Source organism: Pleurodeles waltl, chromosome 9 (genome assembly GCF_031143425.1).
Source record: "Pleurodeles waltl isolate 20211129_DDA chromosome 9, aPleWal1.hap1.20221129, whole genome shotgun sequence".
In the NCBI taxonomy this organism is placed as follows: Eukaryota; Metazoa; Chordata; class Amphibia; order Caudata; family Salamandridae; genus Pleurodeles; species Pleurodeles waltl.
In genome coordinates, this window is record NC_090448.1 from 155,845,173 (window position 1) to 156,133,530 (window position 288,358).

At 44.8% G+C, this 288,358-nt stretch overlaps 1 protein-coding gene across 3 annotated transcripts; it reads right to left on the minus strand.

Annotated features, from left to right (window-relative positions):
* Positions 1-342: 342 nt before the first annotated feature.
* Positions 343-199,918, minus strand: IL17RD (interleukin 17 receptor D). Of its 3 annotated transcripts, XM_069206467.1 has the most exons (14): positions 199,623-199,726; positions 113,359-113,501; positions 94,738-94,795; positions 93,292-93,417; positions 74,663-74,781; positions 73,902-74,022; positions 72,142-72,186; positions 71,904-72,055; positions 66,560-66,625; positions 65,771-65,825; positions 61,951-62,061; positions 58,624-58,808; positions 32,755-33,694; positions 343-4,363 (listed from the first exon to the last, which is right to left on the minus strand). In XM_069206467.1, exons 5-14 carry the CDS (start codon positions 74,708-74,710, stop codon positions 4,248-4,250), a joined length of 1,839 nt encoding a protein of 612 aa, XP_069062568.1. In that variant the 5' UTR covers positions 74,711-74,781; positions 93,292-93,417; positions 94,738-94,795; positions 113,359-113,501; positions 199,623-199,726; the 3' UTR covers positions 343-4,247. The 3 variants fall into 3 exon arrangements, with proteins under 3 accessions (XP_069062568.1, XP_069062566.1, XP_069062567.1); XM_069206465.1 differs by lacking the exon at positions 113,359-113,501 and having other exon boundaries at positions 199,623-199,918; XM_069206466.1 differs by lacking the exons at positions 93,292-93,417; positions 113,359-113,501 and having other exon boundaries at positions 199,623-199,918.
* Between the last annotated feature and the right edge of the window lie 88,440 nt (positions 199,919-288,358).

Sequence of the window (288,358 nt, forward strand, 5' to 3'; positions counted from 1 at the left end):
AACGGGTCAACAATGCCTTGTACAGCATAATCTTATCTTTGACCTCTGGTCAGGTTGAAGCATCATCGTTCTTGCCAATATATTTTTCGGTCTGGAAATACCTTCAAAATAATTCTGCGTATTAACCATGAAAATATCGATTACTCCAGTTACGCAGAAATATTCTGTTGTGTAAGGGGAACACGTGGATATTTCATACAGAAAATAACCGCTGGGAACATTGAGAAAACATAATGATGGCACATTATGGTTTAATGTTAAGTGTTGCTGAGGATCTGCTACAATACAAAGTATTCTATTAAAACAGACTGTGCGGACCACGGAAGAAATTATTTATAACAATTTTAAAAACAGGCCATTTTATTCCAAGTGTTATTGGCAGTACCATAAAACAGTACATAGTGTCCAAATAACAAAAACTACCTACTTTCATCCTACGGCATATACACACGTAGACAACTATTTGGTCATAAATGTACAGTATACAGCCTCTCATTTTTCAGGCTTAATTTTACAACAGTCTTTATGTACAGAAAATAAGCCCCATCAACATTTAAGATAAAAAAAAATACATAGAGTGGTCTTACAGGCAACCATGGGGGAAAGCTATTTCCAATTTAGTTTGAAATGTATTCCCAGAACTCGCGAACACTGAAGCAAATCTAACCACCAAATGAAAAAAATGTCCATAGGTGGCATCAATACATTATTAAGGGTGTTTTTGAGGTTAGGGGCCTCTTAAAATTACAAGACACACATGCACTTTGACAAAGCTTTCCTCCTTCGGATTGAAATACATAGCAAAATATGTGTTTGTCAACACCGAAGAAAACAAAATTCAACCAGAGTGCAAACGACGAGCTATGTGTGTTTTACTGTGGGTAGCACATGCTTTGTGGATATTACACAAGATAAAGACGAGCTTTTCAAAACACTAGCTCCATAACACTTTATCCAGGACCGAAATGGTAACCAGTCTGGAGTCAAAACATTGTCCATGTATACTTTGAGAAGTACTATTATGTGTTATTTGTTCACATGTTTTTATTTACTCATACAGTATGAGGTACAATGACAGGCTCCGTTTAAGTTTCAAAATTCAAACTCAATGGGACTATATTAAGATACGGACAATATTCTCTAAATACCTCGCTATACATACAGTTTAAGAAGCAGATCCATTTCATCATGCGAAGGCACAAGAAAAAACCCTGGGGTGGCTAAATGTAGATCACTGACGAGCAAGGCCTTCAGGCTTGTCCAACTCTGGAAAGATCATTTTGGAAACAGGACATGTCTAAATTGCACATGCGCAAACACATCTTTTCAATCAAAATAACAGCAATTATTTAGCTGTGCAGCCTCAAGAGCTATTATCTGGAAGTAACAGCAATTATTTAGCCATGCAGCCTCAATGGCTATTATCTGGATGAAGAAACCCCTGTATACTTAATACATGTTTTTTTCCTCACAATTTGAAATATGAGCACTTGAATTTGCTGGGCGGCTTAAATAGCACAATTTAAAATATTCTGACAAATTACATTTAAACACCAGGTACCAGGGTACAATCTTATGTAGAACATGGATACTTTGTAATCTTTCACTTTGTTTTAACTTAAAAGGTCACTTTCATTACACCAAGGAACACAGTTCTATACTAAATTTTGCTACTCCAAAGTCAGGTCATTTGCGTTTCTTATTTGTTTTCCCCCAAAACATTATACTGGGCAATTTGGGAATACAGAGTTCCTTTAAAAAAATAAAAGGCTACATCTGAATCCAGTAATTTCCATGTATAGTTGTGTGCAGGCTTTGCAGAAAGCTTTGTACGGTATTTAAGCACACAGTTATAATGACTTATGGTCGACAAGATATTCTCTGCAAATTACATTAATCTGAGCCTTTTGTCTATTTTTATTTTAACAAACTTTCTCCTTAGTTTCGTTTGAAAATTCAATAACAAATCATGCCAACCACCAACACTGTGGTGCACCCATCTTCAAATATATCATTTTGGGTGGTCTAATGAAAACGTTGCAGGCATACTGAAAAACGTTTCTACAGATAGCTAACCAGATATCCCCAGCATGGGTGAGAAGAACAGAAGAGAGAGGGGTCTTGTGTTTAATGATTCACTATCCCAGTGCCGAGTTTTTTTAAGGTTTAGGTCTGAAATGTTTCAGACTTTCTTTATGCGAAATAAAAATCGCCCTCATTTTTTTTTTCATTTAAAAAAGTAAAACCTTTCCTGTTTTAGAAAGGTTACAAAAGGTTAATATTATTTAATTCCTAATAGTCCTCTTTTTAGAAGAAAACGGAGTGTATTTTTCATGAAGTGGTAATACAGCCTTGGCACAGTTGTTCATCGTTAAGATGTAGCAACAAAAACATTAAAATAAATTCTCCAGAAGAATTAAGTCATGTAGACAACCAGGTATGCTAAATCTGTAAAATGTTGCTAAAGTTCCAAAACATCTAAAAAAAAGTCCAGAAGTAAGCTTCAGCATCACGAATGTAACATTAGCAAAAGATGGCTCACTGATTCCAGCTGAGTTTAAGAAAGACCCAGTTTTCATGATAGGGGTCCAATTAACTAATCCCAAATTTTAGACATCTACACGGTAGATTTAAATCTTCATTTCTAAAAAGAAAAGGTAACGTTCCCTACCTACAAAAGTTATATACGTGTTCAAAGCAATGCATTTATTTACAATTACGATTTTCCAATGTGCAGTGGTATTAAATGGCTATCCTTGCAACAAAAACTCATAAAAAAGGTGAAACTTCCAGCTTCCAATTGCAAAGTTTTACAGTACAGTAACAAAACAAAGAGACAATGAGCAAATACAAAACAAAACATTTTTAAAAGTAGTAAAACCAACTGGAAAAAATTAAACTGTTAGGTCAATCCTGGTAATAGTGATGTCAACGAAGTCCCATACAATCACACTTTGAAGATAGGTTGCAAAATATACGGAGAGCAAAGTAACTCCATAATCAAAGAAGTCCTCGCAATAAGATCTTCACTGCTTCGGCAGCGGGCAATGTCATTCACCTCGGCCGATCTTGCTCAAGTCATGTTCCTCATTATTATACACATCAACACTCTGCTCCGACATGGGCAGCGTGGAATAGGTTACACCACATGTTCCAATGAGGCGAACATTCTGTTTTTTTGTAATATACAACCTCTATGTACAAAATGCAGCGAATACCTATTTTTCTAATATACTCTTTCACTACAAAACAAAATGCTGTGCTTTCCCTCATTTTGGCATATTCTTATAATTAGAAAGAGTGAACATATTTTTATCACATCCATAGATTAATGCGTGTATGTGGCCAATAATTGTTGACATCTGGGGAAAGTGTTGGACTCTCTGGGTATTTGACTGATAATTCTGCACTACAGAGGATTACGCTTGTCAATGTTTATGACTGCTATGATTGGTAATGTGCATATGCCAAGCCATCTTATTTTAGCCATAAAAAATGTTGTGTTAGTGTACAATAGCGCCTGAAAGATCAATTTATGCATTATATATAAAAGCAGTCACAAGAACCTTTTTTTTTTTTTTTTTTTTTAAACAAAGGTTTGCTCCATGTTTAAATAACTTGTACAAAAATATGATTCTGCAACTTCTACTTCTGATACATATGTATAACTCCTTGCCACTGGATTCTTTGTTTCATATAAAATTACCCCCGTAAGGCACACTGGCTATTGTTTCCATTGTTAACAGATGAAACCGGTCCTTCTGAGTTGTATGGCATGAAATTTGGCACAGAAGCAAAACTAAAGGTTTCAGAAACTTCAAAAAAAATAAAAAATACATCGGAACAAAGAAATGTCCAAATGAAAAAAGTGAGGACCTCACAGACATTAAAACAGAGAGAACCATGCACATTAAACACCAAGATCGTCTGCCCACTAAACATTTGATGACCCATCATCATGAACTTATGAAACAAAATATAGTGGGTATTTTTGCACATTGTATTTTTAAACTTGTACTAGAACTAACAATGGTTGTAATTCAGCATAGTGGTGTGTTTCTTGGCAAATGATTGCGCGAATTTATTTGCGCCACTCGTCTGAGACAAGGCAAAAGTCTGCCAACAATATTGCCCATGAACACCCTTGAAGAGCAGTTCCTTCAAGTACCCTGGGGAGATGTTGGCGTATGGATACAAACAGAACCTGTCTGCTAAAGTGGCTATGCATATCAAATTTGAAAGATGTGCTATAAAGGTGCTATGGCTTGCAGTGCTTCAGGGTGGATGTGATGCGGTAGTTCTGCTTTACACACATCAGGAACCAAAGACTTGCTGCCAGGAATTACAGACAATTCTTCTTCTCCTAGAAATCAAAGGAATACACATTTTAAATAAAAGGTAATTGCTTTGAACTCAGTTTCAAAAATCAAACATTTTGAACGCCAATAAGATATATGAAGGATGCACACACATGTAACTCTGAAAAGAATTCCTGTATTTATTCTTGATGATGGTTTTTAAGAGATTAATTTTGCTTTGTGTTTGTATCAATTACTCATCAAGTTGCAAAATTCTATTACAACGCTTTGACACCCCAGGTAGAGAATAAATATAGCCACTCCACCAAAGACCCAGTGTACATCAATGGTAACGTGATGGCTCATTCCTATTGCTGCCATTACCGCACACAACTGAGCCAATACGTCCACTACCATGGGTCACCCCCAGACAGGTGAAGCATCAAGATGAAGATGGAGATGGAGATAGCAGGGTGTAAAATGGAACACCCAGTAATGCAAGGATGCTCTGATGCAAGAAAGGGAAATTGTCTCTTTAACAACTGTTTGTAAAATACACAATTGTCAGAGTTCAATTGGCCCATCGGGGATCTGGGCCCTAGTGCCACTGCACCTGCTACACCAATGGGTTTACACACACCCTGGGCACATCTCCAACTCTAAAGCCATTCTTAGCAGTTATAGCCACCAGCAGTGAGGCAAAGTCAAAAGACACCATAGGTGGTAAACCCTTGGAACTGGTATAGACTCCAAAAGGGTGTTAGGAGGGACAAGGAGACTCAAGAACCATCAGCACTTTACCCCTGTTAACCAGCAGTAAAGTGCCTGTGCTCCCTCTTTATACATGGTTGAATAGGCGTACTCCTATTTAGAAAATTTAACTTGACTAAAAGTCCTTAATATATGGTGCAAAGTGTACCCAAGGTCTGGTTATTAAATGTCACTAGTGGACTTAAACACTCACTATGCCATCCATTAAAGTAGGAAAGCAAACATATCTTCAGGCCCATCATTGTACAGTGATTGTAGCAGTGTAAAAACTGCAATTTGACCTGTGAACTTAAACCATCTATTAATAAAGTTTGCTTTAAGTAAGCCTTGTAGCCCACAAGAGAGGATGCAAAGTATTAACAAGCATTTACAATGCATCGGGTCTCGTGATTGCGTTGTAAACTCCTAACCCGACTTTTCACCTATCGGGCAAAAGTGCATTTATGTACATAACCCGAAAAAGTGAAATCAAGTAAGTAAAGCGCTCGACTTCTGCCAAGCGAGATCGGGCTCGTAAATTAGAGAAAAAAAAGTCCACGAGCCCGATGGAAAAGAAGCGAGCCTCGCATGTTTTCTGTACTTGGTCGCTGCGCTGGAGGAGGGCTAGCCACCGGAAAAGGCATGACTTATGCTTGCCTTCGACTAATGAAAGCAAGCAGATTTGATTAGGGAAGCCCACCAACCAATAAAAAACACTGACGTGAAGTTGACAGGGCTCCGAGCCCTTTTATAAATACAAAAGAGTCTCGGTGCGAAACGCATGCGCGAGCGCATGCAACGCAGGCTCGACCCTAAAAAGTAGGCAATGTTCTATTAACATGTCCTTACAGTGGCTCACACCCAGAAGCTATGTTCCCTGTTAGAAAGATGGATGGCCCATAAAGAAGCACTGGGAAGGGATACCAAAAACGTATATTGTATCTCAGGAACTGTGCCAGCTAGAAAAGGAATTAAACAACTATTTTAATAGGTATTAAAAATCCAATTCAATGGTGATTTCAAATGTTTAATAAATATTAAGGAAAACTAACTTCTAGAAAGTTACTGTAACACTGTCTGAAGTTCCTGGAGGCTAATTTGCATTGGCTCTCCAATTTCTCCCAGCCAGTGATTAGCCTTGAATACATGGGATAAAGGTGTGAAAGGCTTCTCAGGAGCAAATGATAGGCTGACCTAAATGGGAAGAGATGACTTGTCTGAATGCCACACAATATGCAAGGTGGCGGCTGAGGGCATTCATTTTAACTTTACAGTGTCAATCCTGCTTGACAGCACTTTGGCCCACATGTAACAGTTGGAGCATACTTGAATGAGAGAGAACAGGATGCTCAATTTTTGTAGAGCCACTCTCTGGCTGCAGGAGAATGCTGTGTTTGTCCGAACAGAATAATGTCTCTGATTTTGTTGTCAGTACAGTGGTTCAAATTGGATTTTAGTGTTAGATGTCGAAGAACACTGGGCTTGCCACAGTACATTCCCTGCACACATACACCCAACCCTCAGAGTCAAGTTGAGTGTGGCCGAAGTCTTTACCATCTTTATTTGCCATGAAACTTTGTATTTTGGGACTGTTTGCATGAAGGCAAACAGGAACTATGGCAAAAGTAGATAGGTCAGGGACTGGGAACTTTTACCCCACTAGTTAGGGAGGGGATAGGAGTCCAGAACACTATGGAACAGCAGAAGATCAGAAGAGGACAGTACCTGCGGTCTAGGACCTGAGAGGAGCCTAAAATGACTGAACCTGCTCAGATTTTTACCCAGGACAAAGAAGTGGACTCCAAGGATCATAAGGCTGCATTGTTTAGCTACACAGAGATAACAAGCTGCAAGAGACCCTTTCCAGGTGTACACAGCTTACTAGTGGTAACTGGACCTGGAATGGATCCTGCTGTTCACCTCTGCCTGCATCGACTATAATACTAGACCCCAAAGTTTAGTCTAGTTCGTAAGGTGTTCACGGGTTTCAAAAAAGGCAGGATACATGACTGTGTACGCACAGCCCAGAGCATGCAGATAAGCATGATGCAGACCTCTGCAGTCCACTATGGACGACACCAGAGCATCTCGCCACTGGTTTCTTTCCTTACTGTTGTGGGAGCATTTTTCTCTTTTTAGCTTTTAAATGTATTAGAGACTGAACTTGCACTAACATGAACCAAGCTTATGTTTTCTTTTATCTTGAATTGATGTTGCAAAGTAACACGTGATCATTGTTGTTTCTCTGCCAAATGAAGAATTGTAAGCCTTTCACTAAGCGAAGGTGAGCGTCCCCAGAGTCTTCTCACCAAGCTGTACCTAACCAAGAACATCCCAATTGTCTGAGACTATCATTTATACAAGGTGTCGATTCTAGTGCTTGAATAATTGATTATGCTGTTCGAATTAACTGTGAGAGCAACTAAATTCAATGCAATAGCATCATGAGTGGATCCGTAGTAATGTATGACATCGTTTGTCTAAAATTCTATTAAAGTACACACTTTACCTCTGTATGGAGGAACCCCATTTGTATAAGGCACATAATCTATGCTGGATTTTTAATACTTATGATCTGTATTGTTTATTGACCACCATACTGATGATATATTTCATGTATTTTGCATGATAATTCTTTATATAAACTCCTTAAATTTTGACCCGTGTCTGTCCTTCTTACTAAAAATGTCACATTCTCTACTACTGATTTGAGAACAAAAGGACTAGAGACTGGTGCACTCGGGTAGCACAAAAGTCCGAATAGGAACTACACTGCTCCTGTTCTGAGCCGTTGTTGCCTTCTTGGTAAGGTTATGAGAAACTAGCTTTGTCGTCACATCTCGAGTCTCTGGCAGCAGGGAGGCCTCGCCGCCATGTCTCAAGGCGCTGACTATACGCCGGTGGCCCTAAACTCCTAAAAAGGTCACATTTCCTCGGCCATGGCCGTTTAGTATCAACACTCAGTACCGTGACTTGCGTCACGTTTTTATAAGGTTAAAATGTAGGCTTCAGGACCCGTAATCCATGTACTTTTGACTAAAACGCTGTGACTGGATAAATGTGCCCCTCATGACATGGGGTTAACTTGCAAATACAGGCATAGCTTACCAGACAGTAAAAAATGAAAGCCAGGGAAACAGAACAATGATAATCAGAGTGGACCAAAGCGGCTGCAGCCCTGCCACTTGAGTGTGGGATTGTCAGCACACACCGTCGGCCTGCTATGGAAATGTTGTTTGCTATTACTCTATCACCCCGGTGACAAAACGCCATTAAAATGGTAAGTCAGCATTCCAGCTATTCAGAATTTCCCAGTGCCCATGGTTAAGGCGTCCAGGCTCTCTGCGCAGTCTGCGGTGCACCATTTGACCACTATCTCCTGCCGCATTTCTGTCAATTCGAGTGAAAACTAAAACTGCCATGTTTTTCTTCTCAACCTACAGTTTTTGTACTTCAGTTTGTGCCACTTCTGATGTAACGGTACACAAAAGGATGTTCCATCAGTTCACATTTATCTGGACTGTCCCACTAGAGTATAATGTCATTAAACTTTTTGTTTCACTATTCGTGCAGCGTTTGGTTTACTTCAATAAAAGTGTAGCAAATTTCCAAATATTTTCCGTAAAAAAAAATATTTTTACGAATTTTGAAACACAGAAGGAGAATAAATTGATGACATACACCACCGCATCACGAGACCCCGGCCAGCACCTCAAAATTGATCTGCATACTTTTTTCCCCCAATCAAAATATAAGCCATCCTGTAACATAACCTACAAGAACAGCAACAACACAAATATACAATCCATAAAATGTATACTGTGCTGTTCCCATCACCAAAAACCCTGCTTCGTCGTGGACTATAGGTCCGTGAAGTGTGATCTATAAAGTGCAGCACGTCTACCCATCCAAAAGGTGTTGACATACACTAACAAACTTTTTAACAATTCGTAATCTTAGCAAACCAATACTGTAACAGACAAAAAATTGGTGCTGAATTACCCTCCACTAGCTGATCTAAATCAGCCATGATAGTAACCCCCAAATACTCTGCTTTCTCAGCAACGTGCAAAAACTGCATGACTATTAATCACTACCCAAGTCTTACCCCGATTCAGCAAGTAGCCAGAGAATTCCCCAAATTCTACAGCCTCCCGTTCTAGCTCCTCTTTTGCCACCCCTGGGTCATAGACATAAGCAAGAACTTTAGAATCCCAACCCTGAAAATACATGGGTGGGATTAATTCATTAACCTCCAGTTTCCTAAAGGGTGAAAAGAAGAGGAGAGCAAGGACACCCATCCCTTGAACCCCTTGGAATCTGGCCAGACTGGCCTCCCATCATCTGTATCCTGGCAGCAGCTCTATAATAAACCGCTTGCACCACGTTAATAAAATCCAGCCCAACTAAGGATATAATTTGTAGATATATGTTGAATTCTAAATTTACGAAACTGTATGGACTAGTGGCCTTCCATATTGCTATTGGATCTATCTGCTTGATGCTGTAACAGTTAAAACTGTGCCTTTAAAAATGTTCAATAAATACAAGGTGCCAAAAAGAAAATCCAGACCAGGAGACCCTAATCAAACACTTCTTCTGGATCTAACAGGATCAAAGCCATAGGGTCTCCTGAAGCGGATGCTGCATCAAAATGAAAATGTCACTTACCCAGTGTACATCTGTTCGTGGCATCAGTCGCAGTAGATTCGCATGTTTTGCAATAGCTCGCCATCTGGTGTTGGGCCGGAGTGTTACAAGTTGTTTTTCTTCGAAGAAGTCTTTCGAGTCACGGGACCGAGTGACTCCTCCTTTTGTCTCCATTGCGCATGGGCGTCGACTCCATCTTCGATTGTTTTTCCCCCGCAGAGGGTGAGGTAGGAGTTGAATTGTAGTAATAGTGCCCATGCAATGGAGTGACCAAGTATGCACGTATTTAAGGTTGAGATGATACATATATAAATAGTTGAAGGTAACTTCTAAACTGCTACAGGCTCCCGGGGAGGCGGGTGGGCACATGCGAATCTACTGCGACTGATGCCACGAACAGATGTACACTGGGTAAGTGACATTTTCAGTTCGATGGCATCTGTCGCTGTAGATACGCATGTTTTGCATAGACTAGTAAGCAGTTATCTCCCCAAAAGCGGTGGATCAGCCTGTAGGAGTGGAAGTAGTCTGAAATAATGTTCTTAATACAGCTTGACCTACTGTGGCTTGTTGTGCGGATAACACGTCTACACAGTAGTGCTTGGTGAATGTGTGAGGCGTAGACCATGTGGCTGCCTTACATATTTCTTGCATTGGGATGTTTCCTAGAAAGGCCATGGTAGCACCTTTCTTTCTGGTTGAGTGTGCCCTTGGTGTAATGGGCAGCTGTCGTTTAGCTTTAAGGTAGCAGATTTGGATGCATTTAACTATCCATCTGGCTATACCTTGTTTTGATATTGGGTTTCCTGCATGAGGTTTTTGAAATGCAATAAATAGTTGTTTAGTCTTTCTGATGTTTTTTGTTCTGTCAATGTAATACATCAATGCTCTTTTGACATCTAATGTATGTAGTGCCCTTTCAGCTACGGTATCTGGCTGTGGAAAGAACACTGGAAGTTCCACTGTTTGATTTAGATGGAACGGTGAAATAACCTTTGGCAAAAATTTAGGATTGGTCCTTAGGACGACCTTATTCTTGTGTAGTTGTATAAAAGGTTCCTGTATTGTAAACGCCTGAATCTCGCTTACTCTTCTTAGGGAAGTAATGGCGATGAGAAATGCCACCTTCCAGGTTAGGAACTGTATTTCGCAGGAGTGCATGGGTTCAAAAGGTGGACCCATAAGTCTAGTTAGGACAACATTTAGGTTCCATGAAGGAACAGGTGGTGTTCTTGGTGGTATAATTCTCCTAAGGCCCTCCATGAATGCTTTAATGACTGGTATTTTATATAGGGAAGTTGAATAGGTAGTCTGCAGGTATGCAGATATTGCTGCAAGGTGTATTTTAATGGAAGAGAAAGCCAGGTTAGATTTTTGTAAGTGAAGCAAGTAACCCACTACATGTTCTGGAGTTGTGTGCAATGGTTGTATTTGATTAATATGGCAGTAGCAAACAAACCTCTTCCATTTACTTGCATAGCAGTGCCTGGTGGATGGCCTTCTGGCTTGTTTTATGACTTCCATACATTCTTGGGTAAGTTGTAAGTGCCCGAATTCTAGGATTTCAGGAGCCAGATTGCTAGATTCAGCGATGCTGGGTCTGGGTGTCTGATCTTTTGGTTGTGCTGTGTCAACAGATCTGGCCTGTTGGGCAATTTGATGCAGGGTACTACTGATAGGTCTAGCAGTGTTGTGTACCAGGGTTGCCTTGCCCAAGTTGGTGCTATTAATATGAGTTTGAGTTTGTTTTGACTGAGTTTGTTTACCAGGTAAGGAAGGAGAGGGAGAGGAGGAAAAGCGTAAGCAAATATCCCTGACCAGTTCATAGATGGGGCATTGCCTTGGGACTGTTTGTGTGGGTATCTGGATGCGAAGTTTTGGCATTTTGCGTTCTCCTTTGTCGCAAACAAGTCTATCTGAGGTGTTCCCCAGAGTTTGAAATAAGTGTTCAGAATTTGGGGGTGAATTTCCCATTCGTGGACCTGTTGGTGATCTCGAGAGAGATTGTCTGCAAGTTGATTTTGGATCCCTGGTATAAATTGTGCTATTAGGCGAATTTGGTTGTGAATTGCCCAACGCCAAATCTTTTGTGCTAGCAGGCTTAACTGCGTGGAGTGCGTCCCCCCTTGCTTGTTTAGATAATACATTGTTGTCATGTTGTCTGTTTTGACGAGAATGTATTTGTGAACTATTATTGGTTGGAAAGCTTTTAGTGCTTGAAAAACTGCTAGAAGTTCTAGGTGATTTATATGCAGTTTTGTTTGATGTACGTTCCATTGTCCTTGTATGCTGTCTTGATCGAGGTGTGCTCCCCACCCTGTCATGGAAGCATCTGTTGTTATTACGTATTGTGGCTCTGGGTCTTGGAAAGGCCGCCCTTTGTTTAAATTTATGTTGTTCCACCACAGAAGCGAGAGGTAAGTTTGGCGGTCTATTAACACCAGATCTAGAAGGTGACCCTGTGCTTGTGACCATTGTGATGCTAGGCACTGTTGTAAGGGCCTCATGTGCAGTCTTGCGTTTGGGACAATGGCTATGCATGAAGACATCATGCCTAGGAGTTGTAGTATCATCCTTGCTTGTATCCTTTGTGTTGGATACATGCGTTGTATGATGGTGTTGAAATTTTGAATTCTTTGTGGACTTGGAGTGGCTACTCCTTTTGATGTGTCTATTATGGATCCCAGGTATTGTTGTACCTTGCGCGGCAGAATTTTGGATTTTGTGAAATTGACGGTGAACCCTAGTTTGAAGAGGGTTTGTATGATATGATTTGTGTGATTTGAGCACTCTATTAACGAATGGGCCATTATTAGCCAGTCGTCTAGATATGGGAACACATGTATTTGCTGCCTTCTTATGTGTGCAGCGACCACCGCTAGACATTTGGTAAAGACTCTTGGTGCGGTTGTTAATCTGAAAGGCAGTACCTTGAATTGGTAATGTATTCCTTTGAATACAAACCTTAGGTATTTCCTGTGCGATGGGTGTATTGGTATATGGAAATAAGCATCCTTGAGGTCTAAAGTTGCCATGTAGTCGTGTAGTTTTAGCAATGGCAATACTTCTTGTAGTGTGACCATGTGAAAGTGGTCTGATTTGATGAAAGTGTTCACTACTCTGAGGTCTAGGATTGGTCTCAGCGTTTTGTCCTTCTTTGGTATCAGAAAGTACAGTGAGTAAACTCCTGTGTTTATTTGTGTGTTTGGCACTAATTCGATTGCATTCTTTTGCAATAGTGCCTGCACTTCTATCTCCAGGAGATTGGAATGGTGTGTTGTCAAATTTTGTGCTTTTGGTGGTATGTTTGGAGGGAATTGTAGAAATTCTATGCAATAACCATGTTGGATAATTGCTAGAACCCAAGTGTCTGTAGTGATTTCCTCCCATGCTTTGTAATAATGACTTATTCTTCCCCCCACTGGTGTTGTGTGGAGGGGGTGAGTGACATGTGAGTCACTGTTTAGTAGTAGGGGTTTTGGGGCTCTGAAATCTTCCTCTATTCCTAGGGAATTGCCCTCCTCTATATTGTCCCCGAAAACCTCCTCTATACTGTCCCTGGTAACTGGACGGTGTTGCTTGTGAGGTGCTGGCTTGTGTGCTCTGACCCCGAAACCCCCCTCGAAAGGGTGTTTTACGGAATGTGCTGTAATTGCCTCTGCTCTGCGGGGAGTAGAGTGCGCCCATGGCTTTGGCAGTGTCCGTATCTTTTTTGAGTTTCTCAATCGCTGTGTCCACTTCTGGACCAAACAGTTCTTTTTCGTTAAAAGGCATATTGAGAACTGCTTGTTGAATCTCTGGTTTAAATCCAGACGTTCGGAGCCATGCATGCCTTCTGATAGTTACAGATGTATTAATTGTCCGTGCAGCTGTATCTGCAGCGTCCATGGAGGAGCGGATCTGGTTGTTGGAAATGGTCTGTCCCTCCTCAACCACTTGTTTTGCCCTATTTTGTAAGTCCTTGGGCAGATGTTCAATGAGATGTTGCATCTCGTCCCAGTGGGCTCTGTCATAGCGCGCAAGTAGTGCCTGGGAGTTCGCGATGCGCCACTGGTTTGCAGCTTGTGCTGCGACTCTCTTACCAGCTGCATCGAACTTGCGGCTTTCTTTATCTGGGGGTGGTGCATCTCCAGATGTGTGGGAGTTGGCCCTTTTCCTAGCTGCTCCTACAACGACAGAGTCTGGTGGCAGCTGTGAAGTGATGAAAACCGGGTCTGTAGGAGGCGCCTTATACTTTTTTTCCACCCTTGGTGTGATAGCCCTACTTTTGACCGGCTCCTTAAAGATTTCTTTTGCGTGCCGGAGCATACCAGGGAGCATAGGCAGGCTTTGGTATGAGCTGTGGGTGGAGGAGAGTGTGTTGAATAAAAAATCATCCTCGACCTGTTCCGAGTGGAGGCTTACGTTGTGAAATTGTGCTGCTCTAGCCACTACTTGAGAATACGCGGTGCTGTCCTCTGGTGGAGATGGCTTCGTAGGGTATGCCTCCGGACTGTTATCTGACACTGGGGCGTCGTATAGGTCCCATGCGTCTTGATCTTGGTCACCCTGGCTTATGGTGGTGTGAGCTGGGGAGTGTGATGGAGTTTGTGCTGGTGAGATGTTAATCACGGGCGGAGGAGAGGGTGGTGGGGTAGCTCTTTTCACCACTTTTGGTTGTGGTGTCTGTTCAGTTTGGAACTCCAACCTTCTCTTTCTTCTAATGGGGGGGAAGGGTGCTTATTTTTCCTGTCCCTTGCTGTATGAAAATACGCTTTTGCGTATGGTCCACATCAGTTGATTGTAGCTCTTCCTCAAACCTATGCTTTTGCATTTGGGAGGTTAGCGAGTGCTCTTCTGTATAAGAGCCTGAAGCTGGGTCGCTTGCAGTTTGTTTCGGCACCGAAACCCTGTCTGCGTGTTTTTTCGGCTCCGAGGTGACTTTTTTCTTTTTCGGGGCCGAAACCTCTCGGCGTCGATCTTCTTCGGTGCCGCTGTCTCGGCTTCGAGCCGTGTCCACACCGGCATCTCGGTGTCGAGGCTTGTCTCCAGCACTTTCTCGGTCCCGAGAAGGCTGCGTGCCGGTGTCTCGACCGGAGTCGGACGATCTCGGCACTGTTTGGGCCTTTTTCGGTGCCGACGGTCGGTCACCGAATTTATGGGTGGAGCCATGGCCTGATGGCAGTGGCGTCCCCTGGGCCTTGTAAATCTTCCTCTGTGTGGTTTTCGACGTCTTACTCACGGTTTGTGTCTCGTCGAATCCTTCGGAGTCCGATTCTTGGATCGAGAAGGTACCTTCCTCTTCTTGTTCCTCGAACTCTCGGTGGGCTGTCGGCGCGGACGCCATCTGAAGTCTTCTGGCTCGACGGTCTCGGAGTGTTTTTCGGGACCGGAACGCACGACAGGCCTCGCAGGTGTCTTCACTGTGCTCAGGTGACAGGCACAGGTTACAGACCAAGTGTTGGTCTGTATAGGGGTATTTATTGTGGCATTTGGGGCAGAAACGGAACGGGGTCCGTTCCATCGGCGTTCTTCAGCACGCGGTCGGGCCGACCAGGCCCCGACGGGGGATCGAAAAACTACCCCGAAGGGCACCGGAGCTCTTCGATGCGGTGTTGTATCTAACTACGCCGATCCCGAACGCAACAATACCGACGAAAATCTTCCGAAATTAGCTATCTTTCCGTTCCAAAACTCGGAGCGACAGGAACACGTCCGAACCCGATGGCGGAAAAAAAACAATCGAAGATGGAGTCGACGCCCATGCGCAATGGAGACAAAAGGAGGAGTCACTCGGTCCCGTGACTCGAAAGACTTCTTCGAAGAAAAACAACTTGTAACACTCCGGCCCAACACCAGATGGCGAGCTATTGCAAAACATGCGTATCTACAGCGACAGATGCCATCGAACAGTGTTATTACTCGGCATATATGGTTCGTGGTCCCCCTTCCAGGTATAAAGTCATGTTGCTCGGAGAGACTATCCTACCTATAATTAGACTAAGCCTTGATGCCAACACTTTAGAGCATAATTTCGTATTGCTATTAAAGTAGTTGGTCTGTAAGACCCTGGCTCCTGAGGGGGTTTACAGTTTTTATTTAAAAAAAAAAAATTGAAAATGTCACTTACCCAGTGTACATCTGTTCGTGGCATCAGTCGCAGTAGATTCGCATGTTCTGCAATAGCTCGCCATCTGGTGTTGGGCCGGAGTGTTACAAGTTGTTTTTCTTCGAAGAAGTCTTTCGAGTCACGGGACCGAGTGACTCCTCCTTTTGTGTCCATTGCGCATGGGCGTCGACTCCATCCTCGATTGTTTTTCCCCGCAGAGGGTGAGGTAGGAGTTGAATTGTAGTAATAGTGCCCATGCAATGGAGTGACTAAGTATGCACTTATTTAAGGTTGAGATGATACATATATAAATAATTGAAGGTAACTTCCAAACTGCTACAGGCTCCCGGGGAGGCGGGTGGGCACATGCGAATCTACTGCGACTGATGCCACGAACAGATGTACACTGGGTAAGTGACATTTTCAGTTCGATGGCATCTGTCGCTGTAGATACGCATGTTCTGCAATAGACTAGTAAGCAGTTATTTCCCCAAAAGCGGTGGATCAGCCTGTAGGAGTGGAAGTAGTCTGAAATAATGTCCTTAATACAGCTTGACCTACTGTGGCTTGTTGTGCGGATAACACGTCTACACAGTAGTGCTTGGTGAATGTGTGAGGCGTAGACCATGTGGCTGCCTTACATATTTCTTGCATTGGGATGTTTCCTAGAAAGGCCATGGTAGCACCTTTTTTTCTGGTTGAGTGTGCCCTTGGTGTAATGGGCAGCTGTCGTTTAGCTTTAAGGTAGCAGATTTGGATGCATTTAACTATCCATCTGGCTATACCTTGTTTTGAAATTGGGTTTCCTGCATGAGGTTTTTGAAATGCAATAAAGAGTTGTTTAGTCTTTCTGATGTTCTTTGTTCTGTCAATGTAATACATTAATGCTCTTTTGACATCTAATGTATGTAGTGCCCTTTCAGCTACGGTATCTGGCTGTGGAAAGAACACCGGAAGTTCCACTGTTTGATTTAGATGGAACGGTGAAATAACCTTTGGCAAAAATTTAGGATTGGTCCTTAGGACGACTTTATTTTTGTGTAGTTGTATAAAAGGTTCCTGTATAGTAAACGCCTGAATCTCGCTTACTCTTCTCAGGGAAGTAATGGCGATGAGAAATGCCACCTTCCAGGTTAGGAACTGTATGTCGCAGGAGTGCATGGGTTCAAAAGGTGGACCCATAAGTCTAGTTAGGACAACATTTAGGTTCCATGAAGGAACAGGTAGTGTTCTTGGTGGTATAATTCTCCTAAGGCCCTCCATGAATGCTTTAATGACTGGTATTTTATATAGGGAAGTTGAATAGGTAGTCTGCAGGTATGCAGATATTGCTGCAAGGTGAATCTTAATGGAAGAGAAAGCTAGGTTAGATTTTTGTAAGTGAAGCAAGTAACCCACTACATGTTCTGGAGTTGTGTGTAATGGTTGTATTTGATTAATATGGCAGTAGCAAACAAACCTCTTCCATTTACTTGCATAGCAGTGCCTGGTGGATGGCCTTCTTGCTTGTTTTATGACTTCCATACATTCTTGGGTAAGTTGTAAGTGCCCGAATTCTAGGATTTCAGGAGCCAGATTGCTAGATTCAGCGATGCTGGATCTGGGTGTCTGATCTTTTGGTTGTGCTGTGTCAACAGATTTGGCCTGTTGGGCAATTTGATGCAGGGTACCACTGATAGGTCTAGCAGCGTTGTGTACCAGGGTTGCCTTGCCCAAGTTGGTGCTATCAATATGAGTTTGAGTTTGCTTTGACTGAGTTTGTTTACCAGGTAAGGAAGGAGAGGGAGAGGAGGAAAAGCGTAAGCAAATATCCCTGACCAGTTCATCCATAGGGCATTGCCTTGGGATTGTTTGTGTGGGTATCTGGATGCGAAGTTTTGGCATTTTGCGTTCTCCCTTGTCGCAAACAAGTCTATCTGAGGTGTTCCCCAGAGTTTGAAATAAGTGTTCAGTATTTGGGGGTGAATTTCCCATTCGTGGACCTGTTGGTGATCTCGAGAGAGATTGTCTGCGAGTTGATTTTGTATCCCTGGTATAAACTGTGCAATTAGGCGAATTTGGTTGTGAATTGCCCAATGCCAAATTTTTTGTGCTAACATGCTTAACTGCGTGGAGTGCGTCCCTCCCTGCTTGTTTAGATAATACATTGTTGTCATGTTGTCTGTTTTGACGAGAATGTATTTGTGAACTATTATTGGTTGGAAAGCTTTTAGTGCTTGAAAAACTGCAAGAAGTTCTAGGTGATTGATATGCAGTTTTGTTTGATGTACGTTCCATTGTCCTTGTATGCTGTGTTGATCGAGGTGTGCTCCCCACCCTGTCATGGAAGCATCTGTTGTTATTACGTATTGTGGCACTGGGTCTTGAAAAGGCCGCCCCTTGTTTAAATTTATGTTGTTCCACCACAGAAGCGAGAGGTAAGTTTGGCGGTCTATTAACACCAGATCTAGAAGGTGACCCTGTGCTTGAGACCACTGTGATGCTAGGCATTGTTGTAAGGGCCTCATGTGCAGTCTTGCGTTTGGGACAATGGCTATGCATGATGACATCATGCCTAGGAGTTGTAATACCATCTTTGCTTGTATCTTTTGTGTTGGATACATGCGTTGTATGATGGTGTTGAAATTTTGAATTCTTTGTGGACTTGGAGTGGCTACTCCCTTTGATGTGTCTATTATGGCTCCCAGGTATTGTTGTACCTTGCGTGGCCGAATCTTGGATTTTGTGAAATTGACGGTGAACCCTAGTTTGAAGAGGGTTTGTATGATATGATTTGTGTGATTTGAGCACTCTATTAACGAATGGGCCTTGATTAGCCAGTCGTCTAGATATGGGAACACATGTATTTGCTGCCTTCTGATGTGTGCAGCGACTACCGCTAGACATTTGGTAAAGACTCTTGGTGCGGTTGTTAATCCGAAAGGCAGTACCTTGAATTGGTAATGTATTCCTTTGAATACAAACCTTAGGTATTTCCTGTGCGATGGGTGAATTGGTATATGGAAATAAGCATCCTTGAGGTCTAAAGTTGCCATGTAGTCGTGCAGCTTTAGCAATGGCAATACTTCTTGTAGTGTGACCATGTGGAAGTGGTCTGATTTGATGAAAGTGTTGACTACTCTGAGGTCTAGGATTGGTCTCAGTGTTTTGTCCTTCTTTGGTATCAGAAAGTACAGTGAGTAAACTCCTGTGTTTATTTGTGTGTTTGGCACTAATTCGATTGCATTCTTTTGCAATAGTGCCTGCACTTCTATCTCTAGGAGATTGGAATGGTGTGTTGTTAAATTTTGTGCTTTTGGTGGTATGTTTGGAGGGAACTGTAGAAATTCTATGCAGTAACCATGTTGGATAATTGCTAGAACCCAAGTGTCTGTAGTGATTTTCTCCCATGCTCTGTAATAATGACCTATTCGTCCCCCCACTGGTGTTGTGTGGAGGGGGTGAGTGACATGTGAGTCACTGTTTAGTAGTAGGGGTTTTGGGGCTTTGGAATCTTCCTCTATTTCTAGGGAATTGCCCTCCTCTATATTGTCCCCGAAAACCTCCTCTATACTGTCCTTGGTAACTGGACGGTGTGGCTTGTGAGGTGCTGGCTTGTGTGCTTTGACCCCGAAACCCCCCTCGAAAGGGCGGTTTACGGAATGAGCTGTAATTCCCTCTGCTCTGCGGGGAGTAGAGTGCGCCCATGGCTTTGGCAGTGTCCGTATCTTTTTTGAGTTTCTCAATCGCTGTGTCCACTTCTGGACCGAACAGTTCTTTTTCATTAAAAGGCATATTGAGAACTGCTTGTTGAATCTCTGGTTTAAATCCAGACGTTCGGAGCCATGCATGCCTTCTGATAGTTACAGATGTATTAATTGTCCGTGCAGCTGTATCTGCAGCGTCCATGGAGGAGCGGATCTGGTTGTTGGAGATGGCCTGTCCCTCCTCAACCACTTGTTTTGCCCTATTTTGGAAGTCTTTGGGCAGATGTTCAATGAGATGTTGCATCTCGTCCCAGTGGGCTCTGTCATAGCGCGCAAGTAGTGCCTGGGAGTTCGCGATGCGCCACTGGTTTGCAGCTTGTGCTGCGACTCTTTTACCAGCTGCATCAAACTTGCGGCTTTCTTTATCTGGGGGTGGTGCATCTCCAGATGTGTGAGAGTTGGCCCTTTTCCTAGCTGCTCCTACAACAACAGAGTCTGGTGGCAGCTGTGTTGTGATGAAAGCCGGGTCTGTAGGAGGCGGCTTATACTTTTTTTCCACCCTTGGTGTGATTGCCCTACTTTTGACCGGGTCCTTAAATATGTCTTTTGCGTGCCGGAGCATACCAGGGAGCATAGGCAGGCTTTGGTAGGAGCTGTGGGTGGAGGAGAGTGTGTTGAACAGGAAATCATCCTCGACCTGTTCTGAGTGGAGGCTTACGTTGTGAAATTGTGCTGCTCTAGCCACCACCTGAGAGTACGCGGTGCTGTCTTCTGGTGGAGATGGTTTTGTAGGGTATGCCTCTGGGCTGTTATCTGACACTGGGGCGTCGTATAGGTCCCATGCGTCCTGGTCTTGGTCACCCTGGCTCATGGTGGTGTGAGCTGGGGAGTGTGATGGCGTTTGTGCTGGTGAAACGTTAATCACGGGCGGAGGAGAGGGTGGTGGTGTAACTCTTTTCACCACTTTTGGTTGTGGTGCTTGTTCCGTCTGGAACTCCAACCTTCTCTTTCTCCTAATGGGGGGAAGGGTGCTTATTTTTCCTGTCCCCTGCTGAATGAAGATACGCTTTTGCGTATGGTCCGCATCCGTTGCTTGTAGCTCTTCCTCAAACCTATGCTTCTGCATTTGGGAGGTTAGCGAGTGCTCTTCTGTATAAGAGCCTGAAGCTGGGTCGCTTGCAGTTTGTTTCGGCGTCGAAACTGTGTCTGCGTGTTTTTTCGGCTCCGAGGTGACTTTTTTCCTTTTCGGGGCCGAAACCTCTCGGCGTCGATCTGTTTCGGTGCCGCTGTCTCGGCGTCGAGCCGTGTCCACACCGGCATCTCGGTGTCGAGGCTTGTCTCCAGCACTTTCTCGGTCCCGAGAAGGCTGCGTGCCGGTGTCTCGACCGGAGTCGGACGATCTCGGCACTGTTTGGGCCTTTTTCGGTGCTGACGGTCGGTCACCGATTTTATGGGTTGAGCCATGGCCTGATGGCAGTGGCGTCCCCTGGGCCTTGTAAATGTTTCTTTGTGTGGTTTTCGACGTCTTACTCACGGTTTGTGTATCGTCGAATCCTTCGGAGTCTGAGTCTTGGATCGAGAAGGTACCTTCCTCTTCCTGTTCCTCGAACTCCCGTCGGGCTGTCGGTGCGGACGCCATTTGAAGTCTTCTGGCTCGACGGTCTCGGAGTGTTTTTCTGGACCGGAACGCACGACAGGCCTCGCAGGTGTCTTCGCTGTGCTCAGGTGACAGGCACAGGTTGCAGACCAAGTGTTGGTCTGTGTAGGGGTATTTATTGTGGCATTTGGGGCAGAAACGGAACGGGGTCCGTTCCATCGGCGTTCTTCAGCACGCGGTCGGGCCGACCAGGCCCCGACGGAGGATCGAAAAATTACCCCGAAGGGCACCGGAGCTCTTCGATCTTCGATGCGGTGTTGAATGTAGGTATGCCGATCCCGAACGCAACAATACCGACGAAAATCTTCCGAAATTAACTATTTTTTCTGTTCCGAAACTCGGAGCGACAGGAACACGTCCGAACCCGATGGCGGAAAAAAAACAATCGAGGATGGAGTCGACGCCCATGCGCAATGGACACAAAAGGAGGAGTCACTCGGTCCCGTGACTCGAAAGACTTCTTCGAAGAAAAACAACTTGTAACACTCCGGCCCAACACCAGATGGCGAGCTATTGCAGAACATGCGTATCTACAGCGACAGATGCCATCGAACATATATATATATATATATATATATATATATATATATATATATATATATATATATATGGAAAATGTCACTTACCCAGTGTACATCTGTTTGTGGCATGATACGCTGCAGATTCACATGCTTTGCACATCCCGCCATCTAGTGTTGGGCTCGGAGTGTTACAAGTTGTTTTTCTTCAAAGAAGTCTTTTCGAGTCACGAGATCGAGGGACTCCTCCCCTTTCGGCTCCATTGCGCATGGGAGTCAACTCCATCTTAGATTGTTTTCCCCGCAGAGGGTGAGGTAGGAGTTGTGTATTATAGTAATAGTGCCCATGCAATGGAGTAAAAATTGATGTACATAATGTGGTTTAAAGCGATATATTTACAAATTTACAAATGTTCAAGATCAACTTCAAATGGCTACAGGCTCCCGGGGAGGCGGGTGGGCGCATGTGAATCTGCAGTGTATCATGCCACGAACAGATGTACACTGGGTAAGTGACATTTTCCATTCAATGGCATGTGTAGCTGCAGATACACATGCTTTGCATAGACTAGTAAGCAGTTATCTCCCCAAAAGCGGTGGCTCAGCCTGTAGGAGTTGGAGTTGTTTGAAATAAAGTTTGTAGCACTGCTTGTCCTACTGTGGCTTGTTGTGTTGTTAACACATCCACACAGTAATGCTTGGTGAACGTATGAGGCGTAGACCATGTGGCAGCCTTACATATTTCATTCATTGGAATAATTCCTAGAAAGGCCATGGTAGCACCTTTCTTCCTAGTTGAGTGTGCCTTTGGTGTGATAGGCAGTTCTCTTTTTGCTTTGAGATAACAGGTTTGAATGCATTTAACTATACATCTGGCAATGCCTTGTTTGGATATTGGATTCCCTGTATGAGGTTTTTGGAAAGCAACGAATAGTTGTTTTGTTTTTCGAATATGTTTTGTTCTGTCAATGTAGTACATTAATGCTCTTTTGATGTCTAATGTATGTAGTGCTCTTTCAGCTACAGAATCTGGTTCAGGAAAGAACACTGGTAGTTCTACTGTTTGATTTAAGTGGAACGGTGATATGACTTTTGGTAAGAACTTTGGATTTGTTTGTAAGACTACTTTATTCTTGTGTATCTGAATAAAGGGTTCTTGTATGGTAAATGCCTGTATTTCACTTACTCTTCTTAGAGATGTGATGGCAATTAGAAATGCTACTTTCCATGTTAAATATTGTATCTCACACGAGTGCATGGGTTCAAACGGTGGACCCATGAGCCGTGTTAAGACAATGTTGAGGTTCCACGAAGGAACTAGTGGTGTTCTTGGTGGGATAATTCTTTTCAGTCCCTCCATAAAAGCCTTTATGATTGGTATCCTAAATAGTGAAATTGAATGCGTAATTTGCAGATAAGCTGAAATTGCTGTGAGATGTATTTTAATGGATGAGAAAGCTAGCTTTGACTTTTGTAAGTGCAGTAGGTAGCTGACGATTTCTTTAGCAGATGCGTGTAAGGGTTGACTTTGTGTATTATGGCAGTAATAAACAAATCTTTTCCACTTATTTGCATAGCAATGTCTTGTGGTTGGTTTTCTAGCTTGTTTTATGACCTCCATACATCCCTGTGTACGGTCTAGATGTCCGAATTCTAAGACTTCAAGAGCCAAATTGCTAGATTCAGCGATGCTGGATTTGGGTGTCTGATCTGTTGTTTGTGTTGAGTTAACAGATCTGGTCTGTTCGGTAGTTTGACATGAGGCACTACTGAAAGGTCTAGTAGTGTTGTGTACCAAGGTTGTCTTGCCCAAGTTGGTGCTATTAGTAGGAGTATGAGTTTGTTTTGACTCAATTTGTTTACTAGGTATGGAAGGAGTGGGAGAGGGGGAAAAGCGTATGCAAATATCCCTGACCAACTCATCCATAACGCATTGCCCTGAGACTGATCCTGTGGGTACCTGGATGCGAAGTTTTGGCATTTTGCGTTTTCTTTTGTTGCAAATAGATCTATTTGTGGTGTTCCCCATCTTTGGAAGTAAGTGTTTAGTATTTGGGGTTGAATCTCCCATTCGTGGATCTGTTGGTGATCCCGAGAGAGATTGTCTGCTAACTGGTTCTGAATTCCTGGAATGAACTGCGCTATTAGGCGAATGTGGTTGTGAATCGCCCAATGCCAAATTTTCTGTGCCAGGAGACACAACTGTGTTGAGTGTGTTCCTCCCTGTTTGTTCAGATAATACATCGTTGTCATGTTGTCTGTTTTGACAAGAATGTGTTTGTGGATTATTATAGGTTGAAAAGCTTTCAACGCTGGAAATACTGCCAGTAATTCTAAGTTATTTATGTGAAACTGTCTCTGCTGAGTGTCCCATTGTCCTTGGATGCTGTGTTGGTTGAGGTGTGCTCCCCACCCTATCATGGAGGCATCCGTTGTTATTACGTATTGAGGCACTAGGTCTTGGAAAGGCCGCCCTTTGTTTAAATTTATAGTGTTCCACCATTGAAGCGAGGTGTATGTTTGTCGGTCTATCAACACTAGATCTTGAAGTTGACCCTGTGCCTGTGACCATTGTGATGCTAGGCACTGTTGTAAGGGCCGCATGTGAAATCTTGCGTTTGGGACAATGGCTATGCATGAGGACATCATGCCTAGTAGTTTCATCACTATTTTGACTTGTATCTTTTGTTTTGGGTGCATGGCCTGTATTACGTTGTGAAATGCCTGTACCCTTTGTGGACTTGGAGTGGCAATCCCTTTTGTTGTGTTGATTGTCGCTCCTAAGTATTGTTGTATTTGACACAGCTGAAGGTGTGACTTGTTGTAGTTGAGTGAGAAACCTAGTTTGTGAAGGGTTTCTATGACATACTTTGGGTGTTGTGAGCACCGTTCCTGCGTGTTGGTTTTTATTGACCAATCGTCTAGGTACGGGAACACATGTATTTGCTGTCTTCTGATATGAGCAGCCACTACTGCCAGGCATTTTGTAAAAACTCTTGGCGCAGTTGTTATCCCAAATGGCAACACTTTGAATTGGTAATGTACCCCTTGGAATACAAACCTTAAGTACTTTCTGTGTGAAGGATGTATCGGTATATGAAAGTACGCATCCTTTAGGTCTAGTGTTGTCATGTAGTCTTGTTGTTTGAGCAATGGGATTACGTCCTGCAGTGTCACCATGTGAAAGTGATCTGATTTGATGTAGATATTTAATATTCTGAGATCTAATATAGGTCTTAGAGTTTTGTCTTTTTTGGGTATGAGAAAGTACAGTGAGTAAACTCCTCTTCCTCTTTGATGAATTGGTTCCAACTCTATTGCATCTTTTTGCAACAATGCTTGAACTTCTAGTTGTAGAAGATCTATGTGTTGTTTTGACATGTTGTGTGTTTTCGGTGGGACATTTGGAGGGAATTCTAGAAATTCTATTGCAATAACCATGCTGGATAATGGCTAGGACCCACGTGTCTGTTGTTATTTCCTCCCAGTTTTTGTAGAACTTGGTTAGTCTCCCCCCACTGGTGTCATGTGTTGGGGATTTGTGACATGGAAGTCACTGTTTATTTTGTGCAGTTTTGGGACTTTGGAACTTCCCTCTACTCTTTGGGAACTGTCCCCCTCTATATTGTCCCCGAAAGGTTCCCCGCTGGTATTGGCTCTGATAAGTGGGCCTTGTTTGTGAGGTTGTGGGTTCAGTGCTTTGTCCTCGAAACCCCCCTCGAAACTGTGACTTTCGAAATGTGCCTCTGCTCTGTGGGGAGTAGAGTGTGCCCATGGCTTTGGCCGTATCAGTGTCTTTTTTAAGTTTTTCGATAGCAGTGTCCACCTCCGGCCCAAACAACTGCTGTCCGTTAAATGGCATATTCAGCACGGCTTGTTGTATTTCCGGCTTGAATCCAGATGTACGCAGCCATGCATGTCTCCGTATTGTTACTGCTGTATTGACAATCCTAGCAGCTGTGTCTGCTGCATCCATTGCTGACCGTATCTGATTGTTCGAGATACTCTGTCCTTCCTACACCACTTGTTACGCTCGTTTTTGGAACTCCTTGGGCAAATGTTCTATAAAATGTTGCATTTCGTCCCAATGAGCCCTCTCATATCTTGCCAACAATGCCTGTGAGTTGGCAATGCGCCATTGGTTGGCTGCTTGTGCCGCCACTCTTTTACCAGCCGCGTCAAACTTACGACTCTCTTTGTCTGGAGGTGGTGCATCTCCAGAAGTGTGTGAGTTCGCCCTCTTGCGTGCTGCACCTACTACCACGGAGTCTGGTGTTAACTGTTGTGTGATGTACACAGGGTCTGTTGGTGGCGGTTTATATTTTTTCTCCACCCTTGGAGTTATGGCCCTTCCTTTGACAGGCTCTTCAAACACTTGTTTGGAGTGTTTTAGCATTCCAGGTAGCATGGGGAGGCTCTGGTACCGGCTATGTGTGGACGACAGTGTGTTAAATAGAAAGTCGTCTTCAATTGGCTCTGCATGCAGGCTGACATTATGAAACGCCGCTGCTCTTGACACCACCTGTGTGTAGGCGGTAGAGTCCTCAGGTGGTGACGGTCTAGCTGGATAACAGTTGGGACTGTTATCTGGCACTGGTGCATCATAAAGATCCCACGTGTCTGGATCATCCTGACTCATCCCTGTATGAGTTGGGGACTGCATCATTGGTGGAGTGGCTACCGGTGATGGTTGTGGTGAGCGTTGTGGAGATGGGGGTGGGGCTACTTGTCTTGCCACTTTTGCCTGTGGCTGCTTGTCTTTTTCTTGGAAGGCAAGTTTCTGTTTCATTCTTATTGGAGGGAGAGTACTGATCTTCCCTGTCTCCTTTTGAATGTGGAGCCTTCTTTGTGTGTAATCTGGCTCCATTGTCTCTAGCTCCTGTCCAAATCTATGTGTTTGCATTTGTGAGGACAGGCCTTGTTCCTCTGTGTAGGAACTTGTTTTCGGTTCTGAGGCCGGATGTTTCGGTACCAAAACCTTTTCGGCTGCCTTTTTCGGTTCCGACGACACTTTTTTGCTCTTCGGCGTAGTGATCTCTCGTGCCGACTTGCTTCGGTGCCGCTCTCTCGGTGCCGAGATTGCTCTGACCAGGTGTCTCGGGGTCGAGTCTGCTCTGTGCCGGTATCTCGACCGGAGTCGGATGACTTCGACACATGCATGCCCTTTTTCGGTGCCGATGCTCGGTCACCTATTATTCGGGTTAAGCCATGGCCTGCCGGCGGTGGCGTCCCCTGGGCCTTTGTGGTCTTTGCGTGAGTTTTGTGTATCGACGTCTTACTCACGGCTTTCGGCGTCTGTTCAGGATCGACCTCTTCCGAGTCAGAATCCTCGATGGAGAAGGTTTCCTCTTCTTCCTCCATGTGTTTTTGTCCTGTCGGCACTGACGCCATCTGTAGTCTTCTTGCTCTTCGGTCCCTTAAGGTCTTTCTGGACCGAAATGCTCGACAGGCCTCACAAGTATCCTCCTTGTGTTCTGGAGACAAACACAAATTACAGACCAGATGCTGATCTGTATAAGGATACTTGTTGTGACATTCGGGGCAGAAGCGGAATGGGGTCGTTCCATTAGCCTTGAAGACGCACGTGCTCGGGCCGACCAGGCCCCGCCGGGGAAATCGAAAACCCCGTAGGGCCGCCGGAGCTCTTCAAAATTCGGTCTCGATCTGTTGTAACTAACCCGATACCGAACGTAAACAATACCGTCGAAATTTCCGAGATTTTCACAAACTTTCCGAACCGAAATGCGGAGCGAAAAGGAACACGTCCGAACCCGATGGCGGAAAGAAAACAATCTAAGATGGAGTCGAAGCCCATGCGCAATGGAGCCAAAAGGGGAGGAGTCCCTCGATCTCATGACTCGAAAAGACTTCTTCAAAGAAAAACAACTTGTAACACTCCGAGCCCAACACTAGCTGGCGGGATGTGCAAAGCATGTGTATCTGCAGCTACACATGCCATCGAACATATATATATATATCTGCGGAGGACTATGATTCAGGTACAAGTGATCCTTTTGGATCCGCAAAAACAGTTCCACCTGGTCTGGACCAATTAAAGAAAAAAAAACACTTTGGTATCTGGGGAAGCAGTAGGTCCTGATGAAATCGTGCTACAATTTGACAAACTTCAGGGAGTGGTCGAAATTTCCTCCCTGGTCATAGCAGCATCCCAAAAATCTCGGTCTTTCCATCCTACCTTATTCAATGGAGAGGCCTCCAAGTACTGCCAACTGTTTCCGGTGTCCTGTTGCACTTTCTTCCGATACAGCCCCTCATAGTATACCTGGAACACCTCTCAAATGTTTTCCCTGTCTGTGACCAGAACCCCTTGGTCATCTCAGATTTAATCTATGTCGCCTTAATTTGCCCTCAGTCGAGTCTGTACTGCTAAGAGGTGACCCACCTGTTCACTAAATTTATAGCATTCACGCCTCCAGGCAACAAACTTATCAACCGTTTTTTTTTTTATGAGATGTTACTGATCATAGCCTTAGCTAACATCACTTTATGTTGAGCTCTCTCTAGATTGAACACTTCAACCACTGCCGAGATTAACTAAGCCTCAGCTTCCCCTAATGCTCTATACAGTCCATAAGCTGCTAATTCTGCCTTTTTTGCTAATTCGGGCTAAAACTGAGCATCTTGCCCACCGACACCTCCGTTGAAAGTGTCCTAAACAATCCCATGTGGGGCACTCCCTCTATTAAATTAAAAGAATTTGGGTATCTAAACATTCATATGCCGGATATAGTCCTTATCCCTGAGAAATGTTCTCCCAATTGAGCAGTTATACTGCATCTTATATTGACCATCCACACAAATCTCAAACATGAGTGGATTGTGATCATACATTACTGGGGGGTATTTTTTGTAATCACAGTTTTGGAGTAAACTACGGAAAATCAAAAAGTAGTCTAGCCAAACATGTTTCTTATGGGGGGAGAAAAAATAAGAATAGCCTGGATCTGGGGTCTTCACTTTATGCCAAACGTTAGTCAACCCATGATCCTTTCCTAGATGAAACAGCAATTTAAAAACATTAGGCTTCCGGCCTCAGTAAGCATGACCCCCCTATACCAAAAAAGGCCACCGACTACATTAATGTTAAAATCCCCACAGATTATAATTTGGATTGGCCATAAAACCAATTTCACAGACAACCAGTTAAAAATGGCTGGGTCCTCTAACGGTGACCCATACACCCAGAAAAGTGTAAAGGAGCTTTTAACATCTTGTTATTCAACAACAACCCATCACCCATATTTGTCAGCAGGGCTACGTTAAAAGTAGCATAAATTATTTTATGCCAAGGTTGCCACTCCCCAAGTCCTAGTACATTGTGTTGTACCCAGAATTAGTGTAAAGCCTACAGCTTCAAGTAATTTTCGGCTTGCCCCCTCAACATGTGTTTCCTATGAGCAAAGAATTTCTGCTTGCAAAACTTTTAAATCGGGGATAATGCAACCTCAGACGAAAAACAGTCCTCACATTACAGAACGACCCCCCCTTAAGAGCAGTCCACAGACAAACCCAAATTAATCAAATCATACTGTGTCCTGGCTAGACCATCCCTAACGCCGGATGTCAGCGCATTCAAATACTCTTTAGCTGTGGTTTCAGAGGTAAATTAGCATGTTTTGCCCTGAAAGTTTACCTTCGGCCGGGCAGGACTGATCAAAAAATGTCTTGAAAGGGTTTTATCAGCTGTTGCAGTCGCCACCTCCTCTCTACTGTCACATGGCAGAATCAGGTCTCATAAAGAAGGTCTGGCCATTGAAGGTATGTTTGTCATCAGGTCGGGCTTTTTCAAAAATTGCTTACCTCAGCAGATAGTTTCTGAAATAGACGAGCACCGCTCTGGGTAGAACAACAGCCTCTTCTTGTGCCGCCCCCTGCTTTTTGATCATCAGAGGAAAACTGTGTACTCTCTGGACCTCCATACCCTAATTCCAAGTGGTCAACTCTGGGAAGGCTCCCCGAGCAGAGATGGCAAGAAGGCCCTTATTCCCCCACGTTCCATCCCTTCTGCAAATCCTAGAAATCTGTTTTGCCTTTGTCGATTCTCAAAATCCTTGATTTTCTATAATATATTAGCAGTTGGGACTCATGCGCCTCTGTTTGACCTTTAAGTGTCCCCATGTCCGATTCCAGCATTATAGTGTGGTCTTCTACTGAGGCGATCCTTTTACCGTCGCAAGACCTGTGGGACTCCCTCGCCACCTTCTTCCACCACAAGATCACAGACATCCATGACAGCTTTAACAACCAGACCACCCTGACAACCACCGACTCCTCAGACTCTCCACCCACCATCGACTACGACCCCCTGCTTGCCTGGGCCAACGTGAACGTAGAAGACATCATCAAAACCATGAGCACTATCCATTCTGGCTCTCTGTCAGACCCATGCCTGCACCACATCTTCAACAAAGCCAGCGCCACCATCGCACCCCACCTCTGCAAAGTCATCAACATCTCCTTCGAGACCGCGACCTTCCCTGTGAGCTGGAAGCACGCAGAGATCAACGCCCTACTCAAGAAACCCAAGGCGGACCAGAGAGACCTCAAGAATTTCCGTGCCATCTCCCTACTCCCATTCCCGGCTAAGGTCATCGAGGAGATCGTCAACAGACGACTGACCCACTACCTCAAAGAGAACAACATCCTGGACCCATCCCAGTCAGGGTTCTGCAGCAACCACAGGCTCGAAACTGCCCTCGTCGCCGCCACCGATGACATCATGGCCCTGCTTGACAACGGTGAAACCGCGGCCCTCATCCTCCTGGACCTCTCTGCCGCCTTCAACACCATCTGCCACCGCACCCTACAAGCACGCCTCCACAATGCAGGGATCCGGGACAAAGATCTGGAATGGACCACCTCCTTCCTATCCGGCAGAACCCAGAGCATACGCATCTCCCCATTCCGATCCAAAGCCTCCAATATCATCTGCAGCGTACCCCAAGGATCGTCCCTCAGCCCAACACTATTCAACGTCTACATGGCCCCGCTCGTCCACGTCGCCCGGTTGCACGATCTCAACATCATCTCCTATGCCGACGACACCCAACTGATCCTCTCCCTTACCAAGGACCCTCTCATCACCAAATCCAACCTCCACGAAGGAATGAAGCCCGTCACCAGATGGATGAAGAACAGCAGACTGAAGCTGAACTCAGATAAGATGGAGGTCCTCATTCTCTGTGCCAACCCCTCAGCCTGGGACGACTCCTGGTGGCCGACCGCACTGGGAGCAGCCCCGACACCCGACCACGCATGCAACCTGGGCGTCATCCTCGACTCAACACTCTCCATGACCAAGCAAGTCAATGCCGTCTCCTCCTGCTTCAACACCATCCGCATGCTCCGCAAGATCTACAGGTGGATCCCCACAGAAACAAAAAGAACAGTCACCCAGGCCCTCATCAGCAGCAGACTTGACTACGGAAACGCCCTCTACGTAGGAGCCCCAGCCAAACTCCTCAAACAAATGCAACGTATACAAAACACCTCTGCACGCCTGATCCTCGACGTACGCCGCCACAGCCACATCACTCCCTACCTGAGAGACCTATGCTGGCTCCCTGTCAACAAAAGGATAACCTTCAAGCTCCTCACCCACGCACACAAGGCACTCCACAACACCGGTCCAGCCTACGTTACAGACGACTCACCTTCTACACCCCTAACCGCCAGCTCCGCTCAGCCGACCTCGCCACCGTCCCTCGCATCCAAAGAACGACCACCGAAGCAGATCCTTCTCCCACCTCGCCGCCAAGACCTGGAACACCCTCCCATGACAGACCAAAGACCTGCTGACATTCAGGAGGCTTCTCAAAACCTGGCTGTTCGAGCAGTAGCAGCACCCCCCCATCCCCTCAGCACCTTGAGACCCTCACAGGTGTGTAGCGCGCTCTACAAGTGTACTCTGATTGATTATGATAGCTACCATGGGGACACCCAAAAGGTGCAAACAACAACTGACTTGCCTTTTAGTTAACTATTGGCATTATTGTCAGGGTGGAAGGGAAGCACGAAGGTTTCTAAATTCAAGTTTGAAAAATATCACGGGAAAAAAAAAAAAAGAAAAAAAAAAAAAAAAAAAAAAAAAAAAAAAACTTTTAATGCACTTACAATCTGATTTCCTAAGGTGAAACACTTCTGCATGGAATATATTTTTTGAATTTTGAAGACACTCATATTTTTACATGTTTGCTGCAAGATATATTTATCAATAGGGGTGTTCCTAAAGTTAAGCTGCAGTGCAGGACACCCTCATTTCTCCACTTCTTTAACTGCGATTAACCTTTAAATAAACGCTTGCCCGTTTATTAAACATATTTTAAATGTTAGTGCTGAGTCAAGTAAATGGGAGCTAAGTGCTGCTGTTGGGCCACATGTAAAGGTCAGGATGGCTGGATGCGGCCCGCGGACCATACTTTGACTATCACTGATCTAAAGCAAGGCAGAGGTTACACACCGGGTGCGTGTCTTTTTGTGCATACTTCTGGTGGTAATTTTTGCAAATTTAGAACAGCATGGTCTCCATTACTCTGACTTGGGCATTCTCATCGCTCCATCGTGTGTAATCAGCACCTGCTTGTCAGCCATCTGTTCCCATTAGACAAATTTCTGTACAAAAAAACATCCGGGAGAAGTAGGATGACGTCACTAGAGGACACCAAATGGTATTTCCGTCGATGCCCACCAGCAAACCAAAATCCAAACAGAAGGACTACAAAACAGAGGAGAATTCCGGACCCAACCACTAGATGGCTGAATAATTCACAGCATGTGAATCCTGAAAAGATTCATGCTGCAAAACCACTGGTTACGGGTGAACTGCCCTCGCCTCACCATGCCACACAAAGGGTGCAGCCCTCTGGCGCTGGGCACAGTGGCTGCCTCCTTCAGAGTATCACAGGCATAGAATAATAAAGCAAAAATGCAGGCCAGAAAGGCTGCTGCCGTAACACATGCATAAAAGCAGCAACACCATGAGTTATTTATTTTTCCTATTAGTGGTCAACCGCAATATGCCCACACTACATTGACTGCCACAGAAATTGACAGTGGCATCATAAAGGAATGAACAATCATACTTTACCTAATCCGGAGGATGAGGAGACACTCTCTGTGATCGAGGAAGTCTCTATATGGTCAATCAAAAGCCCTTCCATTAGCGGAAGGGATATTTCTGATGAGGGAACAGAAGAATCATATATTCCTGAATCTCGAGGCATATCTGGAGGGTTGGTCACTTTCACCACATGCAACAAAGGTTGTAGCACCACACCTTCCGCTCCCATGTCCTGCGAATCAGAATCACTCATGTTCAAGTGCTGAATTAAAGAGCGGGAGTTAGAATTAATAGCATTGACAACAATGCCATCTGTTTTGATGTAGAAATCTCCTTCGGACAACTGTTGGCTTGCTACATCATTTAAAACCAGGCCAGAGTCAAATTTTTCCAACACAGGCTCATGTGAAGGAAGAGGTGGCAAAGGAGGTGCTGGACTCAATTGCTTTTCAAACCAGTCAGGCTCTTGGTCGATATACTGGTGCATGTTGCAGATTGCAACATAAAGCGCCCGACCAGACTTGCTCCGAAAGTAGTTTCGCTTGCTTATGTTGGTCGGATACTGCTCAGGGTCTTGCAATCTCTGGTCCTTGGAGTGCAGACGAGAGTAGAGCTGAGGCAGATGATCCATGAGCTTGAACTTGGTAGTAATATCCAGGGCACTCGGAATGTCGCTCTCACAAGAGTAATCAAAGTACACTGAAATAAACCTGCCAAGCTCTTCTGAATTCTGCTTCATCTGGCGCAGCTTCTCCACCATCATTGACACAGCAAGTACAAAAAGATCTTCCTTCTGAGGCTCTCTTTTTGTGCCTTTCTCCAGCTTCTTGGTCCTCTTTTCCACAAAGTACTTCATGCCTTTGGAACACACGATGATGAAGTAGTGGCATTCTTTCATTTTACGCTTCAGCCAGTCCTTCTGGCCACTTTTGCGGATTTTGATGTGCTCCCACATATCCAGGGCGACCTGAAAAAAATACAAGAAAAGGGTTTATACATTACTTCCTGGCATATGCTCCATACCGGATGTGGTTGTGTTATCAGAGAACGTGATACATTTATGTATATCTTTCTCTGGCTATTTTATTAATCCTCTACTTCTATCTCTCTCTTATACACACAGATAGAGTGGCAGAGATAGATGGTGGGATGTAGATGGAGAGAAAGATCAAGCGATAGCCTGAGAGAGGTACAGCGAAGAGAGATAGACAGACGTGTGCTACGGTAGTGAAACTAAATGGGACCCTATTACAGGTTATTTGTGGCAACTGTATTCATAAATGCACATTCACACACTTATTATTACTGTGTAAGGTGAAATTTGAGTTTCGCACTGTACAGCAGTCTGAGGCAGTAAATCAGTTAATTCACACAGGGAAACAACTCTCCCAATAACCACTGGGTCGCTCCACGGGGTGTGATACTGCATATCCTGCTCGTCGATCTTTGGTTAAAAAAAGTATGCATGAAAATGTATCATGCCATTAACCATATGAGCAGATGTGCAGATTATGGTTAATATGCAACTCGGCTCTCGCTCCAAAGTGTGTAATATGTGTAGTGTTTCATCAGGACAAAGACCACCAGGTATCTCTGCAGTCAATTCAAATGATGAACACCTACAGATTAGGCTCTGCCGAGGATTTATGACGCTTGCGCAATATTGTCCAAGAACTGAGGAAATACGATTAAATTGTCAATCAAAAACTGAGCTGCTCTGTGGTAGCAAAGTCAGGTCAACATTCTATGTTCTTAAGATTAACGATGGATTTGGTCTATGCTTACAGCTAACCTAAAAAATAAATAAATTAAAAAAATAACTTGGGATTTTTAAATGGCAAAGAATTGTTATTTGCAGATTAACCACATTGACAGGAATGAGGCGCCCAAACCCCCGGCACAACGTTGTCTTAGCTGCTAATAATGGTGTACTTATCAGCCGGACTCTGTGAGGTAAAGCCAACCACTCAATAAGGGATCTTCTGTTAAAATGCATTTATCTCGTTCATGTATGATTTCAAACGGGAGTACTATGGGCGTTGATTAACCAAAATGCCAGCAGTTGCCGAAGTGCATCACATCTTTTAATACCACCAATGACCTCACAGAATTGCCCACCTTCCCCCTCCCCTAACCCCTCAGACTACTGGAAGTTGCCTGACTAGCTGGGTGGATCTAGGGGGAGGGATTCTGTGGAAACTACCGAAAGTAAACAAATCTCGTGCCCATTCCTTTCCTAGCCTTTCACATTTGCCACCAGCCCTCTGAAACGGCTATGGGAGAGTTGAGTGCTATTTTAAACAAGCGTTGGCAAAGCCAATAGGTCTCGCCTATACAAGAGCTATTGGTGTTGCCAATATGCTTTAGCCATGATGTACACCAGCATGGCTGCTGTTCAGCGTAGCTAAACGTTAATGGGGTACAGGAGGATAGAGTGTCGTAAAGTGGAGTGTTATGGAGTGGCGCAGAGAGTCATGAAGTGCCATGGAGAGGCTTTGAGTTGAGTGGAGTGTCATGGAGTGACGTAACGTGTTGTGGAATGAGTAGAATGTGGTAAAGCAGAAAGGCGTAGAGTTGAGTGGTGTAGAATGGCATAGTGTTGCGGAGAGTTGTAGAACAAAGTGGAGTGACATAGAAGGTGTTGTGTAGAATAGAGTGGTGTATTGTTGTGTATAGTGGCGTAGAACGGAGTAGATTGTCAGAGTGGAGTGGCGTGGAGTGACAGGGTGGACTAGGAGAGTTAAATGGCAGAGTGGAGTAGTGTTGCACAGTCGAGTGGCATAGAGTGCAGCGCAGTGTAGTGGTGAGTGCAGTGTTGCAGAGTAAAGTTGCGTGGAGTGGTCAGAGAGGAGTGGCAGAGAATAGAGTAGCACAGAGTGGAGTAGTGGAGCAGAGGAGAGTAGTCTGTCATAGAACAGAGAGTAGTAAAGTGCCATGGAGTGACATAGAGCGAGTTGAGTAGAGCATCAGAGTGGAGTAGTGTGGTAGAGAGGCAAAGAGTAGAGTATTGTAGAGTGGAGTAGAGATTAATGGAGTAGAATATCGTAGAGTGGAATATCGTGGTGTGTAGTGTCAGACTAGAGTGGCCTAGAGTGAAGTGGCATAAAGTACAGTGGTGCAGAATAGAATGGCAGAGTGCAGTGCTGCAGAGAGCACTGGTTCTGAGTAAAGTGGTGTGAAGTGCATTGGCATACGGTTCAGTGGCATAGTGTAGATTGTTTCAGAGTAGAGTGAAGTGGCATACAGTGAAATGGCATACAGTGGAGTAGTGCAGAGTAAAGTGCAGAGGTGTAGAGTGGCACAGAGTGGTGTAGGTTGCAGTGGTGCATAGTAGGGAGGAGTGGCATAGAATGGAGAGTGGGCTAGTGTATTGTGCATTGGCTTAGAGTTGACTGGTGCAGGTTAGAGGACAGTGGCATAGAGTGTAGTGGTGCAGAGTAGAGTGGTGTTGAGTTTAGTGGCTGAGAGTGCAGTCTTGTAGAGTAGAGTGTCAGAGTGCAGCATCAAAGTGCAGTGGCAGAGTGAACTAGCATAGCATAGAATAGTGTAGAGAGAAACGTTGTAGACTACAGTGGTGCAGAGAAGAATAGAGTGGCATAGCGTGCAGTGACAGAGCGCAACAGTGTGGAGTGATGTAGAGTGCAGTGGTGTAGAATGCAGTGGCACAGTGTGTTACAGAGTGCAGTGAAGTGTTGTAGATTGCAGTGGTGCAGAGTAGTTGGCATAGAGTGCACTGATGTTGAGCGCAGTGTCAGTAGAGTGGTGCAGTGTAAATGATTAAAGTGTTGTGGCATAGAGTGGACTATAGCGACATGCAGTGCAGTGGCATAAAGTAGACTGTTTCAGAGTAGTGTGGAGTGGTGCAGCGTTGGTTGCACTGGTGCAGGGTAGAGTGCAGGGTAAAGTAGTGGCAGAGTAGTGGTGTAGAGTGGAGTGGCACAGAGAGCAGTTTTGTAGAGTGGCATAGAGTGTAGTAGCATAGAGTGCATTGGCTTAGAGTAGAATGGGGTAGAGTAGAGTGGAGTAGCGTTCAGTGGCAGCGACTGCAGTGGCATGGAGTGGTGCACAATAAATGTGACAGAGTGCAATGGTGTACAGTAGTGGAGTAGAGTGCAGTGCCATAGAGTGCATTTGTTTTGAGTAAAGGGGTGTAGAGTGCATTGTCGTAGAGTGCAGCAGAACAGAATAGAGTGGAGTAGAGTGTAGTGATGCAGGGTAAACTGCAGTGCCATAGAGGTGAGTGGTGCAGAGTGGAATAGTGTTAGAGTGCAGTTGTGTAGAGTAGAGTAGAATGGCTTCGAGTGAATTGGCATAGAGTGCAGTGGTGTGGAGTGTTGTAGAGTGTAGCAGAGCACAGCGCACTGGCACAGTGCAAAAGTCCAGGGGCATAGAGTGGTACAAAGTACAGTGCAGTGGCAAAGGGTGCAGAGTAGTGTGGTGGATAGTGTAGTGTTGCAGAGTGGAGTGGTTTGGTGCAGTGTTGCAGAGTGGAGTGGAGCAGAGTGGAGTGGTTTGGTGCAGGGTAGAGTGCAATGGCAAGAGTGGAGTGATTTGGAGTACAGTATTGTAAAATGTAGTGGCACTGTCCTCTGGCGTAGAGTGGGGTAGAGTAGAGTGCATTGCCCTAGAATGCAGTGGTGCAGAGAGCAGTACTGAATAGCAGACTGTCGGCGTGCATTGTAGTGGTGTAAAGTAGAGGGATGCAGAGTAGAAAAGAGTGGCATAGCGTGCAGTGACGTAGAATAAAATGGCGTAGAGTGCAGATGGCTTTGAATGCAGTGACAGAGGACAATGGTGTAGAGTGTCGCAGAGTAGAGTGTAGTGGCACCGAATAGACTGTAAGTGCAGTGGTGCAAGGTAGAGTAGTGGTGTAGAGTGCAGTGGTGCAGAGTAGAGTGATGTGTCACAGAGTGGCGTGTAATAGGGTAGAGTAGAGTGGGGTAGAGTGCATTGGTATAGAATAGAGTGGTGTAGAGTAGAGAGCCGTAGATTGAAACAGTGGAGTGATGCAGATAAGAGTGGAGTATGCATGGTGTGGTAGCATACTGCCATTACAGACAACAATTCTTTAATCTGACCATTACATTTGCACAGACATACAGTATTACTGATAAAAGTATACAACGCACAAACAATCATGTGTGGAAATGTCATCAGCTAGTGTATTTATTTGTTTTGATTGGATGATAATATTTGTTTCCACCACACTTCAGAATTACCTAAAACATGAGCTTCATTTGTGCTGTCCTAATTCTGCTATATTCTCAAATATCTGCACAGTTCATTTACATAACTTTTGTTGTGTGCTAGAAAACAAAATAACATTGTCCAGCCCTCCTCAAGCAAACCCAGTGACCAGCATGATTGTCACATAAATCCTCTCACTTTCAAGACAGAGAAATAAAGGTTAATACTAAGCTCCTTGGAAGACAGAGCCTGGACATCTGACCTGTCTTTGAATGCACAGCAAATGTGACAAGGTGAAAACAAGATTTAAAGGCCTGTGTACAGAACTCCAGTGCTGGTGGAAGAATACAGTAAATAGGTCTAGCCAAGGGAAGGGGTAAACTTAAGCTGAAAAGCCTAAAACAAATAAAGCCAGCTAATTAAAAGCAAGCAAATGTGAGTTACAAACCACAAAGGTAAGCAATGGGTTGAATGTGTTCCTAGGGAAGCTTTCCGAATGTCCCCAAGATGCCACGTCTGGTAGGCTTCAACCCAACAAAAATTACTATTACAGTTTGGAGCCTGTTGTGTTTAGACCTGTATCTGGCCTGTTGATAAGCTGGCTTGGTGATCGGCATGGAACCTTATTGATGTGACTGTATGTGTTACCACATTCCATACATCCACCGGACCAGGGTTTGAACTATGAGTAACAGTTGGGAGTTGGTCACCATCCTGGCAGGTTGGTGATTTGGCTTGTACTCAATAAAGCCTTTTCATATCATTTGAAATTATCAATGGCGAAAAGGATCTGGAAGGATCAACCACTAACTTCCATCAACAAGAACCTGTGTGCAATTTGAAGTGAAGTGTATTGGAAATTTATCACCCACACTCACACTGGCAGGTGAGATGTGGTGAACTAAATGGAGAGCTGACGACAAGTATACCCAGCCACTGAAATTTGGTCCTACACCTGACCAGTAGAGGGAGACTGAGTGAGGAGGAATCTTAGTGGATTTATGGTAAGGCCGAGGAAACTAGGAGACTTCAGCCCATTTTACCCAGGACAGAAAACGGAGAAGTGGCAAATTCAGTGGATTGCAGCAAGGCCACAGAGGCTGGGAAACTGAGTGTGGTGTACGTTGTTGAACAGCGAGTTGGATGGCAGTGCAGTTGGCCATCGCTGGACAAGGAGCGACAAGCAAACCGCACTTGTCCATAGCTGAAGAGTGAATGGTGACGTCATCAATGCGAGAGTCAGCGGGGGCATGAACATACATCATGTTTGTCCAAAAATAATGCAGCAGCCAGAACGTCAACTGTGCAGTAAGATGGCAACAACGTGAATATTTTGCATAGCTATTGAAGTAATGAGTGGCCATTTTTGTGATCAACACTACTGGAGTGTTACCCGCTACAAAGAAACTCTCATGTAGCGCATCTGAAATCTTGATGATGGGCACACCTCAGTAATCCTACTACTAGTTACCCACACTTTCTTGTAGAAGTTTGCAAGTACTATTGCACACATATTTTATGATGATGCGCACATGTTCTTATAGCTAACATTTTGTGTGTATTCTTCTGAAGGCACTTTTACAATTTCGGTGATGCGCACACTATCATTCATATTGACTGTTTTGCACACACTTTTGTTGTGTTGGGGCATAATAAGGAGTACAAATGGAGAAGGGTGGATATGTTTGTGCACAAATTGGATATATGTCAGTTGGTGGGCATTATTGTTTTTTGTGATACTGACGATGCACACATCATTTTACTTGAAAACAAAAGATTCAGAATCTGAACACTCATTAAAAACATGGAACATCCAATTACTGTCTCAAATTCTAGAAAGAAGCAGATTAGAATACTAGAAAGGAGCAGATTATAATCTAGACATTTTGACAAAGTATTCAGTTCATTTTTCCATTAACCTATCAGGAAGTTCCAGATTTCACACTATGTCAAGTGCCAATATGTCAGAATCTCCTTATTTCCTGACTGACGAGGATGATCCTGCATTCCCATGGAAGTGATGGAAGCAAATATTTGACCCTTATCTACTTGCCAGTGGGGGGATGAAAATGTTCTGCTGTTCACAAACAAGCAATATTATTACATAATCTAGGGATCAAAGGCAGAAATGTGTACAAAAGTCTTGATGAAACAGACATTGGGAATGGAGAAGGGGAACCTAGCAATGTATATAAGGTGTCAGTTATGAAGTTAGAGAAGCATTTTGGGATAAAGATTATTATGGTGTTGGAGAGGCACAGATTCTTTGTGAGGATGCAAGGGAAACAAGAGAAAATAGGAATGTATGCTGTGCCGCTAAAAACATTGGCCCGCACATGTGAATTTGAGCACCTTACACATTCTTTAGTTAGAGGTCAAATAGTGAGATCACTATGACGTCAAGGTGCAAGAGAAACTGTTAGCGAAAATCCCAATATGAGTGATGCAATAGCGATTTTGGAAGGCATGGAAAACACCAGTATGTGGGTACGTGAATGGGCAATGATAGAGCAAAGGACAAGGTCTGGATGGAACAGTGAATGAAGTTAAAACGGCAAGCAAAAATACAGGTAAAAATGGTAACAGAAATATAGGTGTCAAGAATAAAGAGGGGGGAGAAGAATTTGGATATGAGAAAATCATTATCACAATTCGAGAATTCTGTGTTTGCGAAGAATGGAAGCATAAAGTGTTTTAGTTGTGGAAGTGAAGGACATCTTCCTAATAGCCCAGGATGTTTTGCGATATTTGCATTTTACAAAAAATTTGGAAAGAAGGGACATTACGCCTGTGTATGCAGAGGAGTTGAGGAAAGGAGTAAATCAAGTGGAGGGAGAAGAGAAGTTTGTATTGTGTGAGGAATGATGTTTTAGTGGATGTGGATCATACTGAAATGCCAAAAGGTGAGATTGTGGTGGGAGGTAAAAGAGTACCAGTACTAGCAGATTCTGGTTCACCATATACTAGGACTGGTGATAAGAACTGGAAAGCTACAATTGGGGGAAGATGAAATCCCTTTACTGCCTCCAGACATAAATGCAGTAGGGTATGGTGGTGTGAAGATAGCCTAGAGATCCTATTAAGGCTATCCTGTTATGAGGATCCAGTTTGCTGATTTCAAGACAGTAGGTAAAGTTTATGTTGCTATCAGAGGAGACCATCTTTTAGGTTGTAGGCATCAGAGAAACATGAGGATAACGCTGGATCCCAATCCCAACTCTAAACAGAAGACGTTACTGATGACCAATAGTGAACAGACAGAAGAAATTAGTTTAGCATTTCCTGATTTTTTTTTTAGCAATAATTGAGGATTATTGAAAGAAATTGAACACAAATCCATCCTAAAAAGGTGCTGTATTTTATGTGTCTTAAATAAGGAAGGCTCCTCAAATGATTATTGTATTGTATTGTAAAAGTATTTATATAGCGCTTACTACCCCTGATGAGGCGTCGAAGCGCTTTTCAGCGAGTAGCACGCTACTCCAGAACCCAACAAGAATTAGTGGTGTATTAGTATAGGGAAATATAAGTACAGTTTTAGTATTATTATGAGTGCATTAGAGCCGTGAATATGAGAGTTTATTAGTTAGATTGACTGGAGTAATGGAGGGGTGGAGAAGGAAAGAATCCAGAAGTGTTAATTGGGAGTTTATGGTAATAGGATTTAGGTTTGGGATGAGTAAAGAGAGGATGAAGGAGGGAAGAGTCTGTGGAAGGGGTTAGGGTGATCATAGTCGAAGGGTGAGAATAATGAGGGAGAATTTAGTAGGGTTGTTTGGGAGATCATGGTAGTAAAGTGAGGTTTGGTGGGTTAGATGTGGAAGCAGGGGGGATAGCTTAGGCAGAGTTATTTAGGAGATTAAAGTAGTAGAATGGATTTGGCATGAGTCAGAGTGGGAATGGAGGATAGATTGATAGAGACATGACATATGGTGATGGATAGAAAAGTGTGATATAAGATGAGAGCAGGTGATTGAAATTTTTAAGCTTTTCAGTGATCAAGGATTGTGGAAGCCCACAGATCTCAGTACTGTTTTTTTTTTTTAGAAATTAGGTCATTTTCACCCCTTGCTGAATGCTCCTTTAGTAACTATCACTATGTGGGTTCTTATAAGATTTTTTTTTTTTTGTTTAGAACTAAGTTAGAGAACTTGGGGACCAGATGCACAAAACCATTTTGAGGTTGCAAATGATGCAATTTAGAAAAACACAGGGGTTAATGCCACAGAATGGCGTATGACCATGTACAAAAGTCCTTTTACGACTTGGAAAACACTTTCTGTATCATAAAAGGGCTTTTGAAAGTGTACGTAGCACTGCCTGACCTACATTAGCGTGTTGGTGTGCTAGAACACCCACACAGTAATGTTTTGTGAAAGTAAGTTGTGTAGACCATGTAGCTACTTTGTATATGTCAGCTATTGGAATGTTTCCTAGGGAAGCCAAGGACGCTCATTTCTTTCTAGTACAGTGTGCTCTAGGAGCTGCAGGTAAGAGTTAATTTGGCTTCAGCAAAACATGTTTGAATGCACTTAGCTATCCATCTGGCAACACCTGATTTGGATATAGGCTTTCCTTTGAGGTGGTGAAAAAGCAACAAATAGTTGTAGGAAGTTGGCTCTGTATGTGCTAGTTCAAAGTAAGGAATAGCATGCACAGAGTCCAAGGGTTCCCCTTAAAGGTAAAATAGTGGTAAAAATAGATAATACTAATGCTCTATTTTGTGGTAGTGTGGTCGAGCAGTAGGCTTATCCAAGGAGTAGTGTTAAGCATTTGTTGTACATACACATAGACAATAAATGAGGTACACACACTCAGAGACAAATCCAACCAATAGGTTTTGTTATAGAAAAATATCTTTTCTTAGTTTATTTTAAGAACCACAGGTTCAAATTTAACATGTAATATCTTGTTTGAAAGGTATTGCAGGTAAGTACATTAGGAACTTTGAATCATTTCAATTGCATGTATACTTTGCAAGTTATTGACAAATAGCTATTTCAAAAGTGGACACTGTACAATTTTCACAGTTCCTGGGGGAGGTAAGTTTTTGTTAGTTTTACCAGGTAAGTAAGACACTTACAGGGTTCAGTTCTTGGTCCAAGGTAGCCCACTGTTGGGGGTTCAGAGCAACCCCAAAGTCACCACACCAGCAGCTCAGGGCCGGTCAGGTGCAGAGTTCAAAGTGGTGCCCAAAACGCATAGGCTAGAATGGAGAGAAGGGGGTGCCCCGGTTCCGGTCTGCTGGCAGGTAAGTACCCGCGTCTTCGGAGGGCAGACCAGGGGGGTTTTGTAGGGCACCGGGGGGGACACAAGCCCACACAGAAATTTCACCCTCAGCAGCGCGGGGGCGGCCGGGTGCAGTGTAGAAACCAGCGTCGGGTTCGCAATGTTAGTCTATGAGAGATCAACGGATCTCTTCAGCGCTGCAGGCAGGCAAGGGGGGGCTTCCTCGGGGAAACCTCCACTTGGGCAAGGGAGAGGGACTCCTGGGGGTCACTTCTGCAGTGAAAGTCCGGTCCTTCAGGTCCTGGGGGCTGCGGGTGCAGGGTCTTTTCCAGGCGTCGGGACTTAGGTTTCAGAAAGTCGCGGTCAGGGGAAGCCTCGGGATTCCCTCTGCAGGCGGCGCTGTGGGGGCTCAGGGGGGACAGGTTTTGGTACTCACAGTCGTAGAGTAGTCCGGGGGTCCTCCCTGAGGTGTTGGTTCTCCACCAGCCGAGTCGGGGTCGCCGGGTGCAGTGTTGCAAGTCTCACGCTTCTTGCGGGGAGATTGCAGGGTCTTTAAAGCTGCTCCTTGAAACAAAGTTGCAGTCTTTTTGGAGCAGGTCCGCTGTCCTCGGGAGTTTCTTGTCTTTTTCGAAGCAGGGCAGTCCTCGGAGGATTCAGAGGTCGCTGGTCCCTTGGAAGGCGTCGCTGGAGCAGAGTTCTTTGGAAGGCAGGAGACAGGCCGGTGAGTTTCTGGAGCCAAGGCAGTTGTCGTCTTCTGGTCTTCCTCTGCAGGGGTTTTTCAGCTAGGCAGTCCTTCTTCTTGTAGTTTGCAGGAATCTAATTTTCTAGGGTTCAGGGTAGCCCTTAAATACTAAATTTAAGGGCGTGTTTAGGTCTGGGGGGTTAGTAGCCAATGGCTACTAGCCCTGAGGGTGGGTACACCCTCTTTGTGCCTCCTCCCAAGGGGAGGGGGTCACAATCCTAACCCTATTGGGGGAATCCTCCATCTGCAAGATGGAGGATTTCTAAAAGTTAGAGTCACCTCAGCTCAGGACACCTTAGGGGCTGTCCTGACTGGCCAGTGACTCCTCCTTGTTATTCTCATTATTTTCTCCGGCCTTGCCGCCAAAAGTGGGGGCTGGGCCGGAGGGGGCGGGCAACTCCACTAGCTGGAGTGTCCTGCGGTGCTGTGACAAAGGGGTGAGCCTTTGAGGCTCACCGCCAGGTGTTACAGCTCCTGCCTGGGGGAGGTGTTAGCATCTCCACCCAGTGCAGGCTTTGTTACTGGCCTCAGAGTGACAAAGGCACTCTCCCCATGGGGCCAGCAACATGTCTCTAGTGTGGCAGGCTGCTGGAACTAGTCAGCCTACACAGATAGTCGGTTAAGTTTCAGGGGGCACCTCTAAGGTGCCCTCTGGGGTGTATTTTGCAATAAAATGTACACTGGCATCAGTGTGCATTTATTGTGCTGAGAAGTTTGATACCAAACTTCCCAGTTTTCAGTGTAGCCATTATGGTGCTGTGGAGTTCGTGTTTGACAAACTCCCAGACCATATACTCTTATGGCTACCCTGCACTTACAATGTCTAAGGTTTTGTTTAGACACTGTAGGGGTACCATGCTCATGCACTGGTACCCTCACCTATGGTATAGTGCACCCTGTCTTAGGGCTGTAAGGCCTGCTAGAGGGGTGACTGACCTATACTTGCATAGGCAGTGAGAGGCTGGCATGGCACCCTGAGGGGAGTGCCATGTCGACTTACTCGTTTTGTTCTCACTAGCACACACAAGCTGGCAAGCAGTGTGTCTGTGCTGAGTGAGAGGTCTCCAGGGTGGCATAAGACATGCTGCAGCCCTTAGAGACCTTCCTTGGCATCAGGGCCCTTGGTACTAGAAGTACCAGTTACAAGGGACTTATCTGGATGCCAGGGTCTGCCAATTGTGGATACAAAAGTACAGGTTAGGGAAAGAACACTGGTGCTGGGGCCTGGTTAGCAGGCCTCAGCACACTTTCAATTGTAAACATAGCATCAGCAAAGGCAAAAAGTCAGGGGGCAACCATGCCAAGGAGGCATTTCCTTACACAACCCCCCCCCCAAACGAAAGAGGATGAGACTAACCTTTCCCAAGAGAGTCTTCATTTTCTAAGTGGAAGAACCTGGAAAGGCCATCTGCATTGGCATGGGCAGTCCCAGGTCTGTGTTCCACTATAAAGTCCATTCCCTGTAGGGAGATGGACCACCTCAACAGTTTAGGATTTTCACCTTTCATTTGCATCAGCCATTTGAGAGGTCTGTGGTCAGTTTGAACTAGGAAGTGAGTCCCAAAGAGGTATGGTCTCAGCTTCTTCAGGGACCAAACCACAGCAAAGGCCTCCCTCTCAATGGCACTCCAACGCTGCTCCCTGGGGAGTAACCTCCTGCTAATGAAAGCAACAGGCTGGTCAAGGCCATCATCATTTGTTTGGGACAAAACTGCCCCTATCCCATGTTCAGAGGCATCTGTCTGCACAATGAACTGCTTAGAATAATCTGGAGCTTTTAGAACTGGTGCTGAGCACATTGCTTGTTTCAGGGTGTCAAAGGCCTGTTGGCATTCCACAGTCCAGTTCACTTTCTTGGGCATTTTCTTGGAGGTGAGTTCAGTGAGGGCTGTCACAATGGATCCATATCCCTTCACAAACCTCCTGTAATACCCAGTCAAGCCAAGGAATGCCCTGACTTGAGTCTGGGTTTTTGGAGCTACCCAGTCCAGAATAGTCTGGATCTTGGGTTGGAGTGGCTGAACTTGGCCTCCACCTACAAGGTGGCCCAAGTAAACCACAGTTCCCTGCCCTATCTGGCATTTGGATGCCTTGATAGAGAGGCCTGCAGATTGCAGAGCCTTCAAAACCTTCTTCAGGTGGACCAGGTGATCCTGCCAGGGGGAGCTAAAGACAGCAATATCATCAAGATAAGCTGTGCTAAAGGACTCCAAGCCAGCAAGGACTTGATTCACCAACCTTTGGAAGGTGGCAGGGGCATTCTTTAAACCAAAGGGCATAACAGTAAACTGATAATGCCCATCAGGTGTGGAGAATGCTGTTTTCTCTTTTGCTCCAGGTGCCATTTTTATTTGCCAGTACCCTGCTGTCAAGTCAAAGGTACTTAGGAATTTGGCAGCACCTAATTTATCTATGAGCTCATCAGCTCTAGGAATTGGATGAGCATCTGTCTTGGTGACAGAATTGAGCCCTCTGTAGTCCACACAAAACCTCATCTCTTTCTTTCCATCTTTGGTGAGAGGTTTGGGGACTAAGACCACTGGGCTAGCCCAGGGGCTGTCAGAGCGCTCAATTACTCCCAATTCCAGCATCTTGTGGACTTCCACCTTGATGCTTTCCTTAACATGGTCAGACTGTCTAAAGATTTTGTTTTTGACAGGCATGCTGTCTCCTGTGTCCACATCATGGGTACACAGGTGTGTCTGACCAGGGGTTAAGGAGAAGAGTTCAGGAAACTGCTGTAGGACTCTCCTACAATCAGCTTGCTGTTGGCCAGAGAGGGTGTCTGAGTAGATCACTCCATCTACTGTGCCATCTTTTGTGTCTGATGACAGGAGATCAGGGAGAGGTTCACTCTCTGCCTCCTGATCCTCATCTGTTACCATCAACAGATTCACATCAGCCCTGTCATGGAAGAGCTTAAGGCGGTTCACATGGATCACCCTCTTGGGGCTCCTGCTTGTGCCCAGGTCCACCAGGTAGGTGACCTGACTCTTCCTTTCTAGCACTGGGTAAGGGCCACTCCATTTGTCCTGGAGTGCCCTGGGAGCCACAGGCTCCAGAACCCAGACTTTCTGCCCTGGTTGGAACTCAACCAGTGCAGCCTTTTGGTCATACCAAAACTTCTGGAGCTGTTGGCTGGCCTCAAGGTTTTTGGTTGCCTTTTCCATGTACTCTGCCATTCTAGAGCGAAGGCCAAGTACATAGTCCACTATGTCTTGTTTAGGCTCATGAAGAGGTCTCTCCCAGCCTTCTTTAACAAGAGAAAGTGGTCCCCTTACAGGGTGACCAAACAGAAGTTCAAAGGGTGAGAATCCTACTCCCTTCTGTGGCACCTCTCTGTAAGCGAAAAGCAGACATGGCAAGAGGACATCCCATCTCCTTTTGAGTTTTTCTGGGAGCCCCATGATCATGCCTTTTAATGTCTTGTTGAATCTCTCAACTAAGCCATTAGTTTGTGGATGGTATGGTGTAGTGAATTTGTAAGTCACTCCACACTCATTCCACATGTGTTTTAGGTATGCTGACATGAAGTTGGTACCTCTGTCAGACACCACCTCCTTAGGGAAACCCACTCTGGTAAAGATACCAATGAGGGCCTTGGCTACTGCAGGGGCAGTAGTCGACCTAAGGGGAATAGCTTCAGGATACCTAGTAGCATGATCCACTACTACTAGGATGTACATATTTCCTGAGGCTGTGGGAGGTTCCAGTGGACCAACTATGTCCACACCCACTCTTTCAAAGGGGACCCCCACCACTGGAAGTGGAATGAGGGGGGCCTTTGGGTGCCCACCTGTCTTACCACTGGATTGACAGGTGGGGCAGGAGAGGCAAAACTCCTTAACCTTCTGGGACATATTGGGCCAGTAGAAGTGGTTGACTAACCTCTCCCACGTCTTGGTTTGTCCCAAATGCCCAGCCAGGGGAATATCATGGGCTAAGGTCAGAATAAACTCTCTGAACGACTGAGGCACTACCACTCTCCTAGTGGCACCAGGTTTGGGGTCTCTGGCCTCAGTGTACAGGAGTCCATCTTCCCAATAGACCCTATGTGTTCCATTTTTCTTGCCCTTGGACTCTTCAGCAGCTTGCTGCCTAAGGCCTTCAAGAGAGGGACAGGTTTCTTGTCCCTTACACAGCTCCTCCCTTGAGGGTCCCCCTGGGCCCAAGAGCTCAACCTGATAAGGTTCAAGCTCCAAAGGCTCAGTTCCCTCAGAGGGCAGAACTTCTTCCTGAGAAGAGAGGTTCCCTTTTTCTGACTGTGTTGCAGTTGGTTGCCCAACTGACTTTCCTTTTCTCTTGGTAGGCTGGGCCATTTTTCCAGACTCCAGCTCTACTTTTTCACCCTGTGCCTTGCATTGTGCTCTTGTTTTTACACACACCAGTTCAGGGATACCCAGCATGGCTGCATGGGTTTTTAGTTCTACCTCAGCCCATGCTGAGGACTCCAGGTCATTTCCAAGCAGACAGTCTACTGGGATGTTTGAGGAGACCACCACCTGTTTCAGGCCATTGACCCCTCCCCATTCTAAAGTTACCATTGCCATGGGATGTGCTTTAGTTTGATTGTCAGCATTGGTGACTGTATAAGTTTTTCCAGTCAGGTATTGGCCAGGGGAAACCAGTTTCTCTGTCACCATGGTGACACTGGCACCTGTATCCCTCAGGCCCTCTACACTTGTCCCATTAATAAAGAGCTGCTGCCTGTATTTTTGCATGTTAGGGGGCCAGGCAGCTAGTGTGGCTAAATCCACCCCACCCTCAGAGACTAGAGTAGCTTCAGTGTGGACCCTGATTTGCTCTGGGCACACTGTTGATCCCACTTGGAGACTAGCCATTCCAGTGTTACCTGGATTGGAGTTTGGAGTGGAACTTTTCTTGGGACAGGCCTTGTCTCCAGTTTGGTGTCCAGACTGACTACAGTTTCGACACCAGGCCTTTTTGGGATCAAAGTTTTTACCCTTGTACCCAGGATTGTTTTGTGAAGAGGCTCTGGGCCCACCCTCCTGTGCAGGTTTTTGGGGGCCTTTAGAAGACTCTTGACTATTTTTATTTTTGGCTGTCTCACCACCTTTCCCCTGGGGAGGTTTTGTGACCCCTTTCTTTTGGTCACCCCCTGTGGAAGTTTTGGACACCCTAGTCTTGACCCAATGGTCCGCCTTCTTTCCCAATTCTTGGGGAGAAATTGGTCCTAGGTCTACCAGATGCTGATGCAGTTTATCATTGAAACAATTACTTAACAGGTGTTCTTTCACAAATAAATTGTACAGCCCATCATAATTACTTACACCACTGCCTTGAATCCAACCATCTAGTGTTTTTACTGAGTAGTCTACAAAGTCAACCCAGGTCTGGCTCGAGGATTTTTGAGCCCCCCTGAATCTAATCCTATACTCCTCAGTGGAGAATCCAAAGCCCTCAATCAGGGTACCCTTCATGAGGTCATAAGATTCTGCATCTTGTCCAGAGAGTGTGAGGAGTCTATCCCTACACTTTCCTGTGAACATTTCCCACAGGAGAGCACCCCAGTGAGATCTGTTCACTTTTCTGGTTACACAAGCCCTCTCAAAAGCTGTGAACCATTTGGTGATGTCATCACCATCTTCATATTTAGTTACAATCCCTTTAGGGATTTTCAACATGTCAGGAGAATCTCTGACCCTATTTATGTTGCTGCCACCATTGATGGGTCCTAGGCCCATCTCTTGTCTTTCCCTCTCTATGGCTAGGATCTGTCTTTCCAAAGCCAATCTTTTGGCCAACCTGGCTAACTGGATGTCCTCTTCACTGGAGTTATCCTCAGTGATTTCAGAGGTGTTGGTCTCTCCTGTGAGGGAACCAGCATCTCTGACTATTATTTTTGGAGTCAGGGTTTGAGAGACCCTGTTCTCCCTAGATAGGACTGGTAGGGGGGAATTGTCCTCCAAGTCACTATCCTCTTCCTCTGAGTTGCCACCCTCAGAGGGGTTGGCCTTTTCAAACTCTGCCAAAAGCTCCTGGAGCTGTATTTTGGTAGGTTTGGGGCCCATTGTTATTTTCTTTATTTTACAGAGTGACCTTAGCTCCCTCATCTTAAGATGGAGGTAAGGTGTGGTGTCGAGTTCCACCACAGTCACATCTGTGCTAGACATTTTGCTTCTAAAAGTTGGAATACTTTTTAAGAATCTACAACTGGTTCTAGAATCTAATTCAAACTTTTACAAACTTTTAAACTCTAAAAGAAATGCTAAACAGGATCTAACACAAGGCCCTAGCAGGTCTTTTAAGAATTTAGAAAACTTTTCAAATTGCAAAAATCAATTTCTAATGACAATTTTGGAATTTGTCGTGTGATCAGGTATTGGCTGAGTAGTCCAGCAAATGCAAAGTCTTGTATCCCACCGCTGCCACCAATGTAGGAAGTTGGCTCTGTATGTGCTAGTTCAAAGTAAGGAATAGCATGCACAGAGTCCAAGGGTTCCCCTTAGAGGTAAAATAGTGGTAAAAATAGATAATACTAATGCTCTATTTTGTGGTAGTGTGGTCGAGCAGTAGGCTTATCCAAGGAGTAGTGTTAAGCATTTGTTGTACATACACATAGACAATAAATGAGGTACACACACTCAGAGACAAATCCAACCAATAGGTTTTGTTATAGAAAAATATCTTTTCTTAGTTTATTTTAAGAACCACAGGTTCAAATTTAACATGTAATATCTTGTTTGAAAGGTATTGCAGGTAAGTACATTAGGAACTTTGAATCATTTCAATTGCATGTATACTTTTCAAGTTATTGACAAATAGCTATTTCAAAAGTGGACACAGTGCAATTTTCACAGTTCCTGGGGGAGGTAAGTTTTTGTTAGTTTTACCAGGTAAGTAAGACACTTACAGGGTTCAGTTCTTGGTCCAAGGTAGCCCACTGTTGGGGGTTCAGAGCAACCCCAAAGTCACCACACCAGCAGCTCAGGGCCGGTCAGGTGCAGAGTTCAAAGTGGTGCCCAAAACGCATAGGCTAGAATGGAGAGAAGGGGGTGCCCCGGTTCCGGTCTGCTGGCAGGTAAGTACCCGCGTCTTCGGAGGGCAGACCAGGGGGGTTTTGTAGGGCACCGGGGGGGACACAAGCCCACACAGAAATTTCACCCTCAGCAGCGCGGGGGCGGCCGGGTGCAGTGTAGAAACCAGCGTCGGGTTCGCAATGTTAGTCTATGAGAGATCAACGGATCTCTTCAGCGCTGCAGGCAGGCAAGGGGGGGCTTCCTCGGGGAAACCTCCACTTGGGCAAGGGAGAGGGACTCCTGGGGGTCACTTCTGCAGTGAAAGTCCGGTCCTTCAGGTCCTGGGGGCTGCGGGTGCAGGGTCTTTTCCAGGCGTCGGGACTTAGGTTTCAGAGAGTCGCGGTCAGGGGAAGCCTCGGGATTCCCTCTGCAGGCGGCGCTGTGGGGGCTCAGGGGGGACAGGTTTTGGTACTCACAGTCGTAGAGTAGTCCGGGGGTCCTCCCTGAGGTGTTGGTTCTCCACCAGCCGAGTCGGGGTCGCCGGGTGCAGTGTTGCAAGTCTCACGCTTCTTGCTGGGAGATTGCAGGGTCTTTAAAGCTGCTCCTTGAAACAAAGTTGCAGTCTTTTTGGAGCAGGTCCGCTGTCCTCGGGAGTTTCTGGTCTTTTTCGAAGCAGGGCAGTCCTCGGAGGATTCAGAGGTCGCTGGTCCCTTGGAAGGCGTCGCTGGAGCAGAGTTCTTTGGAAGGCAGGAGACAGGCCGGTGAGTTTCTGGAGCCAAGGCAGTTGTCGTCTTCTGGTCTTCCTCTGCAGGGGTTTTTCAGCTAGGCAGTCCTTCTTCTTGTAGTTTGCAGGAATCTAATTTTCTAGGGTTCAGGGTAGCCCTTAAATACTAAATTTAAGGGCGTGTTTAGGTCTGGGGGGTTAGTAGCCAATGGCTACTAGCCCTGAGGGTGGGTACACCCTCTTTGTGCCTCCTCCCAAGGGGAGGGGGTCACAATCCTAACCCTATTGGGGGAATCCTCCATCTGCAAGATGGAGGATTTCTAAAAGTTAGAGTCACCTCAGCTCAGGACACCTTAGGGGCTGTCCTGACTGGCCAGTGACTCCTCCTTGTTATTCTCATTATTTTCTCCGGCCTTGCCGCCAAAAGTGGGGGCCGGGCCGGAGGGGGCGGGCAACTCCACTAGCTGGAGTGTCCTGCGGTGCTGTGACAAAGGGGTGAGCCTTTGAGGCTCACCGCCAGGTGTTACAGCTCCTGCCTGGGGGAGGTGTTAGCATCTCCACCCAGTGCAGGCTTTGTTACTGGCCTCAGAGTGACAAAGGCACTCTCCCCATGGGGCCAGCAACATGTCTCTAGTGTGGCAGGCTGCTGGAACTAGTCAGCCTACACAGATAGTCGGTTAAGTTTCAGGGGGCACCTCTAAGGTGCCCTCTGGGGTGTATTTTGCAATAAAATGTACACTGGCATCAGTGTGCATTTATTGTGCTGAGAAGTTTGATACCAAACTTCCCAGTTTTCAGTGTAGCCATTATGGTGCTGTGGAGTTCGTGTTTGACAAACTCCCAGACCATATACTCTTATGGCTACCCTGCACTTACAATGTCTAAGGTTTTGTTTAGACACTGTAGGGGTACCATGCTCATGCACTGGTACCCTCACCTATGGTATAGTGCACCCTGTCTTAGGGCTGTAAGGCCTGCTAGAGGGGTGACTGACCTATACTTGCATAGGCAGTGAGAGGCTGGCATGGCACCCTGAGGGGAGTGCCATGTCGACTTACTCGTTTTGTTCTCACTAGCACACACAAGCTGGCAAGCAGTGTGTCTGTGCTGAGTGAGAGGTCTCCAGGGTGGCATAAGACATGCTGCAGCCCTTAGAGACCTTCCTTGGCATCAGGGCCCTTGGTACTAGAAGTACCAGTTACAAGGGACTTATCTGGATGCCAGGGTCTGCCAATTGTGGATACAAAAGTACATGTTAGGGAAAGAACACTGGTGCTGGGGCCTGGTTAGCAGGCCTCAGCACACTTTCAATTGTAAACATAGCATCAGCAAAGGCAAAAAGTCAGGGGGCAACCATGCCAAGGAGGCATTTCCTTACAATAGTTGTTTAGTGTCTCTAAATATTTTTGTTTTGTAGAACATAAGGGCTCTTTTGACATCTAATGTGTGGAGAGCACTCTCCACAATCAATTCTGGTTGAGAGAAAAAACTGTAACTCGACTGATTGAGGTGAAAGTCAGAAACAACTTCTGGTAGAAATTTAGGTTTGGTGCATTGGACCACCCGGTCTCCTTGGAGATGGAAGAACGTTTGTTCCAAGGTATATGCCTAAAGCCTGCTAACACGTTTAAGTGAGGTAATAACATTTAAAAATGACACTTTCCAATAAAGAGATTGAAGGAGACAGGTATGCAGGGGCTCGAATGGAGAGCCCATGAGTCATGTAAGAACAATGTTAAGATTCCATGAAGGTGCAGCTGGAACCCGATGTGGAATTACTCTCAGGCCCCTCCATAAAGGCTTTAATGACTGGTATTTTGAATAGAGACATGTGTTGCTTATTTTGTAGATAGACAGTTAATGCAGTGAGATGTACCCATATGGAGGTGAATGCTAGCCCAGAGAGTTGTAAATGAAGCAGGTAAAATACAGTGTTTTGTACAGTGGCATTAAAAGGATCAATTTCTTTTGAATGACAATAACAAACAAACCTCTTCCATTTAGCTGTGTGGCATGACTACAAGCTTCCCTGAGAATAGCCATAAATTCAGGTGGTAGATTCAGGTAACCAAATTCTATGACCTCAGGAGTCAAATCGCCTGGTTGAGAGCCTTGGAATCAGGGTGCCTCATTTCTCCATGGTTCTGAGTGCCAAGGTCTGGCCTGTTGGGAATCTCCTTGTGGGGGACTACAGAAAGGTCCAGTAATATTGGGCCAGTCAGCCCTGGTTCACATGTCGGAGCCACTAGTTCTAGAGTGAGCAATGTCTGCCTGAGCCTTCGGGCTAGACATGCAGTAGCGTTGGAAAAGCATAGGCAAATACCCTTGACAAACTAATCTACATTGTGTTGTCCTTAGACAGTGGGTGTGGGAACCTGGATGTGAAATTTGGGCATTTGGCGTTTTCTACGGTTGCGAAGAGATCCACCCCCCCCCTCCATATCTAAGAAATTATAGGAAGAGGACTTGGGGTGGAGTTCTCACTTGTGGACATGTTGCTGCATCCTGCTGAGGACGTCTGCAAAGTCGTCTGTGACTGGAAGGTACTGCCCTAACAGGTGAATGATGTGACGCAAAGAACTTCTCCAAATTATCTGAGATGGGTGAGATAATAGTAGAGAATGTGTCCACCCTATTTTTGTAGATAATGCATGGTTGTCATTGTTTGTCCAGACTAAGACAACCTTGCCAATTAGGTGAGGTAGGAATGCTTTCAATGCTAGGTGAATAGCTTGAAGCTCTAGATAGCTGATGTGGGGGCCCTTGTGTTTGGTGTCCTTGAGACCCTGTAATATGAGATCCTGCAAGTGTGCACCCCATCCCATGAGTGATATTCCTTTGTGACAGTGAGGTGGGGAACAGGGCTGAGGAAAAGCTGCCCTCGTAATAAGTTGTTGGTATTCCACCACTGAAGGGAGTTATGTGTGGCGGTCTATCATCACTAGATCTTCTAACTGACCCCGTAACTGAGACCACTGTCCTAATAGGCTTTAGAGTAACAGATGCAAGGGGTACAATGGCAACACAGGAGGCCATCATCCCTGGGAGATGCACGAGTCTCCTCACTGCGAGTTGTTGATTTTTCTGAAACAACGTTTGGAAACTCTTGATTCTTGCACAACTGGGATAGGCTAATACTATTTGTCTGTTTAGAATAGGCCCTAGGTATGGCTGAAACCGCAGAGGTTGAAGGTGAGATTTTGTGATATTGATGAAGAACCCTAAGCATTGGAGCAGATCTATTGTAACCTGAGTGTGTTGTTGACACTGTTCATGAGTGCTGGCTTTGATAAGCCTGAACATGCACTTTTTGTCTGCGTAGATAGGCTGCTACCACCACTAGGCATTTGGTGAATACCAGAGGTGCAGTAGTGATGACTCCATTGGAGTTAGAAATTAGGAAACTCAAAGAGAAAGGTGTGACTGAGAAAATTGAGAGCTTCGAGTGGTTGGCCCCGATAGTTTTGCCCTTTAAGGATGGTGGCAGAGAGATTTGAGTGCATGTTGACCTAAGAGAGTTAAATTAACACATATGGGTGGACAGACACCCATTACCAAACATTTCTGAAACTCTGGCAACAATAAAGGAGGCAAAGGTGTTCAGTGTGATGGATTTGTCCTCCGCTTACTACCAGGTAAAGCTACATCCTGGTTCTAGACCTCTAACAATATTTGTGACCCCTTTGCGAGCTTTCAAATTTATTAGAATGCTGATGCTCTAGCTTCAGCTGCTGCATGCTTTCAAAGAGTTATGAAGAAGGTTTAGATGGGTTGAACAAGATGTTATTTTTCCAGGAAGATCTATTGGATATGGCAAGGATCAACAGGAGCATGATGATATATTGTGAAGAGTACTGAAAAGGTTACAAGAGGCTGGTTTAGTTATAAAAAAGAAAAGTATAAATTTAGGGTATCAGCTAGAATTTATTTAGGACACACCATTTCAGGTGAAGAAATAAGTCAGAAACTAGACTTAGCGAACTGTATTGTGGAAGCTCCAGAGCCTGAAAATAAAGACCAAGTATGCTTATTTCTGGGGCTAGCAGAATTCTGTTCCACGTTCATCCACATTTTTGCCAGCATCTCTCAGCCATTAAGGCTGTTACTAGAAAGGGTTCCCAATTCAACCGGTCAGAAGAATGTAACCAAGCTTTCAAAAACAATTTTAAGAATAGGAATGTTACCAACTTTGGGCCACTTTGATGTCAGCAAGAAAAAGATTATTTCAACCGATGCCAGCCTTAAAGGGTTAGGTGCAGTTCTAGCTCAGGTCGTCAAGGGTAACTTGGAGGTAGTGGCTTTTGCATCTTGCTCATTGAAGGGAGCTGTAGAAAGGTATTTGGTTATTGAGCGAGAGGCATTAGCAATGTATTTGGCAATACACCACTTTAAATTCTTTTTGTGGGGTATATCTTTCACGGTTGTATCATAAGCTACCGACTCATGTTTTTTTGTGTAGAGAGATGGAGAATTTATCTCCCACGATCAAATGTTGGACTGGAGGCTTGTCCAATTACAGTTTCAATGTAGAATATGTGCCAGGATCCACAAACTACATGGCACATTGCCTGTCAAGGTTACTGATTGATCAGGAGGTGAATAATTCAGAAGATACAAAAAACATTTGTGCAGAGACAACGGTGGGTTGGGTTTGCGAAACAACTTTAGAAGACCATGAATGAGAAGTTGCCAACTCAAATGATTTAGAATTTTTAGTTCTAAAATAATTTATTGTAAAGGGTTGGCCAAGTAAGAAAGAAGTACTTACTGCAGTAGACAGTTTTTTTCAATGTGAAGGATGAACTTAGCATAGTTGAAGGAAAGATATTTAGAGGGAAATGAATAGTGCCCCTAATGACTGAGAGGTAAACTGATCAATTTGGCTCGCAAGGGACATTTGGGTAGGAATTTGACCAAGGCAAGATTGCGAAAATGGTATTGGTGGCCAAGGATGGATCATGAATTTGAAGATGTAGTAAAGGATTGTTGGCATTGTGCAAATAACGACAAGTCCAAGAAAGCCAATTTAGCACCCTTTTCTCCCATTGTAATCCGTAAAGAACCATGGACTAAATTAGGATTGGACATTGCTGGCCATTTTGACCTTATGGCTCATGATGAACGTTATGTTATTCTATTGGTTGATTACACTTCAAAATATGTCGCCACAAAAGGCGTGGCTTCTGTAAATACAAGGACGTTACTGAATTCTTGAAAGAAGAATTTCCAGGGGAGTACCCAAAACCATAGTAACTGACAATGGGGTACAATCGGTGTCCCAATAGATAGAAGATTTCCTCAGGGACTTATCTACTACACATTTCAAAACAGCTCTTTATTCTCCACAGGTAAATGGTCTAGCAGAAAGCATAAACAAGATTGTGAAAAGTTGTGCACAGCATGCACTCTAATAAAAGGTATTTTAAAGACATAGTGAGGGAAACTTGGTGGGAACATACTGTAACACCTAATAGTGTGACATAAATTTCTCCTTTCGTTGTACTCAGAGGAAAGAAACCACACTGCAAATTAAACCCCGTTTGGTTGAATTTAAACAATATCTGGATGATCAGTTTTCTGAAGAAGATTTGAGTGTGCATAGGGTGAATCACCAAAAGAAATATAAAACGAGATTTGATATCTAAAATTGTGTACATGAAGCAAATTGAAAGAATGATGACAGAGTGATGTTGAAGAAACCAGGCATTATGAAGAAAAGACGTTCAGATTTATGGGACCTTTTGTAATCGTCCCCATAAAGGGAAATGTAGCAGTCTTAGACTGTGATGTTGGAAACATGTCTAGGTTGACAAAAGTGAATGATTCGTTCATCCCAGATGTGAGAATAGATAAACCTGATGCTGAGGAGTCATGGTGTACTGATAACTTTTCAAGTAAGAGAAAGAGATTCCAACCTTACTGGCATAAGGAGTATGTAATGGATGGAAGACCAAATATAAAGAAGAATACAAATGTGTTGAAAGTTGTATCCGTTGTTAATGATTTAACTATGTACACTATTGTTATTTGATGTTTTCTGTAAGTTTACAAACTTATTCATCACATTTCAATTAATTATGTATTATTTTACAGAGTACACATTTTGTTTCCAAAAGGAATTTTAGAGGGTCGGACATTTCTAGTTGTTTTGTTATAAACCTAGATGAAAATATTTCAATTTTTATTATAAGTTGTAAAGGGGGAAGATATGTTGTGTTTACACCTGTATCTGGTCCGTCAATAAGCTGGCCTGATGACAGGCCTGGAATATTACCGATGTGACTGTGTGTCACCACATTTCATGCATTCACTGGACCAGGATTTGAACTATGAGTGACAGTTGGGAGCTGGTCACCATCCTGGCAGGTTGGTGGTTTGGCTTGTACTATGTACTATTTGGAAGAAAGTATAATTTGAACTTATCGAAGCCATGTTGCTAGCAGTGATTTTCTAAAATATGAAAAAATGGCTACAATTACATTCAATGGTAGATCAGCAGAGTTTTCGCGCTATTACTTCACCGAAGAAGGAACGGCTGAAGTGTTCGCTGAACACTAGGTGTCGCCCTTGACGTATTAATAAAACGCTGTGGAAGTTATTTGCTTCGTCTAGCGAAACACTGTAGCAAAAAATAACGCTTTCCTACGTCATGGACTAAAAACAGTCATTAAAAGCAGTTTTACGTAGAATTCTAGCGCATACACACACGTTTACAAATCAAGCAGCACCTCTCAGGACTGCTGCCTTTTTATTATATATTTTGTTGTCCGTGAAAGGACACGTGCTAGTCACATGCAAATTTGCAGTTTTTCGTTGTTCACCAACCTCCATCATGGTCCAAAAGGAGTCGGAATAATTCATGGGACGTAACAGTAACTACGTCACTGGCAGAACGCTCGACACATGGCAAGGAAAAATAAGGTTTATGTGAACTGTCCTTTGATTGCGAACCACGTGTTTGGCTGATACCGGTTGCATACTGTTTTGCATTTGAGCATATTTTGGACAAAGTGCACACTGAATGATGTAGCTACCTCACAGCCGCAGAAGTCCTGCAGAAAGGACGCGAAGCACTGGATGACGTTGATGTGCTTGGGGCAGTCTCTGCTGGAGTAGCAAATGAACACTTTGGGCCGGTGTCGGGGTCTCTCCACGGGTAGCGCTGCAGAGTACGCCGAGGATTCGGAGCTTTCTTCGTCCAAGTGAGAATAAATGTTTTCTAGAATGGAAAGCGAGGACATATTAACAATTCAGGTTCTTGTGGAGAAACAATACACAATTGGCTGGCAAGTGAGTGGCGGGAATCTGCCACTCATTAGCCTTACATGGTCGCCCCTGATTCGTCCTTAAGTGGGACCCTGGCCTACAAAGGGTGACCTGTGCGGGAGCCGCCCAGGCTGTCTATGGTCACTTTCTGCCACAGGAATTTCTCTATCCAGGCTGTTCCACTTCCTTTACAGCAGCCGCGCGGTCATTACAGCATAGCATAGCATAGCATAGCATAGCATTGCATTGCATTGCATTGCATTGCATTGCATTGCATTACACTACACTACACTACACTACACTACAACACACACACACGCACGCACGCACGCACGCGCACGCGCACACACGAGAGGCACTGGCAAATTTGGACATCTTTATGGAAAGGTATGAAACTTTTTTTCAACAGTTTTCTCTACCAGAGCAAATGTTCTAAGCTTTTGATCTTTTCAGGAAGTTCATTTCACCGTTTTGCTACTTTATAGACAAATGCCTTGGCATGGGCCTAAGCCTGTCTATCTTTTAGACGACAGTATTGTTCTTTACAGAGCATCTCAGTCAGTGTGTGGGAATACGTTGAATGATTAAGTACACAATGTAAAATGGAGATTGTAAATAGAGTCTCCTATGGGTTAAAGTCAACATATCGAATCGATTGCATGCCTTCACAGGGAACCAATATACACCTGTCAACACAAACATAAGATGGGTGTTTCCTCATGTTGTGTTATAAATAATTAAATATGATGATGTGTGTGCTAATTTAGGTTTTGTTAACGATGAAAACTGTAGAATGAAGTAAAATAATTTAACGTTTTGGGATTATTGATGGCAAAATATATTGTGCTCAAAAGTTTCTTCAAAATGACATCTTGGCAGGAGAATTTTCACACACAATGGGCGTTTTTAAAGCTGCTGCATGTAAAGAAAAAAAAAACATTAAATACACTAGCACAATCATGAATTCTACCCAAGACAGTAGAGGAACTGCAATTTAAAGCAGCTCTAATCATTTTCTAGTTTGTAAGGACTTGCAAGTAGTAGCACATCCAGTGTGTCAAGGGCCCTAGTGCCAGGAAGGCAAAGCCCCCTGGCTGCTGTTTGAATCATAAAATGCAGTGATAATCAGGGTTTAGTGGACCCCCACGTCTCGGGGACCCAGTTCACCTGCTGCAGCAATGGAAGCTACGCATCTGCTTGCAAGTGCTGGATACAATCATAAGCTATGCCGTAGCTCAAGAAGTTCCGATAGTGGATTTTAGAACTGATACAATTCCGCTTGATCACTGAACCGAGGTTTTTCAGAACAGTTGCCCAGTGAACACCTAAAGTTTACATACTAGTTTGATTTCACTGCTGGGGTTATCCTCCCTTTATACAGAGATGTGCATCATGATGCACCCTCTTTGCTTTTATTATTTTCATGATTCACACCCTAGCTTTTCATTTTCATGAGGCAACCGTTTGGTTTTCACTTCAATGAGGGATCCTTTTAGTTTTTATTTTCACAATGCACCGCCTATTTTATTTTTTTATTTTTTACAAGGCACCCCTTGTTTTTTTTATTTTTACAATGTACCTCTGTTTTTTAATTTTACAAGGCACCCCTTGTTTTTTATTTGGCGTGGGTATGCTACGTACATATGTGCTTCACAGCGCTGCCAGTGTTATGGTTCATCCAGTTATTACTTCGAATTTGCCACAGAACACCCATACTTTTTCAGGGCGCCTAGACAGCTCGAAATCTACTTTCATAGAATCAACATGCCCGTGAAGTGAAGTAGAAGATTTATGAAACAAGATGTGCCGAGCCTGCGCAAAGGCAGTAAAAAGTGAAGCCGAGCAACGTGGCCCATACATGAGACTGCAAATTATTTATGAGGATTGGGATCCCTGCCCCCACGCCGCTTGTGTGGATGCCAACATCAAAAGCGGACAGGCCTGTTATTCCACCGGGTATTCCGCTGGTGGGTTTGAGGCCCCAAGAGGACGGGTTTGGAAGCCCAGTGCGCGCCTGGTGCCCCTGCCCCGCAGGCTTTGAGAGAATCTCCCTAAATGAGATAGAGAGTAGATGAAGTGGGAACAGGGTAGTGCCCACATAAAAGGGGAACAAGAGATCCAAGTGATACTGGAATAAAAATAGATTTTTTTTTTTTTAAAGCAAAAATAGCTTTCACGAAGATGAACTCTGCATCTTGGGAATACTATTCAATTTGAAAAATCCTAGGACGGAGGAGGAACATTCTCCAGAACAGGGTGAGCTTCTCCGGAGTAAGAAACTTTACATGCCCCTGTTTGCACTACGGACGGTAGATGGTCCACCAAAGGTACAGATGGAAACATTTGTCAACCCCTGGATGGTTAGCTTCCTCGAAAAGTGAATAAGCAGCTTAAAAAAATGTTTTGCAGGGAAACACGTGTTACTCAGGACTACACACAAAAACCAAGGGCAAGTAACAGTGAAGATCACTCAAAAGTGACAAAACCCATTTCTAAGAATTTCTAAACCTGTGGTAAATCAGGCTATGTCTGAACGATCACTCATGGGAAAAATCTAAATTTGGTCACATAAAAACCACAGGGATTAAACATTTTGATAGAATAGAAATTTTAAAGTCACTGAAGAAAATGTGTTGACAAAACTTTCAGCAAAGGTTACCAACTGCACATCTGTCGGCCTTTGGGGCAGGCGCAAAAACACTGACGATTGAGTTGCCTGGGATTGTCCAACATTGGTCTTAAATGGCAAAATCAGTGCCAGATTTTCTGAACCACACAATGTATTTACATGAATGAGTAATAAAGAGACGGTGGATAACAGCCGGGAAAGGATCCAACACTCGTGGACTAACACTGGACACTAATGGAGTAATTACCATTAAATTCACAACAGAGGATAATTAAAACCTCTTTGTGAACAGCGACCTCTGCAGCTTGCTATGTACCTTCACCTTTTCAAAAAGACACTTGTGTTACAGTAGGTGGCCAATAGGTTACTACACAATAGAGCAACTACTGTGCTGTAACCTTTTTTTGAAGTGCACCTTCAAGTACAGGAGCCATAGTACAAGCACAAGATGAAAAATATGTCATACCTTGTTGCTTTTTCCGGCACATCACAGTGAAGAGTGTAGCAAATGCAGATATTAGCACCAGCGGGACTGTGATAGCAATCGCCCGTATAGGACCAGCCCATGGGGAATGCACTGTAAATAAGGAACATAGTTAGCATACATACAGGTTATCACAGATTATTAAAGAGATAAACACAAAAAAAAAAAAAAGTGTGCTACACAAATCAATCCACATGCTAATAAAACGTGCATATCTGAGAGTCTAAAATCCCATAATTAGAAACATAACGCTCAGAAATTCTTAAGCTGTGAGGCTGAGCCCGCCTTCCAAGTGTTTTTCCAGGCTCCTTGCAAGAAAACTCTGAATGGATGAGACAGTTAAAGCTGGAAAAATACAACGTGACAGGGCTGGGCCACAACACCGTTTTTGTAGATCTGGCCCTTTCAGCCATGATGAGCTGTGCGCGGTAGTGCATGAGCCAAAATGGAACCTGAGCAGCTCCAACACTTCCACATCACAAATGATCAACCATTTTCCATGCTGTGCAAATCTCACACACGGAAGGAGTCCTAAAAACGTGACTGGGCTCTGGCCCAAGACCTGGTAAACGATATCCTTTCCGAAAGTCTCCTCGCTCTCGCAAAGCAGAATCCTACGTGACACTTCGTTGTTGTGGAGAAGCAGAACAGTCAAGCATTCAACAACTAATACTCTGAACTAGTGTGCCATGAAGTTTGTGAGCAGAATATGAAATACTTTATGAAACTTTCTACAAATCCACAAGAAATTCGCACAGGGACAAAATTCCAAAAGGAGACCAAAGAACACAAACAAAAAAAGTAACACAATAGTCTCATAAAAATAAAAAAAATATGTTGTTTATAGCCAGTCAAAGGGTATATAGTCTACATCATAATCAGATGAAAGAAAAAAGGGGTGCAAGTTAGAGTACCCAACACCAAAAGACCACCGCACTACCCGGAAAGGCCAGCTACCAAATGTAGAGTCCCGATGCAGCAGGGCTTTTTGCTTCAGGAGTGGACTAGGAAGAAAAAACTGCCATGGCTCTAACCTTCATCACCAGCCCCTCCTGGCATGGCCCCCACCTCCCGTGCCCCCATCTTCACCCATTGCAGCATGGATCGCTACGCCATCTGCACCTCTGTGATTCTGCCCCTTTAGCACAGGACCCCTGGATCCCAAAAGTCTTGGAAATTTACTCATAACTCGGGGATAAACTTCCATAACTCACATTAAACAAGCATTTACAATGCAATGGGTCTCGTGTTTGCTCGAGTTAGAGCCATTAGCACTGTAAACTCCTAACCAGAATTTTCTTGCCACATAAACTGAAAATTAAAAGTAAAACAGTTTCACAAAAGCGAGCCGATTCACAGCACCATGGCCGCCATGAGCATCAGTTTGAAGAGAGATACAAAAGGAAAAAGAAGTTCACTCGCAGTCAAACTTATTGGCAAAAGTGCAATTAGTCTTGTAACAAGGGTGATGGCCAAGTCGGTAACAAAACCTCCCCAAGGAGGGACAAACATAAACCATTTACCAATGTCATCAATGGATTTTTAAAGGGCAAGCCCTGGAACGAGTGGTAGTGATGGGCGTGAGGTGGGCATGGTTAAAAGCCCAGATACATACCAACATGTTAAAAAAGCAGCGCTTGCACGCTACTATGCTCGACCTAAAAATTTTGTTCCGGGACATATTCTCAGATTTCTGTGCAAGACCACCATGGTTTTGTACAGAACAAATGCTGGTGGAAATGGCATCCAATGGCCGAGTAAATTCGATAGTACACCGGCTCTTATGGTGGTTGTAAAATGGGATTTCCCAAAGGAGCCAACTGCTACCCCTGCATTGGGAACACGGCTCAACCCGTTCTTAACAAAGGACAGAAAGATGCTCCTATGTCCTGTTACCGTTGTCCTGTAATGAAGACCAAAGGCAGTTACACAGTAAGTGGCACAGGCTCTCAACTGAAGTGCTGCCCAATAAAACATCCTCAGTATGAACGGATTCTACCGCTCTTATAAAAAAAATACCAAACTTCTCATCTATCTGCTTACAGAGACTATAGCTTCTTGATAGAAACTCTTTTTCCTATAAAGCTACTTCAGCGGATTCACAATCCGATTGCAAATACAAACTCTAAAAGGCAAAGGTATATTTTCATTAAAGTTGTTTTTTCCTTTAGTAGCAGCTTTTGAACATACACTGCACAGCACGCTTAAGCAGAGCACACGTCACAACAGTACAGGCATGACATGAATGCTGGTAGATGAGCCACAAGAAATCATACAACATGCAGGTGTTTAAAAAACTATTGTGGATGTTTTTAGAGACGGTGTGAAAACATGGAGATTCATGAGGGTGGTCTTCGAAGGTGAGGAGCTTTGAGGTGCAGGCTGGGAGGATGAGGCATATATCATAGGGGAGGGCGTTTGAGTGGTGGGCACCTGATCAGGTCAAAATATTGAAGATGAGAACTCAGGGTTCTGAACCAAAGGCTGATGTGGGATGATCCAACTGTGCTTAAACCCTGAAGTTGGTGAATTGATAAAAATGCAAAGATGGTAGAGTGAAAACCGGAAAAACAGCGCTGGCAGATGTATTCAAAAGTTACAAACCCCCCTGATACCTTCAAGTAAGGGGCCGGTGCAAGGCCATTATTTTCAGTAGTACAATAAACCAGTCAAGTGGTTAGAGTAGTATGCATCAAGACTGCCCAGCTCTTGACCATTGTCAATCTTAAATATCTAGAATATGATACAGATGACCTTTTAGACAAATAAAACATAAAAGCTTCCCTGTGGTTATTTATTGCAGTGTGTCTTTAGGCATCTGTATTGGCCAAAGCATCCCACCTCAACTGCGATTCAAAGTCTATTGGATAAACTCATTGGCTTCTTTAGTGTTCTGGGAGGAATGTGATTTTGTTTGTATCTTTTGCAATAATAAAGGGTGGTGAACGTTTTTGGGGGTTTGGGGTACTAATCACAGTATTTCTTCTGCTGGATGTGCTGAAGTCAGAGGGAATGTATCAAGTGTTACTGCATACCAGAAGTTCCATCACTGTGCAAGGACCTCTGGATGCTTTTGTGTCCATGCTCTTTGTGGAGTATTGTCTCCTAGATTTGATTGTGGCACTGTTGCATTTGTAGAGGAAGTGTGTGTATTTTGTCTAAGAAGCCCATATTCTACACAAAATACAAAACTGCAGAAGTCTCTTCCATCTTGCACTTTTCAATACTTTGACTTTCTCCCATTTCACCAACTCCCCCATAGATAAAGATATGATTCACAAAGGCCTTATTCAGCAGCTGTGATTTTACCTCCAGTCAGACCCTGACACCGGTGATGAATGGGACCTGCTCACCGGTCCTGTTGCCACCAGACTGCAGTACCTTCTTTATGAGGGGTTTGAGGTCCCCTCTTTAACTGTACCGTCTGCTCACCGCTGATGAACTTACAGTTGATGGCTAACAAGAACCTCTACTCGCACTACTGTCCACTGTAATGAGCTGAAATCTTGTGAAGTAATTTGCCAAACAATATCTTCACTACTCACAAATTTCCTAACTGAATCACCCATTCTCTTACCTTTGATCGGCAGAGATGGGGATTAGATAGGCCTAATTTATAAGCAACCTTAACTACAACTAAATTAAGTACAAGAAAAACTGAAGTTGCAAATAGAAATCAGTTTATCCATTTGAAAGTATCGCCCTTGTCCAGGTTGACAATGAAACCAGCAGACCCGGGTGCTATGATGAAGTATCTTTCTACACATAACGCATAACGGAGTACTTAAAAGCTGCTTCTTACCTGGTTTCAGGGTGTAAATCAACATTTTCCTCGTGGTATTTGTGTCATCAACAAGCTTGAAAATAAAAAGATATATATTTGTTGAAACAAAACATAACTGACTGAAAAAATACTTGATTATGCCAATTTTTTTTATAGAAGTGCTTGTTTCTTCTGCCGCAACATTTGTCAGTGAAGTTTACCAAAAAAAAAAAATGCAATATTCTTTCTGCCATGAATGTCAGTAACCAAAGGCCCTTTGAGCTTTGGTGGCAGGAAGTCACTATTTAGCCTGCATGGCCACAACATCCGTCTCCTTGTTTGGATAGAATTTTATATCAATCCACTACTGAAGAGGACTTGGCCCCTAGTCCTCCATCAAGCCCCCTTTTCTGGATAGAGCTACCTATCTCTAAATCTTCAAAACACGCACCATGTAGCTATAAAAACACAGAAATAATTAGGGTCATTTGGCTAAAAAAGAAGAACATTAAGCACAGCAAAGGAAATAATCTGGGTGAAATCAAAGAAAACGGAAACAAAATACATTTGCAAGAGCAGCATTGTCAATTTTTGCTGTTTAATAATGCACTAAAACTAATCTAATTATCTGACGCATATCCTGTTTAGCTGGAACCAGAATTTATTCACTGCTAAGTGTCCTTATGTCATTAAAAAACATGATTGCATAAGGTAAAAGCGATGGAGAAAACAGACATTTCGATGCAGACTTAATGATAAAAAATTGCAAATATATTGTTGGAAAAAAAGGCAATCCTTAGCAAGGCAAGTGAATTCAATAAGTTTTACCTCTATCACATAGTCACCAGGTGAAACATTCTGAAGAACACAGTTTGTCACTTCTGCATTATGGTCCTGTGTAAGAATGAGAATAATTTATTAGTACTTAGATACATACATCACGGCAAGGACAATGAAATTAGAAAAGCCTTTAAGGGAGGGGACTGTTCTTTTCTGACTTTTGCTATCCTGACAGATATCAATATTCTGATTAATCAGATTTTCAATAGGGAAATGGCTTCATTAGAATTCTAGTAACAGTGAGCATGTTAGATTTGGGCAGGCACTGTACAAAATGCACTAGAGCCACAGCTGTTTGTTGTGCATCCTCTTCAGCAACACCCATTGCGTAGACAACGCAAGAACCCATGCACATGAAACTGAGTGTTTCCTCACTTGCACAGGGACAACTCCATGACATGACATTGCCCATGTACCATCACCATAGGCCATGATCAAAAAGTTCTCCCTCTACACCAAGAAGGACGCGCTGACTGCTCACCACTCACAAGGTAGAGGAGAGGACTTGTACACATTCAAGATGCACTTTGAGTACCAAGGGTCGAGAGTCCCTCCAGACCTCCTCTAGCACCCCGAAGCAGGATGTGGTTACAAGTTTGCCAGTCAGGTTGCACCTTTGCCAAAACTAAGCCTAGTAGGAGGCTTTTCATCAGTATTTGTGCACCCTCGCAAGGGGCTGTGAAGGCCTCATAAAAGGCAGCATGCACCCTTGAGGGCCTTCAGGGGAAATGTTAGGTCCTTACAAATGACAAAGCTCTAACATCCTCAGATCCCTACTCGACCTCACAACAGCACTTTTGCAAAGGTCAATTTCCAATTGAAATCCATATCCACATCAGGAACAAGTGAGTGAGAAAGAGTGAGGAAAGCACAGAGAGATGAACATTTAGAGAAGAAATTATTTTTTCGGTGGGTGTATTATGAAGGAGCAATGAGACTCTGGGGCACGGGGACTGTTCCTAACACTTGGTACTGGCACAGTAAGTAGAGCCTGGCAAATCTGTGTACTGATGGAAGGAGGTACCCATTTACACCCTTAACACCACTTGTATCTTCAGTGATCCTACAGAATGGCTAATACCCTCATTGAGGTTACTGTATTTTGTCAAATGCCACCATCGCTAGTGCTGAGTCTGTAGCATCATTAGACCATCTTTATTAGGTCGAGCCTAGGCAGAGCCCATGTGCTGTCTTCAACAGGTTGTAATCTACTTCTGTGGGCTTTCACCACACCCATCTCATGCAAAATACCCTTGATTTTGTAAGTAAATGCTGTACGTTTGTCCAGCCTTGAGGTTGCTTTGTTACTGCCTTGGACACTGACCCTGTTACATGGATTATTCCACGTTCAGCCAAATACCTTAATGTGGCGCACTACTTTTTTTCTTTTGCCTCTCTGCTTCGCGCTCTGTGTCCGTATGTTATTTCTTCCTCTTCCTTGTTTTTGGGCATGCAGCTGTTTCTTTGTAGTGTCTGTGCCCAAAGGCTGCAAGAGGGTGGGGTCTTTTTTTCATTTATTTATATTTTTTTTGGTGAAGTTTCATATAGCCTGAACTCGATCGAAGGAGAGCGCTTTACTCGAGTACCAGTTACTTACAAGTTTAGCAGTTGAAAAATATACAAACTGGCACATTTTAAAGAGAAAAAAACACAGAAATCCTCAACTCAGCTCTACTCGCACAGCAGGAGAGCAGATACTACAATATTCACTGCACTCGGGAAACTCATCCCATAATGCTTTGCAGAGCATTTCTGCTACAAAACATTGTGGCCCATAACTCAGCCTTTGGTGGTCGTAGGACAATGGGACCACCACGGAACCATTCAGCATGACAATCTCTTTCTGTCTATGTCACCTCTGGGTCCCCACACTAAGTTGAGGGGGGACCCCAAAACAGTAACCTCTCCCACCATTCAGTGTCTTTCTAAGCTCTCATGGCTGGAACCTTTGCTTTATGGCTGAGAGTACTTTGTGTTTTTTTATGGCCTCGTTTGAAATATTATTGCAATAGGCCTGCCACACCTGAAAATGTGTAAGGCACTATAACCTCTAGGGGCTAAATATATGGTAACACTGCATCACTTTCTGCCATTCTCTTTTCATGTGGCATTTATGCTCTCTACCATCTAGGGGCTTACTTTAAGGTTACTTGACCATGTTTCTTCCAAATGTTATTTTTATTGTGGTGTCCTCTAGGGGCTGTTATAAGCATTACAGTCAAGATACTACAATATTCGCTGCACTCGGAAACTCGCCCCATAATGCTTTGCAGGGCATTCCTTTTACAAAACATTTTTGCCCATAACTCACTGTGTGGTTGGCCTAGGACAATGGGACAACCATCAAACCATTCAGCACGACATGCTCTTTCTGTCGAGGTCATCTCTGGGTCCCCACACTGGGTTGGGGAGGGGTGGGGGCGGACCCAAAATAATAATATGAATAAATATAATAAATAATAGTAACATTTTCATTTTGTGCTGCAGATAGAGGAAGAAGGTAAATGGAAGTGATTTAGTTATATGCAGGGCCACTGGAATTATGTGGCAGAGAGGATCAAATTATGTGGCAGGGATGACCAATTTATGTGGCAAGATAAGTCCTATTGTGCATAATTTACAATGCCACTAGCTCTAACTCAAGCAAATGTGAGATGTATTGCATTGCAAATAATTCTTAAGATATGAAATGGCACTAGCCAGATTCCACTATCAATAAACACTGCATTGGTGAAGGTGCACATACTTTACTTCAGTGGCTGGATAGTGGTGATGCTCTGCATTTTAAATGTGCGCTTGTTTTTCCTTTAAAAACACGAGTTTTCTTTTTCAACCGGGAGGAACAAGTTGCAAAATATTTTTTCTAGCCTTTAAGCATTGCTGTTCGGCCAGTTCTATGGTGACAGAGATGGCAGAAAAGACAACATGGAAAACATGGAAGACTTGAAAGGGACGTAGAGCTCAGACAACCCAGCTGAAGTTGTTCAATTAAGCCTCCATCATTCCAGAAACCTAGAGGTTCCAACTACATGAATGAGTCCCTAGATGTGATAAACATGCTACATCAATTTAAAGAGGAAAGCTTTCTAGAGAAAATAAACAGGGCTAATGAACCACAAGTCTCCCATCCACTTCTTCATAAAGATGCAATGCACAATGTGCATGATCTATGTAAGCAAATAACAAAAAACCTAACTGGAATGACTGATCTACAGTGTCCTATAAAACTTAAAGGGGCCATCCAATGTAGAGAAAGAAGCAGTTCTCCATCAGTTATGCGTAGCGAAACAAAATCGCAAAGGTTTTTAGAATATTGCTGTGTTTCATGAGATCTGGTTGGGTTTCAAGATGTAGTGGGACGTTACTCATTGTATGGCCTCTCCAGGTAAGGGGAATGGAGGTGGATGTGCCTTTGAATTATTTAAGTCCATGGTGCAGGCAGTAAAAGCAATTTAAATAAAGCCACAATGAAAGAAGGATAGTTGGGGCGGTGAATTAGTATGCCCATGGGCCATATATTTACCAGAGACATGCTCTTGGCTGGGGTCTCTGAATTAATTCCTGTGCGGCAATGGAAAGACAGTTGTTAACTGCAACGATCTTAGATAGGTTATGTGGAACTCTAATGTGGGCATGCAAAGGATATGATCAGATATCATACCAGTCACTTAAAACGAGACTGAAGAGTTTAAGCGTGCTCTGAAACAAAAGCTTGAAGAAAAGTCTTTGTTTAGATACAAAAACCTAAATAAAACTGGCTGAGATTACTGTTCTATTGTGTGAGCATTATTCATTTTAAGTTGATCCCAGTAACCAACAGAGCAGGTTGGACATACATGTTTGCTTACGATACAGTTCTCAAAGGAAGAGTTTTAGGGAGAGCATTTGCAGGAACAGCCCAGAAAGAAGGATAGGACATCCATCTCTTGTGTGTGAGGTTTTGGTAACACATTCATAAGTGAATCAACGAAAATCCAACAAGAAGGAAGTGAAAGATAACTAAGAGGGGCCCATTAGAATTTGCTGCACCGGCCCAACGAGGAACTGCCCGAATAAGACCGACTGCCACCTGATTTTCCATTCCTCTCTTTTCCTTTTTTCACCCGCCCAAGGAACTGCATACCTATTGGACTATATAGACTCCTAATTGAGCCATGCATCTACTTATAAATAAATACCTCGACTTTATTGCTCCAGTGGTACCCATCTTGCGACCACAGAATTGCTGGTGAAGATTCCATATCATGTTTGGAAGCGCAGTCCCACAGCTAACAGTTTTGAATGCCTCTGTACACTTGTACCCCAATGTATCCATACTGCCACCAACTTGATTCCAATATTGGCACAAGACCCCATTTATCCATATACCATCTGTGAAGCTTTTACCTTTCACCCATTTCAGAAATTTCCAGAATCTGCTCTGTACGCATCCACAAACAAAGCTTTCACGGAACAGCGTAAATTTTGTATACAACAAATTTGGTCACAACAATGAGTTTGCCATTATTATGCCATGCTTGCCAATGGTTATTTTACACGACCATCTGACATTTTACCCACAAGAGAGACTTAACCACATCTCTTTGCCATCTTTACCAAGTGTAAACCTAAATTGTTAGAAGCAGTCATTGTCATCCTCACTTTGTAATGTTGCGACTGAACGGCTTATCCCCACAATGATCGCAACCCGAAACTATTCCATAGTTTTGGCTTATTTCATCTACCCGTATTAGTGAAACGGCCTCAACAGCGCATCATGAATTGTCAGAACGTAGTTAGAAGAACTACATTTCAGCACCACTGATGTACCGCTTGTGGATCTACTGCTGATGAAGGGTTAGTGTAAAACCTGCACTTTAATACATAAGATCCATGAAGCCAGCACAACCAACAGAATAAAATGGCACTATTCATTCAAACACTGTATTTAAAAACAGCGCATGGACTGAAAACTTTAGCATATTTTTAGGGCTTAAAGTTTGACACTGTAAGGATTAACACAAATTGTTGTAAGCTACACCAAAGCTTTTGAGCTTTTGTGATAATAAACACAATGTGAACTTTTGAGAACTTAGGGCCAGATGTAGCAAAGGGTTTTTCCCATTCTGTGTCAATGGGAAAATGTGTTCGTACATATGGCCCTTTGGTCGCCTCAAGACTCGGATAAGAGACAATATTTCACCTCAGAAGGAGGAGTTGGCGGACTAGGAATTAAACCCCGTGACCTTCGGGGCAAACACAAACTGCACACATTGAAAGCATGAATCCACTGAGCATTATTACCACCAATGCACATAACGTGCAACACACCTGTGATGTCTACTTATCTTACCGGTCTGCAAGTCTTTTGTTTAAAGGGACCCTCATGCTTCATCTTGTAATGCAGATAATACGACTTGAATCCATAGCTGTAAGGGGCGTGGTCAAACGACACGTGCATATTGAAACCTTGCTGGCTGACACTGAGGTTCTTGGGTTTCCAGTCTGGAAGACAAGGGGATTCTTTAGTAAGATACAACCTGAACTGCGCAAGACCTTCATCACGTTTGTAAGACCATGATTATACTCACAAGGTCTGCAGATCAGACTGTCAGGCTGTAGCAGCATTTCACAAGCTGGAAAGACACGAACATAGATAATAACTTGTGCAACAGTCATTTATTGTAACTCATAATTTAGAACTATTGTACTAATAAACGCTACACTACTACTACAGGGCAAGTGTCACAATTAAACTTGTCACCACAGAACATCAAAAGGGACATGGGAAAAAACACACATTATTGCCTCAAAAATTGCATGTATCAATTACTTTTCCCATGGAAATAACTCTCCTAATAATCACAATATATCTACAGTGTGATTTTATTTTACTGCAAAAAGGTAACCCCTAGTGTCCTGGACGTAGTTAAATATCTTGTTAAAACAAGTTCTCATAAAAAAATACAGTGGCATAAACCATATACGCAAATGTGCGTGCATAATGGAGTCTTGGCCCCACCACAAACTCAAAAATGAGCATAAGTAGTATAGGTCGAGTGTCACTGATGATCTTGTTCGCATGCACAGATGAACTTGAACTTATGCAAGGAGATCAAGAAAATCTTCAAAAACAATAAGTTAAGGATCAACCTGACATATGAATAATTTTAAGTGGAAAATGGCAACGAAGATACAGAATGCCAAAAAAACACCAGATTAAACTGTCTGAGGTCTCCTGTTAATTCCATATAAAAATAAATCAAAATATAAATTAAACAAAATAATTAAAAAAATATATAACATAAAATTCCTTTAACGTAGAGCACAATAAAATAATACTTACAAACCCATGTAGATGGGCAGTGCTAAAACCCATGTAGAGGAAAAAGCGCAAAAAGTGCATGCAAAGAGAAGATGCAAAAAAAGCCAAGCAGAAAGAAGGCGCTAAAGACCATGCAGTTGTTACGTGTGTAAGAGACCAAGCAGACCTTAGGTGGGGAAAAAGACCATAAAGTTTGAAGGCACACAAAAACGTCACCCAGAGCAAAAGCACTAAAATAGCAAAGGGAAACATAAACAGAAGATATCCAGGACAGAAAATCAGACGTATTAAAATGCAACGCTGTTTTAGAAAGCAATAGAAGGACGGTGTACGGGAAAGATATTCAGAAGAGAACACGAGAAAGAAAAAACAAAATAAGGAGGAGAAAGATGAGGAATGAAAAACAAATCGCGATACTGAAGTTGAATCCAAGAGAGGAAATTAAGACAATAGTGAAGGGGGCTTGGGAACAAATAGCACGACTGCTGAAATGGGACTGGATAAATGAGAAGCATCAAGATTATGTTGATGAAATAAAGGCAGGAAGAGGACTGAAGGAATAGTCAAACAATAGAGAAGGTTCATGAAGGGTGGGGAGAAAGGAGAATAGGGGCACAAGGAGAACCGGAGAAATAACAGAAAAGGAGAGAGAGGGGACAGACACGAAGAGATAAAGAGTGTCTGTCCCCTCTCGCTCTCCTTTTCTGTTGACATGGATAAAATGGAGCCAACGACGAATTAATAGGTGTATACAAAGGATGGAGAAAACTGATAAACGGGAGCAGAATTGGATTAACGGAAATTAGGAATGTTGACAAATCTGGAAGGACATGAAATTGTTAGGGGAAACCGAAATAATGGTAAGGCAGATAACTTTAAATCTGCAGATCCAAATACTTGATGATGGCACGTCCGAATATCTGTTGCCTTCTCGACTGTACCTAACCCATCACTGTTGAGAGGAAATAATGCAGAACCACATCACAAAGATTTGCAGAAAACGTTAGGATAAGAGTTAACACTTACTTCGACTTCGGAAGAAGAACGGGTGATAGTTGCTTTCGTTTTTAACAGAAGGAAAAGGAATCACCTTTACGAAATAATCCGTCTCAAATTTCAGGTTTAAAAATGGTTGAGATTCCATCACCTAAAAAAAAAAGTTTTGAAACTTCAAGCCCATTTAACATTAGCTCCACACAATTAATACCCAACATATTGGAACAATGCCGCCAGATTCGTTCATATCCACTCTTCCACTTTTAGCCAATGTGCAGCAACACAAAACAGGGAGTTGAACAAACCTGATATGCATTATCTGATGCACAGATGTGAGGACACAAACTACACATTGTGTATTTCAATATATCACTACTTTTTTACACGCAACTAAATTGGACTTCAATATTAGTTCTCCCATCATGTCTCGTGACATTTAAAGAATACACTCAAAAGAAAAAAAGAAGAGAAAAAAATCCCAAAATATATATATATATATATATAACTTTCACTTGGCCATTTCTTAAATTCTTATCAGATAGACTCTCCCCATATGAAGAACAACTCCCTTTTCTTCAAAGAAGGTGCAGTATGAAGATGTTACACACAAAAGTATTAAAATAAAAAGCGGGTTCCCTTGTGCATACAGAAACCTTGCTCCAAGCTATAGATGGTATCCCCTCTCTCCATTCAGCGAATTGTACACACTTTACATTTGTGCTTCACTTTTGCTAGTGGGGGTTAATAAATGCTTTCAGTTGATTAAAAGACCGAAGCCACATTCTACTTACTGATTTAATAAAGCTAGCATTGAGTTGCTTTGGATCTTTTAAAGTCATTTGCTGGCATAATCTCCCTTCTGACTTCAGCTCCTCCAGGATCACTCGAAACCCCTTCAGAAATTCTAAACCTAAGGAGTAGAAAAGCCATTACAGGAGTGAGAAAACACGCAGGCGCTTGTGAACATTTCAGTAAGAAGGCATTAAGGGTTAGGCAGCCTAGTAATACCATACTCTGTATTTCCTCACAAAGTTCGTAATATAGAGTCTCCGCATAAGGCTGTTTATCAGAATATAAATCATAAAAATAGCGATATGCCAAAATAGCGACTACCAGATCAGCGGTGAAGTTAGTATGCACAGGTAAGTATAGCTTCACTATTGTCAAACATTATAAATAAGTGTTCAAGGTAAAGAAATGCATGGTTAGGAACAGGTATAGCTATACTCACCTATGTATACTAACTTCAACAATGGTCTGTCAGTCAATATTTCCGCATTTCGCTATTCTGGTCATTGATATTCTGATATAGAGCCTTACCCGGAGTCCCTATATAATGAACATACATACAGATATACAAAGATATTTCATAATCACTACCTGGTTTTGGCATCTTAGTGGTATGTTCAAATACAACTTGAAATTGTAAAGGGCAATATTTTAAATAAATCGTTTTAGGAAGGGAAACATGATAGATTGCTAGGATGTGGTTTTGTACTTGGAAGATTAAAGTAACAAATAAATAACAGTGTGTATGATATTTGGTTGACCTTGTTTCTCCTTTTTGTTCATTAGACTCTGTGTAGGGTCTTTTGGGGTACTTGACCCAGAAATATGGTCTGAGGTTCCATCTCATATCTTTAACGTTGTTAGTGGCATATGTCGTAATGATGTGTCCACAACTTAAAAGCCAGTTATTAAACTGCATATCCTATGGAAACTGATTGAAGTCAACACGACTTCCAGGTCCCTATCCAAGAAGCTACATTAAACCATAAGCATACATAAGTAATTACAACAAAAAATTCCTCCGAATTACTAAACTTTAGGAAATCTACACCCATGGATCCTATTTCCGAAGTTATCAGGCCTGATGGTGCAAAGATATCCCAGAGAACATGGGGCCAGATTCACAAGCTTTTGCTTTGCAACTTGCAATCTGTTTGTGAATCGCAAAACAAAAATGTACAACAGTGTTAACAACAATGTTTGCGATTTCCAAATGGGTCAAAAGGGACCTGCCTCAATAATATTCATGAGACAGGTCACAATTTGTGACCCATTTGGGAATGGCCGCACTCCCAAAACCACCATCTCTGTGACTGCTTTTTCAATAAAGCATTATTTTTTATTTTTTTTTATAAATGCAGCCTGTTTTCCTTGAATAAACTTCATGAAAAGTTGGATTTCTTTTAATTTTTTCTGGGTAGGCAGAGGTCAGTGGGATCACCGCCTGCTCCGAATCTTTTTTTTCACTACCATTCACAAAGAGGAAAGGGTCCCGTGGAGATCCCTTCCAGTTTGCGAATGGGTTAACATCAATTTGAAATTGGTGTTAACTGCAATTGTCTTGCAACCGCATTCACAGTCACAAAACAATCATGCATGGGCCTGCAAGTAGCAATTCAGAAGAGAGGGCCTTGGAATGCCCCTTCCTAATTGGCAGTCGCAATCCCTATTTGGCGAGTCAGTAGGAGGATACTGACTCGCAAAATAGGGATGGTACATTGTACAAGGCCATTTTGTGACCACAAATGGCGATTTTTGCACTTTGTGACTGCAAAATTGCAGCGTAAATCTGGGCCATTGTCCTCACTGAAGTATTTATTTGTATCTTTAGCCATTACACAGTGTCTCCGCTACATCCTTTCAGTTGTAGGCATTGATCTACATCCCTTCTATGCTCCTTTGTATAAGGCTAAGAGAACTCCAAGTCTACTCGCTAATCCAATGACAGAGGTTTTATCTGCCCACAACTGCCTTTGCACTCACCTGGCAGACAAGACCTCACACCGGGTAAATGTCTTACTCTGGTTCACAAAGGTTTTATTATCTTAAGAGCATGAGTAAGTCATTGAAAGGGAGTGCTTAGTAGCGAGGATGGTAGCATAACTTTAATAAGCAATATATATATATATATATATATATATATATATATATATATATATATATATATATATATATATATATATATATATATGTGTGTGGAAAATGTCACTTACCCAGTGTACATCTGTCCGTGGCATGAGACGCTGCAGATTCACATGCTGTGCATTATCCTGCCATCTAGTGTTGGGCTCGGAGTGTTACAAGTTGTTTTTCTTCGAAGAAGTCTTTTTGAGTCACGAGCCGAGGGACTCCTCCCTTTCGGCTCCATTGCGCATGGGCGTCGACTCCATCTTAGATTGTTTTCCCCGCTGAGGGTGAGGTAGGAGTTGAGAGTATACTAGATGTGCCCATGCAATGGAGTAGGTATGTATGTACATAATGGGGCTCATTCTGAGCCCGGCGGGAGCCGCCTGCCTGGAGGGAGCTGCCAAATGACCGCACCGCGGTCAAAAGACCGCGGCGGCCATTCAGACATTTCCTCTGGGCCGGCGGGCGCTCTCCAAAAGAGCACCCGCCGGCCCAGAGGAAATGCCCCTGCAACGAGGACGCCGGCTCAGAATTGAGCCGGCGTAGTTGCAGGGGTGCGACGGGTGCAGTTTGCACCCGTCGCGTATTTCAGTGTCTGCATTGCAGACACTGAAATACACAGTGGGGCCCTCTTACGGGGGCCCCTGCAGTGCCCATGCCATTGGCATGGGCACTGCAGAGGCCCCCAGGGGCCCCGCGCCACCCCCTACCGCCATCCTGTTCCTGGCGGGAGACCCGCCAGGAACAGGATGGCGGTAGGGGGTGTCAGAATCCCCATGGCTGCGGAGCGCGCTCCGCAGCCATGGAGGATTCCCCCGAGCAGCGGGAAGTCGGCGGGAGACCACCGACTTTCCGCTTCTGACCGCGGCTGAACCGCCGCGGTCAGAATGCTCGAGGGAGCACCGCCAGCCTGTTGGCGGTGCTCCCGTGGTCGGTGGCCCTGGCGGCCACCGGCCGCCAGGGTCAGAATGACCCCCAATGTGTCTTAAAATAATATTTATTTACAAATGATATTCAACTAACAACGGCTACAGGCTCCCGGGGAGGTGGGAGGGCGCATGTGAATCTGCAGCTTCTCATGCCACGAACAGATGTACACTGGGTAAGTGACATTTTCCGTTCGGTGGCATGTGTGAAGACTTGATGAAGAGATTCAGTGTTCTGAATTATAGTGAGTAGACACCTGTTCCTTTTTGATGGTTGGGTACTAACTCTATTGCTTGTTTTTGTAATAATGCTTGGACCTCTAGTTGTAATAGGTCTAAGTGTTGTTTGGACATATTGTGTGCCCTTGGGGGCACATCTGGCGGGAAATTTATGAATTCTATGCAATAACCATGTTGGATAATGGCTAGGACCCATGCGTCCGTAGTTATGTGTGTCCAGTTTTGGTAGTATGCGGTAAGTCTCCCCCCCACTGGTGTTAAGTGTTGGGGTTTTGTGACATTGAAGTCACTGTTTGGTTTGACTTGTCTTAGGTGTTTGGAATTTTCCCCTTCCTCTTGGGAACTGTCCACCTCTATATGAGCCACGAAACCCTCCTCTCTGGTATTGTCCCTGATAGGTGGGTCTGGTTTGTGAGGTGGAAGGCTCTGGTGTATGCATTCGAAACCCCCCCCCCCTAAACTGTGGCTTTCTAAATGTGCCTCTGCTCTGTGGGGAGTAGAGCGCGCCCATGGCTTTGGCCGTGTCCGTCTCCTTCTTTAATTTTTCAATTGCTGTGTCCACTTCCAGCCCAAACAATTGTTCCTGGTTAAAAGGCATGTTTAACACAGCTTGTTGGATTTCTGGCTTGAATCCCGAGCTTCGTAACCATGCATTCCTGCGAATGGTTACTGCAGTGTTGACTGTTCGTGCTGCTGTGTCTGCCGAGTCTAATGCGGACCTTATTTGGTTGTTGGATATAGCTTGTCCTTCTTCCACAACCTGTTGGGCACGTTTCTGGTGTTCTTTGGGCAAGTGCTGTATAATGTGTTGCATCTCGTCCCAGTGTGCCCTGTCGTAGCGAGCCAGTAGGGCTTGTGAGTTTTCGATCCGCCACTGATTGGCTGCCTGTGCTGCCACTCGTTTGCCCTCTGCATCAAACTTCCTACTTTCTTTGTCAGGCGGTGGAGCGTTTGACGATTGAGAGTTTGCCCTCTTTCTTGCTGCTCCTACAACCACCGGGTCTGGTGTAAGTTGCTGTGTTATAAACACAGGGTCCGTTGGGGGAGGCTTGTATTTTTTTCTCCACCCTAGGCGTGAAAGCCCTTCCTTTAACTGGCTCTTGGAATACCTGTTTTGCATGCTCGAGCATGCCCAGGAGCATTGGCAGACTCTGGTAGGAAGTGTGGGTGGATGCCAAGGTGTTGAACGGGAAATCATCCTCTATTGGCTCTGAATGCATTGCTACATTGTGGAACATAGCTGCCCTTGATAGTACCTGCGTATATGCAGTACTATCCTCTGGAGGTGACGGCCTTGTTGGGTAACAATCTGGGCTGTTGTCTGATACTGGAGCATCATATAAATCCCATGCATCTGGATCATCCTGTGTCATCCCTGTATGCGTAGGTGACTGCATTGGAGGTGTTGTTACCGGGAACAGCTGTGGTGAGTGTAGTGGGGAAGGTTGTGGCGGAAACCTTGGTGGTGGGGTTTTATCTCTGGCCACCTTCGCCTGCATTTCTGACTCATGAAATGCCAGCTTTCGTTTGGTTTTGATTTGAGGAAGAGTTTTTATTTTTCCAGTCTCTTTCTGGATATGCAACCTCCTTTGCGTATGGTCTGGTTCCCCCATACTTATTTCCTGCAAAAATCTGTGTTTTTCATGCATTTGGCTGGAAAGTCCTTGCTCTTCTGTGTAAGAGCTTCTTTTCGGCTCCGAAGATGCTTTTTTCGTTACCGATGCTTCCTATAAAGTCTTTTTTGGTTCCGACGTTACTTTTCTCACCTTAGGTGAGTCGAACTCTCGTTCTCGACATTGTTCGGTGCCTGAATCTCGCCGGAGTCGGATGTCTTCGGCGATTCTTTGGCCTTTTTCGGTGCCGATGTTTGGTCACCTTCTTTTCGATGGTTTAAGCCATGGCCTGCTGGCGGTGGCATCCCCTTGGCCTTAACGATTTTTGTGTGAGTCTTGGACAGGGCACTTTTACTCACTGTTTTCTGCATCGTCGTGGGTCGCTCACTTTCGGATTCGTCAGAGTCCGTCCCTTGGATGGAAATTCTTTCCCCCCTTCGACGTCGAGTTGTTCTCTCGGTGTCGACGCCATTTGTAGTCTTCTCGCTCTTCTATCACGTAGGGTCTTTTTTTATTGAAACACCCGACAGGCCTCACAAGTATCCTCCCCCTGTGTTCTGGTGATAAACACAGATTACAGACCAAGTGTTAGTCTGTATAAGGATACTTCAAGTGGCACTTCGGACAGAAGCGGAAGGGGGTCCGGTCCATTAGTTTCGTCGATGGATGCGCTCGGGCCGACCAGGCCCCGCTGAAGAGCGGAAGCCCCGAAGGGCTGCCGGAGCGCTTCTACTATCGGTGTAGATACGCTAACACTAAACCGGTACCGAGCGCAAACAATACCGTTGAATTTTCAATATTTAGCTAACTTTCCCGATTCAAAATACGGAGCGAAGAGGAACACGTCCGAATCCGATGGCAGAAAGAAAACAATCTAAGATGGAGTCGACGCCCATGCGCAATGGAGCCGAAAGGGAGGAGTCCCTCGGTCTCGTGACTCGAAAAGACTTCTTCGAAGAAAAACAACTTGTAACACTCCGAGCCCAACACTAGATGGCAGGATAATGCACAGCATGTGTATCTGCAGCTACACATGCCACCGAACATATACACATATATATATATACATATATATATATATATATATAAACACACACACATATATATATATATATATATATATATATATATATATATATATATATATATATATATATATATATAAAAAATGTCACTTACCCAGTGTACATCTGTTCGTGGCATGAGACGCTGCAGATTCACATGCACCCTCCCACCTCCCCGGCGCAATGGAGCCGAAAGGGGAGGAGTCCCTCGATCTCGTGACTCGAAAAAGACTTCTTCGAAGAAAAACAACTTGTAACACTCCGAGCCCAACACTAGATGGCAGGATAATGCACAGCATGTGAATCTGCAGCGTCTCATGCCACAAACAGATGTACACTGGGTAAGTGACATTTTCCGTTTGATGGCATGTTTAGCTGCAGATACACATGCTGTGCATAGACTAGTAAGCAGTTATCTCCCCAAAAGCGGTAGTTCAGCCTGTAGGAGTTGAAGTTGTTTGAAATAAAGTCCGTAATACTGCTTGTCCTACTGTGGCTTGCTGTGTTCACACATCCATTCAGTAATGCTTGGTAAATGTATGAGGCTTAGACCATGTGGCTGCCTTACAGATTTCAGTCATTGGTATGTTTCCATGGAAGCACCTTTCTTTCTAGTTGAGTGTGCCTTTGGTGTAATAGGCAGTTCTCTTTTTTGCTTTTATATAACAGGTTTGAATACATTTAACTATCCATCTGGCAATGCCTTGTTTGGATATTGGATTCCCTGTATGAGGTTTTTGGAATGCAAGAAACAATTGTTTTGTTTTGCGAAATTGTTTTGTTCTGCAAAATTGTTTTGTTCTATCTATGTAGTACATTAGTGCCCTTTTAATGTCTAATGTATGTAATGCTCTCTCAGTTACAGAATCTGGTTCTGGAAAGAATACTGGGAGTTCCACTGTTTGATTTAAGTGGAACGGTGATATGACCTTAGGTAAGAATTTAGGATTTGTTCGTAGAACTACTTTATGTTTGTGTATCTGAATAAAGGGTTCTTGTATAGTAAATGCTTGTATTTCACTTACTCTTCTGAGAGATATGATAGCTATCAGAAATGCTACTTTCCATGTTAAGTACTGTATCTCACATGAGTACATGGGTTTAAAAGGTGGACCCATAAGTCGTGTTAAGACAATGTTGAGGTTCCACGTCGGAACTGGTGGTGTTCTTGGATAATTATTTTCAGACCCTCCATAAATGCTTTTATGACTGGGATCCTGAATAATGAAGTTGACTGCGTAATTTGCAGATAAGCTGAAATTGCGGTGAGATGTATTTTAATGGATGAAAAAGCTAATTTTGACTTTTGTAAGTGTAGTAGGTAGCTTACGATGTCTTTAGCAGATGCGTGTAATGGTTGAATTTGATTATTAGGGCAGTAATAAACAAATCTTTTCCACTTATTTGCATAGCAATGTCTTGTGGTTGGTTTTCTAGCTTGTTTTATGACCTCCATACATTCCTATGTAAGGTCTAGATGTCGGAATTCTAAGACTTCAGGAGCCAAATTGCTAGATTCAGCGATGCTGCATTTGGGTGTCTGATCTGTTGTTTGTGTTGAGTTAACATATCTGGTCTGTTTGGTAGTTTGATATGGGGCACTACTGAGAGGTCTAGTAGTGTTGTGTACCAAGGTTGTCGTGCCCAAGTTGGTGCTATTAGTATGAGTTTGAGTTTGTTTTGACTCAATTTGTTTACTAGATATGGAAGGAGTGGGAGAGGGGGGAAAGCGTATGCAAATATCCCTGACCAACTCATCCATAACGCATTGCCCTGAGAGTGAGCCTGTGGGTACCTGGATGCGAAGTTTTGGCATTTTGCGTTTTCTTTTATTGCAAATAGGTCTATTTGCGGTGTTGCCTACCTTTGGAAGTAAGTCTTTAGTATTTGGGGATGAATTTCCCATTTGCGGATCTGTTGGTGATCCCGAGAGAGATTGTCTGCTAACTTGTTTTGAATTCCAGGTATGAACTGCGCTATTAGGCGAATGTGGTTGTGAATCGCCCAATACCATATTTTCTGTGCCAAGATGCAACTGTGTCGAGTGTGTTCCTCCCTGTTTGTTGTCATGTTGTCTGTTTTGACAAGAATGTGTTTGTGGGTTATTATAGGTTGAAATGCTTTCAGCGCTAGAAATACTGCTAGTAGTTCTAAGTGATTTATGTGAAGCTGTCTCTGCTGAGTGTCCCATTGTCCTTGGATGCTGTGTTGGTTGAGGTGTGCTCCCCACCCTATCATGGAGGCATCCGTTGTGATTACGTATTGAGGCACTGGGTCTTGAATAGGCCGCCCTCTGTTTAAATTTGTAGTGTTCCACCATTGAAGCGAGGTCTATGTTTGGCGGTCTATCAACACTAGATCTTGAAGTTGACCCTGTGCTTGTGACCACTGTGATGCTAGGCACTGTTGTAAGGGCCGCATGTGCAATCTTGCGTTTGGGACAATGGCTATGCATGAGGACATCATGCCTAGTAGTTTAATCACTAATTTTACCTGTAACTTTTGTTTTGGGTGCATGGCTTGTATTACGTTTTGAAATGCCTGTACCCTTTGTGGACTTGGAGTGGCAATCCCTTTTGTTGTGTTGATTGTTGCTCCTGAGTATTGTTGTATTTGACAAGGCTGTAGGTGTGATTTGTTGTAGTTGAGTGAGAAACCTAGCTTGTGAAGGGTTTCTACGACATACTTTGTGTGTTGTGAACACCGTTCTTGCGTATTGGTTTTGATTAACCAATCGTCTAGGTACAGGAACACATGTATTTGCTGCCTTCTGATATGAGCTGCCACTACTGCCAGGCATTTTGTAAAAACTCTTGGCGCTGTTGTTATCCCGAATGGCAACACTTTGAACTGGTAATGTACCCCTTGGATTACAAACCTTAAGTACTCTCTGTGGGAAGGATGTATAGGTATATGGAAATACGCATCCTTGAGGTCTAGTGTTGTCATGTAGTCTTGTTGTTTGAGCAATTGGATCACGTCTTGCAGTGTCACCATGTGAAAGTGATCTGATTTGATGTATATGTTTAATGTTCTGAGATCTAGTATAGGTCTTAGAGTTTTGTCTTTTTGGGTATGAGAAAGTACAGGGAGTAAACTTCTGTTCCTTTCTGATGAATTGGTACTAGCTCTATTGCATCTTTTTGCAACAACGCTTGGACCTCCAGTTGTAAGAGATCCATGTGTTGTTTGGACATGTTGTGTGTTTTCGGTGGGACAATTGGAGGGAATTGTAGAAATTCTATGCAATAACCATGCTGGATAATGGCTAGGGACCCACGTGTCTGTTGTTATTTCTTCCCAGTTGTTGTAGAAATTGGTTAGTCTCCCCCCCCACTTGTGTTATGTGTTGGGGATTTGTGACGAAGTCACTGTTTATTTTGTGGAGTTTTGGGACTCTGGAACTTCCCTCTACTCTTTGTGAACTGTCCTCCTCTGTATTGTTCCCGAAAACTTCCCCGCTGATATTGACTTTGATAAGTGGGTCTTGTTTGTGAGGGTGAGGGTTCTGTGCTCTGTCCCCGAAACCCCCCTCGAAAATGTGATTTCCGAAATGTGCCTCTGCTCTGTGGGGAGTAGAGTGCGCCCATGGCTTTGGCCATATCTGTGTCCTTTTTAAGTTTTTTGATAGCAGTGTTCACCTCCGGCCCAAACAACTGCTGTCCGTTAAAGGGCATATTCAGGACCGCTTGTTGTATTTCCGGCTTGAATCCTGAGGTTCATAGCCATGCGTGCCTCCGTATGGTTACTGCTGTATTTACAGTCCTAGCAGCTGTGTCGGCTGCATCCATTGCTGAACGTATCTGACTGTTCGAGATACTCTGGCCATCCTCCACCACTTGTTGTGCTCTTCTTTGGAACTCTTTGGGCAGGTGTTCTATGAAATGTTGCATTTCGTCCCAATGAGCCCTATCATATCTCGTAAGCAATGCCTGTGAGTTGGCAATGCGCCATTGGTTGGCTGCCTGTGCCGCAACCCTTTTCCCTGCTGCGTCGAACTTGCGACTTTCTTTGTCTGGAGGTGGGGCATCTCCTGAGGTGAGTGAGTTCGCCCTTTTGCGAGCTGCCCCTACTACCACGGAGTCCGGTGTTAATTGCTGTGTGATGCACACAGGGTCTGTTGGTGGCGGTTTGTACTTTTTTTCCACCCTTGGTGTAATGGCCCTGTCCTTCACAGGCTCCTGAAACACTTGTTTGGAGTGTTTGAGCATTCCTGGTAACATAGGGAGACTCTGGTACTGGCTGTGTGTGGACGACAGTGTATTAAAGAGAAAATCATCCTCTACAGGTTCTGCGTGCAGGGTGACATTATGAAACGCAGATGCTCTTGACACCACCTGTGTGTAGGCAGTGCTGTCCTCAGGTGGTGACGGTCTCGCTGGATAACAGTCGGGGCTGTTATCTGATACAGGCGCATCATAAAGATCCCATGCGTCGGGATCATCCTGACTCATCCCTGTATGAGTTGGGGACTGCATCATTGGTTGAGTGGCTACCGGTGATGGTTGTGGTGAGAGTTGTGGAGATGGTGGCGGAGTCACTTGTCTTGCCACCTTTGCCTGTGGCTGCTGGTCTTTCTCTTGGAAGGCAAGTTTTCTTTTCATTCGGATTGGAGGGAGAGTACTGATCTTCCCTGTGTCTTTTTGAATGTGGAGCCTTCTTGGAGTGTAATCTGGCTCCCCTGCCTCTAGTTCCTGTCCGAATCTGTGTCCTTGCATCTGTGAGGACAGGCCCTGTTCCTTGGTGTAGGAACTCGATTTTGGTTCCGAAGCCGGATGTTTCGGTATGAAAACTTTTTCGGCAGTCTTTTTCGGCTCCGAAGACACTTTTTTGATTTTCGGCGTACTGATATCTCGATGCCGACTCATTTCGGTGCCGCCCTCTCGGTGTCGAGATAGCTCTGACCCGGTGTCTCGGGGTCGAGTCTGCTCTGTGCTGGTATCTCGACCAGAGTCGGATGACTTCGACACATGCATGCCCTTTTTCGGTGCCGATGGTCGGTCACCTATTTATCGGGTTAAGCCATGGCCTGCTGGCGGTGGCATCCCCTGGGCTTTAGCGGTTTTTCCGTGAGTTTTGTGTTGTGACGTTTTACACACGGTTTTCGGCGTCTGTTCGGGATCGACCTCGTCCGAGTCCGAATCCGCGATGGAGAAGGTTTCTTCCTCTTCCTCCAAGTGTTGTTGTCCTGTCGGCGCCGACGCCATTTGTAGTCTTCTTGCTCTTCGGTCTCTTAACGTCTTCCTCGACCGAAACGCTCGACAGGCCTCACAGGTATCCTCTTTGTGTTCTGGAGACAAACACAAATTACAGACCAGATGCTGATCTGTATAAGGATACTTGTTGTGACATTCGGGGCAGAAGCGGAATGGGGACCGTTCCATTAGCCTTGAAGACGCACCTGGTCGAGCCGACCAGGCCCTGCCGGGGAATCGAAAACCCCGAATGGCCACCGGAGCTCTTCAAAATTCGGTGTCGATCTGTTGTAACTAACCCGATACCGAACGCAAACAATACCGTCGAATTTTCCGAGATTTTAACTAACTTTCCGAACCGAAACGCGGAGCGAAAAGGAACATGTCCGAACCCGATGGCGGAAAGAAAACAATCTAAGATGGAGTCGACGCCCATGCGCAATGGAGCCGAAAGGGGAGGAGTCCCTCAATCTCGTGACTCGAAAAAGACTTCTTCGAAGAAAAACAACTTGTAACACTCCGAGCCCAACACTAGATGGTGGGATGTGCACAGCATGTGTATCTGCAGCTACACATGCCATCGAACATATATATATATATATAGAGAGAGAGAGAGAGAGAGAGATAGATAGATAGATATCACTCAACCCACTTAACACTTACCTGTACTTCGCTTTAAAACCTTTACCATGCATGCACCTTTACAATTCATGCTTTTCCAACTTAATTTGTTGTAAAGGCATGCATGATCAAAGTAGATTTGTGGTAAAGCCACGCGTGGTAAACGCGTATGCATGGTAAAGGCATCGTGGTAAATACATTCCATTGCATTTGCCGCGTTGTAAGTGATGTTTCCTGAGGCCATCCTGCCACTTTATTTCACTCTTGCAGGTTTGTTTTCATCACTGCTTGCTACCTTTTCACTAATGTTCTGTCTTTCTCTTCTCTTCCTTTCTTCTGTGTTTTTCCTGCTCTTGGTTAAGTGGAAAAGTACAGCTCCAAGAGAGAAGTGCTATGTACCCCACCTGCAACAACCACCTTAAAATAAGCACCGGAATTACCACAACAGTCACACAGAAGGAGAAGCATTTGACAGAGGAACTTGCTTCTGTTTTTTAGAAGAATGTTTTAAAAAGTTGTGAAGTTAATGTTATCCTGGGCCACAATGTCATCTTAAGGATTCTGAGGGTCTCAGGCGAAACATATTTTGAGGGCTGCTGCACAGAACAAATGTGAAATTCATTACCCATTTCAAGCCCACATGATGACAAACAATACTAAATTATGTTAAATGGTAACCGATTCACAAGAACAGTTGAAATAGGTATTTGCAGGCTTTACAAAGATCCATAAACTAACAGTAGTTAGGAGAGACAGACTTGGAGTTAGCAATAGGCAGAGTGCGAGAGGGGATAGATACAGCAACGGAACAGACAGCAGTAAAATAGAGAGAAAGTTCAGTTTCCTTTGGGGCCTTTGGAAGGTAGGGCCCTGTGAAAGTGCAATCCTTTGCTCGTGCTCTAAAATGTCTCTGCCGGGCCAACCGTTCCCTCCTCTAATCCTAAACACACAACTCTGGACAATTTTCCAAACCTGCAACCCTAGACGTACTTGGGCACACACAAAATTATAATAATCAGGTCCTTATTGTTCATGAGCATAAATATATCTAAGCAAATTACAGAAGTCTCATAGGTGATTGCACTAAATGGGAATATCACAAGGCAGTGATCCCATGTCAGTACCATGTTCTAGGGCAGTGGTTCCCAACCTGTGGTCCGGGGACCCCTCAGGGGCTTCGAAGGCATAGAAAATTAAATAATATTAACAGATTAGGTCCCCTGCTTTCAGCATTGACTCAGTGGGGGTTCCACTGCTCCAGCAATGATAAAGTGGGGGTCCACAGAAATCAAAAGGTTGGGAACCACTGCTCTAGGCTAAAGTTCACTCAAGTGGGAACTTCCCAACAATGCACCAGTGGAGGGTAGAAGCATTTTAGTAACTTTTGAGTAGTCTGAATTCGTTTTTTTTTTCTTTTTTCCCCCAAGAACAGCACATCACAACCGGCCAGCGTGTGCTTTCAAACCACGCCATGTGCCTCGATTCAGATGTGAAAAGTGTTGAATGCGTTAAGTGGGGCGCGTGTGTGGTAAGCGAACCATCATGACACATATTTTATTTACTGAGTATAACAATGTGCACCTCTCACTCGCGCCAATACCCATTCTTACCCGCACCAACAGTGCACTTTGCCAGCACCACGTAATCAAAGTGAAACAGTTTAACATGTCCCATGTAAACTGAATTACTCCAAGGGACTTGAACCAAATCGGAGCGCTTCACAACCTCGCCAGGGGTATAAAGCGCTATATGTAAATAAAGCAACCAGACCTCAAAAAAGCGCTTCAGATGTATGTAAAGCACTACAGAAATAGCAACAGAACATAAAACAATTTGTGAGCTACATGATGTCTTCAAGCTCTCACGAGGCTAGTCGGGGCCCCAGGAAGCAGTTATTCTCTTCCATTTAACAAACTGTTTTTTTTAAGCAAATTACATTTACTTCCCAGGTTGTTTCCTCCTGATTTAAGTAGCTTTGAATGGGCTCTGGCGTTGCCTTTGTAAGGTCTATCAGGTTGCACAGAGAGCCCTGGTGAACAATTGGTTATTAACATTCTGCGGAACAAAGGTCCTGCTTGTGAGAAGCTGTGGACCGTGAAAGGGCGGAGTCGGATCTCGGTGACACCTGATAGGCCTCAGCTGCAGCCCTGCTCCGTCCCTTCTGAAGGATTAACCTCTGATCAGTACAAGAATGAACACCGAGCTTTGTATCCCATGGAGATCTCATTCAGGCCAAGCTGCAACCTTAGAGCGCCAAAGTCGGAACTCCAGTGCCACAGAAAGCCTCCCTTATCGATTTCACATTCCTTCATAATACCAGCGAGCACGCCAATTACATTATTTTTTCCATCTTATTTTTCAACCCGAAGAGGGTAATTACAGATGGAGTCGTTTTTACCTGGGTGCTGCAGAACAAAGGATTCCAGTATAAAACTATACATTGGTTTCTCAGCTCTAGAATGGTGCGTTATGGAAAATTGAGGCCAACGCTTGCAAAACCCTGAGCTACAAATGCTTTGCTTTTTCTGTGTCTGCCATCTTTATAGGCTGCAGAGGATGTTTAAATGGGCAAACTATAAACTGACTGAACCTACCTATCTATCGTTTACAGTGGAGGCCGCTACTGTTTAGTTATAGTTAAGTCAGAATTTCCACAGAAAGGTTGTTTTTTTAGGTTTAGCCTGCACGTACGCTTGCGAAATCTATTATTAAGAAAACAAGCATTTGCAGTGCATGGGTCTTGCGCTTGCTCGAGTAAGAGCTATTAGCATTGTAAATTCCTAACTGGACTTTTCTAGCCACATAAATTGAAAATAAAAAGTAAAACAGTTGACATAAGTGAGCAGATTCAAAGCGCCACGACCGCCAGGAGTGTGAGCGCGAAGGAGAGATACAAAAGGAAAAAGGTTTGCTCGCAGTCAAACGTATCAGCAAAAGTGCAATCATCCATGTAACAGGGTCGATGGCCAAGGCGGTAATAAAACCGCCCCAGGGACATACAGCATTTTACCAATGATGACAAAGGACTTTCGAAAGGCAAGACCATGAACGAGTGATAGTGCTGGGCGTGCAGTGGGAGTGGTTAAAAGCCCACAGGTAGATTACAACAGGCCAGAGTGCTTGCGCGTTCGACTTAGACCAGCCCCTTACTTACCTGAACTTACCATTGATTTAGTAGCTCTCATTTATATTGTTCTTATTGGCCAGCATGCCGTATGCACACCATTCTCTTCACATCCTGCTGTCTTCTTCGCCGTTGGTTTGCCTATGGACCAAGTACTTCTTCCAATCACTTCTAATTGGACACTACTCGGTGTCCTTCCTCTGCGGCACCACGCTGAAGGTACTTTTTTTCTTTTGGTTAATGCTCCATGGTGGTATGTTGTTTGGGCCTGTCGCTGTGCGCTTTACATGATCACGGGTTACATTCGAGGAGACATTCGCTGTTGTTAGGTGCGGGGAATTACTGTGATTACACAATGTATTGAGCGGGCTGCTTTGTCTCTGACTTGTGATCTGTTTCTGCAGCCTGTGTGGCCACTTCGAGCGTGGTCATGGCACTTCAAGCGGCATTCGTGCTTTCACTTTGAGCGTGGTCATGGCGCTTCAGGCCGTATTCGCTCTCACTTCAAGCGTGGTCATGGAGCTTCAGGAGGAATTATCTCTTTCTCTCAGTCGGTCTCTCTCATGCTTCAGATTTACGTAGTGTAGGAAGCTGGCCTGGTGTGAGGTGAGCATCTATGGTATTAACACCTTATACCAGGTCCAGATAGCCCCTATTAGTGAAGTGTAGGCAGTGTTTAGGAAGCCAGGGCTCTCTAGAGGTAACTACAGTCACACAGCACCTACACACATGAAAGAGCCACACAGTGATACAAAAATAAAGGTACTTTATTATAGTAACACAAATACTAAAATACTGAATAGGCAATACTCCAATAGGAAGTAAGTAAACACACTATTATGTTCACATTAGAAGTCAGTGATTAGAATAGAAAGCAATAGCAAATAGTAAAAACAATAGTAAATAGTTGAGGCTCTAGGGAGAGACCAAACCATATACTAATTAAGTGAAATGTGAAAGGCAGTCCCCCCACCCAAGGAAGTAGAATCAGTAGAAGGGAGCTGGAGGAATTAGGAACCCCAAAAGTACCAGGGTGCCCCCCAGCGACCAGGAGAGAAGAGGTAAGTGGCTGTTTTTTCCTCAAAAACACAGGAGAACTTTGGAAAAAGGACTGTGCAAGACCCAGACAAGACCGTACGAAACCAACGGTGGATCCTGACAGAAAAGGACCTGCAAAAGAAGGGGACCAAGTCCAGTTCGAGTTGGAGTGTTCGGCTGTGGCAGGGGCCACTACCCACTCTTCTGTGGATGCAGGACCAGGTCGACGGTGGACGAACAAAATCAGCAATGCTGTACAGGAGCAGAAGAGGAGTTCCAGAAGTGATGCAAATGATGTCCCACATTGGCAGTCGTGATGCAGTCGGTCAGTGGTGCTGGAAAACCACCAACAAGCCTTCGCAAATGCAAGAGTCGGAGAAGAGGGTTTTGCAAGGCTGAAGAGGGCCAGCAAGGCCCAGGAGACTCAACCTATGGAGGGGAGTCCTAGATGACTCAGCAGCTGTGAGAGTCACAAGAGGAGGAGGCATTCCCCACAGGGGACCCACGGGCAGCAGGCACAGCAATCGCAGTGAGGCCCACTCAGCACACCTGAAGAGGAGCCCCACATCGCAGAAGAAGCAGGCAGGAGACTGTGCTTTGCAGGAAGGAATGCTGGGGGCCGGGCTGCACAGAACCTTAAGATCCCTTGGAGGAGGAACAAATCCATTGGAGGTGGTAGCTGCAGGAGTCGTGGTGCACATGGGTACTATCCTTCAAGGAGAGGCAAGGGCATCCTGTCTCCCAAGTTGGACAGCTGGTAGAGAGGACCAAGGGGACCACTCGCGACCACCACCTGTGTTGCAGAATCCACGCAGTTCCGGAGGAGAGAGGATCCACGCTGCCGGTTGTCGCTGCACTTGGTGGCTGCGGACTCAGGGGAGTGACTCCTTTACTCCTAGGGAGATTCCTCCTTAGTTCTTGTGCAGGCTGAAGACTAGCCACCCTCAGAGGATACACAGCCAGAGAAATGTTGCAGTTGCGGAAAGGAGCTAGAGAAACAAAGTTTGCCGAGTGGAGTCATCACTGGAGTTGCAGATTGTCGGTTCCTGGAGGGTCCTTTTGCAGTCCCGATGGCCAGAAGATGAAGTTAATGATGCAGAGGAGTCCTGCAGGAATCCTGCACGTCGTTTCTGAGGACCCACCCAAGGTTGAGACCCAAAATAGCTTAGGAAGGGGGATTGGCCACCTAGCAGGATGACCACCTATCCGGAGGGGTCTGTGATGTCACCTGCCTGACCTGGCCACTCAGATGCTCCTAGTGGTGCCTCTCCACCTTGGATTCAAGGTGGCAGAATCAAGTGGTCACCTGGAGGAGCTCTGAGCACCACCCCTGGGGAGGTGATGGACAGGGGAGTGATCACTCACCTTTCCATTGTCCAGTTTTGCACCAGAGCAGGGACCAGAGGTCTCTGGACTGGTGCAAACCAGTTTATGTAAGGAGGGCACCAAATGTGCCCTTCAAAGCATACCAGTGGTTGGGGAGGCTACCCCTCCCATGCCACGTAACACCCATTTCCAAGGGAGAGGGTGTTACCTCCCTCTCCCACAGGAAATCCTTTGTTCTGCCTTCCTCTGCAGGAGCTGGTCAAGCAGCAGGAGGGCCAAAACCTGTCTGAGGGGTGGCAGCAACTCGGGCTGCCCAGAAAACCCCATTAGACTAGTAGGAGCAATGCTGGGGGTCCCTATACAGAAGAAAATGGCTATAAGGATTTACAGCTACTTTGGCAGAAGAAAGGAAGAAACTATTTTTACCTCGAAAGCATGCTTTTCGTGATTTGGTGTAAAACCATTCAACTGTTTGATAAATATGTGTTCAAAGAGGTGCCCGTGATGGGCTTAAAATGAAAATAGGTATATCTGAATAGGTAGTCCTGCGGGAATTCTGCGGGACTCCCATGGTACAATAAATTAAAAAGCTAGAGCTATCCGATTGGCAGAGTGAGCACCCCTCACCTTGCGGGTGAAAAAAGATTTTAAAAACAACAACAAAAAAAGTTGCTGCAGGAAATATGTACTCCAGCCGGACCTAGTGCAGCCTTCCTACACAGAACTTCAGCCAATTGTGGTGGGCAGGAGGCAATTCAATACCTCAAACTACCAGCCACCTTAGTTCTTTCTACACCCTAGCACACAAGTGCAAAAGTGTCCCAAACAATGGAAAGCAAGAGGAAAAAGTTGAAAAAGAACAGGCATTTATGTGAGCTTTACAGGGATTACCTCCCTACCAAATTATAAGGTCGCACCAAGGCAAACTATTCTACGCTCAGAGAAGTCAAGCAGATGTGTAGTGGTCAACGTCACCAGTGAGCTTTGTGGGGGAACTGTGGGTCCCTGCAATTCTTCCTGAGTAACTTAAAAAAAAAAAAAAAAAAAAACACTAAAATAAGGTAACAGTAACACTGTGCATACCACGTATAAATCAAAGAAAAAAAGCACAATCCTTCCATAAGCAATAAATACTCATGCAATTGCTGTCCCTCAACACTGGCTAACCAAGGTTTCAACAACTGCATGCCACAAGAGCTTGTATACTGAAGGACTGAAGCCCTACAACATATTTGCCATCTTTCCCTTTAAATCAGTGAATGCTAAACGCTCAAACGCTCAATCCCAAGAGCAAAAGCAGCCACACAATTATGAACCAAGAGGAACTTATCTTAAAGGTACACATTATGTTACTTACCAATAGTATTGGCTGTCCACAGTACGGTCACTGCCACCTGGTCATTGCAGGCATATTGAGCGATTGTTATATTGAGGACATCAGCAATCAAATTCTTTCCAGCAGAATTAAGGTACGGTGTGCAGTCTAAAATATTAAAATAAACACATGACAAACAAATCCCAAATGCCATCAATTCCCAGAAGAATGAGAGCAGCAGCTCAACCTGCTTTCATGACTGCCACAGTCTGCACAAGGTACTGTTTTTTTGTGTTCCTGCACAAACCCCTCTGCCCAGGCGTTGTAACTACTAGGTGTGTGAAGTGTAGCGTACTTGGAAAGTGTCAAGTGTGATTACATCCAAACCCCCAGCTGAAACCTACCGAAATTGAAAGGGCCCGGTAAATGGCAGGGCATGGGTAATCTGGCAGAGAAGGGTTAAATCCATTGATGGTTCCCAAGCAATCGAACCATCAATGTAGAGAGAGAAGCCGGGTATTACCCAGTGGGAGGAGAAAATGTGCCATTTATCGCACCCCTTAAATTTCACTCACTGTGGTAATAGATGTTACCACCGTGATACGAAGCACAACAACCCACCCATAACCAAGGCTTGTGTTCCCTGCATACCTAGATAGGGGCCTGTGTCTATTTGGGGGTGTTAGTAAGGCATGTGAGGGCTCATGGCAATGAGAAGCAGGACTGTCAGGGTTGTGGTGAAGTTGGGGACTGAGGTTCCCCATATCGGGTCTGTAAATAAATGTACATGATAGGCCCTGTGGTCTTTTTCTGACCTCCCTTGGCAACTAGTTCAGTATTTATTGAGCATGTGTTATGCTTCCATTTGCATTTCGTGAATATATAGTATTGTAAAAGAGCACATACATATTTAACAACTGGCAATAGATTGGATAGGCAAAATAAACCTGCGCACTTGTACTTTTGTGGCATTTTTTGTTTTCGTTTACTTGGCCTTTACACGGGGAACATTTTTTTGACCCCATAATGCAGGGAGAGATGAAACATTCCTGTGAAAGCACCAACTTTGGAGTCAACATTTTTTTACACGCCTCCTAAAACTGCTCAGAATTTTTTTAAAAAGCATGAAAATCCTAACAAAAAGATGAACAGGGTGAGTAAACTGAACGCTGCAGAACAAAGCATTGGCAAAAAATTAAAATAAATGCGAACTTCGAAAAAAAAAAAAAAAGAAAACGGCAAACTCAATATTCAGCCCTGCGTGAGCCGTTTTAAACTCATCAGAAATGCATACATTGAGAAAGAAGAAACTCGGCCCAACAGAATCGCAAAGGTAGCTTGAGAATGGTGTTTGCTAACCAATTCAGCGGGGGGTCAAACACCGAGGAGGGCCCCCCTTTTGTTGGGCACTTATTGCATCAGGGCAACATTTTAATAATACATAAATAAAGCATTTAAACAAAAAAAAAAAAAAAAAAAAAAACTTACTGTCATATTTAAATGTGATGTTTGGCAGATCATTATTCTTGCTGAAAAACGGCACCCCCTGTTGGATTAAAACAATTATTATTGAAAACACTCCATTTATGTGCCTAGCAAAGTAATAGCAAATATCATTTAACAATATGCGCTAACCTAGGGATTTCAGTGTTCTGGGTCCCTCCGGGTCTCAGACCAGTTAGTAGTTGAAAACTGACATTGAACCGCATCTCTATCAAGTCTTATATTCATCTCCTTAACTTTACTGGAATTAAAACTGCCAAATTTCTTAACAGTTAATGTAATAAATGTTAAGGTAATACCGATTAACAACATAGGTCCTGGTTATGTGGCACACTAACAGGATCACAGATATTTAGTTCACTTGTTTGAGCCACACCCTTAATTACAAAAGCCACGCCCCTTTTAGAGACCACCCCCTCCACTGTTTGCATCCCACTTGAAGCCCTGCGCTAACCACACAACGAGCCCACAGTTTAACCCTGTTGCAGATAACATTATACAAAATCTCGATATTTCTACATTTTACTTGTGAGCGTGTTGAAAACGTTACCCTTCAACTGAAACCGAGCTCAGTGGCACACAAAAAAAAATACGCAAACATAAGGAATTTATTTTTTTCTATTGCACCAAAAATAAACATTTTCAATTACTGAAAATAACAGGAGTGCATTAATGATCAAACGTGTCTATTCTAATACCAGCTGTTGTTATTCAGGTTGTACGTACTTCGAGACTCAGTGCCAAGAGTGAAGGGAAACATCGAGTGCACTTAGAAGGAACTAGCTGATCTGCTGGAGTGATGGACACATTCTGGTGTGGGGAAAAATGTCTCTACTTTCCATAAGTAAGATATAATTTCCCCACACTGAATTTTACAGAGTCAAAAATTACAGGTGAACAGACAAAACTACAGATATGTGATTACAACAACATGTCAGATCTGCGGCAGAGTGTTAATCACAAGTCATTACTTTACAACGGTGGAGGTATTACCATTTTTAAAAACATGAATTAAAGAGCCTGCTAATATTTTTAAGAGAAATAAGCCTTAATTACACAAAACAGTGCGCACCCATTTCAGTTCACTGGAAGCTTCAATGTTTAATTCACCAAAATTCTATACAAAAAGTGGACATTAATTTCTAAGGGTGCCAGAGCAGTGGCGGCTGGTAATTAGAGTGGGGAAGTAGGAGGGAGCAGGCAACACATACTCATTCACACCCATGCATTCATACTGACATTCACAACAAGCAAAAACAAATACACATGCTTTCATACATACACACACACACACCAGGTGTTCCAGAGGAGACCATGGGTCAGCCAATGCGAGGAGGTGGCATCCCTGTCTCATCAGAGTGGTCAGTGAGACTGCTGACCCACCCCACTCTATGATGAAATGTCACTGATAGACACTCTGCCTCGGGCACTTCAGGGTTTAAAACTGATGTGCCTATGTTCAAGGCTATTGGTGATGCTCCCCTTCATCGAGAAGGTGAGTTTCTCAAGGCACTTTGTCAGGCTGAGGAGGTCACACCCACCGGGCTATGACATCTTCAGTCCAGCAAAGTTTAGTTCAGGTGCCTACACATTTAGCACAGGTATAGTGCTTGGCTGACTGACCTGAACAGGAAGGGTGTCTGCCAGGCTCACCTTTAGAAAAAGGTGGGGGAGTGGTGCCCCTCCGCTCTTAAGGATGGGCCACTGCTATTTATGAGAGCAATGATTGTGCTGCATGTTTTAGTGTAAAGTCACTTCAGGACTTATGCCAGGGAAGTGTGTATCCACTTACAGGACCCAACCTTCTTCCTGAACAATCCACCAGTCTTGATGGGGCCGGCTCAAACCTATGCAGTGAACCTGGCTATGTGGAAAGGAACTCTTGGGCAAGTCACCCAAGTAAAGGTACTGGGCTTGTTCCTAAGCAATCAAACTATAAATGAAGAGAGAAAATTGTTATTTCTTAGCAATGAAACTGTATAAAACAGACCATTCCTAAGCAGGGCGTTTGCCTGTAGGGTTAGATTCTATTCCTCGGTAATAAGGCTAATCATGGGTCAGCAAAGGAACTAGAATAGGTGTTGGGTCCCTTTGTTTGCAATTCATTTTCAGACATTCTTATTCTTAAGCAACACACTAACATGTATTGGGCCAAAGTTGCAACCAATTAACCGGCCTGGAAGGGGTCTGGGCAAATAGTCTGTGTAATTGGGTGAACCTTCTGTTGTCGAGTCCATTTGTGTTCACTCCGTTTTCTCACATAGCCCCAACAAATACTTCACCTTAAAAACTTATGTACAGAACTAAGAATTAATCCAACATAACAAGAGTGGGCAGATCACTAAACACAGAGGTGAGGTCTATGGAATTTTCTTAGCTCTTCAGCAAAGAAGATACTGCTTTTAAATTATTATTTAACAGATTTTTTTAAAAATACAGCGCAAGTGAATGACCAAATTTAAAAAATAGTTCAATATAGAATACAAATATAGGACAATGCAATCACTGGAAAAACAGGCTCATAAGAAATAACTGAAAACAGGCTTTGGGAAACACAATAGGCCAGACGTTCATGTAAGCAAAGTAGCACACGCATGCAGAGGTGGTAATGGTGATACCCAGGGTGCTTACTGATTTGGTAATGCTGCTGATGTTGATAATGCCAAGGACAAACAAGAAGTAAATAAATCCTACGGCAGTAAAAACAAATCCAAAAGAGAACTGTTTGTGTATACTTTCCAAACACGAGAAAGCATTAAATGTGTGATGGTTGATACCGTTTCACAGTTGCAAATCAGTCCCTTCTGCACTGCAAAGCAGCCACTCCACAGAAGGCAGAATGAAGCACCAAACAACCAATAGCATGAAGGAAGTGACCAATATTACTGGGTTTTTTTTAATAAAAAACTGGCAACAACAAATCTGCAGACACCTGCTCTGCCAACTCAGACCAAAACCTCGTAGTTAACAGTGGAGGATGTTGAAATCTACACTGGTGGTACATCTGTGAGAGGAAGCAGATTCCGGGGGAGAAGCTCTGAAATCTTTCTCATAACATGGAACACTTTGCAGATACAGAGATTGCTTTCCCTCTGGGCAGCACAGGGAGAAATGCAAAGGAAATCAAATATTTATCAGAACCAGTCTGTGACAACACCACAGCATGCGCCACAATGCAAAAGTCTTCTTCAATAACTTGTTTAACTTGTTTACTCTGCTGAAGGAAAACAAGGTGAAGACTTGCTATGTCTATACATATATTATGTATGATTGTCTGTGCCAAGCGGAGAACCAAGAAAAACGTTGAATAAATTTCCCCCTTAATGGAGCCAATAGCTTTTCATACAAAGTGAACATGATTACCCCTTGAGGTACATTGAAGCGAAGGATTACAGTAGTGTCCATCTGAATCGACCCCCTCCTAGAATAATGAGGACAATACAGGCATGAGGAAACATCTCCTTACTAGTGGTCAGCACTAAACTAAGTCTTTAAAGTAGAAATAGAATCTCTGACATAAATCCAGCTGCCGTACGGGGTTAAAGAGTTTTCCTGTGTGGCCAGGGAAAGGGAAATGTTATAAACTTAAGTCCCTAGTAGATAAGAGGGTTGTGTTTAAATATCTAGTCGAATTTGGACAACTAGATCAGTGAAAAACGTAAACGGGTTACATTTATGTTGGGTGTGTCCAGTACTTCATTAGGATTGGGAGCTTTCTCTAATACCTCAAGCAAACCCGTAGTCTTGTTTCTACATCCAAATGATTGGGTTTTGTAGTTCTGGAGGTAGAAGGGCCCACTGAAGGCAAAATGCTTTAAAATAACCTGGAAAAAAGAAAGAAAAGGGTTGCATTGTTGGAGGGTTGGACTGTTGGAATAGAAGGTCTATAGCACCCATTTTTGGCTCTGAGCCACTTCATCGTCTTCAGTGGAGCTCCCAGCATTCCAATGTTGTCTCAAGTATTTAGGAGGGAAAGATTTTTTTTTACATCTGGTGATTAAATCGAGAAGACTGAGGAGTCCCCGAAACAAAGCTAAACAAAAGAAATAAAAACAACAAGAAAGCAACACTTTTTGGCTGACGACTAAAAGGTACTATGTGGTCGTAGAATCTGCGTCTGTATTTTTTTTTAACAGAAGTTGTGTTACTTTATCACAGGTGCAGAGTTGCATTTATTTTTTCAGAGTCACATGAAACAGTGCGAATGTTCATCTGGCCTCAAGGCTGGGTGAAGGGGCATTAATCACATTTGGAAACGTACTTCCTGTTGGCAGCATCCAAGCAAAATGTCGTGATACTTAATGATGATTTTTTTTTTAAATCATTTAAACAAACGATAGATTTCTAGATATTTTTCTAATATGATAAACAAAACAGGAACTATATATATATATATATATATATATATATATATATATATATATATATATATATATATATAGAGAGAGAGAGAGAGAGAGAGAGAGAGAGATACACCCACACACACACATATGCATACACACATACAAACACACACAGAACTGCATCAGCACCATTAACCAATGTGTGCACAAATAGAGTCTTAGCCTTAAGGTTATATCATTTCATTTACAGTGGAAGCAGCTACTTACTACATTTGCATGGTACGCATGTGGTAAAGGTTTTCAAATTGACATGGAGCAGAATCCGACGTGTTTTGCGTTAATTCACCTATTAGCGCAAATGTATTTGGCTCAGCCCAGAGAGTATACCCCAAAATCGCCAGTCGCAAAGGAAATTCCTGCCAAAGAAACGCAATGAAAGCTCCACCTTTTAACACATAGTTAGGCACCAGCCAGCACGCTTTACAACTCTGCTTGCTCTGGCAGTGCCTGCTGACGCCCGCGGCCTTTGAAATGGTCTCATCGTCACAGCTGGGGTGTGAGCTCTAGTGTCAGTGTTGTTTGTTAGTTAAAAGGTCAGGGTTCTTCCGATCAATTCAGCCAGGCCTCGGTCTGACTGGAGCACATGGTCTGCGACACTGGTGACTCGGGTGAACATAAACAAAAGACTGGCCATTCTCAGGACGGCACTGCCTGCAGCCCTGACATAGATCCAGTGGGGTCTTGGGTTGTCTCCTTTTCCAGCACTGCACCGTGGTGAGCATGCATCAGGTGACTGGCCCAAACTGAAGCGGCAGATTTATTGTTTAACTTGCTGCAACGAGAGGCGCTGTCCACACACGACCATCGCGTTCTGTGGAGGCTACTGTGCTGGCAGGAGGTTGTTTCCACCTGCATTTCGGGTCCTGCCAGCTCTCGTGAAAGTCCCCCTAGGCCTATACAAAAATTCAGCCACTCTGGTGGGGGCAGGCAGGGCTTTAAGAGGGGTGATAAACTGGGTGACCTCCCAGAGGGGGGTGGCCGATGCAATTAAGGGCGTGGATTAAACACGTAAACTAAAAATCTGTGCTTAGCATCGTGTGCTGCCCGACTGGTATTTTGCTGCTTCAATCATTGCATCCAGATATACAATTTACCTATATGCTTCTTTCTGGAATCAACATGACAACGATGTATGTTGTCTTACCTAAATGGACATTATCATTTTCTTTTGCTTTCAATGCTATTCTTCCTTATTGACGGTGACAAATAGTCTCATATATTTCTCAGTCTATTATTAGTGAATATTTTTTAAATTGTACCCATCATGCGTGCGCGGAGCCTTGCGCCCTTCCGCTCTCTAACCACGTACGTTAATTTCAGCATTTCTACAGGCAAAAAACGATTTCGTACTGCTTTTTCTTTCTAGCTGAAGTAACCATGTTGCGTCTTTGTAAAAACGTCATTTTTTATGTCATTGAAATGTGTATAAATATGCAAACGTGGTCTACATTTCTATTTATTCCCCAGTCATTTCATCATGTACTGCAGATAAATTCCCGATCGCTGCAACTGAAAGAAACCTCTCGTCACTATATGAACAGTGTGTCGGAGCGCTGCCTGTTCTCGATTGTCATGTTGATTCCGGGAGGCAGAGGGCAGGCCGTCAGACGAGAACCCTGAGGATGAGGGTAAAACAAGTAGAGCCCGATGGTGACCCGCCTAGGCACCTGCATTTTAGAACTGCCGGTACTGAGCACCGGCAGAGCCCGGCCCACTTAAAGGCCAGGTTAAATAGAAACTAAAGTGAACAGCCTCTTCCGTAAAGCCATGTGGTTTTATGGAGAAAGGGCACAGTGTCCGGTCCCAGCGGCGGCAGCGGAGCAGCTCACATTTAAAAAAAAGCCCCGACAGGCGAAGGGCTCGAGTCAGCTGTCAGAAGGACACCTATCTCCCTGACGTAAGAAGCACTCCTGAAAGAGACAGGCACAGACTGCAGTAATAAACAGACAGCCAGGCACGGCCCAGAGCTGCTCTTTTATCTGTGAGGACTGGCTGGGTGGAGCAGTCAGTGTAGCGCTGCAAGGCCATTCCTAGTTGAAGTTCGAGTGCAGCGCCGCACACCCGATTTGAAGCTGACTGAAGGAACCCGGCGCTCTGTGGTTACTAAAGGGGAGACCAGCAGTGGGGCGCGAGGGGTGGGGGGGCCACATCACAAGTGAGGGGATCACATATTTTGTGGCTCGCCACTTCTCATGTCACAAGCAGTGATGAAAGGCAGTGCCTGGGCTGCTTCACTGGGGAGGTCATTACCTGCAGATTATGGGGGGGAGCCTACATCTGGACGCTAGAGCAGTGACGTCAACAGTGCCTGTGACAGAGACACGCAATTAGCGCGCAGACGTTGCTGTGAAACTGATGCTTGGAGTACAAACCCCAAAGCAGGCACGTCATCACGCCCTGCTCTGAAGTAAAAAGCACTTAAAACGACGCAGCAAGCGGTTGCGATAAGCACACAGCACTGCTGCAGAATTTTACAGGCTAACTCAGTTTGCAAGTGGCTAGACCAACACCAGACCCGTTACTACTGCAGTCGGAACTTGCTGTGATACTCATCTTACAAAGGGGCAGTAGATTAATGACTTTCCAGTTTAAGGGTTTGCCACAGATGTTTCTCCATCTTTTAGAAGATTCTCGGTGCTCAAAAGGGTGTCATTTCTGATAATTATGTTTTAAAGTTCACCTACTGCCTGATTATATTCTTAAGAAAGTGTCCCACATCTGGTCCTTGAATGTCACACATAAGTATACCAACACCATGGAAATGTCACACATAAGCAATCCAACCTCGGCAGCTATGCGTAATTGCGTCACAGCCGATCTCGTTGATACAGGGTGTGAGAAACGTCCCCGGAAAGGCAGATCCTTAACAAGGCTCGTAAAACTTTTAAGTGCACTTTTAAAGGGAAGGCCGGTAATTTGGATTTTTAAAAGTCATCGATTTTGTTTGAAGTACACAAAAGAGCGGGCTCGAGTGAGCTACGACGACTGGCTGTGTGGGATGGGGGAAGGGCGTCCTCCTTTTGTGGTGGATAACCATAAAATGTGCCCTCGGGGTACCTCTACCAGCTGGCCATCTGGTTCCTTAACAGAAGGAAGTACTCTGCAGGCAGATTATACTCTAATTATTGGGCAAACAGCCCTTTGTAAAATCCTCACATTCAGCGTGTTTACCAAGTCTATCCTGCAGCTGCCTCAGAGGTGGCCAAGTGTTACTAACACGGCGTTACCACCGATTCCTCAAACACATCCCCGATTCCCCTCATCTTTAGAAGCAGTTTAAGAAACAGTAAATTTGGCCACATAATGTTGTCTCAGAAAATTTGTTGCTAGTTGTCCACAAAGTTCTGGACGAGCTTAGTCGACCCAAAAGACAGGGGGGTGTAAATAGTGCCAAATATCAGGCATCAGTTGGACAGAAACATCCGCATTTTATACTCCTTCCTGTGTCAGCTTGTTGGGGGTCAAATCTTGCTTCGAGAACCTCCGACATCCCCCCCAACTAAAGGGAGATTCTTTGGCAGAACCTACATTAGTTTGTATTTTGCAGACTCTCATTGGTCAAACCACTGTGAGTAAGTTGGCTGAGAGGTAAACAGACCCCAGTAAGTCGCCTAAAAGTCAATTTACTTCAGCCCTGCTGGGGACAAGGGTCTTAAAAGAGGACCTGGGCTCTGAAATGGGAGCAACACCAAGGGAAGCTTTACTAAACTAAGCTGTGCTAAGCTTTGGAATTATTTCCACTGTGTGATCCTACAGTGAGTGGATGTCTTCAAGTGACGGCCCAGAAACAGGTAGTTGGGTTAGGAACACCAGACTGCCTGTTCATCCATCTTGTGAAGGGTACAGAATTTATACGCCACCCACGGCCAGGCCCAGCCATATCAGCTCCACAAAAGGCACTACCTACTGTGTCCTGAGAAGACAAAGACCAACCGGCATGGTTTGCAGTTACCTACAGATAGGCTTTTGTTTCCCCAAACTTGCACTTCTTCGTTTTGCTTGCTTTAAACAAGTACTGAAAAACTACAGACTAGAACTACATTTTATCCAATAACAGGCATAGGCTGCACGTGCACAACTAGTACAGTTAAAATACAGAAAATGGAGCTCGCCCACACTAACGTGGAATATAATGTAACATCCATCTTCACGCAAAGTAACTACAGCTGCTGAGACGAAGGCTCTGTGCATAGCTTGCAAAAGCTGTGCCGCCATTCTTTAAGATTTGTGAAGGACCTGCCCCATGTTTTTTCTCCAGCTAACTCTACAATCTGAGTGCGCGCTGGCGACGTCCATACTTTTGCACAGTCCTTCCTGTACCTGGGTTTACTGCAGAACTCACTCTGGCACACGGCACACCGTCTTACTGCCAAGACCCTGCTAGAATCTGGGCTGACTGTCTGCATGAAGGCGTGTGTGGTTTGCATTTTCACAGTACCTTGTTTCTTTTCTTGTTCTCTGATGCTGTGGCTCATCTGTTCTGATGCCGTACCTACCTTTGTCCTGGATCCCCAAATTCCTTATTCAGTCTGCACAATGACACTCCTGTTCCTGCCTGTATGAGGACTCTTTCTCCTTTATTCCTATCTGGGAAGTTCCAGCCCTGTTATTGATGGCATTGCAGATTACTTGCTGTGTACTCCTCAGTTCCTCGTTCTAGCTGCATACTACCAGTTCTGGCTCCAGCTGCTTGCCTGCATCTCTTATCTTTCACCGTCCCTTTCGCCTGGCTAGTTAGGCTAGTTAGCTCTGCCTGCACATCTGTATCTAGTCATACTTTCCACATAACATGGTTAGTAGAATCCAGTTGTGCCTTTCATGGGTCGGATTTCCGAATTGTGTTCCTCTTGCTCCAATCTGTTTGCCATTCATTGTCTTAAAATCTTATTTATTATTACCAAAGAGTAACAATAAGTTTGGAGGCTTGAGGCTCTACGCAGATCGACTCACTTTGTACTTTTCTTCAATATGAGCCGCTCCATGTCTCCCACAACTCCATGACTTATGGAGGTGTCTTGTTCTGCTACATTCTAGTCTCCTAATGCCTTTCCATTGTTTGTTGTTCTGTATAAGTATTGTCTTTATAACTCTGTCTTTCACAGGCATTAACCAGTTAGCCCCAGTTGCTCTGTTCTCCAGCTTCTGTCTTGTCCAGAGCTCAGGTACTCCATTCAATATTGAAACACCCCCCTTCCCAAATTCTCTTGTCCCTGCAGAAAACATCTCCCCTTGCGATTCAGTTCCCGTTCTCAGCAGGGTCCTACCACTAGTGTTGCCTAGTCCCAGGCTACTAGAACCCTGGCCATGATGGCAGCGTAATTCTAGTACAGGGGCACAGGGATTTTTGGTGGTACCCCTTTGGGAGACTTCATACTGGCTCTGGCCTGTCTGTCCAGTACCCCCATATCTAAGGTGCCTGGCCTATCCTCATGTTTGTTGCATTGGTAGGAATGTATTGCCAATATAAGTGATTGGTGGTGTTGGCGTGGGCACTGATGCATCAGACATGTGTTCGTTGGTTGGATAGAAGAGGCTTCTCATACCTTTCCATTTAAGGGTGTGCTGCTGTACTGTGAGGCAAACCTGTACCACAGACTGATAAGGCAACAATGGTCTCACTCTGTTCTCACTGCTCAAGAGGTTACACAAAACAAGACATGCTTACTTTGGTTTGGCTAAAGTGCCCGAAATTTGAAAAAGACAGCACCTAGGATGCACTGCCAAGAACAGAACCTTTCCTGAACTGCTGTTAATCTAACCAGGTTAGGATGAATCTGGACTCCAGAAAAAACCTTGCTGCTGTGACCAGATAAGAAAATAGGTGCTTACATGACCTGTAAAGTGATGAGGTTAATAGCACTTGAGTGGGGAGGCGCTGTCCTGATCCCAGGAAGAACTACAAAAAGCAAAGATGTCTGAAAGACGAAAATTCTGCATGAAGGATAACTCAAGGAACAAAGACACTAAGGGGCATAGGATTCTAGCTGCCCAAAAGCCCAGGAGAACAAAAGACAACTGCATAATATTATTTGGTCATGAAGTTGTCAAGAAGTCTCTTCTTCAATAGGAAAGTCTGCACTATCCAAGACTTTCTGTATTTTTAAAGCTGTCCTTATTACCACTTACCTAGCGGCAGAAGGACCAGGTCGTCTTTACTTCGCACAGCACAAGTGGGCGTCTAGTTGTGGTGAATGGGAAGGGTCATCTTGATTCCAGAATCATCTTTAGTTGTTTGGGAACTGGGGATACTTTCAATTAGTCTCAGTTACTCTGCAACTCAAAGCCCAATTCCCACTCCGAGCAGCTGATGCCTTAAGGTTCCGTGTGTGTGTGTGTTTGTATAGCCCATAAACCAAGGCATCCATAATGTCAAAAATATTAACAAGAAAATCATACCTACAATTTAAGAACATGGGTGGGGGGGGGGGACAGACAAGATGTTACTTCCACATGTTTGTGAAGTGCAAGTGCTTAACGGGGGTGTTTTCTGACTTCATAAATCAAATTTTAAATGCTTCTTTTGCTTAAATAAATTGTACTCGTTTTTTAACTCGTTATAGCACCAGCTGGAAATTAGCGTGTTTATTTAAAGTGCAATGTTGTATTTAAGTTCCTACCGCATTTTATTCTGGACATTAAACCTTGAATGCTCCAATTGCCCTCTCCCTACTCTGGAGAGTGCGGTGCTTAAAAGACCGGAGTATCATTACTCAGCTTAGTACAATAGTATTGAAAGTCCTGGTGCATCACTGGTAGAACATATTACCCACACATGATAACTGCCCCAGCACCTCAAAGTTCAACACATAATTCCGTAGGTGATCCGTTTCACTGAGTTTTTTTGAGCCAAGGCCTTAATGTTCCACTAAGTAATGTTAACTAAAGCTCCAGTACTTTACCCGAACACCCAGTGACTGCGGAGCTGTACTCACACTAGGCAATACAGATGCCCTTAAATTTTACCAGCTCTGGCTTATCCCATCACCTCTTCATGAACACGAAGCGACTATGCAGAGTTGTGTAGGGATTTCCTACATGCAAAATCCTACACAAATGAAAAGCCTGTAATTTTGTATTTTTAACACATTGTTGCTCTCTCAATTAGGAACACATTTTGGAAGCACTCGCCAGTTTCTGGCAAAACGAAATAATTAAATGAATTGGCATGGATTTTATTCTACAAAACAAGTAATCCAATTTTGTTCCAGAACGCAGTATGGATATTAAGAGTTTGAAAACAATAGGTCATCTCAACAAAAAGATTATTAGGCACAAAAAAGAAAGCTAAACGAGATAAACAAGGTGTAATAAAAGTTATGTATTATCTGCTCTCACTTTCCAGTGAAATAAAAGACTTCCCTTTCAGGAAGGATATAATCTTCTAAAAGGATGGATAATTCCGATTTCTTAAAAGAGAACCCTACATACGTACACAAATTAAGACATCGCAACCAAACCAACCCTGCATAGTTTTCTTTTATTTTCTACAGTAGCTTTTCAATTGTGTTTTTTTTCAAAAACACATTTATGGAATAAAGAAAAGGCAGTTACATTGGTTGCATATCTCCTCATTAAAATGTACCACCTTCTACCCCCACTCGAGGCAATTTATAGGCTTTGGAAACTGGGTGTGCATCATACTTGTACAATGAACCGTAGCTTGTAATAGATAATACCAGTCAAGGCGAAGCGGACGGAGGTTTATGTGTTATTGGTTCACCAGTACTGCTTTTCCTGCAGTTTTGAGATTTAAAAAAAAAAAAACATTTCCTGATAAATTTAAAATCAATCGGCCTTACTTCACTTGCTAGATTATCAATTCTGAGAGATTCATGCGATAGAAATTCAACGTTTTACAAGAGCTACTTGAGTAATAGATAGAGACAGGATCTTTTTTTTGTTCTCATGTAGCAGACAGCTGAAGTTGCCTGGTTGCAAAAGACCTATTGTGGGCTTACCAAGAACGAACAGTGGACTCGCAGCCCTCCAATGCTTACTACTGTATTGGATGCCTTTGTCATTGTTATTTACTTGCTTCTCATTCGGTGGCTTTTCATGTCCCATCTTGTGTTGGTCACTCCCTTGGAGCACAGCCTCTTTACAGGTAAACAACCACCCCCCCCCCAACATTTATGGCTTGGCCAATAGGTCAAAAAGGCACAACCTATTGGCTTTGTCAATGTTTATTACAGAATGGTGTGGTAATTTGCTGAAATGTGGTATTTCATATGCATATTCCTCACTTTCTGTACAAGTAATAGATAACTATTGAAAATTACCAAGTGCATATGAGTTGGGTATATTTGAGACATTAATGGCTATTAATCCACCCACAACTTAAGATGCCGCTCACCAGATCATCAAACTAGTGTATTTTACTCCATGTAACCAGGCAAATGCACAGAAGTGCAAAAACCTAGTAATTGATAAACAGATGTTTACCAAACCTCCACCTGCTCTGCCTTAGCAGTGTATCAAGATCAGTGAAATCATCGGCAATGTGCCAAATAAGAAGCTTTTCTCCGTTTGATATGAAAAAAAAAGACCCTCTAAAATGAAAAATACATTTTTTAATGAACTTATGGGTACCAATAATGCGTGGTTTACTTGAAATATACACCTATGGCTTGCAATTAAAAATACACATTTGCACGTGATTGACAACACTTCTATCAGGAATAGGAAGAACTTCTGTACCAACCCTCCAAGAAACCATTACAGCACAAACTTGCAAGAGTAGAGAGCAAAACATTCTCGCTTCCAAACTTTATCTGTAGTCCAACCTAGACATGTTAATATCATTCTGGGTCTTGTTCTGTAAGTAGTTTACCAAGCGTGAACAGACACAGGTAGAATCACACCGCTGTACGGAGTGCAGAAGAGATTAACAATAGGAGTTGTGAGGAGAAAGCAAAGGGTCAGATAGATTGCAGATAAAAGCATCAAGTACTAGGTTGATCTGGGTTTGGGGTGTGGAAAGAGGAATCAACTGTGGTTGGGACTAGAAAAGAGGCCCTTAAGTGGGAAAGAGGAGCATGGCTAAAGAACACCTGATTATTGTAGGGTAGCCCCGACACAGGGCTCAAGACCGTGGACAGGAGGTATCCGATACTGAAGAAGATGGTTGTTGTTCAGATAACTGAATCCAACACATGTAGGTCCTTAACTGAAGCTCAACTCAACTAATACAGATTTTTTGTTATTCACAAAGAACAAACAAGCAATGACCTGAACCGTGAAGGCTTCGAGACCAAGCTTTCACTGGATGGCAAGTCACTTTAATTCGCCTTTGACACAAACCTCACCAGAAAGAATTCAGAACTGCTGTTTAGGCCCCTCATATTCTTGCATCTGTATGGTGGCAATTCCCTGCTATATGGCCTCCCTTAAGGGCCTGTTACACACCGTAGTCATGTCTCACACTAGGGCCAGAAGAAATATGATCACAATATCCCCATCCTGACGGAACTCTGTTGGCTCCCCTTGCAGGCTCGCACCACCTTCACAACCAGCTGCATCATTTACAAATCCATCACGACCAGCACCACTGTGTATATCACAAACAAGCTCACCATCTTTGGTGGTTCTCATCATATCCGTGGCCATGACACCATCAGGCTGCAAACTAAGAAGTATAACATTTTTTTCTCCAAAAAAACTGCAGTCCTTTTACCTCTATGCACCTGGAACAGCTTCCCCATATTTATCAATGCTACCACTACACTGCTCCAATTTAGGAAAGAGCTGAATACTCACCTAAAGAACATAACATCATAGTGCATTAAGAGTGCACAACCCAGCTATCTCTCCTATCACTTATTGTCTGTCGGCTTGTCTCTGACCCTGTACAGAGCTCTGCTGCCTTTCAGCTAGGTTCACACTAGAAATACCAAGTACGTACACATGCACGTACAACAGACAAGTGATTTTTTGAATGCCTAGCAGGTTCAAGTCATGCGTATTTCAGTGGGAAGGACATTTTAAAATTCTTGGGGCTAACTCTTGTGCCGGACTATACGGCTGAAGAAACACAATCATCTCTCACCCCAACTGTATAAATTACCCTAGCAGTCAGTAAGGGAGCAGAATTGTTTTCAAAGTAATGATTCTTATTTGTAAGACTTCAGCAGCATATACCCCAAGTTTTTGGATATTTAGCATGCCCAGTGGTTCAGATTAACCAAAATCAGGCAACCCTTACCCGGGTTCGATTAGTAAAAACGGGCAGAAGGACAATTTAGTGGATAAACCAAAGTTTTGAATGCTATACCTTCTATGCTGTGTACCTACAAAATCTCTTTCAGTTTCGAGAAATCCTGAAAATCTGACTACATAAAATGTGTTGTGTTACAGTATTTTGTTGAGAAGCTTCTAGATGCAGGAGCCTTAAAAATAAATATGACATTGTATGGTATTGTAATAGTATTTATATAGTGCTTACTACCCCTTATGAGGTGTTGAAGCGCTTTTCGTCGAGTAGCACGCTACTCTGGAACCCAACAAGAATTAGTGATGGATTAGTGATGGTATCGGGAAATAGGAGTACAGTCTTAGTATTATTATGAGTTAATCTGAGCCGCGGATATGAGAGTTTGTTAGTTAGATTGACTGGAGTAATGGAGGGGTGGAGGAGGAAAGAATCCAGAAGTGTTAATTGGGAGTATATGGTATTAGGATTTAGCCTTGGGATGAGTAAAGGGGGATGGAGGAGGGAAGAGTCTGTGGAAGGGGTTAGGGAGGTCATAGTAGCAGGGTGAGATGATATAATGTATATCATGTAAGGCAGAGGTGCCAGGAATTTAGTACACCAATGTAAAATGTTGTAAGCTAAGTGACTATGTGTTAATACAGATACTTTACTCCGAATATTCATTTACCATCATGTTGTCAGGCACATATATTGCTATTGTTGCATGTATCAAGTTACAAAGTATACACTCTGCTGACTGTTTGCCTTCCCTCTCCATTAATCACTGATAATAAAACAAAATTAAATGACGGATGCAAACCATAATTAGTTACCTGAAACCAAATTTGTCAACTGCATTTGCCATGTGCGAGGATTGCTACCACACCGGTGAACATTCCTGTCATCCATTGGAATGATGTCAATGTCTGAGAAGACAAAACAGTTGTAATCATATTCCCTCTGGGCTTCATTGAAGCCCACGTTCATCAACTTGGCTCGGTTAAATGTTGTGTCGCCAAACTGCTCTATCACATAACATTGCAAGCAGTGTCTAGAACTTTGGGGAATCTTGGCGGAGTACACCAATGGAAGACTCTCCGAGTTCGCCCCTTAAAAATCAATGCCTAAGTCAAGTGGTGCAGAGTCGACATATAAGAATGTATCTACCCACAAGCAGATGTTTTGATGCAGTAAGTGTCTTTGGGGAGTCACTGGAAAGCAATTAGGACTGTAATGTGGTAAAATCAGGTGGAATCAGAGACTATGCTCAAAGCTGCATTTGGTTAAAGAAAATAATTAGAAGTTAATCACAATTGTGCACCAATTTCCCTATACTAGAGTTCAGAGCGACATGTCTTAGGACATCAGTTAGGCCAGCCAAAGGACATAAAAAACCTCTGGACAGTAGAGGCCACACCGCCTCTAGCTCAACCAACACCCATCCACCATATGTAAAGATCCAGTCATACAGTAAAGATTTTTAGGCTGAAAGTGCAGTCAACGGAGCAGTGGAACCAAGTTGTTATCGCGGCCTGGGTGGGCATTTTTTGCCCCCCCTCCAGAAATAAACACCTAATGTGGAGCCCATTTTATAAACAAATGTCGTTACAGACTCAATTTGTTCTCCCACAGAGAGCGGGACACTGTTGCTTTTTTCTGCCTGCAAAAATATGCTCTGAATTATGGTTATAAGCACGAAAACACAGCACTGGTAGCCCTGTACCCAAATAGGGTGGCTGTTTCAATGCCATGGAGATAGCGGTCCTGCAGTTGCTGGCTCGCGCGCAATATGTTTAACAGCAGAACCAGTAGAAGCTCTGTTGACATAAACTAAGCAGTTCCTCTATATCTAGATGAGAAACTTAGCTGCTTACTTCTGCACAAATGTTGGTGTAGCGAGGAAAGGTTTGCATCACTTTTATTACACACCAGAAACCAATATCAAAATGGAAAAACACTGCTTTAGGTTTGTTACTGTCAACTCAGAAAAACAGGATCGTACTAAAACCAAAGCCAGAAATGACCTAGAGGAAAATCTAATTACACCTAAAATAACGTGCAGGTGCTCCCTAAATTGCCTTCAAGGAACCCATTGGGGAGGGAGAGGGAGGGGGGGGGAATACTCCTTGGCAGTCAAAAACATTACTGCTGTGACCCACAATTAACTACAGGCTGAAAGGTTTGCTGTTCGAGGGTCAGCAGTGAAGGCTAAATACACCTGGAATACTCCACCTGGTCTACACTAAGAAAATATTCAATTCAAATGTCTTCAAATTGCAAAGTCCATGAGAAAAATGTTTTACCCAAAGCATCCCACTTGCTGCATACACCATCCCTCGACAGTGCAGGCATATAGTTTTCCGAGCAACATTTTAACCCAGTGTCCATTTCCACCACCTGGGGAAGACTTATGTGAGAATGCCCTAGCTCTGCCAAGTCAAGATGTGCCCAGATAGAAATTTAAGTCACACAAAGCAGTCACAAGTGAGCCAGTGTCCTAAGGAGTGAATTGTTTCGTTAGGAGGGAGGGCACCACCATTAAAAGTACCAATGGTGCTGCTGAACAGTTTGGGTGCATGTTTTTATACTTCCATCAACCACGAAAACAATTTGTATACACTACAGGTTTTGAGGTTCACATTCATTAATGAGGGTCTTCGTTCAATAGCGTTGACAAGGTTCAGGAACCCTAATTAAGCCCAGTCTCACACAGAGATCCCATAGAACCTATCACAAAACAGCTGTCATTTTATTTTGACAAGTTTGCTACGGCTGCTCACATTGGCTATTGCATTTTTTTTTTAATGCCGTGTGACGTTCAAGACTCACCAGAACATGAGGCAATGTGACTGTTAGCACAAACAGCACCTTGCCTCCCTAGTACTCGAGGAAAGAAAATAGATGGGATTAAGGAGGGACTTGTGGAGGGGTCACGATTGGGTTTGTGAGGCACACTGAATATGTTCCAGGACATCTCATTGGCTCGCGCACACCCCACAAATACTTTGAGATCATTTTAATGCTAACTTTGTGTTACAAAATATTAAAGTGGATTCAATGCAGGGGCTATGTGAAAAAAATCCGTTCGAGTTCCCCCATTAACTAGCTCCAAATGCGACTGAATTAAAGGTTACTCTTTCAAAGTTACACCTCCTTTTGTGAGCAGGAAAACAATAGCTAGTTAGATCTGATAATCGAGCAAAAGTCCCGACTATTTTAAAACAGAGCACAGCACCACCAATTCAAAAAACCAGTCAGTCCACAAATCCATCTTCAGCACAGTATTAGATTCTTATTTTGGGGTCTGATCCAGTTCAAAAGCAGGTTTAGAGGTTTCAGGTCGACCCAGTGAAGGTGCCAGCGTGTGTGCATCCAGGTGTATGTCCTCCAGACACCAGTAATGGCCTGTGCACTACTCTCCATAAATTGCCCACTGAAGGGCATTCCAAGAGTGTAGTGCTGAGGTGCACACCTTCACCAATGCTGGTGGTCTTGCAGTACTGCTTGGTGTGCACAGTTTCGACATGTCATCAGCCGGCTGGTCCCCTCCCCCATATAGAAAGCAGGTGCACGTGATAATGGCCCCCTATTTTCATAAAACCCTTTTGAAAAGCCAAATACCATGAATTCCAAAGCTGCTGAAGATGATGGATGGCTGACAAGATAGGGAAGCCCTCCCCGCCGGTGCGTGCAAGGAACTTGTTGCTCTACCTCTCAGATGCTATCGAGGCGTGCCGCCATACACCGCCGCACAGGTGTGACGAATAGGGGCGGCTACGGATGCAGAGCCCGACAAAGAACTTCAAAGGTATCTGGAACAACCCACTTTGCAAAGACGTAAAAAGAGAAATGGAAAAAAAAAAACAGATACAATCTGTGACGTAATGTTCGTCACTACAATCAATAAAAAATTCATGCTTTGTGAAAACGAGTAAATCAAAACCAGTACTAGACAGGAAAAAGAGTTTGAGTATTCAAGGTCTAATGCAAAAGAAGCGGCTGGAGTCATCTTACCCAAGCCACAGCATGGATCGGGTACACTGGTCCATAGAAACAAGGCGACACTGCCGCAACGGTTCAGGAGTCCCAGGAGTTTGCCAAAGTAAAGCGACAAGTGGAGAACCACATACAGGCAACATTATCTTCTAGCTCGAAGACTGAAACAAATTGAATATGGACACATAGGGACACATATGGAACTTAGCGTGTATACAAAGGCCTCAATATTGTCAAATATATCACACAGAGAAAAGCAGGAATACCATTTGTTAGATGTATGCAAAGCCAGCTAAATTAGGAACCCTTGCCAGGTTAACCCCACACTGCGTGATCCACTGAACTTCACAATTTTTAGGTCACACTTGTCAGCATTGCTGACTGCAAACAAATTGTCAATTTTTAAAAATATCCATTAAACTTTGCACCCACAGCAGTAACATGCACATCAAATGCTTTTGGCTGTTTGATACATCATTCCGCCTCCTAACTCTATTGCCATGCATAATGGTCTATTTCCTACCTCGAAAGTACACCAAAACATCCCTATTACCACAGATATAACTTGCCTATCTTTCTTTTGTTCCACTGATGTAGGCTTTTTTGAATGTTTTAGTCAGGACTCCATATGCAAACCTTTTGCCTTTAGCTGTGCTTGTTGGCCATTTGAGATTACATTTTTTTTTCCAAATCATTTCATTACTGAACAGGCATTCAAATACATCACTAGAAAGGACAAAAGGGTAATTGTGGTAGGTTTTGAGATGTATTACAACTATCTGACAGTATCTTAAATCAATCTTCTATACAGAATGCGGGGAGGCAGTACTGCGGAGGACGCAAACTGAATCCACTCATTCTTAGCTTGGCTAAGCACTCCCTGGTGCCAGATTACATTTGTTTTGGCAGTCTCACAGCGCCAGTAGTGGCATGCCCAAAACTCAATGAGAATGGCCCAGCACAAAAAAGGAACCTTGTGTTGAAAGCCCTATTTCAAGGGGCATTGAGAACCCTCCCACTGTGATGTTTTGAGCGGAAACTCCAAAATATTCAGTTCTTACTTGCTGCAGAACGTTAATCTCAAAGGTAGAATGCAGACATGTGCTTTGATGCCAATCCAATGCAAATACCCAGAGTCAACCAAGTTTGGAGATGTCTGGTCAAAGTGGACAACTCTCAACCCAAAGTGGCCAACTGTTAGGTATCATTGTAATCAGCTGTGGAGCTTCAACTAGTCCAGTGGAAAGTTAACTAAAAAACACAATTCCCAGAATTCATTACATGGTCACATAAAACATGAGGGTTAGGCACAATGGGGCTAACAAAAACTTTTAGGAGTATGGTAACCAGTACTGCAAGGGTACTATAATGTATTCTATTTTATGCCTTTGTCAATCTGCTGAAAGACTTCCAATTCCAATTCCATATTACTAAAGTGGAAAGACAACAAATCTCCTTTCTGTTTGTACCATCTGTATAGGAATATTCCCTGAATATACCAAATGGATTCCAATTGTGTGTGTTCTGCAGCCAATTCCCCCAGGCACGTAAGGGGACCTAAAAGAGCACTACAGGAATACTAGTTTAGATACTTCAAAATGCCTTTGGGAATAGGGCTCCCTGTGCAGCCCAGTCATGAAGCGAGCTGGAAACCCAAGATGGAATCTTATGTGAAGAGCTCTAGAACCATGACCAAGGCATACACACAAAGACTTGGACTGGTCTTCGCATACCGATAAGCTTCGAAGTTCACCAACTCAGATTGTTTGCACTTCATAACATTAAATGGCTAAACCATGCATCTCTGTACAAACTTCACATACAGCAACACTGCATCACAAAGTCTACTGCCAGGAAGGACTTGTGGCCAAACCGCTAATGTTGGCAACAAAGCAGCTAAAATAGCCTGGCACAGCCAGAAACCAAGAGTGTGCATAATGCATACTTCTTATGCACAGATTTGGGGGCTGTTCAACAAGTGATTCACACGAAAGACTGAGCTACAGATAAAGGTCTTGGCCAGGCAGGCCTTCCTGTAATCTCTTCTACTGCCACCGAGGATAATAATATGGTTTTATGTATTGCTTTCTAAACATTTGGTTAATCGGCCTTGGAAAAGAGCTTGTAGAACAGGGCCTCAAGCCTGCCTAAGTTAAAGGCGTTCTCGGTGTCCCCTGGAATGACGTAGGCCCTAGAAGTACAGTTTTGGGTGTTTAGTAGTTTTGCTGATTCTGCAAGTACCATGACAGTCGCAGCTCCCCACGGAAAGCGCAGCTGCACGCGAGAGCAAGTGCCAACTCGCTGCACGTGTCACCAAAATACAGACTTCAGGTGCACGACAGACAAAACAATTATCGCACGGGAAGTTCAAACAAGGCACTCTGCCAGATCCTACAAGGGTGCAATTTGTTAATCCAATAAGATTTCCTGAGGTAGGAAAACGTCGGTATCCAGAAGGGAAGCTACTCACAGAAGATAAGTCTTCGCCGACATATAGTCGTGTTAGTTTTTCTCAGAAATTTCAGAGCTATGTTGTGCAAACACAACCACGTGTCTCTTTAGAGTGCCACGGGCTCATCCGGACTAACCCTATTAAATTCTCTCTCTCCTCCCAAGAGATACAGATGCTGGGGACATGGATAATTCCGGGGACAGTAGGAAGGGTGGGTTGGTAGGTGCAGTTTAACTGGAGCTAATGCATTCGAGGATCCACTATCAAATGAGAACTTGGCAAAGGAATCAGGAATACCATATTTGGAAATTCCTGAATTCAGCCGTTTGCTTGCCAAAGATGTATCCTGTGTATGCGGCAGAGGTGGGCGGCCACTGAAGGTTCAAGCCAGGCTCCACCCACAAGCCGGTCTCTGGCTCTGCTCTAGGACCATCGAGCCCAAAAACGAGCACAGCTTTCATGTGCCTTCTCGATCCCAACACACTCGAACCTCGTGCTGTGATAGTTCGAAAATAAAGCATAAACGTTCCATCTCGAAAGAAAGAGAAAAATATAGCCATCTAGTAGTGAAACAGCATATTATGCAACCAGAAGGACAGGAATCAATCCTGGCTTTCTCCCTTGATTAAATTGTGTAATGCCAGGCTATTCTCTTATTTCACCGAGCCTTCTTTTTCTTCGAGATCACATATGTGAGTGTCTTTAAATACACGAGTTGAGGATATGCAATGAACAATGAAGTGTTTGATTTAATAAAATATAATGTTGCTCCGTGTATAGCAAGAATCTAGGCCACATACAGGGTAGAGATGAAAACAGACTTGAATCTTAGTTCGCTAATGGCATTCCTGTCAGGGTGGGTGGCAGGAACATGTTTAAATTCGCGTTTAATAATGGGCTTTTGGGGGGGGGGGGCGGGGAGGGGAACATCAGAAAGGGGGGGGGGGGGGGAAACACTTTACTTAATTAAAAAAAAATCATTTACCTCCTCTGCTGCTACTCTGTACCATGACGCTCCTCGCTGCAGGCACAGGCTCCCAGCCTGCCCTGCGCCAATCCTGACGCTGCTCAGAGCAGCGTCAGGATTGGCTGTGAGCCCCCAGCCAGGGCACTCCCAGGCAGACTGGTAGCCTGTGCAGGCTCTCTCCAGCCCAGTAACTGTGTTGCTGGGCTGGACAGAGCCTGCAGCACATGTGTGTATGGCCAGCCCAAGACCGCTGGCCAAACACACATGCACAGTGAAGGGGGAGTGCTAAGCACACCCCCTTAGTGCACGTCACACCCGTGGCCCCGCCCCTTTAAAAGAAAACGATAATAAACAGTTTATTATTGTTTTATTTAAAAGGTTTTGCAGCTGCCGCAGCTGGCAGACAGGGTGGATTGGGGGGGGGGGGGGGGGAAGGGAGAGGGGTGCACTCCTCCGCCCAAACGGATGAGCAGTCACTGGTCATTACATCTCAATACAGTGATATAATGTGATGAACAAAGGTGAAGCACTTCTGCATGTGAAACAAATAAACTTTTTGAAATTTCAAGAGATGTTTTCATTATTTTGTATGATGTTTGTTACATGATTTACATGCCAACTTTTTTCAGGTCTCGGCTCGTGCATGGGCTTTTAAGAGTCGAGCCAGACCCTTGGCTTGGCTCTACTTATAAATCTGTCGGCTCACCCACCTCTGATCTGCAGCACATCCACGGACCTTCTAATCAGGAGCACAGCTTCGTCTGCAAGTCTGAGGGGGGGTACAGAGTTAGAGGGGTTGGCAAGATGGGCAAGGGGCTTCATATTTCCCAACAATCGCGCTGGCATAAAATGTCAAAATAAATTAGATGACAAGCAGGGGGGTGAAAAGTGAGACGAATGCGGATTGGTAGGGGTGGCAAGTGAGAGAAAACAATACTCTGCAAAATAACCAACATTTTTTAAACATTTTCAAAGCAGAGAGGAAGAGGGTGTGTGTGCGTTTTTGTGATGTTTATGTAAAAATTCCTTGTGAAATCTAACAGACACCTCACCATACCTGACTGAAAGCTTCTGCACCCAGCTATTTTCCAGGAAATACATTTATTAGGGGGGGTGTAACACCTCAAAGACCCCCTAAAGCTACGCCCCTCCTTGTAATTGCATGTTTCTGTTACAAACCCCACTGGGAATTCCAAATGTCCCATAATGAAGCCATGCATGTGTTGAAAAAAAAAAAAATGAAATACAACATACGTGTTAACAGAGTGGAAAGGAGAACTTCTAAAATTGTTTTTTTTTAAAAAAACATTTAAAAAAAAAAAAAACAATGAGCTCTTTATCTAAAGCTCAGAGATATACATCTTTTTTGGTTCCTTCACTTAATGGGCATGTTTGACAAAGGCATATTCTAATAGTCTAAAAATAATAAGCATTGGCAATGCCAATAGGTCTCATCTATGTGAGAGCTATTGGACTTGACAATCTCCTTTGGATATATTGTAGCACAGCATAACTGTGCAGCATGCCAAAGGTTCAAGTGAAAACAAAATGTTACGACTTCATAGTGATTTTTTTTCTAGCTTTAATTTTAGCCATGCTGCACAACCATCCTGCAGAACAACAAGGCTACGAGACACTGGCATAGGCAATAGCCCTCGAATAGGCAAGACCCAATGGCTTTGAAGATCCTTGTTGACTGATGTTTTTAACCATGCTGTTCATTTCTGCAGCCAATGCCCTCAAAATAACTGGGCGAACCTTGCAATGAAATTTGCATAATGTGTGTTTGCATCACACAGTACTTTTATTAAGACTGCATATCTGCCCAGTGAGGGATTTAAGGGTTTAGTGCTGTGTAAAAAACATCAATGTGCTATCAAAACTAATCCTAAGCCACAAGCCTTGCTTTTTTGTTTTAAAAGTGAATACCTTGGCTGGCAGAATCCCCTACACCACAAAATTACAATCAGTTCTCATTTTGCGATGTAAAAAATAAGGAAAACTTAAGTATATGTTCACACACCTTTTATTATTGGCACAGTCAGGACATGTTCATAAAATGCTGAAGTTTTATGAAACAAACACTCTTAACACAACAGTAACCACCACTTTTGTTTCGCAATTGTGTATTTCGGTTCAAATCTGCACGCGTCTGTTAAGAAGTCCACACACACTATTGAAGGGGCCGTGTGAAAAATATACAACCATGTCCACTTAAAGACCCTATATGGCTGCTCTTACTGTAGTCGGCGTTCTCTGTTACTAAAAACAAGATTGAAAGTGGAGCCTTTCTTTTGTGGAGTTCAAGCAGTTCTGATGATCCTGAAGAAACCTTATAAGCAGGAAAAAAAAAAAAGCAAAACAAATGCCATTCTTTTCAGCGGCGGATCCCTTCGCCCTTTATCAGAAGTACAAGCCAAACGTAAACGAGGGTTGGTGGGATGGAGATGAAAGGGGGGCTGTGGGGGGGGGGGAGCAGGAGAAACGGGGGTGGAGGAGAAAAGGAGGTGGGTGGGGTGGAGCAGAAACAGATGGGGTAGGCGGTGGGAAGCAAGAGAATCATCATGGACGAGGGGCGGGTGGGAGGCAAAAAAAAAAGCATCATAGGTGGAGGGTATGGGAGACGGACGACATGAAACACAAGCTCGCATATTTGTCCTTGTGTAATGTAACTGAAGCTCAGGTAAAGGTCTCCAATATCTTTTGGTTGAGTTTGCACTATACTTAAATGCAAAACAAAATGCCTTATGGTGAGACGCTAATTAGTGTGGTTTCCAGCTAAAGCTGTCCTGTCCCAGCATGCACTTTTCTACCAAACAGATCACCTTGTAGGAGACGAAGAATACGTGGACATGACACAACTGGCATGACCAGGCTAGCGCAACTGTGCCTTCCCATGCGCATGAAGAGATCTTGCCACCCTGTATTAACCATGCCATTTTAACAAAAAAAACAACGATTTCCACTTTGAGATTGCTTTGAATTGAACGAGGTCAGTTCAGTGATTGTTAGAAATTCCTCAAAAGCGTGAGAGTCAACATGAATTCAACTTTCATAAAAGCACTGAAACGATATAGCAATATCTACTTTTCCTCTCACTCCTTTCTGAACGTCACCTCACTCTGCTTGTCTTGATGTTTCAGTGAACACAGCCCCTAGCTGGCAGCACCAGTGGAGCAGTGAGGGGGTGGCTGTTCAGAAGCAGTTTACTGTACACTTGTTACTTCATCCTCTGAACTCGTCCTCGCCGCCCGAGGCGGGGGTCCTCAATAGAGGAGAATGAAAATATTTGCCAAAGGATGAAGATTAACAGAGATCTATAGCACCTCACTACCATGACTAAAGGAACCTAGGGCAAACATTTGTAGGAAAAAACACAAAACAAATACCATTCTTTCCAGCAGCAGAGTCCCTCGTCCCTTAACAGAAGTAGAAGCTGAACACAAACAAAGATGAAATAGGGACAGGGTGGAGAATAAACAGACTGGGACACAAGGTGGGAGGAAAAAGAAGCAACATGGATTAAGGGTGGGTGGAAGTTTATAAGAAGTAACATGGACGGGGCAGAAGACTGCCTGAAGCACAAGCGCTCAGATGGAGTTGCCAAGACATGACGTCCACGTGCCGTAACAAACAGGAACAAAGAAAATTAGAATAACGCTGGAGCTAACCAATGGTAAAGTATGGGTGGGCTGTGAGCCCACCGAATGTAAACAAGATGTCTCGAAGAAACAGCACACGAGCTGTCTAGCCACGACTTAACAAGCATTGGCAAAGCCAACAGGTCTCGGCAATCTGGCAATCAGAAAGCTATAGGCGCTGGGAATGTAAGCGTATTTGTGTACAGCTATGGGGCTGTTTTTATGAATTAACACAAATGCATTAACATTGCCAATGCGTATAGCTCTCAGATTGCAGAGACCTATTGGCTTTCTGCGAAAGAAAGACACTGAGAGTGTGGTTAAGGAGGATTTCAGCAAATTTGCATTTTAAATGGAGAAGGCTGTCCATTAGGTATGTTAATGTATGCTCATTTCCTTATTTTTAGCTTCTGGGCCGGATGCATGGCTGCTGCTTCAGCAGGTGAAAAAGCAGAAAGCTCTCCATTTGTTCAGCAAACTCTGAGGCGCCAGGGAAACTCAGTTTGGCATAAGTCACTCGGTCCGGGCCGGCCTGGAGTATATAAAGAGTCATACTGTAAGAAACAATATGTTTCTAATACAATGTTGTGGAATGTTTTATATTATTACCAAAAGCATGTGTTCAATCCGATTTTGGGTGCAAGTGGATCAAAGACATCTATGGGTATGCTATTAAATTTGTGCATACAACTCCCCAACAAGCGCTCAATGTTGGCACAGAGCATATAAAAATAAATTTTGTTTCCATTAGGCATTTGGAAGAATTGAGGGGCAAATGCAACAGATTACTCATGCGTACTATTGGGTTTAACCAAAAGCACATGTCTGTATTAATGGGGGAAAAAAAAAAAATATATATATATATATATATATATATATATATATACACCGAAAATTCATAAATCATTGACATCGCCACCGGGAAGACCAATAGTATCGGCATGTGATTCATTGTTTGAAAGAGTTTCTAATTATGTAGATGTTTATTTAGCCCCAATTGTTAAGACACTCAGTTCATATATTAAGGATTCTGGAGATCTTTTAAAGATATTATTAGATTTGGATTGGCATGAAAATTATTTACTAGTGACAATAGATGTGATATCACTTTATACTTCCATTAATCATGTAATTGGTTTAAATGCCTGTGAATATTTTTTGAAGCAGCGTAATATCTCAGAATTAGAACATTCAAAAATGCTACTTGATATGATTGATATGTGTTTGCAAAATAATATCTTTATATTTAATCATGAGATATATCATCAATTATGTGGTACAGCCATGGGCATCTCCTTTTCTCCAAATTATGCCAACCTAGTAATGGGTTGGTGGGAAAGAGAGATAGCATGGAATAAAAGAAATGAGGGATTTGCTGAAAAAGCATTATTGTGGGTTCGTTTCATAGATGACCTTTTTATAATCTGGAATGGATCAAAAGTCACCTTGTGTTAGAAAAGGATAGCAATTGGCTAGAAGTGGAGAATAAGGGTTTCGTCAAATGCAATTCCTGCAAAGCATGTAAAATAGGGCAATCAATGAAAAAAAATTAATTTACCAAACGGACAGGAATGGCTCATCAAACATAAAATTACATGTGATACAAAATACGTAATCTATATTATAGAATGTCATTGTGGCCTAAAGTACATTGGGAGTACAATTTGTGCGCTTAAGAAAAGAATCCTTGAACATATCAGAGCTATCACTCATAGAGATTATACATATGCGACAGCCAGACATCTACAGACACACACATGAAATGATTGGAAGACACTTAGATATTATGGTACAGATCATATCCCAGATCATGAAAGAGGAGGGGTTGAGATTTTTAATAACTGTCTTAATTATTTTTGTGAGCATTGGAGAGAAATTTTATTTTTATTTCTTTTTTTAAGCAAGTCCTGATTCACACGAAATTAAAATTTGTAAAAATATAAAATTCAAGTTATATTCATTATATTACCACTAGGAAAAAGTAAGTAAAAAATGGCGGTATAAAGTTAACTAAACTAATGGTGAGAATAACAGAATTTGAGTTGTAAATAACAAATGAAGTGAATTTGCTATTTGGTTACTTCTTTACAGAATGTTGGAATTTCAATACGATTGTATTCTCCCTGAGAAAGATTGATCGTGAAATTTTGCACTTAAATTACTTATTTATGTTTAAACTACAATTCCCAGCATGCATCATGTGGGTATAATACTTTCCATTATAAAAGGAACTTGCAGTGTGAACTGGATGTTTGAACTCGAAAAAGACCATTCGGTCGAAACGCGTTGTTCTGCTTTCCTGTTTCAAATAAAATCAAGAATTATTGTACCTTGGTGGAGTGCGCTGCTAAATTTTTTATGAAATAATGCTTTTTGGGTTGGTTCACCCAGAGCGGTTGCACCGGTATTTGAGCGCGGCGCCTTTCTTTGAACCGTCTTGCTCTTCGATATATATATATATATATATATATATATATATATATATATATATATATATATATATAACACAATTTTTTTAAAACAAAATCACAATTATTTGGGCTTGTAAGGTCAGCAACATAATAGGAAACTGAAATACAATAAAGTGCACTACATGTGTAATTAGCAAGTTTCGATTTCCAAGCTACTTGGCAATGTACAAAATATGTATTTACAAGCATCTACAGTGACACCCAGGGGTGGAGGAAACAAATGCATGAGACAGCTCACATGGAGCTTAGACATGTCCCAAATTTGGAGGGAAATTACCAACACTGAAAAAAAATATATGTGACATGTGCATAGCTACCAAGGTTTCAGATTGCTAAGTGTGACATTTTCATAATTTCAGTGTAATTATGAGTGACATTTCAATAACTATAAGTGACACACTTGCTAGCAAAAACAAGCTGTGAAAATGAGGGAAGCATAGAAATAATCAGAAATTATACCCATTTGAGCAACCCAAAATCCTACAACTGCTGCAAAGCACCAGAAATGGAAGCACCTGGTGCCCTTGTAAGCTGATCTTACTGAGAGGAGCATCACCGAGCTCGAAGCTGCTCTGTCCCACGTGGGACCCCGCTCTGTCCCACGTGGCACCACATGTCACCCAGGTCGAGTAACAGGATGCGGGAGGACCCTGAACACAGATCTCAGCCCACCTATATTCATAAATGATAGAGTCAGCTAACTTGGACCCCGGCCGCTGTAGTGAGCATCACCCAGGCATGATGATGATTCAAGAGGTCTTAGGCAATAAGAGGCCTGTAGGTGAGGCACAAATAGCGCCGCGGTCACAGCCAGAGCTGAGGAGCTAAATTCAAAAAGTCACAGCTCACACCTTCATTTAGAAACAAATAAGTATTTACTTAGCTCAGTCAAGTCACACTAATCATTATTAATAAAGCATTTGAGTATGAGCGCTGAGCCGGCCACCCAGGCTCAGGGCGTGCTGAAGCACCAGCTATATAAACACAGTGAGTCTTCACTTCAAGTTGCATAATAATTTTGGAAACAAGGAAATTCAAATGTAATTAATTGGCATAAAAATGATGATATCAAGATTCAGAACTGGGCCCATAAGGAGGATGTTTACAGGTGTGGGGTGAGGGGGTCTTGCCATGCAAGGCAAGCTTCAGTACCCTACACCTCTCTGGAAGCAGCTGTCTCCTGCAGACAGGCATAGATGAGAAAAGAAGAAATGAAGGCAAAAGGTGCTAGGCAGCAGCATGAACACAGGGTAAATGGAAACAAGCATTTGCAATGCAACAGGTCTTGCGTTTGCTCATGTTAGAGTTGATAGCGTTGTAAACTCCTAACCCGACTTTTCACCTATCGGCAAAAGTGAATTTATGTACGTAACCCAAAAAAGTGCAATTAACTATGTAAAGCGCTCGACTTCTGCAAAGCAAAATCGTGCTAGTAAATTAGAGAAAAGGTAGTCCACGAGCCGGACAGAAAACAGCGAGCCTCTCATGTTTTCTGTACTTGGTCGATGCGCTCGAGGAGGGCTAGCCACCGGAAAAGGCATGACGTATGCATGCCTTCGACTAATGAAAGCAAGTAGATTTTAATAGGCAAGCCCACGAACCAATGAAAAACACTGGCGTGACGTCAACAGGGCTCCGAGCCCTTTTCTTAACACTAAAGGGTCTCGCTGCGATATGCATGCGCGAGCGCATGCAACGCAGGCTCGACCCTAAAAATAGAGCTCAGAGCAAATTAAAACACCAGCACTCTTGAGGAGGGCTTGGAAAAAAAGGAAAAAAGTTCCTAAATTGGGCACAACATGAGGTATAGTGGAGAGATAATGTACTTAGTCCCTGCTCTCGGGGAGAGGTAAATACAGAAAAAGGCACGACCAAAGCATGACATGGACAAATGGTGAGAAAACAATGGGAGAGCGACAATGTAGCCAGCCAATGGTAAGCTTATGTGCAGACTGAAGCCCACAATGTAGATATAGCGTGTCTCGGTTCAATGCGGTCTAGAGCTGAGACCTAAAAATGACTTGAACAGGAGGGTATTGGGTGCAGTTCCTCTGTCTTCCCCGAGTGGTCCTGTTCAAATAGCAACTAACAGACTGAAGAATGGGCATGCAACAGGTAAGGAAATGGGAGAGGGGTCTTAAATTGAGCACAGCACCCCCTTCCGACAATCTCAAGCAACAGTTAGCAAGGGAATGATATTGTTTTCTGTAGATCAGAATAATGGAAATTAACAGCTACTTAAGAAGCTATCAGATTATTCAAAGGCTGGTTGGCAGCCGGAAAGGGCCCTTCTTCACAAAATAAGTCTGAATGCTGGTGTCCTATACTTATGGCTGTGTTTCCATAAATGCAAGTCATTTTTTTTTTTTTTTTTTTAGAATTAATCAAAATCTCCAAGGAATTACTAGTAGACCTATGCAAGTCCTGTATATGTATGCTCCACAAGGTTAAATCCTATGGATTGCCTGCCATACAGACAATTGCTGAAGCAAACTTGCAAAACGTGCAATTGCACATTTTATTTCATCCCTTACCACGGGGAAATTATTTTGCATGTGGATAAACCCTTTCAACCAACCGTAACTGAAAGTGTGGTGTGTTTGAGGCATGTTCACATGCAATTTGCACACATAAGCCATTCTTTTTAGCCCTTGAGTTTAAAACCGAAATTGGATGCGAAAAGACAGTGGTGATATGTTTTGGAATACCCACAGTGTTACTATTTAAGTGTTCTACCCACATGCCCTCCACCAGAAAACATTCCATCCCTAGCGTTAAACTTAATACATTTGGAAAGCTATCATCCTTTGTAATGTTACATGCTCTTAAATAGGATGTACACTCAGAAAATTCCTCAAATCCTAATTCCAAATCCAAAACTCCATTATTTTGGGATCAAAGCACCAAAAGGGTTCTGAATTAGTCCAAGATATGTGTCCGAAGTATTCAGAACACATTAGCTTAACAATATCACATTCACGCAACACTGAACAAGTTTTACAACTTGCAAGCAATAAAGAACTAAAGACAAATCAACGGAAATTGGCCAGCATACAACCTTTCACCAATTTCAAGCTTTTGTCAGCATAATACACGAAAAAAAGATCTCATTCTTCCCACTGAGCAATATGACTCAATCGTTAAAAAATAAATAAAAAAATAAAAAAATACATTGGACAGACTTAACCTTCAGTAACCAAATGAAAAAACAGCAGAGCACAATGACTCCAGTCAATGACAGTTACTAGAAGTGAATGGAGAGGATGTCCAGACACCGAAAGTGCTATGAGGACAGGACATACAAAATGGCAGGAAGACCGTAACAAATGTTAGGGTATTGATACCTTGCCCAGGTGCGCTGTGGTCGGCTAGGAGAAGTGACAGAACCCTTTCCTGTCAACAGGGGCGTCAGGCAGGGCTGTGTTCTTGCTCCAACGCTTTTTACTTTGTTTGTTAATTATTTGGTCACCTGCCTGGATACCTGCGACAATGACGCCAATAGACTAGCCACCATGAGGGTTCCGGCATTAATGTTTTTTATCTAAATCGCCCATGGGAATACAGAGAACAAATCCATTCAAAGTGAAACCTAACTTGGCCAGAAAACTGTATGTCCAGTTTAGGCACGGGTCATTAATAATTCAGACAAATATGTCAAAATGGATGAGTTCAGACAGACAGGCTGAGTTGACTTGCCTGTCATGTGGCCATGACAAAGAAACGGTGGCTCACCCCCTGTTTTTTTGTCCAGAGTACAGTGGGCCCAGGGCTAAATGGATAATTCCAATCTGCAGGAACCTTGGAACCAGACAATATGTGGAGGCCTGTGGGATTTTACAATTAGACACCAGCAAACACATTGTATTTACAGTCTCTGGGTATTTATCGGTTATGTGGCGACTGAGTAGTTTTAAAAGTACAAAAGACATGCAAGGCCGTTAAGGGTACCGTACACTCGGAAATGGTGTTCTAGTTTGTTGAGAGCCTTGGTGCCTTGTAATTACGCCGATGTCCTTACTAGTTGGGCTTTGAAAATCATGCCTCTTTTTACTGGTAACACCATTACTTGTGTTTATATGATAATGGGTAATGTTTTATGCACTGTTATTAACTAATTTTAATTTATTTATATTTTGCTTGTAGTTTTTTTTTTTTAGTGTTTTTGTATACAGTATATAGTTACACTGACATTGTGTTTATATTGTTTTTATTTTTATGCTTTTATGGCCGATATAAAGAATATTGGCTTGAAATAAAAATACTGATTTCAAAGTAATCATCATTATCGTTCCATAATATAGTTATTTATTTTATAATTGCCAAAGGATACGCTGACATCTTGCTTATTCATGCCTTATTGTGTTTGTGAAAGCAGTCTTGTGCATGGAAGATCAAGGACACAAAATGTGCCAAGGACATGAGCCTGTACCACTAGGCATAAACATTAGGACCAAACTTTTTAAAGGGAATCGCTTATGTAAATATAGGAAGTGAATCTGGAGGTCACAGAGAGAGTCTAGGTGGGTGTCATATGGCTGTCAGGGTTTTCAATTAGCACACCCCATCGAATCACATAAGGCATCCCCAACAATTTAGCAGATCCAATTAAATGCACTGGCTTATTTATGAACCTAAAGACTACAGAACACTTGAGTTGGGTGGGTGATTTTCCTATGTATATCAAAGAAGGGGGTCTTTCTATTCCTTGGTCTATAAAAAACAAAGGGCAAAAAGATGGAGCAGGAGTCAGTAATCCCTGGTCATCGACAATGTGGAACTCATGTGTATAATGAAGTTTTGGGAAGGTTTAATAGTTTCCAGTCCTCACCATCGGCCCCTCTTCAAGAAAATAATGGAAGTAAAACGAGCAAGCAAAGGAACACACAAGAAAAGGCTGCGAGCTATAACGGCACGGAGGGCTGTATCTGGGCTCAGATCATAGCAGCTGCAGACAAGTTTGTAAATGTTGTGGGCTAATTAGGAATGTCTGCCTGAGGCTCTGGACATTGTAGGTTTTATTTTTGCCTATAAAAATTTACTATGAAACCACTGGTTTACCCATGAGCAACTCGTGTAATTTGCGTGTCTCGTTTTTTTTTTTTTTTTTTAAACAATAGTTTGAACATAGGGTTGGGTTTTCACCAACATTATAAAATAAAGACCCACTTGTAACACAAGACACTCTTCTCCATATATCAGACAAGAACGTTGGAAAGAAGGGTGACAACTCTGAGAAGCAATGTACTGGAAGAGATAGGATGTCTATATGCGCCTTTAGCTATCATTTGGTGTCTTTCTCTTAAACACAACCATTTTTGTGAATGGTTTTACTCTAAAACAAGTCCAAATATTTGTCAACACTTTCAACTAACATATCAGGGGAGCAATCAGTTGCAATTTGAAATTCACCCAAAATTTACCACAAAAGTAACTAGTGCCACAGAGGTATAGCTAATTGAGAGCTATACTGCACGTACTCCAAATATATTGGGAACTCCTACATTGGTTAGAGAAACTATTTCGTTTTACAAAAACTGCATGAAACTGACAAGGGCGGCAACAAGTCTCACTAATTACTAGCACAGCCGGACACCACCTGTAGAGACACCATAATAAGCACAAGGGTCCAGCGCTTTGTACCTTCTAAAATCATCAGTATGTACACCCATTTCTGTGTGAATTCTATTGCTCATTCGGTTCGCAAACTCGTAGGGATGCAAATTAAAAAAAAAAAAAAAAAAAAACACTGGGAAAAGAATAACTTATTGAAAATGACATTCTATCTTTCCCCCTGACGGTGGCCTGAGGCACAGGGACGGATGTCAGGCAAGCTCAGAATAACAAAATCACCCTTAGACAAACTGATGTACAAAGCATATTATTAAACCCTCAAAACATGGGATATGGTTGGAAGTTTGAAGCATCAAACTAGACTGGTTGAGTAAAGCCCCCAGAACATAATACCGGTACTAAGAAGCAGGCATCAGAGTTCTGTTGGTTAATTGTGCTATAGGATGCAGAACAGAACAGGCTTTAGCCACTTTGTTTTTTGAGTGTTGAGGAAAATCTTCAAAATCTTTTGGGCACAGAAAACTCTGTGATAGAAGATGTTTGGACTCTGAGTCTCATCCACGAACATTCCAGGTTCTCAACATATATCTTACTCAAAATGCCTACGAGTCGTAGTAGCCGTGAAAAAACTAGCTAGCCCACAACCGAAGAGAAGGAGGAAAGGGTCGCCTTCACTATTGGCGCTCTGTGCTATTAGAAACCTGTTATGCCATTATCCTAGGTTGTTGAAATATTAAAAAAGGTTTGGTCCATGGTCACTCATGCCTCAGAAATTCATAATTTAATAGTCATGTTCATTGCTTGACCCTTCAAAACTGGCTGTAAAAACTAAACTAAAACCCCACCATCAATCAATTCAACCATCTTCAGAGACATGCTGAGTGGCCTAAAACGTTAGGAGATCCCCGTAACACATTCTATTTGTTCTTGAATGCATAATAATTTCCATATGCACGTGCCAACTAGAACCCAGTTCAATTATTTCCTGGGTCTCTGTTTCCCCGATTCTGACTAAATTAGTATTAAATTAGTGCAATGTCTTGCATGTAGACAAAACAGACTTTTCGGCAGGGAGCTATGCAGAGGGTGTAGATAGGTTCACGGTTAAACAGATCTAGAACGGTCCACCTGGGGCTAGAAATGTAAACATCGAGGGCTTGGAATGGCACACGCAGTATCTTCAGTTAGAAAGGTGGCGGCATTGAGGTGGATGGATGCCTGTTCCTGGCAGTCGGTGTTCGCTGCTTTGCCAGAACACACTAAACCACTGTGTCCTCAGTCACCCAGGCTAGGTACAAGAGCCGCTCCCGCTTCTGCACAAGCATCAGTCAATGTTGTAGTTTGTATATCGTTTGGGTTCATATGGCACAGCTGGAACGCACTTTAAAATTATGCAAAGGGACTGAAAACGCCAAACTTATCTCAGCACTTACAGGAAGTGTGCGGCGCAAAAGCGGCTTAGTATTTTGTAGCAGCCACAGGCGGAGCAGTTTGAATGAAGAATTACTTGTCTTACACACTGGCTGGCATGCTGTACAGATATATTGGCAAATCTTGGGGGTAGTAAATGCCCTCATCCTGCGCCCACAGAGGCTAAAGACATCCCACGGTGGAGCTGGAGTCCAGGGCAGGCAGGGTGGGAGGGCTCAGTGAAGCCTGGCAAGAAGAGAAATGGGGAAGAGCTGGTAGCAGAGAAAGGGCAAGTAACTCCACACCTGGTACAGGAAAACAATACACGCAACTTCACGGCGCTACAGGAAGCTCTGGAATAATCGGGAAAGATAGCACAGAACAGTCCTCACATACAAAGTGTTAGTGCAAACGGCCTCTTTACTAGAACAGGTCTGCATTGTCAATGTATGTCCTCAGCCGCACTGAAAAAGTAGAAATAAATCCCCCCTCCCTTAAGCCTCACAGAAAAGTACCTCAACAAGTCACCCTCAAACACCCACTCTCAATGTCCCACTTCATACCCTATTTTTCATCCTGCTACACTATTCATACAGATTCCAATCTTCTCCCCTTAATATAATAGCATGCTCAAACTCCCCCAAAACTCTGAACCAGACCATCACGTTTCCTTCCATGTCCCCAGGGGCAAAAGTGGAGCCGCCCCCCAGTACACAACTTAACGACTCCCCAAAAATATTGTTGACCACAATCTTATCTACCAGCAGTCTCCGCTACTGTGGTAAAATGAATTTCCATAGCGATCCAACAAAAAGACCACAACCTATAAACTCAACACCGTCAAAACCACGCCACCAGTAACCAATTAACTATGCAACTGACAACCCATACCCTAAAAAATTACCATAAATAGGGTGGAAAAAATGGCCTTTTCTAGACTCATCTTTCATGGGGTTAAGGACTCGGCAACAGAAGCTAAACTCCTGGTACTACCATCTAACATACCATCTGCCCAGGCCCACCCCCTCCACTGCCCTTAAGTTATACATTAGGCCCAGCTGCCCCTAGGGCTAGAGTTGCAAGTTAACAGGTAGCCCACTTTTTTCCAGAAGCAATAGAGACAAAAAAAACAAATAACAGTTCCGACGCAGAAAAGGAATTCCATCAGTGACAGTAAACGCACGGAAACACTTTAGAAAAACTAAGTTTACATAAATCTTGATGGCAGAATCCGCGGGGGATGAATTACCTTACAAAATAATGCTCTAATCACATTTTGTCTTTAAGAACTGCGGTTCTGTATTCAAACCTGTTGCACAAACAGGGCTGTTTTTTATTCCTTCACTGTGTGATTTTTTTTAACATATTATGACACCTCCGCACTGTGGCACATCCTATGTCTCAACAATTACTCCTCGTTATTTGCATTGAACATGTAGTTTCTATCCTGAAGTCCATGCAACATTGCTCCAATGGCTGACATGTCTTTGGGATCATAAGGTTTTTGTTAGAAAATTAAAGAGCCCCAACGCAGGACGTAATATATCACAACGCCCAGAGCAAAGTCTTGCTCAGCAGACCAAAACAGCAATCCACTACAATCTTTCACATGCTAATTAGTGCACACATGGTCCTGATTCCGCGCCGCCCGGGGGAAACCTTGGGCAGACCGTTTCAGAACCTAGCATTAAGCTAAAGCCGATGTTATCGCACAAATCATAGTCCTACTAACGCGCCTGTCCATCTGAGGCTTTCTTTAACCAACATACATAAGCAATTAAACTGAACAGAGATCAAGAAGAGACTCTGCGAAGGCTCGCGGAAACGAAAAGCCAGATGTGACCACAGATACAAGTATCAAGCAATGGGCCTGTCCTTGCAAACGGCATTGGCTGCGCGCGTGCTTTCGGTTAACCCCTGTAGGGCTGCAGCATGTTGGGCTGCGCTGAGCCTCTGCAGAGCCCAGGGCCTGTTTACATGCGCCTGTAGTGCGTAAAGTGAATTCATTTAACCCCGTATTTCTCCACAGCTCAGAAACAGCAGGCAAACGCAGCTCCCTGTTTCCGAGCGGTACTGGCTGAAATCAAGCCATAGCTCACAGAAGTATCAGGTTAAATTAATTCACTTTAGGCACTGCAGGCACACAATAACAAGAGCTCGGCTCTGTGCTGAGCCAGTCTGGCCTGTCATGATACGCCCCCTGTGCCCAGGCTAATTTGGTTAGCGTGGATTTATTTTCTGTGCAACATGAAACTTTATTCATATGCATTTTGTAGCCATTTCCTTTGCAAATGTTTCAAGTTTAACTTATTTTCCCAATGAAAAAAAATGTTAGATTGCTCTTTTGATTATTTTTCTCTGCCATACTTTAGAGTAGTGGTTCTTAACCCTTTGACATCCCAGGACTAGAATCCTAAAACCCCTACCCCATTGGGTCATTACTGGAATCCTGGGACCCCCCACCCTCCAATGAGTCATTATTGGACTCAAACGTCCCCGCCACCTCACCCCCCCACCCCCCAAAGTAATTATTGGAATCTGGCGACACCCTACTGAGTCATTACTAGAAGCCGGGGACCCCAAGCTAAGCAATTTTCGAGGATTTGAACTGCAAAACAATGCACAAAAATACTGAAACAAGCATTGATCATGCAAATACACAAATGAGTAATTTTTTTCTTTAACGCTCAAATAATTAAAAAAATGGGAATGATGGAGCTTTTTAAAATTCAAATGAAGCCACCTATTGTCTATTCTATATTCTTTTTAATGCACTTGCAAAGCTCCATATATATCAATATCTCAGGATACCAACTTCATTTTTAGACTGCAATTTCAAATTCCCTCACATTTCAGAACGTTTTACAATCTTCAGTTTTACATTTAACATCTTTGTTTATATACACTGTATTAATGTGTTCATATTATTTCATTTTCTAAGCAGTTGAAGGTTCGCAGGGATACCTGAACCACCGGTTAAGAACTACTGATTTAATGTAATAAAACACTTTCAGTCAAAATAAGCAACTACTACTTTAAAGCATTTTGTTAAAGGCATCCCTACCGCCCACTTTTACCATATGTGTATCAACAGTATAAAAACTTAACAACAAATATGGAATATCAGGACAATACCACAGAGGCTACAATAATATGGAATCTTAAGTATCCTGGAAAGGCATCTAACACATGGGGTGGTCCAGATATCCGAAGGGTGGCAGTTTCAGATTTAGGCCTAAAAGTTCACACCTCCCACTAATGAGCCGCCACAGAATCGTGAGCGGGACCATTCGCCATTATAGAGGTTCTCAGCAGAAGCAACGTGAAAAGGGCAAAGTGGGCCTGAATTTTTTGGGGTCTTCATTACAACGGCTATCAACTGGTGAACATCCCAATGTTTACATGAGCGTTGTGGGAACCCCAGACTACTAGAAGACTGAGCTTACGATATGCCCTGCTCTACGTGACACAATGGTTAGGTCAGCTAATGACAACCCTATAATGTCTTCAAAACTCCGACCAGCAACTGGAGAAGGACGTCTGGTCTATGTGCTCTCACACTGCTGGGAACTCTGGCCCAAAATAGTGAGGTCAGTTAATTCCAATATTATCAGGTCTTCAGTCTCATGGTTTTCGTTACACTGACCAGTGACAGAGGAAAGTCCCAAGGTCTACGTACTCTCAAACTTGTGGGAACCCCAGTCCATTAGGTGATTGGGGTAAAGTATACAAGCTGTACTGGGTGCAATAGCAAGCTCACAGACAAGATGATCAGAGATGTTCAGTATTGTGCTCTTCCTTGCACTGACCAGCGATTGTGGAGGTCCCAAGATCCACCTCGTCAGTAAAAGAGGACAGTATTCCTCCTCCTGCCACCCCCACTGCCCCCCTCCCATTGGTAAAATGGCTTCCTATGATTCAGACTTTGAAAAGGTGCTTACAATTAGAGTTAATCAATTATAAAGTCTTCACCCCTGCAACAAATGAACACCACAAACCAAACATTGCATCCATATTTTACACTATCCCAAAGCAGTTATTTTCAAAGCGGCAACTAATGTTTGTTACGGCCCTGCATAAGCTGAAGTTCTGCAGTACATTACATGTGTGAAAAATCATCAATAGGTGAATGTGGTTGGGACTCATAGGTTAGTATTTGCATTAACTTTGGCTAGAATGTGTTGATTTGAACAGTTACGAAATGAAAATACCAACAGCACATAAGTACCAAAACACAGACCACCCATCCTGTCAATGTAAATAACCACTGACAATATCGCCCTGAGATACTACAGTCACAAACACAAGCACATAAATACTGCTACCTGCGAGGGGACAGGCATTGCATAACAAGGAGATAGCAGATCCTAAAGTAAGTCAAATGGGAACCAAAGCACACAGGAAAAAAGAATCCTGGGACCGGTTTCAGGGTATCACCCTTCATCAGCCAGGCTAGCTTGATCCAGTGGCGCAGCAAGCACGGGACCCACGTCTGGGCATACCCTTCCCCCTTAGGGCAACTTTAGCAACACAAAACCGGAAACAAGCATCCTGGGACTGGTTTCAGGGTATCACCCTTCATCATGCCCAGGCTTGGGTCCCTTGCTTGCCTGGCCGATGAAGGGTGATATCCTGAAACCGGTCCCAGGATGCTTGTTTCCTATCCAGGGAGGACCTTGCCTAGCAGTTCGGGCTGGACTGTTCCCATGGGGAACAGGGTCAAGACTGATTTGTATATGGCTGGGTCCAAACTGAGGTGGCGTGATGAGCAAAATAACAATGGATTAAACCCAGAGCTGTGATTGGGGGTGAGTGATTGAAAAGTTTCAACACTCCGGCCATCATTTTATTTTGTTTTGTGATGTCACCTTTTTTTAAAGGCATCTTGCAGCAAAAATGTAAAAATAAGATAAAGTCTATTCAGAATTCAAAAAGTGTAGTCCTTTAACATGCAGAACCGTTTCATCTTAGTTAATCAGATTATGTCAGTGCTTAATCAAGAACCTCTGGATGCAACCAATGCATAACACCTGAATGCCTGAAAGCAAAAAATATTTCATGCTGGCAAAAAAATAAAAATAAAAAAATAAACACACACAAAAAACCCAAAGAATACACGCATGAGCCGAGTCAGATCAAGAAAACAGAACACAAGCATGGTGCGTCACATCAGGAAAACAAAATGCAAGCACGGGCTCAGGCGAGGAAAACCAAGGAATGGCATTGAAGAGATAATTACTTAAGACATGACTTAATATGTTTGTAGATTCAAAGGTAAGGGTTACTCCCTTTCTTTTGAGGGTATTTAAGATTAATCCGTAGAGCACCCATTTTTCTTATAAAGATATTGTAAAATATAAAAGGAAAATAAAATGTTATGATGATTTTTAATCCATTTCATATTTTCAGAAAAATAATCTGTTAGTATGGCGCACGCTACTGCTTAACACCGTAAATAAATGGCCAACTCAAATGCATCCATTTTCATGAAGTATGACAGGTTGAGTCAGCCCAGCTGGGAATCAAGTCTGACCATCGTATTTGCACACTGATTGCCACACAGTGCATGTTCAACCAGAAAACTGTTTCCATTTTTGATTTATCATGTAATACATATGTTAAATACAATAGGCCTTTAAAGGTGGATTGTTATTACACCTCAGGAAAGCACGCATAAATGTATTTAGTTCCTCGAAACAGAACACAGATTAACTGTGTGCTCACTAACCCTTGTGAAAAATCCTATTGGTATTAGATCTGCACAGTAATAATTATTGCTAGGATCTCTTTGGAAGGCTTGTTAGGCTTATTGGTCTGCCAGGGTCTTGCAATCATAAAGAAACATTTAAACTGCGGAAACTACATAACAACCTGGCTGTGGCAAAAACTTTGACTGAGGGTCGACTCATTGCCTCACTTGAAGCCAACAAGACCTTTGATTCTGTGGACAGGACACATCTCCTTGAGGGCCCTGCCCAAGATGGGCCTCGGTCCAAAATACATCAAGTGGGTCAGACTGCTATACGATAGAAAGCCAGAGCGAAGTTGAAAGGATACACCTCCTGGGAATTTCAGGTAAAGAGACATGAGACAAGGATGCCCACTATCGCCGATGCCATTTGCAGTGGCGATAAAAGCACGCCAGCATGGGTTGGGATTGATGCACAAGTGTGGGGAAGGCCGGGAGGCACAGGATGGGAAGAGCACATGTAGTTGATATTCTGCTGTACTTAACGAAACCGGAAAAGAGGCTGTCCAGACTGCAGGATACCTTCACATATTTGGCAAATACAACAAATTAACCATCAATCAGGACATATCCCTGCTATTCCCATTAGGCTGCTGGACACCAGACAGACAGCTACCCCTACCGCTCAGAATGGAAAAGCATAGGTTTAAGTACCTCAGGATTTGCATAACGCACGATCCAGAGGCACACTGAGGCAAACCTGATACCTATGCTTCAGAAGCTAGGGGCGTCAAGCACTGGCATACATTGCCCCTCTCACTGATGGGAAAGGCAGCAATGTTCAAGATGGTGGCCCCTTCTCCTACTGTTGTGTATCCTCCAAAATAGTCCATATAAGATCCAGGATTCCCTATTTTCCCAAGCAGACACACCAGTGAGAACACTCCTCTTGGCTTGGAGGCAACCCACATTGCTATAAAGGTTCTTCTGAGGGTCCAAACACGAGGTGGGCATTGCCCTACCATGCATCCGAAAACACAATGAGGCAGTACATGTAGGAGTGGTCAATGACTGGACTCAGGTGGACTGGGAGGACCCAGCATTCCGCCAGGACAGGATAGGAATTGGGGGTGGAGTTATCTACAAGTGCTATACGGGGGAAGGACTGGTTCCGGGGCAGGCCCTCAACTATGACCGAAAGATATGCCAGAGTAGGGAAGCTTCTAGTAAATCTGGGTTGCGTGGTGACAAACAGAGGGATATGGCTCAGAAGTGAAGTATTAATACTCTTCCCATGCACCTAACAGTTGGGAGATCATACAGTGGAGTGGTTGATAAGAACACTCAGACATGTTCTATATACTTTGTGGGCTTCAGCCCACTCATAGGCTTCCCATTTGCCAGCTCCATCATCGCTCTTATATTCCTTCTCCCTAATTGTGCATGGAATACATGCATCCTGCCTCTACCTGTGTTCAGCCCTCCCCAAGAGCATGGACCAATTACTACTATCCCTCCCCAGCTCCCATTTTAGCAAATGTTTTGGAACATCTTTTTTCTTGGATTTGGAGCACTTTATCAGAGTGCTTGTTTTTCATTCACTCCAAGCTCCATTGCAGTAATATGTTCCTGCACCAGCGTTGCACTGCCTCTACTACGCAGCACAGGGCTCTGTTTACTGGCATAGTGGACAAGTAGAGCGGCAGCATTACTCTTGATCAGTGTGGCGCCCGGTCACCATGCTTCATCTTTCAACATGGCGGCCACATCTTTTTTTTTTCCTGCAGGGTGCCCGCACCCACTTGTTTTACAAGGGGGGGGATCATGTCCTCCTCCTAGGTCATAGTTCTAAAATGTAAATCCCACGTGTGTATACGCCTCTCAATGCTATAACGAACAACATTGATATCCACACACTGTCCCCCAATCTCCCCCAGTGGAAACTACAGTCCTCACGTGGCATCAATTTCTCTATACATGGGCTACTCCATGATGTGATAAGGTGCTACCAACGCAGCACATGCTTTTAGGCCGCTGCGCTTCATCTTTCAGCATGGCAGATGCTTCCTGGAGGCAGCACGCCTTTCTTTTTTCAGTGCGGCACCCGCTTGCTTTAAGAGGAGTTCATGTTGCCCTCCTAGGCAGTAATTATAATATTTGAAACGTAAATCCTGTACATGTATGCAACTCTCGTTGCTACGATGAACTACTTGATAAGCACACACTCTCCCACATCTTGCCCGGTAGAAACTACAGCTCCCATGAGGCTTTAGTTTCCCTATACACAGGCCACTCTATGATGTGCGGAGGTGTCAAGCTTGCATACTTTTGCCTCTGGGCCATCTTACATGTGAACAGTGCCAGCTTTAGGGAGGTGAGAGCGGTGCAGCCGCACCGGGTGCTTACCTGGATTGGGAGGCACTGGCCTCAAGGGGCGCTGTGTTTAGCAATAACTTAGAAACTTGCGATTTAAAAGCACCTCCTGACAAGTTTCTTGTGTGTCCAGCCTTCAGGAAGCAATTAAAATGTCAAGATACCTCTTGTGATGAATGTTCCTGTAAGGGAGAGAGATGGGAGTTTTGTCTAGTGGCAGCTTTGACTCGCCTTACAGTAACCTCAGTGTTAATATGTCTGCTGCAAAGAACATAACTAAATTGTAGGTGGATAGCTCCGTGGATTAGTACAGCCAGCGTTTACAACCGCTTTTAAAACAAATGAATGTATGTGAAAGGAGGATATGGAGAGATGAGGGGCACATTTGCAGAGTGGTTGTGAGGGAATCCAAGGAGGTGGTCATCAGATGGGGGTGCCAAAAAAAGACTGTTGCACAGTGCGCCACAAGCGTGAAGCTAGCCCTGCACGTTAAATTACACGTTGTGCTCTGTCAGAATCTCCTCTCATCTCAAGGTAGCACATTCAGCGGCGCAAAATGATTAAAAAATGAGCGGGCACTTCAATCAATTCGTATATGGGTATTTCACCCACGCTTCCTCTTACCCCTGGTTTATCTTAATGATATTTTCATTAGATACAGTAACTTTATAACAACATGAGGCTACTCCGTTCTCAGATAATTCCCATTTATGGTCCGGGCATGAATCTACATTTACTTGACACCATAAAACCATAACATCAAGCTACTCCCTTGGCTCACGGAAATGTTGCAGGCATTTATATTTGTTAACATACTAATTGCAACAAGTCTATTACACGGATATTTACATTGGCACACAGTGCATTCAATATGCAGGAGCCATTTTCTTTATATATTTTACTTTATCTTCAATAATGCTTTTCATATACAGACGTTTTGAGTGTCTTCTACCGGTATGATGTTTTTCCTTTTTGCGGGAAGAGGTAATGAGTTGCTTCTTTCTAATTTCCCAATTTATTTTCACAGAATTTGTGTTTTGCATTGAGCTTGATTCAACATTCTTTGTAGCAACGTGGAGCACATACCAGATGTTTTAACCAATTAAACTACGGATAAATTACATTGCCAAAAGCAATAACTCTCGCGCTGCCGAGAACTATTGGCTTTGCACATTTTTATTTTCCATTTTCTTTTTCATAGGTGCCTTTTAATGTCTTTGTTTCTTCTCTTTTTCTTTTTATTTCTTAGAGCATAGTGCACTCCTGTGTTAACGAGCAGCTTGCTGGTCACTTATTTCATCTGCAGTCTGACGCGTTCTGCGAGAAGAAGAAACACGATGCCCTTGGTCTCATTTAAGTACCAAACCAAGGCTTTGACACTTGAAGGAGACCCAAGGAACGGTTGTTCTTGTTCTATTGTGTACACTGGTTTCGCTACTGGGCATAAATGGTTTGTGTACTTTGCACTGTTCCACACCCCATGAGGCCATCAAGGAATGGCACTGTTCACAGCGTATCGTTAACATTCCCAGGTAGACCCTATGTTCATTTTAAACATTACTGCCATGATGGATCTTAAAACAACAATACACTACAATACCATAGCTAATTGGACACCCGCTGAGGTTATTACGGTAAACATATTACTGCCATGCATATGTTGTTGGGTTTGCCTTTATGGTTTATTCTGGTTTTGTAAGCGGGTGAGTGCAAGAGTGAGTCAGTAGGTAAATAAATGGATGCATGTCTGCAAGAATGAGTAACAGAGTTCATGTATGATGACTTATTAAATGCCTAATCCATCAACGGCTGAAGGAACATTCATTTATAAGTCATTTATAAGCTGGACATATATGGTATTCCCAGTGCTTATTTCTAAGAGGTTTGTGGCCTGGTCCTACTCTGTGTCTGCGACCCAACGTCTTTGTGCCGTTCAATAGTGGATGGCAGTATTCTGCTTAATTCTACATGCCACCATAACCAAGATCATGCACCTTTGCTCAACAGGTGCCCAAAACATTTCAGTGGCTGTCTCTGTCCAGCATCACACCCTCTGCATAGTTTCATCAGTTCACCCCTTCATCATACATGTCCACTTATTTCCATCACAAACTTATCTTGGTCACCAAGTCCTACCCAGTTCCATCTCTGTGCCGCAAAACAGAATCATGCACTTTAAAATACATTAAATGCCTTGGGGTACCTTGGGCCAAGTGAGGCAGCTGTGTAGTGGCCTCACAGTACTGCAGCAATCCCACCTCCAAGGAAGGACCACTGCTACAAGACCAACAAGTAGATGTGCCATTTATTGGGGTTATGGGAGTTCTCCACCCAACAGAGGACACAGATAGGCTCCGCATGGTAAGCAGGTAGGTGGCGCCAGACTACCATGGAACGAGTACCATACAGATCCGTCCCGGACACCTTCCCCTAAATGGAGGGCAAAAATTACTTAAACACTGAATTCCTTCTCCAAACATACTGCAGTAAAACCAGCTGTTTCGGTAGTGTAATTTCATAAGAAAATGGATTAAGCAAAGGGAGGAACGATTGTTTGATCACATTATCACACAATTTGTTAATGTGTGGAACCCAGGACTCGATCACACAGCCAACAGTCCAGCCAATAGAGCATACCAACTTGAGGCTGATAATTAATGGCACGCTACAGAACAGGACAATATATATGTTAGGTGATCAGGAAATCCAAGCTGGAGTGATTACAGTATAAGAGTTTGTTGCCGAGGCAAAGATGTAGGGTGAAATGGAAGCAAAAAGAGGGTGGTTCAAGTGCAATAAAGTGGATGCAGGAGGTGGCAAAGTGGGCATGTGGAAGTAGAGGAACCTTTGATCAGGATCTATGTAAAAATGAAAAGGAAAATGGTGGAAGCAAATGAGAAAGATACATCTGAAGTACTCATATTCTACTGCAACCCATTGCCTCCCGCTCATACAGGTGTTTGTTATCTGGAAAGTAAGTCCATTTGCCAGGCGTTTTTCAGGGCCTACTCTAATTCTGCACCATCTCCTACAGTGAAATCGCCACAATGATGTGCACATACGTAGAGGCCATTCCATTGACACGTATAGCAACATACAATGATACTAACATAACCAGAACTACATCAACAACATTACATTGGCATTCAGAGATCTGGGATTAGGTGGAGAACAGGGGGAAGGATTAGAGGTAAGGCTAGGCTTTCGGCTCAGTGGTAATCTAGAGAAGGTATGAGAGTAGTCTTAGGGTTTGACTTATCTTCTGAGTCAGGTTTAGGGTTTCGCTTATATTTAGGGCTAGGCTTAGGGTTAGTATTTGGTAAAGATCTAGGGTTATGCTTAGGGTAGAATTTGTGTTGCGCATAGGGTAAGATCATAGCAGTGGTGAACATCACAAAAGTTGATACATATAGTTCTGTTAAGTGCTAGCCTTATGACCCGAGTGAAGGTAGTGGTTAGTTAAATGTACTGACTTCCTGCTAGTGGTAGCTTGATGGAATGGCGCTCTATTAATGATATACAACCGTTCTATAAGAGCTCATAGCATAGATATGAGATGTTCGTCTTGTGGCCATTTGCAGAGATTTCGCCAGTCTTTATCACAGTCAAGCTACGTCGTAGGAACGTTACAATCCACCATGCACACCATAGACGACTTTCTATTATTCGCAACAATTAACGAAATGTAACAACTAGACTAACAGACAACACACTTACAAATCCAATTTGGGTTTCAGTGGGTTTCCAACCAGCCCAGCATGCATAGTAGTGATTAAATGCATAGTTATATCTCTATGGGGATCGGGTCCCTGTTCCATTTACCTTGTTTGAAACCTATTTAAATCAGTCTTGACCCATGTTGGTGGTTGAAGTCCAACTTGTCAGGCAGTGATGAAGATCCTCTTAGCCAAGTAATTTCTCAGGGGCTGTTGTAACCTTTAGAGGGTAAAGAATTGGCTCTACTCAGCCAGGAGATGTTCTCGTTTTGGGTGCGCACAAGCACTATTCAACCCATCTTCAAGCTTGATTGTCTTGTTTTCTTAGCAACAGGACTGTAAGTTGAGATGAAAATAATTGAAATATGTTCTAGGCCATTGGTTCCTAACCTGTAATTCTGGGGGCATTGGGGTCTGTGAAGCCTACTAAGTGGGTCTCTGCTTAAAAAAAATAAACATTATCAGGTTTATTAAAGTGTATATAAATAAAGAAACACAACATAACACTGAAGTGTTTAAAGCATGACCCAAATGTGAAGGAATTAGAACTTGGAGGCTAAAAATGTACTTTGAATCCTCAGATTGATTTGTGGGAGCTCTGAAACTGCATTAAATAGTATACAGTGTGGGCGATGGGAGGGCTCGATCACTTTTAGAAAAGTGCCAACCTTCCCATTAAAATGAAGAAAAAAAGTTTTTTAAAATTTATTAGTGAATTCAATAAAATAGTTCACCATTTATCAATGTATTTGATAAATGCTTCTTTCGCTATTTTTGTGTATTGTTTCGCGGTTCAAATCATTAAACTTAGGCTGAGGGTCTCCGGATTCCAATAATGGCTGTGGGGGGCGGGAGGGAGCGTTCCCGGATTCTGTTAATGATAAAGTGGGGGTGCACAGAAGTCAAAAGTTTAAGAACTACTGTTCTAGGCCGTAGGGTTGAATAGCTGAAGGTAAAAGTGTCACCATTAAAAAGAGAAAATGGTGAAAAAAACGAGGCATTTTTTCCCAGAAATATTTAAACGTCCTGCTCTTCTGCAGGTAATATTTTGACACTTAAAAAGAGTAATACTTATGTTCTAAACAGTCCGTTACTGAACGGAAGCATCCGAAGAGGCACTCCTAACTTTTATCCACGGGCCCGGCCTATGAATCAGATATGTTAATCATGCCGCGCTGTGAGCGAGTGTGAATTGTCAAGAAACTTCTCAACCAAACACCGAAGGAAACGATCAAACAACAAGATACGGATACATAAAAGAAAAGCAAAAAGTGAGGAAATTCGCAAGAAACCGAGTGGTGTGTAGAAATTCATCCTAATGCGGGCATTCAAGAAACAGGACGAAGTATTTCATAAACACAATATCAAGTGTCCTTCGCGCCATTCTGTCGTGAGGTCGGACGGGTCGAGACAGGTTGGTCAGACCCTGGGAAGTGGCACCTTTGTTCGTCGCGTGAGCCACGGCGCTCGGTTCTGCTTTCCGAGCGGAGTGACTGTATTACATTTCTGTGGCATGAAAATGATGAGCTTAAGCTATTAAGGCTATTTGTGCTAACTGTAGAATGCCGCCCTTTCCTTAAGACATGCTCGTGAAACCTCAGCCATAAGGACAAGAAAGGGCGACCCACCAAAACTAGCATGGCGCGTCGCCAAATGCGCTTACTGCACGACCCACAACTGCATTTCTGCAGCAAAACTTCATTCAGAAAAACTAAGGAGTTTAAAGTACTTTATCGGGATATCACAGAGGTGCTTTATCGGATAGATTCCGAGATAAAATATTCAATTTTGCATGGAGGAGGACTACACTGGCTACCCGTATCGAAACTACTCACCCACGCACACAAAGCCCTCCACAACACAGGTCCGGCCTATCTCAACAACAGACTCGCCTTCCACACCCCCGCCCGCCAGCTCTGCTCTGCCAGCCTCGCCCTTGCCTCCGTCCCCTGTATTCACCGCTCCACCACATGAGGCAGATCCTTCTCTTACCTCGCCGCCAAGACCTGGGACTCCTTACCGCTCCAACTACGCCAGACCCAAGACCTCCTGGCCTTAAGAAAATGCCTCAAGACATGGCTCTTCGACCACTAACTCCCCTCCCCCCAGCACCTTGAGACCCTAACGGGTGAGTAGTGCGCTTTATAAATTGTTTGATTGATTTGTGTGGGGGGAGGGGAGGGGTGATTAAATGCATCTGTAGATCAGGTATGTGCCCAAAGATTTAGATTTAGTCCGTCCACAGTTTACAGCGCTGGATTCAAATATGTATGCTTATATTTTTGTGGGTGACACAAGATAGGGTTTCGGTGGTGGAGAAACTCGGTGTTCCGGTAGTTTTACCGTGAATATTCCTTGTATTCCTCAAGTTAGAACAAGGTATGGAAAGCTATGGCTGTGTTGTTGAGGGTGATTAGATATAATGGGCCCGAGGGAGGGTTGTGCACATGGGAACCAATCCCACCTCATCGGGGCAATGCACCCTTTAAACAGGTAGATCTCTAGGGCAGTGCATACGGTTTGCTGTAAAGGGTTCATGGTGGCCACCTCGCTCCATATCATAACAAACACTAACTGTCTTCGGGGTTTCACCTACAAATCATCGCTACGGGGCGTCTAAGTATTTGCTCAGTGGAAACAGACCTTGACTACAATAACCAGAATGCATTAACTTTTTCCATGTAAGCCTAGGACTAGAAACAGTGCCTTCGACTGCCTGGGGTCAAGTGCCCACCCTAGAAGGAATAAATCTCAGCACTCCCAGACCTTAAACCTCAATTAAGAAAAGATGCACTAAATAGGCTCATTCAGAATGCATGAGTGCAGAACAGGCACTTGCAAAGCCAATAGTTCTTTCTTTCATTTTCAGTGATAAGACAGACCTACTAGCTTTGCTTCAGTTTTAATGTGCCAACTGTCTTACCGGGGGAGGGGTGGCACCTGAGGCATCAGGGAGGCATAAGAGAGGTGGTACAGCAGCCTGGGTGCTACGACTGCAGAGTGCCAATCGGCCTCAACTTGTTTCTTGTGCCAGTGGTAAATCGAAATCCCGCCAGCATACCAGCGCATGCACATCAAGAGTGGCTGTCAATACTCTGCTGTGTTGAAGAACCTGCAGGCTGCACTGCTAGGCGGCCTGCTGTACTTCTCTCAAACAAGAACCGCCTGACAGTGCTGGCCTCTATTCTGCTGCTATTCCGAGGCGTGACCGCTGCCTGGCAGCCTTCCTACCAATCCTGCGTCACTGCAATGCTTTCACTCTCCAACACTGGACTAGCAACAGTGCCACGGGGCCACGGCGCAGGCAAGGACAATGGGCCCGCCTACTCCCACCCACAACTGGATGGTAAACAGTTTCAACACTTTTTGCCCCAGTACAACTGCACCTGCTGCACTCATACATTCATTTCCCAACACTGGAGTAGCAACAGTGCCACGGGACCACGGCGCAGGCAAAGACAATGGGCTCACCTACTCCCACTCCCAACTGGAGGGTAAACAGTTTCAAAAGGGAAGCAGTGGGGCCGCAACACTTCGAGCCTCGGTACATACATACATTCATTTTGATTTAGTCGGCAAACAGTCATAAAAGTAGTAAAAACACACAGTAGTGCACTTACAACAACTGTGCTCCTGCGGCCATCGATAGCTAATTACCTACCATGGATGCCCTTCATAAACAGTGAGACCGTAACCTTCGCCAACTTAAACGGGGAGTGACCCCTGACTTGACTTAAGGCCAGGAACCACTCTGCATGCCGAGCAGCTCCACCGACTGCCCTCATGTTCCTCACCCCGCCCTCGCTGCTGCTGCAAATTCGAGGCCCTCCACCACCCGCAGGCACCCGCCTGTGCCTCATCCCTGGGTGTCTAGTGGTAGACCTAAGTATTGTGTGTTGCTCTTGTTATCTTGTGTGTTTGTCTTGTTATCTGTATTTTATGCTTGTGTGCAGTTTTCTGCTTATTGCCTTTTTGCCTGTTTATTGTTGTCTCTGCTTGTTTCTGCCAGTTTCTGCCTTGCTTTGATCTGCCCTGGACTCCCTGTCCCCTGCGGCCCACCCCCTTTGTGCCCCCATTCGCCACCCCCTTCCGCCTCCCAGCTGCTCCTCCCTCCCACCTCCCATTCTTAACGGCGGCAGTGCCGCTGGCGTGCCAGAGGCAAGCCCGTCTGCGCCCGTCCGTGCCTGGACTGTGCCCAACGCCTGTCCCCATGCCCCTCGCACCTCCCACGCCACTACACCACTTCGGAACTCCTCGCGCTCAACCCTGGTCGCCCAACCACCTGCATCCAGGCCTCTCCTAGGCACACCCACTGACCTTTTTCTTGCCGCTCATGCCACTTCACCTGTGCTCAAGCCACCAAGCATCACAACAATGCCGCCCAACCCAACCACCTCAGCTGCATCCTCTTTAACACCCGCTCCGTCCACAAGCACGCCATCGAACTCTGGGACCTGCTCACATCTACCTCCCCAGACATCGCCTTCCTCACCGAAACATGGATGCACCCCTGATCGGAACCAGACATCGCCATAGCTATCCCTGAGGGCTACAAGATCACCCGAAGAGGCCGTACCAACAAACCTGGAGGAGGAATCGCCATTGTCCACAGAAGCTCCATCAGGATCACAACCAACACCCACGACGCCCTAGATGCCTCAGAACACCTGCACTTCCAGATGTACGTTAATGCCAACACTGCCCTAAGAGGAACCCTCATCTACAGACCCTCGGACCCCCACCAACAATTCTGCAACGCCATCACCAACACTGTCAGCACCCACACCCTCGCCTCCACAGACTACATGCTCCTCAGCGACCTGAAATTCCATCTGGAAAACACCGGCAACTGCAACTCCTCAGCCGTACTGGACAAGATCGGCCTCAAGCAACTGGTCACCTCACCCACCCAGCCGGTCACACACTCGACACCATCTTCTCCTCCAGCAGCCACATCAACTTCACTCACACCACCGAACTACATTAGACCGACCACCCTTGTGTTCATTTTTCCTTCCAGAAGCCCACCAGCCATCACCAACAGCATCGGATCCCTCACCGCAAGTGGAACAAGATTTCCAAGGACCAACTGATCTCCAACCTCACTCACGCCCGACCACCCAAAACCAACGACCCCAACACCGTCGCCCTCAACCTCAAACTATGGCTCGACGACTGTGCCAACACCCTCGCCCCACTCAAGAAAACCACCAACAACCATGCCAACAAGAAAGCTCCCTGGTTCACATCAGACCTTCAGGCATCCAAATGCGAATGCCGGAAAGCCGAGAAGATCTGGTGACAAGAACATTCAGAAAACAACCACGCCGCCCTCAAATCATCCATACGCAAACATTACCAGCTCATCCGAGCCACCAAAAGATCTTTTTACAAAGAGCGAATTGACAACAATACACACAATAGCAAAGAGCTCTTCAGCACCATCAAGGAACTCACCAACCCAAAGTCCTGCTCCGCCGACCCACCCCACTCACAAGACCTCTGCGACCCCTCGCCACCTTCTTTCACAGCAAGATCACCGACATCCACGGAAGTTTCACACCACTACCCCCCACCTCCACCCCGGCCAAGGACTACCCCAACGCACCCTGCCACACCAACGTCCTGAACGCCTGGACCCCCACCGACGATGAGGAAACCACCAAGACCATGAGCACCATCCACTCCAACTCTCCCGCTGACCCCTGCCCTCACCACATCTTCAATAAAGCCAGCCAAATCATCGCTTCCCAGCTCTGGCCCATCATCAACATCTCCTTCGAGGCCGCCGTCTTCCCAGAGAGCTGGAAACACTCCGAAGTCAACGCCCTGCTCAAAAAGTCCGAGGCCGACCCAGAAGACCTAAAAAACTACCGACCCATCTCCCTTCTCCCATTCCCCGTGAAGGTCATCGAGAAGATAGTCAACAACCGGCTATCCCGCTTCCTGGAGGACAACAGCCTACTCTACGTCTCCCAGTCAGGATTCCGCAAGGACCACAGCACGGAGACCGTCCTTATCGCCTGCACCGACATCAGGAGCAGACTCGACAGAGGAGAAACCGTCGCCCTCATCCTCCTCTACCTTTCTGCAGCCTTCGACACCGTCTGCCACCACACCCTTCGCACACACCTCTCCGACACCGGAATTCGCCACAGAGCTCTGGACTGGCTCACTTCCTTCCTCTCTGGAAGAACCCAGAGAGTCCGCCTACCCCCGTTCCTGTCCAAGGCCAACAAGACCATCTGGAGTTCCCTAGGGATCCTCACTCAGCCTCACCCTCTTCAATGTCTACATGGCTCTGCTTGCCAACATCGTCCGATCCCATGGCCTCAACACCGTCTCCTACGCAGACGACACTCAGCTCATTCTCTCTCTCTCATGAAGGATCCCGCAACCGCTAAGATCAACCTCCACACCGAACTCCACGCCATCACCAACTGGATGAAAGAAAGCTGCCTCAAGCTAAATTAGGAGAAAACTGAGATCATCATCTTGGGCCCCAACAGATCAGCATGGGACAACTCCTGGTGGCCTGCCACCCTGGGGTCGGCTCCAAAGCCCACCATCCACGCACGCAACCTCGGCTTCATACTGGACTCTTCTCTCTCCATGACCCAGCAAGTCAACGCCATCACATCCTCATGCTACCACACCCTTTGCATGCTCCGCAAGACCTTCAGATGGATCCCCGTGGAAACCAGAAGAACGGTCACACACGCCATCGTCAGCAGTAGACTGGACTACGGCAACGCCCCCTACGTGGGAATAACAGCCAAGCTCCAGAAGAAACTCCAGCACATCCAGAACGTCTCCGCACGACTCATCCTCAACCTCCCTCACCACAAACACATCTCAGCCCACCTCAGAGATCTCCACTGGCTCCCCGTCAACAAAAGGATTGTCTTCAAGCTCCTGATCCATGTTCACAAAGCTCTCTGCGACACCGGACCGGCCTATCTCAACGAGCGTCTCAACTTCCACATCCCTACACACCAACTCCACTCCGCCAACCTCGCCCTTGCTACCGTTCCCCGCACCACATCTGGTGGTAGATCCTTCTCCCACTTTGCTGCCAAAACCTGGAACTCCCTCCCCGTCAACCTATGGACCTCCTGACCTTCAGGAAGCACCTCAAGACCTGGCTTTTCGAGCAGTAGCAACCCCACCCCCCTCTCCCCTAGCACCTTGAGACCCTGCCGGGTGAGTAGCGCGCTTAACACATCACTGATTGATTGATTGAAACAGGTTCTAGGCCCCCATGAAGCACTATCAATCCCTGTCTGGTTGTGTGACATAAACCACCTACTTCATTTCAAAGTACGAGGAACTCAATCCTACTTGTAGGGAAGCGCTAGGAAATGCCCACAATGCAACGTGATTGTCACAATAAACAAGAAAGTGTACACTTGTATGAAAATAATGATACATCAGATTGTCTTTGAGTGCTCGTGACATTTCTGTAGTGAAGGTTATTTAATGTAGTTTTTTTTTTTCATTCAGGTATCTGTGGCTTTCTCTTCATATCAGAGCCCAGGGCATTGGTGAACTCTGGAGAGGTCTACAGACAGACCAGTAAAATGAGCTAGAAAAGAGGCGCCTATACACACCTCTTCTGATATTTACAGGGTAATGCGTTATGTCGTAAAGAAACAGGTCTTCTTCAAGTAAAGGCCTCTTTGATAAACTCCACTCCTTTAACTGTGGGCAATATGCTGCTCCCTCCATCATCGTGTAATGCCAAACTTAGAGACCAACACATACAGAACTGTACCAGTTTTTGATCAATAATGGCAGGCTCTGTTAACAGAAAACGGTTTTATAAATCAAATGATGTGCCTTTTTGTTAAAAAAACAAACAAAAAAAACAAAAAACAGGTTAAATAAGAACCACTTCTCTTGAAATCTCCTGCAAGTTTATCAAAACACGCACCGTTGTTGGCTCTTTAAATACTTAACAGTTACTTTTCCAAGGTGTCTCTAAACCTCTCTGGACCTTATCTGGATGATAATGTGGGTGAATTTGTCCTCTACTGTGCCCATACGCTTGAGCCTTTCCCAAAGCCTGCCAGTAGTTTTTTTAAAGTTTTTTTTTTTAATTATAGCCACTTCAATACTGTTGCTGCCAACACTGGCAGACATGATGTGAAAACAAACACTGATAGTGTGAGCCAGGTGAGAACATGGCATCTCAGGGAACCACTGCCACACGAAGGGAAAGAAGAGCCTGCTTTGTTGCCAGAAGACAATACACTAAGATTCAGCATCTCCCCTAGGTGCACTTTGCAAGCGAGATACAACCCAGAAGCATATTTAGACATATGAATGCATTTTCCCAAGTCACAAATGCCCGCCCACCCATATGCCAAGGGCAGAGTTGTTTGTCCTTTTGAGGAACTCTTGGGATTTACATTAAAAAGTAAATATAATTCCATAGGGTTTTTGCTAAGAGATTATTATTCTTGATATTCTAATGATGTGTAGCAATACCAACTTTGCACTTCTTTAATATTACATCCGCGAATCTTTAAAGCTCCCATTTGATGCTCTGGTGATAATAGTTTGCTTTGCTAGTTTTCACTGCAGTATTTTATTGTGCTTTATCATAAACTTCGTGTCCACCAGTCAACAGCGTAATATTGGTTTTATCATGTTGTTCTGTGACGGGATGGCTTTAAAAGATCACTTCTTTCTATTGTGTGGTGAAATGAACGTGTTAGGACATTGTGACTAACTGTTCACCTTAAACCACACAAGTGCTGTTTTACATCCAAGTCTGGCGGATATTAGGAACCCAGGGAAAACGGATGCACAGGGTACCACATACCATTTGTTGTAATATTTGCCTAGCAGGTCTCATCCAAAAAGAACTATGTCAGTAAGTGAGCAGTTTCTTTTGCTTTATTCTGAGCGTGGGCAGAGAGAGGGGTGTTTCGTGGTTGTATGAATATAAGTGTGCGCTTAGGATGCTCAGCAAATGTCCCAGTAGCCTTGTAAGGGTACCATGGGCCCCAAGGCATAAATAGAAATAATTCAATATATCTGACAGTAAGAGAATAAAAGGCACCTATAACAGTGGTGCAGAGGGCACTGACGCCCCTGTGCCACTGCACCTGCTCCACTAGTAAGTTAATTCCCTGAAAGCCAGGTTCTTTCTGCCTTTAGATTAGTGGTTTTCAAACTTTTTAATGCTGAGCCCCTAGGCGGGGAAAAAAAATAATTGAGGCCCCTTCAGAATTATTCACAAATACTCTATTAAGTAGTCAATGTTTAAATAGGTCTAGACTTGTTTAAATATTGCAGTTAAGTTCTGTTACCTTCTTAAAAATGTAATAGATGTTTTTCTGCTTAAAACAAAGCACTGCTATCTCCATAATGCTTTCTTTAGGCCAGAGCCTGGCGCTCCCGCTGGGATCACTTGAGGCTCTCCTAAGGGACCACCGCCCAGTTTGAAGACACCTGCTTTAGGCACTTTTAATGCTAATTCAAATTCAGTGACTTTCAAATTGGACGGCTAGTGTGAAATAAGTGACTGTTGTGAAAACAATCACCCAGACTTAAAGTAGCCAAATGGCTTTGGCCAGATGTAAGAGCCACACCTGGCAAATGTGAAGGCAATCATTTAGGTGATTTCAACAGGCAGGGATCTATAACCTGTTCTCCACACCAGTATCTCAAGCACAGAGTCAACCCACAGGCTGGTTATCATTTGTTTACATCGGTATCAATTCTCTCCTTCTTATCCCTGTGCAATCCCAGAACAAACACTCCTTTAGATGAAGCACACATCTTCTGCCCAATCAAATCGTTTAAACATGGATACTAGCATGTGGGTGGACCACAGGCCTCGCTTTGTAGTGCTCCTGTAAGCTCTTTTTATCAATTTATCACACAGGGTAAAGCACCAGCTGTACTGTCAAGCCAGTCCAAAAAAGGGATACACCAAGATCTTTCCTATAGGTACACAAACTGGTTTAGGGTGGGCAACCGGTAAGATCTTTCCAAATGCTTCTGCTAATTATCTTGAATAGAGGCGAACAAACTCCAATTACACACAGTCTTTAAGAAAAATGCTTAGAAATATGTTCAACGGTAATGAGGTAGATGAAATCGAGAAGCGCAGAAATTTATTCATGGGCATCTTGGACATGTACAAGGGCTCCGGGACGCTTACAAAGCGTGGTTAAGGCCAGGCTAGACTTGGGCACAACACTCATATATTTCACATTGATAGAGCAACAGTTGACATACTTTGCAACCAATTTTACATCTGTTACTGAAACCAGGAAGGGTAGCTACCACCTCATCCAAAAAGCTAAGTTTGAATCAGTTTGTTATACAATAGGAAGGAACATGGTCTGGCGTGGCATGCAGACAAGACTATAGCTCTGGGTGACATGAGACAATGGTACAACTTAAGTGAATCTGCATCATATTCTTGGGGACTTTAAATGTTGCCCAAGGACACCGTTGGTCCACATCAGAGTGGTGGGGAAAACAATGTTATTTAGGGGTTATTGTGGAAATCTCTGCAATTGTGTTAATTACCCATGTGCTCCTAGTCCCTAGCACCAACAGGTATAGATACATAGATGCACCCCCGTCACACAGACTACCAGGAGGCGAGATGAGCACTCATTTTGTAGCCTTGGACAGTGTTGGACTGGACAACGGGGCAACTAGGCGGTGCACGAAGGGCCCATCTCAGAGGTCAGTGTTTGGGCTGGTGTTTTTTGGCTTTTGTGGCCCCTGCTCTATAATGTGGCGAACTGTTTTTTTCTGTTGATTTCCTTACTTCTAACACATACATTGCCTATAGTAAGCACAAATGCATGCAGTCTCAGCTCCCTTGCACAACACCTCTGTAGGTGTCTTTACAAATTCAAAACTGCCCTGTAGACACATTTTTAGCTACTTTATTTCACTAATTAGAGCCACTTTTAATTTTGTGCCCGGGCCTATTTTCGGTCCCAGTCCGATCTTTCCAGGGATTGTATCTGAGAAGTGTCTTACTTCATCGACGGCATCTGAAACTTGTTTTTCGTTGACACTTGCAGGCTTCCTCCCCACTCCCACTTTCTATGATTTCAGTTTGGTCAGTGGTGATGCAGCCTTCTGCCAACAGCACCAATGCCTTGGATTAAAAGTTGGACTATTCTCTCCTCGAAAGGAAGGAAGGAAGGAAGACAGATCGATCACTTGTACGAACGAGTTGACAGACACGGGGATTGTATATCAACATATTTCCAGACAGGTGACACTACATGTCCCAGTACTTTATGAAATATATGTTCCTTCTTCGTGTAGGTAAAGGCCTGCACTCCAAGTGCTTTCAGCAAATATTGGGTGTCTGAAGTCATTCCAGCACAACAGAGCCAAGACTTTTAAGAAGAATGGTGGTTTTAATTGAACTAAACAGAAAGAAACAAACTGTACTGACAACTTTCGAACTAGATTCAAAGTTTCAAGGGACTGACTATCTTTTTGTAGCAACTTCTACGACAGAAGACAAACTGTCCTAAACGAATGCTCAAACTTTAGCCCAAACTCTTACTTACCTGGTGAGCCACAGCAAACCATGTGAAGGAGCTTGACACCAACCACACTGCAGTCTAAAGACTGGCAAACACATCATATTGTTTCTTAATGTTGAGTTCTTGGGCTTCTTCTAATATGGTTAGGAAAAGTGCAGTTAAATACAGTTCTGCTTTAACCTCCAGCCCAACAATTCAAAATGTTTGCGCTGTCTATTTCTCACAAACACTTCACCTAACAAAAACAAAATACCCGTGTAATACACTAAAGGAAACAGCATGAATGCATAAAACTTTGAGACATTTAGGCATTTCAGCTAAAACAGCCACGAAAGCATTTTTCTCTCCAAAAGAAATTTATTGTTCATCTCGCTAGACTAATTTTCAAAGACTGGGGGAGTTAGAGGAAGAATCCCGGGGGGATCATTGGAAAGCAGTGTGCAGAACAGCTCACTGCTGCACAAGGCGGCCAAAAAGGAGCGGTGTTGAATAATTATATTACAGTCCTGTATAGAAAAGAAAGGTAAATGAATCAAGCAGGAATGTTTTTTTTCAAAAAACAAATTTTATTGGAGGTATAGAATTTCAGCCCCTTAAATTGAGAGCATAACAATTACTAGCTCAGAGGCTGAAGACTGCTCAAGAAGTAAGCTTGCTTGAACGTTGTGTCCCGTGGGTGTGGGGGGGGGGGGGGCTCTCTCAACCAAACTTACAGATGCCATATTCTGAATATGTTTTGAATGTGTCATTATTTCCACTGGAATTTGAGCGACTTGCACAGTGCATTTGAAAGAGTTATTTAAACACCGAGAGAGCAACATTCAGTCACAAACCGATTTTATTTTAATGGCTGAATTGTGTGTAAGGATACAAAAACGAATTTTTGGAAACTCAGTTAAAAAAAAACCTTATAAATAACCTGAACAATTTAAATATACTCTTCAGAGCACTGGTTGGTTTCCCCATCCTTTCAAAATATGAAATTCACCAATTTGGGGATTGGTGATTAGCTGAACAGTGCACCTTCTGAACAGGCCACTTCTCTCTTCCCTGGAAAAATTTAGCAAGCAAGCAGTTATGGCTACACTTCTTGAAAAATCACTGTCAACATTTTTTCAACTCCTTTCATTTCTGCTCCTATTCCTCTCCCACGGTGTCCCAAGGACAAAAATGTTGGCAAGACTCATCCTCTCTCCTGGAATTGGCATCTACGTGTATATTAACGATAACCATCTGTGGAGAAACGGATCATGTGCAGATTTCCAAGTCTGCAGGAACAGTGTCTCAAACACAAATAAAACCAAGTGGTATGAGGATCGACTGACTTTACGTGAGATCTTCACAAGTCCCCCTGGCCTGAATCCCAGTGAAAGCAGTAACAAAAATCGTGGGTTCGAATCTGATCAGGAACTTCTTGATCTCCCCTAGAGTCTGTTAATTGTCCTTCCATCTGCGTCACCGGAGGAAATGAGAAGGCTTTTCGTCTAACGATACTAAGCATCTAGTCATCTCAGCCATCATTCCGTCCATTCTTGAGCATGCCAAAGGCCAGGCACTTAGGCCTTCCATCATTGCCTCAAGTTCCAAGCCTTCAAAATCAGACCGTCTGGAAGATTCTTGGAACTCTCAATTTTGTCATGCCACACCATTTTGGCATCATCTCTACTGACTTCCCACCCAAACACAGCTTTTCTTCTAAGTCCTCAGCTCTACATAAGTCCACCGACAGCAGTGTCCACGTCATTCTATGCCAACACCTTCTGCTCAAAATTCATCTGAAGGGCTACTCGTTGAAGAAAGCATAACATGGTGATTTGAAACAAAACATGGTGGAAGTAGGTGTTTTTCCATTTGATACTGGAACTCTCCCTTCCTAGTTAACCTTCAGTTCACATGTAACACTATTCCCTTTGGCAGTTCAATGAGCACCTGGCTATCTGCTGCTCATATATAAAGATATTAGTTATCTTCAGCTATGATCCTCCCAAGCATCTGGAAACCCTCTCATGTTTCTTAGTATATCATAAGCGTGCAGGACAAGATAATATGCTCAAGTAAGACCTCAGGAAAGTCCTTTTATTAATTAGATAGAGCTGCTTGGCTCTTAGTTTGCTAAAAAAAACATATAAATGTTTTGTGCCAAGAACAAAAAGGTAGTGCAGCTAGGGTACCATTGTGAAAAGAAGACCTTGTCGCAAAAAGTTATTCATATTTAAGAAATCACTTGCAATGCTGTAGGATCACAGAGGTACGGTACTCCAAGTATTTTGCCTTCATCACGGAGAATGTATCAACTAGATGTCCATTAGGCCAAGTAATGTATGAAGCACTACACTAGTAGCCCTGTTTAGGCACCACATGCATCTAAGTACATTTTGAGAGAGGGTGGATTTCAAGCTAAATAACTTTTCAAGCAGTTTAGTTTAAATAATCTAATTTAGTGGATGGGCCCCTCATTTCCTAAGGCCTGGTCCCTCTTTTTCATCTCATCCTCCACTCTGTGGCTACACTGAGGTGGCATAAAGAGCTATGCAAATTACCAAACCCATTGGTCCAAAATTGCTTTTTGTTACCTTGCCATACATGAAGCTACTGCATGTGTGTAATAAAGTGGCAAATTCTGTCACAGCGTAATCTTCCTGTGACCTGGTGTAGGAAAGTGTCCTTTTTGTAAGGTCACCCTCACACTTTTTTCTCCAGTGCTGAGGATTATAACTCAAAGAGCACTATAGCCTGCCAACCAGGCCCCAGTGCAAGTGCTCTCTCCCTAAAATGCTTGTAAATTGGTAAAATCACAATTGGCAAAGACGTCAACTCCCCTATAAGTTCCTGGTAAATGGTACCAGTGGTACCCAGGGCATGGGATTTAAAGGGTCACCAGGACCTGACGCAATAATTGTGCCACTCGGAGTGACCCAAGTAAAAGGATGCGAGCACTCCGGCCACTGCAGATTGCATGAGAAGTGCAAAACACTCAAACTCGACTTTGCCCTCACAGTGTGTGGCAAAGCCACAGCACTAGTTACATCAAGTGTAAGAGTATGGCCTTTTGTACACTTTTAGTATACTTTACTTCTGTGGGCCTAAAGCCATTTTATTTGTTTGTTTCAGTGTCATTTCAAAATCCTTGCTTGCTAGTCGTCAGTCATGCCTCTTTGTCCCTACTTTTTTAGGTTGAGTATAGCAGCGCGCAAGCGCTTCTCTTATTAACATGTTGTATTCTATTCTGTGGGCTTTAACCACACCCATCTCACGCCCATCACCTTCATTCTCTCCTGTGCCTGTCTTTCAAAATTCCCTTGATTTCGTAGGTAAATGCTTTAAGTTTGTCCCTCCTTGAGGCTGCTTTGTTGTGCCTTGCAGACTGACCCTGTTACGTGGATTACTGCACGATCGACCATATACTATTGTGTGTGCGCACTACTTTTTTCCTTTTGTGTCGTTGCTTCGCGCTGCGTGGCAGCCATCGTGCTTTGAAGTTTCATGTAGCGAGAACTAGATCAGAGGAATTGCAGCGCTTTGCATGAGTATCAATGATGACTCACTGTTGCTGAATCAGAGTCATTTAAACTTTTCTTTGGTTTCTCCCCTTTTGCACTCCATGGCGGCCATGACAGTTTGAAGCACAAACTCAATCTGAGGTTTTGGAATGCTTTGCACAAGCACCAGTTATGTCACATTGTCACCGACTCATTCATTTAAATTTGCAACTCCATTCCTTGATTCTTCCCAGATTTAGCAGATGAAAAATATACAAACTGCAGCAGTTCCAATAGAAAAAAGAAAAAAAAAAAAAAAAAAAAACACAGAAATCCTCAATGTGGGTTTCCCGGCACAGCGGGAGAGCTGATACTACAATATTCACTGCACTTGTGAAAAATCGTCCCATAATGCTTTGCAGGGCATTCCATTATTGCCCAAACTTCAGCCTGTGGTGGTAATAGGATAATGGGGTCACCACCAAACCCTTCAGCACAACGCACTCTCTCTTTCCCGGTTGTCTTTGGGTTCCCACACTAGATTATTGGGGACCCCAAAATAATAACCTCTCCCACCATTCAAGCTCTCTCATGGCTGGAACTTATGTTTTACAGCTGGGAATAGTTTGTGTTTTAAGGGCCTTGTTTGTAATAATATTCTAGTAGGGCTGAAAATGTGTAAGGCACTATGCCCTCTAGGGGCTACATAAATGGTTACACTTCATTACTTTCTGCCAATCTGCTTTTACATGGTTATGCCCTCTAGGGGCAGACTGTATGGGTACATGACCATATTTCTTCTAAATGCTATTTTTGTTGTTGTGCACTCGAGGGGCGGTTTTGAGCCTTACAGTCTAATGCCAAAGGTTTATTTCAGATAACGGATTCTATTGGGTTTACATGAAGCTTGTATATGTTTTATTAATCTGCCGTATTGCGATTATTTATTTTTCTTGTTACTCCTCCATGGCTCTCTTCTGTGTCTTCTGTGTTTTTTTTTTTTGGGGGGGGGGGGAATTGTGTTAGCCAGCCAGCAACTCTGATGGTGGGGTGGTGAAAGTGGTATTCCATTGGAATTAGCATGGCAGATTTAAATTAGGACTATAAATGGCAACATTTTGAATTTTTGCTGTAGATAGAGGAAGAAGGTAAATGGGAGTGCTTTAGGTATATTCAGGGCCAGCAGAAATATGTGGCAGGAAAAGGCCAAATTATGAGGCAGGGATGACTAATTTATGAGGCAAAACAAGTCCAATTAAACATTTACAATCCGAATAACTCTAACTCTTGCAAATGTGATTCTCTTTGGGAGCAGGGACTAACTACTGTATAATTACGCTTTGTAGTGCTTATCTGTTCTTTCAGGGACTTGTTTTTCTTTGTTTCCTACTCGTGTTTGCTAAGGCTTCCCTTTTCACCTCCACAGTATTCTTGCTCTCAACTAACGTAACTATGTTGTTCAAGCTTACATTTGACATGCTTAACAATCTAGCATTCTCTATGAGTGTTTGCTTTTTCCAGCCAGCATATTACTTGTCTCCCATCCCTCATAACCTGAAGGCACAGTGTAAAACGTTCCACAAAACAGGTGGTGCGCTTTATTTCTCAGCACAACGCCTTAAAGTCATTGGGGATGTGTTTAATTCATGATTGCAGGATGCAGTACTTTGGTCCAAAAGAGGTCCCAAGGAACACCTAGGGACAGCCTGTGGTACTGCACCCTTTCCCTTTTTCGTGCACTGTACAAAGGAATATGTTCCAGGTTTTTTTTTTTTTCAGCCAGCATATTATAAGTGTAAAAGCATTAACTTAACCATGTTGTTCCTGCTTACATTTCACATGCTTTACTTAATGTAGCATTCTCTATGAGTGTTTATTTTTTCCAGGATGAGGATACTTACTGTTTTGTTTCCTCAGACAGCAGATTACTCTTATCTCCCCTCCCCTCATCACCTATTTCCCATTTTCTGGTTCGACAGTGCCGCAAGGTCATACGAATGGCAATAGCTCTACGCAAAATCATCACTCCATTGCTTACAAAAAAACAAAAAGTAAAAAAATAAAATAAAAAATAAAAAAGATTTTTATTGCCAAGAGCTCTAACTTTCATGCATGAGTGCGAGACCAAATGCATTGTGAATGCTTGTTTTTAATATATATCAGTCACCCCCTAAGGTATATCAACCGAGCCCAGGAGGCAGGATGCCTTTTATTAAAAGTGTTGACATACAGGTCCATGCTTATATGTCCCTATAGTAGACTCTTTCCATTAAGGGCTACTATGAGTGTGTAGGGGCACAGGATATCATGGGCTGGCACCTGGGCATCCCAAGGTTGCCAGCTTCATTATGGTGTCACTGAAAAGTCTCATGTTTGGTATCAAACAACTTGTCTCTTCACACCCAACTTGGTTCTCATATCAGATCTGATAGGCATTCACCCAGGTGGCTACCTTAGAGGTTGCCCACCTGGTTGCCCTAGTCTTTCCTGTGCTATGACTGACAGCCGGGAGCTGCCGCCACCTAGACAGGAATCTGGACCCCTGCTAGGAGATGTGAACACTTCCAGGAGTCAGAAACAAAGGCCTACCTGTGCAGGAGGTGTCAATTGCCTCCCTTACAGGATGGCCAGTGAAGTGGCAAGCCAGAATGGTGAGCTTAAAAGCCAACACTGCCTCTCATATGCAAGTATGCTGTCTCCCAGAGGATGACAAAGCTGCCCTTTGTCCCAGGCACACTTGCAACCTGGGCAGACAGGATAATTAGGAAGCCAGGGGCTTACACTCTCAGTAGGCTAGCCACACCCCTAGGGTAGGCTACTAAGTATGTACAGCCTAAAATGGGTTCTGCCGTTTTTAAAAGTGGCAGAACGGAGGCTTTCTGGGAAGAAAAGGTGTCACACTCCTCCAAAATTAGTCACCTCAGGGGCAGATTAGCTGTAGGGGCTCCCACACCTCTTTTGTACCATAAATGTGGGATTTAAAGGGCTCCCCTGGTACCAGAACTTCAGCTCTGATCGACTTGCAACAAAAGACAAAGAAGAGACCTGAATCTGCGACTTCAGGACCTGTACAAAGGAAGGATGCAATAAACTGCTGTTTTTTCTCCCTGGTCCAGTGGCAGCAGCGTTGGAAGGTCTTGTCCAGTCGAAAACGGAAGTGGAATCAGGAAAAGGTAAGCTTATACCAGATTTCCCACCCCATCTGCCATCTCAGGTGCGGAGGTCAGACACTAAAGCTGGCTTGGCAGTAAGGGACATCGAAATCAGCTTAGAGGTAAGAGTAGCTGAAGTTCTGCCACTATTTGCAATAGTGCCCCAGACGTGGATGAAGGTTCAATGTGGAGACTTTTTTTTTGGGGGGGGGCGTGGGGGGGTCAGGTTTCCAGTGGAGAAACTGTAGCTGGACTATTACTGCCAAGATATAAATCAGTCTAGATGTCCTGCTCCATGTCCCTAACAGAAAGCTTGTAAAAATATCTGCAGCATTGATAACTATTTTGGACATATTGTTTTGTATCATAACATTTCCTCATCTCTGATCCATTGTAGTTCCTTTCCTCCCCACCCTTACTGCTATTGTTACATTCTAAAAAGATTGTTGGAACATTAGGAGAGGCAGTTACAGGCAACAAAAGAGTAAACCCTGTGATGAGAGGAACCGTTTAGTTTATTCTTTATCTATTTGGATACACACAGTGCTTAATTTGAGCCGGTGGTTTCTGGTGGGGGGGGCACCGGCACTTATTTTAGGGGGCTGGCACTTATTTTTCTCCATCAGGCATTTACTGCGAGCAAAAGACACATATGGGAAAGAACGAGACAAGACGGAAAAGCGCCACAAAGGGAGAACGCAGAAAGCTGCAAGAGTGAGCTAAAGGGGCAGGGAGCGGCTGTAAATGGATTAATGAGGCCCGACAAGGCTTTAGGATTGTGCTGCCTCAGTATTCTGTGCTCGCATACTTAAATGCAGCAGCCACATGTTTCAGAGGAGAGCTGTGGGCAGCGGCACGTTTTTATTTACAAATTAAGCACTGCTTATACCCTTTGTGCTTCTGTTACTTTCTATTGTGCTGTGCTGCGTCTTCACTCCAAAACAGTCTGAGTCAATGCCACTCAATGGGCAAACATCCGGTAGCATGCCAGCCCAAAATCGACATTTTAATTAATACTGCTGGAATTCCAAGGTCTAATAGTCATACAGTGATATCGACTTGTACGAAATGCGCTTGTTCAATACTTTTGGCACCCTACCGAATATCTAGTAACGGGAATCAATACATACATCATGTGTGCTGCATAATAGGTAGGTCTCATCTCCTGTTCTGATGGCCGACTTTGTTTTCAATACAAGGAGGCACCAGACAGAGACGTTCTAGGGCAGCCAATATACTTTCTTCATAGAGCATTATTCAGCCAACGTAAAAAAAAAAAAAATGAAATTAAACTTTTTTCTTATAGGCCCAGCTGAAATTTAGGCAACTTCATCTCCATGCACAACAAATGCAGCTTCTCCAGGAAATTACCAAATACACCCAAGGAGCAAGACGGTCACTTGTGCATACCATGTACTTTAAAGCCAGGATTAACCTACCACAAAAAGTGGAATACCAGGTAACCACCCCGCTCACGTTTTGCGTATTTTTTCCATTTGACTACTTAGCAATTCTATATTCTAGTTACATATTATTATCTAATCTATGCCGCCCTCCTGCCAGTGTCAATTGCAGCATATTTTCCCTCTTAGTTTAAAGGCATAGTTTTGACTGCCTGTCTGATCTCGCCACAAGTCTTGTAGCACATGTGAAAAACCAATAAAAAAAAATAAAAATATAAACTGTAAAGGAAAAATTCAAAGGGGCCAATCTGGAGTACCAATAGCGTGTAGGAAAGTGCAGGTGGTTACCAAAGGCTCAAGAGACGCATAAGAACTCGCCGGAGGACATCTGCGCGATGAGGTAAGGCGCACCAGTGACAGCCCCGCAGAGAATGGAGCGACGCCTGACTGATGTGTCTAGCATGGATCCAGATGTGAGGGCCTCAATACTGTGAGGAAGTGGCAACGGGGAGGCGCGCATGTCCCAGGTGTGAGGCACACTTGAGCCGCACCCAGGCCGCGAGCTGTACGAAGGATGCTCAATACACTTCAAATGACTGAGGCCACGTATTTAGTCGCTACTCAGTCTTACTTTATACTTTTTTGTAGTATCTCAATGAACAGTCTAAAAAAGTTTCTATTCCCACAGCAACTTTGGGAAAGGGCACAGGGGGGGAGGGGTGGGTTGGTCTAACTCTAAGTTCTAAAGCAACTGGACTTCTAGCAGTTTCCCACCCAGGGTCATGGCTTGCATCGGTGCATCATGTGCAGTTGCACTGGGGCCAGGTGAACCCTGATATTACCGTTATTTTATCATTCAAAACAGCCCGTGGCTATATTTTATCACTGAAACAGCAGGCGGGGTGGGGGGGGGGCACTTTCCTCCTTACACAGGGGCTACTAGGGCCCATAACACAGAGGCTAAGGCCATCTTTCCACCAAAGGATTCACTGAATTGCTATTGTGGCATTCTGAAGTGGCTGGAAGGCGACTAACTGGGTTACGTTTCTGCCAAAGACGTGACCTAAAGGGAAAGTTCTCAGTCTAACGAGAAACAAATACGACGGAGAAGCAGTCCAAGTCCCGCTCATGAGAGAAAACCTCGAGATTGTGCGCGAGGGAACAATGCAGTTTACTCAGCGAAATAGTCCCTCCTCGGTGCGCAGCCAAGCTCCGTGTAACCGGACACTCTGCCCTCGCCCACAGGACTGAAAGGATGTGAAATGGAAATATTTCCTGTCTGCCGCTTGCCAGCTCCTGCTCGCAGAAGTGATGGACCAGATGACACCCCGAACAATAAATTCCTTTATTAGCCATGCTTTGGAGAGCGCTTTAGGGATTTGAAGCGTTCAAGTTTCATTCTGGAAAAACGAAATGTTATCCGCAGTCTGTCCAAGTGCAAAAAAACAAACAAAAAAACACAGAAGCACGGGTTCTGGAATTTTCACCACATGATAAGCAAACTTGTTTATTTTTTAAAGAACCAAAAATAACCGTGCAGTGACAAGCGGAACAAGTAGTTGCCTATTTCTAGAGGGGCGTTAGCGTTTACATATAATCATTACTTCACGAGCTTAAGTGCAGTGGGGCGGCTTTAAAAATCCCGTCAGGAAACTGGAAAAGTTTTACAACGCACAGGTAAACACTGTGTTGTTCGTTATGTTAGGTGATATAGTTCGCGTAGCCAACCGTTCAACAAAAACTTCGTGACTAGAGGCAAGCGGATCGGCGTGGGCTGTCTTCGGCGCGGAGGAGCGCGAGACTGAAAAGACTGACAGTTTTACAAGATCGGGATACGTTACGCAACAAAGCAACCAAAATATACGCTTTTTTCTGCTTAAGTAACAAGCACTGGTCAAAATAAAAGCACGCTAAGGAAATAGCAGCTCGCGCCAGTCCCAGGTACACTAGCATCGAGAACTGGTAAGTATCTGGCGCTATTTAACATCTGTATGGAATATGGCGCGGTCAGAAGCAGCGTCAGGAACAGTACAGGGGCGCAGACCCCGAGGGAGGACCCGCCGCTTGGCCTCTCATCCATTTTAGTGGCAGGTGCTAAGTTATGTGGATATGTCCTGCATCTAAATGTAGTGGGAGTTGTAACCTATGTGGGCTGTCATGCTTGTAACAGCAGCATATCATAGCGCCACTGAGTACTACTTGCAAAGCCACAAGGTCGGAGTTGCCTCTGCCAACTCACTTATTAGGGCATCAGAGTGAGAGGCAGGTGATGGGATACTCTAAACAAGCTAACAGCATTAGGTGAGAGATGAATATTCCACTGGGCTGAGGCAAGACACGATTGTCAAAGTGACAAACAAATGGTTGAAACAGGCTGGTCAAAGTAATCAAATAGCCGAAAGGAGCGCATGCACAGCACACTATGTATATGGATAGCAGCTCATCTCCAAAAGTAAAACAAAACATCTGTTTCATCTTTACAATATGTGTTTTCATATAGTGCTAGGTATTGTAATTCTGTAGCTTTGAAGAACTTTGAAATAACCATATTGTACACCAGCGTGGCTACAGTTCAGCATGACAAAGTTAATAGCGTAAAAGAGTGGCATGGCGTAGAGTGTCATGGCATAGAGTTGAATGTTGTACAGTGGCGTGTTGTACTATAGCATGTCGTAGAGTGGTGTGTCATGGAGGGAGTAGGGTGTCGAAGAGTGCAAGGGAATAGAGTAGAGTGGCAAAGTGTTTTAGAGCAGAGAGGTATTAAGGGAGTGAAGTAACTAGAGTCGCATAGAAGGAACTGTGTCGTAGAGGGGTGTACAGCGGAGTAGATTGCCATAAAGTGGCGTGGCATAGAGTGGATTAGTGTGTCAAAGAACAGGAGTAAAGGGGCGTAGACTGGCATAGGGAGAGTTACGTGGAGCATCGCAGAGTGGAGTAAATTGTCAGATTAGCATAGAGTGGAGTATAGTGGAGTGTAATGTCAGAGTGGATTGGCCTAAACTGGCCTAGAGTGAAGTGGCACAGAGTACAGTGGTGCGGAGCAGATTGGTGTAGAGTGCATTAGTTTTGAGAAAAGTGGTGAAAAGTGCATTGGCATAGAATGCAGTAGCACAGAGTGGTGACGAGTAGAATGGGGCAGCACAGAGTGCAGTGGGGTGGTGCAGGGTAGAGTGAATTAGCGTAGAATGCAGTGCTGCAGAGTGGGGTGGAGTGGTGCAGAATGGAGTGACCTAGACTTGAGTGGTGAAGAGTGCAGTGGCTAGGAGTAGAAAGGTATAGAGTGGTGTGGTGCAGAGTAAAGTGCTGTGCCGTGGAGTGGTGCAGAATGGAGTGCAGTGGCATAAAGTTAAGTATGCATGGTGTTGTAGTGCACTGCCCTTACAGACAACACATCTTCAATTGAAATGACCATTACATTTACACAATCATACAGTTTTACTGATAAGTCACAATTGTTTTGATTGCATTAAAATATTTGTTTCATACCGCAATTCAGAATTACCAAAAATGCCTTCAATTGTGTCTTCCTGATTCTGTTATATTTTTAAGTATCTGCAAAGTTAATTTACAGACATTTAAATTTTGTTGTGTGATAGAAAAAAATTAACATCCTACAGCCTTCATCCAGAACAACCCCAAGAGCCAGCATAATTGTAACATACATCTTCTCACTTTTAAGCCAAATTAAGAAAGGTAAACACCAAGCTCCCTCGGAAGACAGACTCTGACATTTGACCTCTGTCTTAGAATGCACAGCAAATGTGACAAGATAACAACAAGATAAAAAGGTGTGTTTCAAGAAACTGGTGTAGGGATACAATAAACAAGCAACACTCTATGGGAAGGACAAACTCAGGCTGGACAGCCTACAACAAATGAAGCCAGCAAACAGAAACGAAGCAAATGTGAGTTACAAACCACAAAACCAAAAAGGTAAGCAATGAGCAAAATGCATTCCAATGGAAGCTCAAGAAAGTACCAGCTGTCTGGTAAGCTTCGACATAAAAATTAAAGCTTAGCTTGCTTAATCACCCACTCCAGAATACTGCAATTGCATGATAAATCCTTTACAAATCAAATACTTCAACCCAACTACATACTGAGGGAAATTGTGCCAAACTGAGATGGAGGAAATTCGCCCAACGAATTCTGGATTCAACAACGAGCAGACATGAATAGTCTTTCAGCATGCTAACTAGAAAAAAAAGTGAAGTTTCGTATTCCCTTCTGTACCGAAGTACTTAAACCTCTGCAGGAGCCAGGTGATGAAGGATTACATAAAATCTACCTAATTCAGAAGTCAGAGGCTGCAGAAACACAGAACAAGAGGCCATAACGTGTCACATACCCTTCTCCCCTTCCTCTCAAAGAGGCAACCAAAAGTGTGCTGCAAATACAAGGAGACACTTCTGGCTGAACCCACCATCAAAAATATAATGGGCAGAAAGGGCGATTCAATGCTGTGCCATGGTCTAAAACAGGGGGGGGGGGGGGGGGGAAATCCAGGAGACTCTTTCTATGTATTCTGAGAGTTCTTTATTAACTGCATCTTTCAAGACTTTAGCTGGCATTGGTAATAAAGACATTTGTCTTTTGCTACTTAAAAGTTGCAGGCTCAGTGGTCTGCATCTTCAAGGGATGAGTTATGAAGGTATTTTTCCAAGTTAAGGGGACCACACTGGTTCCCAAGAGCACATATACAAGAAGGTGCAGTACTAACAGAGGAAATGGCCACGCTACAGGTTGGACACTTCGAGGTCGGGTGCTTTGATTACACTCAAGTAAAAGAGCCTGTCAAGCCAGTCAACACCCAGTCAATGGCAAGAATACATTACAGAATGAGTGGAGGGTCACTGCTATTACATTAAAGTTGACTGATGTGACTGTGGGGGAAAGGGGTCCATCATATGTTAACTGCTGCCACATTTTGGGTGTTCAGGAACTTATGGTCTTTTTAAAGATTTTCCCCTGCATCCATCTTTTTCGTATTATTAACAAAGGCCCCTGGGATGCACTAGTTCAAGACGGAGGACGTTTTCCACCCATCAAAGGACGATTCTTTAGTTTCTGTCTCTTTTAAAAGAGCAAAATACCTAAAGTTAATCTCCTCTGCTTAATCTCCACTCCTGCGTACAGGAAAAGAACAAAAAAACATTTTTTAGAGCGCATAGCTACCTCAAAAGAAGCATCTCAGTGTTTGGTACCAATGCCCATCCGCCTTCATACAGTTCTCAAACCCCCACTGCATCCTGATTTGAAGGAAAAAAAAAAAAATGGTTTTAAGTTTTTTTTCTACAACATGTGTTCTGACTGTGCTTGCTCAACTGTTACAGGCAAAAAATGCCACAATTTGGGTGCTAGGTAGCCAAACGACATCACCGCCCATTTGTCTTTTCCTAACTCTGGGAACTATGGCCAACTCTCCCTTGCTGATCTGAGATTCCTCTGTTGTATGTAGGGTCTAACCAACGGTTCTAGGTACTGTGGGCCTTTGCGCTTTCGCTATAAAGCCACAAACAATAAACCATTAAAGGAAGCTTTTTGTCTCACAGGGAGCCAATGGCGTTGTTTAAGCGCGGCCTCAAAGTGGCCATGTCTAGGCAGATTAAAAATAAACCTAGCTGATGCATTCTGCACTCTTTGCAGTCTGATAAGTCTGCCTTGTGTCACTCCAAGGTATAAAACATTGCAACTATCATGACCTAAACCTCTGTCTTCCTGGATTCTACCGGTAGGAAGCACAATATGTTTCTCAGCATTTTCAAGAGTCCAAAACAATTTCCCATCAACACTGAAATTTGGTTGTCAATAGATAATTTATCGTCCACCCAAATGCCAAGATTCTTGACCTTGGGTTCAGCTTCTGAAGCCAGGCCCAATTTCTTGGACCACAAGGCCTATGGCCAAATATTCGCCTGGTTGCCCAGAGTCAAAACCTCTGTTTTATCTGCATTAAGCCTAAGGCAATTTGAGTCCATCCAATTTGCAACCTTCGCAAGGCAGAAGCAGCCATTTGGGTAACCTTTTTCATAGTGTAAATAATAAGCTGCATGTCATCAGCATATAACACAATTGAGAACCCAAAGCTCTCAAAATTACCTCTGCTAGCAGACGCACCTAAACATTTTGGGCTCAAGGAGGAACCCTGCGGCTATCCTTGCTTCAATTGAAGCACCCTTGACTGATGGGGGTTCTGTGCCACCTCAAAGGTGCGCCTTTGCAAAAAAGGCCCATGATAGATTATTGTTGTTGTCTTGTCGTCTTTTTTTAAGATATTCTCTGCGCCAAAGGCACTCTTGCTGTTTACACATAAAAAAAAAATGGAAGCTACTAAATCCTCATTAAACCCCTCAGCAGAGGGTAATTTTCTGTGAAAGGTCCACCTTCCACAAGGAGCAATCCGACCTAATGCTCCAATGTTCCATTTCTCTACTTATGCATCAACTTTATCACTACAATTCTCTAAACTAGGCTGGTAAACCACCAGAGAAAGCCAAAGGGGATATTTATACTAGATACTTTTTCAAATTTAAGGTCTTTGTTTCCTTACATTTCCATTACGACAATATAATTTACTGCAGAATTCACTATCTGTCAATCCAAGATGGCTACCAGCATTTGGATGCAAGTGGGCCACCCTTTTGAACGTGGCTACCAACACACACACCTTATTCCCAGGCTTAGCCTGGTGTGTGGACTGTCAAACAGCTAAGACTGACTGGAATGTCTTGGTCAGCACATTTGATAAACAAAAAGCAAGGGAAATAATCCAAATTTTCTGAATACAAGTTGCAAAAAAATATTTGTGTTGAACTTCCTGAAATATCTTGATGTTGGTGCTTTGGATTTATTACAAAAGGCACCCAGGCTAATTATGACGGTTTCCAACAATCTAGGTTTGCAGCCAGGCCTCCACTACCATGAGATATTGTGGCTCAGAGGTGTGCCTTGGGATGGACCATTCATCAGCACAAGAACTTGTAACCCAATTTCCTTGTCATCGTGTCCAGCTTCTGAAACCCTCACCCTCAAAACCATGACTTAGCACAGAGGCGTATGTCAAACAGCGAATGCAAATTATGGCTAGCAGATGCTATTCTGGCTTGCTCTTTCCACCTTTGGTATCAGAGTTTACAAGGGCAATTACAGAAACTGACAATATAAGGCTCTGAGAGAATCATTTACTTCAATAGTTGCACTGCTTGACCCGCCCTTCGCCTCTTGTGAGTAGAGGCACCAAGTTTGGAAAGGGCCCTCCCTATGAAATCCACAGTGGTCAAAGAGCAGTTGTGATGTTGCTTCTTCTATCCCTGCATTTGGGTCAATGGAGAACCATGACACTGGCCTCCGACATTCAACTCACCACACATTCTTCTAGTTGTGTGATGTAACGGCACGGTGGTTGCTCCAAGATGCAATTGGTTCGTGTATGCTTCAAGCAAAATCAGATATATGTGACTCTTTTACCAAACTATTTGCTTGTACCTTCCAATGAACACAGACATCGAGCATACAAACTCAACTCAAAACTGGGAAATACTAATCAAACTCTCCCTGTAAAGAGTATTCACAGAAAGTCGGGCTTACAGCAAAAACAAAGGCCTGTGGATTAGAGAACAAGTACTGCATTCTGTTAAAGCTGGACCAAACTATATAAAACATGCTGACTGCAGCTCACTCCCCCCTGCATTCAATGCCCCACTATTCAAACACCGCATGACATTTCACGGCCAGTGGTCCCCTCCTCTAAAGAAATCCGCAAGTGAATGGCAGGATAAGAGAATTACTTTCAGGGAAAGCCAAACCCAACCCAGCAGCAAGATGCCAACTTTATACTTAAAAGATTAACAGATTTTGTGCCGCTGCAGTCTGTACACAGCACTGTGGAACAACCTTTAACCTGCTAATAGCCAGTAAGTGCCAAAATTATTAACTTCCGTTTCCAGAAGGACTAGTAATCAACTAGGGGGTTAATTCCATAACCCCTGTGCAACTGGTTCTCCTAACCAGCCAAGGGCTTGGCTTTCAAGGAAAAGGTTCAGGTTGGCGCTTCACCTCTTTCTTTTGTTTGTATATTTATTTTTCCTAGTTTTTCATTATAGGTCATGGTATATTATATAGAGTTTACAACTAATCTACTACCTCACAATTACAACCAGTCTTTAGCTTATTCACGTATATAGTAAAGTCCGCTGTACAATGGCTATTGTAGTTGTTCACGTGTGTCAACAGCTCCACAGAAAAGCTAGAAGGTCCACAGTGCAGAGGGAGACCAGAGGCAAATAAATAGTCTTATTAAAACCTAACATATACACCTGAGAATTACCAAGGCTGGTCTGAAAGTGCACTTGTTAACGCAGAAGTTACTAATGAAATTATTCATGAATATTCATGTATTCAGAGTGTCGAAATCGCATAGAAAATGTAATAACGTTGGGAAAAATAATGCACGCATTTGAAGGTGCACCCACCAGAGTGGCCACCAGTGTTGACGAAGTGTACTTATTAATTGTGTGTGACAATTACCGACTCCAATTGATTGCTAATGTTATGTTGATTGCTAATGTTATTGATTGTTATTGGTTATTGATCTGTGCATGTACGGGATATATTGTGGGAAAACCTCGAAGCGAGTCAAAAGGTTCAACAAACTATTCGTGTCTCCTTGTAAGTTTACTTATTAAGGTCCGGAAGTTACTAATGAAATTATTAATGAATATTCATGTATACTGAGTGTCGAATTCGCACAGAAAATGTAATAACGTAGGGAAAAATAATGCACACATTTGAAGGTGTGGCCACCAGTGTTCACAAAGTGTACTTATTAATGTCTTATTAATATGAAATGTCGAGCAAATGCTTGATTAATGTAGTAATATGTTATATTAAGGGTTATGTATTATGTATTAGCTTTATTTATTGTAGGCCTTAACTTAGTGGGGTCTCGGCCTAGTTGCACAGCCTCATGTCAAGCTGCATTTCTTAGGCGTTTAATAAAATGTTTGTAGCTGAAGTCTTTCTCATGAGAAACTGCTTGCTAAGAAATGATGTACTTGCTAGTGCAACAATGTTTAATGTAATGTGTGTGAGACTAACTTTCTCAGGAGAAGACAAAGAATTCACTGACTGGAGTATACAATATTGTTACCTGATGAGCGCTATGATGGGAACGGAAGAGAACCAATCATCAACATGTGAACTATGTACTAGTAGAAGTATAGATTTGAAGTTTAGTTTCATTGGACTAAATGCAAACATGCGATTCTTGAACCAATTAGGATGTGGGAAGTAGTTTTAGGAAATCTAACTTAGCCGGACTGCACCAGGTGTGCCATTCTCCCCATTATTCTTGAGAGTATAGGCCATTTTTGCCCTTTTTCCGCCTTGAGAAGAGACATGCTTAACTTTATTGCTTAAAGAGACTTTGCCTTTTCTGAACTTTGATGCTGAATCCTGATGCCTCGCTGAATAGACTGATGTCCTGTTGACAAAGACGGTCACAGCTTGCTGAGTCTTATTGAGGACAGGTATACCCTGACATTACTGAGTGATAGGTCTATTTGCTTTTATTCGTAGGTACTAACCACTATTTTAATAGAGAAATAGCTAGATGATTTCAAACTTTTTGTTAACTAAATTGTTTTGCATGAAGCCCAAACATGATATTCTAATCGGATGTTAGGGTTCACACTGCTGAAGTTTGCTATATGTAGTAACAGCTGATGTCTTTTCTTTGCTGAATCTAAATGTATGTAATTTAGTTTGCACAGTTATTCTTACTATTAATCTGTACTGTAACTTTAGAATGTGTAGCCTTGATTAGACTGCAATTCTTTCGCCGCTTTGGACAGCCAGTATTATTTTTGTATGTTTATCATTTGATTTTGAGATGTAGTTACATAGCATTATCATTGTTAATATATGCAAATAAACATTTTAACTTGTACATAAAGGTGTGGTTATTCATGACTGCAAGGTCATGGTGTGTGACAATTACTGACTCCAATTGATTGCTAATGATATTTATCGTTATTGGTCTGTGCATGTGCGGGATACATTGTGGGGAAACCTCGAAGCGAGTCAAAAGTTACATCAACCTATTCGCAACTCCTTTTAAGTTTACTTATTAAGGTCCAACGCGCTAACACACTCATTATCTGTATGCAGATTTGCCATTACTAAGCTGGTTAGGACTTTTAAGACCTATTATCTAACTGCAGATTTTGCAGCTTCCTGCCTGGGTTCGGATGCATCTCAGATGGTCTTCCTCTGACCTGACTCCAAAGTTGGCATTGCAGACCCACGTACATACTAACCCGATCACAGTTTGGTCGCTACTCATGGATGTGTGCATTGAGACACTACTCATTCCAAATGGGACACTACGCATGGGTGAGCACATAATACCCTCATCCCAGGTGGGATGCTCCTGTGGGTGAGTACCTACGACTATGACCCCAACTGCGGTATCTACATACTACTGGTTCTAGTTGGGAAGCTACTCACTGGTGTGTACATACGACTCTGATTCTAGTTTGAGCGTGACTCGCAAGGTTAATAAAACCTCATGATAGAGTAGAACACAAAAAATGAAAACCAGGGCCATTTCCGGTCAGCCACAGCAGTGGTTTCGTAGTCCAGACAGTGTCCCCAGTATGAATACTATTAGTATTTTGCATAATGACATTCCCAGGCAGTAGCATTCTCCAAACGCTTAAGTACTTCTAATACAGGGCCGAAAACCGGTGGGGAGGCAGAAATTCCTCTAAACGCAGCTCACGGCTTTCCTACTTCAGCTGGAGACACTGAAGAGAAAGATACCATAATATGCTCAAACACTTTCACAAACTTGTCACTTCATAAGGCTTCAGAGTTCTTCACTTGTTTCTATTTAGACACAACTGGTTATTCATTCAATGACACATATAGAACCTAGCACCATGTAAAAAAAAAAAAAAAAAAAAGTTGTGGCCCAAGCCGAGCTTTCGTGTGGCTTCTGCTTGCTATCCACCTTTTTAACCTATCGAGCCAAGAAAAAAAGCGAATACTAGACCTTGATGTAAAACAGGAGATACCCTCTTAAACCTGGGATCAATCCTACCTTCCATGCATGACCAAAATGTGTGAGGTGAGACAGATTTTATTTCACCATGCCTACTTTTTCCTTCATTAGTGCATATGAGAGAGCCTTGAAATACTTGCATTAAGGATGTACACAGAGACATCTTGTGTGTTTAATTTAGTAAACTATGTTGTTGTTTCGCGTGTGATAGCAATTTAGGCCAAATATGATGCGCATGTGACAACTGACTTTCCTCTTGGCTCCTAATGGGAGGGTGGGAGGGACATCAATCTTTACTGATTCATATTTAAAACTAACACTTTAAATAAATACTTCTCAGGGCAGTGATATAATCAGATGTAATGAGGTGAAACGGTTCCACATGTTAAAGAAATACACTTTTTTGAATTTTGAAGAAGCATCTTTTTTTTTTCTTACATGGTGTTTGTTGCACGTTTACATGCCAAGCATTTTCTTGGCTCGTGCACATTCTCAGAGTGAAGCCAGACCCTTGGCTCGGTTCTGGCTTGGATGTCCCTTCTAATTTGAATGCTCGCCCACCTCTATGTAATACTTCCGCCAAAATGGAGTACGAGCAGCAAACAGCATCGAGCAAGACCATTCTAGGATCTGAAGTTCAGTACAAGGTGAGGAGAGGATCAGATACTGAAAACAAGGGCTACAGCGTTTTATGCCCCAGGTTTTAATGGGGTTGGGAGGAGAAAAGATATACAATGTATGTGGAGGGTTGGAGTATTCCTTCTCCAGAGGGCATGGGCACCTTCTGGTTGTTCTCAGAAGGAAAACTGAACTGTTTTCTTTCTCGCTGTGCACTCCAGCACTGTTGTCACAAGTCCATTGAATATCAATGGGTGGTAGGAGAATTCTTTATTTTTAGGTCTTACCTACCAGACCACTTTTAACTGTTGCAAGAGCCTTTGTGCATTATACCAAGAACTTAGTGGTCTTACAGTCAAGACTGCTGCTTCCGCTGGTTGGCTTTACTGTCACTCATTTGCTTAATTCTTATTCGATGGCTTGCTTTCCTATTCTTGTGTTTGTCCCTCTCCAGGAGCATAGCCTCTTTACCATCTTTTTAATTGGTTCACTTATTTCACTCTGCTGGTCACTTTTAGAAACCTCCTTTTTTGCTTTTTTTGGATAAGAAGAGTGCATGTTTTCTAGCTCTTTACCCCCTCAAACATCCACCACTGAACTCAGCACTGGTTTCTCGCTCTTGCGCTTTTCCCCATGACCCCCATGTTGCTCTCTCTCTGGTACAGGCCTTCCACCTTTTACCCGACCTGGCTTTATTTTTATTTTCTCCCCTACCCCACTTCCCATTCATCATTCCTCTGTTGCTTTGACTGCCCCCCCAGTCTTATTTACATTTTTTTGGGGGGTTGATCAGGCAGCTAGTGAGATTTCCTTTTTTTGAACTTACAAATATATCATGGATCAGTAAATAAGAAAAAATTGCACCAGTGTCTTTTTGTACACGTGCGCTGGTGTGATGACGGATGCACAAGTATACGTCATCCCGCATGCATTTGCGTATGGACTGACATGGCCAGGGGCTGAGTCATCGTTTCCTTTCCTTTTTTTTTTTTTTAAATTGTGTTTTGGCCAGTGCTGCACTACATTGACAAACGGCATTGGCAAAGCCAATAGGTGCAAAATCCATGACCTAGTGCAGTGGTTCCCAATCTTTTGACTTCTGTGGACCCACACTATCAGTACTGGAACCTGGGGACCCTCACTGAACCATTATTGGAATCTGGGGACCCCCCCCCAAATGAGTCATTACTGTAAACTGGGGACCTAATCTGTTAATATATTTATAATTTCCAATCAGTCGTGGACCCCCCTGAGGAGGCTTTGTGGACCCCAGGGTTCCCCAGACCACAGGATGGGAACCACTGACCTGGTGGCTTTGTGAATGCTTGTTTTCTGTGACAGCAGGCAAACGTTATAGTATATGTTTATCTTTATTCTTTTGTTTCCAATGAGAAGTACAGACATTAAAAATATTTCTTTTTTTCTTCTAGAAGTCTTGAAATATGTATAGTAAAATGCCTATTGCTCAAGGTGTTTTTTTTCCCCAACCCAACTTGAGCACTGCAACCCACAAAAACATCAGTCTACGCTGCCCTTACCGTAGGCAATTTCTTTGCTGGTGTGTTAATAACTTGGGGGCAGTCTAACGAATCTGCACTAATAGTAAAACACTGCTAGATTTACTTGATAGCAAGTAAGGTTTTTAAGGACGTAAACATGCATGAGAAAGGCTGGACATCAACGTGGCATTCAAACCAACAACACACAGCAAGCATGAAGGGGAGACAGATGGACGAAATAATAGAAATCACCTCGCAAGTGTTTAAAACCGAGGAGCTTCATGGCTAGGACTTCACATAAGGAGCTATTTTCAGGACACAGCCAAGTGTGACGCTTTATTCAGCTTTAATTCTGGAAAACTCCATGACCTCCCTCCTAAATTTGAAAAAAAATGGAGCACAACTTTTTTTCCTTTGATTGCATCACCACAGGGGGCATCTTTAGCTAGGCATTGTAAAAGTTTTTCATCAATTCACAGCCAGCCATCCAGGAATTTTCTCACAGTCGTCTACAACAAAAGTCATGGAAGTCACTGATTGCATGGTTAGGCCTGAATGCCATCTGAGTAGAAGCTGTAGCAAACCTGCGTTCTCGCCCAGCGCACAAAAGAAAAAAGAAAAAAAACAATTCTGCCACAGTGGCCTGAATTATTACCAATCACGCATATGCAGACCAATAATTTCACACAATCTCAATCTTGTGGAAGAAGAATTCACCTGCAAGGAAAAAGAGTTTAACTGTATTTCTGTGTAGTAAAAAGGCATCCAATCCTGAAAGAAAGTTTGCTGATTTCCACCCAAAAGAGTTCTAAGCAAGTTATCAAATTACAGATGTTGCACTAAAGCATGGAAGAAACATTAGATACTCATGATACAGCTGCAGGATTGGATTACACGAGATATTAAAGTTCTTGAGCAGTGACATAAAAAGAAAAAGCTGCACAAAAGGAAAAGAACAATCACACCTTCGCCTCAAAAACACAAAAATGTACTGTTTGCTAGTAATGACCACATGGAAGGCCAAGAGCAAACAGACAGTTTACAAACAGCCATTTAAACTCATTGGACAGATTTCAAATTGCATGTTATATTCTGTATAAGGAACACCAAATACTTTTGGCACAACGAAAGTGGTAATTTACAGCAGGTATTGTTCCTGCTGTTACACTGGAGCCAAAGAAAATCAAAGAGGACCAACTGAGCCAATTTCTGGTACAAACTCTAAGATTTAGACTCTCTGGCACTGAACACATTAGCCGGCACAGTTGTATACCTGTTTGTTCTATATTCTCAAAGGCATGTATCGCGACGTTCAATGGCAAATAACGGGCCACATGCATGGCAGTAGCTTTACATTATGAAAATTGTATATACTTTTTAATGATCGAATACAAATAATCTGGAAAATGAAATTCAAGCTTACTGACCAGCTGTGAAGAAATCCACCAATTTCAGACATACGTATGACCATGCACTTGTAACTTGGTTATTCAGACAACATGCTTTGACGAAATATATAGTTTCCTTAAAGTGTGTGAAAATGTGGGCTAGTCTTTCCCCAAAAAGTAACAGCAGAATTAAACCGTCAAATTTAAATCTACAAAACAAAGATGTAGGAGCATGAAATTATGAAACCATTTTAGGGGAACTTTAGTAAATTACAGTGTTGACAACTCATTACCCATTTCCCCATCTCTAACCGAAGGCCAATATTAAAGAAAATAAAAAAGGTAACATATATAAAAAAAAAAATCATTAACCTTTGTTTTTTTACTACAAAGACTATATATATATATATATGTATATGGTCCAGTCGAAGGCATAACACCAAAATGCGTCACCCAGAATTTCCCTATTCCCCTTGCACTGATTGCACTTAATGGAGGAATTAATTGAACAAAAATAAAACTAAATTGAAAATCAAGGACGAGTCCGCAGTGCGGTGTTTCTGCCCTGGAGGCAGGACGGAAGTTAATGAATATATAAATATACACATACACACACAGTGAGGAACCGGGGTGCATTATTGTGTGTGTTTGTGTGACCTCATTGTGTAATACACCAATTTCTCCCCACTTTTGATCCAGTAGGTTTTGTCTGTAAAACCCTCAGCTCAGCCCTGCCACTGAGCAGCAAGGCTTGCATTGGGGATCAAGTGTTAAGCAGTTAAACATCAACAAAACAATTGAAGCAAAAAAAAAAAAAAAAAAACAATAAGACAATGCATTCAAGAAATCTGACACCAATTTTTAAAAATAGAGTATTTTAAAAAAAACATTGAGATACTAGACAAAAGAGATACATTGGAGGGTTCTGAAGATTTATATTTTCCAAACAGTAATAAATCAAAGAAATTTCACTCAACCGCGAACAAGCCTTGGCAAAGTCAATGAACTGGACACTTCTGACTTGAGTTACATGTTGAGCTCAATCGGGCAAGTTGTTTGATACCTTGGAGTGCCTACTCTGGTTGCCCCATTCAGGAGTTAGCACAGCTGAGAGGTCATTGTTTAAATCTGTGCTCCCCAATTGGATGACAAAGTATTTCCACAGAAAAAAATGTATTTTTGCGTGTTTTACTGTCAGGACACGCAAAGTACATGCACTGCTTGTGTCGTATGTTGCACCCTGCCTTTAGGGCTCCGTAGGCTTGCCAGAGAGGTGACTTAAACATGTGTAGGTGAAGTGGGGCCATTGCCATTGCTGTCAATAGCAAAGTAGGGCAAGTAGTGCATGACTGCTCTACCAGTGTGCAGTGGTGGACTGGCTTTACTTGGGAGACCTCCAAAGCGGTACAATCGGTGCTGCAAGCCCTGTAACATCCTTCTAACTTACTAGCACTGGGTACCATTTACTAAGAACTTACAGGTAAGTCAGCCATTTCCAGTCGGGTACATCCAATTCGACATACACTTTAGGGTCAGGCACTAAGGTCTGGTTGGCAGGGCTCAGTACTCTCAGAGTCAAAAAACCACCAGCATCAGTCAAAAAGCTTGGGAATTAACATATCTATCATATATATATATATATATATATATATATATATATATATATATATACACATATATACACACACACACACACATACAATTTTTTTAAAACAATCGGGGTATCAGATAATTGCCCGTTGTTAATTCTCAAAACACTGATACCCAACCAGATCCGGTAAACAGTTCCAATTCTCACCAAAGATTTAAAAAAAAAAAAAAAAAAAAAAAAAAAAAAAAAAAACTTTACCAAAGCCATGATCTAGGTACAGCCAAATTGCTGGTTTATACACTTTGTCAGTGCCATGCTTAAGAACGATGTGATATTTATATTTTTGGGGGGCATTGCCAAGTACCAGCATCACCTTCCTATTGTTACTATATTTATACAAGCCTTTGCTGAATTTTGATTGCTGAAGATTTATAGGTTCTAGGAGAATACTTTCTGGTCCAGGCACCAATAACTTCATCATACATATCTCCTTCTTGATTGAGCAACCACATAAAAGGACACTTTGCTGGTTCTTGAATGCATATGTTAGATTTCTCCACTGATGCCTTACACAACATCCCTTCCAACTCCCTGCTCGTCCTGCCCTATGCTGGCATGAACACTTGTGGTTTTAGCTGATGATAACCTGTACAACACCATAGATACTTCCGAGCCAAGACTACTGACTGTTTCATCATAGTAAAGCTACGCCTGAAAGCACATGATAATCATGTAGCCATCAGAAGATCTTCCAGCAAAGTGAACCATGGCACAGAAGCTCTATGTTGTAGAAGCCCTTCAAAATCAGGCCAATTGGTTGAGCATTTAGTAAGACCTGGATTTGAGAGAATAATTTATGGGTGCAAGCAGGATTAAAAGAATTTAAGACAGTGTGCTGTTTAATTTGCCGTACCTACTGTCTCAATTAAAGCTTGGTCTTTGCTTGGCAGAGCCAAGAAACTGATGATGATGCATGGGGCATTAAGGTAGATGGACAGAGATCTCTGAACATGACGGACATGGCACATAGTTTTCCTCGGCTAAAAGAATGCACTTCCTTAACCTCCTAAACCAATGAGATGCACCATTTTCAGGGCCACAACAGTGATACTGCTAGCGCAGCTGGTTCGAGTTGTGATTTGCACTCTTAGAGTACATCCGTTGTCCAGATCAATCAACTGCTTTGTCAGGATCAGAGTCTCTGGTGGTCTTGTTGCTGGTGAATATTCCATCAATTCAAAGTCTCTTTCAACCAGTGCAGTCTCCTCAGAATTTCTGACGTGGCAGGAAATAGGTCTGTCAAGTCCTACCAAGGTCCCACACAGCTACATGCATACCAAAGTCACCTCAGACTTAGTCTCAGTCCTCTGTTATACCTCAAGCAGCTGCGGTGCTTAAAAAATAACAAGTGACACCGCAATATCCAAAGGGAGTCAGGCAAGAAAATTGGCTACGGACAGGAGGAGCGTCTTTGGGCGGAGCCTTGCATTGGTGTCTTTTGATGGGCACTTTGACCCTATGGCCAATCTCAAGCAAGTTGCACATATTGCAGCGAATCTGTTGCACAGCCCCACCTCAAGCACAAAGGTCAAGTGGTCTGCAGCAGGACAGTGCCTGACACCACCCTTCCTGTACACAGACTCCCAGGGATAAGAGCAATCGGGCATTAACTTAAACTTTCTGTCTATAGGATCTGCTACCTTGCCAGGTGAAGCTTTGTTTCGTTTCACTGCTCTGAGTTTTGCTTCTCCGGTTTTGTGCCGTCTGAAGAATGCTACCGTTTAAAAGTTAAACAAGAAAGTTGTAGCAGAGGCACAGGAGGAGATGAAGTTCCGATCCTCGTGGTAGACAGGAGATACAGACCAAGGGAGGAAAGTAACAATGTAGGCACAGTTGTAAGGGAGTGAGACCTGGGTCAGAAGAACACAGGATGTGGGACAGTGCCTGGCTGTTGTGAGGCAATCTGAGAGCGAAGCTGTAAGCGACAAAACTGGAAGCAACTTAATTGGGAAAAAAAGATGTGTATACCACCAGCTTGCAGATCTCTTAAAGAGATTTTCGTGTGTTTATATTTTTGTGCATTAACAACATTTTCACACTTGAATAAACATGTACATTCTGATATTGTACTGTTGGTTTTGAAAAATTCTCTGTATGTGTAAAGCTATGTTTTCCTGACACGTGTTAACTAGGCCTTAAGTCAGGTATAAACACCATCTTGTCCAAGATGGGAGTCACCTTTATCACTCATTCACCCCCCCCCCCCCCCCACGTCCCTCACAGGTTCTACAGCACACAGTCAAGCTGAAATGTACTTGTTTACTTCCACTGTCAGTGTTTATACTGCTCTTGATTTTGTTTCCCCAACTCAGTCAGAAACGGCAACTTCAACCTCAAGGTCCTTCCGCTGGTTCAATGTGCTCTAATTATTCATATAACATGTTCCTGTTCATGTATCTAGTTGGTTGTTGCATATCTGGACAACATTAGCATAAAGGAAAGAAAATAATTATTCATGCTGTGGGATAGTACTAAGGATTTATGGTGATATGACAATTATTTTTCACGGACTCGAATTTGCTCATTAAATTATACATTTGTTCAAAACAGTGATTCTGTGATTAAACAAATCTAGATTTTGGAGCCGGAACAGACTTTGCTGTTCTACTAGGGATGCTGTCCATTACGCCCCATGAAACTGAGGTTTAAGGCGGTCTCCTCTACTGCAAAAGTGGGCATTCTGTTTGAGGTGAGTATTGGCCTGTTTAAAATTTCAGGCTAGCCAGTGCCGACAGAAGAAAGTCCAGCTAAAGCTGAAGACAGGGTGCAAGCGAGAGTCCATTCACGGCACCCTAAACAGGGAGGCCTACAACTGCATTATAGGAGTAACTTTTCCTTGTTTACATAAGGGCAGTGGCATAACACAAAATAATGGGCCCAAGCAGAGTGTAATAAAGGGCTTTGAAAAAGTCTCCAATATCTCACAAATATTCATAGGCTTTATGTGGCCCCGTGAAGGTTTGTGGCTAGCCATCCGCCAAGGGGGTATGTGTTACTACGTTGCATTAGGATAACTATTATGCAAATCTGAATGGTTAGGGTTACAAAACAAGGATGGAGGCTGAGCGGGAGGGAGGGAGTAGAAGATGGAGGAGATGGACAAGGTTGTATGTTTGTGAGGGCTGTCTGGAGGGTGGGGGGCGTTTGCCCAAATCAGACCCCACAATCTAACTCCAGGATGTATGCGACACCCTGGGAGGGGGTTGAGTGACAGTATGAACTCTGTTGTCAGTGTGTGGATGGATGGTCAGAAGCCCCTGTGGGAACACCTGAGAGACGTGCCTCAAGGGCAGGTGAAACCAAGGGCCTCCAACCCACAAAGAGGGCCCTGTTCTCTCCTGGGCGGACTTTCAGCTTTAATTCCACAAGCGCCACTTCCGCTCCCAGTCCCACCAGAGCACACTGAGGGGCCTGCCAAGCTTTTTAATGGAAAACACTTATTATTTGAACGAAAGCCATTGTATTCCAAGCTCCTTAAAAATTAGTTGCACTCGCACTGCGATAACCTCGACCGCCTCTGAAACACCTTTAACGACAACACCTTCCGTTTCACAAAACAGCTCGGATTTTTTTTTTCTCCAATGGACCCATAAAAGTAGAGCTACAAAAACACAAGTGGTTTAAAAAGTCCCGCTTAAGTTTAACAAGGAAAGAAATCTATTAAACTTTGTCGTTTTCATTGCAGTACAACAAGTTGCCACCTTCAGGACAAGCAGATGTTTGCAAGAATTAAATCTGTGTTCACTTCAAAGCAGGACTTCCTAGCCTTGGACTAATCGGCTTGAAAGAGACAGCTGGTTCCCATAAAACACACTCAAAATAAATGCTTCATGTTTAATTAGCAGGCCTTCCAAGCTGCACTCGGCACCAGAGCGCGTGGAGTTGCAATCTTCTGAGCAGAACAAACAAGCCCTGTTGCTTTTAGCAATTATTAAACTAAGACGTAAAAACGCCAATGTCGCAGGTTAATTCCTGAGGATAACATGGTCTCCTGACGCTAACAAGATACTAGTAGGTTTTTCACCTACTAGTATGCACGTTTGTTCTGCAGGGAGTAGTAGAGCTCAGTCAAGGGAGTAGCAGAATGTAACAAGCCTTTGCAATGCAATAGGTCTCGCACATTTTGAACAATTGATACCGTATGACAACAGCGCTCATGGGACAAAAAAAAAAAAAAAAAAAAAAACAGCAAGTGGAAACTGAGAAAAGACGATTTAACAAAATAAAATAGAGTTAGCCTTTAAAAAAAACCAAAAAAATTAGCAATTTTGTTTGTCCGGCTAGGCACGTTTTTGAAGTCACAAGCCTTCTGCTTGTGGGCCCTGGAAGTTAGAATAAAATAGTACCTCGATCACGTCGGGAGGAACAGACGCGCACTAATTAAATTGAAATTATTTAGTGTTTAATCCCTGCTCCACCCAGAGGAGCGGAAATGATGCCAGAATGCGTTGATGAATTACGAGGCTGCAAAGAAGAGTGCCACCCAGACCAACAAATGGTGAGCAACTGGCGGGCCTCAAGCACTGTACTCAACACAAGGGTGTCTCGCAAGTACTCGCAGGCTCCACCCTAAAAAGTGCCCTTCCTTAACTCTAAGACAATTGCCATTCACTATAGGAGAGATGAGCCCATGCGTAAACATATTTTCTTTCACCTTCATAAATTTAATACTTGTGACCACAACAGTGAGAAGAAACTCAGAATAGTGCAGATTTCAATGATAAAATATTTACTTTTTTAATGTTTGATTTTTCGTCTGTCCCTCTCTATATGTAATCCCAAACAAATTAATATCATGCGGTTTCATAACTTTTACACTCAATGAGACATCTTACTACTGCTTTGTCTCTCTGTTCTGTGAGACTTTGCATCTAAATGTAACACCATCCTCCAAAAAGGGTTATTTTGCTCTAAATGTGTTTTTTCATTTAAGTATGTGTCATACCCCACCAAATAATGGACCATGCTGAATGCTACAATGTGAAAGCGTTTGTTGTACAGAGGTAATACATCAGGAAAAAAAACGAACTGTAAAAGCTGCAGCGAAGAACAAGATGCATGGAAGAAGGGGAAAGGACTGTTAAGCATTGATAAAGGCAAGTCTAATGTTCATGTCTACATGTTTGCTTCTCTTTTCTTACTAAAATGTAATAAAGTTTATTTAATTTAAAAAAAAAATCTCAGTCCTCCGGAGGATGTTGCCCCAAGGATGATACATTACATAAATGTGATTTTGTTTCTTCTACAAGTTTTGCAGAGTTTAGCAGCACCATCAGAGATTTTGCACCTAAATGTGTTTTTTCCACTAAAGGCCTTCATAAGGAGTGGCTCGGCTCAGCACTACTGATTTGTTTAAAAACAAAAACAAAAAAAAACTCACCGTAGCTGAAATAAATGAAATGTTTCCATACTATATCTTTGTTGTAACAGTTATTAGGACGTTACTCCCATTCCATGTGACCTAAAAGGGGACTCATTTGTGATAGCACTCGGTAGTACTGATTCCTCCCTGTCAGTAAATCCGAGCGCAGTACTACCAATAGTAGATTACGGGCCATCCATAACAGAGGCGTAAATGTGATTTGTGCTTCTAAAAGGGTTTTGTTACTCCGGATGTCTCAAAATCGCCATTTTGCACCTAATGGATTTTGATCCTAAAAAGGATAACACAGCGTTGTAGTCTGACTGTTGCCTATTGGCTAATGAATCATTACTCAGCCTCCCTAGAGAGTGCTTCCCAATGGAGTGTATGGACAGCGAAGAAAAGTTCACCCACTGCAGAGGATGCACATTTGTCCTCCTAAAGAGGCTTTCACACTAACACACATATTGATTAAAGGGTGAGCGTGTACCTTAATTCAATTTTGCAACTACAGGTTGTTTTACAAGTAAATGTGATATCTGCCTCTAAACATACCATGGGTCATTCCACGTGGCAGTGTGCTGTCATCCAAGTGTGAGGTCATAGTGATGCACACTTTTTACATCCAATGGGGATCTCAGTACCAAATGTTCTCTTCATACTGAGGGGTGCCCAGGGTTGGATGGCGGGGCTGTTGCATACAGAATCTGCTTCTCAAGATTAATAGCCTCCAGAATACTTTTCATGTGATTTGATAATGTCAACAAACCTAAAACAAACATAACTTTGGATAATATGATTGTTTAGACATCTGAGAGATTCTTTAACACCCCATCTAGCCCTCCTTTAAATACCACAAACCAAGTCCAAGTGGCCAACCGGGAAACATTTATCTGTGCTAAATATTATAGTCTCAGACTTGACTTCATTAAAATTAAAACTGACCTTTTCTTTTTTGCCATGAATATAGCCTTCTAGGCTGATACTCTGTACTTTTTCTCTTTTTTCGTAGTTTTTAAAGATCACACATATCTCTTAAAGAAAAATGTATAATCTTAAATTACAGTAATGGGATATCAACCTCCATCACCACATTATATGATAGAATCTTTTAGGAACTTCAGGTTTATCATAACTAATGACATTAACACTGATACTACCTACACCTGTTATCTCTAGTTCATATCGCCTCATTATTACTAGGAGTGTACGAAATTCACATACTTTGCTATTGCTCAATTATGCGAAAACGCTGGTAAAATTACATATAATTATGCAAAGTGCAAATCCGCTATTTTCCATTGTTGTAGCACGAAGTGCATCCCTGCATCAATTTTTGATACAAGGACACATTTAAAGCTTAAAATAAAGTGTAAAAAAAAAAAAAAAAAAAGAAAAGCAATGCGAACAATGGACCATTAAGTTCTGTTGTTCAGATGCTTTTGTAATAAATTCTTTCGCAGCAAATAGTGGTTAATTAAGCAAAGTGGCATACTTGAGAAATTCTGCAAAATATGATGTTTCCAAGATTACACCAGTGTAACTTAAATTTCGCCCAGGCCAAATTATTACCTACACATGGCACTAAGAGAATTAAAAAACATACAGCAAAATGCCCACGTAAATCAAGGAAGTCTGGACCACAACGTGGAACTAAGCTATCCCTACACTAACAGAGTAAAATACAGTCAAGGGCCAAACCCACAATTGTCCCGGTAGCCACGCTCCAAGGATAAAAGGATGCTGTATCAACCAACGTCCCAGTCCAGTGCAGCTACACCAAAACGGCACACAAACCAACTTCCCACAGAAGGACTTGACCACCTATAAGGCATGTGTCACATGGGAAGTGTGATAATTTGCCTTATTTATTACAACCATAATTTATTACAGCCACTTACAACTAACCAGAGCAAAAACCTCTTACCCACATTCCAAAACAGACTGCTTGACATCATTCTGAAGCTGTATCACCTCCATGAGATGATGCATAATCTGCAAACCACACTCTCCATCTCTCTCCGACAAGCACTTCCATCGCACGGACCGCTGTACTACCCCGCTCCCTACTATACTCCATCTGACGCACAGCTAAATGCTAGGGAGCATTCCCCCATGCACATAAACTTCTAACGTACCCCACAAACCTGCATACCGTGAACAAACTTCTCAAAACCACAATTTCGAAAGCTAGACATCTTAAATAAATTTTAAAAAATCGATATGCACTAGCAACATAAGGATAATCACATCCTCTCAACCAGTGACTCTTCTCCTATTCATCACATCAAAGTTTCTGTTCTAAATTTAGGTCGCCCCACCCCCAGGAATCCCCACGAGCGCAACTGTATCCACGTCTCTCTAACTGGCTTGGTCAGAACACTTAATTGTTTTCCAAAATTCCTGGCCATAGTGCTCTCTCCCCATGCTAAACTGAAAGTCAAAATGTCAACGTCTAGAGCCCTCTAACATATTCACAAGCATAGGCAAAGCCAACACGTCTGGCTTTAATGATCTAATGCAGTGGTTTCCAACCTTTTGACTTCTATGGACCCCCACTTTATCAGTACTGGAGCCCAGGGACCCCCTGAATCATTATTGGAATCCAGGGACCCCCACTAAGCTATTACTGAAAGCTGGGGACCTAACTTGTTAATATTATTTAATTTACTAAGCAGTCGCGGCCCCCTCGAGGAGGCTTTGCGGACCCACAGGGGTCCCTGGACCACAGGTTGGGAACCACTGATCTAGTGAATACAACAGAGGTACCCCCAAATACACTCAGAACGTGTGCCGTTTCTCTAGTCAAAGTCTCTTTCTCTGTCTGGGTACAGACAAGGCTAGGCTTGTTGTTTTTATCAACGAAGTAAAAACACTGGCTGAGTCTGTAATTGCTTCCTTTTCTTAGTTTCCCATTTTTTTCTATACCTAATGCGTTAACTGCTCCCATCACCCTGGTCAGCATACATTAAGTACTTTTAGTGTTAAAATATCGATCTGAACTTCATTAATTTTCAACCTCATTTTTTTGGGGGGGGATATTTTCCCTATCAACTTGTTCTCAGACCAAACCGACAGGTCATCAGTCAAGAGCACAAAAGACCAGCAGGGGAGCAGTGATGAAACATACCATACTGCAATACAAATAATCAGAACTATAGCTACCTCTGCTCAAAGCCAAAGCCTGCATGATAAGCTTGCCCCTGCCTTTTACATTCCTTAAGATTTAAGCACAAACCAGCTGTTAAAGCCACTAAGCCTATTTCAAACAAAAGTTAAACAGTGGCTTAGGCAACAATTGGGAGTCAAAAATTGTTTTACCCAGAATAACACATTTGAAGTTGTCTGCCCTGCTTAGTAGTTTTGCTGTTGACCCTCTACACTACACAATATTAGTCAGACAAGCTAAATACTTAATGTGACTGGTCTTTGATGGAGGCAGGTTGTCAGCGAAGGTACATAGATGCTGTCCTCTGGGTGGTTTATTTTGACGGACAAAGCAGGTCTTTCAGGGGAACTCTAACCATGTTCAGAGAGGGTGTGGAGACGAGGAGGCGCTATAACACTCATTACATCAAGTAGTGTAGCAACAGTCCTCAAGTAATGTAGACCTCTGGCACTTTAGAACACCTGTACCCATCTCATTTAAAGTCATTACTGCTACACTTGTGGTTGTACTCGTATGGAAGCAAGTTAGATCCTTCAGCACTGTTCAAAGTTACATTCATGGTACATTTTAGTCAAGCTCTGCAGTTTGCACAATTAGGTGGCTGCACCCTCCTCTGGAGTAGCATCAAGCGAAGTCCTTGCATCTGCAATCTGTCTTTCCTCATGCGGTTGGAACACTAGTCTGGTCTTGTAGCTCGATGATTTTATTTCCTGACCCCTGCATCATGAACATAAGTCCCCTTGGCTTTATAACTCACTCGGTAACTTAAAGCTTTCATGGAATGAGGCATCTTGAATGTCTGTTCAGGAACTCGAAAAACAACAGAATACCAAAGAACACAGGCCTCTGTGATTGATGGAAAGAAAAACATCAGGGGCTGCTGATGCTATGGTCTTAAACCTAAAGAGGCCAGTGAAGCCATGAAAGGATAGGACAGAGGTAGGGAAAGCTTAACAGCAGGAATACAGATGTTACTTTACATCACAAGTACAGGCTATAGCGGGTACCAATTCTGGAAGCCCTGAAATCAGGCTTAGGGTCAGCCAAAGACATGAGATCTTCAACAGGCTTCCAGAGGAGGAAAGAGATCCTCATAAGAAAATAGGCTTCTAGAGTCGAAAGGGCATTCCCTTAAGCAACCACCAAGCTTGGTCTGTTTTGGCTGTAAGAATACAGAAAAGGCAACACATTATGCTAAAGGTTTGTTTACAATGAATTGGAAAGAAATGGAATCCTTGGCGAACAATAGGCATACCCCTTAAGCTCTTAAGTCATACGGCCTCTAATAGGCAACTTAACATGTCCACTGAGACCTCAATAACACATTTAAAGACCAAGGCTTGCTCGACAGTAGATTCTCTTGTGCTCCGTGCACATCTTCCACAACAAGCTCAAGCTCCTTCCCATATTATGGCACTTGCAGAATGCCGATGATTCAAAGGGCATCAACCTTGCCTCACTCACTGCTCTATCACTATATTCTCTTCTTCCACAGCCCACACTCAAACTCACTCTTGACAACTCACTCTATTAAGGCCAAAGTTTTTTTTATTATTCTTTTTCTGCAGCACCTTGTTGTACAATTTCTAATTTACATGGCACTCACTGCGTCGAGTCTTTGCTTCAACCTATTCCTCAGAGCTGGCCAGCATTTTACCTATCGCATATAAGTAGAATTACAGAATCCCATCATTTGCCTATTCTCATCCACCACCAGCTTCCCATCTAAATATTGCAGCTTTCCCATTTATATAAATCCAAACCATCTTTACGCAGAATTCTTTGTATCCCTGACTTTGCCAAACTAATATTGAAAGTCCACAAAACAGCAAGATTTGCAAATAGGTTTGGCTTGCAAGTTGAACCCTGCCTAACATATTCAATAAGCGTTCTATAATGAAAAAATAAAAGTGACTGCTTTATACATACAATACATCTATGAGATAAACAATTTAACATAACGATTCAGAGTACTTTTCAGATGTAAAATAGTCCCTCATGCATTGCAATACAAGCAAACCATAGAAGGTGAACTGTTACACCAAACATACACTAGCCTATTGTGGGAGAAACATATTCTTATGGGTGGAGGCATAGCTCATGCTATGTAGGTTTTTAAAGAACTTGTAGCAACAGACCATCAGGCAGCTGTGCTGTCAAGGCACATAAAAAAAATGGAAAAGGATGGAGAAAATGGGAGCAAACAGTACATGGCAGTAAAGAGAGCCTTCATAATGTGGGATTGCAGCCCAGCATAAAGAAAGCAGCATTTGCAGATACCTGGATGGGACCTAGGCTGAAGTACTTTCTTCGAAACCAAAACTTGTCATGAGTAAGAATTTTGGGCACAAGGCCACAGCCAATCACACAATCATGCAACTGTAGTATCAAAATACAGTAAAGGGTCTTGCTAAGAAATGTACTAAGAGATTAAAAGTCACCATGAAACTTTGAACTCTGCAAAAAACAAATTTTGCGGAGGAAGTAGTTTTATCTGAAAAAATTGACAACTTAAGTATTCTGACATATTAAGAAAATAAAAATGCTGCATATGTCCCATAAAAAGTAACAGCTCTGCAATATAGGCCTCATCTTTGGGGTTATTGTTGTGCAATTTAATAAGTTTAACTTCTATACATTACCACTACCAGTTGTGTAATGCCTATACTATGCATATCCTATCAATGGCAATACGGTCATGGACCTGACTATCCAAGTAGAGATAATTTCTGAAGCTTAATGGAAATTAAATATTGTACAAACATCAAAAGGAGTAACAGACCAGGAAGAAGCAAGAGCCCAAGGTAGCAAATGCATGCTGCTCAATCACACAATAGATGCATACCTGGGGCATAAGGAATAAGCATAATAAAATATTTGTTTCTGACGAACTGGAAGCCAAATACCACTCCAGTAAGAGAAAAGGTCTAACACTGTGCCATGAACGCTTGGAACTCACATCCAAATGAACTTCTTTATATTATGCAATAGGTTAAGGGAGAACCAATTTTTCTCAAACAATGTAGTGAAGTGAAACACTGGTGACCCACTGGTAATTGAGAAGACCTGGGCCTGCCTTATAAGCACTTCCGTGCTGGGCACTAACCAAGTGCTCAAGAAAGGGTGCCGGAACAATTAGCGTGCACTCCACCCAAAGCATTAATTACTCTTCAATTTTATGCCTTGTGAAATTTAAATTACACTGACACACTTCGCGTTAATTTGGGAATTTCACGTTATGCTGGTTATGCGAAATTTCTGAAATTCCACCACTTTGAATAATTATGCTCAGTTTGTGCTAAGAATTCATCACAAATGCACGGAAACAGAATGCAAGAAACTTTTGTTTATGGGACATTTGCTAAATGCATCCGTGTGCCACAAATCGACATGAGGATGCACCTAAAATATAGCACAAATGACAGATTTGCATTTGGTGTAATTATGTAAACCTTGACAACATCTTGCATAACTATGCAAAAGCTTATTATGCGGAATTAGCACACCCATTTTCAATTTCATGACTATGTGGTTATGGGAAAAGGAGAGCAACAGCCAAGGTGGTCTGTTTTTTTTTCCAGTCCATCCACTGCTTATTTCGTACTGCTTCCTTCTTTTTCCCTAGCCTAAAGCCAAACACTACTTCAGGGGTGGACCATGCTCCATATGGTCTACAGCCTGCCGTGTCTGTCCTAGATGGAAGGGACGAGGCAGTATTGACCCCAAACACAACACTCGAGACTTCATCGGGCTCTATGTGGCCTACTCAGACTACCTATGCTGGAGAGAAGAGTAGCCGGTGCCAACTCCAAATACAACCCTAAAGGCTGGCCTGGCTCCCTTGTGGCTTCATGACGCCTTTTCACTATTCTATGGTTTGCACAACATTGGCATTAATCTGCACAGCACACATACATATAAAAAAAGAGTGTGATTTTCACATTAAAGCGGACCATAGTGAATGTATCGATTTAAAAATGGTTCATATTAAGTGAAATGCGTCTGTCTGCTGTACGTTTTTCCTTTCTCTCATTTCAGGAGCCAAGCTGCAGCAATATCTTTAATTAAATTGCATTATTATGTTTTTAGTGTCTGTGTGAATGTTCACCTGCATGTGTTCCATGGAGAGCTAATTAATGAATCTCTGCACCAACATGAAGAACACGTGACCAAACTATAGGTTCCTACTATAAGATATCAGGTGAAGGTCATGCAGCAGAGACTTCATTGTGTGATGGCTGGGAAGGAAGCTGAAACTAGTTTATCCTAAAGTGTTAAATCCTGATTGGTCCTTCTCATGGTAACCAACCGTAGGGAGTTGCTCCTCACTGTAAAGAATTATACGGGTTTAAATTGTGCATTGTTGAGTTAGCTAGATTTAGATGCCCTTTACTACTCTCCTCAAAGGGGATGTTTTCTTTCCTCCAGCCCAACGAGTCAGAATTCTGGGCAAATCCATTTCCCACATACCTGACTGAATCTTCATTTGATTCTACCTTCTAGTCGTATTACTTGCTGACACCATCTGCTTCACTGCGCCCCAACTTCTTAGCCTGGCATATTAGGGAACGTCCCTTCATGGGAAGCAGAGTCTGTTCGGTTTGATTTATAACTACTGGAAGCATTTTGTCTTTGTATTTGATATTTTGAATCGATTTGAAATATATTCTGACTGATGTATTCACGCATTAACTACTGACTTTCAACATCATCACCCAAGTGGTCTACATCCGTTCTTAACTATCCTGGGTGGAAGACAGAAGCCGGTATAATAACCGTGGGTCAACCCACAAAGTAGTTTTGTACCCAAGCCACATGTTGCAAAACTGAAAATGCAAAAATGTGGAATAAAAGCATAGGAGTACAAGCATACACATTTTCTGAAGCCTGAAAATCTGCAAAAATGTTTGCAATTACTCGGAGATGGAAAAATTTGAGGGGGAAGCCACGTAATCTGCAGAAACAACTGAAACTGTATATGGTCTCTCAGTGCAATGGCAAAAGTAAACAAACAAAAACTGTTTGTACAACATTTAGGCACGGAATATTTTATTGAGCTCATGGCACGCAAGCTATGAAACACTTTCCACTTTGGCGTAAACACAAAATATTCCTCATTAGTCATTACTCTTGGCCTCACAATACAGAGCCTATATCTCCATATTAATACACATCTGGTCCAAGTAGGACCATTAAGAAGAAAGGGCGGAGCAGAGAGGCAAGAAAAGATGAAGTGTTATCATCCAAGTCAAGAACACATGATGTTCCCCCACCAAACTCATCCACTACCCCAGCACAAAGAGAATCCAGGTCTCTAAAACAGCACCCCCTATTCAAACCCCCAAACATAGCCTTAGAAAAAGCATCTCACTGACACCAATCACAATGCAAAACCACAACTATTGGTAAGGATAAACTGACAAGATAAGCTCCCACCAAATCCAACTGAGAAAATGCATATTTTTTCTCTTTGCAGTTCACTGTCAGTTTTGCCCAGAGCTCAGAGTCAGATTTCAAAACCCTCTCTCAGTCATGGGGAAACCGTAGTGGGAGAGGAATAGTGGCTTTAATGATGAGCTACCCGAAATCCCGCCATCTTGTGCTGGGACTGTCCCTCCTCACCTGATCAGCTGCATTTAATTAAACATCTCTGAATGTTTAGAAAACAAGTTAAATGAAATATTCAGGGCTCTCCAACTTCTCGCATGTCTTTCATCAAAAGCCCTCATTCGTGCAGTCGGATGGCAAGATCTTACTCCTAAACTCACAAATACTCCTGTATCCCAGGGTCAAGGTCCCTTCTTCAAGTTTAAACATGTGATATTAGGGGCACAAATGAAAGTCAAACTGAGTTGAAGGAGGTTGGGCAGGTTCCAGTGGTGACTCACTAGGCAGCTTCCCAACAATACGTGTTTGCAAAGGACTTCTGCTCCATTAATCTAGGTACTCTGCTAAATTCCTATTACAATGACATATTAATCCGAGTCGTCACTAACACTGTCTTTGCTGAAAGTTGTCATTCCAATCTCACCTCCTCGGCCATAGTCATTCATCCTAATTCCGGAAGGTTCAACACACTCTGTGTGGAAATTCGGGTGGGCCTACAAAACCAGCGGCAAGAATTCTGCATTCCCTATTGAAATATCTACAACAGATTTGGACAGTCTAGTCTCACGAATCATAAACACATGGTACACTGAAGTTATATGCAGGTATATGTGGAACACTTCATTAGCGACTGTGTCCTCCATAGGAAGATAACCCAGAATAGGATAAGGGGGAAGCAATTTTTAGCTTGGAAAATGGGATGGGGAAGTTACCCTTCCGGGGAGGGGGTACTTTACCCTTTGCTGCTCTCAGACAAGAAGTTAACACTTCATGTACTACTTGCTTAGGAGGAGAAACCTCACGTAGAAATGGCTGGTGAGTAACTCGGGAATTGGCCCAGAAGGAGAAGGTTAAGTATAGTCTAGAGGTCACTGGAAATGGATAACTAAACGACAGACAAATGGGTTATAGGTCAACGAAAGTGACCATTCACACGAAATGTAGTGCATGCTTATTGACTTTCAGAAGCGCACACCACTCATAGGTAAAAGAGCGGCTGAAAGTTGCTGCTGCTGAACAGCTACCAAATGGTATAACTAGTGACTTCCAGGAATGTATAGCCACCGAGTAGGTTTGCCTGATGAAAAAGGTGACCAGAAGTATACAATAAACCATTTTTAGGTTGGTGTGTAATGGCGCTTGTACTATTCATGGCGATCGTATTCTACTCCGTTCTACACATGTTCTGATGGGATTTGGTTTAGCTTCCTTCAAACATTGGTTGCTTTGGCTCAATTACCTTCAGCCACAAACTTGAGACATTTTCAATCACTTCTTGAATAAGGCCCTAGGAGCACTTTAGTCTCCTTCTTTCTATTGCCGTTTGGGTGGATCCTTTGGTCTTTATTGAATTGCATGAGGAACTACCTTCAATCTAGAAAGTACGTTCTGTCATCATACATTTCATTATTTATTTCACTAATATATTGTATGCACATATCAGTTGTTGTTAAGTACTGTGCACAGTGTATATATATATATATATATATATATATATACATACATACACACACACACACACACACATTTGCAGTGCTCAAGTGCAAATGTAAAACCTGTTGGTGTTTACCAATGTTTGCATTTTTTACTTGGCTGGAATATTTACAGTAATGAATGAGGAAAATGAGTGACCGAGTACAGCTTGCTGTTCAGAACAAAAGACAGCAGGTACCAGAAGTGGACAGATATAAGATAATAAAGAGCAGATGAGATGTGGTCAGTAAGATATGGTCATCCCATTAAGAGAGAAGCGGAGGTAGGAAACCAGAAGACAAATTCACCAGGTAGGAATATCGAAGTCGAGTCTATGGTGTTAACGAAGGCTTTTTTTTATGTGTTGTTCCAGAGTAACCACGTTGATGTGTGGGAGGATGACCAGGTTGGGTGGCACCTCTAAAGGAACCAGAAGTGAGAGAGAGGCACTGAGTGACTTAGGCACCTTGTCTCCAAAAAACAGTGTGGGGGGCTGGACATGGTTTGAAAATATGGGGAGCTGTAAAAATAAGGGATGCTTGGACAGCTGTGCCAAATTCAACATCAGTAATCACAACAGGGTGAGGTGGCTCTCAAACAACCTCTATCGTACCCTCTACTTGGAGGTGTATTCCAAGACACTGTTTGGGTGAGCTGGTGGTCTGTCCTGTCATGTCAAAGAGAATCCTTTTTCTGGAACATCAGAAATTCAACTAGATGAAAGAGTCTGGTACATTTCGTGGCCTTGTACTGTGGTGGCAATTTCTTATGCCCAAGTGGAGCCAATGAGCAATTAGGAACAGCAAATGTACAGGTTGAGTTTAATTGTGATGTAATAATCCAAGGGCAGCGGACGTGGTATGGGGTGGTTCATGGTTACTTTGTTATACAGCATGCTTTATTTTTAAAGCAATCTTGCTTTGAGTTAGATTAAATTCGGCCTCGAACTTTCTGGAACTTCGTTTTGGTTCCGGAGCACGACCCTACCCAGAGCGGCATGGGTACTTTCTAGCAGTGCTTGTCTGAGAGCATCTTTGAGACTATGCAGACATATCAAAATGCAAATTCTCTACCCAACACATTCTGGGCCTTGAATCGCCCACAATACAAAATGTTAGAATCACTATTTTTTTTTTTGCTTTAGCACATAACTTACATTTGGGAGTGTGTTTTTTTTTTATTCTGGGGTGAGAGATTTAAAAATAAAAAGTTGGGCAACAGGATAAAAGATACACTGGAATACATCAAATAAAACGACGGCCTGTTCGGATATTTTGTATTGTAGGCCGGTCCCTGTGCAATTAAACGTTACTTGGGCTTTGAGATTTTTGAAGGTAAGCAATTTGTCCAAAAGAGGGATTTGGGTGAAGTACTCCGGGAAAACGAGTTATACGAGTAGAAAGACAGTAGTGATGTCATGGGTAGTGATATCTCTATAAATAGTAACAGAAGAAACGTTTGCAGTCTGGTCAAGGAGCATGAGCAAATGAGAAACTGGGAAGGCAAAGGATAGTAGTTTGGTCTTCCATTAATCTGAAAATCCATTAAATTTAAATGTTCTCTCTTCCTATTTATTAATATATTCCCTGTTTAAAAGTATGACGTGTTAGGTTGAAAGCTAATTTGCAAAACTTCTAAGCTGCCTCACAAGGGGTATCTGTATTATAAAGTGAATAAACAGCAGTTTCCAAGAAAACATTGGGCATGTGTACTCTAGCTGCAATGTCTAACGTTAAATAAAAGGAATAGTTGCTTAAAAAAAAAAAAAAAAACAGCCAAACGTAATATATCACTTGTGATTTGTTTACAGCGTCTCTGCTGCAGGTAAAGAAAGGGGATTTATATGTAATCACTGCAATCAGGAAACTCTATGCACTAATTGCCAACAGATCGTCAATTAAAGTGTATTTACGTCATGGCATCACAAATCACGGCATGCATTTAAAAAAAAAAAAAAAAAAATCAAAGCAAAACCCATGTGCCGGTCATTACTCCTGCGCTAGAATGAACAATTCCTATACTCCTAGAGCTGCACAGAGACATGCAGCCAGCACTCCAAATATTTTTTTTCTCCAATTGTTGTTTTCAAGTTATGAAACGGTAAGCCACGGTAACAAAAGCCATTTGAGCGGGTTGCCAGGCAAACTTAGCCGCAGGGCCGGTGTCTGTTTAATCAGCCAGTGTCCTGCGGTGTTTGGGGAAGTGGCCTGTGGTTAAACAGAGGAAGTGCCAAGGAATTTTAATAGCCCAAATAGGCCCTGTGCTTCCTAAGGGGCTAACATCAAAGGCCGGCCTGCCCCCGAGCAGACGGTGTGTCACAGGGGTCAGCAGTCGCCTCACAGCGCGGGCAGCCGTGTGACAGCCGACACAAAGCTAGACAAACGCTACACAATGGCCACACTCTGGAACTGGCCAGGCAGGCCCGTTCGCTGATATCTGGGACGGTTTTGGTGGCAAAAGGATGCGCCACAGATCGGTAACTCAGCACCTGGAGAATGCGGCCGAGACCCAAACAAAAGGTTTGCCCGGCTATTGTGCCAACCCTGAGACGGGTAGTGTTTCAGCAGGCGAGGGCTCCGCTTTCAAAGGGCTCTCTGTGCGCTGCACAGGCACAATAGGGCCAGGTCCTTTGAAAACAGGGCCCAGGGGGCAGAGATATTCACTGCACACACCAACTGCACTTTGCACGAAGAGGAGCACAGAATACCAAGGTAGCTCTGCCCCTGTAACTGCGCCAGGTCCGGGACAATAGAAAGGGGGTGAGGGGGGAGTGAAAGTACTGTGAGGGGGGCTTGGCCGTATACTCGGTGCTGTACACTGCGTAAACCCATCCATGCCCTTACAGGTCCCTGTCTTAAAGCAATGATAGCGCTAATGGAAAGCACCATGTGAGAGGCAGCATAAGCTTGCTTTGGTGAACTACCTTACATAATTCCTTCACTTTAGTGGGGTCTCCATGAAGCGCAGGAAAGCAAAGGCTGCTAGAGCCTAGATGACTCCACGAATGTAATTAAGCTTGTGAAGCATCCATGCGAGAGGGGGAAAAGTCTTTACTACTCGACCCTGAGCTAAGGAAGTGAGGTTTCAGAACGAATAATCAAGAGATGTGATCATATTTGGTTGGTAGAAGAGGGAGCCCTGCTTTCCACATTGGGCTGGCAAGTAATATCTTTAAAGGAGAAAGACAGGGGCGCCCAAGATTATTTCTGGGATACAGTGTCCTATATGGGTCGTGCAATTGCTAATTGGCACAGTATTTCCGGGGTAAGGGGTGGCATAGGTGTGAACTGCTGGGTAGTGGTGCAGACACCATGCTTTCTGACCCCTGTCCTCACTACTGGAGCTGGCCACCCCAATGGTAGTTGGGTGGGGGAGAGGGGGGGAGGTCAGTCCAGGACAGTTGCATGTATGGATTGGGGCCTTGGATGATATTTGGTGAACTAAGCTACTGGTGATGCACTTTAATAAATATGACAAGTGGCAAATTGCCAAGTCAAATGGCTCATTGGTAGACAAAAGCAACAAGGTGTCTTGTCCACTGACAGAGCAATAATGGCCCACACTACTGGAGTCCAAACTAGTGTGGAGCACACCCAAACCTGAAAGCGAACATCGAGATGGTCTCTTTGTGTGGAATGGTCCAAGTCCTCAATTCCTTACAGCACCGCCACTTGTCACCATCACCCATGAGAACACAATGGAACCATCCTGAGGAGGAAAAGTGCCGTTAACACACACATCAGTCCACCCATGATTTCAGTGGCACAGACAACATATTGAACAACTTGGGCTGGTGAACAGTGGCAATAACTGAGCTCCTAAGGAGAGGTCTGAGAAGATCACTCAACCTACAGATCACATTGAGATCACAGGGTGTCCTTAAGAAGACAGACAAGGGTAGCAAGGAAACACGCTGGTGCCCATTGTCATCCAGGGGTATAAGGAAAACAAATGTATGGCAACTAGACCGCACCACAATTTAAAAATTTACACTACACACATTTGGCAATATGAAAGAATCCTGCACAAGACACAGTAACTTGACTACCACTCCACATCATGAAAGCCCTGGGAGAAACGTGCTTTACCACAGTTACCTCGTGTTACGTCACATTTGTTTGTGTGAAAAGAAAATCTGGAAGAACTAATAAACTACAGCAGAATTACTACTACCGGATGTCAGTACCACATTTTGCACAGGATTCTAACTATGCCCGTTGGAGGGCCATCTGGGATAGAGAGCATCCATGCTTGGATAGCACAATGAGACGTGCAACTCGATTGGTAGTGCTGTGGTATATTGGGACACCTATGTAAACTGTCTGCACAGTGTCGCAGTTATGAAGGGATTTGAGTTTTCCACCCCTCCAAATATTCTGTAGGTGAATATCGGGAGGTCAATCTAGACATTTACCTTGGAGAAAAGTCCCGAAAACACAAGGATAAGCAAATTTGTCGTGGTAAGCACCAACACCACATTCTATTCCCCCCATCTCAGGAAAATTTTCAAAAAACATTTATGGCAACCAATAAATAACCTCCTAAGTTTCATTAATTATCAGGAAGGATCAGTAACAGTTTGTATTAGAAGGTCGTGAACCTGACCACCCACTCCACAGTGTGGTGAGGCGAGCTACCAGTGGGGCATGCTATCGCCAGGCTGTCAGAGAAGGGCAGCTCAGTACCACAGGCCTCAATTACACTTCTGCTTGTTCCTTGTTAGAGAGGTTTCTTGAATTATAACGTTGTGTGGAAAAAATCTCATCTGTACAGTCAAGTCCTTAAGTCTGCGTGTAGCAGAACAAGATGAACTAAAAGTCACATTGTTTATTAGGAAGAATATAACAAAGACCGACATGCAAGCCTTACAGATGTGACAAGCAAACATTGTTAAAATGACATTGTTGTGCCTTTGAGGGGTAAAACACTTTACTTTATAACACTTTGGTAAAACTATCACAGAGATCGGTTTGATGGATTACAGCTCCAGGCTATTAGCTATCCAGACCAATGATCGTATCTAATATTTAATAAAAGATTTAAAATACATTTTAATCTGTGAAGGAATACACCAATATTATTTTTGTTACATTGCCTACTCTAATGCACGTACACACTTTGATAAAGCACGCCATTTCAAGATAAATTGTAGAAGTTGGTTCGAGGTACAAATGATTTCTGAAAAAAACATTTGCAGAGCGGAGTTTTGGCCATTTGACTGCGTAAGTCCAACAACAAAATACGGGAAACTCTGCTAATTAAATAAATACAATTGAACCCAAATAGGTTTCAGAAGACCAGAGGAATCAAGTGAGATCACCTAACAAAATTATGTAATTGTAATGTCAAAAAAACAACTAGACAGAAACCATTTGGAACTAATCAACAATTATTTAAACTAAAAAATAAAACTACGCGTTTAACAACATGAAGTTAAAATGCTGCTTTTCAAATATGTCAACAATAATTAACATTCTGTCTTCAAACACGCCGATATAATGAGATGCTGTACGGATATTGCAGCCACAGAAACATTTTAAAAGAGACGTTTAAGCTCAGCCCACAGATTGCTGGGTCCTGTTTGATGGAAAAGACAAGGTCTGCTCCTCCCCGCCCCGAATCAACAAACAAACTGGCGTCTGGTTTCCTGAAAACAACAGCTTAGGAAGCACCCTTCAAGAGAGATGAAAGGGGTTTAGGAGTCTCACCTTGCCCTCACCCACATATATATTTCGCTCCTCAGGTGGAAAGACTCCTTCACCTAGGCAGAGTTTTTACAACCCTTTGCCTGGTGAGGGGTTCTGGCCCCTCGTATTTCAAGCTGCAAGGTCTCTATCTGCATGGCCATCGGGTGCAGGGTCGTAGTTACAATTACTGCAGCGCCACCGCGGTAGAGAGGCGCTTTATTTCCTTGCATTTGGCCCACACCAACTCTTCCCACAGCACCGTCTGCAACGTTACACTCGAGTGAAACAAATGTTACAGGGACTGAGCTGAGACAATGGATTTAAATGGATTGGAATTGAACAGATGGACTTCTTAAATCCCGGTGGCCAAGCTTCCACCCCACAACAAAGTGGGTATATCGGAAAGCGCTGGGGTAACAGGATGCGCAAGAGGCAGGTGGGCGCTATAAACAGTGGCACGGCTCCAGGGGAGCCCGAGCTTTACAAAAACGGAGGTACTACGTCCTGCGGCTCCCCTGCGCTGTACAAACACCCTCGTTACCGGCACGAGCTAACAGGCTGCAATACAGGGCGGTTTTGATTTTCTTTCATAAGTGCAGTGTGCAGGCAACGGGACTCGCTGCGTGCGTACAGGGACTAGGGGCTTCCCAGCCCAACACAGGGGGCAGCAGGCAGGACAGGTCCTTTGCTGCTTCCTTTGAACAAGCTACCGTCCGGGTATTCTCTGCACAATCCATTCTGCACAGCCGTGGTACATGGTTCCCCATACAAAGCGCTGCACGCGGCCGGCACCTATGGACTTCCCCAGGTGATCTAAGGAAGACATGCCCGGGCCAGTTGACCTCCCCAGCTGGTGCAGGACAGACATCCTATAAAGTGCCAGCGGTATCACACCCAGCGCGGCTTACCTTCGGACCGCACTGCTCAGCTGCGCCCTTCCTGGGGCTCCCCGCCGCCTGGGACACCCTACAGCGCAAACACCATAAACTGAGTAGAACCAAGGCGCCGAGCTTCAGCAAAGGTGCCATGGTGCGCAGTCCTCCAACTAGTGTTCCAATCTGCGGACTTCGAGGCGCATGCGCTGAAGCTGCATGCAGCACTTCAAAACTACTCCTGTCTTCACTTTCCGACACGCCCCCAACTTTTGGACACACCTCCTTTCTTTAGGCTGCTCCTCCCAAACTTTTCGCCACGACCCCTTCACCCTTTGCACCCTTCATTGTCCGCCAGCCTTCTCAACCCAGTGCCTCGTCTCATTACAGGCCATTACACGCCCTCCTTCTAGCGCAGGTACTCCGCCTCACCTTTCTGCTGCGCCTCCCTACCTCCACGCCTCTCCGGGCCACCGCCCCCCCCCCCCCTCCCTTCCCGCACCACCGCGCTATTAAACCATGGTCCATTGCTTTGCTCTGCACCGCGACACTGCTGTTTTTTTGACACACATTTTTCTTTTGCACCGCGTTTTATTTTTTTCCGGGACATTGAAGTACATTTTTTTCTCTGCTTAACAGATATTTTTACCCTTTCTCCCAGGTGCTTTCATAGGCATACTATTGCTTTTGTCCCCGTTCCTTTTCTTGTTTTTGATTTGGCTAGACACCTCTCGGCTCTCTCTTCTCCACTCCTGCCCCTTTCCACTGTGCAACTTATTAAGTGACCCCTTGTGTGGTGGTGGTGTGTGGGTCGATGTTAAGGGGTGGTGAGTCCCTTGTGATACAGTGCAACAACCCTGAGCATACAAACCTTAATGATGTAGGCAGAAGGCTGTATTTATTTGCGCCACACTATTTTGCACCCTAAAATTGACCCGAGTCACCCTACAGCTGTTGTTTGTCTGAGCTAACTTCTTCAGCAGCTAGGTAATTACTAAATACGCTCAGAAACACTGCACTGGGCACTGCCAAGAATGTTTGCCTGGGAGAGAAAAGTTAGGCCTGCCACAGCACTCAAATGGCACTTATTCTTGGTTCACCAGATCTTGAGCACCAAAACCCTGCACATTACATAAACATTGTATTGTACTTGCATGGTGTAGCTCTTACTACTCCTGACGAGGCGTTGAAGCTCTTAGTGTGAGTTCATGTAGAAGACTGACGTGCTTGTGCGTGTGTGTGTGCCTCTTGGGAGAGGAGTGGTTCTTAACCTGTGACCCAGGGACCCCTGGCGGCCCACAAAGCCTTCTTAGGCGCTTTCTAAGCGACTGCTTAGAAACATAAATATTATTAAAATATCTATAAAGTGTACATAAATAAAAGCAAATTATAAAATGAAAACGTTCTGTACCTAGGAATGAAGTTGAAACTGGAGGCTACAAATTAAGTTAGTATCCTCAAATTGATTGGAGGGAGCAGTGCAAATGCATCAAACAGAATATAGTATGGATGATGAGTGGCCTCAAATAAAGTTAGAAAAGCTCTAACCTTGACAGTATTTTTTTTTTGTTGATTTTCTATGTTTGTAAATTAAAGAAAATATTTCAGCATTTGTGTATTTGTTTGACAAATGCTTGTTTCTGTACTTTTTATGTATTGTTTCGTAGTTCAGAGCATTGAAAATGATAAGCCGGGGTCCTCGCTTTCCAATAATGACTCAGAGGGGGTCCATGGATTCCAATAAGGTGGGGGTCCCCAGGTTCCAGGAATGATTACGTGGGGGGGGGGGGGTTTCCACATAAGTAAAAAGGTTAAAAACCACTGAGTTAAAGGATATTAGGTATTGTTAGGTTGCAGGCTATACCTTTCAAAGAATGAATGTTTGTGAGTATTGAAATTTGGAATTACATGAGGACACATTGGAGAAATAATAAAGATTAAGGAAACATCCGTGTGACAAATAGTAGGCTGTGCTCAGATAGAGGCATGCAGAGGAAATAAAGTAAGGAGATGGCCATTCAAAAGAAGGAATAGACCATCAGACTTTTGGAGTCATGGTTAGTTTTTAATGTGGGATTTAGGGAATGTAGGGCATGCTGTTTGAAACAGCATTCAATGTGTGGATGCAAAACTGTAAATCAAGCATTGGTAAAGCCTATAGGTCTCACCTATGCAAGAGCTTTTGGCTTTGCTAATGTGTTTTAGCCATGTGGTACACCAGCATGGCCACTGTTCAGCATGACTAAATGTTAGGAGTGTAAAGGGGAGTGTCAAAAAGGGGGATGGCAAAGAGTGTCGTGGAGTGGAGAGGCACAGAGAGAAGGGAAGCAGAGTGGAGGGGCGTAGAGTGGAGTAGAGTGGGATAGTTAGAGTAGAGTGGAGTAGAGTGTCATAGAGTGGAAAGACATGGAGTGAAGGGGTGTAGGGTTGAGGGGCATATGGTGGAGTATAGTGTTATAGAGTGGTGTGGTGTAGAGCGAGGTAAAGTGTCATGGAATGTTGTAGAGTGGAGTGGCATGGAGTGTCATAGAGTAGGGTGTTATAGTGTGGACTACAGTTGCCTAGTGTGAAGGGACATGGAGTGAAGTGTTGTGGAGTGTCATAGAGTAGAGTGGAGTGGCTTAGAGTTGAGTACAATTGGACACTGCCATAACAGCCACACATTTTTAATTGAAATTACCATTACATCTGCACATACCGTTTTACTGATAAAACTATACAGCGCACAAATGATAACGTGTGGAAATGGCATCACCTGGTGTACTGATTTGTTTTGATCGTATTACAATCAGGGCCACTTTAATTATGCAGTACAGTAGGGTAAAATTATGAGTTAGTGGTGAGCAAATTAAGCTGCAAGAAAAGGCAAATTATGCCGCATAATGCCCCACATTTTGTGACAGTATTACTTCATTGTTTTGTCCTTTTTAGGATTCGCCTGCAACCGCACTTGCGCGTCTGCTTGCAAAATCTTTTGTTAGTAAAAAAAACTTATTAGGTTTCGCCTGTACACGCGCTTGTGCGCAAGCTTGCAAACTCTTTTATTAGTAATAAAACTTAAAAGGGGCTCAGGACCAGACCCTCACTTACCTGAACTTAACATTGGCTTAGTCCAACGTCACTCTCATTTATTTTCTGATGGGCCAGCATGGCGTATGCACGTCATCCTGCTTCACTTCCTGTCTTCTTCGCTGTGAGGGTGCCTGTGGACCAAGTACTCCTTCCGGTCACATTCAATTGGACACTAGCCAGTGTGGCACCATGCTGGAGGTACTTTTTTTTTCATTTTGTTCGTGCTCTGGGGCAATGTGTGTGGGCATGTCGCTGTCCGCTTTAAATGATCACGGTTACATTAGAGAAGGAAACATTCATTGTTGTTGGGCATGGGGAATTTCTGTGATTGCACAATGTGACAATGCGGGCTGCTTTGTTTCCTACTTTCGATCTGTTTCTGCAGCCTATGTGCCCACTTCAAGTGCGCGGGCTATTTTCTCGCTCACTAAACTTGGGTTACAAAAAGAAAAGGTGGATGGCCAGGGAGGTGGCACAGGAGGTGCGCAGGGCAGCCTAGATGCTCGATGGTTAAGTAGTTGAGCGGGTTAGTGTTTTGCTGGAGAGATCTGCTCGTCATTGGGTCGAATCGCTGAGCCCGTGTGAGCATAGTGTACGGTGACAACTTTAGATGTAGATGGTGTGTTTGCATATTGATCACTCACACAAATGTACATGTGTCCTTTTCTCTACACATCAATGCTGTAATTTCACCTGCGGTCCCAATAAGTAGATGTCCCTTCTGACTGGATTTACCCAGGCGGAATGAGGCTTCATAATTGTTCTGGCTGAGATGGGCAGGTGGGGCACCCTCTATAATTAAAACTCACAATGTCCCTCGCACTCCTTTCTGCCCCTCTTGTAAGCTTACATTTTAGCAACAGTTTATTGTTACTCCAATTTCCTGGGGTTCAGCCCTTGCTTTCCTCACCTGTTTATGTTGTTCATTAGTCACATCCTCCCCCCTTTCCTGTCCTCTGTTATTTCCCTGGTTGTCGTTTCCTAGTCTGCGCCCTATCATCTGCCAGTCTTTGACTCTCTTCTCTCGTCCTCTCTTTTCTTTTCTGCCCCTCTTGACTTCTTCACCCCATACTGTTCCCCAGTCAGCTCCTCTTCCATTCATCAGCCCCATTCATTCTCTTTATTTAAATCTGTCTCTTCCTTCCCTCTCTACTGTCCGTTCTTACCCTCTGCCGCTATCGGTCCCTCTCTGTTTCCCATCTTCCTTACTCTTTCCTTCGATGTCCTTCACTCTGCCCTTTCCTCTCTCTCTTCTCCTCACACGCCTCTGTGTAACCCTCCCATCTGACCAGCTCATCCTCCCACATGTCTTCGCACCTCTCGCTCCTCATACGGTGCCTCTCTCTCATTCTCACTTTCTCGATCTCCCTACCTCCATCTGTTCTTAGATTGATCTCCTCATCCCCCTTTCTCCTTGTGCACCTTTAGACTCCCTCTATATCTTCGTTCCTTCCTCACCACATTCCCCGTCCCTGCTCACTGTCGTCCTCACGCACCCATCTCCATTTCTGATGTTCCCTCCTTTTCTTTCTCTTTCCTTTCTCACTCCTATTCCTTCAAGATATGTCACATCTCCTATTGATACCTTCACTCTTCTGTTTCTATCTCTCCTTTGCTTTCCACTTCCAATTCTCTACCTCTTGCCCTCTCGGCCCATTCCCAGACCCCCTTCCCCTTTGATCCGTCCACTCTCTCGCCCGTGTGTTTGATCTCCCTCTTTCCATCTCAACCTCCTTTCTTCCCTCTTACTGTCTTGTTTTCTCTCTCCCTCCTTGTCTTCTGTTCTCTTCACTCCTCCCCTTTCTTTGTTCAATCTGTGCCCCTCGTTTCTGCTCTCTCTGGTCACCAGACATGATAGCACCTCTCTGTGGTAAAAACGCCGGCCACAGAAAGTGCGTAAGGGAAAGGAAACAAATAAATATAAAAATGTCACTGTATGGATTATTGGGTCTTCTCTGATTATTAAAATTATTTTCCATAAATCTGTTTATTAACATTTTGTCATTACATTACATCATGTTTTGACAGTAGTATAATTTTAACATAGTGTGATGTGTAGTGATTGTATCAATAAGTATCAGTCGATAGAATAGTAATACAATGGTGTAGTGTACTGTTTGGCATATACTTGCAGTTACTCAGGTGTATAGTCCGTTTACTGCGTTACCTGCGATTTGCATCCAGTATTGTTTTCTCACTTGGTGTACTCTACTGTTTTCAACCTGTTTTGCAGGTGCAGCCTAATAGGTTAATAGCCTACTTAACATTTATCAGTGAGCATGCCGCTTGGCAGCACTCGCTGGCGTACCATTGCTTCCATCACAAGTTTACATTTTGGGTGTCTTTGCTAAGGGGGCAGACACTATGAACTTTATATAAGCTTAGAATAGAAAAAAAAACAACAGTAACAATTGCTGGTTGCGGACATCTGTACAATTATTTCACATGTGGTTATTTCCCGATCAGGCTGTGGATCATGTTGCAATAGACCGGCTTGTCAGTAGAGGGGCTAGGCCAAGTGTCAAATCCAGTAAATACTGTCTTCCCGCCTTCCAGCGCTATAGCAGATCCTGCACAGTGCATCTCTTCTTCAACAGATACTCATTCGTACTAGTCCGAACCCTCTTCCATTGGGTCCCCTCCCACGTTCCGCAACCGCAACATCAGCCCCTCCCAGCAGGCAGATAGCGGGCACTGGCGCAGCCCCAGCACCTCCTCCTGTTGCAGCGCTGTACCCTCTGCCCCTGCCCACACCTCAAGAGAGCGCCTCCAGGCCCGCACTGGTGAGGGATCTGGTGACTTCCACCTACGCTTTGCCACAATAAGCCCCAGATCCGTGAAGCGCACCTCTGCTCTGTGCCGATTGCTTCTGGTGAATAGCCCAGTATACATGCCTCCCACGTGAGGGGTATCCGTTGTGCTATGCAGTCAGATAAATTGTCAATTACCACCCTCCAGTAGGAGCACAGGCTAGAACAGGACCACACCATGTGTAACAAGTCTGCACCAATCTCTCGGCATCGGGGGCAGGCCGAGTCCCCGCGGGCAAAGTATTTGTTCACGCAAGCTGGTGTGAGGTAGGCTCTGTGTACTATGTAGTACTGAATTAAGTGAAAAGGAGAATTACGGGGCACATTAAGGTGGCCAGAGAGAGAAGACCTCCACTTTGCCACCGCAATCGGACCGCCCGCATCCACTTCCTATGATGTGCGTAGCGTTTCGCGCTCCAGGGCGGTATGAGCTCTCAGGGCATCTGCAAGCCAGCTAATCAGGCAACGACCCCGACCCATCACCTGCAGATACTGAATCAGCAAGTGAGTGGGAGGAGCCACCGAGACATCTCCCCACCCGGACCTCAGGGCCCGTAACTGGAACCTAGCAAACGGGAAAAATTGGCCTTCTTCATAGAGATCACCCAATGTGCACAACTCTATTTCGTGCCATGCGCGTAATTCAGAGTCCGACAGGGCCGGCGCAAAGGGGATCACCGACTCTGTGAGGCAGAGGGATCTGTGGAAACATTTGTGGGCTACCCTGAGGAACAGTTGCCGTGGGCTCTGCGCACGAGTGAGCGGGTGAAATAAGTGCTGTATCTGCTGGAGCAACCAGGGACCCCTCTCTGATGCTGTGTATGCGAGCTGGGTGTCCGCCAGCCACCTAGATAACCACTGAAGCTGGGCCGTCAGGTAGTAGTGTTCCAAGTTAGGGACTGCTAGTCCACCCTTGTCGGGTGGTAGGTAAAAATTTTTTAGGGCAACTCTGCAGCGGCCGCCATTCCAGATGAAGTCTCTCAGCCCCGTCTCTAGAGCCCTGAAGAAACCAGGGGGAACATGGTGCGGAAGGTTAGAGAAAAAATACAAAAGACGTGGCAGGACCACCATCTTTAGGAGTGCTATCCTGCCCGCTACCGATAGCGGAAAAGTCCTCTGTAGGAAGTTGGCTCTGTATATAGTATTTCAAAGTAAGAAATAGTGTGCACAGAGTCCAAGGGTTCCCCTTAGAGGTAAGATAGTGGCAAAAAGAGATAATTCTAATGCTCTATTTTGTGGTAGTGTGGTCGAGCAGTAGGCTTATCAGAGGGTAGTGTTAAGCATTTGTTGTACACACACAGGCAATAAATGAGGAACACACACTCAAAGACAATTCCAGGCCAATAGGTTTTTATATAGAAAAATATATTTTCTTTGTTTATTTTAAGAACCACAGGTTCAAGATTTACAAACAATACTTTAAATGAAAGGTATTTCACTCAGGTATCTTAGGAACTTTGAATTATCTTTAAAAGTGGACACTGCAAAAATCATCAGTTCCTGGGGGAGGTAAGTAAATGTTAAGTTCACAGGTAAGTAAAACACTTACAGGGTTCAGAGTTGGGTCCAAGGTAGCCCACCGTTGGGGGTTCAAGGCAACCCCAAAGTTACCACACCAGCAGCTCAGGGCCGGTCAGGTGCAGAGGTCAAAGTGGTGCCCAAAACACATAGCTTCAATGGAAATAGGGGTGCCCTGGTTCCAGTCTGCCAGCAGGTAAGTACCCGCGACTTCGGAGGGCAGACCAGGTTTTTTTTTTAGGGCACCGGGGGGGACACAAGCAGGCACAGAAAGTACACCCTCAGCGGCACAGGGGCGGCCGGGTGCAGAGTGCAAACAGGCGTCGGGGTTTCAAAATAGATCAATGGGGAGACCCGGGGGTCTCTTCATCGATGCAGGCAGACACAGGGGTGGGCTCCTCGGGGTAGCCACCACCTGGGCTAGGCAGAGGGTCGCCTGGGGGTCGCTCCTGTACTGGAGTTCGGTTCCTTCAGGTCCTGGGGGCTGCGGGTGCAGTGTGGTTTCCAGGCGTCGGGTTCCTTGAAGCAGGCAGTCGCGGTCAGGGGGAGCCTCTGGATTTCCTCTACAGGCGTCCCTGTGGGGGATCAAGGGGGTCAACTTTGGCTACTCACGGGCTTGCAGTCACCGGGGAGTCCTCCCTGTAGAGTTAGTTTTCCGCAGGTTGAGCCGGGGGCGTTGGGTGCAGAGTGGACAGTCTCATGCTTCCGGCGGGAAACGTGTGGTCTTTAAAAGTTGCTTCTTTGTTGCAAAGTTGCAGGTTTGTTGAACAGGGCCACTGTTTTCGGGAGCTTCTTGGTCCTTTTAGATGCAGGGTAGTCCTCTGAGGCTTCAGAGGTCGCTAGACCCTGGGGGACCCGTCGCTGTTGCAGTTTTTCTTGAAGTGGGGAGACAGGCCGGTAGAGCTGGGGTCAAAGCAGTTGGTGTCTCTGTCTTCTCTGCAGGGCTTCAGGTCAGCAGTCCTTTTTCGTCTTCAGGTTGCAGGAATCTCTCTTCCTCGGTTCTGGGAGCCCCTAAATACTCAATTTAGGGGTGTGTTTAGGTCTGGGAGGTTAGTAGCCAATGGCTACTAGCCCTGAGGGTGGCTACACCCTCTTTGTGCCTCCTCCCTGTGGGGAGGGGAGCACAATCCCTAATTCTATTGGGGGAATCCTCCATCTGCAAGATGGAGGATTTCTAAAAGTCAGAGTCACCTCAGCTCAGGACACCTTACGGGCTGTCCTGACTGAGGAGTGACTCCTCCTTGTTTTTCTCATTATCTCCTCCAGCCTTGCCGCCAAAAGTGGGGACAGTGGCCGGAGGGACGGGCATCTCCACTAGCTGGGATGCCCTGTGGCACTGTAACAAAGGGGTGAGCCTTTGAGTCTCACCGCCAGGTGTTATAGTTCCTGAAGGGGGAGGTGAGAAGCACCTCCACCCAGTACAGGCTTTGTTCCTGGCCACAGAGTGACAAAGGCACTCTCCCCATGTGGCCCGCAACATGTCTGGTGTGTGGCAGGCTGGTAAAACTAGTCACCCCACACTGGAAGTCGGGTATGTTTTCAGGGGGCATCTCTAAGATGCCCTCTGGGTGTATTTTTACAATAAAGTGCACACTGGCATCAGGGTGCATTTATTGTGCTGAGAAGTTTGATACCAAACTTCACAGTTTTCAGTGTAGCCATTATGGTACTGTGGAGTTCGGGTTTGACAGAATCCCAGACCATATACTCTTATGGCTACCCTGCACTTACAATGTCTAAGGTTTTGCTTAGACACTGTAGGGGCATAGTGCTCATGCACCTATCCCCTCACCTGTGGTATAGTGCACCCTGCCATAGGGCTGCAAGGCCTGCTTTAGTGGTGACTTACCTATGCCACAGGCAGTGTGAGGTTGGCATGGCACCCTGAGGGGAGTGCCATGTCAACTTAGTGATTTTCTCCCCACCAGCACACGCAAGCTGGCAAGCAGTGTGTCTGTGCTGAGTGAGGGGTCCCTAGGGTGGCATAAGACATGCTGCAGCCCTTAGAGACCTTCCCTGGCATCAGGGCCCTTGGTACCAGGGGTACCAGTTACAAGGGACATACCTGGGTGCCAGGGGTGTGCCAATTGCGGAGACAAAGGTACAGTTTAGGGAAAGAACACTGGTGCTGGGGCCTGGTTAGCAGACCTCAGCACACTTTCAAATCATAAGTTGGCATCAGCAAAGGCAAAAAGTCAGGGGGTAACCATGCCAAGGAGGCATTTCCTTACACAACCCCCCCCCCCAAATGAAAGAGGATGAGACTAACCTTTCCCAAGAGAGTCTTCATTTTCTGAGAGGAAGAACCTGGAAAGACCATCTGCATTGGCATGGGCAGTCCCAGGTCTGTGTTCCACTATAAAGTCCATTCCCTGTAGGGAGATGGACCACCTCAACAGTTTTGGATTTTCACCTTTCATTTGCATTAGCCATCTGAGAGGTCTGTGGTCAGTTTGAACTACAAAGTGAGTACCAAAGAGGTATGGCCTCAGCTTCTTCAGGGACCAAACCACAGCAAAGGCCTCCCTCTCAATGGCACTCCAACGCTGCTCCCTGGGGAGTAACCTCTTGCTAATGAAAGCAACAGGCTGGTCAAGGCCATCATCATTTGTTTGGGACAAAACTGCCCCTATCCCATGTTCAGAGGCATCAGTCTGCACAATGAACTGCTTGGAGTAATCTGGAGCTTTGAGAACTGGTGCTGTGCACATAGCTTGTTTCAGGGTGTCAAAGGCCTTTTGGCATTCTATGGTCCAGTTTACCTTCTTGGGCATTTTCTTAGAGGTAAGTTCTGTGGGGGTGTCACTATGGATCCATATCCCTTCACAAACCTCCTGTAGTAACCAGTCAAGCCAAGGAATGCCCTGACTTGAGTCTGGGTTTTTGGAGCTACCCAGTCCAGAATAGTCTGGATCTTGGGTTGGAGTGGCTGAACTTGGCCTCCACCTACAAGGTGTCCCAAGTAAACCACAATTCCCTGCCCTATCTGACATTTCGATGCCTTGATAGACAGGCCTGCTGCTTGCAGGGCCCGCAGAACCTTCTTCAGGTAGACCAGGTGATCCTGCCAGCTGGAGCAAAAGACTGCAATATCATCAAGATAAGCTGCACTAAAGGACTCCAAGCCAGCAAGGACTTGATTCACCATCCTTTGGAAGGTGGCAGGGGCATTCTTTAAGCCAAAGGGCATTACAGTAAACTGATAGTGCCCATTAGGTGTAGAGAATGCTGTCTTTTGTTTTGCTCCTGGTGCCATTTTTATTTGCCAGTACCCTGCTGTCAAGTCAAAGGTACTCAAGTATCTGGCAGCACCCAATTTATCAATGAACTCATCTGCCCTTGAAATGGGATGGGCATCTGTGTTGGTGACAGAATTAAGTCCTCTGTAGTCCACACAAAACCTCATCTCTCTGAGTGCTCAATGACTCCCAATTCCAGCATCTTGTGGACTTTCACTTTGATGCTTTCCTTAACTTGGTCAGACTGTCTAAAAATGTTGTTTTTGACAGGCATGCTGTCTCCTGTGTCCACATCATGGGTACACAGGTGTGTCTGACCAGCGGTTAGGGAAAAGAGCTCAGCAAACTGTTGTAAGACTTTTCTACAGTCAGCTTGCTGTTGGCCAGAGAGGGTGTCTGAATAGATCACTCCATCTACTAAGCCATCTTTAGGGTCAGTGGAGAGGAGATCAGGGAGAGGTTCACTCTCGGCTTCCTGGTCCTCATCTGTTACCATCAACAGATTCACATCTGCCCTGTCATGGAAGAGTATGATGCGGTTCACATGGATCACCCTTTTGGGGGTCCTGCTAGTGCCTAGTTCTACCAGGTAGGTGACCTGACTCTTCTTCTCTAGCACTGGGTAAGGGCCACTCCATCTGTCCTGAAGTGCTCTGGGAGCCACAGGCTCCAGAACCCAGACTTTCTGCCCTGGCTGAAACTCAACCATAGCAGCCTTCTGGTCATACCAAAACTTCTGGAGTTGTTGGCTGGCCTCAAGGTTTTTGCTTGGCTTTTCCATATACTCTGCCATCCTTGAACGTAGGCCTAGTACATAGTCCACTATATCTTGTTTAGGCTCATGAAGAGGTCTCTCCCAGCCTTCTTTTACAAGAGCTAGTGGTCCCCTTACAGGATGGCCAAACAGAAGTTCAAAGGGGGAAAACCCTACTCCCTTCTGAGGCACCTCTCTGTAGGTGAAAAGCAGACATGGCAAGAGGACATCCCATCTCCTTTTGAGTTTTTCAGGGAGCCCTATGATCATGCCTTTCAATGTCTTGTTAAATCTTTCAACAAGACCATTGGTTTGTGGATGGTATGGTGTGGTGAATTTGTAAGTTACCCCACACTCATTCCACATGTGTTTCAGGTATGCTGACTTGAAGTTGGTACCTCTGTCAGACACCACCACCTTAGGAAATCCCACTCTGGTAAAAATACCAATGAGTGCTTTGGCTACTGCAGGGGCAGTAGTCGACCTAAGGGGAATTGCTTCAGGGTATCTAGTAGCATGATCCACTACTACTAGTATGTATTGCTTCCCTGAGGCTGTGGGAGGTTCAAGTGGACCCACTATGTCCACACCCACTCTTTCAAAGGGGACCCCCACCACTGGAAGTGAAATGAGGGGGGCCTTTGGGTGTCCACCTGTCTTACCACTGGCTTGACAGGTGGCACAGGAGACACAAAACTCCTTGACCTTCTGGGACATGTTGGGCCAATAGAAGTGGTTGACTAATCTCTCCCACGTCTTGGTCTGTCCCAAATGCCCAGCAAGAGGAATATCATGAGCTAAGGTTAGAATTAACTCCCTAAACTCCGGAGGCACTACCACTCTCCTAGTGGCACCAGGTTTGGGATCTCTTGCCTCAGTGTAAAGGAGTCCATCTTCCCAATAGACTCTATGGCGGTCATTCTGACCCTGGCGGTCAAAGACCGCCAGGGCGGAGGACCGCGGGAGCACCGCCGACAGGCCGGCGGTGCTCCAATGGGGATTCCGACCGCAGCGGTAAAGCCGCGGTCGGACCGGCAACACTGGCGGTCTCCCGCCAGTGTACCGCCGCCCCATATAATCCTCCAAGGCGGCGCAGCTTGCTGCGCCGCCGAGGGGATTCCGACCCCCCCTACCGCCATCCAGATCCCGGCGGTCTGACCGCTGGGAACCGGATGGCGGTAGGGGGGGTCGCGGGGCCCCTGGGGGCCCCTGCAGTGCCCATGCCACTGGCATGGGCATTGCAGGGGCCCCCGTAAGAGGGCCCCTACAAGTATTTCACTGTCTGCTTGGCAGACAGTGAAATACGCGACGGGTGCCACTGCACCCGTCGCACAGCTTCCACTCCGCCGGCTCGATTCCGAGCCGGCTTCATCGTGGAAGCATCTTTCCCGCTGGGCTGGCGGGTGGCCTGAAGGCGGCCGCCCGCCAGCCCAGCGGGAAAGTCAGAATTACCGCGGCGGTCTTTTGACCGCGCAGCGGTATTCTGGCGGCCCCCGACAGGCCGGCGGCGACCGCCGCCGGTCAAAGTCGGAATGAGGGCCTATGTGTTCCTGTTATTTTTCCATTTGACTCTTCAGCAGCCTGCTGCCTAAGGCCTTCAAGAGAGGGACAGGTTTCTTGCCCCTTACACAACTGTTCCCTTGAGGGTCCCCCTGGGCCTAGGAGCTCAACCTGATAAGGTTCTAACTCCATGGGCTCAGTTCCCTCAGAGGGCCGAACTGTTTCCTGGGAAGAGAGGTTCTCTTTTTCTTGTTGTGTTGAAACTGGTTCCCCAGTTTTCTTTCCTTTTCTCTTGGAGGGTTGGGCCCTTTTTCCAGGCTCCAACACCACTTTTTCACCCTGAGCCTTGCACTGTGCCCTTGTCTTGACACACACCAGTTCAGGGATACCCAGCATGGCTGCATGGGCTTTGAGTTCTACCTCAGCCCATGCTGAGGACTCCAGGTCATTTCCAAGCAAACAGTCTACAGGGATATTTGAGGAGACCACCACCTGTTTCAGGCCATTGACCCTTCCCCACTCTAAAGTTACCATAGCCATGGGATGTACTTTAGTCTGATTGTCAGCGTTGGTGACTGGATAGGTTTGTCCAGCCAGATATTGACCAGGGGAAAACAGTTTCTCTGTCACCGTGGTGACACTGGCACCTGTATCCCTCAGGCCTTCTACACTTGTCCCATTAATTAAGAGTTGCTGCCTGTATTTTTGCATATTAGGGCCAGGCAGCCAGTGTGGCTAAATCCACCCCACCCTCAGAGACTAATGTAGCTTCAGTGTGAACCCTGATTTGCTCTCGGCACACTGTTGATCCCACTTGGAGACTGGTCATTCCAGTGTTAGCTGGTGTAGAGTTAGAAGTGGAACCTTTCTTGGGACAGGCCTTGTCTCCAGTTTGGTGTCCCTGCTGATTACAGCTACGACACCAGGCCTTTTTGGGATCAAAGTTTTTACCCTTGTACCCAAAATTGGATTGTGAAGAGGCTCTGGACCCTCCCTCCTGAGCAGGTTTTTGGGGCCCTATAGAAGACTCTTTAATTTTCCCTTTGGATGTCTCAACACTCTTCCCCTGGGGAGTCTTTGTGACCCCTTTCTTTTGGTCACCCCCTGTGGAAGTCTTGGTCACCCTAGTCTTGACCCAATGGTTCGCCTTCTTTCTCAATTCTTGGGGAGAAATTGGTCCTAGGTCTACCAGATGCTGATGCAGTTTATCATTGAAACAATTACTTAACAGATGTTCTTTCACAAATAAATTGTACAGCCCATCATAATCATTTACACCACTGCCTTGAATCCAACCATCCAGTGTTTTTACTGAGTAGTCAACAAAATCAACCCAGGTCTGGCTCGAGGATTTTTGAGCCCCCCTGAACCTAATTCTATACTCCTCAGTGGAGAATCCAAAGCCCTCAATCAGGGTAGCCTTCATGAGGTCATAGGATTCTGCTTCTTTTCCAGAGAGTGTGAGGAGTCTATCCCTACACTTTCCAGTGAACATTTCCCAAAGGAGAGCACCCCAGTGAGATCTGTTGACTTTTCTGGTTGCACAAGCCCTCTCAAAAGCTGTGAACCATTTGGTGATGTCATCACCCTCTTCATATTTAGTTACAATCCCTTTTGGGATTTTCAACATGTCAGGAGAATCTCTGACCCTATTTATGTTGCTGCCACCATTGATGGGACCAAAACCCATCTCTTGTCTTTCCCTTTCTATGGCTAGGAGCTGTCTCTCTAAAGCCAATCTTTTGGCCATCCTGGCTAGCAGGAGGTCCTCTTCATTGAGGCTGTCCTCAATGTTTCCAGAGTTGCTGGACTCTCCTGTGAGAGAAGCAGCATCTCTGACTATCACTTGTGGAGACAGGGTTTGAGGGACCCTGTTCTCCCTAACTAGGAGTGGGAAATCCTCCACTTCACTAGCTTCCCCCTCTGGGAAGGTATCCTCAGAGGGGTTGTTCTTAGCAAACTCTGCCAAAAGCTCCTGGAGTTGTACTTTGGTAGGGTTTGAACAAGTTTTAATCTTTTTGGTTTTGCAGAGAGAACTTAGCTCTGACATCCTAAGATGCAGGTAAGGGGTGACGTTGAGTTCCATCATACTCTCTTCTGCATTGGACATTATGGGGGTCATTCCCACCCTGGCGGTCGGTGTTAAAGCGGCAGTCAAACCGCCAACAGGCTGGGGGTAAAAAAAATGCAATTCCGACCCTGGCGGAAACTGCCAACAGAGACCGTCACTTTAACACACCGCCCGCCACGGCGGGACAAACAAACAGCGCGGCGGTCACCGCCAACAGACAGGCGGGAGACAATGTACCGCCCACCCTATCACAACCCACCAATCCGCCACCTTTTCCGGGGCGGTAGCCCTGCCGATAAAAACACAGCGGAAACAGACATGTCAAACGGAAAACGCTCACCTCCATACACCCCACGAGGAATCTGGACAGCATGGAACCCGAACTCCACATCCTACCAGCCATTGTCTTCCTGCTCCTCTACCAGGAGCACAAACGCCGACACAGAAGACAACGGTGAGTACTGCACCTACGACACAGGGGAGGGGGGAGGAGAAAATATTACGGGCACACACATACGCGAAACACCCACCCCCACCCTCACCCACTACAACACACACATCAATGCATAGAAATACATCACAGTTACCCCACAAACCCCCCGGAAGAATGCAAAGGCAAAAGGAAATGATTATAAATATAGAATTATATTGTAAGACTGAGTATAAAATATATCACACATCTATAACTTTATATACATAAATTGTCCAGTCCGACATGTCTATCAGCCATTGTTCGTGGGCCACTGGGCTAAAACACATGGGCAAAGCCCACACAGGATACCTGCCTCCAACGGAGAGATCACTGCAGGGGCATCAGATAGGAAAACTACAGGCACCTCAGGGAGAAGGGAAGGGGGGGCACCTCAGCCAGATGAGTCCACGACGCCAGATCCACGAGGGGCCTCCATGGCCATTGTGCCATCCTGGGGAGTGAAAAGCCACAGTCTCACAAGTCTCTACAGTGGGTGGGTTGCCCACTGTGCCATCCTGGGGAGTGCAAAGCCACAGTCTCACAAGTCTCTACAGTGGGTGGCTTGCCCACTGTGCCATCCTGGGGAGTGCAAAGCCACATTCTCTCAAGTGGATAACAGTCTCCACTGGTACTGGAGGGGGACTAGTGCCTAGAGTGCTTCGTGCAGCCCTGCCCGACACAGATGCGGGCCTGCCCCTTCCGCCAATGGGCCAGCGGTGCTTGAGATGAAGGGCCCAGTACAGCGGTGCTTGAGATGAATGGTCCAGTTCAGCGGTGCTTGAGACGGCGGTGCCCAGCGGAGCAGTGCTTGAGATGAAGGGCCCAGCGGAACGGTGCTTGAGATGAAGGGCCCTGTTCAGCGGTGCTTGAGACGGCGGTGCCCAGCGGAGCAGTGCTTGAGATGAAGGGCCCTGTTCAGCGGTGCTTGAGACGGCGGTGCCCTGTTCAGCGGTGCCCTGTTCAGCGGTGCTTGAGACGGCGGTGCCCTGTTCAGCGGTGCTTGAGATGAAGGGCCCAGTTCAGCGGTGCTTGAGATGAAGGGCCCTGTTCAGCGGTGCTTGAGACGGCGGTGCCCTGTTCAGCGGTGCTTGAGATGAAGGGCCCTGTTCAGCGGTGCTTGAGACGGCGGTGCCCTGTTCAGCGGTGCTTGAGATGAAGGGCCCAGTTCAGCGGTGCTTGAGATGGGGGTGCCCTGTTCAGCGGTGCATGAGATGAAGGGCCCAGTTCAGCGGTGCTTGAGATGAAGGGCCCAGTTCAGCGGTTCTTGAGACGGCGGTGCCCAGCGGAGCGGTGCTTGAGACGGCAGTGCCCAGTTCAGCGGTGCTTGAGACGGCAGTGCCCTGTTCAGCGGTGCTTGAGATAAAGGGCCTAGTTCAGCGGTGCTTGAGATGAAGGGCCCTGTTCAGTGGTGCTTGAGATGAAGGGCCCAGTTCAGCGGTGCTTGAGATGAAGGGCCCAGTTCAGCGGTGCTTGAGACGGCGGTGCCCTGTTCAGCCGTGCTTGAGATGAAGGGCCCAGTTCAGCGGTGCTTGAGACGGCGGTGCCCTGTTCAGCGGTGCTTGAGATGAAGGGCCCTGTTCAGCGGTGCTTGAGACGGCGGTGCCCTGTTCAGCGGTGCTTGAGATGAAGGGCCCTGTTCAGCGGTGCTTGAGACGGCGGTGCCCTGTTCAGCGGTGCTTGAGATGAAGGGCCCAGTTCAGCGGTGCTTGAGACGGCGGTGCCCTGTTCAGCAGTGCTTGAGATGAAGGGCCCAGTTCAGCGGTGCTTGAGATGAAGGGCCCAGTTCAGCGGTTCTTGAGACGGCGGTGCCCAGCGGAGCGGTGCTTGAGACGGCGGTGCCCAGTTCAGCGGTTCTTGAGACGGCGGTGCCCAGCGGAGCGGTGCTTGAGACGGCGGTGCCCAGTTCAGCGGTGCTTGAGACGGCGGTGCCCTGTTCAGCGGTGCTTGAGATGAAGGGCCCAGTTCAGTGGTGCTTGAGATGAAGGGCCCAGTTCAGCGGTTCTTGAGACGGCGGTGCCCAGCGGAGCGGTGCTTGAGACGGCGGTGCCCAGTTCAGCGGTTCTTGAGACGGCGGTGCCCTGTTCAGCAGTGCTTGAGATGAAGGGCCCAGTTCAGCGGTGCTTGAGACGGCGGTGCCCTGTTCAGCGGTGCTTGAGATGAAGGGCCCAGTTCAGCGGTTCCTGAGACGGCGGTGCCCAGCGGAGCGGTGCTTGAGATGAAGGGCCCAGCTTGAGATGAGTGTCCTGGTCAGCGGATCCGGCCCAGGCATGGATGTCACTCGCCACCAGACATGTGGCTGGCGGGGCCTTCCTGCCCATCTGTCTGGTGGCTTGTGGGGCCCTCCTGGGCTGCAGTTCTCGGCCTGTGGGTGTCCTCCTGCCCATCTGGGACGTGGCTTGCGGGGCCCTCCTGGGCTGCAGTACCGGGCCTGTATGTGTCCTCCTGCACACCTGGGATGGGGCTGGTGGGGCCCTCCTGGCCAGCTGGCCTGCTGCCGGACTTGTCGGGCGTGCTGCCCTTCCCACCCTTCCCTGCACGCTTGTGGCCCTTTCCCACCTTTGGCGGTGTGCCAGGTGGCACCCAACTTCCTGGCGGAGCCAATGTAGGGATTTTTGTCCCTGGGGTCTTTGGTCGCTCGCGCCGGGCACTGGCAATCTTAGGATGCTTTTCCGGTGGTGGGCTGGCCGTGCTTTGGCTCCTAGCTGAACTGGATGCCCTTGAGGGTGGGGGACTCCACAGTCCATGGACAACAGTCTTCACAGGTCCTGGTTTTGTGGTGGCTGAGGTGCTGATTGGAGTCTTATGAGATGGACGGGGTGGGGGAGTTGTTGGAAAAAGGTTAAGGTTGGCAAGGAAAAGCAATTTGGAAAGAGAGGGACGGGTAGGTGTAGTGGGTATGGGAGTGGAGGAAGAGGATGTGGTTGTAGGAGTGTGAAGTCTGGTGTCTTTGGGTGCAGGTGCTTGGGCTGGAGGCTGTCGTGAGGTGGATGGCTGTTGGGTGGGTGGCTGCCTGCGTTTGTGTAGTTTGGAAGAGGGTGTGACAGACACACTGGGAGAGGACACAGGGGACGTGTAAATGGTAGTGGGGGTGGTGACTGCACGTGTGCGGAGTGTTCTGGTGGGTGTGCTGGTGATGGACGTAGTGGCTGAAGATGTTGTGCATGCAAGTGTGAGTGGAGACGTGACAGGGAGGGAGGAGGGAGACGAGGAGGAGGGGGACACAGTGGAGGCAGTGGCTGTTGGTATGTCTGCATGTGGATGTTGCTTGTGTGAATGCTTGTGTGATGTGTGGTGCTTATGTCTGGATGAGCTTCCCTTGGGTGTTGAGGTGTGTGCAGGCTGGTCTGATGGTGTGTCTGGGATAGGCAGAGGTACAGGGGATTGGGTCTGGGTGGAGGGAGTTGGAGGGGGGAGGCTAGAGACAGGGACAATTGCTGCGGTCAGTGCAGAGGCCAGAGCGTTGAACGATCGCTGATGGGCAGCCTGACCCGAATGAATGCCCTCCAGGTATGCATTACTCTGGTGCACCTCCCTTTGTACACCCTGGATGGCATTCAAAAGGGTAGACTGCCCAACAATGATGGTCCTCAGGAGGTCAATGACCTCCTCACTGAGGGCAGCAGGGGCGACAGGGGCAGGGCCTGAGGTGCCTGGGGCGAAGGAGATGCCCGCCTTCCTGGGTGAGCGGGCACGGGGCAAACGCTGAGGGGCTGCTGGGAGGGCGGTGCTGGTGCGCTGTGTGGCGGCTGTACCTGTTGTTGCAGGGGGCACGGATGTTGCCGCCACCACAAGGGAGCTCCCTTCAGAGGATGAGTCGCTGTCACTGACATCAGCACGAGTCCCCGCTGTGGAGCTCCCCTCGCCCTCCGTCTCACTGGTGAAATCCGAGTCAGTTGCATGGCCCGCCATGGCCATGTGAGATGCAGCTCCCTCGTGCTCCGATGCCACTTCTCCTCCGCCTGATGATGCTAATGCACACATGAACAGGAAGACCACAAAAAAGGGGGGGAGGAGAAATAAAGACATGTTGAGTGCATGGATTACCGCTACCGTTGGCGGACAAGACAGACACAGAAGCCCCCTGCACTACGCCGCGCACTTGGGGTCCACTACGCAATCCGTGGGACATGGCCTACAAGCCTATGGACGACAACTGCACACATAGATGACACAGGGCCATGGATACCTGTACTTGGCACCCTACAGAGGTGGGGGGCGGGGGCACAGGGCCATGCCTTACGGAGGGGCCTAGCCTACAGAAATCGCCCTGGCCTAGAGATACCCACAGCCCTCCTCCCCCACCCAGACACCTCCACTGCGCGCAAAGTCAGCAGAATGTATTTGTACTCACCCCCTTGTGTCTGCTGTGATGTCCTCACGCGCCCATCCAAATCGGGGTAGGCCACCGCCAGGATCCGGGACATCAGGGGGGTCAAATGATGATTGGCACCCCTCCTACTTTGGGAGGCCATCCCCAGCTGAGCCTCCGTCGGCTTCCTGCTCCAGCGTCGGATGTCCTCCCACCTCTTCCGGCAGTGGGTGCCCCGTCTGTTGTGGACCCCCAGGGTCCGGACGTCCTTGGCGATGGCACGCCAAATCGCGACTTTCTGGTGGGCGCTGACCTATGTGACATGTACAGGGAGAGAAAAATTGTCATCACCTTCTGCATGCTCGATGTGAGTAGCCCCCCATCCCCACCCTTGCCATGTGGCACATGCTCTCATCTGTCGTTTGATGCATGCCTCAATCGCTCCCCTCCCCACCATCTTTCATCCACCCCACTCAACCCAGGCATTGCCCACTAAGCATGGTCCCAGTGTACTTACCTGTTGGTCTGGAGGACCGTAGAGTAGCGCATAGTGGGGGAGGACCCCATCCACAAGTTTCTCCAACTCCTCCGCAGTGAAGGCAGGGGCCCTTTCCCCAGTCGCATGAGCCATTGTTTCTTCCAGACCGAGGTCACAGCAGCACTTGCAGTGTAGGTCCTCTCCTGTCGAAGATCAGGTATCGAGTGATTAAGCAGATAGAAAATGGCGGTCACGCCCGCGGCGGTGCGTACCGCGACCGCCGGCGCACATCGTCATTGGCTCCTGAAACCCATAGGGTTCAATGTTAACCAATGCGGCTTAGCGCCACGGTCTTCGACCGCCGCGGTGTGCCACACCAGCGCATTGACCTCACATCCCACTGTCGCACTTCACAGGTCAGGCAGCCGCCATTTCAAGGGCCCACATGGCCTAATTACCAACTGCGTCACACATACCTAGGCCATGCACCAACACTCATACAAGCCATTCAATGCATTGGGAATCGTGTTCTGTGCAAGCTGTGGTTACGTACCTGTGGGTTGCTTTACTCTGTGCTCGCTGTTGTCCTTCATAGGCACCGTCCGCTGGGACATGCGAGGAGATGGACGAATCTTCCCGTGTACAGACCGCTGGTGGACCTGTCGACAATGGAGGAACGACATGTCATACTGACATACAGGCTTGACCGAGCCACTATACAGGAACTGTGTGCCCAGCTGGAGCCAGACCTGATGTCACCCATCCGCCAACCCACAGGGATCCCCCCTCTAGTGCAGGTGCTGTCAGTACTCCATTTCTTAGCAAGTGGGTCATTTCAAACAACAGTGGCCATATCATCAGGGATGTCCCAGCCTATGTTTTCCAAGGTGTTGTCCAGAGTGTTGTCTGCCCTGCTGAAACACATGCGGAGCTACATCGTTTTCCCTGAGGTGGGGGATTTGCCTACAGTGAAGGGTGATTTCTATGCCCTTGGACATATCCCCAACATCATAGGTGCCATTGATGGGACACATGTTGCTTTGGTCCCCCCCAGCAGGAGTGAACAGGTATACAGGAACCGGAAGAGTTATCATTCCATGAATGTACAGATGGTGTGTTTGGCTGACCAGTACATCTCCCATGTTAATGCCAAGTTCCCTGGGTCAGTGCATGACGCCTACATCCTGCGGAATAGCAGCATCCCGTATGTGATGGGTCAACTCCAGAGGCACCGGGTGTGGCTATTAGGGGACTCTGGTTACCCCAACCTGTCCTGGCTACTGACCCCAGTGAGGAATCCCAGGACAAGGGCAGAGGAACGGTACAATGAGGCCCATGGGCGGATTAGGAGGGTGATCGAGCGAACCTTTGGCCTCCTGAAGGCCAGGTTCAGGTGCCTCCATATGACAGGTGGATCCCTAATGTACTCACCAAAGAAGGTGTGCCAGATCATCGTGGCCTGCTGTATGCTTCACAACCTGGCTTTGCGCCGCCAGGTGCCTTTTCTGCAGGAGGATGGTCCAGATGGTGGTGTTGTAGCAGCTGTGGAGCCTGTGGAGAGTGAAGAGGAAGAAGCCGAAGAGGACGACATAGAGAACAGGAACACAGTAATACAGCAGTATTTTCAGTGACACACAGGTAAGAGTAGACACCGGCATATTACATTTACTTAATGACTCCTACCTCTCTACTGTCTGACTTTTTCCCCCAGTGTATGGTAACTGTGTTGTGACTTTCCCTTCCGTTTTCAGAAATGTGGGCCCCACTGCGTGACATCTGCTTTGTTTCCCCATGGACTACAGCTGTGTGACAGCGGTTTGTTAGCATCACAATGTGAATGAACATTTTGGCACGGTCATGTCTAATACATTTGTTCTAAATCACAGCCAGACTCCAGATTGTTTTGTGCAATAAGTGTTTTTATTCAAGTGCTCTAAATTGGATGGGTGGTTGCAAATCGGTGAGGGGTGATGGTGGAGGATTGTCCATGGCAGAGTCCAGACTATCAGTTTCACAGGTGCATTGTCCAAATGCCTGTGGGAAGTGGAGCAGGGGCAGTTTAAGGTTTGACAGGGTGACAATGTGGGACAGTGGGATGACAATCAGGGCGGTATCCTTTGCTGGCGGGTGTCTTGACATCTTACTCTGTCTTCTTCCTGGATCTCAGGGCCCGCTTGCGGGGTGGTTCTCCTTCTGTGGGGGTGGGGTTCTGGTGGCCTGTTGGTCTTGTGTCAGGGCCTCCTGTCCACTAGCGCCGGCGGAGGTGGTAGGCAGTTCTTGGTGCATTCTAGTGTCAGGGGCCCTTTGAGGTGCCACAGTGTCCCGCAATGTCGTGACTACCTCATTCAGGGCCACTACGATGGTACCCATGGCGGAACTGATGTTTCTTAGTTCCTCCCTGAACCCCATATACTGTTGCTCCTGCAGAAGCTGGATCTCCTGAAACCTGGCCAGGACCGTCGCCATCGTCTCCTGGGAGCGGTGGTATGCTCCCATGATGGAGGAGAGGGCCTCGTGGAGAGTGGGTTCCCTGGGCCTGTCCCCCCCCTGTCATACAGCAGCCCTCCCAGTTCCCCTTTTTCCCTGGGCCTCTGTCCCCTGGACCGTGTGCCCGCTACCACTGCCCCCAGGTCCCTGTTGTTGTTGGGGTGGTGGGTTAGCCTGGGTTCCCTGTAGTGGTGGACACGCCGCTGATTGACGTGTCCTGGGGACAGAGGTATGGGCCCGCTGGGTGGGTGCTGTGGTGGTGTTCCCAGAGGGGGGAAGGTCTACTGTGGCCTGTGGCTGTGTGAGGGGAACCGACTGTCCTGAGGTCCCCGATGGACCGGGCTGGTCATCTAGATCCAGGGAGACAGAGCTGCTGTCCTCACTGTGGGCCTCTTCTGGGGGTGGAGTGGACATTTGTGGACCCTCCTGCGCGGTGACGTGGCGTTCGGGTCCTGCAGGGGTATAAAAGTATGGTTATAGCTTCTGTGTGTGTCATAGCGTGCAATGGGTGGGTGCTCGTGTACCCCAGTGCTGGCATTCCTTTGTGGGGGCTGTTGTGACGGTGGTTGGGGGGGGGGGTTGTATGTGTATGTGCAGTGGGCATGCTTGGGTGATGGGTGTCCATGCTTTGTGGACGCATGCAGGGCTAGGTGTTGGGATGGGTGGGTTGTGATGGTGAGACAGTTGCAAGGAGTAGGATGTGATGGGGGTGAGGGTGAGGGTGGGGGTATGAGTTGGCATGCAGGTGGGGTGGGGGGAAGAAGTAGTTAAGATTTGCCTTACCAGTGTCCATTCCTCCGCCTACTCCTGCGAGGCCCTCAGGATGCAGGATGTTCAAGACTTGCTCCTCCCATGTTGTAAATTCTAGGGGAGGAGGTGGGGGTCCGCCGCCAGTCTTCTGCACCGCGATGTTGTGCCTGGATACCATGGAACGCACCTTCCCCGTAGGTCGTTCCACCTCTTCCTGATGTCGTCCCGATTTCTTGGGTGCTGTCCCACAGCGTTGACCCTGTCCACTATTCTGCTCCATAGCTCCATCTTCCTGGCAATGGTGGTGTGCTGCACCTGTGCCCCGAACAGCTGTGGCTCTACTCGTACAATTTCCTCCACCATGACCCTGAGTTCATCATCAGAGAACCTGGGGTGTCTTTGCGGTGCCATGGGGTGGTGTGGGTGATGTGTAGGGTGGATTGTGTGGTGCTAAGTGTGGTGATGTGTATTGTTGTGTTGTGTGAAGTGCGTGCAAATATTGCTGGGTGACAGTGAATTGGGCGTCTGGGTGCTCGGATGTCTTTTCTCGGTGCGTGTACTCGAATCTCTAGGAGTGGAGGTTTGTGGGTGATGTGGGTGTGTATTTTATATTTAATTGGGTGTGTAGAAGTGGTGTGTGTATGTGTCTCAGGTGTGTGTATTTTGAATTGTCCAATGTGGTTGTGTTTTGTAAGTGTGTATGTATTTTGAGCGCAGCGGTGTGTACCGCCAATGGAATACCGCGGTTGAAAGACCGCCGCGTGGATTCATGTTTCGTGATAGTGTGGGCGTATTTCTGTTGGCGTGACGGTGAAGGTTTGGTCATCGCCAGTTTCTCGCTGCCCTTTGGTGTGGCGGACTTTTGTGGATGTCTGTATTTTGGCGGTTTGCCTGTTGTGGGTCAGAATGACCGTGGCGGTTTACTGCGGCCGCGGCGGTGTTATGGCGGTCTTCTGAACGGCGGTAAGCGCCTTTTACCGCCGAGGTTGGAATGACCCCCTATGTTTCTAAAAGTTGGGAACCTTTTTAAGAATCTAAAACTATCTCTAGAACTTAATTCAAACTTTTACAAAGCTTTTAAACTCTAAAAGAAATGCTAACAGGGACTAACACAAGGCCCTAGCAGGACTTTTAAAAATTTAGAAAAATAGCTAAAATTTCAAAAATCAGTTTCCAATGACAATTTTGGGAATTTAGTCGTGTGATCAGGTATTGGCTAGGTAGTCCAGCAAATGCAAAGTCTTGTACCTCACCGCTGATCTACCAATATAGGAAGTTGGCTCTGTATGTACTATTTCAAAGTAAGAAATAGCAATCACAGAGTCCAAGGGTTCCCCTTAGAGGTAAGATAGTGGCAAAAAGAGATAATTCTAATGCTCTATTTTGTGGTAGCGTGGTCGAGCAGTAGGCTTATCAGAGGGTAGTGTTAAGCATTTGTTGTACACACACAGGCAATAAATGGGGAACACACACTCAAAGACAATTCCAGGCCAATAGGTTTTTATATAGAAAAATATATTTTCTTAGTTTATTTTTAAGAACCACAGGTTCAAGATTTACAAACAATACTTTAAATGAAAGGTGTTTCACTTAGGAACTTTAGGAACTTTGAATTAGCAAAATAGCATATACAGTTTTCACACAAATGGCAATAAGCTATTTTAAAACTAGACACAGTGCAATTTCCAACAGTTCCTGAGGGAGGTAAGTGTTTGTTAGCTTTGCAGGTAAGTAAACCACCTACAGGGTTCAATGTTGCCCACCGTTGGGGGTTCAGAGCAACCCCAAAGTTACCACACCAGCAGCTCAGGGCAAGTCAGGTGCAGAGGTCAAAGTGGTGCCCAAAACGCATATGCTTCAATGGAGAAGGGGGTACCCCGGTTCCAGTCTGCCAGCAGGTAAGTACCCGTGTCTTTGGAGGGCAGACCAGGGGGGTTTTGTAGGGCACCGGGGGGGACACAAGTCAGCACAAAAAGTACACCCTCAGCGGCACGGGGGCGGCCGGGTGCTGTGTGTAAACAGACGTCGGGTTCGCAATAGGTTTCAATGAGAGACCAAGGGGTCTCTTCAGCGATGCAGGCAGGCAGGGGGGGGGCTCCTCGGAGTAGCCACCACCTGGGCAAGAGAGAGGGCCACCTGGGGGTCGCTCCTGCACTAGCGGTCGGATCCTTCAGGTACTGGGGGTGCAGTGTCCTTACCAGGCGTCGGGTCTTTGAAGCAGGCAGTCGCGGTCAGGGGGGGCCTCGGGATTCCCTCTGCAGGCGTCGCTGTGGGGTCTCAGGGGGGTCAACTCTGGTTACTCACGGGCTCGCAGTCGCCGGGGAGTCCTCCCTGTAGTGTTTGTTCTCCACAAGTCGTGCCGGGGGCGTCGGGTGCAGAGTGCAAAGTCTCACGCTTCCGGCGGGAAACGTGTGTTCTTTCAAAGTTGCTTCTTTGTTGCAAAGTTGCAGTCTTTGTGGAGCAGAGCCGCTGTCCTCTGGAGTTCTTGGTCCTTTTAGATGCAGGGTAGTCCTCTGAGGATTCAGAGGTCGCTGGACCCTGTGGAACGCGTCGCTGGAGCAGTTCTTTAGAAGTGGGGGGACAGGCCGGTAGAGCTGGGGCCAAAGCAGTTGGTGTCTCCGTTTCCTCTGCAGGTTTTTCAGCTCAGCAGTCCTTCTTCGTCTTAGGTTGCAGGAATCTATCTTACTGTGTTCTGGGAGCCCCTAAATACTCGATTTAGGGGTGTGTTTAGGTCTGAGGGGTTAGTAGCCAATGGCTACTAGCCCTGAGGGTGGCTACACCCTCTTTGTGCCTCCTCCCTGAGGGGAGGGGGGCACATCCCTAATCCTATTGGGGGAATCCTCCATCTGCAAGATGGAGGATTTCTAAAAGTCAGAGTCACCTCAGCTCAGAACACCTTAGGGGCTGTCCTGACTGGCCAGCGACTCATCCTTGTTTTTCTCATTATCTCCTCCGGCCTTGCCGCCAAAAGTGGGGCCATGGCTGGAGGGGGCGGGCAACTCCACTAGCTGGAGTGCCCTGGGGTGCTGTAACAAAGTGGGTGAGCCTTTGAGGCTCACCGCCAGGTGTTACAGTGCCTGCAGGGGGAGGTGAGAAGCACCTCCACCCAGTACAGGCTTTGTTACAAGCCACAGAGCACTTACAATGTCTAAGGTTTTGCTTAGACACTGTAGGGGCATAGTGCTCATGCACGTATGCCCTCACCTATGGTATAGTGCACCCTGCCTTAGGGCTGTAAGGCCTGCTAGAGGGGTGACTTATCTATATCTATAGGCAGTGTGAGGTTGGCATGGCACCCTGAGGGGAGTGCCATGTCGACTTAGTCATTTTATCCCCACTAGCACACACAAGCTGGCAAGCAGTGTGTCTGTGCTGAGTGAGGGGTCCCCAGGGTGGCATAAGACATGTTGAAGCCCTTAGAGACCTTCCCTGGCATCAGGGCCCCTGGTACCAGGGGTACCAGTTACAAGGGACTTACCTGGATGCCAGGGTGTGCCAATTGTGGAAACAAAGGTACAGGTTAGGGAAAGAACACTGGTGCTGGGGCCTGGTTAGCAGGCCTCAGCACACTTTCAAATCATAACTTGGCATCAGCAAAGGCAAAAAGTCAGGGGGTAACCATGCCAAGGAGGCATTTCCTTACAATCAATCCCCCCGTCTGTGAGCAAATTTCCACAATGGGTCTCCTCTCACAATCCCGGTGGATCAGCCAGGCCAAGAGCTTACCCGCCTTGTCAGCCGAAGCATGGGTTCTCGCAGAGTGTGCAGTGTAATTCAGACATCGCAGCCGCTCTAGCAGCGTCAGGTGCTCAGCGCGTATCGCTGGTAACATCGAATCTTCAGCCTGATTGTTAGTTACTTCTCCCTCTGGTCGTAACTGAACCCGCTCCACCCGGGTCAGATCGCGTTCAACAGAACGACGCAAATTACACTGAGCTCCCAGACAGTGCCCCCAGATGAAAACCTTGAATGCGTCCCACTCTATCAAACCCGACGAAGCCGTGCCGTCGTTGTGTTAAAAAAAGTCTGGGATTACAGCACTCAGTGACACTCTGAAAGCAGTGTCTTCCAGCAGTTCCGGTCTCAGCCTCCAGGTGGGAACAGCCGGACGGGAGGACCCCCAGCACAGGTGCGCAAGCAATGGGTTGTGATCCGAGTGTGTGCGCCCCAGATAGTCCGAGTTTACCATCACCGGGGCGAAGCCGCAGTACAAAGCATTCTATCTAGGCGCACGTGGAGGGAGTGTGGGGCAGAGTAGAAGGAGTAGCCCCAGACTCTGTCCACCGCGTCTCGCTGCCGCCATATGTCTACCAATTGCCACTGTTGAGTCCAGCTTACCAGACCGCATGAGGCAGCCATCACCGGTGACGTGGGCAACTGGGGGAAGAAGCGGTCCAACTCTACATCAAGCACGCTGTTGAAATCTCACCCCAGCAGCCATGGAAGGCCGCTCCAACCTGCCAGGTGCTGAGACAGGCCATGCAGAAAGGAGGTCTGGTCTGTGTTTGGGGCATATATAGAACCTAATACAACCGTATGACCCGCCAGCCTCCCCTAACCAACACAAATCTGCCCTGTGGGTCCACGACCTGCTCATCCGCTGCAAAGGGAGTGCCAGCTCTAATCCAGATCAATGCACCTCTGGCGTATGCCGAGTGACCTGTCGCATACAGTTGTCCTCTCCAGCGTTGGCGCAACCAGGGGATCTCTGGTCCCACCAGGTGCGTCTCCTGTAAAAACGCCAAATGGACTGAGTGTCTTCTAAGACAGGAGTAAATAGCGTATCGCCGCTTGGGGGTGTGAATGCCTCTCACATTCCAGGTGATTGCTGTATATGTAGACATACCATAAGTAATAGATCCCCTCCCAGTTCTCCCCTCCCTGCCCCTCCGCACAGCAGCACATCGACATTCTTCCACTCCCAGCCAACAATCGGGTGTTCAATAGGTGTCCTCCAGCAAGAACAGAACATAACTAATGCCATCAGAGCAGACAGACAACAGGTCACCGCCCAAACCCAACAATGAAAAGAGTAGCATGTAACCACACAACCACACATTATGTGTCTCCACTAGTAGGAGCGTGGGGGTAGGCCAAACCCGCAGAAGAGCAGTTCAAACACAAGCCATTTTATCTGGCTATAGCAGATAACAGAGAAAATAGAGGGGAACACAAGGACAATCTCGCACTCTCCAGCCACAGGGGAGCGCAGCGCGCGAGGTAGGGCGCCACGCCTTGCGGCACACACACAGCCACATGGAGTCTGACGCACGCATTCGTCAATCGGGTTCGCTGCTCGCTCATTTCTCAGACCATACTAATGCAGGTTCTGTTAGTTGGGCAGTTCCAACAGTGCACAGTCTCTCAACATTGTTCGAGGATCCTTTAAAAGAGCTCATCTGCGGTGGCCGGCATCACAGGGGGGCCCCCGGTGAGGCCTAATTCCGATAGACGGTCTGGTGTGGGAGGACGGTCAATAGCCGGCTGCGAGAGTTCTGTGACTGACCCCGAGGCCAGGGGGGACGCACTTATCGCCGTGGCAGTGTGGATCGCTTCCCTTCTCTCTTGGATTAGTTGTTCTAGGTCTGGCGCGCATGTCGTAGGGCCAGTGCGAGCTTCACTTCTTCTTCGGTCCCGTCTGGTTCAAATGCGTTTGCCTCGAGGTACCGGCCCAGCCCGTTCAGCTGCGCCACCAGAGGCCAGTCCCGATGACTCAAGCCACTCCCATGCCGCTTCAGGTGTGGCGAAGAAATGCGTTTTGTTTTCCGCCACAACACGCAACCTGGCAGGAAATAGCAAAGAGTAATTTAGGCCAAGCAATCGTAGCTTACGCTTCAGAGGCAGGTAGGAGGCTCGGTCCCTCTGGACCGCTTGGGTATAGTCCGGGAATGGCAAGATCTGCGTGCCGTCAACTCGGGGAGGCGGGGCGGCCCTCACTGTTCGTAGTATAATGTCTCTATCTGCATAGTGGAGGAGGCGAATGATAAATGGGCGCGGAGCACTCCCCGGCGGCCTCGACCGCGCCGGAATACGATGGGCACGCTCCACAGAGAAGAAGGGGGTGAGCTTGCCCTCTGGTACCAGCCCCCGCAGTGTTAGCTCATCTACTTTAGCCTCGATCTTGCTGGTTTTGTCTGCCAACTTACGATGGTCCGCATGTAGCAGGACAAGGTCACTCGCCACTTTGTCTATCTTGGCTTCCAATGATGTGCAGGCTCGCTCCAGTGAATCTCCATTGTGTTCTACTGCGGCAAGTACTGCGTATAGTTTTTGTCTGTCCTGCATTATCGGGTCTTGCGATTTCCCGGCCCCGGCACCAGAGCACAAGCGCCCAGTTCCGGCCATGTTCCAGGTCGCAGGGGGTCCTCTGTACAGCCCCAAGTCGTTACTCACCGCCCTACCAGCCACCGCGTGTGCTCTGTGTTTTTGTTCAGATTCAGTTGGGGCAAAGGTGTGCGGCCTGACGCCGGACAACACCACCAGCGGCTGCCCTCAACTCTGTGTTGCAGATCTCCGCCTGCCGCCAGTCCAGTAGAGAATTGCACCAAGCGCTGCCCCCTACACAGCGTTCTCCACGTTGTTGACCATTAGTTGGTCATGCAAGCTTCCACGTATCCCTCACTCGCTCAGATACCCAAAATGACGGGGAAGGCCGGGCCCGCTTGTCTGAAGGCACCAGGTTGCCCCACGCGACAGTACGAGCAGCCCGGCCAAGCATTTCCCCACTTTCAATCTTCTGCCTCTCACCCTGGTCTCAAGGGTCCTTTTTGGTAGTTGCAGGTCACCAACAGGTCAGTTAGATTCAACACCGGCGCAGGCGCAGATCCGCTGCTCCCCGCAGGCCCGGAGGGGCCCGGATCATCTCCTCTCGGTGACTCTCCCACCGCTTCCCAGCACAAGGTCCAGGCCATCAAGGGGGCGCCCCCCCCCTCCTCCACCGTAGCTAGGATCGTGGCAAAAGCCGCCAGGGCCCCGCCGGCTTCCAAGAGGGCCTCGCGGGCTCTGCCCGAGCTCGTCACCAGTTTCCAAAAAGGGGCAGCGCGGGCAGGACGCTCATTTCGTTTTCCTCGTCGCCAGAGGAGGCTTCACCCCACCTCCTCAGGCCGTGGTCGCAGCCAGGCGGGCGCGCTTCGGGAATGTCCAGGTTCAGGCGCTCGGCTCCTGCCGCTCAAGCTCGCGGGTTCGATTTGCATGGCCGCGGCATAACTCTGTCACGGGACACTGCCGGAGGCCCGTTCACGGCTCCGTTGAGCCTCGGAGTCATCCAGGTTCCAACCCGGTTGCTCGGGGAGCGATGTGCCTCCTCGGTCCACTCTGCTGGTGTCAGATGAGCCCGTGCGGCGCAGAGCTCTAGCAGCTCGCGTCCGCCATGCTCGGTGGCTTGGCCATGCCCTGATTATTAAAATTATTATAATTATAATTTGCATGCCTGTCTCTCAAATACCCTCACCCATCACACCACAAGGTGCTGCGTCCATAACAAGATAACTGCACCTCGATGGTCACCAAGCACCACATGACAGCTCTACCTACAGGCTCAAAATAACATCAATCCTCTCCTAACTACAAACCCCACACAGTCTAGCTTGCTGTCCATGTGAATAACCACTTCAGTGTCCCACATAGGAGTAGTAAGTGATATTCAAATGCTACAATACAATATATGTAGAGTTGAAGTACAGTAAGCCTATTCACCGACATATACTAACCTGTCGATATTTTTATCTTTAATATTTAGGCCTCAATGTTGTGGTAAAACAATATTTACCGTTCGGTATTCTGGAAGCTAACCACCTCCAAGTAGAACCTGGGTTCCACAGGATACAACAAAGGTAATGGTTCAGCTTGATTGCAATCCATTAATAGCTTGAACATGTAGGAGACACATTAAGCTGTTGAAAAATATCAAACAGTAATACTAATAAAAAAGAGTAGCAAGCATAAACCATGCATTAAATATATACACATTTGGTACAAAGGCATACAGTGTTTATGGGGCTGTGCTCTGTGCAGAAATATGAAATAAAACTTTGATTAATACAGTTGGGTCGAAACGTCAGATATCAACAAGTAGCATGATAAGACAAATTGGACATTACCCACTGTAAATCAACCAAGTGTGTTACACTTCTGTGCGCTGAGAATTGCGCCGTAAACACATGTGGTTACTTTATGCTGTTAAATATTCAACCCATGAATTAACTGAAACCTAGCGGAACCATTGTCCCTGTAAGAACTTGTTATCAATATGTAATTTATGCAAAAGGCTCCCTACTTTTCATTTGTACTTATGTTTACAGTTAAACAGAGACGGAAAGCCGCTGTTGTAATTTACTTTAAAATATGGATAAAAATAGAATAAGTTATTTTTGATGATTCTCTGTGCTGTCTGTCAAGGCTGCCAAGCTAATATCTTCGCAGATTGACAGTTTGGGGGCAGAAAAAAGGAGAATATTTTCTAAGAGTGCTTAAACAGCTATAGATATGAATGAATGTGGGATACCATGCTCAAGTTTTCATATGAGTATATTGATGTACATTTGGGGAAATGTAGCAACAAAACCCGCCAGGCATGCAAGTATGAATGTATTTATCAGTTAAATTGTCAATGGCTGGGCGTGGGGATCAGCTTTGGATCCTGGAGACCATGACATTGAAGAAAGGGCGATCCCTTGTCGAAGCCACCCTGACAACTGGGAGAGTGCCATGCTAGCAGATAACTAAATAAAGGAACCACTTCTGAGGGAGGAAAAGTCAAAGGCGCTGAAAACTCCAAGAAGAATTACAGAAGTGCAGGAAACACTGAGAAGTTCAACCTGAAGCAAGGCACAAGAAAAGCTAATCAGAAACATAAGAAACTAACTAGGAGCGTGTACACAGAACTGAAATGTTTTCAATGCACTCTAGGCAGGGGACTCTCTGTCTTATATACTGAAAGGTGACCAGGAACAGGAAGTATCCCATAGGAAGAAATTCACCACCATCTTGGATTGGGAATCACCCATAGGGAAAAATGGGAAGGACACCATCTTGTATTGGGTAGTTTATTAAACCAAGACACAGGACGTCCAAACCACAAGAATGGTGCTGCTTGTACCATTAACCTGGACCCCCCTGAGCTGTGACACCCACCTGACCGATTATATGACGGAACACCGAATTAAAAACAACTACTAACCTTAACAACGAGGTCGGAACACCGACCTCGTCCTTACTACTAATGATTTTACCACGAATGCCTTAACAACGATATTTCGTTGTAAAGGCATTCCTGATAAAATCATTAGCAATAGGCACCATTCACCCTACATCCCTCACCCCACGTCCCCACCCCACCCCAAAACCTAAAACCCCCTGACCCCCCACCAACTCCCCAAAACCAAAAACGCCCCACCCCCCCAACCCCACCCTAAAACCTAAAACACCCTGACCCCCACCCACTCCCCAAAAACACCCCACCCCCAACCCCACCCCAAAACCTAAAAACCCCTGACCCCCCACCCACTCCCCAAAACCAAAAACGCCCCACCCCCCAACACCACCCCAAAACCTAAAACCCCCTGACCCCCCACCCACTCCCCAAAACCAAAAACTCCCCACCCCCCCAACCCCACCTAAAACCTAAAACCCCCTGACCCCCACCCACTCCCCAAAACCAAAAACGCCCCACCCCTCAACCCCACCCCAAAACCTAAAAACCCCTGACCCCCACCCACTCCCCAAAACCAAAAACACCCCACCCCCCCAACCCCACCCCAAAACCTAAAACCCCCTAACCCCCCACCCCCTCCCCAAAACCAAAAACGCCCCACCCCCCAACCCCACCCCAAAACCTAAAACCCCCTAACCCCCCACCCCCTCCCCAAAACCAAAAACGCCCCACCCCCCCAACCCCACCCCAAAACCTAAAACCCCCTGTCCCCCCACCCCCTCCCCAAAACCAAAAACGCCCCACCCCCCAACCCAAAACCTAAACCCACCACTTACCTTCGCCAACTCCCTTCTTTGTACCTTAACCACGCATGTTCGTTGTTCAGAACATACGTAGTTAAGGCACAAAAATACGAAGTCGTGGTTAAAAAAAGCGTTGTTACGCTTTCGTTAACCACGACTTTCGTAATAAAAAAGTCGTTAAAAAAGGATGTTTCCCCACCTGACCACCCAACCTGCAGATAAGAGGAAACACGGGGCAACCGCATACTGTCCAAGCACTGTAGCAGTTGACGTGCATCACGTTCGGGCCCGCAACTGAAACACAGAGCACCTAACAGTAATATATGCAAAAACATACTAGATGTAGCCTTTTTTTCACAGAACCCCAAATAAATATGGATAAATGCAGATTAACCAAAATATAAATATAGATAAATTGAGGTGGACATATCCAAAAAATAAACCCCTTTAATCTGAGAGCCTATATTATATAGAACTTATACCTGATTTCTTCTGAGCTGAATTCTATGTCATGAGATGTGGTAATCGGGGCAACTTGCACATGGGGTCGATCAGACAAAGCTAAAGCTGTGCAACAGTTTTTCTGCCACAGAGTTCCAGAACATCAGAGTGACACGTAGAAAAAACACAAACTGCCCACATCTAATGAGCCAAAGGCCAAAGCCTTGCCAATCAAAAATTTCTAGACATCTTGGCTTATTGTGGGCATGCAAGACATGATGATGTCCACACCTAGTGAAATGTCAGTCCCAGTAATTCTTGGAACCTGATGGGCATCCATGGTACAGTGGTGTCAATCAATTGTATAATGCTGGTCCTACTATAAAGATGGTAATTCCTGGCATATTTTAGACATTAATGACATGATGAAGCCCACCTTTGGTATAATGATGGTCCTGGCATAGCAGTGGTATTACTGCATATTGTGCGCATCTATGGCTTAATATTGCCCATCATAGGTATAATGCTGGGTCGTTTGCAATGATGGCGATTCCTAGCATAAATTCAAGAGCCATGGCATTATGGAATCATCATCAACTCCAGTAGTAACTCCTAGCATATTGTGGGCATCTAAGACAGTGTGGTAGCCACCCGTGGTACAGTTCTGGCCCTAGCATTTATGAAGGTATTTCCTGGCACACTGTGGGCGTAGTCTGGCATAATAGTACCCAATCAAGCTTTAATTCTAGCACTGGCATAGGGCTCACATTGTTTTTGACAGATTATAGGAATTCATGTAATAAAATGGCAATATATTGTAATGCAAAGCCATATCTACCCATGTGTGGCAGAAATACTTGTGAGCACTAGATGAAAGTGGCAAATTGTTGTTTTGGCGCCAAGCTTGTACGTACAATGGAAATTTGGTATTTCAGGACAATAATTATGTTTTTCTTTCAGGAAAATTATGAATATTTGTTTTGGAGATTTGTTTGTCTTTCCAAAATGAATTGCTTAATACTTGTTAACAAATATTGTGTATTTTCATAAACAAGCTGATGTTTGTGGACAAAGTCATTTTATTTCCGTCTCAATAATATGTAGTTGTATGGTTAATGCTTCTGTTGCTTTATTTCTCAATACAACATTTTTACAATGGTAAGCATTACAGTTTTATAGTTCATGGTGGGAATTTACAACCCACCTATTTCAAAGATCTCAAGCTATCCGTCAGGCCAGTTCTCTGGTGAAGTCAAGAGCAATGTTTTCTTTTTAAACTTTGTTTTTAAATTTGTTTCAAGTGTAGCTAATCAACACAGCAGTCAATATCAAGAACAACCAAAGAAGTAAACAGTTCATACTCTTAATTCAGTTTACATTACGTAAGCAAGTCACATATCCACCATACACTCCGGCCCAAATCCCTTCAAGGACTGCAGCCTTCCCCACTGGCATGTTAAATTACCTGTCTTCAGAGATTGAGCTGTTACCATCTAACATCTCTCCCCATTCTTGAAGGTTGTCCTCTGCCTTATTTGTTCGAATTGACTGTAATTGAAATTGTTCCACAAGGGCCCACTCCAGCATATCCTCACACCATTTTGCCATTCTGGGTTCCGTAAGTGACAACCAGTGTATCCCTATATGGCGTTCTGCAAACAAAAGGCCCAGGGTTGCAAATCTAGGGCTTCTTTCCCTGTTTGGGCTTGGGCACAATGTTGAGTAGACAGAGTTATACTGTTAACTGTAAGGGTTGAGCTCAGCCTCCACCTTCTTCTAGTATCCCACCAACTTGTTACATGTCCAGACCATGCATATGTAGGTGGTTTCATGCTCTCCAGATATGAGGCATATGTATTCTACTAGGGGTCTAATATATATATATGTATATATATATATACACACACATATATATTGATGAAAATAATTGAAATGCGTGATTTTGAATCTAGCATTGCCAACCACCTCTTGAACTTGTATGCACACCCTAGTTTATTCTGTGACAAGGGGGTCTGCAACTCCCTGTCCCAGGCCACCCGTGCCCCAAGTGACACAGGTCATCCTTTTTAAGCACCTTGTATATGCCTGACACCCGGCCTCTCCCTTCACCACACCGCCTCCCAGAACCAATTCTAATAAGGCAGAGGGCGGCGGTGTAGCTGGGAAGCTAGTCCACACATCCCTAGCCATGCCCTTCAATTGGTAAATTGCAGAAAGTACTCAACAGTGAAGACCAGTGTTACATGTGCAGGCTGAACTCACTGGAAAGCGGCATTGGTTTTGCGTCAGCGGTGATGTGGTCATCTGGTTCCGCCTCATCAGATGGAAAGGCAGCATGCTTGGCATGCTGGGTGGATTCCCAGTGTGTTTCATTCATGACCAAGAGCTGGTGCTCTCACAGATTGCTATGTGTATGATCCAAGATGTCAGGGTGACAGTTTGGATGAAAGAGTATGGTGGTACAGAGGAAGCGAGATGCCAGATGGATCAATGGCATGGGTTTTGCCTTTGATCTTTTTTTCTTTTTGATCTCATCATTGTCATGTGACAGTGGGTGTAGTTAGGGTTATATTCTTTCCCAACCAACATGGTTGCCTTCCTAATTTGTGGTGATGTAGCTTCCCTGTTCAAGATAGACTTTGACCAGTTTTTCTTTGAAGGCATTTCCTGTTGTACTCCTGTATAAAGGACCTTAAAGTTAAAAAGGATGCATTACAATGCTTTTGCTTCCCCTGTTTTTGGCGATGTTCATTGCCAAATTTGATTACTTTTTGTCCTCGCTTTTTGCTACTTTTTCTGCATGTTTTCCCTGATTTGTTAGCGTGCAAGATTATTTTAGACTGTTTCTTTACTTTGTCTCAGGGTCATTTTGGCATCTCATTTTATAAATCTTGAAAGGTCTACTACTTCAGTTTGTCCATATATCCAAGGAGTTGTTTTCTTTCCTTAGTGTTTTTTTCCTAATTATCACCAGCTTAAGGAAATACACAACACCTTTCAACTGTATGTGAAGTGCAAGGTGGCAGTGTCGGTATTTGCCCTTTCTTTAGGCACCTACAGAAGAAATGAGAGCTCTTCATTGCATCCTGCCCATGACAGACTGCAAAGCCAACAAGTTATAAGATCTTCTTTAGCCATTAACCTCTCTTTAGACCTGCCTTAGCAGTTACAACAAATCTGTCTGGGGAATGCAGTTTTAAAGTAAACTTTAGCATTAAAGACTATAGATATCCCTGTAGGCTCTTGCGGTGTTCCATGTTTTTCTGGGGAGCCCAAGATAATTGAGGAAGTATTTAAATTCCCCAATAGTGCATTTTGTTTTTCACCCTGCATATTATTTCATATTCAGGCCAAAGTAAGAAACTTTATTAACAGTCATACTTTACCTGTTTTTACCAGGGCTTCAATTTTAGTAACTGCCTCTTTTCTATGTCTGGAGAGTTACGCTGCATTTCTATCTGCTTTCAAGAAGGTAAACACCCTGATATTGAGTGATTGTGGAGATTTCACCATTCATTGTAGTATCTCCTTTATGGAACTTAGAATGTGATGAGGTAGTAGGATGAGGTGTGGAATAGAAGGGTGGGTGGAGAAAAGGACCCGAAGGAGGAGAAAGAGGAGCTGTCTCTGTATCTGCTGAAGGTGTTGTGACTTCCTACCAGAATAAAGATAACTTGGAAAAAGAAAGAAGTAGTCTGTGGAGTGGAACTTAACAGTGATCCACTCAGGAGATGATATTCTCAAAGAATTATGGATGTACTGGCTTATGTGACTCATGTTCACCAATTGGCCACTGAGACTACTTGGGTTGAGAGGTCGAAGTGACATTATTTTGATGTGCAGTAAAATAAGAGATGAAGAATGAACTAGTTCATACGTATCATCCTACTTCATTTTCTGAACTTATTGATATAATTATTGAAATAGTTTTGTTAATTATTTTCATATTGTTAATTTAGTTATTTTTACATTTCTTTATTATTTTAATTTCAACAAATACAAAAACATTACGCTTTTGATAACCATCCACCCCGTTCTCACTTCTGCAGAGTATTTTCAAGCAGTACAGTATCTAAATTAGTCCACACCTTTCACTCCTTCCCAGTGCCTCCCAATTACCCACTTCCGATGTTGTACATCTAACTATGGGGTTCCTAGTTCTCCAAAATGTGCAAAAAAGTGTATTTGATTTCTCCCCTCATCCCACATTCATTCCCCACCCCGTACCTCATATTTTCCAAATTTCTTCATGCTCCCTCTGTCTTTGCAGATTTCTTTTTCCATTATTCTATAGAATTCCATTCACAGTTCCCAATTTTGGCTTGTAGGAAGAATCCCAGAGCCCCATCTCTGTGCAATGTCTCATTTTGCTACCATACATCCAGGTTCACTAATAGCTGTTCATACCGTGAGTGGTCTGTTTGGCCCCATATGCCCAGTAGTGCCCATTTAGGCTGTAGATCCAGTGGTAGCCCTGTTGCCTTCTCCAATGGTTTCCTCACCGTTTCCCAGAATATTCATATGTGAGGGCAGCTCTATATTGTATGCATAACAGTACCGTCCAAGCCACATCCCTTCAGGCAATTCACATCTCCCATCCTACTTAACCAGTAAAGTAGGGTGCATGTGTAGTATGCCCTGTGCATAATTTTGAGCGGGATCAATCTGAAGCTAACTTTTATCGCTTCTAGCGTAGGGAATTCTGTTGCTTCCTGACAATCTTCTTCATCTAGCTCTCCTAAGTCTTGCTCCCATTTATCCAGTAGCCATCGCGGGGGCTGTTTATTCCTCATCACTGTACGTAAGGGATATTAGTTTTTTATCTATCCTACCTTCTAGGAGTCTAGTTCCTAATGGGGATTCCTCTTGCGTTTCATCTTCTAAGGATATAGATTCCCTGAGTGAGTGTGACAGCAGACCATAGCGTAACCAATGTGATGCCGACATTTGGGATTCTTGTCAGAGTTATGAGAAAGGTACTACCCTATTTGTATCCCATCCATCTGCTAATGTGGATATTCCAATCATATTCCAGCCCTCAAACCCCTGCAACATTGCCACAGGTCCCAATCTGGATCCCTCCCATAATGGCATTTTGAGAGCCAAGCTGCCACTCCATCCCATTTCTCTGGTCAGTTTCTTTCAAGTTTCCACTACTGTCTTTGTAGCCGGGCATGCTTCGGGGGTCACTTCCCCCTGTACAACACATACAAATATTTTTTTTTCAATCCCTGCCCTGCCTCTCTTAAACACTGGGTCCTCCCAGTCTGCATGTGCCCATTCCTTCACTACGCTTACTTGTGCTTCATAGTATTTTCATATGTTTGGTGATGCAATGCCCCCTTTGTATTTCAACCTTTGAAGGACTCTCACAGCTATCCGGGGTTGTTTCCCAGCCCATAGTAGTGTTTGCACCAGTGCGTCGACCTTAGCAAAAAAAAACCTCCATAATTTCATAGGGACTGCTCTGAAGTATATACAGGAATGTGGGAGTGCCACAATTTTAAACACTGCAGCCAATCTTAACAGAGAGTGTGGCAGTGCCTGCCCATGTTTTATGTCTCGCTCGAGATTTCGAAGCAATGGTGTGAGGTTTGCCTCGCGGTATAAGTCTGGATGATTTGTTATCCAAATCGCTAGATATTTAAACTTTATTTTCTCTATCCCAAGTGGAAGTGCAGCTGTGTCTCCCTATTTGGATCCTCCTAACAGGAATAGAAATGCCTTGTCCCAGTCTATGGAAAAGCCAAAATGATCTCTGAACACTCAGAAGATATACTTCAGTCTGTCCAGTGATTGAGCTACATTTGACAAGTATAATAAGATATCATCAGTGTATAGTGATATGTGTTCTTCTTCACTACTGCCACTGGGCCTGCCCCACACCTGTGCATCCACATGTATCCACGCTGCCTGTACCTCTATGGCCTGGTCAAATAGCATTGGCAAGAGTGGACATTCTTGCCAGGTGTCCCTTGGAACACTAAACTCCCTTGATATGTGGCCAGTAATTTGCACTTTTCCCTTAGGTCGGTCATACAATAATTTGACCCACCTTATATAGTTTGGACCAAATCCCATCTTTATCATTACTCCATAAAGGTAAAGCCATTCAACCAAATCAAAAGCCTTATTCTCACCTAAGGACATGATCACTTTCACAGCTGGTGAGTTCCATACTGTCGCCAAATTATTGTGTAGCCTCCTCCAGTTTAATTTAATTTTGTCGAGTGGCCTGGAATAAACCCATTCTGGTCTGGGTGTACTAACTCTGTCACTATTGTCCTTAATCTGGTCGCGAAAAGTTTCACCAGTATCTTGAGGTCCACATTCAAAAGTGGTATGGGTCAATATGAGTTGCACCTCTCTGGGGGTTTACCCTCCTTCAGAAGTAATATAACTGTTGCGGTGTGCATATCATCTGGTAGTTCCCCCTCCTGAAATGCTCCGACATATGCCTCGTGTAGTGGTGCCATTGTCATCCTCCTCAGTCTTTGAAACATTTCTATCGGGAAACCATTCAACCCTGGGGCTTTCCCAGATTGCATTTGGCTCACAGCTGGGGATACTTCCTCCACAGTGATGTTTGTGTCTAGGTCTTTCATGTGGTCACCCCAGAGTCTCCTCAGAGGACAATCGTATATAAAATCTAGTACCGCCTGTTTGGGGATTTGTATTTGGTAATCGTAAAAAACTCTCCAAGTGTTTGGCAAATTCCACTATGTCCACACTCCCTTTCACCATTTCTCTAGTATTTGTTTTGAATTCTCTGTCTGTCATATTGGTTCTTTTTTTTTGCTACCAAGCCACACAAGTAATTTACTCATCTTATTCCCACTTTCATAAATAATTTTCTGCTTTGCCAGTTATACTGTTCCTACCTCGTGTTTGACTACTGTTTGATACTCCATTTTCTTTAGGTCCATAGCCACGTTACCTGATGACGTTGGAGTTTCCGCATATTCCCTCTCTATTCCACATATTCCCTTTCTGTTGCCTTATTCTCCCACATTGTCACAGGGCTCTTCATTGAGTTCTTATTTTTGTCAAAGTAACAATTAGATGCTTTATTTAGGTGTTTTATTTCTTGCTTCTTTGCAACCCGCCAAGTTTCCATCCTCCATAACCCTCTGGGTTTCAGTACCTTGCCATGTAGTGTCACCAGAAGGGGGAATTGGTCACTAATACCCCTAGCTAAATAGTTTGCGTCAGTGAATCTGTAGAGTGAGTCACCTGTAGTGAAAATGTAATCAATCTGGAGTGCATGATGTGCCCCAGAATAAAAGAGTATCCTTTCTCCCTCAAATGGAGGGTCCTCCATATATTGTATAATCCCAGTGCCTGTGTAAAGCCTGCCAGTTTACCTACTGTGGCCTCTCCCTCTGCCCTCCGGCTCATCCTGTCCTTTTTGGTGTCTAGTACAAGGTTGAAGCCTCTGCCCAACATCAATAATGCTGGCGGAGCCTCCATCAGCACATTACCCACTTTCCGTAGTATTTCGGCTTGGGTTCTTCTCCCTTGTGTTTTCCAAGAATCGCATGATAGCATCCATTGATATCGGTCCAAGTGCCGCTAATGTGAAATGGGAGTGTTTTCTGAACCAAGATTATTACTCCCCGGGAGCCTGAGGTGTTTTGTGCATGACTCTAGTTTTTTTGCATACTTTAATGTGTTGCCCTAAGTGGGGCAAGTATGCCCATATGTAGGTTCTGTGCACATTGTATCAATGAAACCAAACTATACCTGGATGGTTAGCACTAACTAGGGCAAAACGGTGCTGAGTTGCTTGTGTTCCAGTTCAGGGAAATCCTCGCCTGGCAGTATGCACTGTTCTGTTCCCAACAGAGCAAGGTCAGGATTGATTTGCATATGACTGGGTACAAACTGAGGTGGCATGGTGTGAAAACTAACAATGGACTGGGATGCTGCCCTGAGTGATTACCAGTGGCTGAGTTTAATACAATCATTCTATCCATCACTTTCTTGTTCCACTTCAGAGGGGAACAGCAGGGCTCAATTTAAGGTCAGTTGCTACTTGTCACCTGAGCAATTTCAGGAAAGGCTCTTGTAGCTTGTTGCATCCTTGAGGCTTGAACCAGAGGTTAGTCGAATGACCCTTTAAGTCCACTTCTTTGTCCTGGGTACAAGAGGGAGCAGGTCTAGTACATCAACACTCCTCTCAACTCACAGACAGCAGGTCTAGCCTTTTTCTGATCTTTTTGCAGTTCTAGGAACTGTTCTGAAGTTGGTGCCTGGAGATTCCACATTTATTCCTGGCACTAAGTAGTGGGTGGGAATGACTCCTGAGCATGCCCTAACCAATAGGGTAAAAGTTCCTTTCCCACTTTGAGCATTTTCAATATGGTGAAAGTCTTTATCCACACTAAACGTGAGCACTGGGGGCTGGGTGTGTGCATGAGGAGTGTACTATGGTAATCCTAAGTGCCTTGCCACATCAAACACTAAAATCCACTCGGAGGCAGCCACAGTATCCACAATAAATCCAGAGACAGAAGTTTTGTAGGACAAAATCAGAGTCCCTCAAGTGTTATACGTGAACCCAACAGACCTGCCAAGCAGTATTTGACACTAGTGTCGCAAAGCATGCCCACAGTCCCTACCCTGCATATTCTGTGCAGTTCAAAGGGGTTATCTCTGCCCATTCAGTTCAGCCAGACGTTTGCTCCTGGGAGGCATTTCACTCCTACTCACACATATTCAAGTCTAATTATTGTCTGGCAGAGGCTTATGTCATTTTGCTTTCTGACAGGTCAGCCAGGGAAAGGGTAACTTTCTAAAAGTGAATTCTTCCTGAATATTTATTAAACGTCTGACTTGTATCAGGAGTCCCCAAGGTGCCTCCTGCATTATCTGTCAGCATCTCCAGGGATTAGGGTTAAATCATATCTCTGTTCTTGGTTAAACCTTCATGTTGCTAAGTAAACATAAAAGTGCTGTGTTACACAATTGGTTTTACCAATGCTTGTTTGCTAATTTGAGCAGGTGTAGACATGGTCTTCTAATTGGGTGTGGTGTAGACATGTGCTTCTAATTGGGTGTGGTGACTCATCCACATGTGGAAACTCAGCTGCTTTCCTGATTGGCTATTAATAGCAGAGTGAAGCATGCCTCCCTGCTTGGCTTTGTTTTGCTTCCTGATCTCAGCATCTGATTTGGCAGTCCAGCCTCTGCTGTCATCCTCGTATTCAGGACTTTTGAGGCAATTCTTTTCTTCGTTCCTGTACCAGCTGACACCAGGCATTCCTTCAGCACTCCGGAAAAGACTGAAGCTAAGTGACTAGTACTCTCCAGGGAGTTTGTTCTTTGAGCGCCGCGCTTTCCTAGAACAGCTGGTGTATTTCAGACCTCGTATTTTGGCAGAGTGCTTATCTTGAAGAGACAAATGCATTTCTGAACATTCTACATTATTATTGTAGTTACTTGCCTAAATGTGTGTTCAGGAAATCTGCTTGAGCTCAAGTACTACAAAAAGTGACAGTGCAATTTTATAAGAGCATTTACATGATTTTGCTTTCTCTAATAGCATAACTCTTGGATTTAGATTGTGTCATTCATGCTTGTGTTTCAGGTTTGAGGAATTTGCTTTTGAAGGGTTTTTCACACACACAGTGAAACCAAACCAAACTGTGCCACCCTAACTGTTTAAACCCAGAGTGGACATTTGTATTTCTTGGATTGTTTTTGTTACTTTTAGTTTAAACCCTATGCATGCAGGAAAGTTATACGTGATATAATTAATGCCCTTGTTTGTCTTTCTTGTACATGATAAGTGCAACCACAGTTCTAATTGTAATGTACAACAGTGAATCTCTGTGAAGCCAGCCCTAGTGTCACAGTACTTATTGTTATGGTACTCAGTTTGGGTTTTTGGTAATGCAGTGTTAGTAATTGTGCCAACAGTTATTATTATCCAAGAAAAGTGCTGGAGCATCCCAGTGTTCTTCTACCGCCCCTGTGCCCATATCAGAAAGAGAGATTCAGTTTCAAGGAAGTTGAGTGCACTAACTCTACTATCACTCTGTCAACAACGACCTGCCCCCCGAAGATACAGGGTGCCTGGCTGGACCGGCAAGACTTGGCAGTGTTTTGTCTCTTTCTCTCCCACTCCCCCTTTCCTTTTGGGACACCTGCTGGGGTTTCGGTGTCCACCAGGAAGTGCCGAGAGGTGTTCCAGGAGGTTGGGGGGCATACCATCGCCCCTGCAGACATCCTGCTTTTCAGGTGAGGGGGCCCATCTTGACAACTTGACCTTTGGATTGGATTTTTAATAATTATTAAAAATAGTTGTTTAATTATTTTCATAGCTGGTCCCATTCCAGAGATACAGTATTAACACTTCAATCTATAGTCTGGCTTTCTACATGGGATAATTAGGCCTGCCACAGTGTAAATATAGTTTGGGTACTAAGCATTGTAAGGGCATATTAAGGACATGTTAAAATTACATTTCTGCATGTCCTACTTTTAAGTACTATGCATTCTGGGCTGCAAGGCATAAATAGCAGTAACATACTAATATTCAAAAGGAAGGTTTTCACCTGTCAAAAGGGTCTATTTTGGTAGATCACAGTGCATGGTTTGCAGTGTTACAGTCAGGCTACAGAGGTAGGCCTGAAGCCATGCCTGTACTCTAACACAACAAAGAGGGCCATGGGAGATTTATAGACCAAGTAGGTGTTGAATCCCAAAACAACTATTATATCACACAAGAAACTCCTGTGTCTCAAAATATAAAGCGAGGGGGAGAAGGGGAGAAACAAGTAACCTAACCTTAATGAAATATCCTTATTTAAGGACAAATTCCCACACCCACCAAAGGTTGCATGCTTCATCATAGGAAATCTCCTTGCATCTTGCCAGCTGTTCATGGTGCGGGCTACAAACCCCTCACTGTGAGGGAGGAGCTCTTGCAGATGTTTTTCAAGCGATCATGGGGACACCTTAAGATGAATTGGAAGTGATGAGATAAGCAGAATGTGTGATCAGTAATAAAGAAGTGCAAAGTGATTTAAAACTGAGTTCAGGGTACGCCATACTTTTATCCATGCGTCCCCAGATCAGGATTAAAAATAAGGCCACTACAGGAGTTGATGAGTCCTGCTTAGTGTGTCAAAGGCACAGGTCAACATGTTTCTGCCCAATTACCTTCAAAAGAGGTGTTGTGGAATTTGTCAGTACTTCAGGAAATGCTGCTGCTTAGATGTGCTCAAAGAGAAATGAAAAGTAAAATGAAACAAAGTCCAATTCAACACTGTCCAGTGGTCCACTGGGAATTTCAGATATGAAGGGATCCACTGTCAGTCAACCCAAAATCGTTGGTGTGATGCTTCAACAAGAAACCCAGGCTTGGTGCTCAGGATACTCTTCCTCTTGACACAAACCCATGGGGCCCACGTCCAACACCAGGTTCCAGGAAAATGTTTGTACTGCCATTAAAGAGAATGGCATAATAGGTGCTGCAGTCGACTTGTGACTTTTAACTACCAGACCCTTGGGTACATTTTGTACCATATATTAGGGACTTACAGCCACGTTAAATTTACCAATTAGGAGTATGCCAATTTGATCATATTTAAAGGTGGAGCACAGACATGAATAAAGAAGGCTGGGAAGCGATAGGCTGAACTTGAAAAGAGCTATGAAGTCCATCATAATCTCCAAATACTCTGAGACATACACAGAGACTTGCAAGATTATAGAGAACTAGCGCATAGGGATAGTTGTCTACAGATGCCCTGTGTAAGGAAATGCCTCCTTGGGATGGTTACCCCCTGATTTTTGGCCTTTGCTGATGCCAAGTTATGATTTGAAAGTGTGCTGAGGCCTGCTAACCAGGCCCCAGCACCAGTGTTCTTTCCCTAACCTGTACCTTTGTTTCCACAATTGGCACACCCAGGCATCCAGGTAAGTCCCTTGTAACTAGTACCCCTGGTACCAGGGGCCCAGATGCCAGGGAAGGTCTCTAAGGGCTGCAGCATGTCTTATGCCACCCTGGGGACCCCTCACTCAGCACAGACACACTGCTTGCCAGCTTGTGTGTGCTGGTGGGGAGAAAATGACTAAGTCGACATGGCACTCCCCTCAGGGTGCCATGCCAACCTCACACTGCCTATGGCATAGATAAGTCACCCCTCTAGCAGGCCTTACAGCCCTAAGGCAGGGTGCACTATACCACAGGTGAGGGCATAGGTGCATGAGCACTATGCCCCTACAGTGTCTAAGCAAAACCTTAGACATTGTAAGTGCAGGGAAGCCATAAGAGTATATGGTCTGGGAGTCTATAAAACACGAACTCCAAAGCACCATGATGGCTACGCTGAAACTGGGAAGTTTGGTATCAAACTTCTCAGCACAATAAATGCACACTGATGCCAGTGTATATTTTATTGTGAAATACACCCCAGAGGGCATCTTAGAGATGCCCCCTGAAAACATACCCGACTTCCAGTGTGGGCTGACTAGTTTTAAGACATACAATACAAGGGAGGGACAGGGAGAATTTCTGGTCCAGTGTACGGTCTCCCAACGTAACCTGTTATATAGAAAGGTACACTGTTCCAAAGAAACGATTAGTATATGCAGGGGTAAAGAGTGTCAGGGATATCTATGATATCAGGAGAGCCCGTCCACAGGCACGCGGCGTACGGGCAGGTTTCCTGTTTAACGAAGAGGTTAAACAATAATTCCTCCTTGAGTGTGGTTAGCGCGGTCCTAGGAAGCTCAATCTCGAATGTGGGATGGGCGACTAATTGACCAACTGACGTTGACGACTTGTCTGCAGTTTGTAAGTGACATACTAGTAGTATTTTTTTATCTAAATAGGAGAAGTAGTTTTCCGGGTCCTGACGAAGCGTTGCGGGATCACTTGTTGACCCATAAAAGACGCAAAACATGTTGACCACAAATGAGTAGGATTAGGCACACTACCTTTTCTTCCCATAGAGTTCAGTGGGACATTATTCCCACCAACACTCTGGACTATTTTTTTAATCTTGGCCTGCGCCTTTTCCCTGATTCATTAAAGTGATGTTTAAGGCATAGAGCTAATTAAAAAAAATTCACTCTCTCCTACACACTTACACTCTTTCTATCTTCTGAGTCAGTATTCGTTTCAGACCTCTTCCTGGCAAATTGCCTCCGGTACAGAACCATCCCCATTGCCGGGGTGGTCCGCCAGACATTGCAGCACCGGTCTGACGAGGAGACAGCCCAGTGATGATACTTGTCCCCCTCTGGGTGCTTGAGGGCTCTCCTGATATCATAGATATCCCTGACACTCTTTATCCCTGCATATACTAATCGTTACTTTGGAACAGTGTACCTTTCTATATAACAGGCTGACCAGTTTTACCAGCCTGCCACACACCAGACATGTTTCTGGCCACATGGGGAGAGTGCCTTTGTCACTCTGTAGATAGTAACAAAGCCTGTACTGGGCGGAGTTGCTTCTCACCTCCCCCTGCAGGAACTGTAACACCTGGCAGTGAGCCTCAAAGGCTCACCCCCCTTGTTACAGCGCCCCAGGGCACTCCAGCTAGTGGAGATGCCCGCCCCCTCCGGCCATGGCCCCACTTTTGGCGGCAAGGCCGGAGGAGATAATGAGAAAAACAAGGAGGAGTCACTGGCCTGTCAGGACAGCCCCTAAGGTGTCCTGAGCTGAGGTAACTCTGACTTTTAGAAATCCTCCATCTTGCAGATGGAGGATTCCCCCAATAGGATTAGGGATGTGCCCCCCTCCCCTCAGGGAGGAGGCACAAAGAGGGTGTAGCCACCCTCGGGGCTAGTAGCCATTGGCTACTAACCCCCCAGACCTAAACACACCCCAAAATTTAGTATTTAGGGGCTCCCAGAACCTAGCAAGATAGATTCCTGCAACCTAAGACGAAGAAGGACTGCTGACCTGAAAGCCCTGCAGAGAAGACGGAGACACCAACTGCTTTGGCCCCAGCTCTACCGGCCTGTCTCCCCACTTCAAGAAAAACTGCAACAGCGATGCGTTCCACAGGGTCCAGCGACCTTTGAAGCTTCAGAGGACTACCCTGCATCTAAAAGGACCAAGAACTCTCGAGGACAGCGGCTCTGCTCCAAAGAAGAAACATATTTGCAACAAAGAAGCAACTTTTAAAGACAACACGTTTCCCGCCGGAAGTGTGAGACTTTGCACTCTGCACCTGACGCCCCCGGCTCGACCTGCGGAGAAACAACACTACAGGGAGGACTCCCCGGCGACTGCGACCCTGTGAGTAGCCAGAGTTGACCCCCCCTGAGCCCCCCCAGCGACGCCTGCAGAGGGAATCAAGAGGCTCCCCCTGACCGCGACTGCCTGCTTCTAAGAACCCAACGCCTGGTAAAGACACTGCACCCGCAGCCCCCAGGACCTGAAGGATCCGACCTCCAATGCAGAAGCGACCCCCAGGTGGCCCTCTCCCTTGCCCAGGTGGTGGCTACCATGAGGAGCCCCCCCCCTTGCCTGCCTGCTTCGCTGAAGAGTCTCCCATTGAACTCCATTGCAAACCCGACGCCTGTTTGCACTCTTCACCCGGCCGCCCCGTGCCGCTGAGGGTGTACTTTTTGTGCTAACTTGTGTCCCCCCCGGTGCCCTACAAAACCCCCCTGGTCTGCCCTCCGAAGACGCGGGTACCTACCTGCTGGCAGACTGGAACCGGGGCACCCCCTTCTCCATTGAAGCCTATGCGTTTTGGGCACCAATTTGACCTCTGCACCTGACTGGCCCTGAGCTGCTGGTGGGGTAACTTTGGGGTTGCCCTGAACCCCCAACGGTGGGCTACCTTGGACCCAACTTTGAACCCTGTAGGTGGTTTACTTACCTGCAAAACTAACAAACACTTACCTCCCCCAGGAACTGTTGAAAATTGCACTGTGTCTAGTTTTAAAATAATTTATTGCCATTTTTGTGAAAACTGTACATGCTATTTTGCTGATTCAAAGTTCCTAAGTTACCTAAGTGAAATACCTTTCATTTGAAGTATTACTTGTAAATCGTGAACCTGTGGTTCTTAAAATAAACTAAGAAAATATATTTTTGTATACAAAAACCTATTGGCCTGGAATAGTCTTTGAGTGTGTGTTCCTCATTTATTGCCTGTGTGTGTACAACAAATGCTTAACACTACCCTCTGATAAGCCTACTGCTCGACCACCCTACCACAAAATAGAGCATTTGAATTATCTCTTTTTGCCACTATCTTACTTCTAAGGGGAACCCTTGGACTCTGTGCATGCTATTTCTTACTTTGAAATAGTACATACAGAGCCAACTTCCTACACCCTGGCCTGTAGCTACACTGAGGATGAGAACCCAAACACAACTCTGCCCTAGCTGTTCAAAAGAGTGCACACGCATGCGATTATTCATTCCCGCCACACTGCCATGGAAGCGGTTCTGGGGGGAGTACATCTATAGTCACTCAGTTTCAGTCCCACTATACTAATCAATACTCCAGTAGATCTTGAGTCCAGCAGTGGAGAAATACTTAGAGGTAAATGCCCTAGGCTGGAAGGACAGAGGACCCCTGAGCTTACTTACAGGAGGCTATTGACCCACAAGAAATTATTCTCACTGATGAGGGACTACCTGGGAGCAAGGCCCTGGCGTTTAATGGACTGATTGCTGACATTTACAAAGATCAGCTGGCCCCACGATTGGCTGGTCTTTCCCAAGAATTGGTTGATGAGTTAAATTGTCCTCTACCACTAAAGAAGCTGATATTAAAGGAGTGCTAAAACCTATCAATGATGTCAGTCCTCCAGTCCTTAGCCCTCTTAAATTTGGACTGTAAAATGCTCACCTGTATAATTGTGAGCAAGCTTAATCCACTCATGAAGACACTGGTGCTGCTCGAACATTCTGGGTTTATACCGTGCAGGGCTACCTTCATAATCTATGTAGTCTGTTTGCAGTAATGCACCTGATTAGGGCTGAGATTGATGCGATCTAATTTTCTAAGACACAGGGAAGATGTTTGATTCTCCCAAATGGTGTTTCCCACTTGCAGTCCTGAGGAAATTAGGAATCCCTCTCAACATAACAGGGTGCATCAAATTAGTATACGCAAGTCCAACTACCAGGGCTAGTACTAATGGTTATCTTTCTGCAATGTTCCCAAAACACATGGGGGAACGCATCAGGGATGCCCCCTTTTGCTCTCATTTTTGCCCTCGCCATGGAACCATTGGCTTCCTTGCTATGTGCAAAATATTTGCATTGCGTTTCCAAACAGAGGCATCCTCCTGTGAATTTATGCAGATGACATTATGTTATTTGTTAAACATCCAAGTGTAAATCTCGAGCCTGTGGTAAGTGAAATAATGCAGTTTGGCATATTCTCAGTCATATGTATCAACTGGTCAAATCCAGAGATGTTTCCCCTGACAAATAATGCATGGAGACCAATGGTCAGTTTTTTGTTACGTTGATGGTCAGCTATTGTTTTGCCCCTTATAAAAAGGATAGACAGCTGATTTTGAGGGACAACTGCGACCCCGTCCTCGACCAGGCTGACAATAGATAACATCACCTTTGTCCATGGCATGCAGAATATTGGTGTTTAAAATGCTGATAGTTCCAAAATTTCTTTACCTGTTTCACAATGTTCCTGTTTCAATGAGCAGAGTTTTTTAAACAAAATTGAGATCCCTGCTTTCTAGATTGACTTGGGGAGGGCTTAATCCTAAAAGGTGTTGGGAAGTGTTGATCCTTACGAATAGGGTGAGCTTGAATTAATCGCAGCCACTGGTGATTGCTCAGGCCGCATCCCAATCCATAGTTTTTTGCCCACCATGCTTCCTCGGTTTGGACCCAGCTATATACAAATCATTCTTGACCATGCTCCTTATGGGAGTTCAGCCCAAATTGCCAGGTCAGGTCTTCCCTGAACCAGAACACAAGTAACCTAGACCTGGTTTCACCCTAGTTACAGCTCTTCAGCCAGGTATAGCTGGGTTCCAATGGTAAAGTGATCCCTGGACCCATGTCTGGCCATACCCAGGTGCAGTTGGGGCTGAAAATGTAAAATCAACAAGCACAGACTGACAAGATGCTGGGTGAAAGGTCCCCCAACTAGGACTAAAGACTGGCTGAGGCATGTTGGTTTTAACAAGAAAAGAGCCAAAAACTATGCCAAATTACAGATTCCACAGGCCTGACCCGGAGACATATGAAAGCCCCTCAGGAACCTCTTGGCTCTGGATAGTGAGGAGATTGTTGATGCTACAGTTGTATATCCTCCCTGAATAACTGCATCATCAGTGTACTGTGTTTCTCGTTCTCATTACCAAGGGCTATATAATACCTTTTGGCTATTAGATAAAACTGTATGCACCACCATAAAAGAGAGTGGCATGCAACAATACTGATTACTGCAACGATTGGATTTGCTATTTATTTCTTTGTGCTTTTTCATCTACGGTAAATGTAATACAACTTTACTTGTGTATGCTGCTACTGATATTGCTTCTTTTGTAAGTTCTAACTTTTGTAATTATAAGGTAAATAATGATATCCATGTGCAGAAAATCACTCAACTGGTATTCACATTATATGGATAATCATTCTGAAATTAAACTGTAATTTTGGGAATATTACCTGACTTTGCTTTTGCTGTTGTTGATGTATGTTTTAATTTGCCATTAGGGGTTCACACAAAGCAATGTCTCACTACTTTGCATGTCTTCAACTAATCTGACTTGGCACTGAATCTTAAAGGTGTTTGTGCCATATTATCACTTGTTTGAATCATCATGGGTTTGGCAATACATAACATGAAGCAATTTAGTGCTATACTCACATTAACATCAGGCTTAAAAATATTTTTGCACTCAGAAAGTGAATGACGTGTTGTTTGTGTTTGTGTTACATAAGAGGACTAAAGGTTAGTAAAACTGGGTGATTATTTGTGTTATAATAAAAATATTTACAACCTTAAACAATGCTGCAGGGGAACCAGTGGCCCTCAGAATATTACCCACAAACTTGGGGTCTTATATGGAGTTCGGTGGACGGAATACTTCTATCTCATCCACTATGTTTCATTGGATATAATGCAGTTGTAAAACAGTGGAAAGGGTATCTGTCACGTTTGTGATGGAGTATCTTGTACGCAGAACTCTAAATCAGACCCTTAGTCACTAGCACTTTATCATGAACATGCTAGAGAATGTGTTCATCCTTTTCACGTCATGTGGTTAAAGGAAAGTGATGAGTTTGGGTAAAAGGAAGTAATGAGTGCTGGTAGTTAAGTTACAGACCCTGAATAGGGAGTACTGCTTTCAATCTCAGATTTCCCTCTTGATCAAATTGTGTAACATTGGGTAAAGTCAGTGTCCTTGGCTATCTAAGGTCCTTTATCTTATTAGGAGCTCAATGTTGCATTCTAGTTTAAAGTATGAGCTTTTGTATTTGTTCTTCTAAGAATCATTCATTAAGACTGAGCAATTGTGTAACTTGGCAGATGACATAAGAGATGCCACACAAATTGCAGTGTATGCGTTATACTGTGCAAAACCATGCACAAGAACCGTTCTGCCTTATGCTTAGTTTTCATTAATGAGATCTCTGGAAGGAATTCTGAGCCCGAAGTGCAAACCACTAGCAGCTTAACTGTGGGCATTCACAAACTCCTCTCATCCCACTTGGAGTATCTGGAGTGGCTCCCTTTCAAGGGCAAGAAGGGGAGCAGGTCACCACATATGGTGGAGTTGAAATGGACGTGCTCTTTTCATGAGGAAAATGGTAATGTTTTCCCTGCAGGAAACAAAGAAAATGTATGTTTGAACAGAAGGAAACATTTCCCCAGTGTGGACTTCTCTGCCATGGAATAAGAGTTGTTTTTTTGTTTGTTTTTTAAAGTATCCCGACATCCCTATTAGTACACCTGGACTCCTACGCCCGGTACAGCTTTCCAAAGGTACAACCAAAGATTTTAGTGAATAAGAAATAAATATTAAAGTACGCTAGGTAGAGGCCTAAATCTCCACCTGTACCGTTCCATTTATTTTTGTGATATAGGCCCTGTGTGCTCGCCACAGTATTGCAAGAGAAGGGATGCTGCAGCCAAGGATTGACGTTCACTGAAAGAGTTGTATATAATATTTTATTGACACAAGAGCAAGTAAAATACCAACTGTGAAGAGAAATGATAAAACATTAGATCAAGATAAAACATTGTCAAAAATTATCCGCATGAGAGGAGTTCTAATAAATAGTCACCTATAAACTGTGAAGTGAAATCTCCAAGGGCAGAAAAAGTGGTTATTTATTTGAAGGAGGTGGATGCTACCTATCACACACAGTGACATAACAATGCAAATATGTTAATTTGGTATGTCAACCTCAAGTGAGGAGATATCTGACATTATTAATTCTATTCTATTTTGTGTTGTGCTGTATTCTGAAATCTGTTGTATTTGCCTGGTTTCTTTAATGCCACCCAATATGTTTATGGTGCTATGTACCAAAAAATAACTTGTTTTCATATACAACATTTCCGATTGAAATGTAGGAGTATGCAAAACGTTTTAATAAACAAATACGTTTTGCAAGACAGGACTGAATGTGCAGAGAGGTTTTCAAACTGTTTTTGCAGCCATAAGGCCTTTGACTATACATTTGCGTGGTTTATTCCTATTTATCTCACAGAAAGTAATGTCAAGTAAGCATTCAACATGACAGTGTTTTTTGCTTGTATATAGAGAAAAAGATTTCAGAGAAGAGGTACCTCATTGGCAGTAGCAGTGTAAGGCTTTCTTTAGAACAGGTACATCCTACTTCCTAGTGCCAATAGTTTGCGCTAATAAATTCAAAAGGCCCGCTGCACAGGATTGGGGCTGTGTGAGTTCCAAGGAGCAGGGCCCTTGAACAAATAAAGAATATCTTGGTAGGACAATGTTCAAAGCCAAACCACAAAGGTGAATTGAAAAGTAAGAATCATTATAGAAGGCAAAAAGTAATTAGTCGGATTCAAATCAGCATCAACAATGCAGAAAAATAAAAACAATTGTGATAGATCATTACACAAGGAAATTAGCCATAACCAAATGCAGTTCAGTAATGAACTACCATAAATCTACTTAGTTCAAAAGTCAAAGGAGAGTAAAAAACAAGAGGACCGACATGTAGTCTGTCTCTGAGAAAAGAGAATAATCCACAGGCATTGTAACATGGAGACTGCTCAGTTCAAAAGCAAAAGAAAAATCAATGATAAAGTCAGCTAGCAGTCTAAAATGAGCACTGCTCGGTATGAAAACAAGGAAAAGTCCCTAAGTATAAATCAAATAAACAGATTATCATAGAGTCTGACTTTGTAGAAATAGGCAAACATTCTGGCACACATCCCAGAACCGACACATTTTATACTTCCAGAGAAGTGAAAACAACACACTCAACCTGACGTGAAGTGGAATTACGGGAGTATACTAGCAAAGATTCATGACATAAGCCAAACAACATTGTAGAAGTTGTGCTACATAAAATACGTTACTTTAGGAAATACCAAAATCTTGAACTAATGTTAAATATCCTTCACACCACAAACAAGAGAAATGACTTTGCAGTATTGAAGCAAACCAAACAATAAGCCATTTTAGCAATGAATGAAGTACAGTTGTAGCTTAGGCAACAGCAACCTTGAGTATTGCAACATACAGGGTCATGTGGAGCTCCCGTCATGCTCTGTGACTGAGAGCCTCGCTGATCGGCAAGATGGCGGGCAGAGTGCGTTGGCAGTCGCGCGGCCGCTTCAAATAATTACTAGCCTTAGCTTTCCCCCGTCCTAATGTACCCCTTGGCTGTCACGGAGTCCAGCAAGAACGGCTGAGATAACTCGTATCTGCAGATCTTAATGTCTTAATGGCAGGCAGCGTGCAGGAATCAGTGCGAGCAGTATGGTGCGGTTCCCGGCAGCCTGGATCGGCTGGATACAGCAATCGGATGGTGCTTGCTCTTCACCAAGACATAGGACCACAGCACCCCCCCTCCCAGGAAGCCCTGAAATACGCCACAGAGAGGATTAAAAAGGAAGAGAAGACCACAAGATAGTAACGAAGGCAACGTGTAACACGTGGTCAAGGGGGTTGGGTGTTACAGTTATAGTGTCAAAGACTGAAAAAGACTTTCACACTTCTTGAAGTCATTTGCAAACGGGAAGCCATGTACTGGATGCTTTAAAGAGTGACTTTCGCTGAAAGAGAGTAAAAAGGATATATAGCTGCTGTTGTGGGGCAGAGAGCTAGCTGCAGGTGGGGAGACTGCTACCTTAAGAGTCCTCATATTGTCTGCAATTCTTGGGGGGACTTGTTGAACCTTGCTGAGCCTTGCTGAGCCTGAAATGTCAATACCCATGTGATCTAGGGTATAAAGGGGATTGAGCACCCAATTGCACCAGCACTAGGCATAATTAACTGGCACACCTGTGGGGTCAAGGGCGCGACGGAAGCAGTTCACACTATGCGGATGCGGCCTGTTGCCCCCCTTACTCCTCCATCAAGGATTTTCATTTCCAGTCCGGCCCAATCTCCTCTGGTCTCTTTGCACCTCGTCTTCCCTTACCGTAATGCCTTATAATTTGCTTTTATAATGAAACGTATGACACAGGACACTGGTTATAAGGCACGGACAATAGGAAAACATGTAAGGGGACCTAAAACTAAGACTTTAACTCCTGCCGCAGGAAGACAAAGATACAGCTTTGAACAACAGAATTTAGTGGGGGTGCTGAGGGAATCCACAGGAACACAGGACGTATTCACAGGACCTACCACCTCCCTCTCCAGCCCTTTCTGTCATTGGAGTCCAGTCCGACAGAAAGCCATGAGCAACCAGCATCACGACCAAAGCAACTTGCCGAAATACTCTCTCAGCCCCACACAGCAGCATTAAGTAAATTGAGCAAGGAATCGCATACCTCCTCATCTGTCCCAGTCACTTCTAGTAACCCTTCCCCCTTGCAGCATCTATTGTAAGCTTGCAATATAAGGAAATACCTACTTATCCCTTGTTTTCAACCATCAGCAACAATGCTAAGGGGGCATTGAAGGTATTGGAAAGGGAGAATGTTAAAGAAGCAGGACAAGAGGAAGTAGTCTCACCAGTCAAAGAAGTTGTAATGGGTAGCGGCTCAATCCCCGACACAACTCTAAACTCTGTGCCAGAAGGCTCCTGTTTGGTTGCATCCGACCTGATATCACCTAATGCTAGTGTTAGTGCTAGTATGGTCCCTTGCACCCCTGGCCCTACTCCTAGTAACCATAGTCCGGCATGCAGGATACCTGGCACCCTTTTAATGGAGGAATGGATGGGGCAGATTTTAGAGGAGCTGCGAGCAATAAAAGCATCTCAAGAGGAGGCTCACAAGGAGACCAAGGATCAACTCAGTCAGTTGAACACTCACCTAACCCATCTCTCTACAAGACTATCCCAAGTGAAGCCAAGAGTCTCGGATTTAGAAGACATGGAAAATCACGTGGAGTCGGCAATACCTCGGATCGAATCAGAACTTGAGGAACTCCAATTAAAGTTAGACGAGATGGAAAACAGGTCTCGGCGCTCGAATCTTAGGTTCATAGGCATTCTGGAAGTGATGGAGGCAGCTTCATCTGTAACCAAGGTAGTCTCTGATCTTATCTGCAATTGTATCCTTCCAGGCAAGCCAAAAACCGAAGCGGATCTCTCAATTATAAGAGAGCATAGGGTACCATTTACGCACCCTGTGAACTCAAAGAATCCTCGTACTATATTAGACAATTTTGGAGTCTATAGGATTAAGGAACAGGGGCTAGATGTAGGAAAGGATTTGCAACTCGCAAACGGCAAAAACTGCCGTTTGCGAGTTGCAAATCGCATTTTCCTATGCAGAAATGCATTCTGCGAGTCGGACCGACTCGCAAAATGCATTTCAGAATCGCAAATAGGAAGGGGTGTTCCCTTCCTATTTGCGATTCCTAGTGGTATGCAATACCATTTGCGACCGCATATGCGGTCGCAAATGTTGTTGCAGTTACCATCCACTTCAAGTGGATGGTAACCCACTCGCAAATTGGAAGGGGTCCCCATAGGACCCCTTCCAGTTTGTGACTGGACCCAAAAACATTTTTTCAGGGCAGGGAGTGGTCCAAGGACCACTCCCTGCCCTGAAAAAATACCGAAACTAAAGGTTTCGTTTTTTTTTTTAAGTGCAGCTCGTTTTCCTTTAAGGAAAACGGGCTACACTTAAAAAAAAAAAAACTGCTTTATTTAAAGCAGTCACGAACACGGAGGTCTGCTGACTACAGCAGGCCTCCATGTTTGCGAGTGCCCATAGTCGGTATGGGGCCGCAATTTGCGACCCACCTCATGAATATTCATGAGGTGGGTCATTGCGACCCCATACCGACTCGCAGACGGTGTCTGAGACACCGTTCTGCATAACATTTTGCAAGTTGCAAATAGCGAGTCGCTATGACTCGCTATTTACAACTCGCAAAATGTTTCTTTGCTACATCTGGCCCCAAATTCTTTCTCAAGCCATAAAAAAAAGAGGAACTTTAAGCCTGGGGACAGTTTCAGTTTTTGCGTCTTTTCTGATATGTCTATTGCCGCGGCTCTTCGGCGCCGCAAACTCATAGGACTGATAGACAGCTTTCAGAGATTGGGGGCTCTGGCTGTTTTGTACAACTAGATAAATTTAAAGTGCTTCACAAAGGACAAGCGCATGTTTTTCAGGGGGTACAGGATACAAGTAATTTTTTAGCATCATTGAAGAAATGTTGATGCGGTTCTTGTTGGAGAATGAGGGTGGATGAAGGGAGGGGAAAACGTAAAGGGGGAAGGGGAAAGAAGAGGCAAAAGGAAAGAAGAGCGAAGGAAGGGAAAGGAGGAAGGGGAAAGAGAAGAAGAAGAGAAGGAGGGAAAATTGGTAATATGGTATCTTGTTGTCTTGGGAACATTTGCTTAGTTGAAGTGATGCGCCATATGTTTCCTTTTTCTCTCTCTCTGGGTTCCTCCGCCCGGCTGTCTTGTTGCTTTTCTGGGATCAGGCTCTAGGAGTGCCATGAAAGCGCACTCCCTTCTTGGGTGTTGGGGGGTTATGGTGACAGGGGGGGCACAAGGGGGTCAAGGGAGGGAGGGGCCAGGACAGGTGAGTGTTATGCTCTGACACGGTAATTTAGTGTAAAGAGCTTTATTCAGAAACCACCAACCCAACAGCAGCGTAAGCTCCCCTTCCTTCAACCGTCCAGTATCTCTCTCTCCTAGACTCTCTCGAGACCACTCCATCAGAATCTCCATGACACAGATTCTAGACTGTGCCCAACATTCTTAAGCAGCCACAACACATCCCCCTTATTACACTAGAGAAGAAATACATAAGGATAAAAAAAGAAAAGAGAAAATATATATACATATGTGTGTGGATAAAAACAAATAAGCAACAATATGACAATATAATGGCAGAAATAAACATGGTAATACAGAAATCTAAATTGCACAGAAGTATGCAGAAAAAGAAACGTCAGAATTCAAGAAACATAGTCCTTCCACCACAATGGTTTAGAACGGAGTCTGAAAGGAGTTGTCTTGCATGGTGTTACCTTGGACTCATCCCTTGCGGTGTGGTTTGCTCCTCGGTTAGCCAGATTATCGCAATCAATCCTGGGACAGTTCCATTTTGCAATTCTGGACATACTCCACACAAGACCATTATCCAGCACAACCACATTTTTCCTCACCTCCTTAATACGGAAAGGACCTTTGAAACTTGACCTCCCTTTTGTTTTGTAATTAGGGTCTTTCAGCCATACCAAGTCATCAACCTTCCATGCACCATCGGACACACAAGATTTGGAATCATACCGCAATTTGTACTTTTGTTGATGATTGCTCCTACGCATGGACGCTTTACCAAGTTTCTCATGGTCAAGTTTCTCAGAAACACATGATCCCAACTTATCTCTGAACCACGCTGGGAACATCTTGTTACAGCCCAACCTTCCCCTCATGTACTCAAAAGGGGCGATTCCAGTAACGCTATTGGGAGTACTACGATATGCCCACCATTGGTCTCTCAGGAGACTCCCAAGAGGAACCCGAGTCTCAACTGCTTCCTGGACACAGTACTTCACCATCCTGTTCATACGTTCTGCAAGACCATTGGCCTGGGGTAAGTACAAGGCAGTTCTCAAATGCACAATAGCTAAAGAGTCCAAGAAGGACTTCATCTCCACGGATGTCAACTGTACCCCGTTATCTGTAACCAAATGGCTGGGTACACCCTCTCGTAAGAATTCCTCCATTAGAAACTCAATCACCGTCCTGGTATCTATGGAGTTAACACACTTGGTCACTACCCATCTTGAAGTATAGTCCACCATGAGAATGACATACCGTTCACTAGCAGGGAGAAGATGGAAAGGGCCCATAAAATCTAGACCTAGCTTCACCCAGGGCCTTTCAGGCACAGCAACTGGGGAAAGTGGGGGTTTCGATACCACTTTACTCTTGTCATTTCGTGCACATGTTACACAATCTTTAACTGTCGCTTCGACCTCACGATCCAACCCTGGCCACCAATATATCGATCTCAACCTTGATTTGGTGAGATTTCTGCCCAAATGACCCTCGTGAGCCAAATTGATGATTTTACTTCTTAAACCAATGGGAGGTATACATTTGGTACCCCTTAATACCTCGCGACCACTTAAAGACAGTTCATCCCTAATGTTCCAGTAACTCTTCAAAGGTTCAGGAATGTCCTTATAGTCCGGCCACCCTCTTACAATGAAACCAGCAAGTTCATGTCTAATGGAATCTTGATCCACAGCAGTCTTCCACTCATCTTCATTTATAGCCAACTCATTCACCCAGCTAATGACACTCTCATCCTCGCTTTCGTCATAACTATCAATCGAACTTCTAGACAAGAAATCTGCTACCGTATTCTTTGGCCCGGGCACATACTCAACAGAAAAATTATACTCCATTAACCCTTCAACCCACCTCTTTATTCTAGGTGTCAATCCCTCACTTTTCTTTGAAGAGAAAATTTGTACGAGGGGTCTGTGATCAGTTCTCACAACAAAGGGTAATCCCCACAGATAGAATCTGAAATGCTTGACTGCCCATGAGCACGCAAGAGCCTCCCTCTCAATAATGGAATACTGTTGTTCTGACCCCTTCAGAGAACGGGAAGCAAAGGCAATGACTTTCTCCTCTTGACTTACTCTTTGGATTAACACCGCCCCCAGTCCAGTTACACTGGCATCAGTGTACAAGAAGGTTTTAGCGTGTGTGTCGAAATGGCCTAAGGTGGGCATTTTCCCAATGCAGTCTTTCACATAGGTGAAGGCAGCTGCACAGTCACCAGTCCATGCAAATTCGTTTCCCTTTTTCAATAGGGATCTCAAGGGTTGGGTCACGCTCGAAAAGTTGGCAACAAATTTAGAATAATACTCTGCCAGCCCTAAAAAGGATCTCACACCCTCCTTGTTTTTGGGTTCAGGGGCGCTGACAATAGAATCAACCAACTCAAACTTGGGTTTAATCCCTTCACTGGAAATAGTATGACCAAGGTAGGTTACAGAAGAAACTCTAAACTTGCACTTTTCCTTCTTAACCGTGAGACCAGAGCCAGCCAGTCTACACAATACTTCTCTAAGGATTCCGTCATGTTCCTCTAACGTTTTGCCATGAACCAAAATGTCGTCTTGAAAGAATAACACTCCCAAAACCCCCTCCAAAACTTTCCTCATAATGCGCTGGAAACAGGCAGCAGCGGAGGCCAGCCCAAAAGGCATTCTACGAAATTGATAAGCTCCTAGCGGTGTTACAAATGACGTGAGGTGTCTAGAGTCTGGGTGTAAAACAACCTGGTGATATGCTGACTACAAATCTAGTACACTAAATACTTTTGAACCACCCAGCCCAGACAATGCCTCAGAAATATTGGGCAGGGGTTGGCGATCAACCCAAATATGAGTATTAAGGTCTCTGAGGTCCACACACATGCGAATTCGTCTCCCATTGTCCTTCGGTGCTAGAACAATGGGAGCCAACCATTCAGAGGACTCTATCTCCTCAATCACACCAGCATCCAAAAGCTTGTTAAGCTCCACTTTGAGAGGTTCTAACATTAATTTTGGAACTCTCCTCACTTTATGCACAGAAGGAGTGGCATTCTTCTTAAGAATAATTCTGTGTTCAAAATTGGACAGACAACCTAGTTCTTCTCTGAACACAGTAGGGAAATCCTTCAGAATATTAAGATCCAAGTTGCTATCATTCACTACCATAACCTGACTCTTGGCATTGGGGTCCAATTTAATCCCCATATCACGTTGGTGACGCCATCCTAGTAGATTGTTCCCACGTTTTGCTACATAAACCTTTCCTACAGTGGCCTTACTTTGGAATTGAATACGCATGATCTTATAGCCAATCACTTCTAGTTTAGAACCCCCATAACTGACAGGGTTGATATCAGGTGCTGTTAACGAATGGAAATCCTCCCCAAAAATTGCCCGGTAATTCTTGTCACCCACCATAGTATAAGGAGAACCCGAGTCAGCTAATACTGTCACCATTTTCCCATCAAGCTTAATAGCACACTCAGGCATGGTTACAGGTCCTACATCTACCATTCCAGAATCATTCACAATGTTGCCGGAATCCGAATCAATGCATAGGATCATCTTGTTAACATTCTCAGTGACAGCATCTATATTGTTCTTGTCACTATTGCAGACTCTAGCATAGTGCCCTTTCTTCCCACACTTCCTGCACTGAGAATTCCATGAGAAACAATTAGGACTGTTTGCAGTGTGTCCTGTATTACCACAACGGAAACAACGTTGAAGTCTAGGCTCTCTCTTCCTCTCTTGGGTAAATCCTGGGGTTTTACTGTCACTGTCACTGCTAACCTTCAAGACTTCCTCCCGAAGATGCAGTGCTTGAACCATGCACAAGTCGTTCTCTCCATTCATCTCCTTAATCCAACTATTGGTGCTCTCCATCCCTTCAACAATTGCAATGGCCTCTCTTAAGTCTGGGTTTTTCGTCAGTAGCTTCTCTTGAACTCTCTTGTTGTTAGTACATCGGACGAGTTGGTCACGGATCAAAGAATCCGTGATGTCACCAAAATCTCAAGTGCGTGCTAACGTGCGTAAAACAGCAACGTAATTACCCACACTTTCAGACTTCCCTTGTGAGCGTGCAAAAAACTTGTGTCTCTCAAGAACAACATTGAGTTTGAATTCAAAGTGTGCTGCTAAAATGGCCACAGACATCTCATAGCAGTCTCTGGGTTCGCCTTCTGCCCCTCCAAAGGACAAGGTCTCAAGACTATCATAGATATTCCTGCCTTCAATTCCTAAATTGTGCAACAAGACTGCTTGTTTCCTTGCAGGAGAGAACTTTTCCCCTCCTATCGCTATTAAATAGGAATCAAAAAGATTCTTCCAACGCTTCCACGGAAGAATCGGGTCACCTTTATCCGTTAGAAAAGGAGGAGGCTGAGACATTGTAGGAGTAGCCATAATGTGTATACAATAAGGTAACTTGCAGTTGTAAGTCTTAAGTCCAATGTAGAAGAAAGTCTCTTTAAACAATGTAACACTGCACAACAAAATAATATATATGTATCTGGCTTGGACGATTGAAACGCAAGCGCGTTGCAAGACAGCGTTGCTATGGCTGCGCACGCAATGCAGGCTTGCGTTATTAGGCCTTTTGTATGCTTCCCGTTGCCAGGGCCGCGTTGCTAGGCTCCTGTAGCAACAAATGCGCGTGCACCCTCGAGCGCGCCAGGTCCGTTAGAGGCCCGCGCTGGTCTAAAAACTGTAACCGGCTAGAAAATGAGAAAGGAAAAAAACAAAAGGAGAACGAAAACAAATCCACTGTTCAGAACAGATAGGAAATGTTCCTGGACCTTGTGTTCACAACCACCAAGTGGAGACCGCGAAAAACGCTTACACTGCCGCTGACACAGGGAAGACTCGATGGAGGCCGCCGAAGACGCTCACTCTGCCGTCAACACAGAGAAGACCCTCCTTACAACCAGGAAACAGGCACCTTCATCCGAGCAGGTAGGAGAAGCGCAGCAAACCCATGGGGGATGGCGTAACGACAGAAGAGCAGAGTAGGAAAGTCCGTGGGTTCTGGGTTGGTGGTCACCTCGTCGCCAGTGTTATGCTCTGACACGGTAATTTAGTGTAAAGAGCTTTATTCAGAAACCACCAACCCAACAGCAGCGTAAGCTCCCCTTCCTTCAACCGTCCAGTATCTCTCTCTCCTAGACTCTCTCGAGACCACTCCATCAGAATCTCCATGACACAGATTCTAGACTGTGCCCAACATTCTTAAGCAGCCACAACAGTGAGGCCCTCGACGATGGTGGAGAGGGGGGAGGCACAGGGTGGAGTTAGAGGAAAAAATGCAGGTGGAGGTCAGCCAGCTACATCCTTTATCCAAGGATAAGATACAGGATGGGAACACATTCAGGAATGCAGCTGAAACACAATTGACCATGGAGATGACAGGGTGAAATATTAAGAAATGAATGGGTACAAGCTAAAAGTAGCTTCATGGAACTTAAATGGGGCTAATAACAATGTTCATCTTCAAGCAATACTTAACTGGCTTGAAACATCTCAAGTGCAAGTTGCCCTTTTGCAGGAAACCCATTTGAAGGCTAATGTTAAGCTACCTAAACTTCCTGGGTGTATTGCCCATTTGTTCTTTGCGTCGGCTAATGCCGCGGTCTTGTTTCCCAGAAAATATTTAGGGAGGATAAAGGGAGTCTTTAGAGATCCGCAGGCAAGATAGATAATAGTTACTGCTATGTTGGCAGACAAGGTGATTCATTTTGTAAGTTTTTATGGCCCAATAGAGGACGATGTAGCACCAATGCAGGCCCTATATGTGCATTATCTTCACTTTCAGGCAACTTTATAATAGGAAGGGATTTTAATATTATAGCCAATATCCAATGGGACACATCACGTAGGACCAAAGCGCAGAATAAGCCAAGAGCTTGTCAAATGCTTTCCAAACTGATTTTGGCTCTAGCACTGGTAGATGTGTGGTGGGCTGATCATCCCCAGGAAAGAGAATTTACATGCTATTCGAAAAGGTACAATACCGCATCAAGGATCGATCATATTCTAATCTAATTTGCGCTGATGTAGCAAGGGTCAGGAATACTTGCAAATCCTTTTTCTGGCCACTTCATTCCTTGGGTTAATATTAATGAATCAGGAAACCAACAGAGTTGCCCATAATGGCGATTGGATAAATCCCTCTTGTCAGAGGAGGGCTGGGTAGCAACTCTCAAAGCATCGGTTACTGAAATCTTGGATATTAACAAGGACTCAGACTCTCGCTTTAACATTTGGGGAGCCACTAAAGCTTATATACGAGGGGAAGCAATTTCTTTTAAGGCCTATCTAGGGAAAACAGCTCACAAGAAAAGCAATCTACTCCAATGGGAGTTAGAGCAGGCACTAAAAAGAAATCAATCACTACCCAGTCCAGAGACTGAATCAATATTGGGAAGAGCTCAGGCCAAATTAAGGGATTTCTAGCTGTCTCTGGAGATACTCAATAGACACACAAGCTTTCAGAGGCAGTATGAAGAGAGCGAGCATGCAGGTAGATTCTTGGCCTGGTCAGTTAAAAATAAATCAAATTCTAATTTAATAAAAGCTATTTTTGATGAGGGGCGGGGTATAATGGTTAGTCATCCCAAAGAGATAGAAAGAATATTTCTCTTGCATTATAGTAAGCTATATGCTGAGACAACGCAAGCTACTTTTTTACAAATTAAACAGTATTTAGATTCATTGGCACTGCCGGGCTTAGACCAAGGAGCACAGAATATACTAAAGTCCCCTATTACTCTCACTGAAGTAGTAGAGGCAACTCGGGGAGCCCCTAATGGTAAAACTCCCGGAGAAGGCAGTCTCCCAGTGGAGGTTTATAAAGTACTAGAGGGTCAAATTGCCAAAATACTAGTAGATCTATTTAACAAAATACTAGAAAGAGCAGAGGTCCTTTCCTCATTCTCTAGGGCTATAGTGGTTAGTTTTGTAAAAAAGGATAAACCACCAGAAAATCCAGGCTCATATCACCCGATTAGTCTTCTAAATCAGGACTATAAAATATTCACCAAGATACTAGCAGCTCGAACGGCTCAGGTGGCTCAGGTGGCGAAAGGACTAATACATGAGGATCAATGTGGGTTTCTACCTGGCAGGCTGCTGTCTACTAATACTAACTTTCTGATCCAGGCATAATCATCATCCGGCGGTGATCATAATGCTCGACGCTGAGAAGGCATTCGATCTAGTTCAATGGGAAGCATTGTTTATGGTTTTAGGTAAATTTGGCTTCCCAGGGAAGTTCACTCAGACACTATGGAGGTCATATGCAGGGGCCCAAGCCAAGGTCTCAATAAACGCACAAATAGCAGGACTGGTACATATATCACGGGGCACGCGGCGGGGTTGTCCTCTGTCCCCAGTGCTGTTTGCGCTTTTCATTGAGCCATTGGCAGCAGCGATTCTGCAGGATCAGCATATACAGGCTGCGCTTCCTTCAGCACCCAAGGTGAAATTATTTGCTGATGATAGAATCCTATATCTTCATGCAGATTTACATGATATTGACCGAGCTTTCTCAAAGATCAAGGCTTTTTCGGACTTGGGTGGGTACAAAATCAATCGGTCCAAATATAATGCAGAAATATCAGTTTTACCAAAGGATATTTGGGTGCTATCCTCATCTTCTAGTCCTATTAGATATCTAGGCATTTATGTGTCCAATAACTTGGCAGATCTGTTTCAGTTTAACTACACAAGGGTTTTTAAAAAGATTCAAGGATTACTTCTGAAATGGCAGGAATCTACTATGACGATTATAGGTAGGACCACACTCGTCAAAATGATGATTCTCCCCTTTTCTATTATTTGTTTTTTTCTAGTATAGTTTTGAGAGTCCCTATAAAGTTTTTTTGTGAGCTTCATTCACTGACCAGACAATTCATATGGAACCATAAGAAACCTCGTCTACAGATAGAGAAGCTAACTTTTACAATGGAAGATGGGGGTATGGCACTCCCCAATGTTCAAACTTATAATGAAGCTTCTGTATTGGATTGGGCTTCAAGAGCTCAGCTAATACCAAATGCCAATTTCTAGCTTAACCAGATGTTGTCAGAAACAAACATGCAGCTTTTGTGATTTCTTAAATACCCCCGCCTCCCGAAATAAGGAAGAAACAAACTACCAGCAATGATCCAGAGTAGTATATTGCTGATACAAGCCAAATATCAAATTTGCAAGATCCACCTGTCAGTCAGACTTTGGGATGTATGGATGGTAGGATTAAAACTTAGTGAAAGATATGTTCAGAAGTGGGAAGAAGCAGGGGTTAGGACCATAGCATATTTTTTAATAGGTGACTATATCAAAACATGGGTGCAGTGTGCAATGGAAAAGAATGACATTTCAGAAAGCCTTAACTATTGTCAAATTCAACACTTTTTACAAACAACGGAAAAAGTAATAGAAGGCCGCAATCAAGCTATCTTTCAGGCTTTCTATAATAATCAATTGGGCATTGGCAAGTGGTATAAAATGCTCCAGGGAGGGTATGCAACTAAGGCAATGTCCTAACTTTTGGTCAAAGTAGAAAACCTTACTGGGTGCAAAAAGGGGATACAACAATGGAGAAAGTACAATGAGGTGTCACAAAAAGCACTGGGGGGCGAATAAAAGAAAAATTGCCTTCTATTCCAAATGGCTGCTTTACTATACCCCCGCTAGAATAAAGGAAATGTACCTGGAGGCATCAGGTTTGTGCCCGTGCAGCCTAACGACCCATGGGGACTGGCTCTATATGTGCTTCTCATGCACACACCTGGCAGGTTATTGGGAGAAGATTTTTCAAAGGATTGGTGTCATGATATTGTATGAGTTAGGTCCCTAGTCCACCAATGGCATTATGGGGTATCTCGCAATATGTAGATTTGTCTATGTCTTCTAAGCAAATCATATTTGTGGCTACCTTGATAGCCAAATCGTTGATTCTCCAGGTGTGGAAATCACCAATACCCCCTACGAATGTGGCATGGGAGGCAAAGATGGAGGCAACACGGTCAAAGGAAAAATTGTATGCTCAACAGGTCGGAGCTCTGCGGAGTATATGGGGGAGGAAGAGCAATCTAGAGAAGGATTAGGTCAGGAATGGGGAAGGAGAGGTCAAGACACAAGGCCCCTCTTACAGTCATATTTGTCTAAATACTATTGGGTTATGTGTACCTGAAAGAATTGCTGCACATTGAATTGTCTTACAGAAATTGTATGTGAAGATAAAATCGTGATCAAGCTTTGATTTATGTGAATGTACATTCACCTGTAGCAAAAAGAAAAAGAGTATTGCAACATACGAGAACATCGCTGCATGGCTTCCTCCTAAGGCACATAAACATTATATTCACTACAAAACAACACCACCATGAAATTAATCCAATTTGAGCTATTTTATAACAAGGAAAAATACAGAAGAGAGACACTTTATCATTGACCAGCCGGATGCCTGGATGTTCAAGGTTCTGCTGAAACTGTTGCAATATGCATTCATTAACCATCTGGATTTCTCATGCCAAACCACGACTAGTCATATTTGTCTCCATACTGGGTATCATGCACTCAGCTGACATGACATGCACTATGTCTGCTTCTAGGTATTGACACTACTGGTCCATTACAAGCGATAAGTATTGTCAGCCGGTCAGGAATTGTACAGCTCAGCTTTTAAGATGGTTTCTGGCCTCTCTCTGACAAACTACAGTACACATTCAGAGCACAGCGGCCTCATATAGAATGCAAAATACATGCTTCGCTTGGACCACCTGGTTAACTTTAGTAACCCATCATTTTCCCATAGTCTGCACTTGTTCTTAACCTTTTGCTGACACCATTAAGGATCCAGCCAGTAGCAATGTGCCGGTTATACTGATGCATTGTATACATTTTAGAAAGCATTCTGCTCATACTTTTAGTCTTAATAAGAGCCTGAAGTGTATTTTTATCTTAAATGGTTTTATGCTTCCTCATCTCGTTTATTCTATTCTGTGAAGTTGTGGGTCTCTTACCATTGGTTTCTTCTGTCCATGACTTCTTGTTAATCCTCATCCATTTGCTGTGGGCATCACTGTTTCCCAGTTTGGCATGGGGGTGGGTTCGTGGGCAGTCAAGGCAGTTGCCATTTTTAAAGCACGATGGGATATCATGGCATCATCTTGGAGTCAAGTACTTGTGATGAGGCATAGCCGACACCCTCTTCCACTGCCAGTTCAAATGACCACTGGTATAATCAGACAAAGGTCTTTCCCAGTCCACCATGGCCACTGCCTTTCTTCCTTTTCTTGGCAGTCACTGTTCTTCAGCCATACTACACTCTAAGTGTCACAATGCTGTAGTCTCTTTTTATTGACCTGGTTTGATGCCACCTTACTGTATATTTTTGTTAATTTGTTTTTTAACTTTCTGTACCAATGCTCTTCTTTCTAGCTGCTTCTCTTGGTTTTTGGTTCTTTAACGAACTAATCTTGGTTCTATTTTGTAAAGTCATTGCTACTGTATTGTTGTTCTTGAATTGAGCTTGTCCTTCCACTTTCAACCACTTTTTCTTAGAGTCTTTAACTGCCACGGCTTTTTCTTCTTGTGACTCCTTTAGAGAATTACCTGCTTATTCATGTGTTATGGGGAATAAGGCATGTTGTGATACGAAGGAGGATGCAGGCTGTGCTCCTTTGCAAGAGATCATTTGGGGGATCGTGCCCCGGTCCATAGGCCTGCCAGCAGGAGTGCCGGAGCACATTGCACGGAGTCAGTCAGGCATGACCAGTAGACTGGTAGGTCCAGCAAATAGAATGGGGTACTGCGCTTACCAGGTGAGCAGCAGGCTAGGCCCTGCCACACTAAAGTAGACCCCGGTATCTGCAGAAGTGGCCCGACTAGGTGCAAGTGTGAGCTCTTGCCCCTGTATGTGCTTCCCCCCTGCAGGTGAATCCTGATGCCCTTATCCTCTTGGCACTAGCATGGTTGAAGCTCTGTGGAATACTGTGTCTTTAAACAGCTGCTCATAATGCACACCTGTGTGATTTTATTTCTCATTCCAGCCATTCTTTTGGAGGTTTAATTTCTGTGTAAGCATTTGATTCCCAAGAGTATCCCACGCCTGCAGCGGAACCTGGGCTTCCCAGACAACCTGTGATGATTTCTCCTGTCTGTCCATTACTACTGCATTACTGCAGAGCCAGCTCAATCTCTTAGCATGCATGCCTATGGCCAGGGGTGAGTAGATGCCTGTAAAAGTCTTAAAGCCTGAACTAGATGTAGCCATAGCCAAACCAGCATTTTCTAAATCTTAAAATTTGCAAACTGCCTATTGCTAACCGCTAATCCACGCCTAACCACACAACCATCCTGGTCTGCCGGCTCCCTAGCAAGCTGCTCAGGACTGTACTACATCTCCTTCAATTACAGTGTTGATGTGGCATTTAGAGCCTCTACAGACGCGGGTGGGCTATGTCCACAGTGCAGCTTGCACCTGTTGGGTGTCCCTCACCTTTCCCGCTCACTGCTATCGCTACTGTTACTACTGTAACTTGCCTTCAGGCCCCCTGGGCTTGAATCCTGACCCCAGCAACTTGGCTGTCATATTTGGATTCGATGGCAAGCCCTCAAGTGCTGACAAACCAGCATTAGTGAAATGCCCTAAGTGTGGAAGATCATGGATGAAAGACTGCTTGGCTGACTTTTGACAGGAAAGCAATCAATACAAAACGATTATGAGGTCCGTTAAGACAAGAACGACCCTTACCAACAGAAAAAAGGGAACTAGAAATCATGCCTTACATAGCTCCCCATTACCCTGGCATGCATGCTCTTCCATCCCCATCTAAGAAGATTGCTGATACTTTATCTCCCTTTTCAGTGCTAAGGGGCTCATGTGGTTAGTTGCCAACAAGCGATAACCTCTCAGCAAATCAACCATTGTCAAAAACAAAAACTAGTCCAATAGCTGCTCCAGACTAGAAATAGATTTCTGGATCCTTAAATGCAGGGAGTAGGCAATGAATTTGTAAGCTTAGGACGGGGGCATGCAATACAAGACCAAAACTCTGCTCTTGGGACATTCTGGCTTGTAAAGTAAAACAGAGAGCGATGAAACTTTACTTTTTTGTGGAAGCAATTTGACATAGTCGCCCTCCAGGGCATATGGGCAGTCACACCACCCTCAATTATTGGCCGCCTTTCTGGAGGAGTGGCTACATACATCACATTGTCCTTAGCAGAACAGATTGAGATGCTACCTGAACCACTTCCTGGCATTTTGATAACATCCATAATCAGCTCAACACAGTAGTGGGCCCTAATCAAATTCAAAGTCTACATCCAACCAACTTGTTAAAAAAACAAAGTTACTAAGAACATCATATCAATTATCCTAAATCTTATGACATGATCCCCAGAACCTGTATTCATCATCATGGGTGATTTCAGTATGGACCTTATGGATGAAGTAGTTAATGACGATTTTCTTAATGGACAGAATATCCCTTGGAACACACAGCCTCAAGTATTGAAGGAAAATGCAAAGACAAACAAGGGGAAAACTTTGTGCTGAGCGTTGAACACCTAGGGGTCAGTGCGCTTAAAGGCAGACTACCTGACGATTGCTCGACAACCATGACATACCTTGGCCCACGGTCCGAGTCCATTCTTGTTTATACTTTCACATCTCATACCCTCTTTCCTGCCGTGTGCTTTTTCCAGTCACAGAATGCTCAGAGTTTGGCCATCTTCCACAAAAACTGGTCTTAGATTTGGGAAGAGAGGTCGCCGAGAATGGATCCACTTTGCTTGGCACTCAATTCAATATAAACTGTAAGAAATTAAGATGGTCGGAAATGTCCATAATGAAGATTGCTGACAGTGCCAAAGCCATAATAGGAGGGTGCGAAGGGCTAAACCTCGACCAAATAACATGGCATAAATTTACAACTGAGCTACTCACAAGTGGTAACCCTGACACAGGGGGTACCCACCATGATAAAAAAACAGGGAGCCCTTAGGAACCTGCCAAAAATTGAAAATAAAACCATTAGCCTTCTACTTGGCTGAGAAGAAGTTAAACCAGGCACTGAGGATTGCTCTAAGGGGACGTGACAAAACAAGTAAAGTCTAGAAATTTTAAGATCTGCAAAAAAGAGAATACAGGAGGTCCATCTGGGCCGATCATAAAATCAAAATGGACAACTTCTGGGCAAAGCTGTACTATGATTGCTACCAACCCATCCCTAGAAACTTTTGGGCAGCCCTAAGCAATATCCCAATTAGGGAACAGAGCTGGGTGGCCTTCCTCCAAGAACACTTCTCTGTAGTAAAAGATCCAACAATTGCTTCGCACCAGGAGGTGTATCCTGTGCCACCGCTACTAGTGTGCTTTGCTCCTTTTCGTAGAGGCCAGCATCGAATGGCTTACCTACTCAGGTCATGACACCTCTCCAAGCCACAAATCTAGCTGAAGATTTCTCTCCCATTACAGTCTTGCAGCACCCCGCGTCCTCATAGACCTCTATTATTCCAAGGTAAACTTTCTTTAGGTACAGTCTTCTACACTGCCTCAGACTTAGAAAACGTTTGTCCCTTCTAACAAGAAATTGCAAAGGTATGGGCCTATCTGATCACATAGCGCTATATGCTGACAATGGCCTCTTTTTTGTATCATCCCCTACAAACTCCGGGACTCGTACACTGTAAATAATGCTTATTTTTGGCAAATCCTTGGGCTTGCATGTGAACGTATCCAAATGTACAGTGTTGCTGGTTGTTCTTTACCCACAGAATCTTGCCTGGGCATTGAGCCTGCAGATAGAATCAGGTTGGTTTAAGTAGGTGAGTGTTTTCATGTCCCCAGATGCAACTTTGGCATGGCACACAACCTGGAATGAGTTCTGGCTTGTTTTCTGGTCAGTTTTGCCCTTTTCATTAATGGCTTGGTCTGCAATTTTTAAAATGGTGTCGCCACCCCAGTTGTTGTATCAACTACAGACTTTCCCGTACTCAATTGCCAAACAATGGTTCTGCACTTTAAATTCCATTCTTACTAGCTTTCTTGGGCAGGTGAGTCACCCCGCATTGCCTTTGGAAGTACTATCAATCTGCTTATTCCAGGGGTTTCCCAGCAGCAGACATCGATACCCAAGGCGACCCAGCGTACGCATCTGAAAAATGGGCTAAGGGGGTGTTCCCCTCATTTCTTACCTATATGTTGGGGACAACTATGATGGCCTGCCTCTGGCAGTCCAACTCGTTTTTACCCAGTGGAGGCAAGTACTTCGGTGAATGGGGTGACTGGGAAGGCTGACCCAGTGGACACCGTTGTGGCAGGTCTGCATGTTGCCGCAGGTGGGTGCGTAGGGGAAGATCAGGCAATGGGATCGCCACTCTGGGCGATGTTATGAGCGGTACAGTCCTTAAGTCATTTCCACCCTGGCAGGCAGACTACTACCTCCTACATAGCCAATTATTTGGTTATTTACAGCTCTGACATGCATTAACTCCTTACATTCAAGACCTGCCTAACCATCCAGAATTTAATCCTTTGGAGGGTAAGCTCCTCCTGGGGGATTTGCGTGACCACAAATCTGCCAGAATATATCAGACACTTCTTTCCAACCATGCGGACATGTTCATTGCTCTTCAGGTGGGCATGGAAGGGAGATGTTGGTGCTGTGGATGATGAGGACTGGACTGAAGCCTTGGGCGTGCCCAGGACTGCGGCCATTGCTACCAGACTTCGGCTGATTCAACTCGGGTATTTCCATAGAGTATATTTTACATGGCATCAGATCTGGTGAATGAGTGTGATTGCTTCCCCGTCATGTCTCCGTTGTAACACAGAAAGTGGCACATTTTACATACAGTATGGAGCTGCACTGCTCTTAATCGATTCCGGCATGGGGTGACATCCTGCCTGGGTAGGTTTCTGCACTGGATGATCCAGAAGGACCCAAAGCTCACACTCCTTCACATCAGACACATAATGCAGTAATTGCTACAAACAGTCATTGCTGTTCCTGGGCTTGACCCTAGCAAAGCGAGACATAGCAAGAAAGTGGAAGGCTGTGCACCCCCATCTCTGGGGGGTGGAAGAATGGCCCAGTCACTACATGGGACTGGAGATGGTGCATAGTGTTAGATTCCACCAGTTATGTGTGGCAAATGGTGGACAATGAAATTTTCCTCTTTACGGGATAGGGTGGGGTGGGATGGGGTGGGGCGTGGAGCTCATGATTTAGTGGCCAGACACACTATACATTATATTACAAGAGCATGGGTGGTGGTAGGGGTGGGGCGGATTCTGCAGGTCTGAGCATTTATTTAAGAACCTATTTTCTACATTTCCTGTTTTCTTGTTTGTCTGCTTCATGAGCCGTATATGCTTTGTAAAATCAATAAAATTTGTTCCCAAAAAAAATAAACTGCAAGGTTAATCAAAAAAGGATGGAAAAATGGGCCCACCAGCATGCCGCAGGCCATCTATAAGACCAACCTGCAGTACTGGGCCAGAAGGCTGGCATTTCTCTACTCCAATGCAATTTCCACCGGAAATATTCCCAACTCGTGGCAGGGCGCAGTCATCGCTTCTATCCATTGTATTGTATTGTATTGTATTGAGTATTTATAAAGCGCATTCCGGCCCTAGGGCATCGAAGCGCTAACTGGGTGAGGCAAAAGAACTAGGCTGAAGAACTCCCAAACTTATTGAGGAAACAGCCAGGTCTTGACCAGTTTCCTAAAAGTTAAATAATTATGTTCTTGCCTTATATTCAATGGTAGAGAGTTCCACATTTTAGCAGCTGCAATAGTAAATGCTCTATCTCCCCATTTTACTTTCTTGGTACGGACTGTTTGAATTTGATAGGCACCGGCCGAACGCAACAGCCGATTCGGCCTATGCCATTTCAACTTGGTGGTTAGTGTTGTAGGCCCAATCCCATGGACCGCCTTGTGAGTGATGCAGAGAGCCTTAAAAGAAAGCCGATGGATGACCGGCAGCCAGTGTAGATCTTTAAGGCCCCTCTTAACAGAGGCCCCACGAGGCAATTTTAATACCAGCCTGGCAGCAGTATTCTGCATCAGCTGAAGTCTGTGCAAAGATTCTTTATCCAAATTAAGTAAGAGCGCATTCCCATAATCCAATCTGGAAATGACCAGAGCCAAAATGACGGTGGTTCTACTGGTCTGAGGAATAAAAGGGAGAATTTTTTTTAATTTCTTCATCGTCCACAGACAGGACTTAATTGTCAGATTGACCTGAGGTTTAAATGACAGTTGCTCATCGAATAGTACTCCTAAATTTCTTGAGTTAGACCGTGGAACAGGAAGCGTCCCACACTCTTCAGGCCACCAGCTAGAGGTCCAATGTACCCTGTCAATTCCAAAGCACAAAATCTCGGTTTTTTCACAGTTGAGTTTCAACCAGTTGGACTTCATCCAGTGACTGACTGCCGTCATACAGGCGTTGAAGCGGATAGCCACTTCTTCAAGATCATTATCAATAGGGATAATGATTTGAGTATCGTCAGCATAAGAAGTAGGAATGAAGCCAAAAGAACGAACCAGCTCTGCCAACGGTGCCACGTACATGTTAAATAGCGTCGGGCTCAAAGAAGAGCCCTGAGGAACCCCACACGGCAAGAGGTAGGAAAAAGATCTAAAATCACCACAGCTAACTGTGGCCCACCTGTCAAATAAAAAAGATTCAATCAGTTTGAGAGCCTGGTCTCTAATGCCTGCCTGATATAAGCGGTCTAGCAGGATATGGGGAGCAATGGTGTCAAAAGCTGCCGACAAGTCCAATAACACCAGAAAAACCCCCTGCCCCTTATCCACCAATCTACGTATAGTATCTGTTGATGCAATGAGAGCAGATTCGGTGCTGTGGGATTTCCGAAAACCATGTTGCGAGCTGTCCAGGCCTTTAGAAACAGACAGGAAATCAACCAATTCCTTATTAAGATGCTTTTCCAAAATTTTGGCCGCATAGGGGAGAAGGGCTATAGGACGTAAGTTCATCAAGTCATCGGGTTTACCCGCTGCCTTCTTTTTTAGCGGAATGATAGTAGCTTCTTTCCAAACCCTAGGGTAAAGACCCGATGCTAGCACTTCCTGAAAAATAGGGGCCAGCATAGAAACCACTAGCTCTGGTACTAATTGGAGAATATCCGGGGGGCAGGGATGCATAGGGGAGCCCGATTTGCCTTCCAGGAGCAGTTTACACAGAGCCTCCGAAGAGGGCATCTTAAAATTTGAAAGTAAAAATGGCTTGTCTGGCGCCCCGTTGGTAATCACCTCAGGGTGCGGAAGACCAATCAGCCGGGGGGATGGGCTAGCTAATGTCTCATCCAACCTAAAGCTGGAATAAATGTCTAGCACCATATCCATAAAGGGGGAGATAAGACTGTACCAGAGAATTACCTTCTTATCACTGTACTAGACAATGAAGCAAAATATTTTGCTATACTTGTTTGTATTACAGGACTTGACTGCCTGGTCAGAATCAAAGAAGACAGATTCCTTGAACTCAAAGTGGTTTTAGAAGAGACTCTGGCACACTCACAAATATTCTGTGCCTGTCAATCCTATTCGAACAAATGAAAAAACTGCCTTGCACAACATATCTCTGCTTTGCATACCATAAGTCGGCTTTCAACTGGGCAAACCGCACAAAGCTCTGGAGGAAGCTCAGGGATTGGAACATCCCACCTCATCTGCTTAGAATCATAGAGTCATGCCACAGCTGTATTTGAGTGTGGATCAAAGTCAGAAATGGCACCCTTCTGTCAAGACAAATCTATACAGACCAAGGTTCAAAGCAGGGGTGTGTGCTGGCACCATATCTTTTCAATCTGTTTATGGCGGACCTCTCCCCAGTCCTTAACATAGCTAACAGCCATGCCCCCCACCTAGGAACTTTTGCATCAAATCACTCATTTTATGCAGATGACATGGTCTTGTGCAGCCAAGCTAAAGTAGACCTGCAAAGGCTGATAGCTACCTTGTAACTGTAAGCCAAGCAAAATGACTTAGTCATCAACAGAAACAAAATGAAAGTGATGATGGTCAGTAAGGCAATCAAGAAGAACACATCCTGGCATTTATTTACGCATACAATGGACACAGTGAAAGAATACAAATACTCAGGAGTCCTGCTGGATGACAAAGGAACCGTTAAATAACAGCTACAAGCTATCACAAATAAAAGTAGCGCTTTAATTATGAACTTCAAAACCCTCTATAAAAGTTTGAAGGGCCCAACACTTGACCCATTATTGAGGCTAATGTCAGCAAAGGTCCTGCCAACATTAACTTATGGCAGTGAGGCTCTTCATGATTGGGACGAAGGCCTACTGGATAAACTTCCATTAAAGATATACTGGCAAGTCCTCAATTTAGCACAGAGCTCTTCCCCCTAGCCAGATATGCTTAGAGTTTGCTCTTTTGAGGCTAACAGTCAGTAGGCAGGGCACAACTGGCAAGTGCTACTTCAAGCTAAACATTTAGATGCTAGTACACTAAACAACAACAGCAGCAAATTCAAGGAGTACCTAGATCATTCTCTAGCAAATATACAACTTGTCAATCTATGGGAGATGCCAGTTACATACGATGTCTTTAAAAAGCAGGAATATATCGTAATGACCAAGCTTTTCTTACTAAAGGAAAAAGATGAGTTGCAAAAAGATCTCAAACCTGGATGGTGATTAACAGCTATTCCCCGCTGAAGTAGTCAAAATAGCTGGCTTGCACATACCCGCTACATCGAAAACTAAAACTGCTTCAGTGCTGCCTGGGTTGTCCTCCTACCCAAGCTGAAAAACGAGCTTGGCAGCCTACTGGTAATAGAGGCTGCCGTTTGTGTGCTTCGATCACTGAAGACCTTTCCTTACGACCTTTGCCATTTAATCTGCATCTGTCCTGAAATGGCAGCCAACAGGAGTCGTCTTCTTATAAGCATTTTGAAAATCAAAGAGGTTTGGACATGTAGGTAGGCCATTATAGTCTGCCTACAACCTGATGACTCTATCCTGAACTGTCGCTATACAAAATATTTAAACAGATTTGAAGGAAAAATAAGTAAGCAGAAACAGCCGCAGAGCACAATCTGGTGACTATTAGACCACAAGCATTTGCAATGCAACGGGTCTCTCGTTTGCTTGAGTTAGAGCTATTGGCATTGTAAACTCCTAACCGGACTTTTCTTGCCAAATAAACTGAAAATGAAAAGTAATATAATTTCACATAAGGGAGCCGATTTAAAGCGCCATGCCATGAGCGTGAAGGTGACTAATCAGAACAAACAGACCGGTCCGGTTTCGCCTTTGCATAGTAATAAAAAAAAAAAAAAAAGTGCAATCTGTGTAAAACGTATCCAAACCTTGAATTCGTGAAGGAGTGCTAGGATAAACAATAGAATTAAACTGGTAGTCATAAAAAGCGCTCGATTAGTGCCCAACAAGATCGCGCTGTCTACTAAATAAAGAGAGTCCAGAAACCATACGGAAAACATGGAGCCTCGTATGTTTTCAGTAGTTGGCCGGTGCTCTCGAGGAGGGCTAAACACCATATTTGGCTTGACGTATGCATGCCTTTCAGTAATGAAATCAAGTGAATTTTAAAGGCAAGCCAACAAACAAACGAAAGTGATGGGCGTGGTTAAAAGCCCACAGAGAGATTACAACAGGGACAGAGAGCTTGCGTGCTCGACCCTAATAAAAACTCCACCCCTGCTCGAGGGGCCAGGCTGCTAGCCTGGGACAGGACATTTACATCATGCTCTGAGGCTAACCTGGCTCCCACATGAACATATAAGTGTGCTCTACAAAGTTTGGGTATTCTTGCTTATACTGCTAGTAATTCACACAGCCACACTATAAAGCAGCCTTTAGAATCATGTGGGGTGCTGCTCTCTTTTTAATCTGTTATGTCGGTACAATTGCTCGATGTATCCTTCCACTTGGTTTGCTTTGGACATCAGTATGCTTCACCTGGCTGCACAAAGGGGCACTTTGACACTTTTTACTATTTCAATTTGTTATTGTTAAAATTACTCTTTTGTCCGAAATGTTTTGCTTATACTTAATGCAAGGGTTTATTAACTGATGCAAACAAAGTTTACTTTCTCATTATTCTGAATGAGAGTGTGCACAGATTCAGACTTGTGAATGGACACATACTTTTCAATCAACAACTAAACAGACTCAATAAATGAGAGGTTGAACAGCAAACAAAAACACAAAGAAAGAAAATCATCAACTAAGGACAATGACTCAAATTGACATGACCTGCAAGGTTAACACTGAAAGCAGTCAATACAGTGCATTTTCCACACTGAGTTCATGTAAATAAATGCTCATAGTATTCATTGAATAGTGTGCTACTAAACAACATGTATCTTTTGAGTAACCCTTGCGCATTCCATGGAGCAGTTCATATGACTGTGCAGTTTAGAAATTATTTTTACAAATGTGTTATATTGTTTGAAATTCCTCAAAAGGCAGGTACTTTGGGTAGTTTCACATAACAATGCTGCACTCACCGTTGAAGGATATAAATGTCAGGCATGCTCTTAAATCCATATCAGAAGAGGAGAATGTTAACCAGAGTAGCTTGAAGCAGATATTGCGTGACTTGGACCTAGACACGTTCATAGCAAGAGCAGTCATGTAAAACCTGTGTTTAAATGTATTCCCAACATCCAAAACAAAAATAGTATCAGTCTATTTAATTTGTATTTTTCTTGTATTTGAGAATTCAAGAAAATAATCTAAATAAATAAATAATCTTGTATCAGCAGAGAGAGTTTCCTTTGAGCCCAAACTATCTATGTTGTTGAGATGTACCAAACTAGGTTAACATGTAGCTTCCAAACACAGGTTACATCTAAAAACATGCTGCCAGCGGCCACCAAAATACCGTGACCACTGAGGTATTCCGCTATGGGTATTATGACCCACTCTAAGAAATCAGCCACTATACAGACACCCCCACAAGTCCATCAGACCAAATGCCAGTGATAAACTGGCGGTACCAAAACCCACACCATTACGCCAACAGGAACATGCCCACAGTATCATGACCCATGGATCACTGCGGCAGTCTTTCAACCGCTGTAAACCATTGGTGGTACACACCGCTGCGCTCAAAATACACACATACTTACAAGACACCACCACATTGGACAATTCAAAGTACACACACCTGACACAAATACACACACCACACCCACACCACTATAAAACACCCACCCACATTACCCACAACCCCTTACAGCGAAAAAAAAGATAGCAAGCAGAGAGAGACAAGGCAGGAGCACCCACTCAATCAGAGGCACAATACATCATCACCCATACATCATCCACGCACCTCACAACACAACACCCCACACATCCTCACACATACCACTCACACCACATCCATGGCACCCCAAAGACACCCCAGGTTTTCTGAGGGGGAGCTAAGTGTCATGGTGGAGGAAATCATCCGGGTAGAGCCACAGCTGTTCGGATCACAGGTGCAGCAGACGTCTATTTGCAAGGAAGATGGAGCTATGGCAGATGATCGTGGACAGGGTCAATGCCGTGAGACAGCACCCAGAATGAGGGATGACATCAGGAAGAGGTGGAATGACCTACGGGGGAAGGTACGTTCCGTGGTTGCAAGACACCAGGTAGCCGTACAGAGGACTGGCGGTGGACCCCCACCTCCTCCCCCACAACTAACAACATGGGTGGAGCAAGTCTTGGCAATAATGCATCCTGAGGGTCTCTCAGGAGTAGCAGGAGGACTGGACTCTGGTAAGTCAAATATTTACCACTTTATCCCCCCCATCCTACCTGCATGCCATCACAAACTCCTACCCCTACCCACAGCCCCATCACTCCACCACCTCACACATACCCCACTATCACAACCCACCCATTCCAATACCAAGCCCTGCATGTAACACCAATGCATGGACCCGCATCACAGACCTGCATGCCCAGCAGAGAGACTTACCCAGCCCACAAAATCACTACGCACACAAGGCAAAGCTGACAGGGAAATCTCAATCATACAGGGAAACACACCCATGCACAAGATGGCCCACGCAGATACACTAACACTGCATTTGCATCCCCACAGGAATCCTACTGAATGTCACCAGAGAGGAGGTGCCAGCTACATCCAGTCCCCCCACAGAAGAGGCACACAGTGATGACAGCAGCTCTGCATGCCTGGATCAGGATGACCAACCTGGCCCATCAGGGACCCCTAGACAGTCGGTTACCCTGCCACAGTCCCACCCCCACCACAGAGCCTCCCCTCTCAGGAAACGCCAGCACAGCACCCACCCTGCGGGCCCATGCCACTGTCCCCAGGACACATCAATCAGCAGTGTTTCCACCACTACACGAAACCCAGGCAACCCCACAAATCGAGGATGATCAGGGACCTGGGGTCAGTGGCAGTGGTCACACGGTTCAAGGTACAGAGGCACAGGACAAGAGGGAAGCTGGGAGGACTGCTGTGCTACAGGGGGAGGACAGGCCCATGGAACCCACTCTCCAGGAGGCACTCTCCAACCTCCTGGGAGCATACCACCATTCCCAGGAGACCATGGGCCAGATACTGTACAAGTTGCAGGAAACCCAGCGGTTGCAGGAGGGACAGTACCAGGGGATCAGGGAGGACCTCAAAAACATCTACGCCGTCCTGGTCACCATTGCAGGGTTGCTGGCAGACATGGGCAAGACCATGAGGGAGGCAGTGGCACACCAATGGGCCCCTGACACTAGCCACACCGAAGAACAGCCCTCCACCTCTGCCGGCGCTAGTGGACAGGAGGCCCTGCCACAGGGCCAACAGGCCACCAGCACCCCACCCCCTGCAGAAGGAGAACCACCCCACAAATGGTCCCTGTGATCCAGGCAGAAGCCAGAGAACATTGCCAAGACTACCGCCAGGAAATAAGACTATCCTGATTGTCACCCTTCTGTCCCACTCTGTCACCCTGTCCATCTTGAACTGCCATTACTCCCCTTCATTGGACAATGCACCTGTGATACCAAGAGACTGGACCCTATCCTGGACATTCCTCCACCATCACCCCAGCCCATTGCACATCCCCCTCTACTTATGAGCACTTAAATAAACACCCTTGGAACAAATACAAATCTGGAGTCTGTCAAGTGATTGAAATGTGTATTAGTTCAACATTATCAAAACATTGCGAGTCATATGTACAGTTAAATATACTTTGGAATGACCTTTGGTGGGCAGCAGTACACATAGCAGGAGCCAGAGTGGGACTCAGAGATCTGAAAATAGAGATGCCAAAGGGTACAGTAAGTGGCCATAGACACAGGGAAATCAGGCTGCCATGTACAATGTCCAACTGAAAAATGAAAAGTTAAGTGAAGTTACAGTGTCCATCTGTGTGTCACTGGAAGTACTGCTGTATTATATTACTTCTGTTGCAACATCTTCCTCTGCCTCCACTTCCTCACTGTCCATAGGCTCCACCGCTGCCACAAGACCATCTCCAGGCTCATCTTCCTGCAGAAAAGACACCTGGCATCTCAAGTCCAGGTTGTGCAACATGCAACATGCAACGATGATCTGGCACACCTTCTTGGGTGAGTAGTACAGGGATCCACCTGTCAGATGGAGGCACCAGAACCTGGCCTTCAGGAGGCCGAAGGTCCTTTCAATAATCCTCCTGGTACGCCTATGTGCCTCATTTTAACGTTCCTCTGCCTTTGTCCTGGTATTCCTCACTGGGGTCAGTAGCCATGAGAGGTCAGGGTAACCAGAGTCACCTGCAAATATCGAGGGACCTTGGGCTCACCTATTAGCCACACCCGGTGCCTCTGGAGTTGGCCCATCACATATGGGATGCTGCTATTCCTCAAGATAAAGGCGTCATGCACAGAGCCAGGATATTTATCATTCACATGGGAGATGTACTGGTCCGCCAAACACACCATCTGCACATTCATAGAGTGATAGCTTTTTTTATTCCTGAAAACTTGTTCATTTCTCCGGGGGGGGGGGGGGGTGGACAAATGCCACATGTGTACCATCAATGGCACCAATGATGTTGGGGATATGACCCAGGGCATAAAAGTCAGCTTTCACTGTTGCAAATGCTCCACCTGGTGGAACACGATGGAACTGCGCTGACATCCCTGATGCCATGGCCACTGTTGTTTGGAAGGAACCACTTGCCAGGAAACGAAGCACTGACAGGACCTGCACTAGAGTGGGGATACCTGTGGGCTGGCGGTTAGCTGACATCAGGTCTGGCTTCAATTGGGCACACAGTTCTTGGATTATGGCTCGATCAAGTCTGTAGGTTAGGATAATGTGTCTGTCCTCCATCGTCGCAAGGTCCACCAGGGGTCTGTACACCGGTGGATGTCCCCATCTCATATTCAGCCTCAGCGGTTGAAGACTATGGAAGAAAACAGTGAGCAAAGAGTCATATTCACACATCTATTGCACTAATGATGATTTTGTTCCTTTCAGAACCAGTATGTGAAACCGACAGTCAGTTGCTGTGCCAGTGTCTGCTGTGATGCAGTTAGGTGCCATGCCTTGTGCCCCCCTGAAATGGTGGCTGCCTGATGTGTGAGGAGGGACAAGTGGAAATGAGCTGATTGTGCTGGAGTTGTGCGCCGTAACGGTAGGCGGTCGAAGACTTCAGCGCAACTTCGCATTGGTTATCATCGGGCCCTATGGGTTTCAGGAGCCAATGGCGATGTACGCCGGCGGTGATGGTACGCACCGCCGTGGACGTGACCACCATTTTCTATCTGTTCACTCACTTGCTACCTGACCTTCAACAGGAGAGGACCTACACTGCAAGTGCTGCTGTGACCTGTGTCTGGAAGCAACAATGTCTCATGTAGCCGGGGAAAGGGACCCTGCCTTCACTGCGAAGGAGTTGGAGAAACTGGTGGATGGGGTCCTACCCCAGTACACATCCTTGGCAGGATGAAGCACACTGGACACAAGGCCGACTCCAGGACCAGTGGAAGAAGCCATCCACCTTGAAAATTGTGTCCTTGCGCTCCTCAGGACCAAGCAGTGGGCAAAGCAACCACTTGAGAGACTTGTGAGACTGTGGCTTTGCACTCCCCAGGACTAAGCAGTGGGCAGAGCACCCACTTGAGGGACCTGTGAGACTGGGACTTTGCACTCCCCAGGACTAAGCAGTGGGCAAAGTACCCACTTGAGAGACTTGTGAGACTGTGGCTTTGCACTCCCCAGGACCACGCAGTGGACAAACCCCTCACTTGAGAGACTTGTGAGGCTGTGGCCTTGCACTCCCCAGGATTAAGCAGTGGGCATGGATCCCCCTCGAGGACCAGTGGCGTTATTTCATCTTTCGGCTGAGGTGCCCTCCCTTCCCCATCCCCCTGGGGTGCCTGTGTGTTTTCGACCTGATGCCCTTGCAGTGTTCTCTCCGTATTGAGGCAGGAGTCAAGTGTGGGCTTGGCCCATGATTTTTGCCCCAGTGGCCCATGGATATTTTGAATGGACAATGTACCGTCTTATGTACATATTGTATATTTTTGTAAATACTGTTTTTCGATTTATTACGTATATCTGCCTATTTCTAAAATATCACTGTTTAACTCAATTCCTTTTGTCCTTGCTTTCTTCCAGGGGGTTGCGGGGTGTAAATGTAATGTTGATGCATGTGTTTGGTGTTGCGTGTTGCGTGTGTGTGTCACTCTCTTTTTCCTCCCCATCTCCTGTGTACTAGGTGCAGTACTCATCGTGGTCGTCGCCGCCGCCTTTCGTATTCCTGGTAGATGAGGAGGTAGACCAGCATGGGCAGGACCTGCAGCTCCGGCTCCATGGCGTCCTGGTTCTTCGTTGAGTGTTGAGAGGTGAGTGGTTTCCCTTCTGTGTCCTGTTTCCACCGTACTTTTGATGGCATTGGTACCGCCCTGGAAAAGCTGGCGGATTGGCGGGTTGTGATGGGGTGGGCGGTACATTGTCTTCTGCCTGGCTGTTGGTGGTTACCGCTGCGGTATTTGTTGCTACTGCCGTGGCAGTCGGAGTGTTAACCTCTTAAATGCGGGCGTCGGCCACTGGCCGACGCCCACACACCCTCCCTGGTGCGGGTCACGACCAGTGGCCGACACCAGGAAGGGCATTAATAAATCCTCGGGTGCGTCGCACCCGAGGATTTATTTTTTATTTTTTTCCCCCCCCCCCGGGAGACACGGAAGCTACCGTGTCTCCCCCCGCCCCCCACCCGCCCCTTTGTGACGTCAGCGCGCCGCGAGGCGCGCTGACGTTGCAAAGGTGTTTTCCCCATGAAAGCAGGAAGCAGCCTTGCGGCCGCTTCCTGCTTTCATGGGGAAAACGGCCTTTTTCACGTTCGGGAAGGCCTCGTAAGAAAGGGGAGAGTCTCCCCTTTCTTACGAGGCCTTCCTGAAAGTGTTTCCTGGCCCCCGATCGCAGCACAGCTGCGATCGGGGGCCAGGAAACACTTTCAGGAAGGCCTCGTAAGAAAGGGGAGACACTCCCCTTTCTTACGAGGCCTTCCTGAAAGTGTTTCCTGGCCCCCGGTCGCAGCTGTGCTGCGATCGGGGGCCAGGAAACACTTTCAGGTTTCCTGGCTCCCCCGATCGCAGCACAGCTGCGATCGGGGGGGTCAGGAAACATTTTGAAAAGGCCTCGTAAGAAAGGGGAGACTCTCCCCTTTCTTACGAGGCCTTCTGAAACTGTTTCTGGCCCCCGATCGCAGCTGTGCTGCGATCGGGGGCCAGAAACAGTTTCAGAAGGCCTCGTAAGAAAGGGGAGAGTCTCCCCTTTCTTATGAGGCCTTCTGAAACGGTTTCCTGGCCCCCGATCGCAGCACAGCTGCGATCGGGGGCCAGGAAACCCCACTAGACACCAGGGATTTCACTTTTGGGGGGCAGCCCCCCCCCGGAAAACGGGCCGCCCCCCCCCGGATAATTTTCCTAAAAAAATAAAAAGGTAGGTGCCCCCTGGGGAGGGGGGGGGCGATCGCGCCCCCCCCCCCCCCCCCAGGGGATTTTTTTTTTTTTTCAAAAAAAAAAAAAAAAATGAAATGACAGGGGGTCGCCCGTGGGCAGGGTGACCCCCTGTGGGGGCATTTTTTTTTTTAGATGTTGTAGGGTTTCCCTGGGGGGCATTTTGGCCCCCAAGGAAACCATACAACAACTAAAAAAAAATATATGTATATATCTATATATATATATCTATGTAGATAGATATATCTAGGTACATGGATATATCTATAGATATATCTATGTAGATATATATTTATATATATATATATAGGTAGATCTGTATCAAAGAGATTTATAAAGCGCGCTACTCACCTGTGAGGGTCTCAAGGCGCTGGGGGGGGGACGGGGGGGAGGGAAAGGGGCTAGGAGGTTCACTGTTCAAAAAGCCAGGTTTTGAGGCCCTTCCTGAAAAGAAGTAGGTTTTGGGTCTTGCGAATGTGGGTTGTGAGTGCGTTCCATGTTTTGGGTGCAATGTAGGAGAAGGATCTGCCCCCGGTGGTGGTGTGTTTGATGCGGGGGTCAGAGGCGAGAGAGAGGTCAGCTGAACGGACGTTTCGTGTGGGGGTGTGGAAGGTGACTCTCGTTGAGGTAGGCAGGGCCTGTGTTGTGGAGTGATTTGTGTGTGAGGATGAGGATCTTGAAGGTGATCCTTTTGTCAATGGGGAGCCAGTGGAGGGATTTGAGGTGTGGAGAGATGTGTTCGTGTCGGTGGAGGTCGAGGATGAGTCGTGCTGCTGAGTTCTGGATGCGTGTAGTTTGCACTTGAGTTTTAGAGTGGTGCCGGTGTAGAGGGCGTTTCTGTAATCAAGCCTGCTGCTGATGAGTGCGTGAGTGACAGTTTTTCTGGTCTCTGTGGGGATCCATTTTAATGTTTTTCAGTATACGGAGTTTGTTGAAGCATGAGGAGGTAAGAGCGTTGATTTGTTGGGTCATAGAGAGGGAGGAGTCTAGGATGATGCTGAGGTTGCGTGCGTAGTTGGCGGGGGTGGGTGCAGGGCCTAGCGTGGTGGGCCACCATGGGGGGTCCCAGGTTTTTTTGGTGAGGGCCAAAGAGGATTATTTCGGTTTTGCTTGAGTTGAGTTTCAGGTGGTTGGCTGTCATATATACATCACTTTTGTCAATATGTGTGTGGTTTCCCTGGGGGGAAAAGGGTCCGACTTGTCTAGTGGCAGTTTTAGTGCCATAAAGAAGCGCAGAAGGTTTATATGCCTACTGCAAAGAGCACATCTGTTTTTTATGTAAATAGCTGAGTACATTAGTAAAGTCTATGGAGAGATGAAGGGCACTTTTGCTGGGTGGTAATGAGGGAATCCGAGGAGGAGGGAGTGGGAGCACCAATAATGATTGTTGGACTGGGCGCAGGAGGTGCTAAAGACTGTGACGAATGGTATGTGACAAGGTGTTTTTTGAGTGTCTTGAAAGTACATGCTGATTGAGGGAAGAAGCGCAGGTAAGGTGGCCTCTACTGTTGCACGTATCTCACACACACCATCGATTTTGTGACTGTCTACGTAGGCTAGTGTTTTAGAGCAACAGTTTAGCCAATAGCAGAGATGGCATCTTGATGGATGACTGCTGCCTGCACTCGGGTTATAGAGGACCGCTCTGACATAGGATCAGAGACTGAGACATCAGATACTGAGACAGCATCTGAGGGATAGGACAATGGCGCAGACTCTGGGAGTGATTTTTCAGTCAGAGGAGTCCCATTCGAAAACTCCTCTTCCAGTACATTATGAGGGAGGTGATGAGGACAGTCCTGCTGTCCCTTCGCAAGCTGTTCGTGCAACTGGGTAATAGTGGGTTAGGCCAACCCAGAGAGCAGGTGAATGCGGCGGCAAGCAGAGAGAGAGTGCTCTCTTGGGAGCTCACCAATTTAGTTCAGCCCCAAATTCCACCACCCAAATCATATTGTGGAGACATCAAAATTGTCTATGGCAAAACAAACTGGTTTTGTAAGGCAGGCACCTGTGTTTTTGGTCCTGGATTCGGCGGCCATATAGAGAAACACACTAAACCCAAACATTTCTGGAAACTAGACATTCGGGGGAGTCCACAGAGGTGTGACTTGTGTGGATTCCCCAAAGTTTTCTTACCCAGAATACCCTGCAAAGCTGAAATGTTGAGAAAAAACTCTATTTTTCTCGCATTTCTGTCACACAAACTACAGGAATATGCTGGGATCCACAACATTCCTACCACCCAGTGACTCCTCACCTGTCCTGATAAAAACACTACCCCACTTGAGTGCCTACACCTAGTGCCTGTGTCAGGAATGGATCACCCCAGGGTCAACAGCTGCCTCACGTAAGGACCAACATTGACTGTTGTGTGATCTATTCCTGTCGCAGGCACCAGGCCTAACCACACAAGTGAGGTATCATATTTATCGGGAGACTTGGGGGAACGCTGGGTGGAAGGAAATTTGTGGCTCCCCTCAGATTCCAGAACTTTCTGTCACCGAAATGTGTGGAAAACGTGGTATTTTAGCCACATTTTGAGGTTTGCAAAGGATTCTGGGTAACAGAACCTGGTCCGAGCCCCACAAGTCACCTCATCTTGGATTCTCCTGGGTTTCTAGTTTACAAAAATGTGCTGGTTTGCTAGGTTTCCCCAGGTGCCGGCTGAGCTAGAGGCCAAAATCCACAGGTAGGCACTGTTTTCTATGAAAAAATGTGATGTGTCCACGTTCAGTTTTGGGGCATTTCCTGTCGCGGGCGCTAGGCCTACCCACACAAGTGAGGTATCATTTTTATCGGGAGACTTAGGGGAACGCCGGGTGGAAGGAAATTTGTGGCTCCTCTCAGATTCCAGAACTTTCTGTCACCGAAATGTGAGGAAAACTTGTTTTTTTAGCCACTTTTTGAGGTTTGCAAAGGATTGTGGGTAACAGAACCTGGTCCGAGCCCCGCGAGTCACCCCTCCTTGTATTGCCCTAGGTCTCTAGTTTTCAGAAATGCACAGGTTTGGTAGGTTTCCCTAGGTGCCGGCTGAGCTAGAGGCCAAAATCTACAGGTAGGCACTTCTCAAAAAACACCTCTGTTTTCTTCCAAAAATTTTGATGTGTCCACGTTGCGCTTTGGGGCATTTCCTGTCGCGGGCTCTAGGCCTACCCACACAAGTGAGGTATCATTTTTATCGGGAGACTTGGGGGAACGCCGGGTGGAAGGAAATTTGTGGCTCCTCTCAGATTCCAGAACTTTCTGTCACCGAAATCTGAGGAAAACTTGTTTTTTTAGCCACTTTTTGAGGTTTGCAAAGGATTCTGGGTAACAGAACCTGGTCCGAGCCCCGCGAGTCACCCCTCCTTGGATTGCCCTAGGTCTCTAGTTTTCAGAAATGCACAGGTTTGGTAGGTTTCCCTAGGTGCCGGCTGAGCTACAGGCCAAAATCTACAGGTAGGCACTTCTCAAAAAACACCTCTGTTTTCTTCCAAAAATTTTGATGTGTCCACGTTGCGCTTTGGGGCGTTTCCTGTCGCAGGCGCTAGGCCTACCCACACAAGTGAGGTATCATTTTTATCGGGAGACTTGGGGGAACGCCGGGTGGAAGGAAATTTGTGGCTCCTCTCAGATTCCAGAACTTTCTGTCACCGAAATCTGAGGAAAACTTGTTTTTTTAGCCACTTTTTGAGGTTTGCAAAGGATTCTGGGTAACAGAACCTGGTCCGAGCCCCGCGAGTCACCCCTCCTTGGATTGCCCTAGGTCTCTAGTTTTCAGAAATGCACAGGTTTGGTAGG

Bases quoted from the DNA above. Each gene is read 5' to 3' on its own strand.
- IL17RD (XM_069206465.1), bottom strand. From the start codon at position 199,742: ATGGCACCTTTGCTGAAGCTCGGCGCCTTGGTTCTACTCAGTTTATGG. The intron at 58,809-61,950 runs GTATGACATATT...TTTCCATTCTAG, and splicing joins GTGCCGGAAAAAGCAACAAG to AAAACATTTATTCTCACTTG. The intron at 33,695-58,623 runs GTAGCTACATCA...TATTTTTTTCAG, and splicing joins AGGACTTCTGCGGCTGTGAG to GTCGCCCTGGATATGTGGGA.